Genomic DNA, 285,517 nt, shown 5'->3' on the forward strand with positions numbered 1-285,517 from the left:
GAGTTGGGGTTCTCCTTCTCCTTGTCCATCTCTTCATCCTAAATTCTTCCTCCTATTATTGTTCTTCTTCAATACATTTTTAAAACCTTATTCTTGCATTACTAAATTACTATTCTTGATATGCCTTATTAAATTCCTATTCATCTTTGTTATCTTTTTTCGTTATTGTTATCTTCCTCTTGCTGTTTGCTCTCCCCAACTCCCACAGGTGTTGGCAGCCCTGTCAGTGCCGCAGTCCCACAGGAGGGAGGCTCTGGGAGCAATCCCTGCTGTCACTGCCCTGCCTGAGCTACTCCTGGGGCTGTGGCACAAGGCAGGAACAGTGGAACAGCCTGCGCAGAGCCCGCAGTGCCTACCTGAAGCGGGAGGGACGTTTCCTGGGGACAGCTGGCTGCCCGTGGAGGTCCTGGGCTGGCAGCTGGGCAGGGGAGGGGCTGGGGAGGCTGTTCTGGGCAGGCACTGAGCTCTCTTCCCTTTTTGCTTGAAATGCTGCTTCAATCTGTGCAGCAATCACCTGTTCCAGGGCATCCCTTTCCTCCTGGTCCTGAGCCCGAGCCTGAGCCTCCAGCAGAGCCTCGATCAGGATCTCCCTGGAGATCTTATGCTCCCTGTGCAGCCCAGCCTGGCTGCTGGCTGGGATATTGTGTTGGACAGCGGGTGACCTCTGTGTCCATCGTGATGGCAGCTCCTCACGGAGGACAGAAGAACTTGCTGCCCTTTCCTCCTCATCAGAGAGAGAATCATAGATCTCCTCCACCTCTGCGATTCTCGTCCTGCACTCAGCTGCCAGCCAGGTGTATGTGGGACTCTGTGAGGCAAGAGGAGCACCTGGATAAGCCCAGCTGGTTCCCTCCAGGGGATCCTCGTCATCCACCCAGCCCAAGGGTTTGTTCAAGTTGTTATCCTGGGTGGGACCTTCCCCTTGGGACAGCTCTTGGGCTCCGCACTGCTTCTCTTCGCACAGCACATTGTCCCCAGCCTTGAAACTGAGAGGTGACTTGGAGTCCAGCAGGTGTTGCCATTGGGCCTTCACCTTCTCATTGCACCATCTCAGTAGGGACAGTCCTCGGGAGCTCTCTTCTTTGTCCTCATCTTCATCATCTTCGGCGCACATGCCTTGCAGCAACTCCAGCACCTTCTGACACGTGGATGCTTCCTGTGCTCCCAGCAGTTTGGCTGATGAGCTTTGATGTTTCTCCATACTGCCGAGAAGGGCCCTCCTTGTCAGCTTGATGTCCTCACCTTGTTCCCAATGGGAGAGCTCTCCATGATCATGTTCTTTCCAATGGGAGAGCTCTTTGACATCATCTTCCCACTGGGAGAGCTGTTTCTTGTCATTTTCACAAGGGGACATGGCTTGGACATGATAGTTTTCCCCAAGAGACAGCTCTGTGCCATGTTTGACATCTTCTGGGGAAAGTTTCTTCTCATCATTGTTATCCCCTTGGGACAGCTCTTTGTCACTGTCACTCTCCCCTTGGGACAGCTCCTTGTAACCCTTTTTATCCCCTGGGGAGAGTTCAGTGTCATCTTCTGCTGGGGACAGCTCCTCACCACTTGTGCTGTCCCCTGGAAAGTGGTTGATGGCCTCGCTGACTTTGGACAGTTCACGGTCATTCCTGCTGTCCTCTGGAACAACATCAATGGCCTCTCCCACTTCAGAGAGCTCCTTGTCACTGGTGCTGTCCTCTAGAAAGTGGTCGATGTCCTTCTCCACTGGGTACAGCTCCTCATCCCTTGTGCTGTCCTCTGGCAGGACATCGATGGCCTTTTCAATTTGGAACACCCTGGGCACAGGGCTGTATGGCTGCCGAGGACAGGGGCTGCAGGGCTTTGGCCCCTTGTCCCCTGCACTGCCCAGCTCTGTGCCCCAGCTCTCAGTGTCCCTGGGCCTCTCCAGGCAGGGCAGTGGTGGCAGCCGTGTCACCCTTGCCTGCTGTGGCTGAGGTGGCAGCTGAGGTAGGCTGTCCCAAAGGAGGGACAGGAACTGGCTCTGGCTGCCCTGCAGCACTGCCTGCAGCTCCCTGAGCTCCACCTGTGGGACTTTTTGCTGTTTGACATTTCTGGGGCTAACCTTTGTCTGCCCAAGGTACAATGGGGGCAGCTTGAGCTGCATCTGCGGGGAGCAGCAGGAGGAGGAGTGGGAGGAGGCGTGGGAGGGAGAAGGCTCCCTTGGCAGGGCGAAGATGGTGGTGGTCTCTGCCCACTGGCCTCTCCTTCCTACCTCAGCCCTGGCTCTTGCCTTCCTCCGCAGGCTCAGCAGCTGCCCCTGGGCAGGCTGGGAGTTGGGGTTCATCTTCTCCTTTTCCATCTTCTTCTCTTCTGTCTTCTCCAAACTCTCTGTGATCGTTGATCGTCGATCGTTGATCACAGAAGGATCCCGAGAGCTGCTTCCTTCTCCGAACGCTGCTCTTCTGGGACGGGGCAGCCCAGGGCTCTGCGCCCCTTATATACCCCCAGCCAGGCTGAGGCTCTCTGATGTCACAAAGGTCTCTGGCCACCACCATGTCCCGCATCACAAAGGGCCCTGACACAAAGCGCCTGTGTCACAAAGGCCACACGCGGCACCCCAGCAGCACAGAGCAGCCAGGAAGTGTCCCAGAGCAGCCCTGGCCTTGTGGCCTTGTGGCCCTGCTGTGCCCAGAGCCCTGAGAGGCTTTGGCTCCCACAGACAGCCCCACGCTGCAGAGCCCTGGCTTTGCAGGCTGTGCTGTCCAGGGCACAAGGAATTGGCCGGCCGGACGTGCCAGGGCCTTGTGGGCAGTGGCTCCATGTCCCGTGGGAGGCAGGGGAGCAGGGGTGTCCCTCAGGGCTGTGCCTGGGCACCGGGGCTCATCAGTGCCTCTAGCAATGGCACCCAGGGGCACCACGGAAGGACAGGGCCATCCGCAGGCACCTGGACAAGCTGGAGAAGTGGCACCATGAGAACCTCATGCAGTTCCACAGGGCCAGGGGCTGCACCTGGGTTGGGGCAACGCCTGAGCCATCGACTCTTCCAGGTCACAAGAAGAGCCCTCCAAATCCCTCAAATTGTTGGAAAACATACCAGTTCAAAAAATTTTAATCACGAGTTTTGTGTGCCTTTGCCCTGAGAAAACGAGTTTTAAGTTTCTTTCCAGGACATTGTTCCACTAGGTGGAAACAGAAGAGCTCAACATTTCACCAGACTCGGAGTAGCCCCAACGAGATACCGAAAAGATTAAGACCATCAACAGAATATCAAAGTCCATCAGCAAACATCAACTCAAAGGCTGCCCCCTAGCAGGGTTGGAGACACCGGGTCTGGAAAAGGCTGAGAAAGAAATCGACGAGTGAGGACCTAATTAGCATCAAGGGCAAAGAAATCCAGATCCAATAAAAACCAAATGGGAAGGACGATGCAACTTTGAACCAGTGAAAATTAAAACAATGAAATTCTATGGATTTCGATGGTATTAAGTTTGGGGGACAGTTTGTAAATTCATGTGTCATGGGATGATTCTCTCCGCACACTCGGGCTATGTGTGGACAAGAGGATTTCTGTGGCACATCCTGGCCAGAACAACATCCTGGCCAGAACATAAAGGAATGCCTTGACCATTACAAATGGTGTTGGAGGGTTTCTGTTTTTCCCGTAGTTTCGGTGACAAGTTGAGCGCCGCCTCGCTGGCCGCTCCCACCACGTCCAGAACAAGCCCTTGGCTGCCCTTGAGGCTTTGCCGTGCCCTTCCCCGCTGCCAGCAGCGCTGGCCAGAGCGGAGCACACAGCCCCTGCCTCTCCTCCGCAGCGCTGCGGGCAGCGGGAATGTCCTTGCGGCAGAAAGTGCCGGAGAAAGCCCAGGGCCGAAGAGTCTTTGCTCCGCAGGCGCTGCTGCTGCGTCTTCAGCGCTAAGCAACAGCTCGAGCCCAGCACCTCCCTGCAGGACGCGGCGGCGAGCCCCGGGCTGCATCGGAAAGGGGCTTCGGGGCTGGGGGCGATGGCGCCGGGGCCCCTCGGCGGCTCTCCGCTCGGCTCTGCGGCGCCCCGGGCACAGAGCTCGGGCCGGGGCTCGGTCCCTGCTGTCCCCAGGGCTCCTGCTGTCCCCAGGGCTCCTGCTGTCCCCTGGGCTCCTGGTGTCCCCAGGGTCCCTGCTGTCCCCAGGGCTCCTGCTGTCCCCAGGGCTCCTGCTGTCCCCTGGGCTCCTGGTGTCCCCAGGGTCCCTGCTGTCCCCTGGGCTCCTGGTGTCCCCAGGGTCCCTGCTGCCCCTAGGGTCCCTGCTGGCCCCAGGGCTCCTGCTGTCCCCAGGGCTTCTGCTGCCGAGGCTCCCCGCCAGCCGGGCCCGGGGCGGCGCTGAGGAGCGGCGCCGCCATCGCTGCTCCCTCAGGGGCTCTGAGGGCAGCGCGGCTCCCGCCAGCCCCGCTGGGCTGCACACGCAACAAAAGCGTGAAGCACAGAGACAGACGGCGCTGCAAACGGTGTCGGTGCAGCTGCAGATGCACTCGGACACGGCCCGAGGGGCTGCGCTCGGCTGCCCCAGGGCCTCAATGCCTGTGCCGTAGCGGGCCGGGGCTGTGCCATGGGGCGCCAAACACACGGGGCTCGGTCTCTTCGAGAGAAAGAAACTGCTTTTTTAGTCTATTTGGGATAGAAAACTACTTCCGATGGCACTTGTCTGCTGTACATGGGGTTCAAAACACATAACAAATGCTAAAAAGAAATAATTAGAAATACATGTTGTTCAAAAGGCATAAAAAGGTGGTTAGGAGCAACATCTCTACTGACAAAAGATTTAATAAAAGAGAAACTATGCTCTGAAAAACTTACACTGTTCTGTCACTCGTTGTTCTTGTCTTTTTAAACTTTTAAATTTGTTTCATTTTGGAAACCTTGAAGCAAAACTGAGCAACATCAGAGGAAAATCACCAGCTGGGCACAAGGCTTCAGAATGGCTGTGGAAGTCCCAGAGGATTCCCATGTGGCTTCAGCCCTGTGTGTGTACATGAGCACAAAAGCATCGCTCCTTTCTGAGGCTGCACTGCAGCCCATGAGGAGTAAAATCAGAGTTCATCCTGATCTCACAGGCTTGCCGTGCATCATTTATCCAGAGCCTGCTCCGAGTCCAGTGAGAGGAGACAGATCAAGTGTGGTTCTGGATAATTGTTTCACTCAAATTTTCCCACTCCTGGAACTGCTTTGAAAAGCCAACCTGCAGGTGGAACCACACCTGATGTCCCCCAAGCCTCTCTGCTGGGCTGGAGCACTGCAGGGCAGCTCCACTCCTTCTCCCACTGGGAGAATGTCCTTCGGTGTGCAAAAGAAAGGAGAATTTGGGGTCCCCTTCTCCTTGTCCATCTTCTCAATAATTTCCATCACCCTCTGCTGCAGAGGGATCTCCCAGCAGCTCCCTGGACTCTGTTTGCCTCCCGTTGGGAGGGTTCATTGGAACTGTCATCTGTCCCCTGGGAGAGCTCTATGTCCTCATCTTCCCATTGGGAGAGCTCTTTGTCTGTTTCCCACAGGGACATGTCTTGCAGGTTACAGTCTTCCCCAAAGGACAGCTCTTTGTCATATTTGTCTTCTTCTTAGGAAAGCTTATTGTTGCTGCTGTTATCCCCTTGGGACAGCTCCTCATCACTGTCACTCTCCCCTTGGGACAGCTCTTTCCTGTGGTTGTCTTTGCCCTGGACAGCTCTTGGTCACCCTGCTTTTCCCCTGGGGAGATCTCGGTCTCATTTTCCTTTTAGGACAGCTCCAAGTCCCTCTTGTTATTCCCTTGGGAAAGCTCAGTGTCATCTGCCCCGGGCATACCTATTTCTTTAGTTCATCTTCCCACTATTTGTTCTGTTCCCACTGGGACATTGAAGACAGACACCTCCAGCAGGAAGGCATGTGAAGCAGTGTTCTGGAACAGGGATAACCCAAGGACAGCACAGGAACAGCAACCACTGTGTGCCCTCCTTATTTCATGAAACATTTTCCTGTTTGAAAGCAGAACAGGGGCAGCTCTATGTGCAGATCAGCCGGACTTGTCAGCCCCTGGGTTCACACACAGGAAGGAAAAACGTGACCCGTTGAGCTGCAATGGGATGAACAGGTTTCACTTTGGAGCAGGAACTGCTGGCTATCAGTCCCCTCTTTGCAGCAATTTGTTCAGCTTGGCAGAGGTGAGACATGTTCTCACTGTCCTCACAGCAAGTACTTCAATCAGAGAGCACAGCATTAACCGAGAGAGGTTTGTCTTTTCTCCCACTCCCTGCTGCCTTGATCCAGAGCTTCCCAGCCCACCTGTATCATGCTGATCGTGCACAGCCCCACCGTGACACTTCCCCTCGCAGCCCCACCACGGCTCTTGCTCTCAAGGCTTCTCCCCTCACAGCTTCTCCCCTCACGTTTCCCGCCCACCACGGCTCCCGCGGTGCTCGGGCGCCCCCTGGCGGTGAGCGAGGGCGGGCGGGACTCCCTCCCTCCCTCCCTCCCTCCCTCCCTCCCTCCCTCCCCTCCCTCCCTTCCTTCCTTCCTTCCTTCCTTCCTTCCTTCCTTCCTTCCTTCCTTCCTTCCTTCCTTCCTTCCTTCCTTCCTTCCTTCCTTCCTTCCTTCCTTCCTTCCTTCCTTCCTTCCTTCCTTCCTTCCTTCCTTCCTTCCTTCCTTCCTTCCTTCCTTCCTTCCTTCCTTCCTTCCTTCCTCACCGTTCCCTTCCTTCCTTCCGCACCCTTCCTTCCTTTTTCCTCCCTTCCTTTCCCCACCCTACTTCCCTGTGTCACTCACTCACTCACTCGATGTTTCCCCAGCCCTCCCGTCTTGCCCCCTTCCTTCCCCTCCCTCCTTTCTCCTCCCTTCCCTCTCCGTCCCTCCCCCTTCCCTCTCCGACCCCTCTCCTCCCTCCCCCGTCCTTGAGCGGAGGGTGAAAGCCTCGGCCCATCCCCTCCTCCCCCTGCGGGCCACCGTTACTGTGGGACTGCGGCACTCACGGGGCTGCCAACAACAACGGGAGTTGGGGACAACAAACAGCAAGAGGAAGATGAGGACGAAGAAGATGACAAAGTAGACAAAGAATCTGAAGAAGATGAGGATGAAGACGAGAAAGATGAAGAAGACGAAGAAAACAGGGAGTAAGAACATGACAAAAATGTCAAAGACAATCAAGAAGAAGAGGATTAAGAATAAGATGAAGAAGAATAGGAATTCAATAGTTGATAGAAGAGGAGTAAGAAGAATTTAAAAACATATACAAGAAGAGGAATAATAGGATATCCTGCGGTGACATTGTCAGGCTACTTTATTCCTTGACCGCCTGTTTAATTCCCACAACTACTGTGCCTGTAAGAGGACCTGAGGTGGGGCCAGAGCCAGGGTCGGTTCAACCCAACCAGCACGTGCAGGTCAGCTGTAAAAGTGGCTCAGTGCAACAGCCTTGGGGAGATTGAGAGATACGGAGAGGGAGACAGCTCTCCACCGAGCTTCATTAGAGACAGCTCTCCTCCGGGCTTCATTAGAGACAGCTCTCCTCCGGGCTTCGTTAGAGACAGCTCTCCAGCAGGCTTTGTGAGGTTGGGCACTTGCCGCAGCACTGCTCTCTTCATGGCTCTACCAGCTAGCTTAGGAAAAGGTGGGTTTTTTCTTTTCTTCCCCCTGGCCTCCCCACCTTCCTTCCCTTCTCTCCAGCCCAGGGAGCCTGCAGGGTGGCCCCGACCTGTCCAAACCCTGAGGAAGGTCACGCCTGTGAGTGAAGGGGGCAGAGTCACCGGAATACAGCAGCTTTGCCAGCTGTGTCATCGGCTCCCGCAGGCACACTTTCCCCTTTTCCCTTTTTTCTCTTTGATTTTCCCAGTTTCAGATTGTGTTAGTAAAGAGTTCAGTTTTTTCCTGTGTTGATAAATAGTTCAGGGGTTTTTTCCCACTTTGACTTGCTGGGGTTAATTTGTTTCATTGGTGGAGGGAAGGGGGAAGCCTTTTCCCTTGGGAGCAGGCGCTCATCCCAGAGTGTTTCCTCCTGGAAACTTTGTCTCCAAAACTGAGACAAAGGAGTAAGATAAGTTCTTAGGATGAAGAGATGGACAAGAAGACATAAAAGGAGAAGATGGAAAAGGAGAAGGAGAACCCCAACTCCCAGCCTGCCCAAGGGCAACAGCTGAGCCTGCGGAAGAGACCAAGGGCTGAGGTAGGAAGGAGAGGCCAGTGGACAGAGACCACCACCATCTTCGCCCTGCCAAGGGAGCCTTCTCCCTCCCACGCCTCCTCCCACTCCTCCTCCTGCTGCTCCCCGCAGATGCAGCTCAAGCTGCCCCCAGTGCACCTTGGGCAGACAATGGTTAGCCCTAAAACGATCAAAGAGCAAAAAGTCCCACAGGTGGAGCTCAGGGAGCTCAGCCGGAGCCAGGCCCTGTCCCTCCTTGGGGACAGGCTGACATCACTGCCACCTCAGCCACAGCAGGCAAGGGTGACACGGCTGCCACCACTGCCCTGCCTGGAGAGGCCCAGGGACACTGAGAGCTGGGGCACAGAGCTGGGCAGTGCAGGGGACAAGGGGCCAAAGCCCTGCAGCCCCTGTCCTCAGCAGCCATACAGCCCTGTGCCCAGGGTGTTCCTGCCCCCCGCTCGGGGTGGCCCAGGAGGACACAGCCCATGTGTCCCCAAGATGGCAGCTGTCACCTCTGCCACCCATCCCCTCTGGGGCTCAAGCCATGGAGCTCAGCCTCACAGGCACAGAGCCAGAGTCCCAATGGGAAAATGTCAATGAGCTGTCCCAGGGGGGAACCAGCAGTGAGCAGAAACTGTCCTGTTGTTGTTCGTCACTGTCCCAAGTGACAGAGGACATTGAGCTCTTTAGAGGGGACAGCAAGAGCGACCAGGAGCTGTGTGAAATGCAAGATGACAGCAAGCCTCTTCCAGTGGACAGCACAACAGATGTGGAGCTGTCCCCTGTGGAAAAGGCCATTGAGGTCATTCCTGGTTACAGCACCAGCAATCCAGAGCTGTCCCAAGTGGAAGAAGCCATTGAGCTCTCTCCAGAGGACAGAACAAGTGACAAGGAGCTGTCCCCAGTGAAGGACATCAACAACTTTCCAGGGGACAGCACAAGTGTTGAGGAGCTGTCTGAAGTGGAAGGGGGCATTGATGTGATTCCAGGGGACAGCACAAGTGACGAAGTCCTGTCCGACCTGAAAGAGGACATCGAGGCTGTTCCAGATGACAGCACTAGTGATCAGGAGCTGTCCAAAATTGACAAGGCCATCAAGATCTTCCCAGTGGACAGCACAAGGGTTGAGGAGCTGTCCCCATTGGAAGATGCCATTGAGGTCATTCCAGGGGACACCACCACTGACCCAGAGCTGTCCCAATCGGAAGAAGCCATCAAGGGCATTCTAGAGGTCACCACAAGGGACATGGAGCTGTCTGACATGGATGAGGCCATTGACCACTTTCCAGGGGACAGCACAAGTGTTGCGGACCTGTCCCCAGCGAAAGATGACTCCGAACTCTCCCCAGGGGATAACAAGGGTCACAAGGAGCAGTCCTGAGGGGAGAGTGACGGTGACAAAGAGCTGTCCCAAGGGGATGAAAAAGAGGATAAGAAACTTTCCCCAGAAGACAGCAAACATGGCACAGAGCTGTCTCTTGGGGAAAACTATCATGTCCAAGCCATGTCCTCATGGGAAAATGACAAGAGACAGCTCTCCCAATGGGAAGATGATGACACAGAGCTCTCCCATTGGGAACAAGGTGAGGACAATGAGCTGACAAGGAGGGCCCTTCTTGGTGGTATGGAGAGACATCAAAGCTCATCAGCCGAACTGCTGGGAGCACGGGAAGCATCCACGTGTCAGAAGGTGCTGGAGTGGCTGCAAGGCAAGTGCTCCAAAGATGATGAAGATGAGGACGAAGATGAGAGCTCCCAAGGACTGTCCCTACTGAGATGGTGCAAGGAGAAGGTGAAGGCCCAATGGCAACACCTGCTGGACTCCAAGTCACCTCTCAGTTTCAAGGCTGGGGACAATGTGCTGTGCGAAGAGAAGCAGTGCGGAGCCCAAGAGCTGTCCCAAGGGGAAGGTCCCACCCAGGATAACAACTTGAACAAACCCTTGGGCTGTGTGGATGACGAGGATCCCCTGGAGGGAACCAGCTGGGCCTATCTAGGTGCTCCTCTTGGCACAGAGTCCCACATACACCTGGCTGGCAGCTGAGTGCAGGATCAGAATAACTGAGGTGGAGGAGATCTCTGATTCTTCCTCTACTGAGGAGGAAAGGGCAGCAAGTTCTTCCGTCCTCACAGAAAAGCTGCTATCACTATGGATAGAGAGCTCACCTGCAGTCCAATACAATATCCCAGCCAGCAATACAATATCCCAGCCTCTTGGCTCACAGAGTCCCAAATACACCTGGCTGGCAGCTGATTGCAGGACCAGAATTGCAGAGGTGGAGGAGATCTATGATTCTCTCTCTGATGAGGAGGAAAGGGCAGCAAGTTCTTCTGTCCTCCGTGAGGAGCTGCCATCACAATGGACAGAGAGCTCACCCGCTGTCCAGCACAATATCCCAGCCAGCAGCCAGGCTGGGCTGCACAGGGAGCATAAGATCTCCAGGGAGACTGTGATCGAGGCTCTGCTGGAAGCTCAGGCTCGGGCTCAGGACCAGGAGGAAAGGGATGCCCTGGAACAGGTGATTGCTGCACAGATTGAAGCAGCATTTGAAGCAAAAAGGGAAGAGAGCTCAGTGCCTGCCCAGCACAGTCTCCCCAGCCCCTCCCCTGCCCAGCTGCCAGCCCAGGACCTCCACGGGCAGCCAGCTGTCCCCAGGAAACGTCCCTCCCGCTTCAGGTAGGCACTGCGGGCTCTGCGCAGGCTGTTCTGCTGTCCCTGCCTTGTGCCACAGCCCCAGGAGTAGCTCAGGCAGGGCAGTGACAGCAGGGATTGCTCCCAGAGCCTCCCTCCTGTGGGACTGCGGCACTGACAGGGCTGCCAACAACAATGGGAGATGGGGACAGCAAACAGCAAGAGGAAGGCAAGGATGAAGATGAAGACAATGAAGACAATGAAGATGAAGAAGAATAGTTATTTAATAAGGCATAGTTGTAATAGGAATTTAATAATGGAGGAAAAAGGATTCAAAAATGTGTTGAAGAAGAACCATAATAGGAAGAATTTAGGATGAAGAGATGGACAAGGAGAAGGAGAACCCCAACTCCCAGCCTGCCCAAGGGCAACAGCTGAGTCTGCGGAGGAAGGCAAGAGCCAGGGATGAGGTAGGAAGGAGAGGCCAGTGGACGGAGACCACCACCATCTTCACCCTGCCAAGGGAGCCTTCTCCCTCCCACGCCTCCTCCTCCTCCTCCTCCTACTCCTCCACACAGATGAAGCTCAAGCTGCCCCCATTGTACCTTGGGCAGACAAAGTATAGCCCCAGAGAGATCAAGCTCAAAATTCCACAGGTGGAGCTCAGGGAGCTGCAGGCAGTGCCGCAGGGCAGCCAGAGCCAATTCCTGTCCCTCCTTTGGGACAGCCTACCTCAGCTGCCACCTCAGCCACAGCAGGCAAGGGTGACACGGCTGCCACCACTGCCCTGCCTGGAGAGGCCCAGGGACACTGAGAGCTGGGGCACAGAGCTGGGCAGTGCAGGGGACAAGGGGCCAAAGCCTTGCAGCCCCTGTCCTCGGCAGCCATACAGCCCTGTGCCCAGGGTGTTCCTGCCCCCGCTCGGGGTGGCCCAGGAGGGCACAGCCCATGTGTCCCCAAGATGGCAGCTGTCACCTCTGTCACCTCTGCCACCCATCCCCTCTGGGGCTCGAGCCATGGAGCTCAGCCTCACAGGCACTGTGCTGGAGCAGCAGGAGGCCAGGTGGGGCCAGGCACCTGCTGCAGCCAGGGGGGCTCTTGGGCTGTGCCAAGATGTCACCAGCATTCAAGGAGTGTCCCAAAAGGAAGAGGACATGGAACTCCTTTGAGAAGCAAATGACAGTGACTGGGAGCCAAGGGCCACTCTGAGCTGCTACAGCTCCAACTCCTGGTCCCCCAGCCCCGTGCCCAGCTGGCTGGAAGCCCAGGCCTCCAGCGGGCATCAGGCAAGGGGCAGTGGGCAGGTCAGTCCTGCCACTGTTACAGACTGAGGAGGAGGAGGAGGAGAGGCCATTTACTGACAAGGACCAAGACAGCAGTGGCAGCTTGTGCCCTGCCCAGAGCCTCTCCTGCCCCACAGAGTCCTATGGAGACTGCGCCAGCAGCTGCTGCCCCTTTGGGAGCTGCTGAGGAGGAGCAGCCCCCCGAGCCACTCGCTCCAGAGGAGGGAAAGGCAGCAGCTGCTTCTGTCACCAGTGAGGAGCTGCCATCAGAAGGGACACACAGCCCAGCCAGTGTCCCATTCAACCCCTGGCCAGCAGCCCCCTTCACTGTGCTGGGATGAGAACATCACTGGGGAGATGCTGAGCCAGGCAGTGCTGGAGCTCCAGGCACTGAGGCAGCAGCCAAAGGAGGAGTGTGCCCAGCAGCAATGGATGGCTGTAGAAGCAACAGCTAGAGCACAGAGGGAAGAGAGCTCAGTGCCTGCCCTGCACAGCACCCCCAGCCCCTCACCTGCCCCGCTGCCAGCCCAGGCCCCAGTGAGCAGCAGGAGGGGACAGCAGTGGAGTCAGTGCTGGCAGAACAAGACAGCAAGAAGGGACCTCAGCTTGGGACAGTGACTGGCAATCCTGCAGCAGCCCAGAGCTATCCCAAGGAAAATGTGATGTTGAACCAGAGCTGTTACAAGGAAATGTGGTGTAGAACCGGAGCATTGTCCCAAGGGCCAGCAACCGCCAACACAGGGCTGCCCATCCCCTCGGGTTCTCGAGCCATGGAGCGCAGCCTCACGGGCACTGTGCTGGAGCAGCACGAGGCCAAGAGGGGCCTGGCAAATGCTGGGGCTGTTGGAAAACATACCAGTTTAAAAAATTTTAATCATGTCTTTTTTCGTCCACTCCCGGCTGCCTTGATCCAGAGCTTCCCAGCCCACCTGTGTCATGCTGACTGTGCACAGCCCCACCACAGCTTTTTCCCTCACACCCCCACCATGGCTTCTCCCCTCACGGCTCCTGCCTCTCATGGTTCCTGCCCCTCACGGCTTTTCCCCTCATGGCTTCTCCCCGCCTGGTTCCTGCCCCTCACAGCTTCTCCCCTCACAGTTTCTGCCCTCACAGCTTCTCCCCTCACAGCTTCTCCCCTCACAGCTTCTCCCCTCACAGTTTCTGCCCTCACAGCTTCTCCCCTCACAATTTCTCCCCTCACGACGTCTCCCCTCACAGCTTCTGCCCTCATGGTTTCTCCCCTCACATCTTCTCCCCTCACGGTTTCTCCCCTCACAGCTTCTCCCCTCACGACGTCTCCCCTCATATCTTCTCCCCTCACAACGTTTCCCCTCACATCTTCTCCCCTCGCGGCTTCTCCCCTCAGTTTCTCCCCTCACGACATCTCCCCTCACAGTTTCTCCCCGCACAGTTTCTCCCCTCGCGGCTTCTCCCCTCACAGCTCCCGCGGCTCTCGGGCGCCCCCTGGCGGTGAGCGGGGACAGGCGGAACCCTGTCTCTCTCTCCCTGCATTCCTCCTTTCCCCTCTCCCTGCCCTTCTCTACTTCCCATCCCATCCCTGTCTCACTCACTCCCCGTTTCTCCGTCCTTCCCGTATTCCTGCCCCTCCCTCCTTTCTCTTCCCTTCCCTCTCTGTTCTTCCCTCCGTCCCTCCGCCGTCCCTCCCCGTTCCCTCTCCTTTCTCTCCTCCCCAGCCACAAGGGACAGGACAAGAGGAAACAGTCTCAAGCTGTGCTGGGGAGGCTCCGGTTGGACACTGGAGCAGTTTCTTCCTGGAAAGGGTGCTCAGGCCTTGGCAGGAGCTGCCCAGGGAGGTTTGCAGTCCCCATCCCTGCAGGTGTCCCAGGAAGGCCTGGCTGTGGCACTCAGTGCTCTGGGCTGGGGACAAGGTGGCCATTGGGCACAGCTGGGACTCCATGGGCTGGGAGGGCTTTTCCAGCCTCAAGGATTCTGGGATTCTGTAAAAGTTATCCCAGGAGAAGGAAAACAATCCAGGAGGAAGCCCCAGGCCTGGAGCAGCACAGGAGTGACCCGAGGCTGGATGTGCCAACACTGGGCTCCACGGGCAGCTTTTGTTTGCCTGGAGAAAACAGGGACAGCCCTGCCTGCCAGCCCAGCTGGGAACTCTCCTGCTGGCACTGGGGGCTGAGCAGTCACTGCTCACAGGGGACTCACTGGGACTGAGTTTGAAAATGCATCAATACCTCTGAGAGACAAGAAATGAAATCTGGAGACTCTTTTTGAAGAAGATAGTGAAGACAAAGATAAATAAGACAAAGAAGATGATGAAGACAATGATGAAGAAGATAAAAACTATTGTCTCAGTTTTGAGACAAATTTAAGGGAGGACACTCCACAGTGAATAGCTCTCTCTCAAGGGATGCCCCTCCACCAACAGAAAATGAATGCCAACAGAGCAAAGTGAAAAAACCCAAACCCATCAGTTAATTAAGATCAGAATTGAGGTCACAGAACTCACCCCCTGCCCCACAGACACAGGAACAGAGACCCAAAAGTGCCTGGAGAATGGGGCACACATTGAAGAAATGTTCCTTCCCGACACGTGGGGAGAGATGGTGCGGCTTTCCCGCTGAGGGAGGTGGAGCTTCCAGAGAGGAGTTCCAGCAGGAGGCAAAGCCCTGGTGGGTCTCTGGTGTTGCCCTCTTCTCCAGGGCAGACAAAGCAGCTCGGCTGGGGTCTCTCGGTGTGTGTTCTCTGCCCGGCTAGTGTATTTTCTAATAAAGTTTGTAAGGCACAAGAAAAGAGTCTCCAGATTTCATTTCTTGTTTCTCAGAGGTATTGATGTATTTTCAAAGTCAGTCCCAGTGAGTCCCCTGTGAGCAGTGACTGCTGAGCCCCCAGTGCCAGCAGGAGAGTTCCCAGCTGGGCTGGCAGGGCAGGGCTGTCCCTGCTCTCTCCAGGCCAATGAAAGCCTCCTGTGGAGCCAGGCTGCCCTAGAACAGTTCTGTGCACCCCTTGGCACCAGAACAGCTCCTCTGCCACCCCTTGGCCACCCCAACCCTGCTCTGATGCTGCCCATGGCCAGGGAGCCCAGCTGGGTTCCAAAGGCAGCACAGGTTTGGTGTGGGCAGGAAGGAAGGGCTGGGAATGGCTGGAAAGAGGCTGGAAAGGCTCTTCTCACCATTTGCAATTCTCTTTGCACACCAAAATCCACCAGAAGGCGCCTGCAGGTGACCCTGTGGCTGAAGCCTTGCAGGCTCTACTCCCTGGCCTTGCCCAGGGCGTGCTGAGCAGAAAGCAGCTCTGGAGTCACTGCTGGAGTTCTACAGCTTCTACAGTCACAGAATGGGTGGGCTTGGCAGGGACCTTACAGCTCCTGGAGTTCAGATGATTCTCTTCTGCTCTGGGTCTCCCTCTCTCTGACAGGAGTTTCCTTGTTCTTCCTCTCTCCCTACCTCACACTTCTTGTGAAATCAAATCCATGGTGTTGAATAAATTCGCTCTGTTGCTGTCTCATGTTCTCCTCTGTCCTTTAATTGGGGCAGAGGCATCTCTCCCTCACTGGGTGGTGACACGTGGGCAGGGACACCTTGCACTGTCCCAGGCTGCTCCAAACCCCATCCAAGTTTTTTGTTGTTTTAGGATAACTTTCACAGAATCCCAGGACTGAGGTTGGAAAACCCTCCCAGCCCATCGTGTCCAAGTGTGCTGCTGGCAGCTTGGGGACACCTGGCCTTGGTGTCTCTCCTGTGCCACCCTGAGGGGGACAGTGACACCCTCACAGATGCATCCCAGGAAAGATAACTGCTATTGGAAACAAAGGCCTCTTGGTGGCATAAGATGTTGGGGGTTTTTTCATTACTTTTAGTTATTAATTGTTATATTTATTGTTCAGGGAAACAGCAGCGCCAGATAATCTGCTCTTCATTTAGGAGTGCTCATCAGGAATAAATATCACTGTGTCTCTCCCTTTTTTTCTTAAGAGTTCCAACCCAGACTCTGTGTCTGACCTTGTAGAATGGGCCATGGGATATGTTCTAGGCCAAAGTTTGATTGTGGCATTCTAATGATAATTGTTTCTATTTCATACCAGTTTCTGGTTGCTCTGTGGGGCCATCACTCTGCATGGAGGCTGATAAACCTCTGAAAAGGCAGCCTGAGAATAAATCATAAACCCAAACCTCATTTGTCTTCCAGCCCCTCTGAGAGCAAGGGGAACATCAGGGAGGTGAGTGGCTACCAGGTTTGGGAAAAACCTCACCAATTTACCCAGGTTTGGGGGAAATCTCCACCAGTTGGGTTGTTTAGTCTGGAGGAGGGTTAGGGGGAAACTCATTGCTCTCTACAGCTCCTGTCAGCAGGGTGCAGTGAGGGGGGTCAGGCTCTGCTGTTTTGTCCTAAGGGAAAGGAGGAGAGAAAATGGCCATAAGTTGTTCCAGGGAGGTTCAAACTGGAGATTTTAAAAGAATTTTCCCTGCCAGAATGGTCAGGCATTGGAATGAGCCGCCCAGGGAGGTTTGCAGTCCCTGTCTCTGGCAGTGTTCAGGAGGAGTCTGGATGTGGCCCTTGGGGACATGGTTTGGGGTGATGCTGGTGCTGCTGGGGTGGCACTGGCTGATCCTGAAGGGCTCTTCCAGCCCTGATGATTCCATGATTCTGTGATGGCTGCAGCACTGGAGAACCCAGGCTGGGTTGGACGGAGCTTTTCCCACGCCGCTCCTTTTCCTGGGCGCACAGAGCGAGGCACTCTGAGGCAGCATCTCCTGGAGTGCAGCTCCATCTGCCGGGAATTCCAGCGACTCACAGCAGCCACGGCACGCCGGGAGCCTCCAGTCTGCCGTCCTGCCCCATCCCCGCTCCTGCCTGAGCTCCGCTGGGGATGTTGGCCCCGCTGGGCGATGGGGCAGAGCAAAATCCCCGCTCCGGCAGGACTGGCCAGGCTGGACTCTGAGCAGCCCCGTCCTTCCCCTGCCACAGCCTAGTGGAGCCAAACTGAAGCAGGAGCAGCGATGCTGTGCCTGGGGGCTTCTGCTTCTGTGTTGCAGAATTGCACAAGTGTAACTCGGAGAATTATAGACTATCCTGAGCTAGAAGGATCCTCAGAATATCCTGAGTTAGGCACCCACAAGGAATTGAGTCCAAGCCTTGTCCCTGCCCAGACCCCCAGCAATGCCAGCCTGGGCATCCCTGGCAGTGCTGTCCAAAGGCTCCTGGAGCTCTGGCAGCCTCAGGCTGTGCCCGTTCCCTGGGGAGCCTGGGCAGTGCCAGCACCCTCTGGGGGAACAATCTTTCCAGCCTGAGCTGCCCTGGGCCAGCTTCAGCCCTCCCTGGCTACTGTCCCTGTCCCAGAGCAGAAATCAGAGCTGCCCTTGTGAGGAGATGCAGACCCCAGGAATCTCCTCTCAGTCTTCTTTTCTCTGGGCTGAACGAGCCAAAGTCCCTCAGCTGCTCCTCGTGTGGTCCCTCCAGACCCTTCACCATCTTCATGTCCCTCCTCTGGCCACTCTCTAAGAGCTTTCTGTCCTCACATTGGAGGACATTTTGGTGCCCAAAACTGCCCCCAGGGCTCAAGGTGAGGCCACCACAGCCCAGAGCAGAGCTGTGACCTTTGCAGCCACTGAGCTTGTACAGCTTAGAAGGTCCCATTCCTGTCCTCGGACCCAAATGTTTTTAGCAATACCATCTGTACAGTTTGTGTTTAACATTTCAAGAGGGTGTGGTAACAGACAAGATTTTTTTTGTTCCCAGGGTCTCTGTCCATGACAGTCGTGGCCTCTGCTTCTTTCCCCCATTAAGTTCCTCTCCTCTCTGACAGGGAAAAATCATTTCCCCTTCCATCCACCCCAGCTCAGCCATTCTCCAGGAAGACCTGAGTCAGATGTTTGGTACCTAAACCAAATACCTGAGGAAGGTGGGGAAGAGGGAGACAATTGCTGGAGGGAGACACACAGTTACTGAACCAGCCTAATGTAAACAAGATCTAAAGCGAGTTCAAAGTTATTAAAACTAGGGGAAAATGCCAAAGAAGGAAATTCTTCTCTGTTCAGTCACCCAGCTCTGGAGCCAATGAAACCTGCTTGACTATCCCTGAAAGATGATTTATGGACATGTTTTCATAGTGGAGACAACAATAACAACAGCCTCCCCTTTGTGAACCTTTTCATCCACGGAGCTCAAAGGGCTTCTAGAAAATCAGTGTCACTAGTGCAAGGAGGAAACTGAGGCACAGGAAAGAAGGGATTTTGCTCCAGCAAGTGAAGAAGCCAGGGATAAATCCTGATTTAGGTACATTTTGTGCTGAGATGCATCACTCAGCAAACAGAAGTCATAGAGCTCCATCCATGGAGTGTGTGAGTGGTGGTACAGATGAGAAAAGAGGCACCTGAGGAGTGGAATTCAGAGAACTGCTGAGCAGCAGCTGTGAGAAAATGAGGTTATTCTCCTCCTTGTGTCATTTGCCTCCATCAGCATCACAGAAGAGAACCTGATTCCTAGGATGGTTTAGCTCTAACTCATCCTTGTTTTATCAAGGATAAAAAAAATATTCAAGAGTTTTTGGTTTGGTGTGGTTTGTTTTTTTTCCCCAGCTTTTCACAACTGGAGAAGCCACAATTTAGGGACTGTTCTTCCATCTTTTTAATAGTCAGCGAAAAACCTCATTCTTTTAACCTTTCTAGGTTTTGTCTCCTAGAGCTTTTTTTTCTCTTTCCTAATTGCAATATCCATCTGGGAGGGTTAACAGATTGGAAACATAATCTTGCTTATTTAGAGATTTGAAACAAATTTGACCTCCCACTTGCCCCTCTTCTCATCATACTGGGAAAGGCACTATAAGGTAAAATATCTGCACCTTTAATGCCTTAGGGCTGCAAGGCCACTCAGGTGACCCCGTGGGGTCAAAGCCACGGTCAGGACAGCACAGAAAATTATCCAAAATCCCTTGATTTTGGCCTCTCACACCCGGGCCTGCTTGGAAATACTTGGGATGGGCTGTGCTGACTCACCTCAGCCTTGTCATGCTGCTTCCCACAAAGTGAGGATCCTGGAAGGGTCAGGATTCCTGGGATTGGCAGTTTCCAGCCTTTGGCAACATTCAGGTTCCATCATTTTCAAAAGGATGCCACTGAACAATTTTTTCAGGACCACACTGACAAGTGTTTGCCATGTGCAGAAAGGTTTGATTTTCTGTTCTAAAATAGAACAATTTCCACTCATCCACCCCCAAAACTGTAATTCCCATGGGGTAGACACTCTGGAATTGGACTGGCTGGGATCACACATCCCTCAGAGTTACCCATGCTGGATTGACATCTCTGTGCTCCTGGTCTGCAGGAAGCTGGAGAACTCAAAGAGGAGAGATTAGAATTGAAAAAGAAAGGGAAGATTTTCTTCCATGCTCCACAAATTCAGCTACAGTTTTGTGGGGCAAAAATGAAACTGGAAATATTCCTGTATAAAATGACCTTGATTCAGAGCAACTCATTAGCACAGATGTTTGAGAGAGGAAGGGAGAAGTTTATCACAGGGGTGGCAAATCACGCAGGGATTTTGCTGTTTCACTGAAAATCCACTGATTTGCAAGGAATTTCAGGCCACTTCCAACCCGAGCCACTCTGTGATTCTGTGAACTGGCAGATCTCAGTCCTGAGGGATTCTGGTGGGAGAAAACAGGGAAATAAATGGGAGTAAATAATAAATAAAATAAATCTGGTGATGTTGTGGAGCACTTCCAGTTGTCAGAGAGCTCCTGAGGAGCTGTGCTTGGGTGTCCTCTGCTCACAGGATGTGTCAAGTGTAAGTTTGCCATCCAAACTTCCCCAGAAAAGCTACAGCTGTTCCTGTGTTTGGAGGCATTTGAAAGTAAACCAGCCAGAGGCACTTTCTGCACTCTGCAGGAAACAATTCTGTATCATCAGGGAGCAAATTCCCTCTCTTTGAGAGCCTCCCTTCACTGAGGAATGAGTGTTTTCTGAAGCCCTCAGCGCAGACCTGCCCCCCTCCCTGCTCTGTTTGAAATCTGTGTATTAGATTTTCTCCCTAAATTGTTTTATCCTCCTCTCGAAAAACCCAAACAATTCCCAGACAGTGACTCGTGCTGACTAATCCAGTCTGGGAGCCTTCGAGGTGTCCCTGTAACTTAAAACCAGCAAACAAGCTTCCTAATTCAGTAGCTAGACATTCCAATGGGGACCTGGAGGTTCTGGGCTTTTATTTTCCTTCTCCGCAGGGTTAAACACGCTTTTATCTCGGCTGTGCCTCCCTCCCCCAGCAGGCAGGAGTTGGGATGAGCTGTAATTCGGACATTCCTTTCCTGCCTACACTTAAAAGTCCTGTTCCACGGGGCATCCTGGTGGCAAAATCATTTCACCTCAACAGAGGTGAAAACAGGGAGCAAAGGTGTTGTTCTTCCAGCGAGAAGAAAGGGGCGCCTGGAGTAGGAATTGAAATATTCCCAAATCATCTTGCAGCCCTGTAGGAAACCCAGTGTTGCAAAAAGATATGTGGACAAGGAAAAATTGTATTTTTGGCCCTTTTACAGTGCTGGGCTGAGTCATATTTTAGTCATGTCTGGAAACCACAGTGCCATTACCAGGCCCTCCAGTCGGACAGTTGCAGCAGTGACAGATTTCTAAGCTCTGAATTTTGTGAACAAGCTCTGTCTGGGAGCAGATAATGCAGTTTATTGTCTGCTTTGTGACCACACACACTGAGCCAGGAACCAGCAAATATTCCAGGCCTGCTCAGGGAAAGGGATCTCACTCCTGCCCCACTGATCCAAGCATTTGGAGTTGGGAAGAGGGGGGAAGCTGTGTGCACCCAAGGAAACACACCTGGGTTAGTTTTCCAGGATACCTGTGTGGATTTGGACACACACCTGGGTTATTTTTCCATTAGATCTGTGTGGATTTGGACACACACCTGGTTGTTTCTCCAGGACATCCCTGTGGAGTTGGACACACACCTGGGTTATTTTTGCAGGAGATCCTTGTGGAGTTGTGAAGTTGGACACCCACCTGGGTTATTTTTCCAGGACATCCCTGTGAATTTGGACACACACCTGGGTTATTTTTCCAGGAGATCCCTGTGGAGTTTGACACACACCTGGGTTATTTTTCCAGGACACCTGTGTGGAGCTGGACGATGCCTTGAGGGCTGATGGTGCTTAATGAGCCCTCATTGCACAAGTCAAACACAGCCGTGTGGGAGAACAGGCGAGACAGTGGCCTTTGTAATTAAAGCTAATTAAAAGCTGGGTGTGAAGTGCCACAAGAAGTCAACAACGTTTTGCATTCCCCCGTGGCAGCCCCTCCTCTCACAAACAGCAGCCTCCAGCCTTGGTCTTCATCACCTTCTTTGCCCTTTCCTCCTCCCTCTTGAGCAGCCACAGGGGAAGGGTTGAGCTGGACATTCTCAAACTGGTGTGGTGGGGTCACCTCTGGGTGCCAAACTGGTGTGGTGGGGTCACCTCTGGGTCGCAGACTGGTGTGCTAGGGTCACCTCTGGGTCCCAAACTGGTGTTGTGGGGTCACCTCTGGGTCCCAAACTGGTGTGGTGGGATCACCTCTGGGTCCCAAACTGGTGTGGTGGGGTCACCTCTGGGTCGCAGACTGGTGTGCTAGGGTCACCTCTGGGTCCCAAACTGGTGTGCTGGGGTCACCTCTGGGTCCCAGACTGGTGTGGTCACTTCTGGGTCCCAAACTGGTGCGGTGGGGTCACCTCTGGGTCCCAGACTGGTGTGGAGGGGTCACCTCTGGGCCCCAGAGGGCTGCTCTGTTTTCCTGTGGCCTCTCAGCTCTCTCTTTTCCAGCTGCCCTGGGCAGGGAGGAGGGCAAAGGGGCAGGACAGGGTGCCACTGGTCCGGAATGGCACAACCAGTTTGGAAACTGGGGGATAGGGGGACTCTCCTCAGTCCAGCTGCCTGGCAAAGAAGGAAGACCTGGCCTTCAAAAGCCAGCAGCAAATATTTCTGCCGAGATGCCCTTGGGTGTCATATTTTTGGCTTTGTTTTGACTATCGCTATTTGTGGCTTCTTTTCCCGCGCGGCAAAAGGAGAGACAAAATAAACACGTGAATAAACACATGCTCTGCCTCATCATCCACCTTGAGAGAAGTGCTCTTTGGTTTCACAGGGCTAGGGGAGGAATCTGTAGGGGAGACTCCCCAAAAATATAAAAGTGCAGTGTTTTAGGGTTGTGCCTGAAGAAAATATCAGGAACTCCATCAGAGATGGGGGTGACAACATTTCTGCCTCTAAATTGTCACCCAGGACTCAGGCACTGTTTTCTCTCAGTGCTTTGGCCCTAATTGTAAAAAGATAATATGGATTATGGTTTGAGAGATGGAGAGTAACTCTGGGAGTTGTCAGGAGAAAAATGCACCTTTAATACTTTGCTTTGTAGCTGTTTTTTCACGTCACTGAGAGAAGCAGCTGAAAGCTAATCCTTACATATATAGATATAAAATATATAACAACCTGGTCTGGAAGGATCCCTGCCCTTGGAACTGGGTGCTCTTTAAGGTCCCTTCCAACCCAAACCTTTCTGTGATTCCCTGATTATTGTGTAGAAGGATGTAACTGAAAGCTTCTTTAATATCATGCAATACATTGTGCAAGGCCAATATTAGAAGGTATTTTTAATATATATCTACATATGCCTGGATACAGAGGTTTTCAAAATGAGCTTTCAATGTATTCTTCTCATTTTGAAAGCTTGGTGCACCCACAGCAATGCTTCATTAACACTTCTGTTTCATTATTTATTTAAAGATAAAAAAACTATGAATATTTTAAGCAACATGACCTCAAACTCTGTTTTGGTGCTCCTGAATGTTCAAACCATCAATAGCAAAAAGGATCCAATCCAAGAAGGAAAAGATGAAGACAAATAAGAGCTGTAGATGACCCTGAAATACTGAGATTTAATTGAGAAGCCAGGGAAAAATGCAATTAATGGACTCCTGTAGATGCAAAGTCTCATTTCATGGAATCATGGAATGGTTTGGGTTGGAAGGGATCTTAAAGATCATCCCATTGCATGGGCAGGGACACCTTCCACTGTCCCAGGCTGCTCCAGATCCCATCCAACCTGGCCTTGGACACTCCCAGGGATCCAGGGGCAGCCACAGCTTCTCTGGACAACCTGTTCCAGAGCCTCACTGTAAAATTTCACTCCTGCTTTGCTGTCCTATTGGATTCCAGGCCTTTCACCAGGTTACTCCACAGCAGGAAAATACCATTTTGCTTAAAAAGAAAGAAACCATTTTAAAAAAAAAGTATGGAAAGCTATTTTTGATGTTGTGAGTCACACACTGACGGTCAGCACCCTCTTCTGCTGGCTCCTTTCTCCCTGAGAAGGTTTTCTCCCTGATAAAAGAATGCACCAAGCCCATGTGCATACTTGTCAAACATTTTATTTGTCATCCACACTAATTATGATACTGAATTTACAGAGGAAACTGTGGTACAAAGAAAGAAAGAAAGAAAGGAAGAAAAGAAAGAAAAGTGTTCATTAGAACTACTGCAGCAGTCCAGCTGCTCTGTGTAGCTGTAATGAATTCTCCTGTGGTGCTGCACACAGCCATCCCTATGTACAGCAGAGTCTACCCTGGGCTGGGATCTAGGCATTCCTGTAGTGGGGAGGAAAAAAAAAATCTACCCTATTCTCTTTTCCTATCTGGTTCCAAAAATCAGCAGCCCCCCTGCCCTCCCTCCCTCCCCGAGAGGAAAAATCGCCAGCAATCAACCCCAAAATAACCCAAATTTTCACAACCTGGTGGTTTCCCTTTCTGGAAAAGTTCAGCCTGAAAGGGCAAACTGGGGCTGTTGCAGGATGCTGCAGCCTCTGTTTTGTAAACATAGCCAGAAAATGCTGAACAAATTCCCTTTGGTACCACTCTGATGGGGGTTGTCCCCTGCTGTGTCCCCCCTCAGCCTCACCTCCTCACACTGAAATTTTGGTTTTAAAAAGAGCTGGAACTGTCCAACCCAAAATACCACAAATAACCCACAGATTTAAAATTTTTTTTTTGCACGTTTGTTTCTCCCCTACCACAAAAAAAGTGAAGGATGTTGGATAGAGACCATGCTATAACTGTTTACAAAAGTGAATAAAATGTAGTTCCTCTTGAAGCCTAAAAATAACTAATTGGGAAAGAAAGAAGTCTCACTACAGTATTTCAGCAAACACAAAGGTAAGTTCATTAAAAACACAGAAAAAAAAAAAAAAAGAGAAAAATGCAGAGTTAATTACAAGCACTAAATATTTTTGGCTAGGAAGCTTTGGAAATCTATTTACACACATAAATACAAGTAACTCTGGTGATGCAACCCTTTCAGGACAAGGAGAAAAAACGCCGAGTGCTTCGGACTGCCCGAGCAAGGTTAACCAAAATCAAACAGGAAAATGTTACAAGGCAGGAGAACAAGCCAGAGTTTTGCTCCAACGACAGAAAACAGATCCACTTCTCCCTGAATCTTCAAAAAACCCACGAAAAAGGTCACCCAGGAAGCAGCAGTGAATGTTTCAAGAGTGCAGAAGATTTGGGACACTTTGGCAAAGGCTCTGGGCCATTTGGAGGAGAGGATTTCTCTCCTTCCCGGCAGAGAATTTGGCATAATTCTACAAATCAAACCCTACAGGCAGAGATGCTCTCTACATCCTCTTCTCCTTGACCTAAAGCTCCTCTCCAATGCCCTGGGAGAGAGCAGGAACTCTTAAATGAGTATAAATGTTGTTGGAGGGGGAAGTATTTGTCCTCAGAGCCAACAAGAGCCCTGAATTTACTCTGAAGATGTTTGACATGGACAAGGAATTCTGTCTTGTGAAAGGAGCACCCAAGCTGAGAGTAAGGACTGCCATGAGCTGAATTTTGGGAGGGCAAGGTACCTAAAGCTCTCTGCTGACTCTCCAGAGCAGAAGCCAAATAATTCTATTTTTCTGATCCCATTCAGCTCCAGGGATGATAAAACTATATAAATATACATATTATATCCATATAAAAATAGATACCCATATACTCTAATTTGGAGATGGGGATGGGGGAAATGTTTTTCCAAATGTCTTCTTTTCCTGTTAAGTGCTTTTAAGATACAAAAGGAAAACCACAAGAGCATTTTCATAGCCTTGAAAAACTTTGCCATCCTTAGTGATGGCTGCAAACCCAAATATTTGAGTAAACTTATAATTCACATTATAAGTGAATATACACTGAAACCCACAGTGATTAAACAGATGAATTCCCCAGGGGGGAATTTTAACAAAATTAAAGCCGAATTAAACCTCACCTTTAGGGTAAGTGGACACAAAGGAGATGCACAGACATAAGAAATGTTTGATTTTGGGTCTGATCCCCAGGCTAAGAGGTTCCAGCTCCCCATTCCTGTGAATCCCTGATTTTCTAGCTTCCAAGCTGGGCAATTTTCAACACTAGAGGCTAAAAGGGACAAACAGAAAGGAGGCTGTGGTGTCCCACAGGCCTGGGAGTGTGGTGACCACATCAACCCACTTTGGTGACTTCAACTCACTTTGGTGACCATGCCAAGCTGACTTCTGCCACTGGGCTGAACTCATGGATTCATCAAATCATGGAATGGTTTGGGTTGGAAAGGACCTGAAAATCATCCAGTGCCATGGCAGGGACACCTTCCACTGTCCCAGGCTGCTCCAAGCCCCAATGTCCAGCCTGGCCTTGGACACTGCCAGGGATCCAGGGGCAGCCACAGCTTCTCTGGGAATTCCATCCCAGGGCCTCCCCACCCTGCCAGGGATGAATTTATTCCAAATATCCCATCTAGCCCTGTCCTCCTTCATCTTGGTATCATCCCCCTTGTCCTATCACTCTATGCTTTTGTTGAAATTCCCTCTCTAGGTCACCTGGCCCTTTCTGGCCCCTCCAAGCTCCTCTCCTCTCCCTCCCTGCTGTGTTTCTTGCTCTTTGGTGGTCCAGTCACAAGGCAGATGTGAGAGCTGTAATCAATTAGGATTTTAATTGAGAGCTGCAATCCATTAGGATTTGAATTGCACAGAGAATGTGTAGGATGGGTTCTGCAACAGAGCCACTGGTCAGTGCTGAAGGACTTTTTATTTTAGGCTACTGAAGAGGTGAGAGTCCAACTACAGAAATGCTACAACAGGTGGGGTCTCTGTATTTCTGTATTCAGCAAGGTCTCCAGACTTTCCGAATATATTTCTGATATAATTTAGATGTTTTCTGCTTCTTTTTGTTCAGAGCAAACTCTGGACAATCATAAAGGATATTCAATTAAATGAAAAGCACAAGGCCATGCATGTGTTTTAACAGAAACATTCTGGGCTGTTGCTGAGATCTCTTGAAACACTCCCTGTTTTCTGCACAAAAAATGACCTTATTGACAATGTAAATTCTTCAATTCTTTTCAATACCAAAGTGCTACTGCATCCGACTTAAACAAAGAAGCAAAATCATATATATATATATATATAAAAAAAGAGAAAACTTGAAAAACAAATGGTTTTAAATAAGTCCAGCTGTTTTGCTGCCTGCAGCCAAGGATCTTTTAAATTTGAATCCTTTTAACTTTTTTATTTTTTTTTAAACATCAAACACTGATCTGAAGTCCTGCTTTCAAATACTCTCTGCGTTGACCTGCAATTGTTTCTCTGGTTTAAGAGGTACATTAAATAACAATCAGCTCGTTTGGGATGCACACGTGTCAACATCAGCAGTTTGGAGTGAAGGAGTAGTACAAGAACTGCATCCAGAGCAAACCCTCCAATAAAATAGTGCCATAAAGGTTACAGTGACATCTGATATGTTTGTGCTGGAACGATGGGCAGCAGTGGTGGCTCCGTGCTAAACCTCTTAGTAAAACCCTTGTAGCTTCACTACAGGGCACAATATCGGCTACACGAGCTTTAAACACCCTTTAAATATCCCTCCTCTTCGCCCAGAAGGTGGAAATGGAAGGATTGTCCAGGCCCTCGATTTTCTGGAACTTTCCACATGAGCTGGACAGTCCAGGAACTGATCCATTTTCCAGTATGGCTGTTGTGCTGCACAGAAATCCTGGCTCTGCTGAGCTGGGAGCAAATCTCACCCAGATTCCCTCAGGACTTCCCCCTTGCCATGGGAATCACAAAATCAGGGAATGGTTTGGGTTGGAAGGGACCTTAAATCCCTTCCAGTGCCACCCCAGCCATGGCAGGGACACCTCCCACTGTCCCAGGCTGCTCCAAGCCCCAATGTCCAACCTGGCCTTGGACACTGCCAGGGATCCAGGGGCAGCCACAGCTTCTCTGGGAATTCCATCCCAGGGCCTCCCCACCCTGCCAGGGAACAATTCCTTCCCATCTCTCCCTGCCCTCTGGCAGTTTGCAGCCATTCCCTGTGTCCTGTCCCTCCTTAATTAGGGAAAATACTGAATTTGCCTTATGAATTATCCACAGCCTGACTCCTGATCCTGAGGGTCACCACCGGTGATGAAGGAAAAGCACGGGAGGAGTAGGGAGAGATGACTCCACTGCCAGGGAAGGCACAGAAATTCCCAGGAATTTTAGTGCCTTCCAGTGGGAACTGGGCACCTCAATGCCTTTGAGGATCAAAGCTGAGTTAAAATGAGAGTGAAATAATTGTAAACAATATTTTTAGGCCATTAGGAGGTCACTTTGCCCATCGTTATTCCAGCCTTTTTCAATGTGAGAAATTTGACTTTGGCTGCTACCAAAAAAAAGGCAATTGCTGATATTTTTTTTTAATATAGGCATATTTAAATAATAATAGTATCAACAAATAAGAAAAGTCTAAATATCAAGCATAAATATCAATGAACTCATCAAAGAAATACAGTAGTTGAAAATGACCCAAGGCTGTAGCCGTTGTGTTAAAAAAAAAAAGTCCAAGAGATAAAAAGTTAAATTAACTCATTGAAAAAGGGGCTGATTCTTTCAGTTGACAAAGCAAGAAAGAAGCAAGCATGATTAAAACAAAAAAAATAAAAAAGAGCAAAATCTTTTTTTGTTTTTGCAATTTATAAGGTGCCAAGAGAAATTAAACAAATCAGATGCAAAGCAGGATGAGCTGCATCCTAAAAAAAAAAAAAAAACCAACAAAAAAACAAACCACCAAAACAACTAAACCCCAAACAACAAAAAAAAAAACAGTAATAAAAAAAATCCATATTCTTTGGAATATACAAACAAAACAAAGAAAAGAAAGCACGAAGTCCAACATATAAAACCTCTCATTCACAGCATTGCTAAAACAGAAGCGTTCACAGTTTCCCTCTGGGAATCTTCCTATACTTCCTTAAAGACGTCCACAAGATGCAGTAAACTCACTAAGATTAATTTTTGTTTTTTTGGGGTTTTTTTCCAGGTTTTAAGTCTTAAAAATAGAAGTGAACCAAAATTCTCTTTTAGGGCTGCAGAGACCTTCAAGCCCAGGTTGGGAAAGCCACAGGGCTGGGATGAGGCTGGCAACCCTTCTACCCACCCTGGCTACCTCTGCACCTCCAACCGCGGCGTCCTCCTCGCCACAACTCCTTCTCCTGCCAGGAATACTTCTCCAGGGGCTGCCAATCCACTGCTGGGAGCGCCGACTCCTGAAGGGTTTGCCCCTGAAATTCGCGGATGAACGCGGCAAGGCCCGTGAGGAAGTTTCTAGAATCCCTCAGGGCGCCGGGAAGTGGGCAATCCGTCAGTCCTGATGCTTCAGCTCCATCCAGCCTCCTCAGTACGGTCTCCACACGGCCTCCTCCAGCCTGGCTGTGCTGGCCATGTTGGTGGGCGAGTTGCTGTGGCTGCCCTCGGCCTCCACCACGTCGCTCTGGTTGGGGAGGTTGGGGTTGAGCAGCGTGGAGCCCGTGGAGGCGTTGGTGCACGGCGGGTGGATGCGCGGCGGGGAGCGCTCGCCGCCCGAGATCATGGAGAACTGATAGGAGCCGGCCGAGGTGCCGTAGTAGAGGTGGTAGGAAGGAGAGCTGGTCTGGAAGGGGCTGCCCTGAGCCTGGGAGGAGCCGGGGTAGGGAGGAGGGAGGTACGTGTGGTAGCGGGTGGCTGTGGACATGGCCGACATGCCGATGCCGATGCCGGAGCTGACCGGGGTGGGAGTGTAGGTGAAAGCGCCCGGGTAGTGCATGCGCGGGTCCGAGATGGACGGCAGCGCCGAGAAGGAGCGGTCAATCCCCACCCGGGGGTCGCTGAACGCCGTCAGGTCGGAAGCACCTGGGTGGTGGGGAAGGGAGGAAGGGAAATGTTACAGAAATCAAGAATTCCTTGAGGCTGGCAAAGCCCTCCCAGGCCATGCAGTCCCAGCTGTGCCCAATGGGCACCTTGTCCCCAGCCCAGAGCACTGAGTGCCACAGCCAGGCCTTCCTGGGACACCTGCAGGGATGGGGACTGCAAACCTCCCTGGGCAGCTCCTGCCAAGGCCTGAGCACCCTTTCCATGCAGAAATTCCTGCTGCTGGCCAAGCTGAGCCTCCCCTGGCCCAACCTATGTCCTCTCACTCTGAAATATTCCCCAGGAGAGTCAAATTCCGCTCTGCTTAGTCTGCCATCCACGGAATTACATCCAGCCCCATCCTCTCTTTCCCTGCATGGATCCTCTTTAGGATCAGATCCTCTTTAGGAAGGAACTTCATCGTGACTCAAGTTAATGGAAGGAATCATCCCCAGAGTTGGCAGCTCTGCATGGTTAAGATAACAACAACAATAATTACGGAAAAATCTTTCCAGAAGAAAGACAACTTCTCCTGGCAGCCAAGGCGTGGAGTCTGCAGCAGAGGAGCCTTGTGCTGAAGGAAATACTCCTCAGAAGGGGCAGAGGGAAAACAAAGCTCTTGGCTCTCTCCAGATTTCAAGCTGGAGCAGACTGAGTCTGGGATTCTTGGAGCAGACACATCTCAGAGCCAAGCTCTGAAAGCTCATCAGCCCACCTTGATGAGTTTCCTTAATTTCTTAGAAGAGCTCTGAACATGCTGTTTGCTTCCTTTAGAATTTGCCATCCATTTTTTTCCCCGGAAAATTAATGGGAACACATTTCATCCCCCTAAACCCTGTCACCTTTGGGTTTAACATGGTGAGACACACGATGGAATGGAGCAGGAGTTTCAGAGGAGCCAAGGCTGAGGTGGCATCTGCCAGATTTTAAATGGTACTTCCACACCTCATTCCTGACAAACTTCCTAAAACTGCCAGGATCCATCCCTTATCAGATGAGGGTTTGTTCAGCCCTGGCAAAAAGCAGAGTAATGACATTTTATGTCAAGATGTCTCAAATAAATCCCATATTGTTGCTTTTTCCTTGGAGACACCGAGTCTTTAGCTGGGAGGGCCTGAAAAACTCCTCCAATTTGCTCTTTGTTCTGCCAAGGAGAAATTTCTTAGAGAGAAAGTGTGGGTGACAGTCATGGGGGTGGGCAGAAAATGTTGTGACAGATTTTTCCAGGAGTACTGAATGACATTTAATGTTAGGGATTAGAACAGGAAAGAAAGGATGCTGACATGGGAATGAAACCTTCCTAGGTTCCTTCACAAGGCACGGAGAAACTCTGCCAGCTCCAAAGAAAATCCCCGTGGCCATGGGCAGATAAAGCAGCTCTGGGGGTCCTGGTGGAATGAAAAGGGGCATTCTAATTTTTTAAATTTCTAATTCGGTGTAAATAAAGTATAAGAATTTTTACAGCCTTCTTTTAAAACGAAGAAATAGCATTTTGGTTAGGTTTTTTTTTTTTTTTTTTCATTTCTGAAAGGCTCCCCATGTTTTCAGCTCTCTCTACAATGCAATTATCACCCAGACCCAACAAATAATTTAGATTTGGTGTGAGGCTTTCAAAGCGAGCTCTACATGACAACAACAGAACAGGCTGGAGCACGTTCAAGTGCTTCCCTCTGATCTTAGAAGAAGCCCTGAGTCTTCAAATGAGAGCAAGATGTGCAGCTAAAGGAGGGATGTTTGCAAAAGCTCTATGCAAATTAGAATTATATGGCTCTCATTCATTTATATAAAAATTCCTTCTGCTGCACACACAGACTGGTTCAAGATGTGCAGGTCAGGGGCAGTTGAGTGGGGTGGAACCAGGGGTGCCTTTCACTTCCATTTTTCTGGTGGCTTCTGAAGCTCTGCAGGACAATTTGATGGATGTGGAAAAGAAGAAAATCCAGTGCAATGCCTCAAATGTCCAACCCCACCATCCTGCAGTCTGCCCAAAACCTGCTGTGCTCTGGTCTGGATTCTGTTTTAGGAAACACAGCTGGGATACCTGTTGCATCCATTCCTTGGCAATATGATAATTCCTCAGCAATCCAAATTATTTTAATAGCTCCATACATCTTTGAAGTGCTGCTTTTCCTCTTTTTCCTTCTTTTTTGACAGAGCAACCTGGGACAGTGGAAGATATCTTTGCCCCTGGCAGGGAGTGGGAATGAGATGAGCTCTAAAGTCCCTTCCACCCCAAACCAGTCTGGGATTCAGGCTGGAGAGCAGGAGGAATTTCTGCATGGAAAGGGTGCTCAGGCCTTGGCAGGAGCTGCCCAGGGAGGTTTGCAGTCCCCATCCCTGCAGGTGTCCCAGGAAGGCCTGGCTGTGGCACTCAGTGCTCTGGGCTGGGGACAAGGTGCCCATTGGGCACAGCTGGGACTGCATGGGCTGGGAGGGCTTTACCAATCTAATTAATTCTGTGATTAATTTATCAAAATGCAATTCATTTATTAAAATTCTCCATTTCTCTACTTTTCCCATGAACCCCCTGAAACCTCAGAACGAGCTTTGCCTGGAGAGCCTTCAGAGGGCCATGGCAGCACCTGGGCATGGGGCCACCAAATTTCCAGTGGGGAAGCATCCCTTTGGGCACTTTGGGAGCTCAGGGTATGTGTCCCTTTTGGGGGATGAGGGTTTGTGTCCCTTTGGGGGATTAGGCTGTGTGTACTTTGGCACTTTTTTGGGCCCAGACAGTGTGTCCCACCCCCACACCCCACCCCACCCACACCCCCCCCAACACCCCCCCCCCAACACCCCTTGTCCCTTTTGGGCCCAGACAGTGTGCCCCTTGTCCCTTTTGGGCCCAGACAGTGTGTCCCTTTATCCCTTTGGGGGCTCAGGGTTTGTGTCTCTTTGGGCACTCAGGCAGTGTCTCCTCTGTCCCTTTTTGGACTCAGGCTATGTGTCCCTTTGGGTGCTCAGGCTGCGTCCCTTGTCCCTTTATTCCCAGGCAGTGTGTCCCTTGTCCCTTTTTGGCCCAGGCAGTGTCCCTTTAGTGTCCAGGAAGTTTGTCCCTTGTCCCTTTGTTCCCAGGCAGTGTGTCCCTCGTCCCTCTAGAGCCCAGGCAGCATGTCCCTTATCCCTTAGTGCCCAGGCAGTGTGTCCCTTGTCCCTTTCCAGGCCCAGGCAGTGTGTCCCTTGTCCCTTCTGGGCCCAGGCTGTGTATCCCTTGTCCCTCTAGAGCCCAGGCAGTGTGTCCCTTGTCCCTTTCTGGGCCCAGGCAGTGTGTCCCTTTATCCCTTTGGGGGCTCAGGGTTTGTGTCTCTTTGGGGGCTCAGGCAGTGTCTCCTCTGTCCCTTTTTGGACTCAGGCTATGTGTCCCTTTGGGCACTCAGGCTGTGTCCCTTGTCCCTTTAGTGCCCAGGCAGTGCATCTCTTGTCCCTTTCTGGGCCCAGGCAGTGTGTCCCTTGTCCCTTTCGTTCCCAGGCAGTGTGCCCCTTGTCCGTTAGTGCCCAGACAGTGTGCCCCTTGTCCCTTTTGTGCCCAGGCAGTGTGTCCCTTGTCCCTTTTTGGGCTCAGGCAGTGTGTCCCCTTGTCCTTTAGTGCCCAGGCAGTGTGTCCCTTGTCCCTTTCATTCCCAGGCAGTGTCCCTTTCGTTCCCAGGCAGTGTCCCTTTTGGCCCAGGCAGTGTGTCCCTTGTCCCTTCATTCCCAGGCAGTGTCCCTTCATTGCCAGGCAGTGTCCCTTCATTGCCAGGCAGTGTCCTTACCCGAGAGGCGGCTGGAGAGCTCGGCGGTGAGCGAGGACATGCCGCTGGCGCGGCCGGGCGAGATGGGGGTGGCAGGGTGCACGGCGGGGGCAGCGATGGAGCCAAGGTACTGGTAGGACTGGTCGTAGGACCAGGGCGGCGAGGGCTGCACCTGCCTGGTGTCTGCAAGCACAAAGAGACCTATAGGCTGCTTTGAATGACAAAACTCGGCAAGAAAACACGTCAGCAGGGTGGAAATTGAGGTTTAAAGCGCCCTGGTAATGCAGTTTCAGTTCTGTGAATCCCCCTTGTCAGGAGAGCTTCGATAATATTACTTATATTAAGAGTAATATAAGTAATTAAGAGAGTTTCTATAATATTACTTGGTTTTATTTTTAAATTTTTTTAAATTGATTTTTGTTTTCATTTCTTTCTTGTGAAGCTTTCTTGTTATTTACTTCCCATTCACGTAAGTCAGGGAAAACCAGATTAAAATTTCCAAGGGAAGAAAAACACCTCCTGAGTCTTTAGGGCTGTGTGCTCACAGCTCTTTTAGCCCAAAAGGTGGCAGGCAGGACATCCAGGAGACCTTACATGCCACCCAGTGCCACCCCAGCTATGGCAGGGACACCTTCCACTGTCCCAGGCTGCTCCAACCCCAATGTCCAACCTGGCCTTGGACACTGCCAGGGATCCAGGGGCAGCCACAGCTTCTCTGGGAATTCCATCCCAGGGCCTCCCCACCCTGCCAGGGAACAATTCCTTCCCAATATCCCATCCAGCCCTGCCCTCTGGCAGTTTGAAGCCATTCCCATGTCCCTGCAGCTCCTGAGGGATGCAGACACTTAGGAAAGCACCAAGGGATTCTTTCCTGGCCACAGGTCCAGTTTGGATGAGGTTTGAAATCAGAGAAACCCAACAGGCAGTTTGTCCAAATCGGTTGCCTCATTTCTTTCCTCCTTATTTCCTCTTTGCAGATGATTTTTCAGTGCATTGAAATGTCTCATTTTTGTATAAATTAAAGGAACCAAAGAGTCTCCTCTCCCCTTTACCCACCTAACTTTTTTTTTTGGCTATTTTTAGTAAAACCTTTTCTATTTTCTTCAGCTTTAAGAGCATCCTCCTGCAGCTCCATCAAGATAATTGCCTTTATTGAAAAAAGCAAATGCTGGATGAACTGCATTCAGATAAAACTGATACCAGCAAGGAAGGGAAATTTCCCAAGTCTGAGATGAGGGCTTTGATCTCCCATCAGAAAGCCCATCTGGAAAATATTCTTTTGTTGTTCTTTATGAAGATGAGTTTTACATTTTGTTTGTTCCATCTGTTTACAAGGCAGGATTTCTATGGAACTCCAAACTTTTAAAAAGCAACTGGTGAAGCTGCAGATTGAACTAAGATTTTTCTGCTGAGTAACAAGTTCAAATTCAGATATTATTAATATTTAATTTTTTTTTTTTTTGCAGGCAGATTTCCTTCAAAATAAAACCAGCTGAGTCACGTTGGTATAAAAATATTCAACTGCATTAAATGGGATTCAGGAGGAACAAGAAGAGCACAAAGCCTGTGGTGTTCTGAATTGCAGCATCCCCTGGTTGTTAATTTCTGGTCAGTGTTTATTAAAGATCACAGGGAGGGACAGGAGGGAATTTGGTCTCCAGGGGTGGCATTAAAATAAACACCAGAAAGCATCCACATGTCCCTCTTTTTCTAGGGCTCAACTGCATCCCAGAATCTCATGGACACCAGTAAAAAAATGCATAAAAAGACAGAGGGAGGAAGATTTTGTCACAGATTTACTAACACTGAGAAAAGAGTGAATTGAAATCTGGTTTCTTTCTTTCAGTGCTACTAAAATCAGACTGGGAGGGACCACAGTGGTCACCTTGACTAAAAACCAGATAACAAACCAAATATCTGTGCAGGACATCCACATCATCCAGAAAAAGCCTGGAGGTTCCTGACCTACCTGCCTCACCCATTTGCTGTTATTTTTATTTTTATCTCCAAGCAGTGCCAGCCAGCCCCAGAAACCCCCTTTATTCATCTCCTCATCCCATTAAGTCTTTCTTTAGTGAAGCTTCAAAGTCCAAATCAATTTTCTGTCTTGCTACCTGCATTCCCAATCCCTGGATTTACTCTTAAAGATTCCCATTTTTCTGCCATCAGACTGGTTAAGGAGCTGCAATCGATTGGGGGATGTTAACATAGAATATTATATATACTTTGTCTCTCTTTCTCTCTCTATATATGCTATATATATATATATGCTCTGTAGTGTAAAAAAAAATAAAAATATATACACTACATACATGAAAGCAGGTTGTGCAGATAACCCCAGACATCACCCTCCCTTTTTTTTTTAATAATAAATGGGAAAAAGTATCATTAAAATAGCATTTTTATGGCCCAGTTTCAGTATCAAGAGGCAGACCCAGCTCCCAGTAAAGTCAAGGTTTGCATTTCCAGCTGCTGGATCACCGAACACCCTTTTATTTTTGGGATATCTGCTTTCCCTCAGTTTTCAGGTTTCCCAAAATTAAACTGGAAAGGGTTTGAATTGAACACAGGATTAGGCTACACAAAAAAAAAAGCAACTAAGTCTTTCCTGCTTTCCCAATAAAGATTCAGGATTCAGGAGTTGGTAGCTCAGCATGGGAAACTGAAGTGATTAATCTGGTGAAAATCTGGTGTGAATAAACGGGAATTGCTTCCCACTTTGGAATATCTGGGAAGAGATTTGCAGGGAGAGCTACTTCAACACAAGGAAATCACCCAAAAGGCCTTTGGCCCCACAGTTTCCAAGCCAAACAGGATCCCCAAAATCCCTTAAAATCACCCCAAAATAACACAAACCCCAGGAAAGCTGCTCCACTCCTCCCCGCGCTTCTCCCATTAGCGATTACTTTCCATTTCTCCTTTTTACGGTGTGAGAAAACTCACCGCGAACACGAAAACAGTTATTAATCGCACCCAACGCCCTGCAGGGCCAGAATTATGGTGCAATAATTCACACCTCTCCGAGCAGTCACCAGCTCTCCCGGCCCCTTCCCTCCCTCCCTCCCAACGCCCCATTAAGCCCCGGCGATTGAACCATCCTTCGTGCCCCGTCTTGTTTTATTGCCCCGAAATCGCCGCGTTCTCCTGGCGCTCTCCAGCTGTAATCAACCCGGCCAGATGTTGCACAAGCTCTAATGATTTAAGGAAACGCGCTCCGGGGGAGAGACGGGCTGACAAAGCCCCCCAAAGCGGGGTGCTCGCTCTGGTTTCGCGTACTCCCGGCTGGTTGTCCAGCTGTTTTATCCAGCTGTGCTTCCAGCTGTTTGCTGTTCCAGCTGTGCCAGAGGGTGCAGTTGCGGGGTGTCGCCGCTGGGTGGCGCTACCGCTCCGGGCAGCGCTGGCCTTGTGTCCCCTCTGTGTCCCCTCCGTGTCCCCAAGAGCCCCCCGGTGGCTCCAGACCCCCTACGACCCCCAAAAACCCCGAGGCGGAGCTTCCCGGAGCTGCCACGGCGCTTTGGGAACTCCTCCTGCTTATTCCCGGCCGGGAATCCCCTCTAAGTGCATCCCAGGGGATCTAAAAGCAGGGATGCATGGAGGGAGGGATGGAATTATAAAATGTCCTGAGTGGGAATAAACCCACAGGATCATCCAGTGCCACCCCTGCCCTGCCCTGACCCCCAGCAATGCCAGCCTGGGCATCCCTGGCAGTGCTGTCCAAAGGCTCCTGGAGCTCTGGCAGTTTTGGGATTGTTCCCATTCCCTGGGGAGCCTGGGCAGTGCCAGCACCCTCTGGGGGAACAACCTTTCCCTAAATATCCCCCTAAACCTGCCCTGGCCCAGCTCCAGCCAGGATCCTGTCCCTGTCCCAGGGAGCAGAGATCAGAGCTGCAATCCCAGGGAATCTCCCCTCAGCCTCTCCAGCTCCAGCTGGACAATCCAAATTCCCTCCAACTCCCCTCGTGTGGCTCCTCCAGGCCATCCCCACCCCACAGCCCCGCGGTGAACACACCCAGGGCTGAAGTCATCCTGGCTCAGCAGAACCTGCCGGGGAAGGAGGGCAAACAAACACCTGCCAGGCAGAGGAGCTGCGCTCCGAGTGACACAGGGTGACACACAGTGACACACAGCACGGCTTGGCTCCCGAAGCTGTTATTGATAGCCAAGCACGAAATGCAGAGTAACCTGATCCGGTGAATGGCGTCCGTGCCCAGGGCAGGGGGTGGGAGGAGAGGAGATTGAAGGTCCTTTCCAACCCAAACTGTTGTGATTCTCTGACTGTAAGAACTTCCTTCACCCTCAGATCACAAGATGATGGGTCAAGACCTCTGTCAAGAGCACAGCACAACTCCTGAGCTCTCTCAGAACCTCTGGGAAACTGATCCTGAGCATGGAGGACACAGAAATCACTGGGACATAGAAACATAGATCCTGGGATTTTGATTCTTTTTTGGAGGGGGCACAGTGTGAAGCACACCTGTGCCTCCCATGGAATCATAAAATCCCACAGTGGTTTGGGTTGGAAGGGACATTAAGGATCACTCAGTGCCACCCCTGCCATGGCAGGGACACCTTCCACTGTCCCAGGTGACTCCAAACCCCAATGTCCAGCCTGGCCTGGGACATTGCCAGGGATCCAGGGGAGTTCACAACTCCTCTTGGAAAAAAATAAAAGGTCCCTCCGAAAGTGGTGCCATGCTGTCAGGCCCTAGGAAGCCATAAATCAGCAAGTCTCAGTGGGTGATTCACAAACCCCAGGTCGGATTTTTCCTTCAGGTCACAGCAAAAATCACCTCCCGATTTCAACATAACGAATAAACCGATCCACACCACGGTGGCTAAAGGGGAAAATTCTGCTCAGATTTTTCTCTTCTGACCAGAAACGTTAAAAGCTCCGAACCCACATCGGCTAGCAGGTCGCGGAGCTGCCGGGGAAAGGTGGATGTGGCTGGGGAGGGGACAGCCAGGGAGGGCGGGGACAGCCAGCTGTGCGAGTGTCACCGCGGGTCACACTCGCGCTGCTCCATGCCCACATCCCACGGCGATCCCGCGTGTTCCTGGAAGCTGCAGGAAGCAGCAGCAGGATGTGAGTCAGGCTGTGGGGCGGGGAGGAGCCGGCTGGCATCAGGTACACCTTGGGAATGGCCAGGCTGTCACCTTCATCCCTCTCTCATCCCTCTCTCATCCCCACCTCCCCACCTCCCTCCCCTTCCTCCCTCTAGCACGACACCTGCCCGCTCCAAACTACAACTCCCCGCACAAAACACCTCTTTACGAGCGATTTTCCCCGAGCCAGGACGGGGGAAGGCTCCCCAGCCAGCCCTGAGCGCTGAGCAGTTAATTAGCCACTATTTATGTCAGCGAAAATCCTCCCCCATCCTCGGCACGGCGACACGAGTTGCGAAATCTCTGCCGCTGCCGCTGCTGCTGCTGCCAGACTTTTTTCTCTCGAGTTGCACAAATTTCTGTCAGTCACACCACCAAAGGGCCGGAGTGGCTCCGCGATTCCTGCCCTGTCCTGGCGAGAGAGAGGAGCAGCTGACAGCAGGCACGGGCTGAATGAAACCCGGGATTAGCTCCGTGGTGTCACAACTGGGGCAGCCGAGGGGAGAGCTGGCTGTTTAATTGCTCTGAAAGGCTTTTCCGCGGCTGCGATTTGCCTCCCTCCCCCTTTCCCCGATTGCTTTCCTAATCTTTCCAAAGGGAAACAGTTTGTTTTTTTTTTTCTGCTGTGACTTTGAGTTCTTTCGCAGCGCGGGGCAGGAATGGTCTTGACTAGGCTTGTTCATTCACACAAGTGCGTTGCCTAATCGAGGAAATGACCTGTGAGCACAGAAATACTCCGTGTGCTCCTGCGCCCGGCAGAAAGGTGCCAAAAGCTGCCCGAAATTTCCAGTTTGGCCTTTCCTCCATCACCTCGTCTCTGCCTCTCTTCCCACTTGTTTTCCTGCACTGCCTGGAGTTCCAGCAGCTCCAGGTGGAGGAGTGGGGAGCGGGAAGGATCGGGAAATGGTCTGGAATGACTCTGACCTCCTCTCTCTCTCTCTCTCTCTCAAAAGCATCCAAAATGACTCAATCGGCCTCCCTCGGGACCCAGCAAACCCTCAGCCTAACGCAGCCCCGTGCAAAAGGTGTGGCAGCTGGAGGAATTAGTCATTAGCATAAATAAGGGGGACTTTCCGAAGGACAAGTCCATCCCTGGCAGCGGCGGCACAAGGCTGGGATTCTCAGACCTCTCCGGAGCTGGAAAATTACCGAGCAAACTGTAAAATTCCACCAGCGGCTCCTTTTTTCTCCCCCCCGGCAGGGTGGTTTTTCTCCAGGTGGAAAGCAGTGGCACCCACAGAGCCACCTCCCCGCTGTGCCCCCGGGGAAAGCTTTCCAAAGGCTTCTCCTTCCCGCTGGGAATTTCTGAGAGAGGAAGGAGCCTTCCCTCCTCTCGCCGTGGCCTCGAGGAGCCCCTTTTAGCCTGCTGACAGGTGACACGAGTTATTCTGGCTGAGAACGACAGCGACAGACACGGCTGGGAGGTTCTGAGGTGGGGGAGTGGGGTGGAAGAGCTTCCCAAATCCCCAGCTATTCCCTGGCAGGGGGATTTTGGGCAGGGACCTTTGCCTGCGTTTGATTTTGCTGTTCCTGTGGTTTTGTGGAACCTTGCAAAGGCTGGAGGAGTTTGAGAGCCTCTAAAACCCCTGTGGGGTGGGAGAGTGAGGGAGTTTCTCCACACTAAGGCATCACCCTGCGGAGATTAAAGAAGGCACATATCAGCCTCAAGCAGAAACCTTTCAAAACAAGGTGGCTGAGGCTGTTCTAGCTGTGGCTGAGGCTGCTCTAGCTGTGGCTGAGGCTGATCTAGCTGTGGCGGTGAGGAATTTTTTTTTTTTGCCAGTTTTTCTTTAGAAAGAGCTGGGAGGGAAGGAGGAAAACCAAAGGAGTGCATCCCAAAGGGCTTTTTAAAAAAATTCGCCTCAGTCTCTTCACAAGAAAGTTGGTGGTCCAATATAGCAGAATATCTGGAGATGATCCTGATGGAAGCATGAGGAAGTGACTGTGGATATTTTGGGGATGAAGGAAGGGAATGTGTTTTCCTCACGTTTAATGCTGCCTGAAAGAGCTGCTTGGAGCTCTGTATGCACAATGCCCCATAAAGAAACGAGCAGCACTTTATGGGGTCCCCTAAAAACCGCTCTCAGCTCCAGCAGCAGGAAGTGCAGCCAGCTCCAAACTGTGAAAACTCGGATTTCACAATCCCAGCGCGTGTGCTGCCCTAGCAGGTCGGTACATAAACTGCTCCAGTGAAACATAAACCATCTCTCCTCCTCCTGGGAGAACGTGATGGGCCTTGATGGGCAAACTGCAAACTCCGGGAGCCACTGACAGCCAGGTTTTGCAAATTAAGGATGCATTGTTCTTTGTCTGCCCAGGTGTGTGTCAGCCTGGAGAGCTGCAGGTATTTGTTCAAGAGGGAGATCCATTCCACCCGCAATCCTCCTCTTGCCTCCCTCCCTCCCTGCACCGGCGAGGAGTGAGAAAAGAATCCAGCCTTGACCTTCCCCTCCTTCGGCTGCCCTGCAGGAGCTGACAGACTCGGTGTCGCTGCTGTGTCCTGCCCTATCTCTGGGATTGTCCCAAAGCACAGCCGGGGACAGCGGGACATCGGGGACAGTGGGACATCAGGGACATCAGGGACAGCGGGAAATCAGGGACATCGGGGACAGCGGGACATCAGAGACAGTGGGACATCAGGGACAGTGGGACAAAAGGGACAGTAGAACATCAGGGACAGCAGGAAATCAGGGACAGTGGGACATCGGGGAATCAGGGACATCAGGGACAGAGGGACATCAGGGACAGAGGGACATCAGGGACAGACACCACACGGATGGCAGGGAGCTGGTGGCACCCTTGGCCCCGCTGTGCCCAGCCAGGGAGGTGACAGCCACACCCCTCTGCCCAGCACACGGGGTCCCTGTCACCTGCACGGGGACCTCCTGGGTGTATTGTCCCTCTAAATCCACAGGGAGGAATCCAATCCCTCTGATCCGGAGGGGAACCCCTAGGGACAGTGGGAGCTCCGCTGGTGCCAAACCCTGTTGGGTGACAAAGCTGCTGTGCCCCCTGTGCCCCACCGAGCCTTCGGCTGCTCCAAACCCCCCGTGCTGCTCTCCTCTCTGCCTCCCCTGAGCCATGGGAATACCTCTGAGCTCCCGAATTCCCTGATCCCCAGGAATTCCCGCAACCCTCCCTCCAGCAGGAGCAGGGGGAAGGCCAGGTTTGGGTTCAGCAGAGCACGGAGCTGAGCCTGGCTGAGTCAGAGCAGTGAGAATTACCTGATGTCACCCCGGCAGGGAAAGTTCACCTGCACCAACACCTTGGGGGAGATTTCTCTGCTCTGTGCTCTCTCCCTGCCATGCGAGCTCAGGTGGGTGCAGAGTGAGCCCAGCCCGCCCTGGGCAGGGAAATCCTGCCCAGCAAACACCATCAGCTCGGTAAGGCGTGCAGAGTGTGATAATAACCCCATCTCCTGTTGCCCCAGCTCCCGGGGGAGGATCTGTGCCACCCCAGAGCTCCACACCGGAGCTGTCTGCCTCTGAGCTACCTGTCTAGACTGCAGAGTTCGCTGCCAGCAGGGCAGAGCAGACACTTGTGGGGTTCAAGTTGTTTCACCCTAAGGGAGACACGGCAGCCAAGCCAGCAGGGTGAATCAGAGCCCAGAACAGCTGTTTTTCTCCTCGATGGCAGAGATAGCTGATGACTGTGTCAGACACAGACACACCATCCACACATGGCTGCAGCTCAGGGAAATGAATCCCAGCCTGCTTACACCTCAGAAGTTTCTCTTTCATGGGGTGAAGCAAGACTAAAGGAAATGGATGGAGACTTCCTGAGCCAGCACCTGGAAGTCACACTGAGTCACTGTTTGCAGACATATGATTAAATCATGGGATCATGGAATATCCTGAGCTGGAAGGAGCCACAGGATCACCCAGTGCCACCCTGCCCTGCCCAGACCCCCAGCAATGCCAGCCTGGGCATCCCTGGCAGTGCTGTCCAAAGGCTCCTGGAGCTCTGGCAGGTTTGGGAATGTTCCCATTCCCTGGGGAGCCTGGGCAGTGCCAGCACCTCTGGGGGAACAACCTTTTCCTAAATATCCCCCTAAACCTGCCCTGGCCAGCTCCAGCCAGGATCCTGTCCCTGTCCCAGAGCAGAAATCAGAGCTGCCCTTGGGAGGAGCTGCAGACCCCAGAAATCTCCTCTCAGTCTTCTTTTCTCTGGGCTGAATGAGCCAAAGTCCCTCAGCTGCTTCTCATGAGATCCCTCCAGACCATTCACCATCTTTATGTCCTTCCTCTGGCCACTCTCTAAGAGCTTTAGATCCTTCTTACATTGTGGTGCCAAAGCTGCACCTTCCTCTCTCAGGCAAACCTCCATGCCCATTGCTGGAGCTGACCCTGCTGCTGCTGGGGATTCTGATCTCCTGCAGCTCAGCCCCAGACCTTAAATCCCATCCAGTGCCACCCCTGCCATGGCAGGGACACCTTCTGCCATCCCAGGCTGCTCCAAGCCCCAATGTCCAGCCTGGCACTGGACATTCCAGGGATGCAGGGGCAGCACAGCTTCTCTGGGCACTCACAAGTTCTGTCACAATAAAACATTTCCAGCTCTGTGTCTACATTGCAAGACAAATAGGAGGCTGAAAGCTCCTTGGATGTGTTATTCCCACTGGAAAATCAATGTCTTAGCAAAAAGAATTGAATGAAGGAGTTTCTGCAGCTCACTGGGTGATAAATGGGTGAGCACAACGTGGCCTCAGGTACCTCACAGGTTGCTCCTGATGATGTGAACTAATTACTCCACATCCAAGTCCTTTAGCCTAAAGATACACAAATGGTCCTCACCATTCTCTTCTTTTCCACTTTCACTGCTCCCTCCTCGTTTCCACAGCATGAAAGCAGAGGAAGAAAAAGTTGCTCTCTGGAGCTTACAGTCATTTCATCCCCCACCAAACACTGACCTTGATGTGAACTAATTAGGACGGCAATAGATTATTAATAGGAGTGGGTAAGGTGAGGTTTTGTCAGTATAAAAGAGGCCTTTGAAGATAACAGCCATTTCCACTTTCATGATGCCATCCCAAGTGCTCAGAAGAAAGCCTACAAACTAATAAAGGAGAATTCATCCAGGGGCACTGAGTCACCCCTCCCAAACCCTTATTCAGGGTGGCAAACGAAATCTGCTTGGATTCTTTTAAATTCCATCACAGATCAGGATGAAAAAAACAACTTTTGGTAATGAGCAGATCTCTGATGATCTAAAGACACCCTGGTTCATTTTAGTGAGGAAGTAAGTGACATATCAAATGCAACCTTCATACTTGAACAGCTGAGGTCACCTTGAGAGAAATGGTTCTGAGCCCTGTGGAATGAAACCTCTCTCCAGAGTGCAGCTTTGATTTACAAGGGGAGCTAAGGTCTTCTCCAGTATTTGTAAAGATGGTTGGGCTTAGAACCATGCAGAAATTATTTTTGAAAAGGTAATGGAGGAGCTGTTGCTTGTTGTGATCCTAAACTAACCAGACTTGTTGAAAACTCTCCTAAGGGTTCTGCTCCCCAAATCTGTCAGGCTGCTTTGGAGGAGATCTGCAGAACCCAGATGGAAAATGAGTCAAGCCCAGAAGTATGTGCTGAAAGCCCCAACGCAGTGGCTTGTCAGGGGCAGTCAGGCCAGAAATCCATTTAAAATACCACTGAAGAAATGCTTTGCTTCCTCTCTGAAATCCCCTGGCACTGGGGATGCAGCTGAGGAATGCAGCAGCCATTCCACCCGACCTGTGGCCATGGGAGGTGACAGCAGGACATCTCCCCTGATCCCCCTGGGGCACAGAGGCTGCAGGAGCAGGGGAACCCAGGGGAAGGGCTGGGAGGAAGGTAAAACTCATCTCCATGCTCAACCTTTTGCAGCAGTTGTTGGATAAGAGCTCCAGAGAGGCACTGGGTGCAGCTCAGCTTGAGCACCTGCTCTGCTGGAATCATGGAAGTGTCTTTCTGCTGGAATTCATGGAATTCTGGAGTATCCTGAGTGGCAATAAACCCACAAGGATCATCCAGTGCCACCCCAGACCCCCCAACAATGCCAGCCTGGGCATCCCTGGCAGTGCTGTCCAAAGGCTCCTGGAGCTCTGGCAGCCTCAGGCTGTGCCTATTCCCTGGGGAGCCTGGGCAGTGCCAGCACCCTCTGGGGGAACAACCTTTCCTGCTCTCCAGCCTGAGCTGCCCTGGCCCTGGTCGGAACAAGCTGCTGTAAATCTGAAGGGCAAAAGGTGCAAGCAGCACCTTCGAGGGTCAAAGTGCTTCTCTCTGGTGTTTCTGAAGGGAACAAGGAGAAGCAAATCAAATCAACCCACACAGAAACCCCTCGGTGTCCTTCCAAAGCAAGGTGCCAAAAATGACAGCCCTGAAGAAGCAGAGGATTGGGAATACCCAGGGATCAGGCAGGAATGCCCTGGACACAGACTGGGCATCAGGTGCAGGTGAAAGAGAGATTCACCTGTGCCACCTGTGAGTGATGCTGGGAGGAGAGCTGGGGGAGCTGCTGATGTCCCATGTCCTGGACATGTCCCTGCCCCTTCTCCTGGAGCTCTTCCTGTGGGGGACTTGGGACAACCAGGCAGAATTCCAGAACCATTAAGGCTGGCCAAGCCCTCCCAGCCCATGCAGTCCCAGCTGTGCCCAATGGGCACCTTGTCCCCAGCCCAGAGCACTGAGTGCCACAGCCAGGCCTTCCTGGGACACCTGCAGGGATGGGGACTGCAAACCTCCCTGGGCAGCTCCTGCCAAGGCCTGAGCACCCTTTCCATGCAGAAATTCCTGCTGCTGGCCAAGCTGAGCCTCCCCTGGCCCAGCCTGAGGCTGTTCCCTCTCCTGCTGTCCCTGTTCCCTGGAGCACAGCCTGACCCCCCGGCTGTCCCCTCCTGGCAGCAGCTGTGCAGAGCCACAAGGTTCCCCTGAGCCTCCTTTGCTCCAGCCTCAGCTCTTTCCCAGCTCCCTCAGCAGTTTTCCAGCCCCTTCCCAGCTCTGTTCCTGCCCTGGACACTCTGCAGCCCCTCCAGGTCTCTCCTGCAGCACCAGAACTGGACACAGCCCTGCAGGAGCCTCTCAGTGCCCAGCACAGAGGGACAATCCCTGCCGTGCTTGACTGGAAACTTTCCCTTCTTCCCCAAATTCGTGTCTCTCCATCCCTCCCCTAATTCCTGGTTTGTGTGCAGCTAGGTGTGACCAGCAAGGGTGGAGTGAGGAATAACATCGTGGAAGGAAAGTTGTAATAATCCTGTAGAGAAAAGAAGTGTCAACACATGTCAAATGTTGCAAAACCTCCCGGTGTGGAAGAAATCAAGTAATTCCCAGTTAACCAACAAAGTGCTGTTGTTTTGCCAGGGTGAGGAGGATTTCTTTTATGGAATGGGAAATACTGGATGTTTTATACAAAGAACAGTTTCACTTTCTATTTTAAACAACTTAAAAATTGACCTTTAGCTACAGAAAAGTTCTGGATTTGGAAAATGCAGCTTGCTAAAAAACCTCTTTTCAAACACTGCCCCGTGACCAGCCTGTCTGCTCCGAAATATCCTGTAAAATTCTTGTTCTCTGTTCGCAATTCTGAACCTCTGAAACATCAAAAAGTTTTCAGAAACTCAGCTAAACACGGCTGAAGTGCCCCCAATGTGCTGAGCAGAGCAGTTTGGGGCAGCTGTGGCAAGGAGAGTCCCAAGTCATCACTATGAGTAAAAGGAACTTTTTTCCCATTTGAGAAACCATCTCAAAGCTAAACATAATCTTGATATGTAAGCAAATATTATTTAAATAAGAGTAAAACCAAATATTTTTGTGTTTAACTTAAAAATCCAACGCAATGGCAAAAAACCAAGGTTAGTGTAGATCAAATTGGTGACTTGGTTGGCGGGGTGGAAACTTCAAAAATTGAATTATTATTATTAAATTAACATTTTTTTAATATCTGCCTTTCCACAATTAAAAAACCATCAGCAACATTTGGAAACAGCTTGAATTCATCTAGAATTATACATTTACTGGTGTTGTTTTGCTGTTGTTGATATTTTCAGGCCGCCGGAGAAACAAAACAACACCAAAAAAAAAAACCCCTTCATTTATTTCTGCGGCTATTCAATCTGTTTAAATCAAGATGCTGCATTACTCATTTTTTCCCCTCCCTGATCCCAAAACCATCTACTCCATGGGCACCTCCTGAATAGGAAAGGGTTTATCCCCCTGTCCTGCAGCAGCTTTTTCCCCAAGCTCAACCCTCCCTGAGCTGAACTCCAGATAAGCTGAGCAGGAGACACGAGGAGGCAAACCCAGACAATTACCCAGGCAAATGCTGGAAAGATTCAACCCCCGAGGCCAAAATGCTGCTTGTGGAGGCTGCAGAGCCATTCCTGCTCCCCACGAGCCCCAGCAGTGCTGGAGAGTGGCCACAGTGGACTGGGATGAGGTTTGGAGCTGAGATAACATCAAACTCCTGTCTGCGTTTCTCACCTGCGGCTTTTCCTGGCTTCTCAAACAAAGGCGTGCAGCAGCAGCTCTGCCATCTGGCTTGGGCTGCACTCCTTGCACAGATAATCCTGCATTTTGCTTGTTTTATAAGCCTTATTTTTGCTGCTGGAGACCTCCCCAGCAAGGTGCAGGGGTGGATTCTCGGCTGGGCAGGTTAGGAGAGCAAAAAGTTGGGTTTTGGTTTAGTTGTGAGCCTTTCCCAACTCACTGGGTGTGAGCAGGATGGAAAACACTCTCCTTTTTCCCTCCCTGCTTTCCTGCTCAGATGGTTTGGGGCAAAGAATGGAGGCTGCAGTAATGACAGAGGCAGAGAATCACAAATTTTTTGAGGTTGGTGAAGATCTCCAAAATCATGGAGTCCCAGCTGTGCCCAATGGGCACCTTGTCCCCAGCCCAGAGCACTGAGTGCCACAGCCAGGCCTTCCTGGGACACCTGCAGGGATGGGGACTGCAAACCTCCCTGGGCACCTCCTGCCAAGGCCTGAGCACCCTTTCCATGCAGAAATTCCTGCTGCTGGCCAAGCTGAGCCTCCCCTGGCCCAGCCTGAGGCTGTTCCCTCTGCTGCTGTCCCTGTTCCCTGGAGCACAGCCTGACCCCCCGGCTGTCCCCTCCTGGCAGCAGCTGTGCAGAGCCACAAGGTTCCCCTGAGCCTCCTTTGCTCCAGCCTCAGCTCTTTCCCAGCTCCCTCAGCCTCTCCTGGGGCTCCAAACCCTTCCTCAATTTCTCTACATGAACAGATTAAATGGAAAAACACCTGCACCTCCTGCCTCCCTCTGCCATGGACTCAGCAGCAGGAATGACACAGCAGGAAGGGCAGGAAAAAGTTCCTAAACATTCCAGCTTCTGGTCTCTGAGACATCTGTGCTGAAGAACTGGAGGAGGAAGAGTGGCTGAAGGAAGACCACAAGGGCAAAGATGAACAACCAAGGCAAATATCTGATATTTAACCTAAACCCAACATCAGACTGAAGCCATTTCTCCTGTCCTGCCACTCAATTCCTCATCAATAATCTCCATCTTCCCTGCAGGTTTCCTTCTTGTAAATCTGTTTTCCCATGAGGAAAAGAGGAACATGCTCCATCCCAGCGTGTCGTGTGAGGAGACAGCATTCCCTCAGTCCTCCCTTTATTTTTCCTTCCTCCTCCCAGCACGAAAAATAAGCAGGATGCCAACCTTTGGTGGAGATGTGTGCAACAAGGCCCTCATTGTCTCAGACAGGTGTGAGATTGGGCTTGACTCAACGCCAGGAGCTCTGGTATCGCAGCCAGCTCTGCGAGCTGCAAACACCCTCGGAGAGCAGCCCAAAATCCCACTGCAGCCAGCCAGGGCCTCCACAATTTAGGGCTTAAGACACACAACATAAATCAGGTGAGGATGTACCAGCCAAGCGTCAGCTCCTTGGGCCCATGCCTGCAGACCGTCTGTGCTCATCAGACCTGGCCTCTCTGGCTTATTGGAAACATTTATTATTACTTTTTTTTTTCTATAAAGATGAGAGGCTGGGTGGAGCAGCCAGCTCAGACACATTTCCATTTGCCCTATCTTGCCCCAACAGCCCTCCTCTGCTCGCTGTTTGGAGGCAGCTCCTCTTGTAAAGTCACTTTATTCCGAGTGCAGGAGGGAAGGAATTACATCTTGGGGAAATGTTTAATGTACAAATACAAAAATCACATGGATGTGCCCTCGGTAGGCACCACCCTCCTGAGACAAAACCGTGCCCTGCCAGGGAGCTGGGAGCCTCTGAACATGATCAAACAAGCACAGGGATTAGCACAGCTGTTTGTCTGTCTTTTTCTTTTCTTTTCTTTTCTTTTCTTTTCTTTTCTTTTCTTTTCTTTTCTTTTCTTTTCTTTTCTTTTCTTTTCTTTTCTTTTCTTTTCTTTTCTTTTCTTTTCTTTTCTTTTCTTTTCTTTTCTTTTCTTTTCTTTTCTTTTCTTTTCCTTTCTTTTCTTATTTTCTTTTTTCTTTTCTTTTTTTTTCTTCTTTTCTTTTTTCTCTCTTTCTTTTTTCCCTCTCTCTCTTCCTTTCTTTTCTTTTTCTTTCTCTCTTTCTCTCTCCCTTTCTCCCTTTCTCTCTTCTATTTTTCCTTCCTTCCTTCCTTTCTTCCTTCCTTCCTTCCTTCCTTCCTTCCTTCCTTCCTTCCTTCCTTCCTTCCTTCCTTCCTTCCTTCCTTCCTTCCTTCCTTCCTTCCTTCCTTCCTTCCTCCCTTCCTTCCTTCCTTCCTTCCTTCCTTCCTTCCTTCCTTCCTTCCTTCCTTCCTTCCTTCCTTCCTTCCTTCCTTCCTCTCATTTTTCCCTATGGATATCTTCCCTTCACTTTTCCAGCAAAACCTATTTCCACACTCTCTCCTCTCTGCCTTTTCTTCCCTCACCTTTCCAACCCATTCCCTGCTCTTTGTCTGACCTCATTTATCACCCCAGAGAGGGCAAGACAGGGCAGTGCTGGTGCCCTCCTGCTGCTCCTCCAGGCTCTGGAGATGCAGGGAGACATTTCCAGGGGTTCTCTCCATCCCTGGTGAGCCCCAGATGCCCTGCTGGCGTGACTCCTGCAGGTGCCAGCCTGGTCCTGGACTCATCCACCTGCAGCTCCTGCTGGCCAGGGCGGGGAGAGGTGAGTGCTGGAGACCACAGGAGCCTGGCAGAAACACCCAGGGATGGATTACAGCCATTTGAAATGTCTCCTTCCCTGTTCATGGAATCCCTGAGGCTGGCAAAGCCCTCCCAGCCCCTGCAGTCCCAGCTGTGCCCAATGGGCACCTTGTCCCCAGCCCAGAGCACTGAGTGCCACAGCCAGGCCTTCCTGGGACACCTGCAGGGATGGGGACTGCAAACCTCCCTGGGCAGCTCCTGCCAAGGCCTGAGCACCCTTTCCATGCAGAAATTCCTGCTGCTGGCCAAGCTGAGCCTCCCCTGGCCCAGCCTGAGGCTGTTCCCTCTCCTGCTGTCCCTGTTCCCTGGGAGAAAAGGATGACCCCCCGGCTGTCCCCTCCTGGCAGCAGCTGTGCAGAGCCACAAGGTTCCCCTGAGCCTCCTTTGCTCCAGCCTCAGCTCTTTCCCAGCTCCCTCAGCAGTTTTCCAGCCCCTTCCCAGCTCTGTTCCCTGCCCTGGACACTCTGCAGCCCCTCCAGGTCTCTCCTGCAGCACCAGAACTGGACACAGCCCTGCAGGAGCCTCTCAGTGCCCAGCACAGAGGGACAATCCCTGCCCTGCTCCTGCTGGACACACAACTCCTGATCCAGCCCAGCTGCCATTGGCCTCTTGTCCCCCTGGGCACCCCTGGCTGTGTCCAGCTGCTGTCACAGCACCCCCAGGGCCTTTCCTGCCACTTTCCTACTTTTCTCCTTTTCAACTTAACATAAGTGTTCACCTTTATGTCATGTAGTAGAGTAGCACTTGTTTGCTGGTAGATTCCTTCCCCCATGAACTAATTAATCCTGAATTCAAATTTGCCAGTGGTTTTGCATGGAAAATTGCTCATGTTTATGGAGCTCTCAGGGATATCAAAGGCACTGTGCTCCACAGTTATTCACAGGCTGGGTTGCAGAATGAGGAGCATTGTTTGCTCTTGGGATTTGGAAAATGAAATCCACCTTATGCAATGAGAACTGAAAGCATCACCAGCTCTACTCTTGTTCAGCCAGCAGTAAATCATCACCCTAATAAAATCAAGAGTTGCCTTTCACTAAGTGTTGTCTTTCCTACAGGCCGAAGGGTGCAGGAATTCACAGGAGCTTTTTTCCATGCAAAGCAATTTGGGTTTCATTGGTGTCTGTTGGTATTGATCACCTGAATTTAATCTACAAGAAGATGAGGGAGCCTGAAGTGGCCAAATCATAGATAAAAACACTGATAATTGTAATGAAACATGCAAAAGGCTGGCAGAGCTGGGATTGTTCAGCCTGGAGAGGAGAAGCTTTGGGGTGACCTCATTGTGGCCTTTTGGGGCCTGAAGGAGCTGCAGGAAACATGGAGAGAGACAATTGCCAAGGGCTGGAGGGACAGGACACAGGGAATGGCTGCAAAGTGCCAGAGGGCAGGGAGAGATGGGATCTTGGGAATTAGGAATTGTTCCCTGGCAGGGTGGGGAGGCCCTGGGATGGAATTCCCAGAGAAGCTGTGGCTGCCCCTGGATCCCTGGCAGTGTCCAAGGCCAGGTTGGACATTGGGACAGTGGAAGGTGTCCCTGCCATGGCTGGGGTGGAACTTGATGGGATTTAAAGTCCTTCCCAACTCAAACAACTCTCTGACAGAGGATGCAAACTCCAGTGGTTTCTATTCCAAAGTGTGATCTGATCCCATTTTTGGGAACCTTACCAAAGACATTTGCAACATCTCTTTTTGCAGCTATCCCTGAGACTTCCTGAGCTGAGCACCAAACCCTGGAAGCTCCCAGAACCCCTGATCCTGAACTGAGCATTTTTCCCAACACAGAGAACCCAAAGAAACCTCTGCCACAAACCTGGGAATTTACTGCTGGCAATCAAGCCCAACCTGAGAGCAAAACCACCATTTTTTAATGGCCCTCTTTAATACCCTTTTGTTTTTCAATCCTTTTAAGAGCAGAGCTGCACCAATAGGATGGAAATGGTCAGCTGGAGCCTATTTGATTATCTAATGTGCACTTCCCCAGGTCATTGATTGCCTCACCGAGCACATCCCAGCCCATTGTTCCTCTCCTGTGAACAATCTCCATTTGTTGGGCTCATAACAGGCTGAATACACAAGGAAAAGTTAGGAATGAGTTTGCCAAGGGTGTTGTGTGTACTCAGCACATAAAGGAGCCCTGTGAGCCTGTGCACCACGTGGGCTCCTTGGGGACAATCCTGTTGGGTGCAGTGCTGGGTGAAAGGCTTGGATACACCTGAGGCTTTGAAAGGAGCTCCCAGGCTGGGGAGAAATCCCAGAATTAAGGTTAATTCCAAGATCATGTGCCCAATGGCCACCTTGTCCCCAGCCCAGAGCACTGAATGTCACAGCCAGGCCTTCCTGGGACACTTCCAGGTTTGGGGACTGCAAACCTCCCTGGGCAGCCCATTCCTGAATTTTTCCAAATATCCAGGCTAAACCTCCCTTGGCACAACTGGAAACCATTTCCTCTCCCGTTCACCCAACAGCACAGCTCAAGTTTGGAGATGTTCAATCCAGATTTTGAGGGGAAAGAACACCTTGGATTACAAAATCCAAGTGGCATCTTCTGGCACCTGGGCAGCTCCAGGTGAACAAGGAGCTGTTTTCAGTGGGTGTTTGTTTTTAGGGTAAGGAGCCCTTATTTATTTATTTTTTTGTTTGTTTTATTTACCATGGAAGGTAATTTGAGCTCTGGTATCCAGAGCTGGCGTGTTCTGCCAAGAGGGGATTAAAGAGGAGAACGCTGTGGGAAGAAACTGGGCTTGTCAGTAAAGAACTCGGAGAGATTTTATTTACCAGAGTTTTGCAATCAGTGCCTTCAATCCTCCTCACAACTAGGACACTCAGAGGCCAAGAAAATGCTTTGAGGCCCAGTGGGGAATAACCCCTAACACAAGAAAATGTGAAATGATGAACTCTTATCAAACCCATGACCACTTTTGCCATTCAAAATTCAGAATCATGGAATGGTTTGGATTGGAAAAACCTTAAATATAATTTTGTTCCACCCCTGCCATGGCAGGGACACCTTCCACTGTCCCAGGCTGCTCCAAGCCCCAATGTCCAGCCTGGCCTTGGACACTGCCAGGGATCCAGGGGCAGCCACAGCTTCTCTGGGAATTCCATCCCAGGGCCTCCCCACCCTGCCAGGGAACAATTCCTTCCCAAAACCCAATTTAAACCTGTCCCAGGCAGAGATATTTGCTTTAAACACCTCCAGAATGAGATGATTCCAGGTGAGATCAGTCCTGGGAAAGAGCAGGGAGCCAGACTGAGGTGTTTCCATGGAAAAGGAAGAGTCCCAGCAGACACAAATGTCCCCTGAGGGAAGATGCAACCCCAGAAATGAGGAGAAGAGCAGGCAGAGGCTTCACCTTGGAGAGGTGAGAGAGCTAAAGGAGCAAAGACTGAGCCTGGGAAGTTCTCTGGGAGAATCCTGGGAGGCACAAAATCCCTGCCCTGGGTCCGAGAGCAGCTCCACTTCCCCAAGGACGTCTCAGAGAAGGGACTGAGGCTCAGGGAGTGGAAGGGGATCAAACCAAACAAACCAGGAAAAATCACTGTGCAAGTCCAAAACTGAACTGGGAATACTTGTCCCTGCCTGCCAGCTCTGCTCTCAGTACCCATCAGTTCTCCCGTGGTAAAAGACATGGACTGATTAATGAAAATAAAACTGTGCCTGGGCATGAGCTGCCAAATTTTAGAGCTGCCCAAAGATTCAGGGAGAGGGTTTTCCAAAGGCAGCTCCATAACTGTGATGGATTTCTCCACGGTTTGAGAACCATCAAAAATCCTCCTGAAACACTTTGCTGCTTCCTCAGTTTTCTCAAATGCTCTGTAGAAATGAAACGCTCAAAACTTTCCCTAAAAAAATCACAGAATGACTTTCAAAGCTAAGAACAAAATACAGATCTCTCAGCCTCTCTGCCTGGAACTCAAGATTTCCTTTTTGTTATTTAGAGTTATCCTTGAGGATGCTCCCCGTGGTGGCAAAACGTGGGAAAAAAAGCAGAAGAAAAATTGTTGCAGGTGGAGGTGTTGCTTGGGGACTGAGAACATATTTGTTGCTTTATCTGCTGCTTTTTTAATCCCAGGAAGTGCCAGGCACTTGGAATATGAAGATTGGTATCTTAAATATATCGACACTTGGAAATCTTGTGGATTAACCACCATGACATAACTCTTTCCATTAGAGCCTTAAGTTGATGGAAAAGCCAAACAATTTCAGCCCTCTTTTTTATTCCCTCAAGCTGGATGTGAGTAGCCCAGGGAGGCTCCTGAGCAAGGCTGGGAAGCTGGGAATCCTTCTTCCTTTCCCTTTCCTTTCCTTTCCCTTTCCTTTCCCTTTCCTTTCCTTTCCTTTCCTTTCCTTTCCTTTCCTTTCCTTTCCTTTCCTTTCCTTTCCTTTCCTTTCCTTTCCTTTCCTTTCCTTTCCTTTCCTTTCCTTTCCTTTCCTTTCCTTTCCTTTCCTTTCCTTTCCTTTCCTTTCCCTCTTTCCCTCTTTCCCTCTTTCCCTCTTTCCCTCTTTCCCTCTTTCCCTCTTTCCCTCTTTCCCTCTTTCCCTCTTTCCCTCTTTCCCTCTTTCCCTCTTTCCCTCTTTCCCTCTTTCCCTCTCTATTTCTCTCTCTATTTCTCCAGCTCTCCTGGAGCCCCTTTAGGCCCTGAGCTCTCCCTGAATCCTCCTCCTCTCCAGGTGAGCATTCCCAGCTCTCCCAGCCCAGATCCAGAGCAGAGGGAGAAGATTCTAAGCATTCTCCTGCCTGTCCTGAAGAATTAAAGACAAACGAAGACAAATGAAGAGTATTGATTGAGTGGAAGCAAATGTGGGCCTGCAGAGCATCTCCTGGGCCCTGCAGCCCAGCCACACCTGGTGTTCTGCACTTACAGAGCAAAATTCATCTTAAATTCCATCCCTGTGTCTCTGATGAGCCCCAGGCAGACATCCAGGATCCTGAGGAACCATCTCCTCATCTCGAGCCTAAATTCATTGACAGTTTCCAGGAGAACAGCTCGTTCTGGAGCCAGCACTGGCCTTCAGCACAAATGGTTCTGCTCCCTCCCTGCTGCTGAACCTCTCTGTGCTGTGGTTAATGACTGTAATTATCCTTCCTCTCCCCCTTCCTCCTGGAGAACAGATTCTGTCTGGCTCTGCCTTTAAATCAAGGCCTCCAGTCCTCTGTGGATCCCACCAAGGTTGTCTCAAATTGGCAGAATTGCTTTGTCTCCAGTTCCTCCCAGGCAAATCTCCCAGGGGAAAGAGGAGATTTCTAATGCCAGACAGCTGGAATTCCTGAGGCTGCTCTGGTTGCTGGGCTGCTGCTGGGTGTCCCAGCTGATAAAGCAGAGATGATGTGTGACAGTCACTGGGTTTTAGCCCTGTCAGAATTGGAGTTTGGAGAGGATCCAAATGGAATTACAGACTTTACAAATCCAATGGAAGACGTGGCTCCTGCCGTAAGGAGCTGATTCCTCAGGGGATGAAATGATTGAGTAAAAAATGATGTGGAGGGTCAGAGCCAGGAAAAAATGGACAATATATTAATATATAATAATTATATAATAACTGCAAGTTATTTAGCTCTATTATGCACATCTTATAGGATCATGGAGTGGTTTGGGTTGGAAGGGACCTTAAAACTCATCCAGCCCCACCCCAGCCATGGCAGGGACACCTCCCAATGTCCCTGGCTGCTCCAAGCCCAATGTCCAACCTGGCCTTGGACACTGCCAGGGATCCAGGGGCAGCCACAGCTTCTCTGGGAATGCCTTCCAAACCAAACCACTCCATGATTCTCTAAAACAGGAAGTTTACATATAAATTTCTAGCAGGGAGGTGTGAAAAAGGAGGGATTTTTCCTTGGAGTGCATTCCTGTGGGACAGAATTCCAGATGAATTGTTTTGTGAGTGCCAAACCAGTTCATGTGCTCATCAGCTTGGAGGCAAACTGGTTTGTGACACCAAGGGACACCAGGATGAATCTGCAGCTGATGACACTTCAAAAGTGCTCCTTGAAAAGGAAAACTGTGGAAGTCACTCATGGAATTCTATATAAATATTATCTGCTGAGCAATAATTGCAAATCACATCCTGCACTCTGAGGAAGAAGACATTTCTCTCTAGAAATTTTCTTTTTCTGACAGAGCCAGTTGGAGCCCTGCCAACCACACAGATTTGGTTGGCAAAATATTTTGGGAAAAGCATCACCACTTCCACCAATTTCCCATGGCTGTGACACTCGAGCTCTGGGTCCAAACCACGGGGTGACTTCAGCTCCTTCTTGTCATCACACAGGAGTTTTGGTGGCTGCTGGAATTGGGTGGAGTGGGAAGAATTCCTTACCCAGAGCAGGCTTGTGGTGAAAATTCCCAAGGGGAGTTAAAGATCCATTAAAGGGGATTTTCCCTGATCAGGACCCAAATCGTGGTGGGGAAACCTCTGGCAGAGAGGATGTGTGACAGTCACTGAATTTTATCCCTGTCAAAATCAGTCTCTGGAGAGAATCCCAATGGAATTACAGACTTTACAAATCCAGTGGAAATTAAAGGGGATTTTCCCTTTAATTTCATGGATTTCCATGCAATGTCCAGGATGGACATGACCCAAATGGTGGTGGGGAAACCTCTGGGGATGGAGAGAACATCCAGAAATGCTGGATCCAGCCTTATCCAGGGGAGGAAGGAGCAGGAAAAGTGCCAAGCTCAGGCAGGACTGGCTCAGCATTCCAGGGAATGTGCTTTGGGATGGACAGGTGAGGTTTTAAATCCAGTGGGAAGGTGGAATCTGCTGGGAAAGCACCACTTTCTGGGTTAAAGGCAGGGAGACACCGACGGGTCCAAAGGGAAATTAAATATATCAGTATTTAACCTATTGCACAGTGGGAAGAGCTGGAAAATCCCTCATCTCTGGATCTGCTGGGGCATCTGGATCATGTTGAGAACATCAATCCTGATTCCCAAAACTGCCTGAAAACTGCACTTTGCAGCAGCAAAATGAGGGGGCAGAATGAAAATCCCATCAAATCCCCCCCGAAACGCTGCAAATTCTTCTGATTCCATCAAGCTACAGCTTGTTCAGCTGAATTAAAAGTGGAAATATTAAAAACTGGGGCTCAATCCAGGCGGAGAAGGAACAAAGCCGCTGGAATTCCCTGGTTTCCATGCTGCCCTTGACTCCCCTGGTGCCTTTCAGCAGTTCCTGGGAACCCTGATAAACCCAGGCTGTGTTTTTTTGCACAAGATCCCGATAGCAAGGACCTTGAAATGTCTCTGAAACAAAGTGTGGAGCACCTGGAGGAAGACAAAAGCCTGGCTCGGAACAGAATAATCCCTCAGTCGTTGGGTTTTGTGTTCATTCAAAGAGCTGAGCTTTAAATGATCTCCCTTGCTTCGCTTTCAGGGCTAATTCTTCCCTTCAAGATCTGTCAGCAATTTTATTCCAGCCTCTCGTTTCCAGGGATTTTAGATTTGGTCATAAAAGTGTGAAACTTAACATCTAAGGTTACAACAAAAAAAAAATTTTTTTTTTTTTTTTTTTGTTTGAAAAAGCAAACTCAGGTATTTTAAGGCTAAAAAACCCTAAAAAAGAACCAGGAGTGTGTGGCTGAAAGTGATTATTTGTTTTCCCTAGAGAAAATAGCTTTATTTAATTTCTTTTTAAACCTGGGGGTAATTAATAAATCCCCAGGTGAAAACATCCAAAGAGCTGGAAAATAGTTGAGAATATTCAAGGTTGGATGGAGGTGTCCCTGGTTGGTTTTAAGGTTCTTTTCCAACCCAAACCATTCTGTGGTTCTATGATTCTGTGAACATTTTTGGGGCTAATTAAAAAAAAAAAAATTGAAGTTATTTAATTGCACATGTTTTTTGGATGATATTCCTAACCCCATTTATTTATGCAATTTATTAACTCCACATCAGTGCCTCCGCAAGAATCAGTCTTGGCCTGAATTTTCAAATATTTCTGTTGGCCCTGCAAAAAAATTCTACTGTAGAGGAACCTATTTATGGCAAACTCTTGAATTACAAGTCTGCCCACTCTGGTTAACATGAACCACTGTAAAATCAGGAATTGTGGATTTAGTTTCTGGTCCAGCCTGGAGTTGGGAGAAACTCAGCCTGAATGCATGGATAGATATATTTATATTAATCCTGAATTTATTATAAATGCAAATTGAAATGTTGAACAACCCCTCAGCACAGCTCACTCTGCTGTTTTTATAATAATAAAAATAAAATTAAAATAATAATTATTTTTTAAAAATATTATTTAAAAATAATAAGAAAATGCTCACTCTGCCTGTTTTTTTTCCCTCTGCCCAAAGAAAGGGGTGAGCTGAGGTCGGAATCTCCTTTTTCTGTGCGTGGAGGTCAAAATCCTTTGACATTTTACACTTCTGGCACAAAGTAATCTCTCAACTTAAACCATGTGGTGGAAGCTTTTCCTCCCCTCCTGCTCCCCTTTGGTCTGGGAATTGGCCATGGTGAAAACTTCCAAGGGAACAGGTGGACTTGGCTCCCTCCTTGTGATATGAAAGAAGCAGAAAACTCGATTAAAGCGATTTATGGGCTCTGAACTTAACTCTTCCCATGGATTTGTATCCATGACACAAAAGCTTTTCTGCTCCCGTTCAACGCTTGCTAAAACAGGATGTAAAAATGAACCTCAGTCCTTTTCTAGCTGGAAACCTCCACAAATAAACAGTGGTTCAGTGGCATGGCAACCTGATCCTTGCGACCCAAGAGCTGCTCAGAGATGTCTATTTTAGTTTTGTAAATTTTTAAAAAAATAAAAGTGGGTTGGAGGAATAGAGGAGCGAGAATTCCTTCCCAATATCCCATCCAAACCTATAATTGTTCAGTTTGCAGCCATTCCCTGTGTCCTGTCCCTGCAGCCCTTGGCAATTGTCTCTCTCCATGTTTCCTGCAGCTCCTTCAGGCCCCAAAAGGCCACAATGAGGTCACCCCAAAGCTTCTCCTCTCCAGGCTGAACAATCCCAGCTCTGCCAGCCTTTCCTTCTCCCTTTCCTCCCTTGCCTTTTTGGCCACTTTGGGCTCTGAAACTCAATACACAAAAATAATAATAAAAATAAACTAAATATCCCAACTCCTTAGAGATCACACAGGAGATCAACTCAAACCCAATCCCATTTTGAACACAGAGGAGAAAATGATGGTGCTGGAGCTTCTTCCCACCCCATCCCTTTTTCCTGCTGTGATAACACAACCCTGAAAAGATGAGCTCTGGAAGTTAAAATGTGGTGGCAACAGAGAGAGGCTTCAATTTGGGGTTTATTCTCCACTGCAAACCTCAACAAATTCCATCCTCAATGGGTAACACATGTTTGGGAGGCAGAGAGGAACCAGGAGAAGAGGAAGATGAGGAAACATCCATGTCTGAAACACACTGAAAACCCATTTGGAAGAGCAAAGCCCAACCACCTCCTGCAGCTATTCCTGGATCTAAAAACCTATTGGGATTTCCACAGGGAAAAGCCATCCTGGGTGTTCAACCTGATATTTGAAAGTGTTCCCAAGGAGCTGAAAAATGTGAGTTTGCCACCGATACCTCCACCCACGCCTCCCCTGGCAGCTGAGCAGCCACAATGAAATGGGTTTTCTTTTATAGGAACAGAGCCACGAGCAGGAGAAACCCAATGCTGTTTGTTTTGCAGATCAGGGAGGGAAGTGAGGGGGCAGTGAGGGGTTGGATTTTCACCTGAGCTGAACTGGCATTGCTCCAGCCAGGGCAAGGAGCTCAGTGTTGCTTCCAGTTCCTTTTTTGCTTCGTACAGAACGTGATAATTTTGATTTTTAGCTGTCAAAATCAGTAGGGTTTAGTAGGGTTAAGTTGGATATTGGGGAGAAATTCTTCCCTATGAGGAAGGCCAAGATTCCCCACAGAATTTTGTGGCTGTTCTGGATCCCTGGAAGTGTCCCAGACCAGGCTGGAAGGGGCTTGGAGGAACCTGGGATAGGGAAGGTGTCCCTGCCCATGGTTTGGGTTGAAACTCAACGGTCTTTAAGGTCCTTTTCAACCCAAATCATTTCTTAATTCCATGATTCTCAAAAATACCCCAAACCCAGCAGATCTGCAATAATTCCACAGACCTTCCAAGCCCTGGGAATAAAGGAAAGCACTAAATGTTGCCTTAGGTGAATGATAACATCTCCTGCCTGCAAGAAGGAGCTCTCAAAATAAAATCCCAAAATAACTTATCACAATTCCCAGTAACTAATCCTCCCCAAAACCCCAGCAGAGAACCTTGACTGAGCCCATTTCATTCTGAATGGAAGAAGACAGGAAAACTCGGATAGGAACAGCACCTGCCAAAACCAACACTGTCCCACAAACTCATTTCTGGGGCCATCTCTCCATGAATCTGCATTTTTAGAGGAACAGCTCAGTGACCTGACCCACTGCCCGAATTTCAGCTGGGAATTTCATCAGACTCAGCTCTGGGGATTCCAGATGGGATTCCAAGCTGGATGACCTGGTTTCACCAGAGCCTGGGAGGAAATCAGACTCCTGAGTCACCCTTTCACAGGTTTCCATCCCACAAAAATACAACCCACTGGAACACCAGCAGCCACAGAAACACCTCCAAAGCAGCCTGTCCTAAGGAATCTCAGCACTCAGGGACCATTTTTGGGGGGATGAAGCACTTTGCAAAGCTCTCTTTGCTGCTGCCTTCCCGCGAAAGGAAGGGAAAAAAACTGGGAAAGGTCAAAGCAAGGCATTGACGGTATTTCCCTCTCCCTCCAGCATATCCATTCACAAATATCCATCAGGAAATTCCCTTCCACATGGAAAAATGCCTAAGTTTGCTGGACAACAATGGCTTTCGAGGTATTATGAGGCACAGGTGAAGACTGCAAACCCCACGAGCTGTGCTGACGCTGGGAAAACACAGAATGGATCCCTTAATGGATCTAAATGGATCCCTGCCAGCCTTCCCAAAATTCAAAATTCCATCGTGAAACTCCTCTTTTCACTCCTTAAAGGCTCCCACGACTTAAAGACAACCAAGGGGAGCCCAGGAGAGATGGAATCCCAGCAGGACCTGCGAGCCGCGGCGGAGCGCGGGGATGGCAATCGGCGAGCGGAGGGGAGGATTTCGGGTACTTACCCTGAATCTGACTCTGAGGCTGAGGGTTAAAAGCTGTGCTGTGGTTCAAGGAGGCCCGAGGGTTGGGTGTGGGGGCTGGGTGGTGTGGGCTGACCCGCATGGCCGTGCGACGCAACTGCTCCAGCTCGCTCAGGCGCTCAGAGAACGACAGGCTGCCGGGCTTGGTCTGCTCGTCTAGTTTCTGCCGATGTCCTAGTGCGGGAAGCGGGGGGAAAAAGATGAGAAAAGCTCACTTTGGTACATGAGGTCTGCTGGTTTGGGTTGGGTTTTGTGGTTTTTAGGTGGTGTTTTTAAGGCTTAAGTCGCTAAAGTGGGATGGTTTGAGATTAAACTGGAATTACCGAGTTTTATCGTGGGGCAGCCTGAGATGTGCTCTGGGATGAAGAACCAGATCTGCTGGAAATTTTGGGGCCTCCCTACCCTTCCCACAGGTTCTAGAAGGAGGGAATGCCCCCTGAGCTAAACCTGTGCTAGGAAAACTCCTCAAAAACCCAATCCCAGGTTGTCACCAGGCACCACAATCAAGTGCCACAGGGCTATGAAATAACAAACCCAAGTAAAATCCTGGTTTTGGATCCTTTTGCAATGGTTTTGTGGTCAGGAAAAGCACATAAACAGCAGGAGCTGGCAGAGTTGAGACTGGAATAATGAGGGTTCTCTGGGTGGAATTGGGAGCTTCAGGAATGTGAGGTTCCATCAGACAGGCAGCTCTGAGAGGAAATGCTGAATTTAGAGCATCAGCCAGGGCACAGGGATTGGTCGTGTCCATATGGGAATTCCAGGGTCCAGCACATCCCAGAGCAGCACTTGGAGCAAAATCCAGGGCTGGGAGGGGACAGGGAAGGTCCTGGAGAGCCAGGACAGCATTGGGACACATCCAGGTTCACCCAGGATGAGGGAGATGACAAATTTCTACCTCCCACTGTCCCTGGCTGCTCCAAGCCCCAATGTCCAGCCTGGCCTTGGACACTGCCAGGGATCCAGGGGCAGCCACAGCTTCTCTGGGAATTCCATCCCAGGGCCTCCCCACCCTGCCAGGGAACAATTCCTAATTCCCAAGATCCAATCCAAACCTATAATTGTTCAGTTTGCAGCCATTCCCTGTGTCCTGTCCCTGCAGCCCTTGGCAATTGTCTCTCTCCATGTTTCCTGCAGCTCCTTCAGGCCCTGCAAGGCCACAATGAGGTCACCCCAAAGCTTCTCCTCTCCAGGTTGAACAATCCCAAATCCCTCAGCCTTTTCAAAGGTCACAGCCTGAGGCTGCCAGAGCTCCAGGGGTGTTTGGACAGCACTGCCAGGGATGCCCAGAGTGGGATTGTTGGGTGTCTCTGCAGGGCTTGGATTCGATGATTCCTGTGGGTTCCTTTTAATTCAGGATACTCCATGATTCTGTTCCATGAATTCTGCACATTGGATTTGTCTCAGGATATGAACTGCCTCATGGACCTTCGTGCCTTATCAATTCCCCTTCTTTCCATCAGCCACTGTCACCCTGCCAGGAACGCAGGTCAGATCTCCAGCCCAGAGGTCAAACACCTTTATTTTTCTACTTGTTCCCTTGAGGAAACAGGGGAATTTGTGACAAGACAAGGTGGAATGGCCTTAAGGTGAAGGAAGGCAGGGAGAGATGGGATATTGGGAATTAGGAATTGTTCCCTGGCAGGGTGGGGAGGCCCTGGGATGGAATTCCCAGAGAAGCTGTGGCTGCCCCTGGATCCCTGGCAGTGTCCAAGGCCAGGTTGGACATTGGGGCTTGGAGCAGCCTGGGACAGGGGAAGGTGTCCCTGCCATGGCTGGGGTGGGAATGAGACAATCTTTAAGGTTTTTCTAACCCAAACCATTCCATGATTACATAAAAAGGTGGCATTATACTTTTTTTATCCACCATGCCCTATTCCACACACCCCCTTAGCATTTAATCCATAAACATCCCTAAAAATCCCCTTCCCAACACAGAATATCAGTGAATAAGCAGCAAAATTTCTCTGCAGAGCCCTGCAGGCCCCTTCCCCTACAGAGAACTCTTTCAAGCCACCCTGACAGCTCAATCAACACACAGCCCCATTTTATGCACTAAAAGGAAAATGTGCATTTAAAAGCAGTTCCCAGTAGCTGCATTGCTAAAATTAAATTTTATAACTCGTCTTATGGTTCCAAATCTCAGTGGCTCGGCATTTCTTCCCGTTGCCAGGCCCTTTGGCACAGCTTGAACTGTCTCAGATTCCACACTGTGCTGTAAATTATCCCAAGGGGAAGGGGGGAGGAATTAAAATATAAAAAGACATATTATATAGCAGCGGTTTCATCATTAAAGAGACCCATTAGGGCTTCAAAAAAAAAAAAATAGAAAAAGGAGGGGAGAAGCAAAGACAGATGAAAAGGACTTTTATCTGCCATTCTGGTTGGTCAGGAGCAAATGCTGCATTTGTCAGCAGAGAGAAGCTGGAAGTTCCTCCAGCCTTGGGCTGCTGACCCTGGATGGGAACGCCAGCGAGTGGAGTCACACAAGATGTGTAAAATACCTCATCCTGGGGATTATTTTAAGCTCCAGCAGGCTCAGCCCAGGGCTTGCAGAGCCAAGAGCCACATCCTCCCAAAGCCAGCCCTGTGCTGCCACTTATTGCTGAATTTAGATCCTCCCCTCATTCCTGCTTTTCAGTGAGTGCAGGAGGCCAAGTCTGACCTCCTGCTGCCTCCCCATCCCCTCCCAGCTCTGCTGAGTCCCTCAGGCTGTTCCCAGGCTGAGGGGAGATTTCTCACAGGATCCCAAAATCCCTGAGGCTGGAAAAGCTCTCCCAGCCTATGGGACAAGCTGTGCCCAATGGTCACCTTGTCCCCAGTGCCACCTGCAGGGATGAGGACTCCAAACACTCCCTTTGAGCGTTTAACAACCTTTTGAGGAACAAAACTCCTCCTGATGGCCAAAACTCCTCCTGATGGCCAAAAGTCCTCCTGATTTCCAAGATCTCTCCATACCCTGCATCCACCAGGTGTAACTCCTGGGTATCTCCAGCTCTTCCTGTGCTGCCCCAGAGCATCCAGCTGAATTTTGGGGGTGCTTCAGCCATGCAGGGGCACAGCCAAAATTCGTCTCATCCCTCAGATTCGTGGAAATTCCACTCCTATCCACGCACTCAGGGAAGAAAGATCAGCACCCAGTTTTTCCTAGGGAGAACTCTGCCGGTTTCGCACCTCAATCTGAAATTTGGGGTGGCAAACACTCCAAATCCACCCCAACCCACTTGCACCTCAAGATGCAGCTCCAGAAGCAGCTCTTTCAGGTTTTACAGAGCCCCATCCCCAGCCAGAAAAAATCTATTTCCCATTTCTCCTGCTCCGACTGCCCAGAACCTGTTTGGCACCAAAGCGCAGAGCCGCGTCAGAAAAAAACGCACCAAATATAAATATCCTCCCAAGCCACTCCGAAAAGCACAGGCAGGGCTTTGTGAGGGTGACTTGGAGTTTTGGGTGTTTACGAGCTTCCCTTTGAAGTCTCCCTCTGAACACCTCGCTAGGGCAGGCAGCTTCTCCTCAGCTCACCCCTCAGATGGCCAGCACTGTCATTAACCCTTTTTTTCCAGCTGGGAAAAAATGGGATGACGGAGCAGTGAGGTGGCACTGACCCTGTGGCAACCATTCCGAGGTGACCACGAGCCCAGAGCTCTTTTTTCTTTTTTCTAGGATGAAAAAGAGCAGCAGGAAGGTGGTTGGGAGCTGGTTGGCTCTGGTGAGCCTCTTGGTGCCACAAATTGGGATGGAAATCACTGCAACTTGCAGCTGCCTCGGCTCGGAGCTCACACGAGGTGGAAGCACTGCATTCTTCCCCTCCCTGGGGTTTTTTTTGCAAGCAGACAAAAGAAAAAGCAACAATTTTACCCCCTCAGGTTGCAGGGTGGGAGTTTGAGATGCTGAAATAAATACAACATGGCTAAACCAAAGGGTTTCGGGACTTTTAGGATTTTTTCAGATTATTCTTTCAGATTTTTTTTATTTTTCAGATTTTATTATTATTTTTATTTTCAGATTTTATTATTTTTCAGATTATTATTTTCAGATTTTTATTTTTCAGATTTTATTTTTTTATTTTCAGATTTATTATTTTCCAGATTATTATTTTCAGACGATTAATATTTATTCTTTTTCAGATTATTTTTTCTGATTTTTTTTATTTTTCAGATTTTATTGTTTTTTTATTTTCAGATTTTATTATTGTTCAGATTATCATTTTCAGATTTATTTTCAGATTATTAATATTTATTCTTTTTCAGTTTTCCGGGTTTTTTTTATTTTTCAGATTTTATTATTTTTTTATTTTCAGATTTTATTATTTTTTCAGATTATTTTTTCAGATTTATTTTCAGGTTATTAATATTTATTATTTTTCAGATGTTTTCGGATTTTATTATTTTTCAGATTTTATTTTCAGATTTATTTTCAGATTATCAATATTTATTATTTTTCAGATTATTATTTTCAGATTTATTTTCAGATTATTAATATTTATTACTTTTCAGATTATTTTTCAGATCTTTTTATTTATTTTTTTTTTTATGTTCAGATTTTTTTTTCCAGATCTTTTGCATATTTTTTTTTCACATTTCAAATGCTGCCTGAGTGAGGTCAGGAGCATTTTTTTTTCAATTTTTTTTTTACATGGAACATTACCCAGGGAGGAGGGCAGGGAAAACATTGGCCCTTCTGAGACTTTTACAGCGAGGCAACATGAAAGTGCTTCCCCTCTTAATGGCAGGAAAATGCAGTTTTATAGACTGTGAGAGGCTGTGGAACGCTCAGCCTTGGCCTGCAGCCAGATGTTGGCCAGTTGTGGATGTGGAAGTGACAGCAGCAAAGTGCCTTGGATCTGTGGGATTCACAGGGTTGGCCCTGCAGGTGCAGCAAAAGAAACAGGTTTCCTTTGCCATCCTCTGAATTTTTGATTTTTCCTTTAAATTCTCAAATTTCCCTTTAATTTCTTGAATTTTCCTTTAATTTTTTTTGTATTTTTCAAGGTTCAGAAGGGCTGAACTGGGTAAAGAAGAGGCTTAGGGAAGAAGCTCCTCTCTTTCTTTTCTCCTTCCTTTCTTTTCTCCTTTCTTTCTTATCTCCTCTCTTTCTTTTCTTCTCTCTTTCTTTCTTTTCTCCTCTCTTTCTTTCCTCCTTTCTTTTCTCCTCTCTTTCTTATCTCCTCCCTTTCCTTTCTCCTCTCTTTCCTTTCCCCTCTCTTTCCTTTCTCCTCTCTTTCTTTTCTCCTCTCTTTCTTTTCTCCTCTGCTTTTTCCAGCTGGAATTCTTGTGGAAATCCAGGACCATTCCACAAGCAAACACTGCTGGAATGGATGAATGGATATCCCTGCCCGTGGATCTGGATAATCTTTAAGGTTCCTTCCAAACCAAACCATTCTATGATTTTATGTGGCTTTTTTTTTTCTCTTTTAATCAAGTGTTTTTTCCTTTTAATTGCTCCACTTTTTTTGTCACTTGCTCTCATCCCCTCCAAAATCAGAGTATTAGGACCTGAGGGAAAGGCTTGGAGTTGTGTCAAGGAAAGTTTGGACTGGAGATCAAGAAAAAGTTTAATTTCTCTCCTTTTGTTATCTCCCCTTTCTTTATCTTTTAATTTCAATTATTAAAATATTCTTATCTCAACCCATGGTTTGGTTTTTTTTTTCCCCAATTCCCCTCCCCATCCCACCAGGGAAGGTGGGAGGTCAGTGTGCTTTAGTTGCTCCTGGGTTTAAACCACAACATGAGAGTTTAATTTAGCAGAGCCTCTCTCCTCTGCCCCTACCCCTTTTCCCGTGTGGAAAATGAAACTTTTCACACCCAAAAAGTGGATTATTCACAGGAAAATGCAGTGTCTGGCCAGGCTTTACCAAAGTAAAGAGTGAATTTAAGGAAACTAGTCAGTTTTGGAAGCACTTTGATCCAAGCATCTCCTCTTTCCAGGGCAGGTTTTATTCAGAGTTTTGGTTTGGCTGCAGCTTTAGTGGGGTAGAAAATCACCCACATTTCATTGTGTTCAGTTAATAAACTGCTAAACACCATTCTGTGCCTTGGGGCTAAAATTATTGCAATTATTTTATACAGTGATGAGAGGCAAATATACTCTTCCACATCTTTCTAGGATGTGGAAGAGTATATTTGTGCGTAGTGCAAAAAAATAATATATTCTTGTTAAAAAAAAATTAATTCCTCACTCATGGAATTGTTCAAGGACAGGGCTTGGAGCAACTTGGAATATAGAAGATGTCACTCCAGGGCTGGGGGTGGAATGAGATGAGTTTCAAGCTCCCTCCCAATCCAATTCTGTGATTCTATTGATTAAAATATAACACTTTTATATTATTATCGAGCTGGGAAATGCTTTAAGAAAAGCATATTTATGTTACTAACAACGTCTAAACACTCTTTTCCCACATGCCAGATATCCCAGATATCAAATATTTTGCCCAATCTTTTTCCCTGATTTCCCACATGCAATCAGAAGGATCAGCTCAGTGGCAGAGCTCACCAACCTCTTGGATATGGTTAAAATAGAACAGAAAAAGTCCCTAAAAAGGGAATTAGGAACCCTGTAGGATATTTCCTATTCCCTCAGTGACAAACATTATTGCTGTGGTGAGGACAAACAAGGCAGGCAGAGTTCCAAGGAGATTCATCAGCAATCACATCTTATTTTTCCCCTGGTTTTTGAAGTCCTGGACAGCACCAGCCTCATTTCCAGACGGAAGGAACAGCGTGGCAGACAGGAGATTATCCCAACATTTTCCTGCCCTGCCTGTAATTAGCACTGTTGGTCACCAAACCCCACCTGGCTGCAGGCATGAGGAGCTGGGCAATGTGGGAATGAGGTTGGATATTCCCTGATTCCATGGCCAGGCTGAGCCAGAGCAGCTCTGGGAATGACACTGGGAATGTCACCTTCCTGCTGAATCCTCCTATTAAACCTCCCCTGGCTGCAAAAATCTGCTCCTCACTTGGAAAAACTGCAGACAAAATGATGTTTAAGGTACAATTCTGTGCTGAGTGTTTAATTTTTCCACCAAGTTATTCAATTTTTTTTGGTTACAGAGACACCAACAAGGTGAATCAGGATTTATGGATTCCTTCTCTCCCTATTTTACCCGAGGGAAACCCCAGGGAGCTTCTTGCACCTCCTTTGGGTATTCTGGAATTTTTTCCCTATGTGTTTTAACAGCAGTTAAACAGTATTTAAACAACAGTTAAACAACTGCTTTTTTTCTCATATCTTTTTTTGGTTTTGAATCAGTGATTTAAAAAAAAAAAAACCAACAAAATGACACTGACATTATAGAGGAAAATTTGTAAAAAGGGAGAATCCTGCCCCAGAACAAACCACAGAAGATGGGAGAGTCCAGATCAAGACCCTCTTGCCTGATATATTCCAGCAAAGGAATTGCAATTCACAGAATCCCAACCTTTTTAGGGTGGGAATGAACCTCTGGAGATCACCCAGCCAAGCAGGGTCACCTGGAGCAGTGACACAGCAACTGCTGCTCCATTCCAGGTGGGTTTGGAATATCCCCACAGATGGAAACTCTGTGTCCTCCCTCAGCAGCCAATTCCCAATTTTTTGCCCTAATTTCAAGCTGGGAGTCCTTTCCATCACTGATCCTCCACCCAGCTGTGTTGGGAGAGCTCCAGTGGGGAACATTCCCGGGAAAAAGGACAACTGGAGCTGGGATTTCCCTCTCTCCACTGACTGTGAGTCCTCCAGGCTCTCTCTCCAGCTCTTTCCCTCCTCCTGATGACCACAGAAAATCCTCAGCTCTATCCTGAAGTTCCACAGCCAGAAAAAGCAATCCTGACACATTTCTGAGGCAGGGAATTTTCCCTCCTCTCCCCCAGCTCTGCTGGTGAGGCCTGTGAGGTACAAACAGCAAAGCACAAGTGTATTTCCACTAAAACCACAATTATTCTGTGTAGATCCACCAAAACTTCTGCCCAATCTATGTTTGTTCTCTATTTCTCTCATGGAAATGCAATTATTTTCTGGGCTCACCCCAGGAATTAGGCCATGGCAGTGAAGTGAAAGCCATGGAGAATTAAGAGTTTGGAGGGAAGAGGTTGATCATGGAAGTTAAATGATTTTTCAAAATGACAGCCTTTGCTTTCTTTTCCCTTTCCCCCATCCCAACTATTAAAATCCCAAACCCTTGACAATGTTTGAATGAATCCCACATCAGGCACTGCATTGCCAAAAGCCTCTTTTCTTTCTCTCTGGTTTGCACCTTCCCTCATGGACAAGGAATTCCCCAGGAATCCCCTGGGAATCCCCTGGGAATCGCCTAGGAATTTTCCAGGAATTTCCTGGGAATCCCCTTGGAATCCTCAGGGAATCCTCTCCAGCCATGGCTGGGACTGCAGAGCTGGAGATTTGTCTGAAGGAGAAGGTTCAGGATGAGACCCAAGCAGCCAAGCTCAGGGAGCAACCAGGAAAAATGAAATCCAGGATTCCTCTGTCCACAGGAAAGCTGCTGAAACACAGTCATGGAATGATGGAATATCCTGAGTGGGAAAGGATCCACAAGGATGATCCAGATCAACTCCAGGTTCTGCACAGCTACAATCCCAGCCTGGGCATCCCTGGCAGTGCTTTCCCTCACTTTTCCTGCTCAGGATGAGGACATTTGTCACCTCTGCATTGGCTCCAAACAGGAAAATGGTTGTACAAACATCACAAAGAGGAATTTGTCACACAGGAACATTTCATCATGGATATCTGCAGGCAGGGAAAGTTCCCCATCACTCACCCTCAGATGGCTGAGCAAGGCACCTGCACCTGAAAGGTCAAGTCCTGTGGCTCCTTGTTTGTGTAAACCAGGGGAATTTGGCAGCACAAAATTAAATTTACTCCCTGTGGGTGCCGATCACTCTGTTTGAGGACTTGTAGCTTTGCTCCTGCCCAAAAAAAGGGTCTAACTGGTGCTACACACTTCCCTTGAACTAAAGACCTTTGCTTTTACCAAACCCACTGCCTGCTGTTGCCACACAGCAGTTGAAAATCCCTCTTTTTCCACAGCAATGAGTTTCTCTAATGCTCCACTGTGAACTGGGAGCTCACAAATTTCACGTGGTTCTGCCTGGGCTTTATTTTAAGTTCGGGAACCCTGATTTTTTTTTTAATTTTTTTTTTTTTTTTTTTTGCTTCCCCTCCATTTCTCCGCAGCTGCAGGGAGATATAGTGAGCTACTGTGGAGCCTTTCTGAAAGCAGGGCCTCTGAGAAGTTTCCAGAGGGGATACAAGCAGGTTATTCTTCGCCTTGTTTTCCTTGGCTGGGCCTGAGCAGCTCCGAGTGACTCAAACAGCATTTAACTTTCAAGAGGGAAGTGGTGTGGTCAACCCAAACTGTTTGTGGTGAGATTGGGGAGATACGTGGGGCAGGTAATGAGGAACAGCCCGTGGTGCTGGCTGCAGGCAGGGAGCAGAATAAACAGAATCCTGCAGGATTAAATCAGCACCAGGCCTAGAATTTTTATTTATTTATTTTTTTTCCCCTGTGACACAGCCTGGCTTTTCTGGACTGGTCAGCCCCCGAAGGTGGCCTGGGGGATGTGGTGTTTGATGGGCTCACACTCACACTACAAACTCAGGGGAAGAACAAAGGAATAAAGGTCAGGCGCTATTGAAAAAAAAAAGGAAAACGTATCAATGTTTTGTTTATGACGGGTTAAATTCTTTCTGGTGTCTCCTCCCGTTTTTACACACTGTTCCTAATCTGTTCCAAGATTAAGGAAGGCAGGGAAGATGTTTCCATCCTCCTGTCCCTCCAGGATGTGTTTAAGTGATTTACGAGCACATCGTGTCCTCGTAGGACAGACAGTCCTGCCCTGATGATTCCCAAGCTGAGCTGAGCTGGCTTCTCATGGAATCAGGGAATGGTTTGGGTTCCTTCCACTGGCCAGGTTATTCCAACCTGGCCTCGGACACTTCCAGGGATCCAGGGGCAGCCACAGCTTCTCTGGGAATTCCATCCCAGGGCCTCCCCACCCTGCCAGGGAACAATTCCTTCCCAAAATCCCATCTAACCCTGCCCTCTTCCAGTTTAAAACCATTCCCCTTTATCCTGGCACTCCATCCCTTGTGAAAAATCCCTCTCCAGCTCTCCTGGAGCTCCTTCAGGCACTGGAAGAACATCATTCCCTCCCCAGAATCCTCTCCCTCCTGCTTTGCACAGACACAGAACAGCCTGACCACGACTCCTCATTAACACAGAGAGAAAAATGCATTTCCTCATTCCCCAGCTGCAGCACAGAAGGAATTCCAAATGGGAATTCAAATTCCAAGCAGGAGCACAAATGGAGATGCAGAGCAAAATCTGGATTTTTGGATCCCTGTTTACATCATTCACCATGGATGATAAAGGATAAAGGAAAAGCTTGTTGTGTAACCTGCAAGGAGGGAATGCTGCAGCTGATAATCCAGGCCAGGCAAAGCTGGGGGGAACTGCAATACAGGTGGATTTTCACTCTTTCCAGTTACATTTCAAGGAAAAAACCCAGGGCTGTTCACTGGAAATACTGCACAGCTCCACCCAGCCTTTCCCTGAGACCCCTGGTGTTTTGGGGAACCCATAAATAAGGAATCTCCTCAAAAGCTGAGGCTTCAGAAAAGGTCCTGCACTGCCAAAATCTTCTTGAGCAAACAGGAGTGTCTGAGCTCTCCAGGAGGGGTGGAAAATTCCCTCTCCCCTCTCCAAGCCCCCTTAGGAGCTGAGGAAGAGGAGGTGAAGGAATCAGGTCACAGAGGGAAGGGAAACTCTGAAGGAAAAGTTCTCATCTGCCAATCCTGAGGAACAGCGGGATTGATGCCCCAACAGCCCAGTTTGGCCAGCAAATCTCCTTCCAGGAAGGGTAAAGGCAAAATAAATCCCTAAAACCCACACTAGGCAGCTCCACTGGGGGATCCAACCCCAAGTCCATCTTTTCCCAACTCCAAGTCCATCTTTTCCCAACTCCAAGTCCATCTTTTCCCAACTCCAAGTCCATCTTTTCCCAACCTTAGCATCTGCTTCGAAGCTTTTGCTCCCTCACGTTTTCCTACTCCTGTGGAAAGTGTTCCCAAAAGATCTTCACCTTGTGAATTCTTAAAATCACTGATTTTAACAGCTACAAAATCTTTTGAGGGAGTGCAGTTGAGAGGAGAAAGTCAGACCTACCGAAACATCTTCAGCAATAATTGACAATCACTTAATTCTGGTTTTGCCACAGTTCGCAGCACTTCCCAGGGATTTCAGCAGAGAGAGATCAAGGATCTCTCAAAATTATTAGATTTAAAATCACATTCATTCAATGGAGCTGGAAAAAAGAGCTGTGTGGGGTGAAGTGACTGAGAAAAGGAGTTGAAATTATTTCTAAAGGACTGGGTGAGAATTAACTTCATTCTTAACCCACAGAGCAGCAGCTCTGCCTTCCTGTGTCCCTGATTTCCCAAGGGAGGAGCTTGTCCTGTCAACTCTTTTGTGTTTCATTTTTTAAAAAAGCCAAATAATTTAGGAAGCAAATGTATAGGATCTACTGGATTTCCAGAAAAGCAGTGTTGCCACCTGGTTTCCTATTCCTCATATTTGATTATTTTGTGGAATCAAATAAATGACAAATTCCCTGCCTCACATCACCCAACATCAGTTCTCCTGATGGAGCAGAGAGACAGATAAATGCCATGGAAAACAATCCTATTCCATGTGGAAAAGGAGGGTTTGCACCATGAAACCTCAAGGATGGGAGAGTTAAAAACCCACTGATAGGAGATAAAGGATCCTCACCACCACTGCTCTGCCAGAGAGTGCCAGGCATTCATATAAATTTAATAATCCTTTGCACTGCCAACCAGCTGAACTCCATCAATCCCATCAAGCACATAAAGGGGCTACAAAAAGGCTGGAGAGGGATTTTCACCAGGGCATGGAGTGACAGGAAAGGGGAAATGGCTTCAAACTGGCAGAGAGCAGGGTTAGATGGGATTTAAGGGAGAAGAGCAGCTCAGGGGTGGCTGGAAGATTGAAAGAAAATAATCACATTCCTGGTTATATTTCAAGGCCAAAGGCCTTGAAATCAAGATTCCTGTCTCTCCTTAATGAGATCATTTATCTGTTAGAATTCAGAGATTCATAAATTTTGTTCAAAATTAAGGAAAAAAAAGGAAGCATTTATTGGAAAAGAAGTGACTTTGCTTTTTTACAGAATTTATATCATGGAATGGTTTGGGTTGGAAGGGACCTTAAAGATCTGATTTCACCCCTGCCATGGGCAGGGACATCTTCAGCCCACTGGGATGAAAATGCTTTTTCGGGAACAGTTTGGCTTTTATTATTATTATTATATTGGGAAAAGATTTTTGGGGTTTCCCTAAAAATTACCTCAGGCAGGGCAAGATCTCCTTCAGAGCAGAACCAGCAGCTTTTTTGGCTCCTTCTCACCTCCTGCTCAGCAATACATCCCCTCTCTCTCCATTCCTCAGCATCCCACCCTTGGATTTATTTTTTTCTTCAAAAAGTATTTGGGAAAACAACATCTCCAACAGGGAATAATCACATTTAATGCCCAACTTAACTTTAGACCAACACTAAACCCCATGTAGCCTTTTCCTTTTGCATCACTTCCAGCCACCTGGACCACAAATGAATTTTTCAGAGCTATGTAGGTTAAAACAATTCAATGAGGAAAACCAGAAAAAAAGCACTCAAAAGAAGAAAAAAAACCCCAATTTTTCAGCAGATGTACACAGTAGGTCAAATGGCCTAAGGGAAATATTTAATTTAAGACTCAGACTATTTCTACCAAGTTTCCTAACCAAAAGTATTTTCATCAGGAGCACTACTCTTGATCTGGTTACTGCTAATGATTTTCCCCATGGAGTTAGCTCATAAAAACAGAAATTGCTTTATGAATCATAGAATCAGAGAAGTTGGAGAAGAAAATGATGGGTTAGGTCATCCTGCCCTTCTCCCTGACAGTGCTGCAGCATTTCTCTTCAGAAAAAAAAAAAAAAGAACATTTTGAAAAAGAACATTTTGAAAATAAGCATTTATTCAGAAGTGGGGAATAAAAATGCTCAGTTCAAAAGAGGTTTTAAAAATCCATAATGAAAGCAGGGGAGGAAGAGCCAGGTTTTTAAGTACCTTGGCTCTCTTTACAAGCTGGGACAATGTGAGGAGAAGTTTTGTCTGGGAAGGCACAGACAGGAATGCAATGGCAAAAAAGGACAATGGGGAAGTCCCACACAGGAGAATTGGACAGAATTTTACAAAAAAGTCCCACACAGGAGAATTTATCCCAATTTGAAGTGCAAATTGAGACATGCAAAGGTGCTGCTGGATAAAGAGCTGGAGGTCCCAGCAGGCAGGACCTAATGAACAATGGGATGTGCAGGAACATGATGTCCACAGGCCTTTGTGTGGAGCAAAGGTGGCCCTGTGACAGTGGCATTGTCACCTGTTGTCACGTCTACACATCCCAGAGAGCCCCAAAGTCACAGAATCCCAGGAAGGTTGGAAGATCCCGTCAGGATCACTCAGTCCCACCAGCATCACCCCAAACCATGTCCCCAAGAGCCACATCCAGACTCCTTTGGGACAATCCCAGTGACAGTGACTCCACCACCTCCCTGGGCAGCTCATTCCAAGGCCAGGGAAAAACTGATTCTAATCCTCAATCTGAACCTCCCTGGCCCCTCACACTTATCAGAATCCAGGCTGTCAGAGAACAATCACAAACATCAAGGAAATGCGTCAAAAACTCCTGCTGGAGTTGGTTTTGAACCTCAGCAGATCTCTGGAAGAAAGCAGGATCTCATTTTGCTCCTATTGCTTCCACAGATCTCTGGTGAATCAGGAGAAAATAATCTCAGCCTGTTTGGAATTCCTTCAGCTCCAGTGAGTGAGCGAGTCATGGATCTGTGGGAATGAATGTTCCCAAATATTGATTACTGAAACTAAAACACTCCAATCCAGCATTTGTTTGGATTTGTTTGATTTCCCTCTACATCCCTTCAGGCCACAGCATGCCTGCTTTGATAGAGCAGATCCTGTGCCAATCCATATTTTCATTTTCATATGGCCAATCTGTGTTTTCATCAAAGATATTTAGGGATGAGACACTGGAGTGGTCATGGCTGCTGCTGTGATTTGGAAATCTTGGAGAGAAGTCAAGCTTGAGGAGTTTGAAGCCTATTTAAAAGTAAAGGGAGCAAAATATAATCCTTGGACGGGCTGGGAGAGCTGGGATTGTTCAGCCTGGAGAGGAGAAGCTCCAGGGAGAGCTCTGAGGCCTTTGCAGGGCCTAAAGGAGCTCCAGGAGAGCTGGAGAGGGACTGGGGACAAGGGCTGGAGGGACAGGACACAGGGAATGGCTTCAAAGTGCCAGAGGGCAGGGATGGATGGGATATTGGGAATTAGGAATTGTTCCCTGGCAGGGTGGGGAGGCCCTGGGATGGAATTCCCAGAGAAGCTGTGGCTGCCCCTGGATCCCTGGCAGTGTCCAAGGCCAGGTTGGACATTGGGGCTTGGAGCAGCCTGGGACAGTGGAAGGTGTCCCTGCCATGGCTGGGGTGGCACTGGATGGCATTTAAGGTCCCTTCCAACCCAAACCATTCCATGGCTCCACAATCCCTTCTCTGCTGTGTCACAAATGACTCAGCAATAAAAAAGCTGTGAATTCCTGCTGGGGGGATTCCTACAGGTGGGAGTCCAACCTTGCCTCACGAAATGCCCAAAACCTCCCTCCCTGTGCAGCTGATTTGCCTAAAACAAGAGATATCCATTCCAAGGACGCCTTTGCATACACAGAGATACGTGTGGTGCTTCCGTATGGATCATATCTCCACTTCCTCTTTAAAATGCAGAGTCTGATTAAATATTAACTCTCCTACCAACTGAAGAATTGATTTCCAACAGGAGGTTTGCCTGCAGGAGGATTTTGTTTCTTACCCTTCCAGCAGATGCATATTCAAAGAACTCAAGTTTATTTGTTGTCTGCAAACCGTGAGCATGCCCAGGTAATTGCATATGCAAATATGGAATTTGCATACGCAAATATCTTTTTTTATGTGTGCAGCTGCCTGGTTCACTGAGGCTATTTTTTCAGGGGCAGTTCAACCACAATTTAAATAAAAAACCCCAAACAACAAACCAAAGAAATCAGAAGAAATACATGAGGAGCCTTAACCTCACAGAGTATTTGTTTTAAGGCCTGTCCTCAAATCCAAAACATATAGGTCAGATTTTTCCACTAAAAACATGGATCATGATGCAACTCAGGCAAATGGTGGCTCAAGAAGAAAACCTGAGTTTTCTAAGCTGTTTTAGCTGAAGTTTCAAACCCTTCTTTCCTGGTTAAGCAGCCCTGAGCTGTGAGCCTCATTCCCTAGAGGGGTTTGAATCCTGCTGCTCTCTCCTCCCGGGACAATTCCACTTAAGCAACATCCAGAACTTCTGCCAAGCGTGTGGGAGGTGTGCAAAGAACTCATCCCAAACCTCAATTTACATGTTGATAACAATATGCAAATGCCCTGGTTCAGGGTAGTGACTGAGGCCAACGATTGCCTCTGGTGACAGACAAAAACTGGGATCTCAGCAGGGAAGGAGCTGGAGCTGCTGGAGAGAGTGCAGAGGAGGCAGCAGGATGAGCAGAGGGATGGAGCAGCTCTGCTGGGAAGAAAGGCTGGCAGAGCTGGGATTGTTCAGCCTGGAGAGGAGAAGCTTTGGGGTGACCTCATTGTGGCCTTTTGGTGCCTGAAGGAGCTGCAGGAAACATGGAGAGAGACAATTGCCAAGGGCTGCAGGGACAGGACACAGGGAATGGCTGCAAAGTGCCAGAGGGCAGGGAGAGATGGGATATTGGGAATTAGGAATTGTTCCCTGGCAGGGTGGGGAGGCCCTGGGATGGAATTGCCAGAGAAGCTATGGCTGCCCCTGGATCCCTGGCAGTGTCCAAGGCCAGGCTGGACATTGGGGCTTGGAGCAGCCTGGGACAGTGCAAGGTGTCCCTGCCATGGTTTGGGTTGGAATGAGATGATCTCTAAGATCTCTTCCATCCCAAACCATTCCATACTCTGTGATCTCTCCCTGCACATCTGCTCAACCCTCAATTCCTTTCCCCCAGACAGAACTCTCTGCCCTCAGCACCTGAACAAAACACCTCCTGTGTGCAAGGCTCAGGTGTTCCCCAGGAACATCAAATCCTTCAGCTCCTCCTTGTCCTTAATTATTTTTAAAAAGGGAAGAAATAAAGAAGGAAAGATTGGCTTTCTGTGCAAACAAATGGGTTCTCCCAAGCTGTCCCACAGCTGATGTTCAGGGAACTCCAGGAGGCAGAAACAATGCAATTTATTCCTGTGGCTGAGCCTGAAGCCTTTGATCAATGCCATATTGGTTTCCAATGCTTTAAAATCCTCTTAACATCTGAAAAGCCAGAAATGATGTGCAAGGTATTCACTGCCCACCTTTTACCAGCATCCCTTCTGTCAGCTCCTGGAAATGAGCCAAGCCGTGGACATTGCAGAAATGCAAGTCACTGGATCAGCTGGACACACCAGTGAGGAATTAAACCTCAGGAAGGCAGGATTAAAGCCATTTGTAGGACTTAAAACATTCCCATTTCTCCACATGCGTGGATATTGCTGGGTTTTGTGAGGATGGAGATGAGCCCCTGGATTAAACCAGGTTATCCCTCTGGGAATTCTCTCCTGAGCTCACTTACTTCGAGGTTCCCGAGGTCCATCCACGGTGATTTTGATGGCTCTGTGGTACGTGGCTACTTGGGGGGGATTGGTGAAAACCGTGATAGTCAGAGTGAAGCTTTTCCCTGCAACAGGAGAGAAAAAAAAAACGTTACTGAGCAAAAAAAAAATCCCTGAGCAAGTGTTGAGAAAAGCAAACTCCTCGTTTCTGGTGGAGCTCGAACACCCTGCAAGGCACTAAAAGGTTTTATGGGGTGTAGAATGCTGGTGCTGGATTCATTCCCTCTGTGGCAACAGCTCAAAGCTTTCGGGGAAACAAAATTAATTTCTATTTAAATCATCTACGCTCTGTTTGTGAAAAAAAAAAAAAAGAAGAGGAGGTTACCCCTAACAGCCAGGGTTTATCTGATATTCCTGACTGTGCTGTGTTATCTGTGCTTTCTAGAGGGTGTTAGCTCAGGGAGGCTGGGAAATCGTGGTTGGCTTTTCCAGAAGTGCCACGGGAATCCGAGCAGCAGCACTTGTAGAAATGAAAGAGAGCTGGGTGCTCAGATCCCCCAAGCAGCTCGTAAAACCCCACACTCTGTGCTGGAGGCCAGCAGGAGATCAATTCCATATTGTGCAGCAGAGCCCTCTGAAAATCGTCTGCTACTGCAATGCCAAGAAACAAGAGAATGGAAAAAATAAAAAAATTTAAAAAAAAAAATCCCTGCAGTTTGTCCGTGGAGAATTACAACATTTTATGGAGACACAGCAGAATGTAACACTCAGTTTCTCTATTACTCAGCAAGAAAACCATGAAGGCCTTTTCCAAATTGTTCTGTGCCTGGCGTGGCTCTGTTTTGAGAAAAGTCCTGCTACCCCTGGATGTGGTCCTGGCCTTTTTTAAAGAACAGAAGCAACACTCTGCATCCTTGATAATTTTTGCTAAGACCTCATCCATGCACTCACATGGCTGGCCTGGGCAACAGTAAAAGCATTGCCTGTCAGCAGCTTCAGCATGGTTATCTCAGCATCAGAGGGCTCAGATGCTGACAGCAATCTCTTATCAGCCAGAGCCATCAGGGGACATCACCCCGAGTCAGATAAGCAAGAATTGCTCTAAGAAAATTGAAGTTTTCCTCCTCTGCACGATCTGCCTCCCTCATTTCTCCCTCATTTTCCCACCCGGCTCCAGCCCTGGAAGCTTCTTCCCTTCCATCCATTTTTATTGTTGCTTCAATTAGCCCCATAAATAAGGCTAAATTTAAATAGAAATGTAAATAGAAGTGCCTGCCTGCAGCAGCACTATCCCCCCTCCCGAGGAGCATTCCCTGGCAATCCAATCCTCCCCTTAATGCAGCTCTGGTGCTAATGGGCTGCGGCGACATCGCAAAGCCTCTTCCTGGAAACTGGCCTCATCACATCCCTGGGAATTCGGGACTCAGCCTGCCCTCCCCGGGGGTGAGGAGCTGTGGGGAGGTGAAGTGGCTTGGCCAGGATGCTGCAGGAAGCCCCTGGAAGCACTCTGGCTGCTGGGCTGAATGAGACTCCAATCCGGAACGGGAGCCTCGCAAACCCCACAGTCCTCCCACAGCCACATCCTCGCTAAAAAGCAATCCTGGAGATGGATGGAGCTGTAAATATCATTTCAGATCTCTGTCTCAGGGCTTTCAGTCCTGCATCTACCCCCAGCAAGGTTGGCTGAGCTCTTGACATCCTTTAAATATCAAATTTTGGGATAAACCTGTACAGCTTTGGTCATCTTTCCCTGCCAGCACAGCAGGTGTTTCTAGGAGGAATCAGCAATAAAGTCTGATAAATTCTCTCCAAAAAGCTTTATCACCCCTCAGAGAGGCACCTGCAGATCACAGAATCACAGATTATTCTGAGTTGGGACACACAAGGATCATCCCTGGACAGGGATTTTCCTTCTTTCCAGAACAGAATTCCCTGTATCACCAAATACAACACTTAGCACTAAGACAGAAAAACTTGGAAATTATACTTTATTCTCTGTACTAATCTGCAGTATTTCCATCTAGCTCCCAGTTTGGGGTTTATTTTTGACAACTGCTCTGCTAGAACATGGAGTCAATTTGTTTCTTTAGAAAGTTCTGGAGAAGTTTCTATAGAGAAAATAAATGCAGGAAAAACCCAACAGCAGTGAAATGTGGTAAAATGTGTTCATAATTCCAGTCTATAAAACCAGAATAAAGAAGAGGGAGACACCCACAAGGATCACCAAGTCCAGCTCTCAAGTGAATGAACTGGACAGAGATCTTTGTTCTTTCTAAAATATAATTTCCCTGCATCACTAAACACAACACTTATCACTAAAACAGAAAGAAAATGAAAAAATACATTTTATTCTCTGGACTAATCTCCAGTATTTCCATCTTGCTTCCAGCTTAGGGTTTATTTTGTCAGCTGCTGCTTTGCTAGAACACAGAGTCAATTTATTTCTTCAGAAGGCTCTGGAGAAGTTTCTATAGAGAAAATAATGCAGGTGAAATGTGGCCAAATGTGGCCTAATTCCAGTCTGTAAAACCAGAATAAAGAAGAGGGAGAAACCCACAAGGATCCCCAAGTCCAGCTCTCAAATAAATGACCTGGACAGGGATCTTCCTTCTTTCTAAAATGTAATTTCCCTGGATCTCTAAATACAACATTTATGACTAAAAGAGAAAGAAAATTAAAAAAAAAAATTATTCTCTGGACTAATCTCCAATATTTCTATCTTTCTATCTAACCCAGCTTAGGGTTTATTTTGTCAACTGCTGCTTTGCTAGAACACAGAGTCAATTTATTTATTCAGAAGGTTCTGGAGAAGTTTCCATATAGAAAATAAATGCAGGAAAAACCCCAACAAATGGAGTTTACCCCATGGTAGTAAACCATGACCATATTACCAGGCTTCAAGACCAGAATAAAGAAGAAAAAGGAGCTGGTTTTCTTTTTTAAAAAAAGATTTCCTACAGAACAGGCTGGACCAAGGCTGTGACTCGAGCTGGCAGGAGCAGGGAGACACTTGGGTTCCTCCCAGCAGCCAGCAGGCTGTTGATGAACCACAAGCTGGTTAACCACAGCCCTGCAGAACACAAACCTGGGTGTCACTCACTGCTGCTCACCAACACCTCTGCCTGCCTTTTATCCCCTGCTTCTCCTGGGCCAAGCTTTATGAAGTGGTTTTATCACTCCTGCGTTATTCAGCATTTATGGGGCTGGTTAACAGAGGGTTAGATTGGAAGGATTGTTAGTTCAATCTGATTTTTATGGGTATTCCTGGTTTGGGGTGACAGCAGGGCCATAAACATCTCCTCCTGGCTTTTATGTGTTATGGTACAGATTTTATTTTATTTCCAACAACACTTGCTTAAGACACCCAGAGTGTGTCTGCAGAGACAGACTGACCAAAACTGAGTCAGACAGAGAGCCTGTCCTCCCTGGAGAGTGTAAAAAGGGACCAAACACCCCAAAATTTAAACCTGTGCCTCCAAGAGCCATACTGAAAGTGTCCCAGCAGTCACAGCAAGGCAGCACCATGAGCTAACAGCACATCTGAAATCCTCCAGGTGCAGCATTCCTGTAAATTTATGGAAAACCAGCCAGGAATCATCTCAGATCTGTGTGGATGGAAGCCAGTCATTCCCTGGAGAGTGTAAAAAGGGACCAAACACCCCAAAATTTAAACCTGGCCTTGTCTGGATGCCTCCAAGAGTCACACTGAAAACATCCCAGCAGTCACAGCAAGGCAGAACCACGAACTAACATCACATCTGAAACCCTCCAGATGCAACATTCCTGTAAATTTATGGAAAACCAGCCAGGAATCAGCTCAGATCAAGAGGCCAATCATTCCTGAGTCACCCTGGGAATCTTTGATGGTGAAAGGATTTTGGGGTTCAAGAGCCACTTCAGAGCCTGCTTAGCTCTAGAACTATCCCTGGTGGTTCCTAGTATCACCTGAAGAGCACAAGGATGAAGTTCTCCAGAGGTGGAACCTTTGGAAAGCTTTCCCACAGCCATCAAATGTGTGAGGGCAGAGCTCTCAGTGCTTCCATCAGCTCCTCCCTCCCAAAGGCTAGGAAAAATGGCTTGGTAATGGTTGTTATTGCAAGAGTTTTAAGGTCAGAGCCCTTCCAGAAAATGTAATGGAAACAGTAGCAGTCCTGGCTGGAATACAGGATGGAGTTTGGAAATGTTATCCAGACACTCTGTTGGGTTTGTACAGCCTGGACTACAAAAGTGCCCTCGAGTGTCACTGATTTGGCAGCTGAAGTCATGGAATTCCAGAATTCCTGAGGCTGGAAAAGATCTTCAAGACCACGAAGTCCCAGCTGTGCCCAATGGCCACCTTGTCCCCAGCCCAGAGCACTGAGTGCCACAGCCAGGCCTTCCTGGGACACCTGCAGGGATGGGGACTGCAAACTTCTGACAGATTAAACCAGTTGTCCCCACAGGACTTTCTAGGATTGCTCAGGAGGTCCTTCGAGATTTAGCAAAACTGAGAACTTGAAAAGAAGCACAAAGTTCTACCTGACAGGAGGAGAGGGAACAGCCTCAGGCTGGGCCAGGGGAGGCTCAGCTTGGCCAGCAGCAGGAATTTCTGCATGGAAAGGGTGCTCAGGCCTTGGCAGGAGCTGCCCAGGGAGGTTTGCAGTCCCCATCCCTGCAGGTGTCCCAGGAAGGCCTGGCTGTGGCACTCAGTGCTCTGGGCTGGGGACAAGGTGCCCATTGGGCACAGCTGGGACTTTGTGGTCTTGAAGTTCTTTTCCAGCCTCAGGGATTCAGGAATTCTGTTTTGTTATCCCTTCAATCCAGGCCATTCCATGATTCCATGATCAACCCACCTGCCTGTTCCCTACACTGAAATCCAGGGATTTGAAGCCCCCATTCCCCATCCTGCAGGATTTCAGTGTCCCCACAACAGCCCTGAAGAGCTCTAGAGGGAGCAAGAAGCCCATGAACTGCAGCCCCGGGAATGTCTGAGAGGCACCAGGGGGGAAAAGCTGAATCCCGGGTGACACCATGGTCACATGAAGCTCCTGTGTCCTGCCTGAGTCATCCCTGAGCAGTGTCACCATCAGCTGGGGCTGGCTGGGGGAAAGGAACACTTCAAATTAAAGTGGCTGCATGGATAGAAGCAAAAGGGAGTGAGAACTGTTGGGAAGAGAGGCCACAATTCCATTTTGATCCACTTCTTTCTCTGGCAGAAAAAGCCATTGATATTCCATTGGTTATCCCAAAGGAATTCTGTTCCCAATGGGAACAGGAAAAAATGGAGTTAAAGCTTCAGAAATTTGGCTGCAGAGTGTGGAGAAAAAGGCAGGCAAAGGGATGAGGTTGATGGAATCACTGCCATTTACTTTTGGGGGTTGTTCTAATAAACATTTGTGTCATTGCACTTGTTTTGGTTGTTTGGGTTTTCTTTCTATTTTTCAAAAACTGTTACAGTAAGTTATTAGATTAAAAAAAAAAAAGGAATGTAGCCAAGAATGTCTGTGCTGACAAGGACGAAAATACAGGTGGAAAACTATAAAATGTAAAGCACAAATGCAACACAAATGACATTACAGACATTTCTATCATATTAGGGAGAGAATTCCAGGTTGTAGGAAGAAAGATAATGGTTTTATCTCTTTTTTTTTTTTTTTACCAATTTCTCCATGTTAGCCCCTCTGCACTGGTATTAAACCACACTAAACGATCCATTTCCCCATCTTTATGGTTCCTCACAACATCTCCCTGGCTCTGTGCCAAAGCCAAGGTCTCTCCTGCATTCTAACAACATCCTCAGGACACAATTCTGCCACCGTTGATGGTTTGGCACAGAATAAAACTTTGCCTCTTGTGTTTGGTCTGGTGCTGTTCCATCAGAAGAAAAAAAAGAAAAAAGCTGCAGCTGGAGCAAGAGGCATCAAAAAAATAACCTGATTTGTTTACCATCAACACCACAGATGCCACTGAATTTAAATACGAAATAAAGCTGTTATTCACCTCAGCTGCTCCGAGCTGGAAATGGTTTGTAAATTGTGACCACAGCAGACCAACGGTCCCAACACCCAAATGAGGGTGGTGGCCCAAAAAAATGCTCCAGGGAGAACTCAGAACCTCCTCCAGTGCCTAAAGGGGCTCCAAACAGCTGGAGAGGGACTGGGGACAAGGGATGGAGGGACAGGAATGGTTTAAGATGGAGGAGGGTTTGATGGGATTTTGGGGAAGGAATTGTTCCCTGGGAGGGAGAGGAACTGGGATGGAATTCCCAGAGAAGCTGTGGCTGCCCCTGGATCCCTGGCAGTGTCCAAGGCCAGGCTGGATGTGATCCTGAGAAACCTGGGATAAGGAGAAGTGTCCCTGCCATGGCAGGGGTGGAAATGATCTTTAAAGTCCTTTCCAACCCAAACCATTCCACCATTCCAAGAACTGCCTGTGCCAATCAGTTACAGGGGAGCTGGTTGTTCACTTTTATGGATGTTTTTTAGGGTTTAAGTGCGTATCAAGTCGGAAATTTGGGAATTGCAGCCCCTTCCCTCCTGCCAAAGCAGCCTGGCTCAGCACAAAGCTGCACTTTGGAACATTGCTGGTGAGTGTCTCACTGCAGGAAGTTCTTCTCTCTGTGTTTACACAGCATCTCCTTACCCACAATGAAATCTCCAGCACTCTGAATCAATAAATGTTTTGTTCTGCATTTCTGCAGGGCCAAAAGGGGTCCTGCTGCAAACTGGAACCCCCAGAAATACTGGATTTTTGGTGCAGTAAGGGTGGGAAAGCAGCTCATTCTTACAGGGACATGGCTGGTGCTGGCTTTCCCCTTTTCCTTTCCTTCCCAGGCCCCAAATCCTGCATTTTTTTCACAATAAAGGTGGGAAAGCAACTTGTTCCTGGATGAATATGGCTTTTCCCCTTTCCTTTCCTTCGCAGCTCCTAAATCATGATTTTTTGTGTGGTGGTTTTTTTGTTTTATTTTTTTTTGTTTGTTTTTTTGGTTGTTTGTTTTAATTTTTTGGGGGATTTTTTTGGTTGGTTGGTTGGTTGGTTGGTTTTTTTCCTTTGCAATAAAGGTGGGAAAGGCGCTCATTCCTGCAGGGACATGGCTGGTGCTGGCTTTTCCCTTTTCCTTTCCTTCCCAGCTCCCAAATCCTGAATTTTTAGTGTAATAAGGACGGAAAAGCTTTTTCATGCAGGAACATGGCTGATCCTGGCTTTTCCCCTTCCCTTTCCTCCCCAACTCCCTGCAGCACTCCAGACATGCCTTTCACACTCTTTTCCTCCCATTCTCCAGGATTTTTCCCAGCCAACAACTCCAGTTCTGGGGTGGAAAGCAGCAGAGCTGCTGTGGGATTCCCAGAACTATGAGGCCAGGAGAAGGTTGTGTCTCAGGGTGGAATTCTTTCAGTTATTTTGGTGAAGTCAAAAGAAAGGTGCTCAGCCAAAATGCACCAATTATTGTGGCACTTTGAACCCCAGGCAAGGCAGAAATTGCATGAAGCAACCCAAATTACATCGCTGAAATCAAGAACATTAAGAGACATCACCGAGCTCAGCAGGCACTGAAATTGAATTTCACCTTATCTGGGTGATAAGAAAAGTCCCTGTCACTCTCATAGAGATTTTCCCTGACAATCTGCTCCTTTCAGCAGTCAAAAATACAACCCTGAGCTGCAGATGTGAATTATTTACCCAGGCAGATGTGGGAGCTCTGCTGCCCTCGGGATTATTTTCCAGCTGTTCAAATCCAGCTGTCCCCTGAGCTGTTTTGGGGATGCATAGTGAGTTCTGCTGCTACCTGGGGTCTCAGTTCCTTAGAGGAGACGGGAAAAGACTCCCAAAAATGCCTGGGAGGAGTTTCAGGTGGATCCAGATTCAGTAGAAAAAGGAAAAACCTCTTGGGCAGGTTCCTTGCAGGAGGCTGGGGATAGCAAGTGTCTGAGTCAAGAGGTGGAGAGGCTCTGGGGAATCCTCAGGGCAGTTTCTAGTGGATCCCAGAATGGCAAAGAGCACAAATGTCTTGGGAAGCTTCCCTGGAGGAGTCTGGGGCTGCTCACTGAGATCACAGCTCCCTTGAGGAGATGGGAGGGAGATTCTAAAATCGCTTTTCCCCTCTTTTCTTGGGCTGCAGTGGCACCAATATTAAAATCCCTTCCCCATCTTCCTGATGGGCTAAACCTCCAGCATCCCAGAAACGTGCCTGTGCCATTTTAAAATCCCATTTCTGCTCAAAATGCTGGTTTTTTATCCCTTCCTGGAGCAAGCAACACCTTCAGCATTTCACCTGAAGCCCTCAGAAGCCTCTCCCTTGCACAACAGGAATTGCTCACCCTGCTGAGTGGGGTGGGACTGAGCTCACTGAAACAGCCCCAGTTTTTCTGTCTGTGGTGTTTTTTTTGGTTTTTTTTTGTGGGGGGTTGGGACAGATGTTGACACTTGAATTGGACAATTTGTGTGCAGCCAGTTTCACTTCTGTGCTGCTGAGGGGTTTCACTTCCTTTCATTTGCTGACAACACCATGCTGTGCTGCTCCCTGACAGTCTGACCCAGAGTGGAAAAGGACAGCCTGATGGCACCTGCTGGCCCTGATCTCCTCCAGCAGCTTGGATTTGATGGGCATCCCTTGGAAAAATTCATGGCTGTGATGTAGGAGATGAGTCTCCACCGGATTCCTGTGCTCTCCCTCTCTCAGGTTGCTGCATCTGCCACCTTTGTGTAATTTTTCCTGTGGATGTGGTCGAGCAGAGATGCCACAAAAGCACAATTTATTCTGTTTAGAGAATGAAAATATGTGGCAACTGAATAGCGTGGGTAGAAAATGGCCATGGATTGGGAATGAGCTGCAGCAGAGGACAAGCAGGAGAAGTTTGGGAATCTGGGAGAGGATGGAAGTTAAAGGAGGAGGAACAGGGGGAAGGGATTTGGGACTGAGGTGGCAAGAAGGTCACTGGTGTCCTACAGGGTGTCCTACAATGGAATCATGGAATGGTTTGGGATGGAAGGGACCTTAAATACCATCCACTCCAACCCCAGCCATGGCAGGGACACCTTCCACTGTCCCAGGCTGCTCCAAGCCCCAATGTCCAACCTGGCCTTGGACACTGCCAGGGATCCAGGGGCAGCCACAGCTTCTCTGGGAATTCCATCCCAGGGCCTCCCCACCCTGCCAGGGAACAATTCCTAATTCCCAAGATCCCATCTCTCCCTGCCCTCTGGCACTTTGCAGCCATTCCCTGTGTCCTGTCCCTGCAGCCCTTGGCAATTGTCTCTCTCCATGTTTCCTGCAGCTCCTTCAGGCACCAAAAGGCCACAAGGAGGTCACCCCAAAGCTTCTCCTCTCCAGGCTGAACAATCCCAGCTCTGCCAGCCTTTCCTCCCAGCAGAGCTGCTCCATCCCTCTGCTCATCCTGCTGCCTCCTCTGCACTCTCTCCAGCAGCTCCAGCTCCTTGCTGTGCTGAGCCCCAGGGCTGGAGCAGCTCTGCAGGTCTCACAGGGCACAAGGACACAAAAGTCACCTCAGGGTGACACCAGCAGCTGCCACAGCCATGAATCCCTTCTGTCTGCCAACACCAACACCCCACAAACACCAAACCACTGGGAATCCCCTATGTGGTGATGCCCAGTTCCAGAATGGGACTATTTTGAGCTGTGGGAGGGATTTGGCTGCCAGAACCATTATTTGGGTTTCACCACCCTGAGGCCCTCTGGGAATCCCAGCTTTGGGGCTCTGCGGTGGAGGTGGTTTTTGTGGATCTCTCTGTGCACCAGAGTCACACCAACCTCTGCTAAATGGTTTTCCTTTCTGTCCTCAAGGACAACCCAAGTGACCTCTTCAAGCTGAATTTTTGGGGTGGGATGCTGCCTGAGACTGAAAGCCTGCAGACCAAGCTTCCAGAATGGATAAAAGCATTAAGACTAGAGTGGAGAGGGGAAGGAAGACCTTTTAATGGAAAAGCCAAGCAGCCTCTTCCTCTAAGTGGAGTTGCTGCAGTAACCACTGTAGAATTCTCATGAATTTGGGTGGAGACAATAATTACAGCACAGCAAGAATGAAGTGCTTGGGGTGCCTGGCCCTGGCACAAGTGGCAGCACAAGGAGATCTCAAAAGCAAAGATTATCATTAAAATATTTTAAGGCTTGAAATATAATTTGCGCAAACATAATACTTGAACACGCATTTGGAGAGGGTGGAATTAGTTTTTCCCCAGAAATGCCTCTAGTGGAAATTTCTGATGCTTCTATGGCTATGCTTTGGCTACCCCAAAACCTGAATTTTTGCTTCCAAGCTCTGCTCTAAATATCAGGCAATTTGGATTTTTTTTCCCACAGTGCAAAACATATTTTTGTTTTACATGAAGTGCTCATCTGGCCCAGAGCTTGGGCTGTTTGTGGAGTGCTCAGAAATGACTTTGCCTCCACAAAATGCATCCAGCTTTCTCCAGAAACTGTCCTGAGTGCTGTGTCACTGCTGAGGAGCTCAGGGAGAGGGAAAAACAGGAACAGCAGGTGGAAAGGACAGTTCAGGGTGAAACGGCTGCAGTGCAAAGCTGCTCCCACCTTGTCGCTGGAAATGCCCTGGGATATTTCAGCCTAATAATAGCCCTGAGCCCAGCTATAATTTCAGACCATTCATAAGCTTTTTTTTTGAGGTGGAAATTATCACCCAGCCTTTATAGGGATGACAGAGCCAGGGCAAGGTTAAGGCCCAGATTCACGAGCGGATTTGGCTGTCTGAAGTGGGATTCAGGCTGGATTCAAACATTTAAATCCAAAATTACACCTCTCACCTTTTCCATTTCCCCAATCCAGGTGGATTTCTGAGTGAGCCTGTCCTAAAAAACAGTCCCATGGCCTGCTGAAGCCCTCAGAGGGGTCAGTTTGTCCCTTCTTGGTTTGGGAGCTGCTGCTCTTCTCCAAGGAATGGAGAGAGACAATTTCCAGGGAATGGAGGGACAGGGCACAGGGAATGGCTTCAAACTGACAGAGGTGGGGTTAGATGGGATATTGGGAAGGAATTGTTCCCTGGGAGGATGGGGAGGGGCTGGGATGGAATTCCCAGAGAAGCTGTGGCTGCCCCTGGATCCCTGGCAGTGTCCAAGGCCAGGTTGGATGTGATCCTGAGCAACCTGGGACAGTGAAAAGTGTCCCTGCCCATGGAATGAGGAAATCTTCATTCCCTTCCTTCCCAACCCATTCCACGATCCCATGGCACAGGGCAAAGCTGGGAACAAGCACACTCTGCTGACCCTGGGCACGGCTGCAGGCACAGGCAGCAGCTCCAGGGAGCAGGGAAGGTGTGCATTCCCTGGAATCCACGCCCTGCTCCGAGCAGGAAAGGCGAGCAGCCCTTTTATCACCATCAGCAGCGAGGCACTTCCACCTGCCTGAGGCAGATGAATCCCAACCTGCCAATTCCTTTCTCCAGCAGCTGCCCTGGGATTGTTTCCTCAGAGTTAATTTGCTCAGAGGAAGGAAGGACTCTCCGTGCTGCCATCCCACTAATGCAGCACACATTGATCCCAGAGCTGGGAAGAGCTCCAGGGTCACTCGATGGATATCCAGGGATGGGGAGAACACTGCCATTACCAGCCTGGAACCTGCCAGCTCCCACCAGGGACAGCCTGCAGAGGCAGACACAGCCCCGTGGCCTTGGATGTGGGCTCTGTGCATTTCCAGCCTGTAAAAAGTTTGTGGCTTTGCCAAAGCTTTTCCTTCGGTTCCTCCCTGAACTTCAGGGAACTGATGTGAGCACAGAGCTCTGATGGCACTGAGCCTCACTGCCCTCCTCCTTCCCTCTCCAAAGCTCCTCCTCTCCCTCCCTGCACCTCAGGTACAGTGGGAAAGCAGCAGGAATTTAGGATTGCTCCTTGCACCCTTTTCTGAGCCCAAAAGGTGCTAAAGCCTTGCACAGAATTCCCACCCTCTACCCAGAAGGACTCCCAGGAATATCATCAAGAGAGGGCAGAGATGAAGGGAATAAGGATTTGGAGAGGCTGGGAAAACTGTGTAGAAATAATTTTGCTTCCCTAAAAACATTGGGGAAGCAGGATGGGGGCAAAAAAAGGTGGAGAGATGCAGCATTAAGGTAATAGAAAAAATTTTAAAAGGCTATTTTTTAGCTTTGTTCCTGCTCCTAAAGGGTTTTTGGAAGGGAACAGACTGATTCAGCCGGATGAGGGTTTATGCACATGACTGTGCTGGAAAAGACTCTCTTGACAGCGATTGTGAGCCACTGATTTGCAGCATCCTCACTGCTGCTCAAGTTCTCTGGCCAGCCCTAAGCCTGATTTATCTCCCAGCAGCATTTTATTTTGGGGAAAAAATAGCTGCTCTTACTGGGCTTGGGATATGGGGACACTCATATATAGAAGTGCACACAAAAATCAGTGTATTTTGACCAGAACGCCACGAGTTCTGAAGGGCAGCACCCAAAAAACAAACAGCAAAATAAAAACAGAACTCAAGAAAAATATAAAACCAACAAGAAAAAAGCTGTAGGGCAAACAGATCTCTCCAAACTACGTAACCTTTGCATCTAGAGAGGTACTTTTTTTTTCCCCTAAACAACATTCTGGGAAGCCTTTTTATCACTGCAAAAAAAAATACCCAAACGGGAAAACATTCTGAGGACGGCGTCTGCCTCATCCTCGCCACTGCAAAAACGTCCAAGCGGAGCCGTGCAGAACCAAAAAATAGATTTATTGTTATTGGACTGAGGGCAGTGGTTCAGCACTTGGCATGGCCACTGTTTACAGCAGGAATGCTCCCGGAGACAGGAAGTTCTCCCAGCCCTCTGCCATTATTTTTCCGCTGTTGACGCGTTCGGAGCGGGAGGGTTTTCATCCCGACGGAATTGTCAGGAACGTGGTGGAGAGGGGTTTTTGGGAGCTGGCAGAGCCCCTGCAGGCATGGTCAGCCTCATCCCACAGGATGGGTTTTGGGTGTCTGACCCCCGTGAGGAGCAACATCATCCATGGGTTTAATTCCAAAATCAGGGATTCACACAACTGGCTGTTCGGATAGAGCCCAAGGCTCACCGGGCACTGGGAAAGGATTTTCCCCTCCTCTCCATTCCATCCCTGCCTTGGTTTCCATCCCCTTGGAGGGCTGGGTTTGCTGCTCAGCCTCATCCCACAGGATGGGTTTTGGGAGTCTGACCCCCGTGAGGAACAACATCATCCATGGGTTTAACTCCACAACTGGAGATTCCCAAATCCAGCTGCTCAGAGTGAGCCCAAGGCCCCACACAAAACCCCCCCCCACCCACCCACACCACCCCAACCCACCCACCCACAAACACCCCAAACACACCATACATGGGTTTAATTCCAAAATCAGGGATTCCCAAACCCGACTGTTCAGAGCGAGCCCAAGGCACCTTGAGCACTAGGAAAAGCTCCTTCTCTCCTGTCCTCCTTCCACTCCATCCCTGCTTTGGTCTCCAGCCCCTTGGAGAGCTGGATTTGCTGCTCAGCCTCACTGGGATTGCACAGAAATCTCAAGTTAATGACACAACCAAGCCACCCTAAGCCACTGAAAAATACAATTATCGCTCCTGGCCTCTGTCTTTGTGGGAAAAATTCACCATTCAGAGCAGAATGGTGGGAGGAGAGGCCTTGTCAGGGAAATTGAGCCTCTAATTCCTGCCCTGGGCACAGTCTCTTCCTTTCTCTGAGTCAGAAAATCATAGAATGGTTTGGATTGGAATGGAATGAGCATTAAAATCATCCAGTTCCATAGGCAGGAACACCTTCCACTGTCCAGCCTGGCCTTGGACACTGCAGGGATCCAGGGGCAGCCACAGCTTCTCTGGGAATTCCATCCCAGGGCCTCCCCACCCTGCCAGGGAACAATTCCTTCCATGTATCCAAAGAAAATTCCCATCTCCCTGCAGCCAAACCTCCCTCCCGCTGGCTGTAACATCCTTCAAATGCCACCTCCTTATCAATCCAAACTCTAAATAAATACTTGGTTTGAAACTCTATCAATTGACCCTTTTGTCCAGCCTTTAGATTTTTTTTTCCTATTTTCACCCCATCTGGCAAACTCTGCTCACCGTGACTCCAGGATCTGATCCCAGCATTCCAAAGGCTTGGATCAGGACCTGGACGCCAGCTTAATACTGGTTTTACGACCCTGCATCCTCTGTTTTGCACATACTTTCATAATTCTGAGTGCATTTAAGTAAAAAAAAAATCAAATCAGTTTCAACCAAGCGCTCGGATAATGCAGCCACAAAGAAGGAGCACAGAAGGAGCAAAGTTCTGGCTTGGGAAGACCAATAAAAATAATTGGATTTGGAATCTTGGCCAGTAGTTTTTGGAGTTCGAGTATTTTTGAGATTTTGTCTTAAAGTGATTTTTTTCCCCTTGAGAATTATTGTTGATTTAGTCCTGATGGAGAAATTTTACTTGGTAAAATCTCTCATTTTCCCCTACAAAGCTACACCTGCTCTGGCTCTGTGGAAACTGAAAAATACCACAAAATTTACTCACTCCTCTCATCCTGAGGAAATCAATGCATGGATTTAATTTTCCATCCTTTCCAAGACGCAGTTTTTTAAAACCATCCTGGAGCTCTCAGCTTTAGATTGAGATCTCCTGCAGCAAGCCAAGACACTTCTCCATTAGCTACTCTTAGGATAACCCATTAATAATCATTTTCATCTGGAAAACATGTTTATTTGTTGGGATTTTTGGAATCTTACGTCCCCACAAAGCAGATAGGAACTGGGATTAGTGATTCCATGAGGAAAATATGTCATGTTCCCCAAGCCACGGAGCTTGCCCTCTCCAAAATAACTATTTATTTTTAATTTTAGCCAATGAACCTCCACGGTTCCACTTTTTGCATCAGATCCATTTCATCAGAGTGACCTCAACCGGTTCATTATAAAAAAAACCCTAAAAAAACCAGGGATACGTTGCAGCAGGAGCAGTTGGGAGCTTGGAATGCTCACGAACGGAGGGAGAAAAAAATCAAGATTAATTTTGTTTTAAGCAGGTAATCAGGCCAAGGGGGGAGGCCGAGATTGGCTGAAGGTTTAAAAGGACATTTTTCTTCCCGAAATGACTCGGTGGGGCTCCCGAGCCAGACGGGCAGGTTTGCCCAGTAGCATTCTCCAACTCGGCTGAGGAGCAGCAGCTCTGGATCCTGGCCAAATCCAATGGAAATCTGTTTTATCGAGGAAAAGGAGCCAAACTGCTGTTCTACCACATCTCCAGGTTTCGGGTGACCTGTGATAGTCTCACTCCAATTCTGGGTGTGAAGAAAATCCCATATTTTGGGTTTTTTGATTGGAAACAACGGGGTAACCTCTGGGTGTTGGACATGAAACGAGGCTGAAGGTTTGGCTGATATTTGGTGCTGAATATTGATTAGGGGAAATCGATTGGGATCCTCCCACAAGCAGGAGGAAAACATGGAAAATCATCTTTGATACAGACTGTCTTGCTGGATTTGTTGGAAGGAAATTAAATCTATTTATTAAGAGGGTTGAGAATGGGAATTTCCTCCTCGGAAAGGACAGAACTGAGGGTGCTGAGGGGATTTTAATGGGTAGGCAAAGTCACTCCTGATTCTCCACCAGGGATTTAAACCGGGGATTTTTAACCCCCTGATGGACACGAGGAGCCTCCAGTCTGCTCCAAACCAAGGTGAGCTCACCCTGCTCACCCAACGCCCCTGGCACTGCATTATCACCGGTGGCACTGAACTTATCCCAGCTCAAATATTCCATGGCAAACAACGTTTGGGTTCTTTTTTTCCTGCTCCAGCCAGGTATCAAAGGCAGCAGTGCCCTTTGAAGCAGCCACCCTGCGCTGCAGGCTCCATCCCAATCCCACAGAGCAGCAGCTCAGAAATCCCGAACAAAAGCAAACAATCCCCGCCTTTGGAAAACAATCCCCTGGCGGAGGAGTAAACAAAAGCATCCATTAGTCAGCCGCCCCAAAGATGGGCAGCGCAGGCAGGTGAGGATGTTGAACCTGACTAACAGCACGCAGCATTCCCAAATCCCTGCTTACAGGATCCTCAACACTTGGATATCACACCTGGATTGGGGTCTGGGGGTGAGTGAGTAGCTCATTTTTCCCCATAAATAGGGGCTGGCTTGTCCCAGCTGCCGGATTTTGACCTTGAAGCTCCCCCAGTCGCCTGCTCTGATTTCCAGCCTCATTCCCATGGCCAGGAACTGAACTACAGGTTTGTTTTTATGAGCTTCTCCAGCGCTCTGCCAGCTATTCATTTGAATCTTCTAAACAGTCAGCTCTGAATCATAATGCAAATTCCATTTACTGAAAAGGTGGTACCTTTAATATACCAAATGACCACGTTTAATGACTGATACTTTTAGACATTACAGCATCTCTCATGTTTTCAGTAAATGGATATAATTTTCTCTGCATTACCCTATTATTATTCCTCGCTGGCATTATGAGGCGACGTTCTCAGCTGCGGGTGTTTTCCACCCAGAGCATTTGAAGAGAACCCAAACAACACAATTGGAGAGGTACAGCTGCCTCTGTACCCTCGGCTAAAAATGCTGCAGGACCCAGAGGAAAACTGGATTGAGGATTTTACTCCTAAAATTTATTTGCTGCTCCTGCAAGGCCACGTTTTGCAGCGTTGGGAGTGTGTTTGTGTTGGAAGGATAACCACGGATGCTTTTCACTTCAAAGGAGAAGAAAAGCTGTTGGGTATAATCAGGAGAACTTCCTTGCTCTGCAGCCTGACACATCTCCCCTTTGGAATAAAAGGCAGAAGTGGGTCAGCTTTGGGACTCTCCTGAAACACTCTCAGGAATCTGTGTGGAACCAGGAGACAGAAGGAGGGGAAATGGGAAGCAATCCCAGACTTCTGAGCGACAAACTGCTCCAAAAGGAAACCTCCTGGTGTCCACTGGGGATTTCAAATCCCTGTTTTAAACCTCTGATGGAGAATCAGGGGTGACTTTGACCCATTAAAATCCCCTCAGCACCCACAGCTCTGTCCCTTCCGAGGAGGAAATTCCCATTCTTGACCCTCTTAATAAATAGTTTCAATTTCCTTCCTTCAAATCCGGCAAGACAGAAACTCTCCTGTCACTAAATTGCCCTGGAATAATGCTGGAACATCCTAATGCCCCATTCCAATTTTAAAGACAAATGAAACAGAAAAATACATCATAAACTATCACTTGAATTCACATTAGAACTGTAAAAGATTTTCATCTTTGGCCTCAAAAGACAGAGGCTGCTCCTTCTCCTGAGCTTTTTCTGAGCAACAACTCGCTGGCCTCTCTCTGGGGGTTTGACTGAAGCTCCCTGAAGTCCTCTAACAGTGACAAAATAAACTAATAGGACGGTGGCTTGGAATTTAAGGTTAAGTTTTAAGTTTTAAAGGGTCCTTTTAAAGGATTTTAAAGGGTCTTTTTGTGGATTTTTCTGGGACAAAGCTTTGTGCACCTGCTGACTCACGGGCAACGCCTCAGGTTTTGTTCAGTGCTTCCCAAAAACATTTTTATGTAGTTCCAGTCTAAGTCAACTTCAACTCTTATTTGCTATTTATGCCCCAAAAGCCTTTTTATTTACACACCAGTAACTACTGGTTATGGCAGAGACAACAAATCAGATTTTAAAGCCCTCTGTCCTGCCTGGTGTCTCCCAACCGTGTTGCAGGAGACATTAACTGCCAGGACTGTTGCATTTTGAGAGGAGAAAAAGATCAGAAAAAGAGCCTTCAGCAGGTCAGAAACCTGCAAAACGTTTTGATCTGTGCAGGAATTATTTGTACATTTAGCTCAGAGAGATTTTGCAGAGAATGCCGGGGAGCCCTGAGATGACCACAAGCTGAAAATTCTCATTTTAACCTGAAAATTTGGCACTTAAGCTTAACCACGGCTAATATTGTGCTGCCTAAATTAGCCAGGGTGGCTGCCAGAGTCAAAATATCCCTCCCTGTGTGGTTTTCATCATTTTCACTGTTTAAAAACCGGAGCGCCGCGTGAAACGGGCTGGAAGCAAACACGGAAAACCACCCAGAATCGACATCCACCACATCCCACAACATTCCCTGGCGGAGAAAACCCTTCCAGCTCCACTTCCAGGAGCAGAACAGCCCCGAGAAGAGCGAGGATCCCTCATACCTCTGCCGCTCCTGCCCACGAAGCGCAGGTCGTTGAACCGCGCCACCTGGTTCTTCATGGCGGCCGTGGCGTTGCGCAGCTCCGCCGAGTAGTTCTCGTCATTCCCGGCCATCACTGTCACCAGTGTCCCGTCGGGAACGTCCCCAAGGGCCACCACCTGCCACAGAAAACAGCAGAACCGTCAGATCCGTTGGTTTGGGGCGCGGAGGGTTGGAAAGGATTGGGGGAAAAGCGGGAAAGAACGCGTGGGGAGAGTTTAGGTAGATCAAGCAGCTTTTGGTGGGAATCATGGAAATCCTCTTCGTCCCCAAAATGTTGTCCCTTTCATTATTCTTTAATTGAGAATTTGCAGTTTGGTTGTGGAATCGGAACTCTGAATAAATTCCGTCTAGGCCCACTGCTGAACTGTATGGTGGTGATTTGGTACTGCACTGAAATGCTTTCCTAAACATCTAAAATCTGGACAAAAATTCTTCTCCCCATTTCCTGAACAACTGAAGGATCTAAGATAGTGACATTTTTTTATATCATTATATTACCATAACTTATATTATTTAAAGTGCATCTTTTTCACTGCTCATTGTGGATTTCTACCACTTAAACCTGATCATTATATTAACATAATTTATATTATTTAAAGTGCATCTTTTCCACTCCTCATCATGGATTACTACCATTCTAAACCTGACTTTTCTTAAGGATTGGACAGAAAATTTTCTCCATTGATGAAACACCCAGTGTGATGCGAAGTGAAAACTACCATGATCAGAGATGAAAAAGACTTAAATTGAGCTTTCCAAAATTTCCCTCTGTAATTGTCAATAAATAAATTCAAGCAGCAGCACTCAATGGTTTGATTTATATTGGGTGCTCTTAGCAGAGCTGCCCAAGCAGAAATCCAGAGCAAGGCCGTGGAAAATCAGGCCTCAATCAAATGTTAAATCCCAATTTCCTGAACAATTCCTTTTTTTCCTGGAGGAGCAGAAAGCAAATAATTTTCAGGCCTCACCCTCACGTGGATGGATGGAAATCATGACCTGAATGAAGGAAATCTGCCAAAGGTTTTCCCCCTTTTCCCAAAATATTTGCGCTGTAATTCCATCAAATATTTGGGAGCACAGAATTCATTGAGTTTTTGATGAGATGTATAAACATTTCTAATTTTAAATATTCTTATCTACACTCTTCACACGAGTTCAATGATGAAAAATTTAATTTTTATTGGCCCCTCTGGAATTCTCCAAACAAATTCAACCTGCTGGAATTCTGTGGATATCTGGGATGTCTCTCCACGTCCTCTGGCAAAAATCAGAGCCTGAATTATTGGGTCAGATTTCTTTGCTGTCTCCCCAATGCTCGAGCAGCAAGCCCAGCATTACCACCAAAAAAACCCTCCAAACCCCCCAAAAAACACCAAACCCAGAGAAAAAAAAAATCCAGCTTGTTTCTAATTCCTCTTTTGCTCTCTGGAAGAGGAACCAGCCCTGCATTGCGTCCTCTGAGTTGCAGCTCGATATTTTTCCTTCCTCTTAACATTTTCTGACTTCAGTCCAGGCAGTTGCACTTGGCTGAGGTTTGTCACAACCTGATTTTTTATTCCTCTTACTTTCTGATCCGTTTGCTCTTTAAAAAACGAGACCAGCGGCTCCTTTACTTGACCCATCCCTGATTTTTATCCCCCCAGCCGCAGCCACCTCCCAAAATAGGAGATAATTCCCCAATTTCAGGGTTTTTCCCAGATTTACCTTCCACGGGAGGTTGAGCTTTCCACTTCTGCGCTCTCCCTTCGCTCACCCCTAACCCTGATTTTCACTTCCACATGCAAATCTAAGATCTCTGGGTCAAAATTCCCTCTTTACAGCTCTGGTTCAACTTCCCCTTTCCCCGTTCCTCCCTGGCCCTGAATTTGGGGTTTTTGTTCTCCTCTCTCTGTGCTGTAATTTGGTTTTTGGGCCTGCTCGCTGCTCAGCTTTTCAAATTTCCCTGATTTTGGCAGAAATGCTTGAAAGGCCGACGCTTGGAAATCTCCACAAAATCAGCAACTACGCTGCCAGTTCCTAAAGATTCCTGCAAAACCTTAATGCATCCACATCGAATATGGAAAAAATGGGAAAATCAGGGCATTACCTGCCATATAAATGTTTAATTTAAGGGGATTTAAGCCAGGATTTTAAGCATTCCCAAAGTTTTTCATGAGTCCAGGGCCAGTTGTCTCGGACAGAAATATTTTAAAGCTTTCAAATCCCACCAGAGGCAACCTCGACGATAAAAGAGGGGAAGAAAATCTTAGATATGAGTCAAAAACTGACCCAGCCCAGAAAAGAAACTGGACTTGAAAGTCGCAGACAATAGAAACAGAAATCCAAATATTTACATTAGAAAAAAGACTAAACAGATAAGTTGGGGCTTGTAACTGGAGTGATCAAGGACTTTGCTGTACTTTTCGCCTCGAAAAATTTGTATTTCCAGAGGAGCAAGAGGAACATCAGGGTTGCAGTGCTGTGGGGTATCTGAATTTACTTCTCTGCGTCAATTAATCCAAATCGGCCTTTTAAATTAAGATTTAGATTCCTAACAGCACTTGGACAATGCATTTATACGGCCTCTTCTTAAGTTATTATGCCTTATTTTCTAAGTTTCTCAGAATCGTTCATTAATTTAGGAAAAAGACAGTGAAAATTGATCATTTTGGTTTGAAATAATAGCTTGATCCTGCAGATCAAACATCATGAGTGGATTTTTCTAAACGTGAGGGGAAAACTCTCTGTCTCTCTCTTTTTATTCATGCAATGATTGCTAATAAATAGTTGGTAAAACTCAGTGCTTTTTGTCAGATGTGAATAAAACATTGGCAGCAGAGGAAATTGTCTGAACTGATTTTTAATTTTTTTTCTCCTGGGCCAAATGACCCGAAAAATCCCGATTTTTAAAAACGCCTCTGCAAAGACTTAATACTGAGTAGGAAACCATTGAGGTTGGTTCAGAGGTGGCGAATAATTTCAGGATTCATTTCTCAGCAGTCCAGGGAGAGAGAATTTGGGCGATGAGGATGAGGAACACTGAGCGCCCTGACAAGCAGGTGCCTCCCAGCTCACCCTTCCAGGGTCTCCTAATTAAACCTTTCCCTACATTTAGGGTCGATTTGATTAATATTTTTTTTTTTCTGCTGGGTATTTCCAGGTTGAATTATTATCCAAACTCCTGGAGAAGCTGCGCCGGGAGCGGGGAGGGATAGAGGAGGAAAAGCAACTTGGGGCATCTCTGAACCCCCCGGATTTATTTCCAGGGAAAATTCCCACCCCAGCAGGGCATTCCCAGCTGCCAGGGAGGAGAGCGATGGGGCAGGAGAGGGAAGGACATCTCTGCCGGGAGGTGAGCGGGGCTGGAATCCCCCAGGAAAAACCAGGATTTCTCTTATCTCCCTTCCCGGCGGGGCGGAGCGCCTTTCACCGCCGGACTTCTGCCTTCCAGCAGGGAAACTCGCCGAGTAATTAGCAGCGTGGTGCGTGGGGAACAGTGTAATAATTAATCTAAATGTGGGAATTTAGGAAGTGGCCCCGCCGATCAGGTCCTCCCCTTGCGCGGCTCTTATCTGCTTTCAAACAAGAGCAGACATAATAAAACTTTTCCCCAAAGCCGCCTCGTCAGCAGGATTGCCCTAAGCTGAGATGATTCCCTTCTCATTCGTTCCTCCTCTCCCCCAAGAAAAACTCGGAAAGGCTCGACTCTGGTGGCCTTCAACACAAAAAAAAAAATTGTGTTGAGACAGCCGGGGTTCAGCAGGGAAATTCAGCGAAAGAAACTCCGGACCTGACAAATCCCGACCCTAAATCAGAGCCCGAGGAGCTGCGTGCCTGTGCGGCTCCCGGCTCGGAGTTAAAAATCTCAATAATTACCTTTTCCTCGCCTCGCTCGGGAGCCAATCTACAGCAGCAGCAGCGAGGAAGAGCAGAGTTCAGGGAGTTCGCGACAGTCCCGAGTCAAAAAAAGAGCGTGAGCAAGGGGAGGATAATTTTACTCCGAGGGGAGGATAATTTTACTCCGAGGGGAGGATAATGTTCCTGGCAGCCGGGTAACGGGAAGGGAGGAAAGCACCAGAAGCATCCCCCGGCAGGGTCCCGGTGACAGCAGGGAGTTGGGATGTCCTCTCCCATTCCCTCCTCCACATCTTTTCCCGGATTTTACTTGGATTTAGCGAGGGGCTCTGCAAACGGGACAACTCCGAGCGCTCTGCCCGCCTTAGGCCGCGACTTTAGCTGTTATTCAAAGCGGCCCGGAAAAGAGGAAATGTGTTTTTTCGGATGGTCGCGGGGTTGTTCTGTGGTGTTTTCTCCCCCGAAGGATCCCTGGCTGGGGGAACCAGGCACGTCCCCAGCGGGGCCGGGCTGCGGGGGGATGTCCCCCGTGGGTGCCACGGGGACAGAGGGACCTGGCATGGGGACAGAGGGACCTGCCACTGCCCCGGGCGACTTTGGGGGATGCCGGGGCTGCCTCAGTTCCGAGCCGCCCGCATCCATCTGCTCCCCAGCGCTGCCAAACTCCGCGGGGCTGGTTGGTTTAAATTAATTTATTTTTTTCCCCCCTTGAGCAGAGCTGCCTCTCACTCGCAGAGTTATGAATGGGGAGAGGCAGAGGCTGCAGGGAGCTTTCCCAGCCCACCGCATTCCCCGGCTGCTAACAGCTCCCTCCTGTCCGGAGCGAGGCAGGGAGGATGGAAAGGATGGGAGCAAGGATGGAAAGGATGGAAGGAAGGATGGAAAGGATGGAAGGAGGGAAGCGCAGAGGGAGCCAGGCGCGGCTCCGAGCTCCATCCTCGGGACACACACCTTCCCCCGCTCTCCCCCATCCCCAGCCGCCCTGCTCAGACCTACCTTGAAGGCGATGGGCAGCGTCTTGTTGCAGCGCCAGTGGGTGGGCAGCACGGAGCAGAGGAAGTTGGGGCTGTCGGTGCGCACCAGCTCCCCGGGGTGATCCGCCAGGACCTCCACCATGCTGCGGTCGGCGCTGCGCAGCTTCCCCGGCAAAGCCCCGCTGTGCTCGGCGCCGGGCAGCGGCAGCGGCTCGCTCATCTTCCCCGGGCTCAGCGTGGTGGAGGGCGGCGTGAAGCGGCGGCTGGTGCTGGTATCTACGGGGATACGCATCACAACAAGCCTGGTGAGCCACAGACCTCCACAGAGTTCCTACAAACCGGCCGAGCGAGCGCAACTCTTCCCCGAGCCGCTCTCTGGGGACCAACATAAACGGGAGCGGGCTGAGCACCCGCGGGAAAGTTGTCCCTCCGCCAGTCCCCCCGAGTTAATTTTTTTTTGCTGATAGCGAGCACGCCGAGATTTAACTCTTGGCTTCCTGGCGAGGCGGAACAGATCCCGTTAATCCGGTAAGAGCGAGGGTCGTCCGGGCGCGGCGTTACCGCGCATCGAGTCCGCCGCCGGGACGCGCAAAGTCAGCGGGGATAACAGCTCATCCCAAACTGCCGGGGGAAAAAAATGAAATAAAATAAAAGGGAGGCGAGCAAGGACGAGACGCGGTCAGAAACACGCGCAAAGCCCGCGCTTCTCAGTTTCTTCCAGGTGATTTCTCTCTGGTCCCAAGAGAAACCCAAAATGCACCGGACCGGTCGTCTTCCGGAGGCAAAAATCGCTCTTTGCGAGAAATTCGGGGTTGTTCTTCGGAGGGAGGCGGATCGAGAGCTCGGCTTGCTGATCAAAGGTCAGCTGGCTACAAACTGCGGAGGGAAATTCACGTCCACTCACTCACGCACACACACATCTACCGGACCTCATCAAATATTTACAATAGAATCTGTAGAGAATTTAAACACAACAGGAATCCATTAATGTTCTCCGCCAGATTTCTTCGTCTTTTTTTTTTTTTTTTCCTTAAGCAGCCTTGAAAATGAGCTTCAGTAGTTTGGTTGGCGTTGCTCTAAGAGCGCTCGTGTCATGACCTTTCAATCATTCTTGCGCAAAAAAAGAAAAGCAAAAAAAAAAAAAAAAAGGGAAAAAGAAAAGAAAAGCTCAGTGCATGGCATTCAAGCTTCAAATCTCTCTGTCTTTGGACTTGTCTTTGGCGTAACGCCTTTCATCAGTTGGAAGAAAGGTCACAGCCGATCGCAAGCGCCGAGGCTGAGAGGTCCGACAGCTGAAAACTCGGGGTTGGGGATGTTGGTTAAATTGTGGGTTCTCGCTGTGGTTTTGTGTGTGCAACAGCGCTCTCTCTCTCCCACTCACGTCCTCCTCAGCAGTCAAACCAACAGTCTGCAACAACTTCGGCGCTCATTGCCAATTCTCTCTCTTTTTTTTTTTTTTTTCCAGTATCTCAGACAGTCTTCCTCTAATTCGGCCACAGGAACCGGCTGCTTAACAATATTTGAACCGCAGCAGGTGGAAGGCTGCTTTGGCAAACATGGCTTTTTTCCCTCCTCTCGTCCTGCGGGATGGAGCCCGACGCGCACACGGAAAAACCAAAACCACCGGCGACGGATTAAAAAAAAAAAAAAATTAAAAAATAAAAAGAAAAAAAAAAAGCCACTCAGCAAAATCGCTACTTTTGAACGGGTGAAAGCTTTCCTTCCGCAAAACGAGGAGGCGGCGGGAGGGGCTGCAGGAACCGCTGAGCCCACAACGACGAGAGCAGACGGAACCGGGCGAGATCAACCCCCCGAAGTTGCCAGCCGGGCTCAGAGAGGAGCTGCGGCAGCCTCCGCTCGGCCCCGGCGCGTTGGCACGGCGGGGAGCAGCCGCGCTTGCACGTGGGAGAGGCGGAATTCCTGCCGGGATGCCGCGCTGGGAGCGCTCCCGGCCCGCCGCCGCCGCCGGGCTGCCTGGAGGTGGCCGGGAGCGAGTCGGGGCGGCGGAGGCGTGCGGAGGAATGTCATTCCCCCGGTGCTTTGCATACGGGGAGGGCACCGGCCAATCACGGCCCTACCGGGGCGCGGCCGCGGGCCGGGGGCTCCCGGGATCGGCGCGGGCAGAGCGCCGGCTCGGCGGGGCACCGCAGCCGCGCCTCGTCCCGCGGGGCACCGCCCGGGCACCGGCACCATCCATCCCCATCCATCCCCCGGCCCTGCGCCCCCCGGCCGGGCCCTGCTCTCCGCTGCGGCTCCTGCTCGCCCGTGGCTCCCCGCCCGCCCGCCCCCGGCAGCGCCGGGTGCCCGCAGGGTGCCCGCAAGGTGCCCGCAGAGCCGCAGACCGCCCCGGTCCGTGCCCGCCGCCGGCCCCGCTCCTCCCCGGGTGCCTCCCGCCGCTGCCCGGCGTTTCTTTGCCCCGGGGCGTTTAGGGGACACCTGCAGCGCTCCCGACACAGGCACCGCCGGCTCGGAGTCCCCGCAGCCCCCCTGGACAAGGTGCGGCTCCGAGGGGAGCCAGCGCCGCTCCGTTTGCTGGGGCTGGGGCGGGCGCGGCGCTCCCAGCCAGGGACATCCCTGTCCGCCCTGCTCCTCTGCACAGCCCAGCCACGGCACGGCACCGCCGGGGACAGGGACGGGGACGGGGACGGGGACAGGGACGGGGACGGGCCGGCGGCAGAGCCACACGGGCATCAGCGGCTCGCCAGCCGCCGCTCGCTGTGAGCCCGCGGAGCCGGCAGCGAGGATGCTGGGTGGAGGCGTGGTTGTCCTTTCGGGCTGGGTCGGGCTGGGGTTTTTGGGTTTTGCGGCTTTATTTTTTTCTTTCTTTCTTTTTTTTTTTTTTTTTTTTGTCTTTTTAAGCTGGTCGCGGATTCCGCGAGCATAACCCAGCCCGGCAGCAGCGCGGCGATCCCGACCCATCCCCGCCGCCGCCGTGACCCAGCCCGGGAACGCGGCCATCCCCAGCCGTCCCCGCCGCGCTCCCGGCGCTGCTCTGCGCTTCCCTCCGCCAACTCTCCCCCTCCTCGCCCGCCGCATCCCCGCCCCTCCCCGCGGCCACCCGCGGGACGCCTCCCCCTCCGCCGCCCCCGCCAGCTCAGCAGCAGCAGCCGCAGCGGCGGCGGGGCGGGCTTTGAAGGGCAGCGGCAGCCGCTGCGGTGGGTGGATGGGTGGATCGGAGGGCTGGTGGCCTTGGGGACACCCCGGTGTCGCTGCCGTCGGGGGGAGCAGCGCTCGGGGCGGCGGGGGCGCGCTGCCTGCAGTTCCCGGCGCGGCCGCTGGAGGGCGCGCGCCGCCCGCCGGCAGAGCGGCACCGTGGGGGGGAAGGGGAGACCCTCGGGATTGGGGATGGATTTGGGATTTGGGGTGGATTTGGGATTTGGGAGCTGCGCCCACCAAGGTCCCTGCTGTCCCCACAGCGGCTGAGCCCCCCGCAGCCCCGGGACAGTCCCCCGGGCACTGCCAGCCCCGCGGGACGGGGGATGCTCGCTTTGCCGGACGCCGCGCGGTCGGGATGCTCCATGCGCGGATGGAGCAATAGCGATTTACTGCTCGGTGCCGCAGCGTTTAACGCAAACAAACCGAAAAAAAAAGGGAAATAAATTGGCGGGGAGAACTCTGCGCCTGCTGCGGGAGCGGGACGAGCTGGGTGGCCTCGATTCCCGGCACGAGAAGCTTTTCCCGCATCCCTCCGGTGCGCCGCGGCAGCGTTTTTCCCTGAGTTGGCTCGCTGGTTTAAGCAGCCGAATTTGGTGCTAAAACTATTCCAAGTTCCTAATTTTTTCTAAGTTTTAAAAATTAATTTAGTTTTTTTTTTTTAATCCCGTGTTTTCCACTTCCTTGCGCGAAATGATCCTGAGTTTAAATTACTTTTCTGTTTTAAGCAAAGAAAAAAAAATTAGAAATATCCAGGCAAATGGCTGTTACAACCCACCAGCTTCAAAACCATCTGGGGTGCATTAGTGGCTGATAACTTTTTACGGGCATGGCAGAGATAAGAAGAGTTATTTTACTGATGTGCATCCATCTGTTAAAATGTGAAAATAGAGTATTTAATAGTTTTTTGTTGGTTTTTTTTTTTTAGTCAAGAGGTGGGGAGGATTTTCTATTTAAACGAAGAATGTGTTTCGCTCGGTTTCAGCTCGGTTTCCCTCCCTGCTTTGCATCTCGCCTGAATTCGAGCTCCTTGTTGTAAACACAAAATAAACTCGCGTGGAGAAACCCAGAAATCGCCACCATTTAGCAGAGGCGCAGCAAACCCGCCGTGTTTGCATTTTTCCAGAAATTCCCGGCGTTATCAGCGCCGAAACGAAGGACTTCAATATGGGTTAAGGGCGACAATTTTCCCTTTTCGCTGCCCAGGAGCTTTTGCGAGGGAAGCTGAGGAGTTAAATGAGAGAGCAGCCAGGGAAAACACCGCGCTGAGGGTATTTTGGTGCAGATCGAGCTGTTTATTTTACAGCCCCATTAGCGCTGCCCGCACCTGGCTGGCTTTGGGTTTGTTTGGGTTTTTTTTTTTTTTTAAGTTTACTGTTGGTTTTTCTTCTTTTTTTTTTTTTTCCTCTGGAGTTTTTTAGCCAATTCTGTGTTCATCGTCTCCCTTACAATTTTATTTTTGGCGTGACGAGGAGAGCAACTCTCACAGGTATTTACTGTCCTCTCGTGCAGGTGCTCTGGAAAAATGGGAATTCAGCAGGGAACGATGCACAGCTGATGCTCCTTTCCCCATAACGAGGTTTTTAGCATCCCTAAATTTAAGGCGTGTGCTCGCAAAGTGTTTTGGAACCTTTTGGGAATCACCACGGGCGTTCCAACTTCCCCAGTTCGCCTGCATTTGGATTTTTACATGAATTTATCCCAGCTGGAAACAAACACGGGGGAATCTCTGTCGCTCGGGATTCCTCCACCTCAAAGCCCCGAGTTTTTTCCATATCACAGCCAAGGAAAGCTTTGGAAGTGCGGGAGAGAGGCAGCAGCAGCTTAGGGATGAATTTAAAGAGCCTAAATCACGAAAAGCCTAAACGATGCAGGAAAATATTCCCTGGCTGAGAAGCCGTGGGTCAGCTCTTCCCTCTTGCACCTGAATTCCTTTAATTTATGCCCAAAAAATCCCTGATCCTACATATTTCATTCATTCATTAAGCTGCAGGTTCATTGCTAGCAGAAGCAAAACACACTTAAAACACCTCTATAAATATATTTTTATCATGCTGCTGAATTATCCCTGCGAATATTTATTGCATTGGAGTCACTGTCATGGGTGATTCTACTGCCTGAGCTGAAAAAAAATTCCCATAAATCTCTTTAAAATTATTTGGGGGTTAATAATGACACATTGCCCAGAGAAAAACAGAAAGAAAAAGAGAATTTCCTCCTTATTTCCCGCAGTGATGTCTCACAGACAGTGGGAAATCATCCAAAATGCCACCAGGAATGAGGTGTGAGCTGTGCAAAGGTGGATGGAGAATTCCCTGATTTTCAGGCATTTGGAAGAACCTAAATCCCTCTGGGAATCTTGACTTTGATCCCTGCTAAGAGCTGCAGTTCCCCATGGGAGCAGGGAAAGTGTTAGAGCTCATTCCATGCAAAGCTGGGGATGATGAGGAGAGGGAAATAAACCTTCATTCCAAACTTTAATTCCAACAAGTGATTATTTGGGACCCTGGAAAACTTCCCAAGGACTTCCAGCTCCTTTAGGATCCTCAAGTGATAATGATGCTTAAAAATCCATCTCCTTCAGGACCCTAAAAATCTCGTCCTTCCTGGGTAAAAGCTGAGAGTTTTTTCCTTTCCAAACAGGATAATCCATGCTCTTGGCACTCCAAATATTTTAGGAGGTGGATGTGGCTTCTGGTTGAGGAGGTGGGGAATGATTTTCCTAAATATTCAGCAGGTTCTCAGGGAAATAAGGGGGATGGACATGGAGCTGCACATGAAGGGAATTTCCTCTTCCCATTTCAGCCTCCCCATCCCTCAGAAACTGCACCCCAAAGAGCTGCACCCCTTGATTTAAACTTTCAACTAGTGGTAGTGATGGGAAGGAGTGGGGAACAGGCAGGGAAGGTCAAAAAAATTCCTGCCAGAAAATCACCAAGGAGTTTTCTCCTTGGATTTACACAGCTGGGGAGAAATTGCCAGGAGAAAGTGGAATAAATTTCTGCTGCAAAAATCCCTTTTTGGGGTTTGTAGTTTGTCTTTGTAGATATCAGACATGTGAAGGCATCACTCTGCAGTTGTGGTGAATTTTGCCTTCTTCAAGTGGAATTTGGGTTCTTAGAGAATAATGGAATGATTTGGGTTGAAAGGGACATTAAATCCCATCCAGTGCCACCCCAGCCATGGCAGGGACACCTTCCACTGTCCCAGGCTGCTCCAAGCCCCAATGTCCAACCTGGCCTTGGACACTGCCAGGGATCCAGGGGCAGCCACAGCTTCTCTGGGAATTCCATCCCAGGGCCTCCCCACCCTGCCAGGGAACAATTCCTAATTCCCAAGATCCCATCTCTCCCTGCCCTCTGGCACTTTGCAGCCATTCCCTGTGTCCTGTCCCTGCAGCCCTTGGCAATTGTCTCTCTCCATGTTTCCTGCAGCTCCTTCAGGCACCAAAAGGCCACAATGAGGTCACCCCAAAGCTTCTCCTCTCCAGGCTGAACAATCCCAGCTCTGCCAGCCTTTCCTCCCAGCAGAGCTGCTCCATCCCTCTGCTCATCCTGCTGCCTCCTCTGCACTCTCTCCAGCAGCTCCAGCTCCTTGCTGTGCTGAGCCCCAAGGCTGGAGGCAGAATTCCAGCTGGGAAAAGCTCCCTGGAGGTTCAGAAGCAGAGAGATCACACCCAGAGCTGAAGGATCACCTAATCTTATTTCCCCAACACTCAAATCCCAGGAAAGCAAAGGGTTTAGCCCTGGCCAGGGTGCTCTGACTGGAGATCAGGGAATGAGAAGGTGATTCCCGAGAAAAGCAACTCCAGAGATTAAAGATCTGCAAGGAAACACCTCTAAGGGAAACACCTCTAACAGCTTTCATCACCTGAAAGGAATGAAATACACCCCGAAATAATTTGGGGTGAAAGATAAGCCAAGAGGCCACCATGGCTGAGGTTTCCAAGGATTTGAGAGGCAGCAAGGAGGAGGAAGGGTGGGAATTGGTTTTTTTTCAGCTCAGAATGAGAAGATCAGAGGTCAGAGATGCCGAGTGAAGGAAAATTAATTCAGTTTGAGGAGCAGGGGCAACGCTGATCCTGAGATCAAACCCAGAGGGGAAAATTCACCTGCAAATTCAACAGAACTTGGAATTTTCAAGGCAGAGCTTGACAAGAACCTCGGAGTGGGAAGCTGAAGGAAGAGTAGAAGCAAAGCCAAATAATGCTGGGTACAGCCTAAAAATCCAGATTTTGAGGATTTTCTAGAGGAAAACAAACTCATGGAAACATTCAGAGCTGTTCTGAATGTCAGAGCATTCTGTCTCCTCGCAGCCCAAAATTACAAAGATATGTGTGGAAGACTCAGCACAGAAAATCAGACATTAAATAAGATTTTACTGCAGCCAATCCCTAGAGGAGAAGCCAATAATGGGAAAATCTCAGGAGTGTGGGGTGGAGAAGGAATGGGAATTGTTGAAAAGCTGCCACCTGCTCTCTGGACTTGCTGGTTTGGAGACCTAAAAATTCCCATTTTGTACTATTATAATAGCACAAAAATAATAAATATAAATATAAATATAAATATAAATATAAATATAAATATAAATACAAATATAAATATATATATAATGTATATATTCTGTTCATTCCATGCCTAAATTAATGCAGAAAATTTCATCCACATCTTGGTTTTTCTGTGCATTTTATGGGCTCAGGTTCATATCATAACCCCAGCATTAACTGTAGTATTTTGGGGTTTTGATCTGCTCTGTAGGATCACTATGGATGCCTTGGGCCAGCAAATTTGGGGGAAAAATAAAATAAGAAGATAAAAGAAAGACTTTAGAGGTGAGTGACCAAGAAATTCAGGCCACTGTCAGTAAAAACCACTCAATTATAGGTGATTTTTATGCATAAACCTTAATTTTTCAACAACAAAAAAACCCAGATATCAAAACTTTGAGCAGCCTAAATCACCACTAACTTCGCCCCAAACTTCCAACAGGGAAATTTTCAAACAGGAAGGTTTTTAAATCCCCAAATTCTGTTTTCCCTCTGCATATTCACTCATTGCTCAGGTCTTTTCCAGCCTAAACAGTTCTGGGATTCTGTGACTCAGCATTCCAGCCCAGCTCTGAGCACTGGATGTTTGCAGATCTCATTTAGAATTGATTTTCCCACTAAATTCTTATTATCGAGGGGAGAGAAGAATGAAAACCTCACACAGAGATAAAACCAGTTCTAATCCATCTCTCCTTGTCCCATAAGCTGAGCCTAAAATTGGAAATGTGTCTTCATTTGTGAAGTTCAGAAGAAAATAGGAGAAAAAGTCTCAGTGGAAAATGCTCCTGATTCCTTGGAAACAAGTGGCTTTCTAGCTGGAATTCTTATTATTCATCAGGATTAAAAATATACAAATATTTTTCTCCATAGGGCTGTCATTAAGGTCTTTATCTAAGGAATGTGATGACATTTAGGATGGAGCTTGGAGCAGCCTGGGACAGTGGGAGGTGTCCCTGCCATGGCAGGGGGTGGAATGGGATGATTTTTAAGGTCCTTTCCAACCCAACCCATTCTGGGATTTTCTGGATTAATCCCAATCCCACAGCAGTGCCATTTGGTGATGTTGGCATTCCCAGGCTCAAAGCCGCTCAGCACAGCCCTGGGTGGTTGTTCAGTGGAGAAAAAACCAATTTAGGGATTCACCTGTGTGGCAACACAGATCCTTTCCCATGGGAACTTTTCTCTTCCTCTTCTATCTTTTATAAATAAAGATAAAGCTTTTGTGTTATTGAAATACATATTTTGGATACAGGTGGTTCATGCCTGGACCAATCAGTCCCTGAGGGAAGGATGAAATTGGTCAATCTGAACGGCCCTCTGATGTCTATAGAAATTGTTAATAAATAATAAAATCAGACCTTTTCTAGCACTCGAGAGGTCTCGACTCTTCACTCCACCAGTGATCCAACAGCGACAGACCTGTGGCTGTGAGGATTCATTAACAGAGCTCAGTGTGGTTTAACTCCATCCCTGCTCCCACCTGGGGATGTTGGAATGGAAGTCACAAAATCCCAGGATTTAGGGTGGAAAAGATTTCCAAGGTCACTGAGTCCCAGCTGTGCCCAATGGCCACCTTGTCCCCAGCCCAGAGCACTGAGTGCCACAGCCAGGCCTTCCTGGCACACCTGCAGGGATGGGGACTGCAAACCTCCCTGGGCAGCTCCTGCCAAGGCCTGAGCACCCTTTCCATGCAGAAATTCCTGCTGCTGGCCAAGCTGAGCCTCCCCTGGCCAGCCTGAGGCTGTTCCCTCTCCTGCTGTCCCTGTTCCCTGGAGCACAGCCTGACCCCCCGGCTGTCCCCTCCTGGCAGCAGCTGTGCAGAGCCACAAGGTTCCCCTGAGCCTCCTTTGCTCCAGCCTCAGCTCTTTCCCAACTGTTTCATTAAATTTTGTACTTTTTTTCCCAGTTCTACTTCTTTCTGGTACTCCAATCCCGCTTCAAACCTATTTCACAACCTGGTTATTTCAGGATTTTTTCCCAATCTGATTATTTCAGGATTTTTCCACAATCTCGTTATTTCAGACTCCTAAGCTGATGAAGAGTCCATCAAGCAAAGCAGGACTTTCCAAGACATTCATATCAATGCCAAGCTCCTAAATGTTATGATTTCCCATGGCAATTTGAGGATCTGGAGGTACCAGGCCTGTCCTGAGGCCCAAGGATAACTCAGAACAGGCCTGGACCCTCAGAACTTTGGATTTTTAGGAACAATTTTGGATTTTTCGGAAAGAGAGCTCATTTTTTAGTCTCAGCATCACTCTGTGGCTTAGTGTCACTGTCACTGAGATGAAGAATTCCCTGCAAAGCTCAATCCATGCCCAGTGTGAAAAAAATCTACAGACACAGATTTTCCTTCATTGAGATTTCATTCATTCATGGACACAGCTGGGAAAAAATCTGTGGGACATGGGAATTTTGCAGCATTTGGGAGGGGGAATGGAGGAAAATTTGAGCTTAAATATCAGGGGGAAAAAAGAAAATATTTTCATTGGTGAGGGAAGAGGATTCCTGGGGAAATCATCACCTAGGATGTGATTTCCCCAGGGATCCTCTCCCCTCAACAATGGAAATATTTTCCAATATATTCCATTTTCCAATATGTTCCCCAGGGATCCTTCTGGGATCTCTCACCAGCAGAAACTGGACTTAAACCATGTGGGAACATCACAGCCTTGCCCTGAAATACACCCAAACCTCACAGAATATTCCAGAACTCTTTTGATTTCTGACACAGAACTCCCTGAACACCAACTCCAAACAATGCCCAGCCCTTGGCAGAGGAAATTTGCTGTGGAGAGAACAAAGCTGAGGAAGATCAGCCTCAGATCAGATCCATGTTGATACCCACAATGTGCTGGAGAGCAACTGGAAAATTCATTTTAGAGACACCAAGGCCTTTTAATCTGTTTTTTCCTCCAGCTGATTTACACAGTGACGAAATCTGGGACTCTAACAGCCTTGGTTTTGGTTTTTCTTGGCCAACACAAAGCATCCCTGCAGGATTTTTAGGTGGGAATTATCTGAATTATCACCACAAAATCAAATCTATGCAGGGCAATATTAAAGAAATATTTGGTTTATTCCCTGCACGAACCACCTCTCCTGACATCCTCTGAATATTCCATTTATCTCCTGTATCTGCAATGTCCTGGGGAGCAGCAAGTCCATCTGTAACATTCCTAACTGGACACTCCCAGCTGTCCTGGGCAGGGATTTTGACCCAAAACCCTTTCCAACCTCAGCCCTTCCATCATTCCAACCCCATCCTGTCAAATCCTTCTCATCCCATGCTCTCAAGCAGGAAATTCAGATATTCCTTTCTCAGATACTACAAAAAACCCCAAAGCCATGAAGAATCCCTGCACCTGACAGAGCTGAAAGCATCCCACAAACCCCAAGATTTATTTTGGATGTGTCCAAAGTTTGTGTCCAAGATTTATTTTGGATTTGTGTCATTTTGGATGGGCAGGTCAAAAAAGATTTCCTATTTTTCCTGCTTTGGAAAATCCTAATAAATCCTCTAGGTGTTTGGAGGGTGGAAGCAAAGCAGGGAAAAGCCAGGATTGTCCCAAAGGGAATGGCAGAGCCTTTTTCAGGCACAAATTTGCACCAAAATCATCCCAAGGGTTTTGCCACAGAAAATCTGGGAGAAATTCAGAGTTCAAGGGATTCAAAAATCAGAATAAAATCTCTCCCCTCATGCACAGGAGGTTACCCTGAACAGGAGGTGCAAATAAATTTGTTAAAACATGGTGGGGCAGAGGGGAAAAGTGAAGGAATCTTCCAACAGGAATGAAAAATAAGAAATATTCCTTCCTACATTCCTAACTTTCATTCTCTGGTGTTCATTGGCTCTTTAAAAATCAAACTCTTAAAAAAAAATCCCATTAAAACCTGGCTATAAAAGCCTTTTGCACGTAGATATCCATTGAATTCAGTAAATATTTAGCAGGAAAAGAGGCATTAAAGGAAGAGCCACAGCAAGGCAGAAATTAAATATATTTTGCAGAGTGACAGATATTTTTAAAAAAGGATTTGATGGCACATGGGTGGTGCTAGAGGTTCCAGTGATGCTGGAAAAAGCAGTTTTATTCCCTATAAATACACAGCAAAATAAACCATGGCACGGTCGATACAATTAGGTTAAAACTCCTATTATTTTATCCAAAATATCCCTCTGAGAAAGTTTTTTTTTTTTTTTTGATGCCCTGATGGAATTTTGATTGTTGTCTGTTGGGGATTAAAAACTCATCAAGCCCAGAAGATGAACCTTGAATTGGGATTGAAGAGGTGACCATAAACACCTGGGATTGGGAACAACCCTGAGACTCAAATCAAGCAACAAAATCCCTTTTTCCTTCCTGATGCCTTTGCTATTTCCAAGTTTCCAACCATCCCACATTCAGTTTCACCACATCACCTCCCAGTTCCCTCCAGCTTTGGGGGCAACTCCATCCCAAATATTTGCAAAAAAAAGTAATTTTAAAATATTTCCTTCAGAAGAAACTGCTTTGCTTCCAAAGGTTTGCAATATTTTTCTCAGAGCAATGAAACCTCCCCAAGTTTTTATTTCATTTTCATTTTCATTTCAAGCCTGCTGGAAGTTCCTTCACCAACAGGGAGAGATTTCCTGATTTGCAGGAGAAATTCTGCTTTTAAGAGGTGTTTTCCCCCCCAGTTCTCGCTATCAATTCCCACTCTGCACCAAAGCAAGCTTTGGGATAAAAGAAATAAAAAGCTTTACCAAATTCTCACTTTTAGAGCTTTTCCCCTCAATTCTCACTATCAATTCTCACTCTGCACCAAAGCAAGCTTTGGGAAAAAGGAAATAAAGAGCTTTATAGAATTCTGACTTTAAGAGTTTTTTCCCCTAATTCTCACTTATCAATTCTCACTCTGCACCAAAGCAAACTTTGGGATAAAGCAAATAAAAAGCTTTACCAAATTCTGACTTTTAGAGGTATTTCTCCCCCCAATTCTCACTATCAATTCTCATTCTGCACCAAAGCAAATTTTCAGAAAAAGGAAATAAAAAGCTTTATAGAATTCTGACTTTAAGAGGTGTTTTTCTCCCCAATTCTTGTAATCAATTCTCACTATCAATTCCCACTCTGCACCAAAGCAAACTTTGGGAAAAAGGAAATAAAAAGCTTTACCGAATTCTGACTTTAAGAGTTTTTCCCTCCAGTTCTTGCTATCAATTCCCACTCTACACCAAAGCAAGCTTTGGGAAAAACGAAATAAAAAGCTTTACAAAATTTTGACTTTTAGAATTTTTCCCCCCAATTCTCGCTATCAATTCTCACTCTGCACCAAAGCAAGCTTTGGGAAAAAGGAAATAAAAGCTTTACCAAACAAGCCCGGGGCTGCTCTGTTTTTCCTCATCAGGTACATGGTCCAGGAGAGAGGAGAAGCCAAGCTGAAGTGCCCAGGGTTCATCTCGGATTTTGGGGATGCCAACCCTGCCAGAGCCCAGCAGCAACTCAAGCTGGCAAGGGCAGAGCTCTTCCTTTTCACTGCCCTCCTCGCCTGCCCTAGAGATCAGCATTTACCAGGAGCAAATTGAAAAATGACATCCAGCCATACTTAGTCCAGGTTTTTTTTCTTTTTTTTTTTTTTCCCTCCACTAACCAAACTCACAGGAGATTTCCCATCTTCTCCCTCCCTCTCCGTCTCCCTCTCTCCTGTTTGGTTTTTTTTTTTGCCTCAGGCATTTATAGGCGAGTAATTCTCATTTGAGCTCCTCAGATGATTTTCCTCTGCCTGATTGGAGTGGAAGGAGGTGAAAATTTCAGTTCTTTCACTTCTTTCAGTTCAGAGTTGGGTTGGGATCGCTCCTGGTTTTTTTGGGAGGTAAATAATGACATGGAGAATCCTTTTGTTCAGCCTCCCTCTATTTATATTCACTGACACCCAACTGCTATCAAGAAAATACCTTGAATATTAATTTTTTCCCCCCCACCCTCATTCCACCTGTCCAAGGGAATAATTCCAGGAATGCTGAGTGAGGAAATAAATCCCTAAATATGAGTCAGTATTTGCAAAACCTGAAATTCTTTTGGAGGAGAAGTGATTCCACCTCTCAAATCCCTGGTGTTGGGAGGGAAATTGTCCTTCCTGGGTGCAAACAAAGCACTGTGGCACATTTCATGGAATTCAGCAGAAATTCAGAATTTCCTAGGAATTCATGGAGGAATAAGTTCAAGGAGGAAAGGAAGGATGGACAAACAGATCCCAAAGTGCCAAACCAGACTCTGAATTTTATCCCATTTCTTTTCCCCAATATCCAAAACACTGCAAGAGTGAGAAGCAGCTGGAAAACAACCAAAATCCAGCTTAAATCCAGATTTCCAGAGTATTTCCGGTACTTGGGGGCTCTCAGAGTGATCCCTTCCCTCTCTTTTCTTCATTTAAAAGGGAAGCACTGACCAGGAAGCCAAATTGATTCCCTGTTCTTTTCCACCTCATCTTTCCTGATCTATTTATCTGCCTAAAAATTGGAGAGATGGTCACAGACAGTGATAAGAAGACACAAAATCAAGTAGAAATTGTATCTGGATAATAAAAATGAAATGTTGCCCAAACCAGAGTTGATGTGGGGAGGGAGATGTGTTATTTGGAATTTTTTTTTGCTGGTTTGTGTTTTCCAGATTCCAGCCTGGGATTTTTCTAATGAAATCATGGCAGAATATGTGGGAACAACAGGCTTGTGGGTTTTGCTCGAATTTCACATTGCAGTGATGGAATTTCAAATATGATTTCCTAGGAAAATGTTAAAATCTCACTTGCCAAACTCACAAACCTCCAGGCCCGACAAACACTGGGCTATGAGGAGAATTTTGTTTCAAAATTTTGTGTTTCAAGCAGAGAGCAGAATCCACTTGCTGGGGATCCCAGGAATTCTTTCACCCTGGGATAAAGAGGGACCACAAAATCAAACTTAATTCTGGGAAAGGTTTATCCAGAAACCGTTCAGTCACTGCTCTGGTGCTGAATATGAAAACAAAATATTTTTGCTGTTTTGAAGGAAAAAATGAAGGAGAAAAGGAGAAAAACGAGGGGAAAAAACCCCAAACCCATCAGTGACATGAAATTCAACAACCCAACTCTGCCCCTCTTGCCCAAGCCTGGGTTGTGACATTATTTAACTGCCACAGGAGCACAGAGTTTCATCAGCTGTCCCCAAGCTGTTTCCTGGGCTTTGCCACAAGCCCTCTGTCCCTGGGCAGATAAACCCAGAGCTGCTATCTCCAGCTGCTCCCCTGCAGCACAATTCCTCCTTCCAGCTCTCCATGGAGCTTCAGCTCAGAGCTTTCTCCTGGTTTTTGGTGTTATTATCAGTTTTCACCTCCCTTTTCCTATTGCTATCAGCCTGGGAGCACCTTGGGGGTATTTGCAGGAAGATAAGGAATGCTGGGGCTGGGGGAGGACATCAGAGGGGGTTGGATCTCCAGGGAAAATTAAACTACAGAGCCAGGAGGGATTGGGATTTCATTTTTTTTTCTTCCCTAATATAATATATCAACTGAGTTGACAGAGAATTTGATGAGTAAAGCACTTTCTTTGTCACTTTAGTTTCATTATTTGGGGATTTTAGGGAAAAATTGATCAGAAATACGCTTTTGACTCACTCTGAGTGAGTGCAAAGATGGACATGTGAACATTACATGTGAAATCCCAGCTGAATTTCACCACCTCATATGTTACAAAATCATCCTGGAAGGATCACCCCCCAGAGAGAAGGTTTTGAGAGGCAAAAAATTAAATTCTTAAATTTTTTTTCCACTTTTTTTCCAGCATTGATCCAGCCTTAAGTCGTGAGCCAATCCTTATTTACAGAAAACAGACATTTTGGCAAGGAATTACCCAAAAAAAGCGAAAATCTGTTTTTCTGGAGGTGCTGTAAACCTGCAGCTCCACTGTTTGGGATCACCTGGAAATCAGGGAAAACCCTTGAATCTCAAGAACCTCTTTGCTCTGCTGAGATCCCACCTGGAATTCTGTGTCCAGCTCTGGTGACCCTAAAATGAAGAGGACATGGAAATGTCCAACAATGTCCATGAAATTCCTAAGGGGAATGGAGAATATTCCCTATGGAGACAGGATGGGAAAATTCGGAATATTCAGCCTGGAGAAGAGAAGGTTGTGTGGATGATCTTTATTGTCCTTTCCATCCCAAACCATTCCATGATTTTAAATCTGGGACATTGCCCAGATGTGAATTTCAAGCCTTTGGCAGCTTTATAATCTGGTTTAGAAAGGATCTGCCTGAAAAGCAATGGGAGGAGCTGGGAATTCTGTGCCTTTTGCTGGCATCCCACAAGCAGGGAGTAGGAAAAGTGGATTTTGCTTGGTGTTTTCGGGCTGAAGGGACACTCAGAGCTTCCCCAAAAAAATTAATGACATGGAAAATTATTCTTTTTTTTCAGACTCCCTCTGCTCACATTCTTTAATATCCACTGACACCAAGCTGGTATCATGAAAATACCTTGAAAATGGAGATTTTTTTTTTCCCCACCCTCATTCCACCTGTCCATGGGAATAATTCCAGGGACAGTGCTGGGGAAAACTAACAAAAGTAGGATTTTATCTCCTCAAACATTGCTCCTAAAATCCCACCAGGACTGCAGGACAAACCACTCCATGCCAACAAAACTTTTCCTTCATGGAATATTCAAGGCAGGAATGCTGGAAAGTCATCAAGGTTCCAACACAAATCCCTTGTAATTCTTGGATAACTGATATTTCTTCATTTAAATTTATCAAGCACCAAGGTTTGGGCTCCTTATTGAAATGCTGAGCTTCTGTGGCCTCTGATATCCCCCAAAAACCATCCAAAAAAATAGGAATTTATCTGATATTCCACCTCCAGCCCACCTCATTTTAAAGCCTGAGCAGGCAGATCACCCAACCAACCAAACCCGGCGAGTCCCACCCCAAAATATTTTTAGGGTTCTCTGAGCCAAATGCCTGACATATTTATAAAAAACCCCATAACTCAGCCCCAAAAAGCCCCTAAAGGGGCGAGTAAAAGTGAAACAGGATGAGCACACGTCCTGTTTTTGACACGCAACAGCCTCCTGAAGCAGCTTTGAAGCTCCACATCCTCTTTGCAGAGCGTTTAGCAACTCGTTTTTTGGAGCAGGTTGTTGCCCTGGAAGCACACAGTGGGTCAAGCCTGGGGCTCAGGGAATTGCCAAACTCAGGGATGAGGCTGGATTTCACTAGAAAACACACACAGCTACCAGGGAAATTCAAATTCCAGGGTTTTTTTGGATAAATAGGATGTTTATGTGCATTTTTGCTGTGAAATGCTGGAGCTGGACACGTTCTGTGAAACTGAGCTCTGGGAGATTTTGGGAACAACAGTTACCATTTCATTTGGGTTGGAGCTGCCTGTGGTGCATCTGAAAGTGATCAAAAACTTGTTTATCCCTTTTTTTTTTTGTACATAACCAGTCCTCCCATCACCATCTCCTTAAATGAAGTCCAAGAGTTGGGAAATGGTTGGGAGAAAAGTTGGCTTTTAGGAAACGAGGGAGCTTTGGAATGCTTTTGGTTGAGATAAAATGTTTGCAATGTTTGAGATAGAATTTGAGTTAATCCTGTGAGATTTTCTGAGGCAGAATCAGTGCAGAGGTGACATTTTCTGTCAGCTCAGCTTCCCTCCTCCCCCTGAGTTTGGAGCAAACCAGAAAGCAGCCCAGGAATTCAGATTTGTGTGGATCCAGTTGGAAAAACAGGATTGGAAACGACATCAACACAGAATCATGGAGTGGTTTGGGATGGGAGGGATTAAAAGGATCATCCAGTGTCACCTCCTGCACCTTCCACTGTCCCAGGCTGCTCCAAGCCCAATGTCCAACCTGCCCTTGGACACTGCCAGGGATCCAGGGGCAGCCACAGCTTCTCTGGGAATTCCATCCCAGGGCCTCCCCACCCTGCCAGGGAACAATTCCTTCCCAAAATCCCATCCATCCCTGCCATCCTCCAGTTTAAAACCATCCCCCTTGTCCTGCCACTCTCTGCCCCTAGAAAAAGTCCCTCATTTTTCTAAGCTCCCTTTGGGTGCTGTGCAGCAGCAGAGCTAAAATAACCCCAAAGAGAGAGATGCAAATCAAACCACACCCAGAACAGGCAGAGCTGTCCCCACACAGATCTCAGGAAGCCACCAACATCTCTGTCCCCATCCTGGACACCTCGTCTTTTTTGGGGTTGGATGGAAGGAATTCATGTCCTGCCTGCCTGTTATCCCTCAGGAAGTTTTCCTCCTTCCCATTTTGGGATATTTCCAGTGGATCCAGGGTTTGGATGAGCCTCACTCAGAAGGTGAAGGTTGCCCTGCCAGAAGCTTCTCCAGGCTGCAGGAATAACTGGAGCAAGGGCAGAACTCCCACATCCTGGCAGAGCTGCAGGGATAATCTCTAATTTAACCCAACACACAGCATAAGAACATTCTCCAGTCAAAACCAATCCGTATTTTCCCTGTGAAAAGCTTAAGTTTTCATGATCTGACTTCTTCTTTTTTGCCTGGAGCGTTCTTAGGGTAGGATTTTTTCATTTAGCTCCTCGGATGGTTTTTCTATGCTCAGTTAGAACGGAAGGATCTTTAAATAAAGATTTAAAATTCAGAGTCTTGCTGGAAGGAGCCAGTTTGGGGTTGGCTCTTTCAAAGGTCTGCTAATTTTCTGTCCTTTATCACCTCAGCCATGAGGACAGGTGTGACCTGGGGAGCCAAAAAACCACCAGAGAGTGACAAATAGGAATCAGGAATTTAAGTAATTTCACCTTCCCAGTGCCAGGGAGATACCTGGAAAGCACCTAAACTGGGAGCTCTGCACTTGAACCCTCCTGACCACTCAAACCCAGACACCACAACACACCACAGCTCATCTTTTTTTGGGAGCAAAACCAATTCCCAGATCTCCTAGCAGCAATTTTCCAAGCCTCAAACTTTGCTGGGGTTTTGGTGAGGGGTTTGAAGGCAGGACTGCATGGAATTGGGAATGGATAAATCCAGGACTCCACCCTGGATGGAGTTATTTCCAATTGCAACCCTTCCCCAGTTCCTGCAGAGGGAAAAATGAGAGGAGAAGGGAGAACACTGAGGGTTTGCTATCACAGACTTGGATGGAGTTTTTCCAGCTGGGAACAGAATTGCACAGCAAATCCTGCATTATCCCATTGTTCCCACCTTGCCCAGCCTTGGTGACAGTGACACTGATGGGACAACCTCCAGCTGCTCTCACTCCAGACCTCCTGGTGCCCTCCAGACCCTTCTCAGAGAAGTTCCCCACCCCAGAAGGAGAGAAAATCACAAATCCAAACCAAACCCCACCTCAGAGTCACCTTCCCTCATTTGTTCCCCCATGGAGCAGCCTTGAGAGACCAAGGAAAAGATGTCCCACCCAGGGGACATCAGGGGACAATCCCAGGCAAAAACTTCTACCAAGGGGGACACAAAGTCCCATCAGATCCCTCAGTGAAGCTGAGGAAGGTAGGAAAGTCTCTTCCTCCTCATGAATTTCTTTCCATGATTCCCACCTGGAGGTTGTTTCCAACCTAGAGGTTGTTGCACCTCCAGAGAAAGGAAAATTTACGGAGCCACCCCAGATCTATGGAGCTTTTGGGAGGCAGAATTTCCCTTTTTGCCCCTCTTTTGGCTCCTGCTCCCTGCCCAGCAATGTTCCAGGAGAAAATCTCTAGCAAAGGGGACACAAAGTGCCATCAGATCCCCCAGTGAAGCTGTGCAAGGTAGGAAAGTCTCTTTCTCATTAATTTCTTTCCATGATTCCCACCTGGAGATTGTTTCCAACCTAGAGGTTTTTGCACCTCCAGAGAAAGGAGAATTTACAGAGCCACCCCAGATCTCTCAGATTTTACCTCTGGGAGGCAAAATCCCCCCTTTTCACCCCTCTTTTGGCTCCTGCTCCCTGCCCAATACCGTTGATTAGGCTGGAGGGCAGAAGCAGCATTTTGCACTTTCCTTCCCAGCCAAGGTTTCCGCGGCGGAGAAAACTCAACCCTGGCTGTCTTTAATAATTCACAGGGCAGGATTGTGTGGATACTCTGAACTGCTACTTAAAAAGTAATTAATTGATTTTCTGACATATCAGTTAACAATGTATTGCACTGACATGAAGTTGTGACTCTGCTGTTGATTGGGCTTGGAAGCCTCAGAGCATCGCCGAGGAGCTGAGCTTAAAAGACTCTAAATATATTCTGCTCTGAAAGGAAAGGCATTTTCCGTGTCGTGTCGTCTCCAACTCGAATCCATATGCTGCCTCCCAACGCTGTCAGGGGCAAGGATTTCATTGTTATTTACAGGAGGCTGGGAGGATTTAAATTTAGAACATCCGGGAGGTATGAAAACACGATTTCTGTCGGCAGCACATGTGGAAGTGTAGAGAGAAGGGGAGGCTGCAGGAGGATTTTGGTGTGTTTAGAAAGTGGCAGAGGTTTGGAGCATCTCTTTTCTCTGCTGGAAATGCAGGATGGAGGAGTCTGAGCGGGACAAAGAACACAGAACTCATTTTTCAGCGGTTTTTACAGCTTTTTTTTATCTTTACAGGAGGTCAGCACTCCTACTCAACCCCAGGGCTGGGTGGCAGGAATTAAATAAATTATTGTGGTTAAAAAGTTCAAACCAGGAGTATTCTGTTTTAGCCAAATAACAGAATATTTCCTTGGCTTTAATGAAAATTAGAAGTCTTTACTACACTCCACAGTCACAAATTCACAAATCTCCTGTTTATTGCTTAGGCTTGGAAACTCTGCCCAGAATAAAGGGAAACTCCTGGATATATTTCCTTTTTTTTTTTTTTTTTAATAGAGGATCTGAATTTACTTGCCTGTGATCTCTGCTTTGATATAGGAAATCCCATCCTGGATAACTCAGGAGGTCTCATCCCTGACTTTTATGTGTTCCAGGATGCTCCACGTGTTCAGCACCAGTTGGCTCCTGTTCTCAAAGAGATTTTTTCCCTCTTTTTCCCCTTTCTGTGAACCACCACAGAAAAATTACTGAGGAACAGAGCAACTCTCCCCTAAAAATGCTCTTTTAATAGATATTTTATCTATTTTTAATAGATATTTTAATAGATATTTTATGGTGGGGAGCTGCAGGTACTTTTGTTGGATCAGCTGTGAAAATAAGAAATCTTTCTGGTGCCTTTTCCAGTTCTTTTCCCTCCACATTCACCCCCCAAAATCCTGCCATTTTTATCTCCTTTTGATCAAGACTACCAGAACGTTTCTTAGCCACCCTCAGCCTCGTCACCAGCTCGAGAAGCTGCTACAGGAAATTAATTTCACCCAGGCCATCCTGTTTGTGCAATCACAGAATGAGTTGGCTTCACTCCTGGCTGCAAAACAACCTCCACTCTCAGAGTTGTTCTTCACCCATCGTTATGATTTCCTCATTAAAAATACCTTCAACACCTTCGTGACTCATTTGAACTCCAGAAAATCACCATCAATTCGGAGATTTCCTTATTAAAAATATGTTTGACCTCTTTACGTCTTATTTTAACTCCAGAAAATCATCATCAATTCAGAGATTTCCTCATTAAAAGTACCTTCAACCCCTTTATTTTAACTCCAGAAAATCGTCATCAGTTCAGAGATTTCCTCAGTAAAAACACCTTCAAACCCTGTAGGACTCATTTTAACTCAGAAAATCACCATCAATTGGGAGATTTCCTCATTAAAAATACCTTCAAACCCTTTAAGACTTATTTTTACTCTAGAAAATAATTATCATCAGTTCAGAGATTTCCTCAGTAAAAACACCTTCAACCCCTTTAAGACTTATTTTAACTCTAGAAAATCATCATAAATTGGGAGAGTTCCTTATTAAAAATACCTTCAACCTCTTTATGTCTTATTTTAACTCCAGAAAATCATCATCAATTTGGAGATTTCCTCATCAAAGATACCTTCAACCCCATTTAGGACTCATTTTAACTCCACAAAAGCATCATCAATTCAGCAATGAGGTTTTTGTGAGGGGTTTATCTTCAGAAGAAAGGAGTTCTGAAGAAGAAGAAGAAGAAGAAGAAGAAGAGGAGAGGCCATGAATTATTAACAGCTCCCTCTGTGGAGGGGAGAAAGTGTCAAGATTTTGCTGAAGTCCTGGATTGATTTTCTGACACAACCATTGGGCAGATGTGGGAGCAGCCACTTGGATGGCAGTGTCAGATACACACTCCAGCAGCAAATGGCATTTTTCCCCTCACCAGCACTGCCCCCAGCAAAATAGGGAAGAAAGAGTGGGAAAAGTGGGCAACAAACTGGAGGGTGGAGGAGTGAAAAATAAAGAAATCCTGGTTTAGAGAGCTGGGGAAAAGGTTATGGCCGAAATATTTTTTTTTCTCTCACCGAAATAATGCAGATTTAGGCTAAAATGACATTTCATTTTAAGAATTAGAAACATAGAACAGAATCCCAGAGTGGTGTGGGAGGGATTTTAAGGCCATCCCATGCCATGGCAGGGACACCTTCCACTGTCCCAGGCTGCTCCAAGCCCCAATGTCCAACCTGGCCTTGGACACTGCCAGGGATCCAGGGGCAGCCACAGCTTCTCTGGGCAACCATTTTTTTATTTCCCTAAATTTTATTTCATGAATTTTGATTCAGTGAAAGGCAATATATGTGGGGAGGAAGTTTTTTTTCACCCAGCTGCTCCCTAAACATCTTGCTTGACTTCAGAATGCTGTTCCAACTCTCCCTGGCATGAGGTGCTGCAAACCATTGCAATCACTTGCCCTGAATGAGACCAGCAATGGCATCAATTTGCTTCTCCTGAGGCCTGATTGCTGCTTTCCTTCCATCCAAAGAGGGTAGAGCAGAAAATAACAATCACAGGATCCCAGAATCATCAAGAAGAGCCCTTCAGGATCAGCCAGTGCCACCCCAGCAGCACCAGCATCACCCAAACCATGTCCCCAAGGGCCACATCCAGACTCCTCCTGAACACTGCCAGAGACAGGGACTGCAAACCTCCCTGGGCAGCTCATTCCTGACCATTCTGGAAGGGAAATCTGTGCCAAAAGGGATTTGCAGAGCTGGGAATCAAGACAGAGGTGGAAAACAATGGTGGGAAAACAATGGTTTTACCAAATTTACAAAAAACTGCTGATCTGCAACACAGAAACCCAATGGTTCTGACGGCAAATAAAAGCCAGGCAGAGTCTGGCAATAAAAGGTGATGTGAAAAAAGGGCCAGGAGAAATTTCAACCCCACTGAAAGGATCGATTAATCCCAATTTTCCATTTGGGAAATCTGCTGTTTGAGCCCAAAGCAGTGACAGATCCCTCAGCACTGAGCAGAAGATGAGGAAGCTGCTGCAAAACCAGTCCAACTGGGAGGCTGAATTCCAGTTTCCCGTGTTTTTGAGCTGCCTGTGGAGGAGAGTTTTTGGTGGTCTTTGTTCAGCTCTCAGTGGTTTGGATCCCACCACAGGTCTGGCTCCTTGCCAAGGAAAAGACAATCCTTTAGCAATTAGCGTGGAGATAACAGGATTTCCTTCTCCAGCTGGGTGGTCTGTTTTACAGCCCAGACTAAATTAGATCCAGGAAGGGACAGGTATTTCTGAGGCTCCAGCTCGACAGCACTGAACAGAAAATTCAGGAGGATGTGTCCCAGAATTCTCAGGAAAATGGAGGTCTGGAAGTTTGTAAATGCCTGGGAAGTATGGGATGGAAGAGGAGAAAGGAATATTGTGGCTCTGGGGAAGATCCAAGGTGTATTTCCATAGCATTCCTGCTTGGTTTTATTCCCAATAAAGGTGTGAACTGCACTAGAGACAGGCAGTGCATTGCCAGGCCAGAAATTGGGACAAAACAAGAACCTGGAGCTGCTGGAGAGAGTGCAGAAGAGGCAGCAGGATGAGCAGAGGGATGGAGCAGCTCTGCTGGGAGGAAAGGCTGGCAGAGCTGGGATTGTTCAGCCTGGAGAGGAGAAGCTTTGGGGTGACCTCATTGTGGCCTTTTGGGGCCTGAAGGAGCTGCAGGAAACATGGAGAGAGACAATTGCCAAGGGCTGCAGGGACAGGACACAGGGAATGGCTGCAAAGTGCCAGAGGGCAGGGAGAGATGGGATCTTGGGAATTAGGAATTGTTCCCTGGCAGGGTGGGGAGGCTCTGGGATGGAATTCCCAGAGAAGCTGTGGCTGCCCCTGGATCCCTGGCAGTGTCCAAGGCCAGGTTGGACATTGGGGCTTGGAGCAGCCTGGGACAGTGCAAGGTGTCCCTGCCATGGCTGGGGTGGAATGAGATGATCCTTAAAATCCTTCCCAACCCAAACCATTCCATGATTTCATGATGTTTGGAAAATTGCTGCTTTAAGCACTCACTACTGACTGATTGCTCAGCAGGTTCCTGCAAACAGAAACTTCATCTTCTGCTTTGATAGAAGCTGAGGGGCAGATAAGGAATAACCAGTGATCTGGGCAAAATTTTATATTTGTCTCCATTTCATGCCCCTGTGGTGAAATCCTGCCATCCTGAGACATTTAAACCCATGGCAAACCTCCGCATTCCTGAGGTGATCCTGAGACATCACAAATGTGCTGTGGGTATTCAGGATTGCTCTGCCTGCTCAGAGGGACAGCGAATGGCTCAAGTGACCTCTGGAAGTCTCTTCCACCCCTCTTTTCCTAAAATATCCCAAAACTTCCTAACAAATCCCCTCAGCTGGGCTGGGATCCCCTGTTTGAGCTCAGATTTGGGATGGCTGCTGAGAGCAGCACTGTGTGTGTGTCCATCATGTGTGGCTACTCCTACACGTGTCTCTGTAGTAACCCACTTGATCTCCTTTTACAACAGCTTCTCCCCCTTTTTCATCCCAGATTGAGTGGTGAACAGAGATTTGATGTCAAGGACTCTGTGCTCACTTCTTTTATACATTTGTACTCCCTTCCCCAAATCCTTTATATATATATTTTTTCTTTAACAACCCTGTCATTTCCATAAAATGGTTCAGATTAGAGGAGATCCTGGCTAAATTTAGCTTTTATGGGAGAAGGAATAAAGCAGAATTAACTGTTTCAAGAACCAGACCCAAACCACATGAAGCCAGGGAACTTGTTGGCGAGGAATCTGACAGTAGTGCTTGGTAGCAACTCCATCTCCTGGGGAACACATGTTGGGGATTTTCACACCAAAATAGAAACTCCACTTCTGGCCAAGGCTTTGCTGCCTGAAGAACTCACAAACATCGAGTGGGCACTGCGAATTTCCAGGTTATCCATGGAAAATGGGAAGGAATGAAAGCCAAACAGCGGCAAAATGTTATTGACTGATTTTTTTTTTTAAAGCAAATCCCCAAACCAGCGATGTCTCTCCGCCTTCAGGCAGCTTTTAGTGCAGTCTGAATGGTTAATTATTGCCAGCAGTGCTGGAAAAGCTGCTTTGCAGCCACTTGATTGCCCTGGAAGCATCAGGCTGTGTTTGCAGCAGAGCTGAGCACAACTTTCTAGAAATTCTGCTCAAATAAACTTGTTAAATAAACCCCCCCACCCTTGTATTTTCTAAACTGATGTTGGGGCTGTTTAGGTGGAGAAAGTAGGAAAAACCAACAAAACCAACCCCCCTGAGTGGTTGGCTCATTTCTCCTCAGGAGAAGGGAAATTCAGTGGCCTGATTTCAGGGGGACTGCAAGGGGGAGGTGGAAGTGCCTCTGCCAGGCCTGCAGGTTGTGGCTTTTAGGGTGAGGAGCAGACTGGGAAAAGAAGGAATTTTCACTGGAGCAGCATCCTTTGGCTCCTGGAGCAGTGTTTGGGCAGAGCATGGATGGATGGATGTGGCTAGCACAGGTCTTTCCCATGAGAATTCTTTTTGTGTTTTATAAATAAAGATAAAGTTTGGATGTTATTAAAAACAGCGTCCCAAGATTTGGATGGTGCAGGCCTGGCCAATCAGGCCTAGGGGGAGGTTTCTGACTGACCAATCTGGGTGACCTTTGAAAACTCTATATATATGATGAAATCAAAACAATAAAGGTCTTTTTCCTTCTTGCCACTGAGAACTGGGCTCTTTACTCTGCTAGCGGCTCAACAAGCGACAAGTGGATTCATCAGAAAGGAGTTTTTGGACCTCTGGTTAACAGGAGGAGAGGGAACAGCCTCAGGCTGGGCCAGGGGAGGCTCAGCTTGGCCAGCAGCAGGAATTTCTGCATGGAAAGGGTGCTCAGGCCTTGGCAGGAGCTGCCCAGGGAGGTTTGCAGTCCCCATCCCTGCAGGTGTCCCAGGAAGGCCTGGCTGTGGCACTCAGTGCTCTGGGCTGGGGACAAGGTGCCCATTGGGCACAGCTGGGACTCAATGACCTTGGAAATCTTTCCCAACCTCACTGATTCCATGATTCCAAACAATCCCACAGCTCTGAACCATTGGCTCAGAAATCACCACCAGTGTGGAGCTCTTTTAGTCACTCTTGACCAAAACAAAGCCTTTTTGCCCCAGAGTGAAACCCACCAGAACAAAGAGAGTTGAACCCCCTGGCAAATTCTCCCGGAATTTTTCCTACAGATATTTCCTACAAAGACATCACTCCCTGCCACACGCAATCCTGGCCATGCTCCCCAGAGCTGAACAGATGTCCCAGCAAGCTCCCACCTCCCCAAAATGTCCCAATAACCAAAATAAAAACCATCAGGGCTCAGCTCAGCCTCCTCCCATGTGTGCACACATCACTTTCACTTTGATTCTGTCTTCTTCACATCTGCTTTCCTCTCTCCTCCCACCTCCCCTCTCCGGATTTCCAGCTGGAAAAGACCCAATAAATTGGATTTAAACGTTGCCTTTGCTTTGGGAAGATGGGGAAGCCAAAAGCAGAGCTGAAATTTTGAAAGGTAGACCAAGAACCTTCCAGAATCCTATATATATATATATATATCTATATATATCCTATTATAAAAATGAGTGAAAGAGATTTTTCATAGGGACAAAGAGTGACAGGATGAGGGGAATGCTTTTAAACTGACACAGAACAGGGTTAAATGGGATTTTAGGGAGAAATTCTTTCCTCAGAAGGTGGTGAAGCCCTGGCACAGTTTGCTGTGTATTTCCCATCCCCTGGAAATCCAACCCATTTTTCTTGGATGGAATTTAGGTGGAAGAATAATTTAAGGTTGATTTATTCACATCATCAGGGAGCTTTCATGGTGTTGTCACACACATTAATATCTTCTAATAATCACACATAATAATATGTTTATATGTTTATCTGGACACCTGAAACAGCAAAAGGAACCACAGGTACAAAGCCAATTATCCCAAAAATCCCTGAGAACTCCACGAAGGATGAATTTCACCCATTTTCCTTCAGGCTTTCCTCACATTCTATAGGGTTAGAGAGCAGGAACTAAACAAAAAAAATAGGAATTTTTGGAAGGAAACACTTTTGCAGTGTAGGAAGTGAAGCAGGATTGGTTTCTGCAGAACTGGAACTCTCCCAGTGCTGTTTCCAAACTTGGAGATGTTTTTGGAAAACTCCATTCTCAGCCTATTGTGGGCCTGAAGAAAAATGAGGCAAAATGTAGGAATTTGGTCCTCACTGGTTTAATGAACCCAGTTTCGCTTCAGGTGAAATGATGAAGATTATTCCTGGAGTTATTAAAAACCAGCATGGAAAAATCTTAGTTAATTAATTTAATTTGGACAATTCTCAGGGACAGAGTGGGATTTTTGGGGTGTCTGTGCAGGGCCAGGAGTTGAACTGAGTGATCCTTGGGGATCCTTTCCAGCTCAGGATATTCCAATAATCTGTTTTGCACTCCTATTTCACTTTGGATCCAGCAGATTTTTGTTGAATAAAGGGAGAAAAAAAAGAAAAAAAAAAAGAAAAGAAAGAAAAAAAAAAGAAATTATTCCTTCCTACTCTGAGCTCTCATTTCCTCAGCCTGGAATGAATCTGGGCATGTCCATCTCCTTCCCTAAATTAATGAAGAAATTAAAAAAAGCTGCCAGTGCTGGAACTGCATCTTACAATACTCTTGGCTCCAGAGCCCTACTGTAAATTCCTGCATATTTTGGGTCCATTTTGCTTCTTCCCATATGCAAATTTTATGCAAATTTGGTATCTCTTGATGTCCTCCAAACATGCAATCCATGGAAAAAACTCAGCCCTAAATCAGTGGGGTTTCCAAACCTCTTTCTGCAAATGGAAAGATCCCTTGACCTCTATTTTAGAAGAACACTCCAAATTAATTTGGTTTTTTTTAAATTTTCTTTCTTTTCATCCCAAGAAATTTTGTTGAGCATTTCTGATTATGGAGGGTTTGAAAACAATTTTTTTTTTACACTGTTCTTTTCATCCTGAGGAATTTTGTTGAGTGTTTCTGATCATTCAGAAGCACCAAAACAGGAGCAACCAGATTTGGGGTAAAACATTCCCTTTTTAAGGCAAATAGGATAAATTTCCCAAACCTCTTTCTGCAAATAGAAAGATCCCTTGACCCCTATTTTAGCAGAACACTCCAAATTAATCTTTTTTTCACAAAATTAATTGATTTTTAACATTCTTTTCATCCCAATGAATTCTGTTGAGCATTTCTAATTATGGAAGATTTGGAAACCATTTTTTTTACACTATTCTTTTCATCCCGAGGAATTTTGTTGAGTGTTTCTGATCATTCAGAAGCACCAAAACAGGATTTGGGGTAAAATATTCTCTTTTTGAGGAGAATAGGATAAATTTCCTGGCACTTCCAAACCCTTCAGATGAAACAGCAAGCAGAACATGTGGAAGGATTTAGTTATCCTGGAATGTTCTTTATGTGTTCTGAGCTAGGGATTCCCAAAAACACCCCAAATATCTGAACTTTAATGGATAAATCCATTAGGAACCCCAAAGAAAAACCCATTAGGAACTGCAAATCATCAGAAGCACCAAAGAAAGTTGGAAAAAAAGCAAGGAATAAAAGCAAGGGCAGCCCAGGGGGAGTTGTTTGCACTGAATTTGGAGGTTTTTTCCCTGCATTTTTGGGAGTCTAATCCCCCCCATTTCAGGGTCTGGGGCTTTGCTGTGCCCCTTGGGGACAACGGGGACACAAGGTCATCCCTCCTCAGCACCTTCCCACCACAGGGATCCCGAAAAGGAAGAGCCACCACTGCAGAAAGCAATGAATTTCTGAATTTCATTTCATTTAGTTACCTAAAATTTCCAATTTTCCTGCCACCTGAGCCCTTTGGAGCTGCTTTTGGAGAGGGACAGGAGCTGATCTGCTGCCTCAGCCTGACTTTCACGCTCTCCTCTTCTCCTTTCCTGATGGGAAAACAATTCTTTCCTCCAAACCCTGCAGTGTTTCCAGCCTGAAGTAGATATTTTTATATTCTATTCTATTCTATTCTATTCTATTCTATTCCATTCCGTTCCATTCTATTCTATTCTATTCTATTTTATTTATTTTTATTTTATTTTAATTGAATTTAATTTATTTTATATTATTTCATTTCATTTCATTTCATTTTTTCATTTCATTTAATTCCATATTTTAATTTCATTTTTAACGTTTTTAAAGTTTCCCCCCTGCACACACTTTTTGTTTGGGAAAATCCTCAGATCCTCCTCCTTCCACATGATTTGAAAAGGAATTATTTTTATATCCATAGCTGATGTGCCCCTACCTGTATCCTCTCCACAACACAATTTTACAATAAATATTTGATTCATTCAGTGACTTCCCTGCCTTAAGATGATCCTCTGCGTTTCCCATTAAAATCTGGATATTTTCCTAAACGTTTCCAACCTTTTTATCTCCCAGCCTTTGAAAATCCCTGCTTCTGCCTGGGTGATGTTCCACTGAGTACAGCAAAAGTGGAGAATTCTCTTAAATGTCAACCTGCAAAAACCTCACTGCTTTATCCCCAAAAAACCTCTTTTTGAAGCTCACTTAACCAACCCCAAAGAAGAGTGGGATTAATGTAAAAATTCTGCTTTTTTAATGGCCTGGAGAGCTGCTGCTGATTTTATTGTTTGATGTTTCGTTAGGGACAATGATTTTTGGGGTGTTTTTTTTTTATTCCTGAAGATCAGGGTTTGGATTCTTTAATCCAAACCAGCTGTTGGAATTTAAGCTTAGGAAGTTAAGCCTGGCTCTGTGTTCCTCCAAAACTCTGCTGAAGCCTTTGATTTATGGGGGGGATTTGGAACCACACTATAGAATTATCTTATCCAGTCTAGAGATCCCAGAAAAAGAGAGGAAAAAAGAGAGAGAAAAAAAGAGAGAAAAAAAAAGAGAGGAAAAAAAAAGAGAGAGAAAAAAAAGAGTTTTCGAGTCCCTGCATCAAAGAAACTCAAATATTTCTATTTAAAAATAGAAATTTAAAAATGACCAAGTCTTTGCTGCTTGATTATTGCTGGTAAAATTCCATTCTGAAGGCGACAAAAAGTGAATTAATACCACAATAACCACATTTCAGTCACTTCTCCTGGCTGGTTTTACCATCAATGAAGCAATTTCGCCTTCAGCTCCTTCACTTTCTGTTTTAGTGAAGAGAAACTCCTCAGTGCTGAAGATTTCAGGTTTGGGCAGAGAGTGAAAGTTGAGTTTTAGGGTTGTGCAGGAGTGGAAGTTGAATAATCAGGGCTGTTATTAAACAGAAAATGCTGCAGGATTAAATTGCAGTTTATTAACCAGAAATAATTTAGGTGTCTTTGTATTAATGCAAAATTTTCAGGCACAATTTTAGAGTATTTATTTTAAATTCTGTGCTAACTGTAACTTCATTTTCCTGCTCAAACCTCGAGTGCCACAGGTCCTGTTTAATTCACAAGGTTTTTTATTTCTGCCCTCCAAAACCACCAAGATTTTTGTTCCCTTGCCTTTCTGAATGGAAACACTTCCTCACCCATCAAAATATATTTCCATGTTAACATTACAGATCCTCACAGAAAATTAGAGATTGGAGGGAATTTTTGCATGGGAAGGAAAAACAGAATAAATACCTGGAGTAAAAGAATAAATACCTGGGGCAAAAAATGCTGGAGGGAAGAAAAAGAAACACTATTCTGGAATTATTCAAAGTAAAAAATCCCTGCCCAAGTCTTGAAAAATTGTGAATTCTCCTCCAATCAGAGCCGAAGAAAAACGCTGATTGCAGCAGAAAAAGCACAAATCAGCCAAATTACTGCAAGTTTCAACTCCATGCAAGTTTAACATTATCAATCCCAATTTTCCTGTTTGCATCCCTGGGGGGTTTTAGGGACCATGATTTAATGATAATGAAGTGACACCAAAGCAGGAAACTCTCCAAAGTTGACTTTCCCTAACCATAATGATGATAATAATGATGATGATGATGATGAGGAGGAGGAGGAGAAGAAGAAGAAGAAGAAGAAGAAGAAGAAGAAGAAGGTTTTGTAGAGGAGAAATGGCTTCAAACCAAGTTTTGGGATCTATTTAATCTATATCTATCTATCTATATCTATATCTATATCTATATCTATATCTATATCTATTTATCTGTATTTATATCTATTTATATATCTCTATATATTTATATCTATTTTATCAATATATATCTGTATATATCTATCTATATCTATTCCTATATCTATATCTATCTATCATCTATCTATCTATCTATCTATCTATCTATCTATCTATATATATATCTGTATCTGTATATATATTTATGTATAGTAAATAAATCTTTCTTGCCCAGGTTTGCTGGAGAAGTCAGGACAAGGATATGGATAAAGGCACATCCCCTGTGTTTCCAGATATCCCCAAAATGCCTATTTTTGTTCCCAAAAGGGATAATTTCCTGCCTTACAACCTCACATTTATATTCCAGTTGCTTCCAATGCACCAGCACTGTGCAATATCCAGGGTTTGGGATTTGGGAAGTGAGTATTCTCCTCATCGTTATTACCATGACATATTTCATATTTTCAGTTCCAACGGGTTTTCTATATTCCCATTATATTATAATTATATTATATTATATTATATTATATTATATTATATTATATTCCATTTTATTACCATAAAATATGGAAATGGGGAATTCAGGCCAGCTTGGGTGAGGCTTGGAGCAACCTGGGATAACTGAAGATTCCCTGCCCATGGCAGGAGTTAGAAATAAGTGATTTAAGGTTCCTTCCATCCCAAATTTCTCCCCAATATCCATCTAAACCTCTCCAGTCTCCACCCGGCTTCAGCAGCAGCATTTTGTAGCCACAACTGCAACTATAAAACATCAGTTTTACAGAGAACTGAGAGCCCTGGGAATTTGCTGACAAAACCCTTCCCACACACCCATTTTCCCTGCTCCACTCTGCAGGAATTCCTGCAAAATGGGATGCATGGGTGCAAAAAGCTGGATCTGGGAAACACAAACAGAAAAGAATGGAATTTTATTTTTCCTTTTGTTCCACACTCAGGCTCAGAAAGGAGAGAGAATTTTGCCCTCAATCCACCCAATTTGGGATAACTCAGTCACTGGGGAGAGAGGCAGGAGGAGGAAAAGCCTCAGCTGGGGCAGAGAGGATTCCTAACATGGAAAATATCCTAATTTTCCACAGAAAATCAACTCTAGAAGTGTCCAAGGGCTTGGAGCAACCTGGGATAATGGAAGGTGTGGAAAAAAGCAAAGGGGGATTGGGTAACTTGAGGTCCAAAACATTCCATGATTCACTAAGTCAGGAGTGAAACAGAATTCTTTTTCCACTGGAAGTTGGTATTTCCGTGGGATGAACTAAATCCGTGGATTTGAATTAAATTTTGCACGTAGATTCAGTCCAGAAAAATGGGAGGATTATTTTAAAGCAATTAACATCTGTGATAATTTCTAAATAATATTTCTTCAATTAAATTTCACTAGGCCGTTTTTAAAATTAACATTTTGCATGAATCTTTTGGTAGCTTTGTTTTGTGAAGGTTGGAGTTTTTTTCTTTAAGATTTTTTTTCTTCATCTGAAAAAAAACCTCCAGAAATCAAAAACGATAAAACAACACCAAATCAAGCCCAGAGGGAACCATTTCTATTCAGGTTGAGGAAAGAGATTTTGCACCAACTTTAATAAATTTTTTTTTTGAGGTTTGAAAATTTTTTCCAGAGTTTTCTCACTTCTCTTTTAGCTTGACAGGGGATGAGGATAAACCTGCCTTTAATTGTGTCCCATCCTCTCCTGTTGTATCTCTCAGCCCAGGCTGCAGCCCCCCTTAAAGAAAATATTATTATTTATTTCATAAATGAGTTTAAAGGCCTGGATGTAAAGCTGAGGTGTGGCAGGGAATATTTATGTACCACAGGATGGGGCAAGTTGAATTTTGAAAATGTGCAAAACATTTCTCCTTTAGTACCACAGACAGGATGGATTTACAAACATGCTTTGAGTGAGAGCCATGGAGGAGGGAAATGATGAAATTATGTCTACGGAAATAAAAATATTCCTGACTCTCTGGGGTGGCAGGAAAAGGGGAATGGATTCAGGCTAGAGGAGAGCAGGGATGGATGGGATTTTGGGAAGGAATTGTTCCCTGGCAGGGTGGGGAGGCCCTGGGATGGAATTCCCAGAGAAGCTGTGGCTGCCCCTGGATCCCTGGCAGTGTCCAAGGCCAGGCTGGACATTGGGGCTGATTACATCCCATTTTTACAGGATCATGGAATCACCAAGGTGGAAAAGCCCTTCAGGATCACCCAGTGCCACCCCAGCAGCACCAGCATCACCCAAACCATGTCCCCAAGGGCCACATCCAGACTCCTCCTGAACACTGCCAGAGACAGGGACTGCAAACCTCCCTGGGCAGCTCATCCCAAGGCCTCACCACTCTGTGAGGGAAATTTTCTTTCCCAATCTCCAACCTGAACCTCCCCAAGTGCAATCTCAGGCCATTTCCTCTCCTCCTTTCCCTTGGGACACTCAGCACAGCCTGACCCCCTCACTGCCCCTCCTGTCAGAGTTGTGCAGAGCAATGAGGTTCCCCTGAGCTCCTCTGCTCCACACTGAGCTCCTTTCCCAGCTCCCTCAGCCTCTCCTCCTGATTTCCACACCTTTCCCCACAGCCTGCTGGGAAATCCCCTTCAGTTTCCATCCCAATCTCCACAAAATTCCCATGAAGTTCCCCCTCTGCCCTGTAGCAAACACTGTGAGGACACAAATCTGAATTTTTGGAGTCATTTTTGCCCTCAGGATCATTTGAGTGAGCTGGAAAAGCATCCCTGTTGCCCCAGGAGCTGAGCACGGTGCCACCACCTCTCCCTCACTCCCTGGCTACAAAACTGGTCAAAAAAATACCAATTTCTCCCCTTTTTTGGACAGAATTTCCCTTTTCTCCAAGCACTTCCAGAGGGGAACCTCCCCACTGACCCATCTTCAACTCCAAAGGCTGCCAAGCTCGTTGGGCACCTCAAATTAACACGAGATGACTGAAAATGAAAGATTGATGTCAAACCCGAGGATGTGCTGCATATTCAGGAATTAAAAACACCCCGGCAGGGATGAAGGAAAAGGTCATTCCCATCCAGCTGAAATCCCTGAAGAACCTCACGGCCTCGCTGATGGAGGAGTGTTAATGACCATGCAAAGATGTGGTCAGGGCTGACCACCAACCCTCAGCCCTCCCTGGGAAATTATTGACAGCTTTATTGCTTATTCTTGTCGTGGTTAGGAAATGAAAAAGCCTTTCCCTAATCAAGTAATTGCATTAAGCAACTGCTGGGAACATTTGGCTGCTCTTGTTTAATAGGCTCGGAGTGGAGTGGGTTTTGTATTTGTCACCTGTCAGGAGGAGTTTTGGTCACATTTATTTTTGGAGTAAGAGGATGGCGTTGCTGCTTTCTGCCCTTGCAAGCAGAAGTTTGGGTTGGAGTCAAGTGCAAAATGCAGGGCAGGGAAAATCTGGGCAATGCTTGGAGAATCTGTGAGAGGAAGGGAAGGAAGGGAGTTCTGGGAAAAATGAAATACTGAAGAGTGGATCCAAGAGGAAAGCAAGGAAAGGAAGTTGTGGGAATTAAATACTAAACCAGTGAATCCAAGAGGAAAGCAAGGGAAGGATTTTGTATTGAATTCTGGGGAGAATTCAATACAAAACCAGTGAATCTGGAGTAATAATAGTAATAATAATAATAATTAAAAATAAAGATTATATGAAAACAAACCTAACACCACCAAATGGTTTTAACTGAAGTCATGCAATTCCTGGGAGATTTTGAACAGCGAGGAAATTTCCTTTTTCCTTTTTCCTCTTTCCTTTTTCCCCTTTCCTTTCTTTTCTTTTCCTTTCCTTTCCTTTCCTTTCCTTTCCTTTCCTTTCCTTTCCTTTCCTTTCCTTTCCTTTCCTTTCCTTTCCTTTCCTTTCCTTTCCTTTCCTTTCCTTTCCTTTCCTTTCCTTTCCTTTCCTTTCCTTTCCTTTCCTTTCCTTTCCTTTCCTTTCCTTTCCTTTCCTTTCCTTTCCTTTCCTTTCCTTTCCTTTCCTTTCCTTTCCTTTCCTTTCCTTTCCTTTCCTTTCTCCTTTCCTTTCCTTTCCTTTCCTTTCCTTTCCTTTCCTTTCCTTTCCTTTCCTTTCCTTTCCTTTCCTTTCCTTTCCTTTCCTTTCCTTTCCCCCTTTAGGCACTGGATGTGATGGGATGTGAAATAATGACAATAAAAGCAGGAATGGAAACAACTTGAGGTGTCAAACAGGCTCTGATAAAACCAGGAATGTCCAGGAAAAACCCATCCATGTCCAGAGGTCTGACAGTGGATCCACACAGCTGCCACAGCAGGACAATGACACTTCAAGCTGACCCCAAACTCAATATTTCAACCTCCAAAAAGTCCAATCACCCCAAAAAGGCCCAGGAGCTGAGCCTTGTCCTGCCTGCCAAAAATCCAAATAACCCAGGAGCCCTGCTTAGAATCCTTTTCTGTGTTCTCACCTCGCTGGAAGAGTTTGTTTAATCTCCTCCAAACAAAAAATCACTAAAAAAATATTTTGGTAACAACTAAAAATGATTCTGAGCCCTTTTGATTATCATTCTGCTCTCTTATTTATAACTGTAAAGCTGAATATTCCTCCTGAGTTCATTTTGCAGTATTTTGAGGGTGTCTGGCAGCTCTTTGCATTTCATTTTTCTGCTCTTGTATTCCACGCTCTGATGTTTTCTCCTATGAAATTTCCCAGCTGCTGGTGTGTCCCTTCTCCAGCCCAAGATGCAGAATTTAAGTATTTAAAGCTGAACTTGGAATGCACAGGGTAAAATATAATTGCTAAAAAGATCCTTTTCCAATGCATTTTATTTAGGATGTGTTTTCTACAGAGTTTTCCTTTGATTTGTGGGATTTTTTAATTTTTTTACTTTTGGCAGTTACATTTCTGTCCTGAGCAAGGAATTATTTAGGAATTTTTTAATCAGCAACCCAACTTAGTTTGTAAGGATTCCAGCTAGAAATTCAACTGCTCCATAAATACATCAAAAATGAAGTTTGCAGAGCAGGCACAGCTACACCCCCAAAATCTCTCCTGGCAAATAGGAAAAACAAATAGGGATTTCCTGGTTCCAGCTGTGCTTGTGGGCAATATTGGAGGAGAAAAATACCTGCTTTGGTTCTTCACCAAACATCCAATCTCCTTCCTGCCTGGAGGAGAATTCCCAAACTTCCAGAGGGGAGATGTGGAGGAAAGGCAGGAAGGGATTTTTGGAGGAAAGCTGATCATTTCCCTAGATCTGGAAGCCTCACTGGGATTTTTTTTAAAGAGCATAATCTGATTTTTCAAAAGTCATCTTTCTGGGGTGAAATTTTGGCTCAATCATGGAGCCATCAGGTGTGGAATTCCATTCATTCAATCGAGCATGGAATGAATCCTAAATATTCCTAAAAGAAAATCCAAAGTGCCCTAAAAAAACCAAAAAAATCCTGAGTGCTCAGGTATCTCCTTTTAATATTCTGGAGACACTTGGTTTGCAAAGCAACTCCACCAATTTGTGTATTCCTGGGAATACAAACCTCTGGTGTTGTTAGAAATAGCAGGAAAGGCATTCCTAGAGGAAAAAAAAAGATTCCTGGATGATTTTTGTTCGCAAGGAGATGATGATTGTGGGGAATGTTCACCAAGCATTCGACATTCAGGGTTTGGAAAAAACTGAGATATTTCTGAGGAAAGATAATCTGGGAGAGGAAGGGAATTCACTGGCAGGGAGCATGGCAGGATGACAGACAGGCAGAATTTGGGGGGGGAAAAAAAATGAAATTCCATAATTTCCAGCTGATTCCAGCTCCTTCCTGAGGCAGGAGGAGAGAAAAACGAAGATGAAAAGAGGAAAAAAATCTCGGGAAAGGAAATGAAAAGAGCTTTATTAGCGAGATTCTTCTCCTGCCTGACCCAATTATCAGATTTTGCATTTAAGTTTAAGACAGCAGATCAAACGACGAGAGCCACTTTGTACTCCTGCCAGGAGCCCAGATGAGATCTCTCAGGGACTCTCCTGCATGCCAGGAATAAGAAACTCTGCCTCTCTCTCCCCAAGTTTTTGTCTGCATGTGGTGCAATGTGCAAGAAAAGAGCCCAATTCAGAGCTCCTGGCTGCAAGTCAGGATTTATGGCACTTTATCAGCTGGGCTGGGATGGGGGGAAGCAGGAGGAAGAGGAAAATCTAATTATAAGTTTCCCCAAATAAGCTCCAAAGAATTGCCAGTGAGTCCAAAGGTTGGTGTCAAGCTAAGTTAGCAAAGGCAGCCCTTGAGGATGAGCAGTTTGGGATGTTCAGAGCCAAAGCTGCTCGGGAGATTTGGGGATTTTTGCAGTCTGGGACAGAAATTCCTCTCAAACACTCAAGATGAGACACAGCAGCTTCTGAGACACCTTCTGAACAGCCAGGCTGCACCCTCACCTCTCTTTTTGGGGTGCAGCATCCCAGCTTGGGAGTTTTAAGGCTGATTTGGGGCTGAATGAGACACAAGATGCTCTGGAAGGGTTTTCCTTCCCCTCATCTCTGGATATCACTGAGAGCACTGGAACCTCTCCACTCTGGGGTGGAGAAATCATTCCTGGGCCACGATGTCTGGCACTTCATAAAACAAACTGTGCTGCTTTCCCTTGTGCAAACAAAAGCAAAGAACAGCAAAGATCTGGGAGTTAACGAGGCCTGAGCACATCCCTTTCAACAAAACCAGAGGAAAACATTGCTGGGAGAGTTTAAATTCCGTTTTTCCAAAGCAGAGGTTCCTTGCTCACCTCCTGCCAGAGGTTTCAATACCTGCACTCATTGTCCAGCTGGTTGGGACCCTTTGGCACATTTGTTCCTGCAGTATTTTAGGGTTTTGGTGCGTTTCATGAACACCTGTGGCCCTGAGCGCTGTCCCAGCCTTGTTTTCAGGAGACAACTGCAATCCTGCATTTCTTATCCCCTTTGGGCTGCAGCCACTTCTAATGGACTTTATTATTATCCACCACATTCCTCAGGAGGAAACATCCAGCCCAGACTTGGCTGCCTTGGTCCTCAACTTGTTCCTTTTTGGAAAACGAGGTCAGGACTTTTTATCCTCCTGTTTTCCTACCTATTTTCACTGCAGCTTAAATCTATTTTTGCTTCTCTCTGTCATCAGTCAGCAACAAAGACAAACTCTTCTTGCCTTTATAATTTCCCTTTACACAAATATTTAGGGACAACCACCCTGCTTTAGCCAGATGCCAGGTAGCCACTTGTGATCCAGATGTTTTTGCATTCCATTTTCTCCTCCTCTTGGTGACCAGAAAAGCCTCAGCATGTGTAGAAAGAAATATGAAAGAGAAAGGTCTACAAAATCATAAATATGGGGAAGAAAGTGAGGGAGAATATTATTCACTCGAGAGCAAAAAACTGTCAGGCAACTTTTTTGAAATTACTTTTTCACAGAGTTCTTAATTAAATCAGAGAATTTATGCCACAGGAGGCTGCAGAGGCCAAACTGGAAATTAATCCAAAGAAGTTCAGACATGCTCACAATGAACATGTTGGATGAAGCCGTGGAAGGAAAGGTTTTTTGCTGTCTACAATCATTTATAAGCAATTCCCAGCCCAAGAAATCCTATTCCAAGTCCAGATTCTCCCGAGCATTTCAGGAGACATGAGGTTCTTTGGTGTCACCACACAGAATGATTGTGACAAGGAAGGGACAAACCAGATGTGATGAAGAGGACAAAACAACCTCTCCTGCAGCAGCCAAGCCCTAAAGAACATTCCTGCTCTTCAGCTCAGAGGCTGAGCTGGGCCAGGGAGGGAAGACCTTGGTTTTCCTTTCAGGAGTCACAAATCCTACCTTTCCCATGAACTCTTTACGTTTTAGCCTTGCTGGAACAAAGATCTCAGCAGGTCACTGCTGGGAAAACTGTCCCCAAGCTCAATGAGAGGGGAGAAGGTTGGTGTCCTGAGGATCCACTGGGAGGAATCCTCTGGAGGGGAAACATCTGGAGCTGATATTCCCACCTGGAAGCAGCTCCTGAAGGGATGTGTGGCACACGTGGGTGGGAGCAAAACAAATCCATCCCCTAAAACCACAGACAGCTCTGCAGGCTCTGGGAGCTGCTGTTTCCAAACATTCCCTGGAATGCCCTGGAAAGTTCCAGCTATGCCATGATCCCATCCCATTATCCCATGCCATGATCCCATCCTATCCCATTATCCCATGATCCCATGATCCCATGATCCCATCCCATCCCATCCCATCCCATCCCATCCCATCCCATTATCCCATCCCACTATGCCATCCCATTATCCCATCTTATTATCCCATCCCATCCCATCCCATCCCATCCCATCCCATCCCACCCCATCCCATCCCATGATTCCATCCCATTATCCCATCCCATTATCCCATCTCATTATCCCATCCCATTGTCCCATCCCATTATCCCATCCCATCCCACAGGCCTGACTCGGTCAGGATGAGCCACTGATAATGAACAATGCTGGATTCTCTCTGCAAGTCAATCTGAATTACAACCTTGGCTCTCAATCCACTCCCAACCTGCTCTGTTTTCTTTCCACCTCATCCCTAACGGCATCAACACCGACTGGGGGGAGAAGAGAATCATTTTTCCTGGAATGATTTTGGCTCATCTATGGCAACTCCTAGTCTTGCAGTGTTTTGTGCTTTTTGCTTAAATCCTGCTCATTGTTTGCTCTCTTTTTTCCTCCCCCCCCCTTTTTTTCCCCTAAGCCACGTTGGAATAAGGAAACACAAATATATAAAAAGCAGCTGTTGAAATGTAATTAAAGAACAGACGGGGCCTTGTGCCAGGCGTGCTGAGGGAAAGGAGAGGCTGACCCCTCCTCTGGACACACCCCAGCCAGGGGATGCTGCTACTGGAAACAATTCCTGAGCTCCCTGGGGAACAGACAAAGGAAAATCCAGAGCGAGAGCAGAAAAAGGAAAATCCAGAATGGGAACAGACAAAGGAAAATCCAGAGCGAGAGCAGAAAAAGGAAAATCTAGAGGGGGAGCAGAAAAAGGAAAATCTAGAGGGGGAGAAGAAAAAGGGAAATCTAGAGGGGGAGAAGAAAAAGGGAAATCTAGAGGGGGAGAAGAAAAAGGGAAATCCAGAGTGGGAGCAGAAAAAGGGAAATCCAGAATGGGAACAGACAAGAGATGGATCCACAGTGGAAACAGACAAAGCAAATCCAGACTGGGAACAACGACAGATCCAGAGAGGGAACAAAGATCCAGAGTCAGAACAAAGGCAGATCCAGAGTGGGAATAGACAAAGCAAATCCAGAGCAGGAACAGATAAAGGCAGATCCAGAGTGGGAGCAGAAAAGCGAAAATCCAGAGAGGGAGCAGAAAAGGCAAATCCAGAATGAGAAAAGACAAGAGACAGATCCAGAGTGGGAACAGGCAAAGACAAATCTAGAATGGGAACAATGGCAGATCCAGAGTGGGAACAGGCAAAGCAAATCCAGAGTGGGAACAGATAAAGGCAGATTCAGAGTGGGAGCAGACAAGAGACAGATCCAGAGCAGGAACAGGCAAAGGCAGATCCAAAGTGGGAACAGAAAAAGGCAGATCCAGATTGGGAATAAACAAAGGCAGATCCAGACTGGGAATAGACAAAGGCAGATGCAGAGTGGCAGCAGACAAGCAGACCCACAGCATGCATTAGTCCCATCCCATGGCTGCTTCAGTTGGATCAAAGCAGAAGTAAATTATATTTTCATTCCTACTCAACAAGGCTGTTTTCTCCCCAAGCAAAAGTTTAGGAATGAGTTGCATAAAGGAAGTTTGAACTTGCCCTCTCTGTGTTGCTGGATATTTCACTGGGATCCCAAGAGCTGCAGAAAGCAAAGCTCTTCTGAACCAGAGTGAAATGTCCTGTGGTGTCTGAGAAATAAGGATAACTGGAATTTTCCTGTGTTACAACCCCTGTTCTTGGGTGATTTACCACAGACATGTTCTTTCATGGAATCGTGGAATAATTATGGTTGGAAGGAATCTTAAATCCCATCCAGTGCCACCCCTGCCATGGCAGGGACACCTTCCACTGTCCCAGGCTGCTCCAACCCCAATGTCCAACCTGGCCTTGGACACTGCCAGGGATCCAGGGGCAGCCACAGCTTCTCTGGGAATTCCATCCCAGGGCCTCCCCACCCTGCCAGGGAACAATTCCTAATTCCCAAGATCCCATCTCTCCCTGCCCTCTGGCACTTTGCAGCCATTCCCTGTGTCCTGTCCCTGCAGCCCTTGGCAATTGTCTCTCTCCATGTTTCCTGCAGCTCCTTCAGGCACCAAAAGGCCACAATGAGGTCACCCCAAAGCTTCTCCTCTCCAGGCTGAACAATCCCAGCTCTGCCAGCCTTTCCTCCCAGCAGAGCTGCTCCATCCCTCTGCTCATCCTGCTGCCTCCTCTGCACTCTCTCCAGCAGCTCCAGCTCCTTGCTGTGCTGAGCCCCAGGGCTGGAGCAGCTCTGCAGGTGAGCTCTCACCTGAGCACAGGGGAACAATCCCAATCCCTCTCCTGCTGCCCATGCTGGGCTCAGCCCAGGGCACGGGGGGTTCTGGGCTGGGGCAGCTCCAGCTCTCCCAGGGCTGCTCCATCTGCTCTCTGGGTTGATCCCAGGTTGCCCTGACTCAAGTGCAGCACTTGGCCTTGTTAAACCTCATGGGATTCCCACGGGGCACTCCTGGATCTTGCCCAGCTCCCTCAGGATGGCACTGTCCTTCAGCAGTGTCACCACAACCATCACCACGAGAGTGGCAGAGGATTTCCATTTGCCATTTTGCTGCTCTAAATTTATCCCCCAAGCTGTCTGCAAAACAACTTTCTGCAAGAATCCCAAACCCTGCCTTGGCCAAACCAAACCAGCAGCCAGGAAAAGCCAAGGCTGCAGCATTTCCAGACAGTTTTGCCTTTTCTGTGGTGCCACACAAATTTCATGTGCTGGAAAACAACACCTGTACATTTATTTCTTGATTAATGCTCTATTTTCCCTCACCTGCTACATATCCTAAAGTCTTGGCTACTCCAGTCAATGCCCTGAATTTGAAAAGGCCAAGAAAATGTAAAATACAAGGAGTTTTCTGGGGGGAAAAAACCTCAAAAAAAAAAAAAAAAAAAAAAGCAGGGCTGAAATATAAAATGAAGCAATCTGGGATTTTATTTCTGGTTCGTGTTGTCTTCCAAGCTCACCTCTAACATGCCAGAGGGAACAGTTTTTCTCCTGATTGATGGAAATTTAAGTCTCCTCATAGGAAGGGTTTCCCTTCCAGAAATTGAAAACTTTAAAAATAAAAAAAAAAAAGGTATCAGACAACACAACGCTGTGCCAAAGCCCAGAATTTTCCAAAGATTTGGCTGGAATAATCACTTTGTTTTACATGGCAAAATCTGTGCTGAGAAGAAAACACGAAGATGTGGAAAATGCAGAAGCTGCATTTAGCTTTAAGAGTCAATTATATCTGCAGGGCTGGAAATCCCTGGCAGGATTATCCCTGTGCTGATATGTGAAGTCAAAAAAATAAAGGGAATTTATTTAAAATAATTTATAATAAAAATAATTTATAATAAAAATATTTATAATAAAAATAAAGCAAAAAGGGAAAATATCAGGAATTTCCAGATTAAACAGAGCCTAAAAGTTAAATAAGACTTCGGGGGTGTCATTAGAAAGGGAAAATGTGAATTTTGGTGGGAAATATCGACAATTTGTCTTCCTAATTCCAGTGGAAGTGTCCCTGCCCATGGCAGGGCTTGGAATGAAATGAATTCTAAAGTCCCTCCCAACCCCAACCTTTCTGAGCTGAGTCTTTCACACCAAGCCTAAATGCTGCACCTTGGAATAACTTTATAGGATGGATGGAAGGAAATGAGAACCTTTTCTCCTGGGACTGCAGATTTTGTGCTAAAAACTTGGGGAAATTTTGGGATTATTTTGGTCTGTCTCTCTGCACATCTCTCACACAGGGATTTCCCTCTGCTGAGAGCTGCATAAACCCAAAAATTCCTTCCCAGCCCTTATTCCTTGGTGTGAGAATGTGTCAATATGGATTTGTTCAAACTTTCATCCACGATTTTTCTCTTAGGATGGGAATTCCCGGTAAATCCTGGAGTGTTCTGCAAACAAAGCCCAGCAAGGCTCAGTGTCATTGTCTCTACTTGCAAACAGGAGATGGAATTGGAGGAAAGAGGATCTTACCAGCTCAGAGTTACGCCCTGACTGGTTAAACCCTCTGAATTCAGCAGGAGCAGAACCCCTCTGGAGTGGTTTTTTAGGGATTGGACTTGGGCAGGCAAGAAAAGAAAATAATTCTGGGGTTTCTCCTCTGAGGTTGAGCTCTCTGATTCTCCTGTTCAAGAACAACTTTCTTAAGCTGAGTTGTTCTCTTGACTTCTGTGGGACAAAAGAAGTTAAACCTGTGCTTGGAGATGTGTTTGTGTAGGGCTGAGCCCTTTTGGAATCACCAAAACCCTGCTGGAGTCCCACAAATCGACATAAACCCACTTCAATCCCCCATGGGCTGGAGGGATCTGGGTGACCTCTGAAGGAATAAACCAACCCAAAGTGCCACCAGAGCCTGCAAAACCCAAATCATTTCAGAGCAGAAGTTATCCTCCCTCAAATGCAGCCAGGAATCACGAGGAAAAGCAGGAATTAGGGAGGTATGGGGCTTGGAGCTCCTGGTTGTTTGTGCCAGACACACAGGGCTTCAATTAAATCCCTTCCGGCCCAGATGTGCTGGGAGGGGGAGAAGGAGGCAGGAAACTCAGCTTTTCCAAGATATTTATTTAGTCCAGACATCATCCACCCTCTGCACACGGTTTGGAGAGGCAGGTGAGGACAAAGAGTGGAAAAACTACTGCTCACAGACCAGGAGCTGATCCTGATGGGACCTGGTGGTGACCACTGGCTTGGATCAACCTCTGGAGGATCCAGGATTCCCTCTGGGAAGTCTTATCCTCGGCAGGACAGCAAACTGGGAACATGGGATCTGTTAATCCCAAACCCCCAATTAAACATCCCCCCTGCCACTTGCTGTCCCTCCTTATCCCAGCCTGGGGAAGGAATGGGACAGAGAGCAGATCCTGCAGGCCAGGATCCATATTTCATGGATTCTCCATCCCTGCAAGTGTCCCAGTCCAGGCTGGATGGGACATGGATCCACCTGGGAGAGTGGAAGGTGTCCCTGCCTGTGACAGAGTTGGAACTAAACCACCTTTAATGTCCTTTCCAACCCAAACTGCTCCACCACTCCATGATCCAAGCCCTGGAGCCAACAGCACCAGCTGGAATCCTGGGCTGGGATGGAATTCCACTCTTAATGGAGCACAGACAGCACTTTGCTCCAGCAGCAAGTGCTGACACCATCAGCTACCACTGATTTAATTGGATTTTCTCCTGTCACTGCTCCTAAGGAGGCTCACATGGGATGCAGCCGGCGAGGGAGGATCCAGGATCCTGTTTGGATGCTGGGGAGTGAGAGGGAGTCTCTTAAATTTTGGATATTCCCGGCACAAGGCTGAGAAACACCCACAGAATAAATCAGCTTGGCTTAGCGAGGAACAAAATTGGTGCTTTTAATCAGTGGATTAATCTTTCCTACCAATCCTGTGTTTGTGGGACAAAATGACGCTGTCAGTGACCACTGAATCCCAGATTTTGGGTAGAAAAAGCCCTGGAGAAGCCTTTTGGGCAGCATTCATAGAAAGGAGGAGGGAGAAAAATGCAGCAAGAGGAGGAAAAAGCCCAAAGAGAGGGAAAATTTCCAGGCGCAGCTTTGGAACAGCAGAGTTTATTTGCTCAGCTACCTGAGTACAAGCAAGCTCTGTGTGCTCCAGCCCATGAAAAAATTCCTGCAGGGATCCATCCAGAGGGAGAGGTGGGAAAGGCAGTGCCAGCTTATCATTTGGGAAACGGGAAAACCAGAAATGACCCAAATATTTCGGTGGGTGTGTGGCTTCCTTCCTCCTCCTACCCCCAGCACTGTCCCTGCTGCACAGAGGAGCTTCCCAGACTGTGGGATGTCCCCAGATTTATATCCCATCACTTTTTATCCTGCTTTTCCCCAGGAGAAATAGGATCAGTGCTGTTGGACGGGAAAAATGCCATTTTCCTGGTGGGAAAAGCAGGAGAAATGTAATGTCCCCCAAGTCCAAGGGACAGAGCAAGGGACACACCAGCCATGGGAAATCCAAGAAAAGCCAATCCTGCCACATTTCTCCCTGGTCAAGTGGATTTGGGAAGGATGGGATTAATCCCAGAGAATTAGAAAAATGCTAATTTTTCTGAAAAGTCAGGCTTAAAGGCAAAACTCCCCCAAAATTCCCCTGGACGTTCCCCACAGCCAAGTGACCCTCCCTGCTCCTGCTGGGCTTCCTGAGGCTTGGAATTCAATCCTTGCCAGGCTGGCAGGGTTTGTTTAGCCCAGGCTGGCTGCCTGCTGAGGCAGGGCCGGGTCAGGCACAGTCAGCTCTTTGTTCAGGGAGCCACCGCCTAAAATTGGAATTAAATCCCGTTTAGTCTGCTCCGGAGCCACGTGGCCGTGGATTTGCAGAGGGCAGGGAATGCTGGTGTGTTGGACAGCAGCCCCTGCTGGGATATCCCAAAGAGGGGGAAAAAAATCCCTAAAAACCAAACCAGCGACGCCAAAACCAACCCTCACCTAAAACCTCTGTTAAATTTTGGGAATTCACGAGTTGTAAAGAGAGGAAAAGGGGGGAAAGCTGCAGGTTGTGGTTTAGCTGATGGGGTTTGAGGTTGTTTTCCCGGAATGTGAGCACATCCAGCCCTTCTGCAGCAGGACGTGTGGCTGCAGACAAATCCAATCCCTTTCCAGGCTCCATGTTCCAGTCAGGAGCTGGAAATACTGAGATTTGTCAGGCTGATTTGATGTGGTAGGAATGTTGCCTGGAGAGGGATCAATATAAATGTTTATTTGGGGATGTGGCAGCTCAGGTTGGGAGCTGATTCCTTCCAAAAAAGCTCCTGACTCCCAGCCTGGCAGGGGCTTCACCTCCAGGAGAGCTCGGGGATTGCCTTTGGAAACTCCCAAGTGCAGCAGGGAATTCCCACTGCATTCCTTGGAAAGAAGGGAATCCAAACCAGATTTAAGGACCCTGTTGGGATGAGAGGAAGCTGAAATTTCCTGCTGCCCTTGAAATAAATCCAACCCAACCCAACCACTGCTCCTGTTTGATAGAAACTCATGATTTTTTGGTTACAATTTTGCTCTTGATTTAATCATAGAATCATGGAATGGTTTGGGTTGGAAAGACCCTAAAAGATAATCTAATTCCAAGCCCCAGCCATGGCAGGGACACCTTGCACTGTCCCAGGTTGCTCCAAGCCCCAATGTCCAACCTGGCCTTGGACACTGCCAGGGATCCAGGGGCAGCCACAGCTTCTCTGGGAATTCCATCCCAGGGCCTCCCCACCCTGCCAGGGAACAATTCCTTCCCAATATCCCATCTATCCCTGCCCTCTGGCAGTTTAAGTCCATTCCTTTTTTTTCTATCACCCCATTCCCTTGTCCAAAATCCCTCTCCAGATTTCTTGTAAGTCTCCATTATGCTTTAGAATCTTCCCAAGCTACTTTATATTTTTGTTTTCCAGCTTGTTTACCTTTTGCTGGTCTGAAATCTCTGTCAGAGACTGAAGAGTCTCTTCAGCTCTTGCTGAAGGTTTTTCTGGGTCATTTCTCAACACAAATTCATTGCAGAGCAGCCTGGGACAGTGGAAGGTGGCCCTGCCATGGCAGGGGTGGCACTGGATGGGATTTAAGGTCCCTCCCAACCCAAACCCATCTGGAATTCCATTCCATGATTCCCTGCTGGGTGGCAGAGTGACCTTCAGTGGTACCAAGGGGACAAAGTCCTTCAGGGATCACTGGGCAATTCCCTGGTGCTGAACCAAGACCAAATTTCTGTTTGACTGGCATGAAATCTTCAGGGGAAGAAACAGAAAAGAGGGGAAACCCAAACAATAGAAAAGAGGGGAAACCCAAACAATAGAAAAGAGGGGAAACCCAAATACTTTCTAAAAGGTTTAGGGCTTGTCTGTGTAATATAATCTAATAATAATGAAACTTTAATGTTGTGATTATGAAGTTTTAATAATAAAGTCTCAACAGCAGCACAGCCATTCATTTTTTGCTCTCCAAAGCCAGGTCAGCCTGTGAGGTTCCTGCTTTAGCGCTTGGATGGGGCAAGCAAAGCTTTTTGGACAAGAAGGGAGCGCCTGACAAGGAACACAGTGTGCAGGACATGTGCAGGCACTCGGACAAAAATGCAAATCCAACTCTCCAGTCTCCAGCTTTTCCGGTCGGAAAGAATTGCCAGAAAATCATTCCAGTTAGGGAAAACAAAAACGATGCTGCTGCTGCTGCAGAAGAAGAAGAAATTCTCTTCAGTTATTTCCAAAATCACTTTCTTTTGTAAATAAGTGTGGAGAACATCAGGACACAGATCCTGATCCTCTCTCCCTGCTCAGGGCTGCCTGGGCATGGAGCTGCTCCAGCCTGGAAGGATTTGAGTTGGATCCTCAACCCTTTGGAATGGCATTAAATCCCAGCCCATGGGGACCTCTGGCTGCCCTGGACAGAGCAGATTGCAGCCAGGAGAGAGAAGGGAAAAGCCAGTGTGGGGCTGAACATTGCAGCTCAGCAGGCAAAAATTAGGGAATTATGGAATGGTTTGGGCAGGAAGGAACCTAAATCCCATCCAGTGCCACCCCAGCCATGGCAAGGACACCTTCCACTGTCCCAGGCTGCTCCAAGCCCATCCAGCCTGACCTTGGACACTTCCAGGGATGGGGAATCCACATCCAAAGAGATTTTTCTCCCCAAAGGATTTGGTAATAACCTTCAGTTCAGGATAAATGCGAAGGTGGCAGCCAATGCCAGGAAAAAAGAGGAGAACAAAGGCAGCAGAGAGGGAGGGATGGGGAAGGAAAACCATCAGAATCAACACCGAAGGAGCCATCAGGGGGTTGATTCTTGCCCTGCTGGGGAAAACAACTTTGCAACCAACCAGGATGGCAGCAAACAAATTCCTGGTTCCTCCCCCAGCACTTATTCCCAGGAAAAACCTCCCCAAGGCCTCCTCTGCTGGCATTCCCAACGGGATGAGAAGGAAAAGTGTCACCTCGTTGTGTCACAGCTCAGCTCAGAGCCACCCTCGGTGGGTGAAGCACCCTGAGGGCAAAGGGCTACCAACATCTCATCCCCACTTATCCAGAACCAAAACCTCCTGGAATTAAAACCATTACATCAAATTAAATTTAATTTAACCATTAAATTAAAACCTCCAGGCATTAAAACCCTAAGCAGGGATGCCCAGGAGGGAAACTCAAATCCCTCCAAGCTGCTGTCCCAACAGACTCCTGGAAAAACCAGCCAGGGAGGCAGGAAAATAAATCAGGATGTGCAGCAGCTGTCAGGGACAGGAATCCTTCCCTGCCAGCCTTCTCCTGCCAGGGATTAATTCAGGAAGCAGCCAGTCTGAGCATTCCCCCCTCTCCCCAGCAGCTTGGATAGCACAGAAAGACAGAGGTAACAGCTCAAGGAGAATCATTTAGGTTGTGAAGACACAGAAAAAAACCTTAATCTTGACCCGAAACTTCAGCTAGAATCTTGTTCTGATGTCGCTGGGTGAAATCTAAATAAACATGAATTTCCCAAACAAAAACGCTGCATCCCAAAGCCTTTTACTCATTTTCATGAATGAAACTTTACCTGTTCTCATTAAGCACTGAAAGGGCTTTTTGTTTTTTGTACAAAGCAAATAAATGCAGAAACAAACAGAAGGAAAATTGAAATCGTCTGGAGCCTGAAATAATTTTTCAGCACAGCCTGTTTGGGGGATGAAATCCATCAGCTTTGCAAAATCTGCCCTGTGCTACTCACTGAGATCAAGGAGCTCCAGATGACTCTGATTTCTGCCTTTCCTTCAAGAGAAGCCACAAAAAAAATCTTCTGTTTGCTCTGGATGGACAGAGTCGGAGGCTCAGACTCCCTGGTTATTAATAAATCCACTGTAATCAGCCTGCTAACGAGCGTTTGGGGTGGTTGGTGAGGTCACAGCACAAAAATATCACCTGGAAAGCACCAAAAAATCATCGATGACCCTCTGATTAGCTCTGCAACTGTCCTGCTTTAAACACGTGACAGGTTTTCTGTAAGAACCCCAATCATTAATTTACAGCACAGAAATTATTTGGGATTTGAATCTGGATTTATTCAGTGGATAGCAGGGCACTAGATCTTTGCATCATTTTCCAAATGTGGTGTAAATTCATCCCTTAATTCTGATTTTTTTGCCCTCTGCAAGCAGGATCTGGCATGGGAGGAAAGGGGCTAAAGCTGAAGGATAAGAGAATGAACATAAAATTAAGCAATTTCCAGGTCAGCATTGCTCATTAAAGGAGCAAATTTAGTGCCTTCAGACTGAACTTTGTGGCAAATGGCTCCTCAGATAGCTGTGAAAATAAACTGGGATTTAAGAGAATGTGAAAATAAATGTGCATTTACCTGAACATCAACATGAATTTGGCTTTACATGACCATGCAAATAAATCTGAATTTACTCTGTGTCCCTTAATATCACAATGCCAAAGGTCCAAGAACAGCCACCAGCCAACTATGAAAATAATAATTACAAAACAGGGGGGAAAACATGGATTTTCCAGAGTGGGGTGATAATGACCAGAGTTAATTACAGATATATATAATATCTATAGGGGATGGCAAAGGGACTTTCCACAAGGGCATGGAGTGAGAGGAAAAAAGGGGAATGGTTTGGTCTGACCTGGCTTTGGACATTCCCAGGGATCCAGGGGCAGCCAGAGTTTCTCTGGGAATTCCATCCCAGCCCTCCCCACCCTCCCAGGGAGGAATTCCTCCCAATATCCCAATTAATCCTTCATTTTACAGCCATTTCTCCTGATCCTATCACTCCATGCCCTGCGAAAATTCCCTTTCCGAGCTGATTTTATTTGTGCCATTCGGATGAGGAGTTCTGGCCAGGATTGAAGGCAGAAGTGCCAAATCCTTTGGGACAAACCCTTCCCTCCCGACACGGAAAACTCCTGGAACCTCGTGGGCAATCCCAGTTTTATAAAATCTCCAGCCCAGCCTCGGATGCCCCAAAAATCCCTCTCGTTTGGGATAAATATTTCGGCAAACTCGATGACAGCTTGCTGACAGCTCCCCCCTCATCCAGCCGGGATGCTCCGGGTGATGACAGCAACTCCATAAAAAACTGGGAAAAGCCAGATCCAAACAAGCTGCTCTCTAGGACTGCTGGCCCTGAACTCATTTCCAGTGTCACCTCGGAGTTTGGGAACCCCAAAAGGGCTGGAATTGTACCCAAAGCTGCTCCTCTGCGATTCCAGAGGGCAACGATCCAGAGGGGGAAAAAGGCTGGAAAGCCAAGAGTGGACAGAGATAGGATTCCTGGAAAAAACTTTGCGGAAAAAAAACTGTGCGGAAAAAAACTTCCCCGGAAAAAAACTTCCCTGGAAAAAACTTCCCAGAAAAAATTTCAAAAAAACCCCCAAACTTCCTGGAGAAAACTTCCCAGAAAAAAACTTCCCCGGAAAAAAAACTTCCAGGAAAAAAAAAACTTCCTGGAAGAAAACTTCCTGGAAAAAACTTCCCGGAAAAAACTTTCTGGAAAAAACTTCCAGGAAAACACTTCCCGAAAAAAAACCTTCCGGGAAAAAAACTTCCTGGAAAATAATTTCCCGGAAAAAAAAAAACTTCCCAGAAAGAAACTTCCCCGGAAAAAACTTCCCGGAAAAAAACCTTCCTGGAAAAAAAAAACTTCCCGAAAAAAAAAAACTTCCCAGAAAAAAAACTTCCCGGAAAAAAAATTCCCGGAAAAAACTTCCTCGGAAAAAAAAAACTTCCCGGAAAAAGACTTCCTGGAAAAAAACTTCCCGGAACAGGCAAGTCTTTGCTGCCCGACCAACCTCGGGATTTCGCTCACTTGGAGCACTGGAAATGAGGCAATTAGGAGGTGATTGAGCTAATTAAGTGCTTTCCTAGCACTGCGGAGGAGCTGTCAGCCTCTGCAATTCCAGGAATTTCGCCTGCAGGGCAGGAGAGGTAGATAAGAGTGGAGGCAAGGAAGGTGAGCTGTTCTCCCAGGGCTTTGCGCCCTTGCCAAAATTCCCTTTTTCCACCAGCCAGGCTAAAAATCCTTAGGATCATCCCGCTCCAATCCTGTTTTTCCGCATTTTATTTTTATTTTTTATTTTATTTTTTCCCAGCGGAAAGCACAACCACACATGTAAACCCTCCAGGAACACCTAAGGCTGGATTAAAATTTAAGAAAGGCTCCTGTGATCCCCACGAGGCAGGAATGTGATATCCCAAGGGTGACTGAGCATGGAAAAGCTGTCTCCCTGTCTCATTCCCAAATCCCGCTGCTGCAGGGCTGTCGGGATGCTGAGTTTAGGGCGGGATAAATAGGAACTAATTTTAGCCCCGACTTGTCTAAGCCAGTCTAAACTCTGTTCCCTTTATTGGCACTGCTGGAGGGTGAGCCAAACTCCTTATCCTGGAGAGTTATCTGGGATGGGAATAACCCTGTAAGGCGGAGCTGCTCTGCTCCTGTATCCCCACATTTACAGGGAATACACTGATGGATTCTTCCAGGAAAATGAGCCTCATCCCAAACACCTCCTCCTTTACAAGTCTCCTTTTCCTGGGCAGTTTTTGGGAATTGGAAACTTTCAGGCAAGTAGACCCCAAGTACAACTTGCAGATAAGAAGGGCTGGCATAAATTTGAAATATTTAGTATTTATCCTACATGGATTTTTTTTTCCTAAGAACTGGACAAACTGATCCAACAGCATTAATGTAATGATTTCCCCACATTAACAGGGAATAAACTGATGGATTCTTCCATAAAATGAACCTCATCCCAAACACCTCCTCCTTTACAAATCTCCTTTTCCTGGGCAGTTTTTCGGGAATTTGAAGTCTCCTGGCAGGCAGACCCTGAGCACAACTTGCAGATAAGCAGGGCTGGCATAAATTTGAAATATTTAGTATTTATCCTGCATGGAATTATTTTTCCCCAAGAGCTGGACAAACTGATCCAACAGCATTAATGTAATGATTTCCCCACATTAACAGGGAAAAAACTGATGGATTCTTCCATAAAACGAGCCTCATCCCAAACACCTCCTCCTTTACAAGTCTCCTTTTCCTGAATTTTTTTTTTAATTTGAAGCAGAAGTTGCAGATAAGCAGGGCTGGCATAATTTGAAATATTTATTATTTATCCCACATGGATTTTTTTTTTCCCAAGAGCTGTGCAAACTGACTCAACAGCATCACTATCATGGCTAAAAATATTTGTTTTCTGCCTTTTTTCTAAGGCTTCATTACAGTGATTACAGCACCAATACTACAATAACAAAACCTCTCCACCAGGAATAAATTCCCCTAAAACAGCCAAAGGAATCCCTCAAAGCTTTGAATATGAATCCTCCATTAGGGGAACTGCATGGATTCACACAATTCTTTGGGAATTTGTGTGTCCCAAGAGTTTTTTCCTGCCTGCAAAAGCAGTTAAACATTAAAAAGAGTGAAACGCCCGAGGTGGATCCCAAGTTTTGCACGCAACGCGGTGAGATAAAGATCTAATTTCGGGAATTCTATACATCCACCCGTTTTAGCCCTCGTGGAGCAGGGAGACAGCTGGAAGTGAAATCAGCGCGGCACATGGGAGTGAGTCAGAGAGGAGAGAAGGAACGGGAGACTCCCGCGAGTGGGAAAATCGCTGCACGCAGACAAAACCACGCCAGAGCCACTTCCAAGGGCTCATAGCTGAGCCCTGATTTGCACTTTGATGCTGAGGGAACGAGAAGGGAAGGAGCTGCCTGTAAGATGTGACTCATCTGTTTCTTTGCCTTGGAAAAGACGAGGAAAAAAAACCCAAAAGCAAATAAAAAACCAACCCAGCCTGTGAAAGAATTCTGCTGCATGACATCAGCCTGGGTAGGAATAGCCATGGAAATGTTCCCTGGTGATTCCAGGGATGGGGATTTGCCTTTAGCTGCATCCCAGCCAGCCTGGGAGGGGAACTGGTGGGTGCTGAACTCTGGGAAAATCCTATTTATGGGATGTAGAATGGCATGGGAATAACACAGGGCTTGGTTTGCTGTTAGCACACAGGAGGGGAAGGAGAAGGAGGAGAGAATGAGGAAGGGAGAAAGAAGGAGAAGGAGAAGGAGAAGGAGAAGGAGAAGGAGAAGGAGAAGGAGAAGGAGAAGGAGAAGGAGGAGAGGAAGAAGAAAGAAGAAACAGAAAAAAGAAGAAAGAAGAAGAAGAAAGAAGAAGAAGAAGAAAGAAGAAGAAGAAGAAGAAAGAAGAAGAAGAAGAAAGAAGAAGAGAAAGAAGAAGCAGAAAGAAGAAGAAGAAGAAGAAGAAGAAGAAAGAAGAAGAAGAAAGAAGAAGGAGGAGGAGGAGAAGGAGAAGGAGAAGAAGAAGAAATAATGAGCCTTTTCATTATGTTTGATCAGTGTGGGAAGAATGTCCTAAAGTTTTCAGGGAATCCTCCCCAGCTTTAGGACACTGTTTCTGTCCTGAATAATCTGAGTGGATTGGAAAAGGGATTGCAAAGGAAAAATCCCATTTCCTCCTGGCAAGATGAGCAGTGTTTCAAAACTGCAAAGCCAGGAGAGATGTCCTGCCTGAAACAGAGCAACTCACAAGTTTGTCTTGAAATTCCCACTTACATGAACAAGGATTTAGACACAGATTCATAAATACAGCTGTGATTCAAAAAGAAAACCTTTGGGACAGTTCCCTAAATGCCAGCAAGTTGGAATGCCAGAGTGGTTTGGGGTGGAAGGGACATTAAAGGTCACCCAGTGCCACCCCAGCCATGGCAGGGACACCTTCCACTGTCCCAGGCTGCTCCAACCCCAATGTCCAACATCTTCCAGGGATGAAAAGTCCACAACTTCTCTGGACAAACCCAAAACCTCTCAGAGCAAAGTCCAGCTCATCCCTTGCCTCCACACAATCCGTGATTTGGGACATTCCAGACTGGGATGTTCTTCCAGGTCCTACAGCAGGACACAGCCACGGCCACCACAGTTAACCACTGTGGCCAGCTGAGGAAATTCCCAATTTTTGGGAGGGTCTGTGGGATTGGGCATCCCATCCCATCCCATCCCATCCTGGGGACAGCCATGGTCACCAGAGGGCAGGAGGTGACACACACTGGGCACAAGTGGTCACCCTGCACTGGTTCCTTGCACCCCCTGTATTTTGCCCCCTGAACCCTTGATCCTGAAACCCTGAAACCCTGAAATCCTTGATCCTGAAACCCTGAAACCCTGAAATCCTTGATCCTGAAATCCTGAAACCCTGAAATCCTTGATCCTGAAATCCTGAAACCCTGAAATCCTCACTCCTCATGGATTTGGGCTGTAGGGATGACCGAGGTCACCAGCTCAGCCGTGGGGTGTCCTGACAACTCATTCCTTTCCTTCTTTTCCCCTAAAACTTCCTTATCTGGAGTGAAATCTGCTGGAGAGACTCTCCCCAGGTCTGAACAAGGAACAACACCCTGGGCAAGGTCAGGAGATCTCCCCAACCTCCATGGTTGGATCCATGATGACTTTCAAGACATTAAATGGGATTTTCAGCATCGCTTGGGAGGAGTTGGGTGAAACCGGAGCAAACCCAGGTTGTGCTTTATCTCCAATCATCTTCCACCCCCCCAAACTCACACTGGGGGGCTTTTTTTACAGGATTTGGTGCTGTCAGCCACCCTGGCAAGGAGATCTTTTTAGCAGGGCTCACTCCAACTGGAAACTCCAGCGGATTTTCTGACAGCTCCACATGCCTGTGTAGGGTCTATCCTTCTCTAAATGGGTTCTGCCCTGCCAAAAATCAGTGTGCTGTGCTCAGGGAAGTAAAAGGAAACCCTTGCAGGGTGGTTGGGATTTTTATTTCCAGGCACAAAACCAAGGAAAGCCACGCAGGACACTTGATACTCCGACATCTCTCAGAGGTGTGGGATAACCAGAGCAGCCCTGATTATCCTGATTATTACAAGGGAGGAGAGTGGTGGGGAAAGGGAGGAGAGAGGGTAGAAAGGACACTCTGGAACCCTCCTGGCTCGGAAAACAGTGGCAAAATTAAAGATTCCCTTCCCAGAGCACCAGGCAGCCCAAAGGACAATGCTTTGGAGCATCTCCATGGTCTTAATTCCTGCCCTGATCTCCAGGAGATGACATGGGACATTCCTGAAATCCCAGTCAGGTGTGGGGTATTCTGTATCCCTTACTCTCCTTGGAATTTCATTTGGTTGACCAGCAAATTCCAGCCAGATCTGCTCCAGAAAATAGAAATAAGCCAAAGGCACAGAGAATATACTGCAGCTTTGAGTGTGGGTTTTAATTTTTTTTTTTTTTAATTAAAGATGGAGCCTCTGAGTTCATTCTGGGCATTTTTTTCCTCCTTCTAATCTGAAATACTTCCCATCATCAGCTGCCTGGGAAGCTGCTGTGTTCCTATGGATGTCTGTGGTGTTGGCACAGGGAGACATCACCAACAGCACCAAAGCTCTCCCATAAAGCAGCATTTCTGTGGCTGGAGGAATTCATTGCCTGTGAAAGGTGACTCAGTGAGAGCTGGGGAGACTGAGATCCATGAAAGAGAGGGAAAGCAGACAATTTTCCCTCTCCTCACTCCCCACAATTCCCAAGGAGCTGCTCCAGAGGGAAGAGGAGACACTGCAGGACATGCAGGGAGCCCAGAGCCTGCTGGGACTGCCAGGGAACAAACCCACTGATGAGATAGGAGGGAGAAAAAATAATTCCTGATATCCCTGATCCAGCAGTTTATGTAATCCACCTTTTCCCAGAGGGAGCACTGCCCAGGGAATGGGAACATTCCCCAAATGCCAGAGCTCCAGGAGCATTTGGAATTGTTGGACTGGGTGATCCTTGTGGATCTCTTCCCACACAGGATATTCCATGATTCTTTGATCATCCCTAAAACTTTGGCAGGATTGGGTTCAGGTGCCTCAAGCCATTCACACCGAGGCTCTTACAGCTTCTCAGCTTCCCATATGGAATTATTTGGGGTTGGAAGTGACCTTAAAATCCACTAATCCCACCTTCCCAGGCTGCTCCATCCTGGCCTTGGACACTTCCAGGGATTTTCCTCCCTGTCCCATCTCCATTTATTTGGGAATAATCCTCTCCTGCCTGCTGTTGGAAATCCTCAGGGGAGCAAGGCATGGTAACAACCAGGGATGTTTAATTCAAATTACAATTAATTTCAGTTACAACATGCACAAACAAATGGGTGAAGCCTTGCAGTGGCAGCTCAATTCCATCACCCTCCCAGGGAATAAAATTTTTCCAGCTTTAGGGTAAAACATTTTGGAATTCCCCAGCTGCAACCCCACTGTTATTATCACATAATTCCCAATTTTGCACATCCCAAGATCTTTCCCTCCACGGCAAAGCAGGAGCTGTGCCTTTGAAGTGACTCTCACAGGACATTACAAATCTCCCTGGAAATCTGCCAAAAACTCCGGGTTTGTTTTGAAAATGTTTCTTTTTTTTTTTTTTTTTTTTTTGACTCAAGAGCTCAAGTCTGCAGTCCTGGAAACACCATTAGGGGTCTGTGTGACTCAATTTATGACTCAGGAAACTGCTGCTCCTGTCTCTCAGAGAGGCACAGTTTTAGTTCCAGACTTCAGTCACATCAAAGTCGGATCAAACCGAATTTTTCCCCCCCTCTCTGAGTAATTTAATTAGTCTGTACTTCTGGAAAAAAAAACCAAAAAAACCCAAAAAAAAGGAAGAAAATAAAGAAAAGTAATCCTCACATTTTATAATAAATACCCATTGGACACTGAGATAAGGTGGTTGTTGATCCCATGTCTTGCTACTAAAAAAATGCAGTTTCTCATCACACTGCTTGTCTAAAATGGGCATTTTAATGTTTCGTATTTCCATGCCCACAGGGATGACCTCCAGAGTTAAAATCCTGATTTTCCTGCCTCTTCCAGCTTGGAGAAGCTCCCCAGCCATCAGGGTGACCTTTTTTCCCACAAGGACAGAGTGGTTTCTCATGCTCTGTGCCCTCCTTGGCCAATTCCGTGTTCTTGCAAAAAAAAATAAAATAAAGGGAGATACACAAAATCCTGTGTGTTCACCCAGTGATTGAGGAGAATTCCAGAAAACCTCATCAATTCTAGGATTTAACACTGGAAGGGGCTCTGAGATCTCCTTGGATCATTCCCTTTTCCAGGCTGAACACCCTCAGCTCTTCCATAGGAGAAAACCAGGTTTGAAAGTTTAATTTCACTGGAAGTGCTTTCCACACCATGTCACAGCAATACCTAAATTCAATTTATGCTTCCAAATCCTCATCTGTTACCTATAAAATTAAATTACCTGTGGCTTGTTGAAAAGCTGGAGTGGCAAAGCCATTGACTGAGGTCATCTCTGCCTGATCCCATCGCTTTCCACACCATGGGCAGGAAACTTCCCCTAAAACCTGCTTGAGAACCAGCTCTAGGCAAATTTCCCCCTCCTCCTTTCACTTCAGGCTTGCTTTTCTTTCTTTCTTTCTTTCTTTCTTTCTTTCTTTCTTTCTTTCTTTCTTTCTTTCTTTCTTTCTTTCTTTCTTTCTTTTCTTTCTTTCTTTCTTTCTTTCTTTCTTTCTTTCTTTCTTTCTTTCTTTCTTCTTTCTTCTTTCTTTCTTTCTTTCTTTCTCTTTCTTCCTCTTCCTTCCTTCCTTCCTTCCTTCCTTCTTCCTTCTTCCTTCCTTCCTTCTTCCTTCCCTTTCTCTTTCTCTCTCTTTCTTTCTCCCTCTTTCCTTTCCTTTCCTTTCCTTTCCTTTCCTTTCCTTTCCTTTCCTTTCCTTTCCTTTCCTTTCCTTTCCTTTCCTTTCCTTTCCTTTCCCTTTCCTTTTCCTTTCCTTTCCTTTCCTTTCCTTTCCTTTCCTTTCCTTTCCTTTCCTTTCCTTTCCTTTCCTTTCCTTTCCTTTCCTTTCCTTTCCTTTCCTTTCCTTTCCTTTTTTTCTTTCAGCACAAATCTGCCAAGTCCAAAAACACAGGAGGAGAAACTCCTTCCTTTCCCCTACCTCAAACTGAAATATTCTTTAAAAAGTGATTTAGACTGATTTTTTTTTCCATTATTTAAACGGAGTGCAGAGTTTAGGGAAGGATTTGTGATGTTTTTGGGAGGAAGGAGTGATGCTGCACTTGAAATGAGGAGGAAGGAGAAGCCAATTAAAGCCAAGTCTGGAGTTGCTTCCCTAAAGGAACTGCTGGAAGCAGAGGAAATCAGGCTGTGGTAGGGCAAGCCCTGGCTGTGCTCCAGATTAACTGCTTGGGATGATGTTGGAGAGGGGAACAGAAGCCTTTGCTGGGTTTCCAGCCAGGAGCAGCCCGGGAATGCTCCTCACACCCAAGGAATGCACCTGTGTGGGGAAAGCTGTCCCATTTTCCATCAGCCTCGGAGGAGATGTTGACCCCCAGCTCCTCTGGCTGCCTCCCTGCCCCAGCAGAGCTCCTGGCTGGAATTGGCATCACAGCATGAAACTGAGAGCAAAATTCAGCTGAGGAGCTGGAAAATTTTGCTGCCATACAGCTTGTTTGGAGTGCAAAGCAGGGATAATGGAATATCCTGAGTTGGGAAAGGTCCACAAGGATTGTTGATTCAAACCCCTGCCCTGCCCAGACCCCCAGCAATGCCAGCCTGGGCATCCCTGGCAGTGCTGTCCAAAGGCTCCTGGAGCTCTGGCAGGTTTGGGAATGTCCCCATTGCCTGGGGAGCCTGGGCAGTGCCAGCACCCTCTGGGGGAACAACCTTTCCCTAAATATCCCCCTAAACCTGCCCTGGCCCAGCTCCAGCTGCAATCCCTGTCAGTCTCCCCTCAGTCTCCTCTCCTCCAGCTGAACATTCCAAGGTCCCCCAGCCACTCCTCATGTCACCCCTCCAAACCCTTCACCATCCTCATACCCCTCAATTCGATATTCTCCAATAATTTAATCTCTTTTTTATTATTGTGGTGCCCCAAAACTGCCCCAGGCAGCCAGAGCAGGACAATCCCAGCTGGAAATCCCATCCCCTCCCCAGGCCACGCTCTCCCAGTCTCCCCAGGGAAATGTTGGAAGCAGCAGAGCTTGAGTCACTGCAGACTGCTGGGGACAAAGGGATCGAGAAGGCAGAGTAGGAAATTCTCCCGCCTTGGCAGCAGCAGAGCTTGGATCCCTTTGCTCCAAACTCAGCCAAAGCTCTGAGCTTCCAAGTCGCTGTGAAAACACAACGAGGCCAAGAGGAAAACATCCACTCGGGGCTCTTCCAAACACAGCAACTGAAGCTCCTCGATAATTAGCAAGGATTTTTGGTTTCTGGCTCAGCCTGCCTGTGCAGAGCGCTGCCCACACCTCAGCTGCTGATGGAAAAGCAAACAGAGGCACAAGTGTGAATGACTGAGCCGAACACTGAATTCCTGACAGGGCAAGAGTCATCCAGCCTTTGAGTCAGCCTTTAGAAAAAGGAGTTTTTTTGGGGTTTTGAGAAGGAGTTTTCAGCCCTGGCCTCCCGAGGATGGGCCCTGGGTCATGCCCTGGAGCTTGCTGGTGGCTTTGTGGGATTGGAAATAGGAAAGGAAATTGGGGGATCCAGTTAAAGAGGCAAAGTTTGGTGGGGTTTTTTTGTTTGGTTGGTTTTTTTGGTTTTTTTGGGGTTTTTTTGTCTAGGTTTTTTTTTATTTCTTTGTTGTTGTTGTTGGTTTTTTTGGTGTTCTGTTTTGTTTATTCTGGGGTTTTTGGATTGTTTTTTGTTTTTTTGGTTTTGTTTGTTTTCTGTTTGGTTTTTTTTTCTTCTTTTTTTTTTTAATTTGGTGGAAAGAAATGGAGGTTACCCAGAGAGATTATGGATTGCCCTGGCACAGTGGAAGGTGTCTCTGCCCATGGCAGGGCCTGGAATAGGATGATCTTTAAGATCTCTTCCCACCCAAACCATTCTGTGATTCCATGATTTTACGACACTCTTAAGCTCACCAATCTTCAATTCCAACCCCTCAACCCTCATTTCCCAACCCCAACCCTAACTCAAAGCATCCCAGTGGAAAGCAGTGAATAATTCCCTCCCACATAAATAAATGGATTATTGGCTGTTTCTGCTCTGCTCCAGAATCCAACCTGGAGTTGGATTGACTCCACCATCCCAGGACCTGCTCTCGACAAAGGCAATTCAAGATAATTCAATAATTAATTCAAGAAACAAACAGCCTCCAGTGATTAGGGCACTGTAATTAATGGGTTTGACCAGGAGAGGCTTGGGGGGCAGGATGGAATTTCAGTGGTGCAGACATCAAACAAACACAGAGAGAAAAAGAGCCAATGATCCAAGAAAATCTCAGTGTCCTGAGGGGAATGGAGAGGCAGGTGCCTCACTCTTGGAGGGAAATCTGCTCGTGTGTGTGTTGGATAACAGGGAATTATCATGGCTTTGCTGTTTCCCTAAAGAATGGAGAGGAGTTGAAGGGAAACTTGATCCACGGGAGGGAAAACAGTAGAGCATCCTGGGCAGCTTGGTTGGAGCTCACAGCATCCCCAGGAGGGACAGCTGAGGGACAGGGACAGCATCCTGGCTGGAGCTGGGCAGCGCAGGTTTAGGGGGATATTTAGGAAAAGGTTCTTCCCCCAGAGGGTGCTGGGGAATGGGAATGGGAATTCCCAGGGAATGGGAACATTCCCAAAACTGCCAGAGCTCCAGGAGCCTTTGGACAGCACTGCCAGGGATGCCAGGCTGGCATTGCTGGGGGCCTGGGCAGGAGATCAACACAGCCTGGCCTGGGCAGGGAAAAACATGGGAGGATTTGTACCTGGAGAACCTGGAGGCAGAATTTCCAGGGGATGGAGAGACAGGAGATGGAGGAATAGTTTTACACCGGAAGAGGGCAGGGAGAGATGGGATCTTGGGAATTAGGAATTGTTCCCTGGCAGGGTGGGGAGGCCCTGGGATGGAATTCCCAGAGAAGCTGTGGCTGCCCCTGGATCCCTGGCAGTGTCCAAGGCCAGGTTGGACATTGGGGTGGAGCAGCCTGGGACAGTGCAAGGTGTCCCTGCCCATCCCTGCATGATCTTTAAGTCCCTTCCAAGCCAAACCATTCCATGATTCTATGATTTTCCAGGCAGTTCCTTCCATCTCTCTGTCCCACACTAACATGGTCATCTCACCCCTCAGTCTTTGGCCTCCAGACTGAAAAAATGTGAAGTTTTTTACCACCTCTATCACCTGAAATTTCACCCTGGATGAAAACTCTGGAATTTTAGACATAATTATTCACATTTAAGCATCGGCCTGGGAGTTAATGCAAAGTTTGTTTACTGTGAAGGAACAAAAATCTATTTACGGCAAATAAAGTATTTAAAGAAACAGATTTCTCAGCCAAAGGACTTTGCTGCTCCTCGTGGTACTTTTTTACCAAATTCTGAAGTTCAGATGAATTTTTATATTCAAAACATGAGCACAAATAGAAACCCAGGCATCGTTTCATACATTTGATACAGATTATGGTTCTGTGACCCATCTGTGGCCAGAACTATTATTCTTTTTCAAGTTACCAGCTGCTCAGCAATGGGAATTCCTGACTGAAATGGTGCCTCTCCTAAAAAATCCAAGCGAGGTATTTTCAAAACCCATTTTCATTGGGATCTTTTAGTAATATTTCCTTCAAACATTTCCCCCTCCTCTTTAGTACAAATTTATAGTAAAAAATTACATATTTTTTTCATACTTCAAGTGGTGGAAATTGGCTGGATCCTCTCTCAGATTGATTTCCAGGGGATTCCAAGTGGTGAAAAACAGAAAAGCTCCACAAAACATCTAAAACATGTGGAAATGGAACATCTCAACACTGGCTTAAGAAATTATTTCTATCTCAAAGCTTTACTCTCCCCTCCCAGCTTTCTCCCATCTCTGCTGAATGCAATATTGAATAAGTCCTTAATTTATTTTTCCCATTTTTCTCTTTTTTTTTCTTTTGCTGTTCTCCTAAATTTCCTTGATTTTGAGGATCGCAGATTGATGAGAGGAAACTGTCCCTGGGATTGGAGTTTTCCAAACATCCTCAGTGTAAAATTTGAGGCAAAAAAAAAAAGGATGAAATAAAAATCTGGCAATGTCCAATTGCAGAACTGAGGTGTGAGAGGGAGGAATGAAGTGAATGAGAAAGAATTATTTAGAATTCCGCAGAAAATTGAAGGAACATCCCTGCCAGCGTAAAACTTGCTAATTCTGTTTTTAAAAGAGCAATTAATTAAATGCAGGATATTTTAATTGATGACAGACTCCTCAGAGGGAGCAATTCCTTCCTAATATCATATCTAAAGCTCCCAGTTCAGCTAAAACTGCAAGAAACACAGAACAGCCCAGCTTTAAAATAAACTCCCTGGAAAGACATAAGAGTGATTTGTTCCCTTTTTCCTTCAGAAACCCAAGGATTGCAGGCAGCAGGTGGATGAAATGTGAATCCTGCACTCCTTTTGTGTGTGGATCTCACTAAAAAGTGGGATATTGGATGTCCTTGGACAGGTGCTACCGGATTAAAGGGGCTGAGTGTAAATTCTGAAGTGGGTCTTTTCAGCATTATTTAAATAAAAATAACTGACTGTGTGACCTTCTCATCTCCTACCAGGGATTTGGGATTGGTTGGTTGGGGATTTTTGCATATAAATTTTATTTAAAAATATAGCAAAGTTTTGTTTAAAATAGACATAATTGCAGGGCCTGAAGGAGCTGCAGGAAACATGGAGAGAGACAATTGCCAAGGGCTGCAGGGACAGGACACAGGGAATGGCTGCAGACTGAACAATTATAGTTTAGATGGGATATTGGGAAGGAATTGTTCCCTGGCAGGGTGGGGAGGCCCTGGGATGGAATTCCCAGAGAAGCTGTGGCTGCCCCTGGATCCCTGGCAGTGTCCAAGGCCAGGCTGGACATTGGGGCTTGGAGCAGCCTGGGACAGTGGAAGGTGTCTCTGCCATGGCTGGGGTGGAAATAAATGATCTTCAACATCCCTCCCAACCCAAATCATTCCACGCATCTGAAGAGCTGAATCTAAAGATCTAACCTGACCAGGCAAGGGCAATTCATGAGGAGAAAAATCATTCCTGGTCCTCCAGAAACTTCTATGCTGGGAGCTTCACAGCTTTTTGTTGCTCTCATTGCAATAATAATATTTGCTTTAGGGAGGAAATTATTTGATGCTGATAAGAGAAGAGAGCTCATTCTAAGGAGTGAGGAAACTCTTTCCCAGAGGTCAGAGAGATTCTGTGTTTGCTTTCAAGTAGGAGCAAAAACATTTGGTTTTACAGCTTCATCCCCTTCACATCTTTTTCCGTCTGCAAACATTTATCCTCCTCCGTATCAGCTGCATCCCAAAATCATCAAGGCTGGAAAAGCCCTTCAGGATCACCCAGTGCCACCCCAGCAGCACCAGCATCACCCAAACCATGTCCCCAAGGGCCACATCCAGACTCCTCCTGAACACTGCCAGAGACAGGGACTGCAAACCTCCCTGGGCAGCTCATCCCAATGCCTCTCCACTCTGTGAGGGAAATTTTCTTTCCCAATTTCCAACCTGAACCTCCCCAGTTGCAATTTCAGGCCATTTCCTCTCCTCCTTTCCCTTGGGACACTCAGCACAGCCTGACCCCCTCCCTGCCCCTCCTGTCAGAGTTGTGCAGAGCAATGAGGTTCCCCTGAGCTCCTCTGCTCCACACTGAGCTCCTTTCCTAGCTCCCTCAGCCTCTCCTCCCATGATGGGATTTCCAGCCCCTTCCCAGCTCTGTTCCCTGCCCTGGTCTCACTCCTTTTACACAAGACGAGAAATTCCATCTCCTCCAGTGGTGCCATCACCTCAATGTGTCAAGAAAATGGAATATTCTGGGACAGCCACACATTTCAGGGAAGTTTTAATGGTGACCCTTGTTCTTTTGCTGATCCTGTGAAGGAAATATCCCTATTATTTATAGTTGCTAACAGATAATGACTTCAGTGATTATCTGAGTGGAAAAACTTTATCAGGAGAGATTAATTTACATTGCAAATGGGAGGGTAGGGAATGGACAATGAGCCACCACCCATCTGCTTTAACACCTGAGAGAATCCCAAAGTTCCCACTGAGCAACTCTTCTGTTGAGGGTCAGGAATGGAAAACACAAGCTGGGAGTTTTCCCCCACAATTTAAACTGGAAGGTTTGATCGAACCTGAAATCCTGAAGCTGAACCTTTCCCTGGAGTGTTTGTGGTAAATCAGGAGAGGCTTTTTAGGGAGCTCTGAGTGAGGAGGCTGAAGGAAAAACCCCTTCAGGAAAATATCACAGAATCTGATATGGAATAGAAGGTTTGGGCTGGAATGACCTTGAGGATCATCTCATTCCATGAGGAACACCTTCCACTATCCATGGTCACTCCAAGCCCCATCCAACCTGGCCTTATAAAGAAGGAAAAGTTAAAAAAATGCTTTCTAGGAAGAAGAATAAAATAATTAAATAAAACCCCCAAAGTACTCCATCCAGGAAAGGCTGATCCACAAGTGCAGATCCAACTTTTCCCCACACAGGATCAGGTTTTTACCCAGCTTCCCACACCAAAAACACGACTAATTTTGGGAGGCGTGAGGTGACTTCACTGCCTTTCTCTGCTGTTCTGTCAAATACAACAGAGATGAGTTGGGAAAAAGGCAAAATCAATGTGAAATGGAAAAGCTGAGCTCAGCTGGGCCTATCTGTGGCCCTGCAGAATCCCTGGGTTACCTCCAGCCTTCCCTTCACAGCTCCCTGGGACTGGTGGTGGATGTGGCTTTTGGCTTCCCACAAGAGAAACCCAAATTCTGGTTGTAGTTTCACTTTTGATGGAACTCCTCGACACCACAGCCACAGTTTTGGGAACTGTGGATGAAATCAGAGCCAAGCATGGCCCAGAAAGTGGGAAAGCCACTCAAAGCCACTGCCCAGGGATGTGTCCCAAGGAGCAGCTTCTTCCATGGACACAAGGGAAGGGGGAAATGGGAGCAAAGCAACATGATGCTGTGATAGATGAAGATTTATGGAATATCCTGAGCTAGAAGGACCCACAGGATCATCCAGTCCAAGCCCTGTCCCTGCACAGACACCTCAAAAATCCCACCCTGGGCATCCCTAGGAGAACTGTCCATGGAAGGAAATTCCTCAGGGTGTTTTCCTGTATCTTTGTGTGGCTCCCAGGTGGAGCAGGCAAGGAAAAAGCAAGAGGGTGGAATCCCAGAGAAAACCATGAAACTCCAAAGCTTTTGGTTTTGGCAGCATTTGAAACGAAAACATTGTACACATTATCATTATTATCACTATTATTTTATAAGAAGAAAGTGAATTGACATTTGATCAAAGCAATTTCCCAACATATTTTTCCCTGATAACTGAATTCATAAAACCATGGAATAATAAAGTGGCTGAAATTTCTCAGCCCCAATATTCTGATTAAAGAGCAAGAATGAGAAACCTTTTATGCTAACCCAGGACTGAACCTCCAGTTAAGACATTTCAAACCTTTCATAGGAAGCCCAGGGAACACCCTGGCTTCCCACAGAGGGAGCCACAGGTGTCCAACACTTTGTACCCAGTGCATCTGTGAGCCTGAGCTTTGTTTTAAGCCTCACACCTGAGCTGGAGCTTTGTTTTGAAGCCTCACCCTTGGCTTTGAAGGGGTGAGGGGCATCATTTATGTGGCTGTGCACAAAGTCAAGCCTCTCATGCTGCAAACAGGAACAAGAGATGCAGGAATGAACATCTCCATCCCATAAAAAGGCTCCTATAAGATATGGAGAGCCAGAGATGGACATGGCAACAAAGTCACAGAATCATCAAGATAGAAGAGCCCTTAGGATCACCCAGTGCCACCCCAGCAGCACCAGCTTCACCCAAACCATGTCCCCAAGGGCCACAGCCAGACTCCTCCTGAACACTGCCAGAGACAGGGACTGCACCATGGGCAACTCATTTCACCTCCTGACCACTCCTGTGGGGAAAAAAAAAAATCTCAAATCTCTTATCAGAACCTCCCTGGTGCATTTTAAGTCCATTTTTTCTCCTCCTTTCACTTGAGCCGTGACATCTCAAACGGGGTCAAAGTCTGCATCGCACTGAGACAAAACCACAGCTCTCTGCTTTCTGAGCCCAGAAACTTCGTGTCACCAGTTCTGATCTCCTCCAAAAATGCTCTGAGCCTGGCTTAGACTCAACCTCACAACGTGCTGGGGATGCCAGGCTGGCAGGGTGACAGGCGTGGGTGCAAACTCCCCAAACTGTGACAGCTTCACGCTCTGCGATTCCCCATTTACAACCTCCTCCTTCCACGCCGCTCAGCCCTTCTGAGAAGGAGCAAACCTCCATCCCCTAAGAACAGCACAGCTCCCATCCCTTCTGAGAACCCAAAATAACCAACAGAGAGCTCGGCAGAGCTCGAGAGCGGCGGGGAAAAGGCGCAGGGGGACAGGAAAGCGCCGGAGGACGGAACTGCTGCAAGAGGCCTTATCAGCCCCACGCAGGGCCTGCGGTTTGCAGCTCTCGCAACCCTCCTGCAACTGCCGCTTGTTTTCCAACAAACAGGATGCCCTAAGAGGCAGCAGCTGGCTCTGAACGCTGGGGAGAGAGGGGCTGGGGGTGCTGGGAGCTGCTTGGGGTTTTTCCCGGAGGAAAAAGGGGTGCAGGTGTGTCCCGAGCTCCTTCCTGAGGCCTGTGCTGCTGGGTGAAACAAAAAGCGGTGTGGTTGTGCGGCAGCAGAAAGGCTGAGCTCCTGTTTTGCTCCTGTTTTGCTCCTGTTTTGCTCCAGTTTTACTCTTCCACCTCGAAGAAGTTGAGGGAGGGGTTGTGCTGTGCTGAAACACCGAGGGAATATCTCTGGTGTGCCTGGAAAAATTGAGGATGGCCCTGGATCCCTGAAGTGTCCAAGGCCAGGCTGGATGGCTCTGAGCAGCCTGGGACAGTGGAAGGTGTCCCTGCCCTGGGCAGGGGTGGCACTGGATGGGCTTAAAATCCCTTCCCACCCCAACCATGCCAGGATTCCATGCAGATTTCCATGATTTCTTTGCTATGCAGTCCCCCCTTCACTGGAGTGAGGATTGGATTCATGGAATTGCTACCAGAAGAGCCAAAGGAAGTGTCCCAGGACATTTCTGGGCAGCCCCTCCAGCCCATTTTCCCTCCCCTACCCCAAACTCTGCAGCTCAGGCTCCTCAAGGAGCACATTCTGTTTTCCAAGGACAGAACCACATTCTGTTTCTCCTACAAAAAAACCTGCCTGGCAAACAGGAGAGACACCAGCCTGGAATTTCACCCAGAAGGGAGATATTGGACGAACAAAACCAGCTCTGCCCCTGCTCTGATAATTCCCTGGACAAAGGTTATTCCCTGTCCCAGAGGTGGAGCATTTTCCAACATCAGCACTGGCTTTGCAGCTCTGCAACCTCCAAGGGCTTCTGGAACTTTCCAGAGCCAGATCAGCACCAGAGAAAAAAAAAGTAGCTCTGGAATTATATTAAAAAGATAACAAAGTTTTACTTTTTAATTATTTTTGGCAAGGAAAAAAGAAGAAGAAACACTTTTAAGTGCATGAATAGAGTGACATCTCCCTGTCCCACAACAACCTCCAGCCCTGCTGGAGCCTGGGAAGTTTTTAGGAAGTCTAAATTCTAGTTGAGAACATCCCGAGTTGGAAAGGACCCACAAGATTCATCAAATCCAATTTGATATCCACAAACGGCTCTTAGCACTGCTGCTCAAAAGCGACTGGAAAACACTTTTCCCCTGGATTTTCCTTATGGTTTGCAGTTTGAACTGGATTGCAGCTGGAGAGGTACAATATTAGAGCCCTGAAATCATGTGTGGTGCTATGGAAATTTCTGATTAAAACATCAGCCTGATTAAATCTGAATTTCGAGTTAGGCACGAGATCTTTCGGGAGATAGTTGGGCTCAGAGCGGTAAAGCTGAGGTTCTCAGAACTGCTGAACTTCTGATATGCTAAATTCTTAATCCTAATTCCTAAATTCTTCATCCATGAAGATGAGGAACCAGATGATGACCCAGCTTCCCTGGGTCTGCCTAGGACACCATCTCCTGGCTTTTTAATTGCACCAAACCAGACTTGCCTCGAATTCGGGTGATGTTTGAATCTGAAATTTAATAATGACACTTCCAAGGAGAAGATTTTGGTGGCTTTGAGTGTTTTCAAGGAAAGCTTTTCAGAATTTCCCACTAAAGCAAGGCTTAACAAGAAAATGAATGACAGATTCTCACGAGAAGCAAGAGAGATTTTCACCACATTGCACAGGTTGTGAGGAAGGCCCTGATCAACAATATCTGGATTTATGGAATTAATTTCCAGAGAGTAACTGCCCAGAGTGTTCAAGGCAATCAATCCATCCCCTTCCCAAGTGCTTCCCCAACATTTCCTTAAAACATGGCAAGGTTAGGGAATGATCCTGGCTCTGCTCTGGGGAACCAGCAATGGCACCAGAGGAAATTCCACCTGGACTGGAAGCAGAACTTCTCCCCTGGTCTCATCTTTCCTTGAAGCAACCCTTGGGCTCAACACCCTCCTCGCTTTTTATCTCCCACATCACAACTTGCATCAAACCTCTGACACAAACTGCCTCCCGAGTTTCGCAGCGATTAAAGTGAAAAAGCGAGAACGAGAAAACACGACTTCAGAAATAATTCTCTTTTTTCCTGCCATTTTCTCCCTCCCACGCTCAGCGCGCCACACGCCACTTTCGAGCTTTCGTTACCAAAATTAATGGTGATGTCATCCCATTGCCAAAATGAACAGGCCCAGGCGCATGCAGGAAGCTTCTAGGGGAGCCTGGAAAAAGGAAATTAAGATCCCACAGGAAGCTGTTCACCCAGTGGGATCTATGCACAGAGTCCTGAACTTGAGATTTGGGGAAAAAATCCAGAATTTTGGAGATTTATTCAATACTTATTGATTCAGAACTCTCTGTAAACTCAGGAATTAAAGAGCAGGACTGCCCAGCAGCTCCAGGAGACACCAATCCTTCCATCCCAGGGAGTTTGTGGATTTCCCATCCCTGGAAGTGTCCAACGCTGGGTTGGAGCAACCTGGGATATTGGAAAGCTCCCTGCCCATGGCAGGGGGTGAAATGAGATGATCTTGAAGGTCCCACCCAACCCAAATCAATCCATGAGTCCATGATTTCATGATTCCATGACTGCTTGCTGACTTCCTTCATCATTTGGACAGGGATAAAGCTCCAGGAATCAGGATAAAAGGGAGGAATTCCAGGTGCCAGGCACAGAACCAGGATTTCTCTGGGCCTCCTGTATCCATCTGATCCCAACCAAAGTGGGACAACACCAGTGAAGGAAAGGACCATCATTTAATAAGCCAATCAAATGGACAATGGGGGATTTAGTTCGAACACTGAGCTTCCAAAAAAAATCCTGGAAAAATGCCAGTGGATTATTCTGGGAGCACAACCTGGGGGAGTTTTCTGTATTCCTTTCTTTTAACTCAGGGGCAAAGGCAGCTCCAAACACCTGTGTCTCAAATAGCAGCAGCTGAGCCTCAGGTTTCCATCACCCAACCATTCCCTGAAATCCTGGCAGCTCCACTTGGTCGGGAATATTCCCCATCCCAGCTGGAAATGCAGCACCCACTGGAAATGGAGGTCAGCTGAGGAAAAGTGGCTTTGGTGATTTAAGGGCTAAATCAGACACACAATGAAAAACTTCTTTACCTTTCTGACTTTCTCACTCTCTTTTCTGCACTGAATTCTGGTAAAAAAAAAATTTAATATGGATTTTTTTTCAGACAAATCTGTAATCCACTTAGTTTTTTTTTTGTTTTGTTTTTTTTTCTTTTTTTTTCCTTCATTATACAATAACTCAAAGCAGGTTTGTCTCCAGCTGCAGAAATGCAAACCACAAGCAAAACTTGCAGCCTAAGTCATTCACGAGAAATGTTTGGGGGGAATTTGTTGGTGGCAAATGTTGCAAAGAGCAGCATTTCCACCAAACCTCAATCACAAGGTAATTTGTTTTCTCACCGAAGAAAAAGAAGTGAGGGCAACTTGGCTGCAGGTAATTACAGCCTAAAACAGACAGCTCATATTTTACTATAGGTTATTTATTTAATTTCTCATTCACTCCTTCTTTGAACTGTTTCAAATAAGAGAGGCCTTCATGTTGCCTGCATGTGATGAAACTTTTAAACCCCCAAAGTTTATCCTGTCTCTGCTTTTTAATCTTGAAAGCCATTCACATTTAGTTTCCACACCATTGCTTCATTTAGAAAATTAAATAATTTTCTCCAGTGTAGCAAGGGACAGCCAGAAGAAATTCATGTTCCTGTATGAGACCTGAATCTTGGTTTCAATGTGCAAAGTTTTTTTTTATGCTTACTGTGAAAAACGTGTGGGTGTTTAGCCCTGTCCATCATCACTTTTACAGGTTTGATCAAGAGAGCTGCTGCAGACTGAGAGGACTTTTTCCTTTCAGAGGTGACCAGAAGGATGGAGAAAGTGGTAACTGTGCTTCTTGCAAAGGACTTGGAACAATTCAACCACCACATATTGCAGCAAGTGATTCACCAGCACTCATAAATACACTCAGAATGGTTGGGGTTGGGAGGGATTTTAAGGATTTTAATCTCATCCCACCCCTGCCATGGCACTGTCCCAGGCTGCTCCAAGCCCCAGTGTCCAACCTGGCCTTGGACACTGCCAGGGATCCAGGGGCAGCCACAGCTTCTCTGGGAATTCCATCCCAACCCCTCCCCACCCTTCCAGGGAACAATTTCTCCCTAAGGTTCAATCTAAACTTTTCTCTTTTAGTTTAAAACCTCCTCCCCTCATTAATGAAGTCTTGAGTGTATCTTCCAGATATGAATTCTGTTCCACCTGACTCATACAAAGCCCAGACCTCATTTACATGGAGGTCCTGAAAACCAGAAGTGTTTTACAGAAGTCTGATATTATCTGGTAACTGAATTCTGACATACGAAGCACTTCCCACGAAGTGGGTGTAGCTCTGCTCTCACATCTGGGGCCTCTCTGGGTGATGTGCACTGGAGTCTCCTCTGCTCTTTCACAGAATCCCAGAACCATCAAGGGACATTCAGGATCACCCAGTGCCACCCCAGCAGCACCAGCATCACCCAAACCATGTCCCCAAGGGCCACATCCAGACTCCTCCTGAACACTGCCAGAGACAGGGACTGCAAACCTCCCTGGGCAGCTCATCCCAAGGCCTCACCACACTTCCAGGGAATTTTGCTTTCCCAATCTCCAATCTGCCCCTCCCCTGGTGCAATCTGAGGTCATTTCCTCTCCTCCTTTCCCCCTAAAACCACGTAGAACACGAATTTGTGAGAGCTGTAGGTGGTGCTGGGGTCAGGAATGTCACAAAGGACATAACTCCATACTGTGCTTCACCCTGACCCTGCCAGGGATTTCCCAACCACTCCTTTCTCTTTTAAACACACCAAAAAAACACTGGAAGGCTTTTTGCCTTTTGGCTTTTTGCTCAGAGCTTCTGTGCTGCTGATTTGATGAGGGTGGCAGGGCTTGCCCTGAGTGCAGCAGCTTGAAATGTTTATAGCAGATCACATAAAACCTGACAGGTTTCAGGTTTCCTTCCAGTGCATTCACGGAAAGATTTGTAAGACATAAACCTTTCAACCTGCAGACAAAACCCAACCTAAATGCAGCTTCTGAGCTTTGAAAATCATGGCTTCACTAGGAGAGCAGATGACAGAAAACACCCTGCAAGACAAAATATTCATGAGGAAAAACAAAAAAACCCCCAAGCCCATCTCGGACTGCTTTGGGGTTCACTGGAATTAGAAACTCAAAACAAAAACTGCAGGCTGGGGGAAAAAAAAATGCCCAGATTGATCAAAACCTGAGAAAATGTTCTCACAAATCTTCACAAAGTGAAACTGCCCAGTTTGACAGAGTTTCACTCACAGGAAGAAGTGGGGAATCCTCCAGACACCATCAAGGATGAATTGGAAACTCTGCCAGGCAGAGCTGCCCTCACTCTCTCCTTCCCTGCTTCACACTCAGTCCTTCTTCTATTTCAATGGTTTGAATGAATTTTTATAGCAAATTTGATGTTCTAGATGAAAACATTTAGTTTTATTATTAAATTTAATAACTTAATTATAAAATTTGGGCTTTGGCTGGGATTTCAGTGGGGGGAAAAAAAAGTCATTTATTTTGGAAATTACATTGGGAACCTGCATGATTCCTACTGTTTCCACTGGCAAGAGTGACAAGCCTTGATTTGAGCATCCCTGAGGGGATGTGTGGGATTTCTGGGATGTGTGGGATTTCTGGGATGTGTGTTGTGACATTCTGGGGTGTCTGTTCTCACATTCTGGGATGTGAACTTCACCCACAACCTGCAGCCCTTCCTGGGTGCTCTGATGCTTCACCCACCACCCCACACAGCTCCTCAATGCCCTTCAGAGAGGAGATATCCCTCCTCCCCAATTTGGGAAGCTGACTCAAGTTTACACAACCATTCTGCAGCCTCTTCAGACAAGAGGCGATGAGGGAGGACGATGTTTTCTTGTCCTCTGAGCCCAGTGAGTCACCCAGCCCGTGGTCTGTCTCTCTCCATGGCCAATCCCAAAATCCCAGCTGGCCTGGAGGAAGCCACAAATCATCTGGCACATGACAGAGCTGCTTACAGGGGATCTTTCTTCCCCAGCTTGAACAGGGTTTGGTTTGTGCTCTCAAATAGGGCAGGGAGATGCAAAGGGAGAGCTTAACCCTTCCAAAGATTTTTTTTTTTTTTCCCCTTCAACCTGGCTGGTATTTATTAAGAATTTGTTGATGATCTTAAAGGATTGAAGGTGTTTTAAGGATTCTGCTAAAGCCTTGGGCTCAGTGGTGTTTTATGGCAATGAACCTGTCCTGGTGCAGTTTAATGCCCACTCTGCCTTTCACCCTTGTTTTCCAGTCACATTCCAGCCTGGCCCTCTGGGAATCCCTGCAGATTCCTCTGGAATATCCAGGATGTCCCATTTGCGTGTGGCAGGATGGCAATTCAGATGCTTCTCCCGGTTTGGGGATAAACTCATATTTTGACAGAGAAATTTGCTTTTTTCCTTCCGATTGTTTCTCCTCGGCTTTTCAATGTTCCTAAATCCAACAGCAGCCATTCCCTTGCCACTCTTGCTTTAGGCACAAGACTCTCCCCTCTCAAATAACAGCATGACTGAGTCACTCATTCTTTCTTCTGCATTTCAAATGTCATAAATTGCTTTCATAAAACTTGCCTCTCTCACTTGGCCTTCACATGCATTTCAAGATAAGCAGCCTGTTCTTTCGGGGTCATGCCTGAGCAGTCAAACTAAATCATGATTATCTTCTGGTCATGAAAGAAGGAAAAAAAAAAAAGAAAAAAAAAAAAAAAAAAGCAGTTTATTTGCTATTTTTACTGCATCCCCAGGCAGTGTAGGGGGAAATACTTTCATTTTCCACAAACTCAGAGCTGGAGTTTGCCCCTCATGGTAAAACACCCCACAATCTTTAATTAACAATTTAATTAATTAATTAAACGATAAAGGGAAAAGGCAAAACAATCTGAGGGATGCGCAAGCCAGACAGAACCTAAATCCCTTTCAGGCTCAGCACACCACATCCCTGGGCTGAGTGTGGCTGCTGAAGCACTCAGGGAAATATTTTGGCGCAGGAGAAAATCTCTTGATCTCAGCAGAGCAGCGTGTTCAGCTCTGTCAGACTTCTGACTTCCTGCGCTCAGCCCTCGCAACGTTTCTCGAGGCTTTTAAGTGAAAAAAAGAGCTCAGGCCGTGTAAATCAGACATTGTGCAAGGTTTGGCTACTTGTAAGCCAAGGTTTTTATGAGCTTTAGCTCAATTTCCTACTCACAAGCTGCAGTCGGTGGTTTATAATGCTGAGACGAATTAACTCTTTGGTACAGGGAAAGCAGCCTGAAAATGCCTGGAAAATTCTCTCTACACAGTGATAAGGGAATTTATGCTGCTGGAAAAGGGGAATCCCACACTGGTTTGGGTTGGAAAGGACATTAAATTGAATTCAATTAATTAAATTAAATCCCATCCAGTGCCACCTCTGCCATGGCAGGGACACCTTCCACTGTCCCAGGCTGCTCCTAAAAATGTGAGCCTTCCCAGCCTTGATTAATATTAATTTTTAAAAACTTGCACAATAATTAATAAAAAATCATATTTTAAAGGACAATTAATAAAAATGTAATGAAGGCAAAACCAGGAGACACCTTCACCTATTGAAATAATTAAACCTTGCAGCAAAAATAAGGAAAAAATGCCCTCCTGGAAAATATTATACTTGGTGCTATTTTGAGCTCCATAAGGAGATGAGTTCTGTTTTCTTTGATAGGCAAAATTATTAGGAAATTTTAAAAGACAACATAAAATTATAAAAATTGGGGGGGAGGGGTGATCAAATGGCCACCATTTCAAACTCACAGGGTCGCTCTTCAACCCAAAACCCCACCAAGCCTCATTTTTCCACCTCTTCCCAAAACTCCTCCTCGGAATGGGTTCAGAATTCGGGAGGTTCCAGCCCAATCCTCCTTCCTTTAGCTGGTGGAAGAGCCGAGGAGCTGGCGTGGTGTGATAGAAAAAGCTCCACATCCTTTGTGGTGCACCACACTCCATCAATATGGCATTGCCTGTGCTCCTGTCACCGCTCCAAGGGGCTGCAAAAATGCTGCTGCTTCCCCTCTCCCCTTTTTTTCCCCCGATTTTCACCTAGTATCAGGCAGAAAAAGAGTTTTTAGATTTCCTTCTCGCAGAGCTGCTGGGCCTGATAACGGGAAATCCACAGAGATAACGACTTAGTTTTCCCCTTTCCCTCGCGATTTCGGTTGAGGGAGAAAGTGCAATAAATGTTGGTGGGAAAAGCAGAAAAGAAGCACTTTGGGGACATTTCTTTGCAAACCCTGTTGAGAAACAGCGATGAGAACAAGCTACCCTAGGGATGATTATTTTTCTTGCTCCTGAGCCCAAATGCTCCTTTTGCTGCGCCCAGGATTTTGAAACTGCCCGGAGTTCGTTTGAGTGGAGAAAGGAACAAAAAGGGAACTGCTGGAAAACCGTTCCACATTCACACACTGTGTTCTTTTGCAATGACGAAACGTTTGTTTTACACCTCAACTGAATGTTTTACCCGAGGTTTTCTGCAGGGAAAACTTCTTTACTCAAGGTTTTCTGCAAGGAAAACCTCTTTACTCAAGGTTTTCTGCAGGATCTTGTGCCAGGCACTTGCCAGGATCTGCAGCAGGGCTGCCAAAACTGAATGGAACATTTTATATAAATACAAAAACAAGGAATGGATTGGGTTGGAAGGGAGCTTAAAAATCATCTCATTCCATCCCCCTGCCATGGCAGGGACACTTTCCACTAATCCTAGGCTGCTCCAAGCCCCATCCAGCATGAACATTCCACCTGAACATTCCAGGTGTTCCTAAGGTATCCAGATGACTTCCAGCCTAGCAATGCTTGTAGCCCAGTCCATAAAGAAAATGAAATTCTGCTGCTGTAGCAACATTAATGCCAAAAATGAGTGCTAAAGACAATAATAAACCCCATTCTGGGGTGTTGAGCTAAACCTCTTGCTGGACTGAGCAGCTTTAATGAAACTCCTCCTTTTCTGGCCAGATCAACCCTTGGTTTTCAAGCAGCTGCTCTCCAATTTTTTGGGTTCCTGCCAACCACACGACCCCTGCTCCCCATCCTGTCCCGTGGCCTGGCTCTGCTCTGGCACTCCACAAGCCCCACGAGGTTCACTCTGTTCTTTATCAGACACACAAAATTTCCTCAAGAACTACAGATTAAACACCGAGCGGCTCCCGAGCTAAATAAAATAAATAAATTAAGAAAAGGCTGACGAATTGCAGGAAGATCCTGCTTGTTATTTTAGCAGTATTGCTTCCTTTCCCTGCTGGGGGTGCTGAGCAATGTCAGCACTTGGGCACCTCTTGCTCAGCCTTCAGCATCTCTCCCCCGCCCAGGCGAGAAGGTGCTGGTGACTCACAGCGCCAGGAAAAAGACGGAGAAAAACTTTGGGTATGAGGAGAAGGGGGGGAAAAGTCAAACAGCAGAGCTTGGAAGAATTTGGGCAGGCTGCCTGTGTCGCTGTCGGGGAGCTGTGACCCTCAGGGTGCCAAGAGCTGCTGGTGACACAGCAGCTGGGAAGGAGCAGCCTTCCGCATTCCCGCTTTTTAATGGGAATAAACTCCTGACTCACGCCAAGCCGGCGAGTCTGGGGCTGTGAGGAGCTCTGAAGCGCTGCTGTCTGGCCAAGGCTGGGCTGGGACATTCTCCGTGTCCTTGTCACCCACGTGGGCACAGCCCTGCTGCCCACAGAGCCTCGCATGGTGAGGGGAAAAGTTCATCTCCATGAGTTAATTGGGAAGGTAATTCCCAGGAAGCAGAGAAATTTCCCGTGCCACTGCCCGGCCGAGCTGTATGAATAAGCCATGACTAACCCATCAGCCCCACAGGGGGTGGTGAGAACATTACAAGAACGTTACAACCTCTTGCTCACCGGTGACAAAAAACACACATCGCTGGCTGAAGTCCTTCCATTCCCCCCCGGAGCCCTTCGGGGCTGCAGCTGCTCCTTCAGCCTCCAGAGCATCCCAGAGCCTCTCACTCCATCCCCACCGCTCTTTCCCCGAGCCACGTGAGTTGCAGCAAGCTTTCAGCAGGTTCCTAAGCTTTTTCCTAAGCCCTAAGCCCAGCCTGTATCCAGCTCTGCTCCCTCACTGCTCCCTGCACGACTGTTGGTAGTCATTAGTCATGGCAGCAGCTCCAAAAGTCCCCAAAAAAAGAACCAAGAGGGGCTTGTGCTGCCACTCTTGAACCTGCAGTAATTCCCCGAGCCACGTGAGTTGCAGCAAGCTTTCAGCAGGTTCCTAAGCTTTTTCCTAAGCCCTAAGCCCAGCCTGTACCCAGCTCTGCCTTCTGGGCTCACTGCTCCCTCCCTGCACTGCTGCTGGTTGTCATTTGGCATGGCAGCAGCTCCAAAAGTCCCCAGAAAAAGAACCAAGAGGGGCTTGTGCTGCCACCCTTGTACCTGCAGTAATCCCCAGCAGTTCTCCGAGCCCACTTGGGTTTAGGAAGAGCAAATTCAGCAGCATGCAATGGTTGTTTGAACAGCTTAAATGAGTCCTTGTTATAATAACACAATCAGGCTGTAACTGATAAGCGATGAGATGGTATTTCTGCAAGCTCAGATATCAACTCAAAGAAAAACTGAAGTGGAAAAATACCCATGTAGTACAAGGAAGTGCCCAGATCCTCTCCAAACATGCATTTTCTTTAACACAGGAAAGCAAAAAAAAAAAAATAGATTTAGAAATTCTGAATGGCACTTACCTCTCAAGAAGTGCTGGTAAGAAGGAAGTGACTCAAATATGCTGTTTGAAGCCATTGTTTCCTCTTTAAAACTCACTCTCTCTTCACTGGGAGGGAATTTAGGGTTTCTTCCACCTTGGGGAGTGAAAAATGAAGATTGGTCATTGCCACCACCCTCCTCCCAGCCATCCCTCTCGGCTCCATCCTGGCCTTTTGGGGAGCAGATTCTGAGCTCCTTTAGCTCAAAGAACTCCGAAATTGTTTCTTAAAAAGAAGGAGAAGGGGGGAAAAAAAAAAAAAAAAAAAAAAAAGGGCGGCTTGGTTGTGGTTGCTGATGCTTACCACCCTCCGAAACCCTGTGGTTTGCAGGCACAACGATTCGCCCTCCCTGCTGACCAATATCCCGGACCCGCTCTTGGGTGACTGCCTCCGTACCCAACTTGTGGTTCTGTGGTTGTTTATGAGGCCCAAAGAAGTGTTTCACACAACCCAAATTACAAATTTAACTGTTCCCCTTTCCAGCACTTGCCTCCATTGGTTCTTCTGCATCACATGACTGGGGTGATGTCGACTTTCTGCCTTTTTTTTTTTTTTGGGTAACGATTTTTTTTTTTTTTTTTTTAAATAAACTTTCTGAAGTCATGCCCTTCCCACTCCACCTGCCCTCCCCAGGGCTCCAGGCAGGGATGGAGTTGCTGAGGGAGGGAAAAACTGGTGATTCACCAGCCTTGATGCTCCGAAAGGCCTTTGCTGAGTTAGTTCGACTCCGTTTGTTTGGTTGTGTGTGGTTTTTATGGAGCTCCTGCTTATTTTGATAGCGAGTTCAGTGCTGCTTATTCCGTAGGAATTCAAACCTGTGAAGGCAGCAGGATGTGGAGCTCATCCTGTAAAACGTTGGGAATCAGCAGGAGGAAAGACCCCTTTCCTCTCACTGTGATGAGATTTATTATTTTTAAGAAATTGGGAAAAAAAGGGGAGATTAAAAAGGGGAGATTAAAAAGTTCCAACAATTGTTTGGTTTTTTGGGTTTTTTTTAAATGGAGAAAAGAGGGAGACTGAAAATTCCCAACATGATTTGGAATCACTATGATGGCAAAATCTAAGGAGTGCTGGAAGATCCCAGGTAGTTCTTTCCATTGGGTCCAATCCTAGTCTTCCCTTAGTACAATTCCTGCTCTTCCTTTGTCTTCTCCCTCCCCAAAAGAAGAAAATAAAAGGTTAAAATAAAAAGCCTAAACCAATAATCAATTGGAAATTCTGTTTCTGGGTGTGACAATGAAGAAGAGAGGAGAAAATTCACTTACTCCTCCACGAACTTGGAATTCCTGGACAAAACAAGCTGCTTAGGTCACTTGGATTTTTCTTCTAATTGCAACAATGGAATGAGAATCCTGACACTGAACTTCTCATGGAAGCACTGCCAGGGAATCCTGGCTTCCTGCTGGAGTTCACTGGGGGCTCTGTGTGGGTGCAGTAGATTTTCCTTTTAAAAAAAGTCAATTTACTGAACCAGAGGCTTAAAGAGTCCTGGAATGGTTTGGGTTGAAAAGGATGATCCAGTGCCGATCCAGTGCCACCCCAGCCATGGCAGGGACACCTTCCACTGTCCCAGGCTGCTCCAAGCCCCAGTGTCCAACCTGGCCTTGGACACTGCCAGGGATCCAGGGGCAGCCACAGCTTCTCTGGGAATTCCATCCCAGGGCCTCCCCACCCTGCCAGGGAACAATTCCTTCCCAAAATCTAATCTAAACCTTCCCTCCTTCAGTTTGCAGCCATTCCCTGTGTCCTGTCCCTGCAGCCCTTGTCCCCAGTCCCTCTCCAGCTCTCCTGGAGCTCCTTTAGGCATTGGAAGGAGCTCTAATTTCTCCTCAGGACCTTCTCTTCTCCAGGCTGAACACCCCAAAAAGCTTCTCAAGATGCAAAAAGATTTGGCAGTTCCAGCAACACACATTACCCAGGAAATTGGGATATTTTCCCAAACGAACTTCCTGAAAAAACTCTGCAGCAATCCTGAACAGCAAGAACAGGCAACTCAGGCCACTTCACTCCCATTCTCCGAGCTTGGCTCAATCCTGAACCAAGTTGTTTTTTGCTTCCCGGCTCTTCCAACTCCTGCCGCCAACTTTTTTTGCCCGGATCGGGATAAACCTCTTCCCGCTCCGGACTTGGATTCCTTCCACTCCTATACAAACAAAACAACAAACATCCACCTGCCAGCCGGGCTGCTGCTCCGGGAAGAGCTCCGGTGGGCTCCCGGCAGGATCCGGGGATGCTGCGGCACCGGCAGAGGGAGCTCGGGTTGGTGGCACCGGGTTTGGCTCCACTTTCGCAGCGTCCCCGCCCCAAAAAGGCGATGATGCAAGTGGAGCTCAGCGAGGAGAATTCCAGGAGCTCGTGGCACGTTCAGCTGGGGGGGAAGGCAAACTCTTAAATTTCGGGGGAAAGTTTTTCAATCGGGATGTGTTAAGTGCTGAGTTACCTGTGAGGAAATATCAGCTCTGTCCCAACAGGCAGAACAAAGGATTACGGAATCATGGAATATTCTGAGTTGAAAGGACTCACAAGGATCATGCAGCCCTGCCCAGACCCCCAGCAATGCCAGCCTGGGCATCCCTGGCAGTGCTGTCCAAAGGCTCCTGGAGCTCTGGCAGCCTCAGGCTGTGCCCATTCCCTGGGGAGCCTGGGCAGTGCCAGCACCCTCTGGGGGAACAAACTTTCCCTGATTTCCATCCCAACCCTCCTGGCACAGCTCAGGCCATTCCCTGAGTCCTGTCCCTGTCCCCCAGCAGAGATCAGAGCTGTCCCTCGGGATGAGGGATTTATCATGAAGATTTTAAAAACCACCAGGTTGGAGATAAGGCAAACAGGAATGTGTTTCAGGCTGTCCAAGGAACCAAGCTGCTGCAGGGATGTGCTCTGGGCAATATATCAGATCCCTTCATCTCTTACTGGCTGTCCTGGCATCTGGGAAAGAGACTCTTCCTGCAGGATCTCTAATTCCTGGGTGCTCAGAAGACAAAAACCACCAGAGCCTGAAATCTCTGTCTGGGGCCCTGAGCAACCTGATCCATCCCTGCCATGGCAGGGGGTTGGAATGAGGTGATCTTCAGGGTCCCTTCTGACCCAAACCATTCTATGATTCCACAATTCCCTGATTCTCTGCTCGGTGTTGTATTTTCCTTCTCTTTTCCTGGCACTCAGCAGGCTGGGGCAGGAATGCTGCCAGGGCTGAGGCACAGCTGTGGGACAAGGAACAGTTGGGCTGCTTTTGTCACCTCCTGGGTGCAGATGATGCAAGGGAGCAGCTCGAGTGTCTCCTGTCCCTCCAGACTCTGATTTGCCAACAGGGAGCTGGAAATAGCGCATGGAATGGGATTTATTAAGCTCTAACCACCTTGAATTCCTGAGGAATGTTTTATTAAAGTCTAACCACCCTAAATTTTCAAGGAAAGGACTGAGCCATGTTACACTGAAACAAGAGAATGAACTGCTCTTCTCCCAGGCCTTTTCTACATCCACCAGCAAATCCATGAATCCCAAAAAAGTGGGGAAAAGTTGCTGGAAATTCTCCATCCACCACAGGGCTGTGATATGCTGGGTGCACCTCAGCTGTTCCTGCAGCCTCCCAATAAATCTGTGTCAAAATGTGCCCTCAGCATGGCTGGCATAGCTCGGAGGAGAGGGACAAACAGAATTGCTTCTCAGTTCTGTCAGGGAGCACATCCAAATGTTGCTGTGCCACTGTTAATGCCAATCTCCACTTTTTTTCAAAGCTGTCCTGCAGTTAATGTCAAATCAGGTCCCTAGGGAAGTCATGTCAGTGGGATTTAGGCAGTGTTTGCTTTTTAATGAGGGAGATTTGTCCCTCTGTGCTGGGCACTGAGAGGTCATTCCAGGGCTGTGTCCAGTTCTGGTTCTGCAGGAGAGACCTGGAGGGGCTGCAGAGTGTCCAGGGCAGGGAACAGAGCTGGGAAGGGGCTGGAAAACTGCTGAGGGAGCTGGGAAAGAGCTGAGGCTGGAGCAAAGGAGGCTCAGGGGAACCTTGTGGCTCTGCACAGCTGCTGCCAGGAGGGGACAGCCGGGGGGTCAGGCTGTGCTCCAGGGAACAGGGACAGCAGGAGAGGGAACAGCCTCAGGCTGGGCCAGGGGAGGCTCAGCTTGGCCAGCAGCAGGAATTTCTGCATGGAAAGGGTGCTCAGGCCTTGGCAGGAGCTGCCCAGGGAGGTTTGCAGTCCCCATCCCTGCAGGTGTCCCAGGAAGGCCTGGCTGTGGCACTCAGTGCTCTGGGCTGGGGACAAGGTGCCCATTGGGCACAGCTGGGACTCCATGGCCTTGGAAATCTTTTCCAACCTCAGGGATTCTGGGATTCTCACCAACTTCCAAACCAACACAACACAGGTTCTCCCTGCCACAGCTTTCTGGTTTTGGCACAGAGAGAGAAACCTGAGAGAAAGGCAGAGCTGACTGCATGTTCTGCTCCAGACAGAACTGATATTTTCCATCCACACACTCCTTTGTTTCCTACTTTTCTGGAAGCCAAAGGGAAAACCTTCAGGCTTTCATCACCTGCATGAGTCTCCCTCCATCCTGCAGTGTCAGAGCATGGTGGCTTCTCAGAACCTCGTGAACGAGGCGCAAGGGTTATGAAAATAATCATTAGAATGAATTCAGAGGAGAAAATTCACGGCGAGATGGAAATCCAGAGGAACTGGATCTGCCTGGGAATTGAGGTTGTCACTCAACACAGCACAGAAGAGCAGGAAGCATTTTATAACAACACCCCAATGTCTCACTCTGGCAGTTTTTAAATAAAATGTTTTGACTTTTCGTTTCAAAAATCGAGCCAGATTAAATAACTCAGCTGAAAGAAGGCCTGACCTAAATGAAGTTTTTCCTTCTGGTCTTCCTGGTTTGTTTCCCTCCCAAAAATTCTGCATCAGTGGCTGCTGGGGAATGTTCTGATAAATCATTCCACCTCTTTCGGTCCTTTTTCTCCATGCTCTTTATTAATTTCCTTTTCATTTATTTATTTCCATTGTATGTACTTATTTATTTAAATTTTTTTAAAAATATTTATTTATTTCAATTTTATTTATCTCCATTTTATTTCTTTATTTCTTTATTACTTTATTTATTTTCATTTCATCTCTTTATTTCCACATTTCTTTATTTATTTCCACTTTATTTGTTTATTTCCATTTTATTTCTTTATTTCCATTTTATTTCTTTTTTTTTCGTTATATCAATTTCATTTCTTTACTTCTTTTTTTTTTTTTTAAATATATTTTCTGCAATAAAATTTGCAGGAGGTTTCCTCAGTTTTTTTGCTCATCGGTTGAAAAGAGTCAAATGCTTGTGGCCAGCAGGGGAAAATCAGAAAAATGGGGTGGAAAATGGAATAATGAGGAATTTGTGGGATAGTAAAGGTCTTAAAAATCCACATAAACACCTAAATATGATTGCATGTAGCTCTCATAAAATGTCTGAAGATTTTAAATTTTCTGAATATTTTGAATTTTCTGAATATTTTAAATTTAAAATCAGTGGGTGCCAGGGATGATTTATTGCCTGGAATCAGATAAACAACTTCCCACCTTAGTGACTTTTTTTCCCCTATTTTTGTCCCCAAATGTGTAGAAAATTCCAGAGTGCCACTCCATCCTTTCCACTGAAAATGGCACCACTTCACAGTGTCTCAATATCTGCACTGGGATCAGTGGGATTACTCAAAAATGGGATAAAATTGAGCATTTCCCACCTCTTTTTCTTCTTTTTCCTCTATTTAGGCGCCCTGATATAATTTATCATCATATTATAATGAGCTGTTGCTCCACTGTTTATTTTTAGGAGGAATTTAAGGGTATTTTTGGAAATGAATTCATTGTTTTCCTATTAATGCAAAAAGTGAGAATTTAAATATATTTTTTATAAGAAACTTACTTTAGAAAGGGGAGGAATCCAGGTAATTTTGTTATAAAATTGAAATTAGAGAAACATGGGATGGTTTTTGGAAGGGATTTTAAAGACAGGCAGCAGAGAGAGAAAACACAGAGGTTTTCCCCAAAATGTGTGTGACAAAGTAGGAGATCATTGCTGTCAAATCTTGGAATTGTATCTATTAATTTCCTTTTATTTGCTTGTACAAAGCAGGTAAATTCATTATTCCCTTTCAAACCAGAGAACAAATTTGCTGCGAGGTTGAACATCTTTTTAAAAAAAAAGCCCAAACAAAACACAACTGCACCTCATCCAGAAATGCAAAAATAAAAGAAATTCCACCCCTTTAGCTCTATTTTCCTTTTGTCCAGACATTTCTGTGGCCTTCAGTGGAAAACATTAAAACCTAATTCAATCAGATATTCAAATTATCTCCATCAAAGCTGCGCAGAAGTGATCAACACCAGATTTCCTCCTGTGTTACTCAGCCCTGGGTGCATTTCTGTGCCGTTGGGTAATAATGCATAATGCATTATTATATGTGGGGTTGAAATCTCATCCCATGGACAATGACATAATAGCAGAGAGAAAAAAACCCTCAAATAGCAATTCCAGAGGGCAGGAATTATCCAGTTATGTCTTGATAGCAAAGCCTGGACAGCAGCCCTGGGATTGTCTAAGTTGGGGAAAATGTGAGCAACCCCAGGGTTCTAAATTAAACTCAATATTCATTTATATGTATTTTGAATGTGTTTTATTTGATCATTTTCAATCCTTAAATGGAAATACATTTCAGTAAAAAACGGCTGAACATCAGCCACAGGTGGGAGGAGCTTTCCTGGGAATGCAGGTGTGGTTTTTCCAGGTCTGTGCTCATTTCCATGTCAGATCAGGGGAGACATTTAGCTCCTTTCTGAACCCTTTAAGAAATGATGAATTCCAACCCAAACCGCTCCGCGATTCCATCGCCACAAAAGCAGGAAAACTTTTGGATGAGCACCTGTGACAAGCTGGAATCTGGGATGAGAACAGCACTTTTTTCCTGCTGCTGAGCAGCACTTTATTCCCTTTTTCCTGCTGCTGAATCCCCCTGAACCAGCGGGAGCTGAGTCAGGTTCTTCCCGCTGGAAGTTGGTTTTTCCAACTCTGCCTCCATCCCCCTTTTCCATCAAGCATATTTATAAACTCCCAGCAGCCAGGCCTTTTTCCCCTTTCTTCCCAGTGATTAAATGGCCATGAAATGTTTTCATTTATTTGGCGCCAGAGTAATCAGAATCAGTCGGAACCGCGGCGATGAAGGGAAGGAAAACAAGGCAAACAAAGAGGCGTGGGATTGATTGTCCTTCTCCTCCTAAGAGCTGGCAAAACTTTCCCCTTGCAGACGAACATCTTCTCCAGCTGGTAATGATTCCCAGTCCTCGTGGCCTCTGTCCATCCAGGATGAGGCTGGAAGAGCTCTGGGATTGCTGTGGGAGAGCAGGAGCTGTGCGTGACTCGGCTGAGGCGGGAGGGAGCTGCTCCCAGAAGTCCTTGCTGAATGAAATTTTCCTGCTTTCATGTCTGCCCCGGTGCAGATTCCGGGTTAGGACTCCTGATCTCCAGTATCCGCTTGGAGAGGGTGTTTTCCACTACATCCAGACGGAAATATTTCCATTCTGAGCTTTTAGCAGCTCTGCAGAGGCAGGGGAGGGGATGAGGTTGGATGAGGGAGTTTGGGAGGAAAAAACCACTCAGAAACAACAAAAAAAATCCTCCAAGTTTCTCTGCTTTTTGGTTAAAAACCCAACATTTTATGTTCACCTCTTTAAAGGCAGGTGGATTTCAGGGATGCTGGTTTTGTCTGCATTTTCCTCTCCTCCTTCCCTACATTTTCTCAATCAGCTGTGTGACCACAGAGGGCTGCAGATGTGGCCCTTCCTGCTTTTCCACAAGAGCTTCCCAGGGCATTCCCCACTTCCTCCAGGAAAAGGCACAATCAAGTGCTTGAACCCCTCAGGATGAGCTGGGAAGAGCTGGAAGTTCAGAGTTTTCCTAAATTAAAAATGAAACCAACCCAAACCAGAACTCAACCACTGAGGTAAAAAAAATAAAACCATTGAGGGCAGTGGTTTTAAACAGAAGGAGGGCAGGGAGAGATGGGATGTTGGGAAGGAATTGTTCCCTGGCAGGGTGGGGAGGCCCTGGGATGGAATTCCCAGAGAAGCTGTGGCTGCCCCTGGATCCCTGGCAGTGTCCAAGGCCAGGATGAGCTTTAAGATTCCTTCCAAAAACCATTCTGGGATTCTCTGGGTGCTGCTCAGGGAAATGAGAGAACTGGCAAACCTGCTGTTGTTTCACACCCCAGACCAAGACCTGGATGGATAATCCAGGATAACTCCTATGGTAGGACTTTTCCAGCACTGCTGGCTCTGGGATTGATGACCATTTGCAGAGAGTTGACTCTACTTCCTCTCCAAGGATTTATCGGACAGCTTATGCACTCCAGAGACTCTAGATCAGGATATTTTCCCTTTTGATGGACTCATCTTGGCAAATCTGGATTTTGGAGACTCCAACCTCTGTCCCCACAGCTTCCCAAAACTCCTGATGGTGACAAAGACATGAGGGACACAGCAATGTCCTCAATGACTCCACTTTATCTTGTCAGCCCTCAAGGCTGAGCTGGCTGCAGAAGCCAAAACAAATGTTCTCCAGCTGTAAATCTGGGTAAATGATCTGTGTTAAGGTGTCCAAAATCTAAAAGAAGCTTTAATTTGGTTCATTAATTAGGTTTTAAAATGTGAATTAGTCTTTTTTGTGTGTGGGACGGTGAAAAAGAGTGGGAAACCAGGCAGGTCCTAAACCTGTAGGATCATTCAACACTTTTAACAGGCCACTGGACATTCAGATATTTACAGACATAAATTCAGTTTATTTACATTCCTCTTAATCCTTTCTTTGACTAAATAGAGAAGGGTTTAAAAAAAACCTCACAGCGGTAAAAATGAAGACAGGGGAAAGGCAGCTTCTCATCTGCTGGGAGTTTGAAACCTGTGAAGGTAAATGACATTTATTTCTAGGAACTGAGGGAAGAGGAAGCTGAAAAAACTTCACCACCACAGAGTTCTGAAGACTCCAGGAGCAGAGTGGGGGCAGAAATCCCACCACAAACTCAGCCTGAGACTTGTTTTGAGTATCACAAAAACATTTCTCTCTGTGGTTCTGCTGCTTGATCTGCTCTGCATTTCCTCACAGGCCACCTCCCCACCAGCTGCTGTCACCTGGAGCTCTCAGAAAATTTTGGGGAGACCCAAAACGATGTGTGGGCACCAAAAAATGGTTTAAATTTGGGGGCTTGTGTCTCATCTGCATTTTTTACCAGACAGACAGAAAACAGCACTGGCTGTGCTGACTTGAAAGTCTTTTTACTGCTCTGCCTTGGTTCCTCCACAGCCAAATGCTCATATTTTGGACAAGAAATCCATTTAAATTCACCTGGAAAGTGCTAGCTGTCAAATAATTCCTTTTAAATGTTATCTATGGGATGTTTAATGCTGTGGGGGCAGAGTTAACTGCAGGTTGGAAGCCCACAGGTTGTCCTGGATAGTCAAAGCAGTTAATTAAAACAGGCATTTATAAGCATCTAATTAAAACTGCAGCATTAATATGTTAGTATTAGGGACATAAATCCTGGAATGGTTTGGGTTGAAAGGACCTTAAATCCCATCCAGTGCCACCCCAGCCATGGCAGGGACACCTTCCACTATCCCAGGCTGCTCCAAGCCCCAATGTCCAACCTGGCCTTGGACACTGCCAGGGATCCAGGGGCAGCCACAGCTTCTCTGGGAATTCCATCCCAGGGCCTCCCCACCCTGCCAGGGAACAATTCCTAATTCCCAATATCCCATCTAAACCTATAATTGTTCAGTCTGCAGCCATTCCCTGTGTCCTGTCACTCCATGTCCTTGTCCAAAGTCCCTCTCCAGACATCTCCCACCCTGGGAGATTTCCTCTGGCTCCGTAAAAGCAAAAACCAGCAGCATTTAGTCACAATCTCTGTACTCAGTTTATCTAAATGAAGAGCAGATTATCTGGCCCTGCTGTTTCCCTGAACAATAAATATAACAATTAATAACTAAAAGTAATGAAAAAAACCCCAACATCTTATGCCACCAAGAGGCCTTTGTTTCCAAGAGCAGTTATCTTTCCTGGGATGCATCTGTGAGGGTGTCACTGTCCCCCTCAGGGTGGCACAGGAGAGACACCAAGGCCAGGTGTCCCCAAGCTGCCAGCAGCACACTTGGACACGATGGGCTGGGAGGGTTTTCCAACCTCAGTCCTGGGATTCTGTGAAAGTTATCCTAAAACAACAAAAAACTTGGATGGGGTTTGGAGCAGCCTGGGACAGTGCAAGGTGTCCCTGCCCACGTGTCACCACCCAGTGAGGGAGAGATGCCTCTGCCCCAATTAATTAAATGAGTACATTTTTGCATTCAGTATCACCTTCTGCTAAAATTATCTTTATGTTCTTGGCCTTTTTGATCTTGTTTGCATTTCTTCTGCCCTCCTGCTCTCTCTCCTACTTTTAGAGTCCTCTCCCTGTGTGATTCCCTCAAACACAACCCTCTGAGTGAGAGGATTCCCTCAAATCCAAGCTCTCTGCAGAGGGATTACAGGATAGGCAACCTGTTCCATTCAGGAGCCTTTGGTTCACATCATCCCTGAACTCCAGGCAACCTCCTTATTCCATATTTCACCTTTGGAAAATTTGTTTTCCAACTAAAAAGATATTTACGTAAAAAAGAGAGGTAGTGTCTGGGTGTTATTCCCTGGGATTGGCAGGATGTGTTTTTAAATATGGAGAAATGCCCAAAACTGCTCTGTTCTGTGCATCATAAAGGTCCTACCAGGAATATTTATATGTGTGGATAAGTACACCTTCCTATCTGAATATCCTGTCCTGCTCCCTGCCCAGCTTCACCAAAAATCATTAAAAGGGAATGAAAAGGAGAAAATGTTTTGGTGTCGTGCCAATTGATCCATGTTAACTCATCCAAATCTCTAGGATCAGACATTTCATACAGAGTTTAGGTTGAAAATTGTCTCAGAGATCCTCTAAAGATCACCAGAGTTTGAAAATGGTCTCAGAGATCATGTAAAGATCACCAGAGCTGTGGCTGCCCCTGTTGTTGCTGCTCCTGCTGCTGAGCTTTGTGTGTGAAAAGGATTTTTCCAGCCTCTTTCTCTGCCCAGTGAGTTCAGGTGCAACCAGCAATCCAACAAAGGTCCGAATTTCACCCCCAAACTCCACCAGAGGAGAAAAGCACTGCTCAAGGGCAGGATGTTTGCCCAGGTATTTGCCTGGTCACGATGCAAATGGCCCTGAGCATTGTGCTTAAAGAAATAATAAATTTCTAATATGGATTCAAAGCAAAGCAGGAGCAAGGGGGAATAAAGGAAGAAAAGGAAGAAGGATGGATAAATAGAATTGTATTTAATAATTTAATAATCCTGTCCAAAATGATGTGAATATTTGCAGGCTGAACCTGCTGATGGAGCACTTTTGGGAAGGTAAGGCCACCCTGACTCACATCTGACCAAAATCTCGAGCAGAGGGAAGCTCCTGCTCACCTGCAGTGACAATAATCAGGTTTTAATCTGCTCTCCATCCCATTAATTGCATGTGCAGGAATCTCTTCCAGCTCCCAGAGGAGCTCTGCAAAGCCCTTTGGCTCCTCCTGCCTCTCCCTCTTCCATCCTGTGGCAGCAAAACCTCCCAGGTCCAAAATTTCAGGGGACCCCTCATGAAAATAAAGTGTTCAACTCCCTGTTGTCCTCTGGCAGGTTCTCCAGGCCTTTGAGGATTGGGAATTTCACTGCTGGAAAGAGGTTTCTCTCCCTCCTGCCCATGTCAGGAACACATGGAATCTCCAGCAAATCCCTGGGGCATTCCCAGTGCAATTCCCTGCCTGAAAACTCCCTGAAAACAGCTTTTCCTGCTGTTCACTTCCACCTGCCAGGGAAGGCCAGGAGTTGCAGTGAATAAAAACCAGCCCCAGTTTTATTCAAAACGACTCCTGCTGAAAGAGGATCAGGGCTAATAAATTGCAGATTGATGAATGCCAGCCTTGGCTGGGGAGTTCCACTAAATAAAAGCCACAGTTTAACACTTCAAAAAAAAAAAAAGATCTGTGCTGTCCTGAAATGCTGTAACAAAGCATGACCCATTTTTCACTCCATTATTTATTTTGTTACCATGGACATCTTTAACTTCCCCCTGAATCAGTTTAAAGCAGGAATTTGCTTTTTTTCAGGCGTATGAAAAGGTTTTATTCAGAAGGCATTAAAGCACAAAGTGCTGCAGTGAAGAGAAAACTCCATCTTCAACTTTTCAGCTGCTGGATTTGTGAGTTTTGTGGAGAATTCAGGTATCTGAGTGCTCCATTCAACTGGGAGATGGATCCCTGGAAAGTCTGGAGAAAAGGAGGCTCAGGGGACCTCATTGCTCTGCAAAAATCCTGACAGGAGGGGCAGGGAAAGGAGGAGAGGAAATGGCCTGAAATTGCACCTGGGGAGGTTCAGGTTGGAAACTGGGAAAGAAAATTTCCCTCACAGAGTGGTGAGGCCTTGGGATGAGCTGCCCAGGGAGGTTTGCAGTCCCTGTCTCTGGCAGTGTTCAGGAGGAGTCTGGATGTGGCCCTTGGGGACATGGTTTGGGTGATGCTGGTGCTGCTGGGGTGGCACTGGCTGATCCTGAATGTCCCTTGATGGTTTTGGGATTCTGTGAAAAAAGGAGTCTTTCCAAGAGGGTCACAGCTGACCATCAGTGAGCAAGGAACACCACAAACCTTGCTGGGAGCTCTGGGAAAAACTGCTCCACAGGGATTTCTCTGCCTTCCACTGAGAGGAAGCTTCAAATCCTTGGATGGAGTAAATGGCTTTGCACTACACACAGTTTTACTCACAGACAACTACACCTTTATTCCTACCCTCCAACAATTTGCAGAGGGCTATATTTGGAAATCCTTTCTAAGGAGCAAAGGAATCCACACAGATGGATGCTTTCAGTAGTTTCCACAGCTCCAGCCTAAAGCTAAAAATCACCTGTTCCCTTTCCCTACGGTGGTTTTCCCTGAAAGCCGAGATTGGTGATATCCTACAGTGAGTGACAGAATGAGGTTATTTCATTCCAGCAGTAAGGAAATTCTATATTTTATTACTCACCAGAGGCACGTTGTGTTCTGCTCTTGGAAGTTCATATTCCTGTGTAAATGTTACAGGAACAAGGCACTGAACATTCCTGGCCAGCTTGTGGAGTCTGAGCAAACTGGGATTTTCCTGTACTTATCAGGGTGTGATGACAACTTGCTCTCAGGAAAACCTGGATTTCAGGAGCTCTGCAGCAGATGGGGAAAGCTTGGGCAGCAGCAGCACAGTTGTCTGGAAAGGAAGGAATGCTGCAGTAGGATAATGATTATTTTTAAGTTCTAAATCGTTCCTAAAGCTGGGATTTATGGGAGTGAGGGAGGAATCTTCACCAAGACATCCTCACACCAAAAAACTCCAGTTCTATAAATTTGCTGTGTTTTTTGGGCAAGCTCTGTCTCAGCATAGACACCTCTCATTTCACAGAATCCCAGAATTATCAGAGTTGGAAGAAACCTTCAAAACCCCCTGAGTCTCCTCTCCTCCAGACTAAACCACTCCAACTCCTCCCAGGATGTGTTTTCCAGCCCCTTCCCCAGGTAACCTACATTTTAGGTGCCCTTTGCCAACTCCACCTTAAAATGCAGCTTGAAAAGTCTCCCACAGTCCATCTTTGCTCTCTCAGGTTTGGGATTTTTTAATTCACCCTCCACAATTAAGCTGAGTTTAACCTCCACGAGGAGGAATCCGGGTGAGGAGTAATCACTCTGAGACAGAATAATTACCTGAGTGTCTCAAGGCTGGCTCTGCCTTCCCAGAGCTGTGAACTGAGCATGAAGCACCTCAGAAATTCTGATTTTTTTTCCCCCCATCTCCTCCCCATTTACAAGACTGGTTCTGCTAATGAACCATCCCATTAAATGAGAGAGCAGTAATCCACTCTGGAGCAGGGCTGGCTGCCAAGGAGTTCAAGTTGTTAGGAAAAAAAAATCAAGTGGTGCAACCCTTCAGGCTGTGACTGTGCCAAAACAACAGCAACAGCCCCAATCTGTTCTCATGGCCCAGAACATGAACCAGACACAAAGAACTTTCATTAAAAAGCCACATTTTCTGCGCGGAGTTTTCCCCGGAGAGAGCGACGTTTCTCTGGTCGTCAGTGGGATGGATTTTACACTTCATTAAATGCCTTGATCTTTTCAGCACATTAGGCTGGGACACGACAGCTTCATCGTGAATTTGGCTGGATTCATGATTAAAACAAGGTTTGGTGCTTGTGGGTGTCTGCAGGTGCCCACAGAATCCCTAAAAAGTGAAATATTCCCTGTTTTTTGCCATGGGAATTGGTTTAAAATAAGTGGGTCACAAGGGAATTTTTAGGAATTAATTTAGATCGTCATCTAAATGATGATCTCCAGGGGGAAGGGTGGGAATTAGCCCCACAATGGGATCCTTGGAGGTGATGTTGGACTGATGGGTGAGAGCTGAGCCTGAGATATTCCCAGTTCTTCCCAGAAATTGGCCCAGGAGAACCTCTCTGAGTTCAGCACTTCCCAGTGCCAGGGGCTGCAGCTGGGCTGAGGCAATCCCAGACATGAGAAAGGACTGTTCATCCCTCTTTTTTTAAAATTTCCAACATAAATTAAATGTTTATCCCTCTTTTTTTTTTCATTTCCAACAAAAATTAAAAGCAGAGATTTAGACATCAAATAAATGGAAGGTGATAAAGTCATGGAGAAGGTGGCAGGAAGGATGGGGAGAGAAGAGACAGCAAACTTTGGAAGTAAAACATCAAATTTCAGATTGTCAACTGAATTATGGAATTGTGGAATATCCTGAGTTGGCAGGAGCCAACCAGGATCACTGAATTCCAACTGGATCAGCTGGACTTAAAAAGCAGCAATTTTCCCCAGTTTTGTAGGATTTTCTCCAACTTTCATGAGTTTTTTGAGCTCCAAAAAGCAACACATGAAAAATAAAATCAAACCAGCATTTACCATAATTCCCGGCAGTATTCCCAAAACTTTCATCCAGGAGTGATTATTCAGTAGGAATTCTGATGTTTTTAATACATTCAAGCCAACAGTTGGCTGGAATCTCCTCCAAAATTCCGGATTTGCTCCCTGATCCCTCCGCCAGGTGCTGTGGGAAGCAGGAGGAGCAAACCCAGCTCAAAACCCGTTGGCTCCCTTGGCTTTTCCCCAACTCCTCCTCCCTCGCGTTCATTTCGGGATCCTCATTCCCGCCACCTCGTCCCTCTCTCCACTTGGAATTTCTCAGAAAGCCTTTTGTTTGGGATCCCAACTGGGCGCTGAGTCAGAATCCCACAGAGCCCAGCCAGGACTCACCACCTGCTCCGGGATGTTTCCTGCGTGGGCAGAGAAATCCGCGGATGTTTCAAATCCCACTTACGGAAAATTCCCAACCTCTGGGGGGTTCAAACTGGGTGACGACACCTTGATTTGCCAGACCTGCTTGTGTTTGCTGTAAAAGTGTCTAAATTTTGTTGGATTTAGGGAATGAGAGCAGGAATGTGGTCCTAACTCTGTAGTTTAGCCACATTTCATAGTTTTCTGCATATCGTTCCTTGCTCTCTCCAAGTTCCCATCTCAGGCTCATGTGGAAAACAAAAAAATAAAGGGAATAACTGTGGTAGTAATTTTGAAATACTTTTTCACATATTTCTCTTTAATTTTTTCTATTCTACTACTACTACTACTACTACTACTACTATTATTATTATTATTTCATTATTTTTATTATTATTTGTATTTGTATTTATATTTATATTTTAAGGGCCATTCTATTTGAAATCCATGAATTTTTCTGTTGCCTCCATATCCAAAAAAGGGAAGGGAATAAAACACTTCAAATGGCCAGGGATAATTCTTATGCTCCACGGAAAAACCTGCACAATTCTGCCAAAATTTTCTTTCTCTTTAATTTTTTCTACTTTAATATAATAATTATTAATAATAATAATAATAAAAAATTTGTATTTCAAGGGTCTTTATATTGAAATTAATAAATTTTTCTGTTGCCTCCATATCCAAAAAAGGGAACAAGACACTTTAAACGGCCAGGGATAATTTTTATCCTCCACAGAAAAGCCTTCATAATTACACCAAAATTCCATATTTAAAAATTCCCAACCTACTCAAAAAAAGACGTGGAATGAAGGTGTGGAAGAACTGAAGGAATTTAGCCCCTAAGTAGCAAAAATAGGCCAAAATCATTGCTCCCAAATTGTGGGTAGGGTGGGGGAAAAATCAAGGCTTGGAATTTTTCCAAGGAAAAATGCAGAGATTCCTCAGTCCGAGGCCAAAGTTCAGCCTGGGAGGAAATTGGAGCTCCCTATGGCTGAGGGAAAAGCAGAAGATGCATCAAAATAATCAATGGCAAAAGGATTTCCTGGGCTCTCCTTGACTTTGGGATAAATGCAGGATATTAACTCTGATCCCAAAGATAAATGTGTGGTCTGGTGGTTCCAGTGTTGCTATAACCGAATGGAAGACAAAGAGAAAGGAGCAGAGATGAAATTCCACTTAAAAATCAGGATTTAAAAGGCAGAAATGAGTATTTTCCTGGAAAACGGAGGAAAACTGAGCAGAAAATTCCCTTCTCCTTTCCAGGCTGGACAACCCCAGCTCTCCCAGCGTGGCTCCAGAGCAGAGGGTTGGAATGACAGGAATTCTCACAGAGGAATGTGGGTGACATCAGCAGAGCTCCTCCCCTCTGGGCTGATGGTGCTGCTGGGATGAGTTGGGTCTGGATGATCCTGGTGGTGATTCCATCACTTCCCTGGGCAACTCCTTCCAATGCCTGACTGCTCTTCCTGGCAAAAATTCTTCCAAATATCCAATTTGAACCACCCCTGGTGCAATTTTCCATGAGTTCTGCTTGACCTTGCTCTCACCCTGCCCTTTTCCACAAAATTTCTCCTCTCCTCAAGCGCTGGAAATGAATTAAAAGAAATAATTTTTAAAAAATTAAATATGTTGATAGAGCAAACATGAGTCACATTCTGTGATCTCCGAAGAGTTGGATGAAGCAAACTCCCCAGGAGAAGGGGTGGGATTTTAAGGAAGGTCCTGGGTTGTGTTTGACCACGATGAGACATTTTTAGCACGTTAAAAAAAGTCACCCTGGGAAAAAAACAATTAAAAAAAAAAAAAAATTGAAACCCTATTGGTGAACTGCTGAACTTGTGTTCCCAGTATGGAATATGCAGGCTCAGGAGTTTGCCTGCTGACCAATCCATCGGTTCCCTTACTCCATGGAAAACCAGAAAAAGAGAATTTCTCACCTATAAAGCAGCAGTACCACCCACTCCAGAGGTGATGTAATCCCACATTCCTCGTTAAGAATTGCTGTCCTTCCAAGCCTTTTCTGTTGGGCCACGCTGGGAGAGCTGGGGGTGTTCTGGAGAAGGGAAGGAGCCAGGGAGAGCTCAGAGCTCCTGCCAGGGCATAAAGGGGCTCCAGGAGAGCTGGAGAGGGACTGGGGACAAGGGATGGAGGGACAGGACACAGGGAATGGCTGCAAACTGAAAAAGCATAGGTTTAGATGGGATATTGGGAAGGAATTGTTCCCTGGCAGGGTGGGGAGGCCCTGGGATGGAATTCCCAGAGAAGCTGTGGCTGCCCCTGGATCCCTGGCAGTGTCCAAGGCCAGGTTGGACACTGGGGCTTGGAGCAGCCTGGGACAGTGCAAGGTGTCCCTGCCATGGCTGGGGTGGCACTAGGTGATCTTTAGGTCCCTCCCAACCCTGTCATCACAATTCACCTTTTCATTTGAATTTTGCAACTAACTGAAAAGAAAAAAATCCTACCCCTGACTCTTCTAATGGAAAAGAGGTTTGGGTTGCCTGTGAGTTTTCACAGGATGTGTCTGTGTTCCTCCACCTCATTTATTTTCACCTGGATTTATGGACATTTTAATTTTTTCATGAAGCAGAGCCTTGGAATGATTTGGGTTGGGAGGGACATTAAATCCCCACCCAGTGCCACCCCAGCCATGGCAGGGACACCTTCCACTGTCCCAGGCTGCTCCAAACCCCAATGTCCAACCTGGCCTTGGACACTGCCAGGGATCCAGGGACATCACCAACCTCTCTGGCCAACCTGGTTTTGTGAGTCATTGGAGTTCTCTGATTATAAAAAGGACTCAAACTCTTGCTCTGCCAAATAAAAATGAGTCAAATCCAAAGGCCTGGGCAGTCAGAAACCTCCCAGATTTGAGATTAATTCCCTGATTAGTCCTAGGTGAGGTGAAGAACACCAAGAGAGGCATTTTCAGATCATTAAAAGGTTTTTATTTCAGCACTTCTGAAGTGAAACTCCTGAGTCTTCATCTCTGGTTATTTAAAAAGCTTTTTGTTGTTGTTCTAACGGTTGGGTTTTCCTTTGTTTCTCACTACAAAGTGCGAGGAACCTGAAAGGAAACATCCCAAACATTTCAGTTGAGTTCCAGGGAATCTTTTGAGAGAGCTCCAAACTCAAATCCTCTGCTCTTTGATTTGCCAGGAGTGGAGACATTTCCACTTGTTTTTTTCAGTCCTTGTTCCCACTTTTTCAGTCCTTGTTCCCACTTTTTTTAGTCATTTTTCCTACCTTTTTCAGTCCTTTTCCCCACTTTTTTCAGTCCTTGTTTCCACCTTTTTCAGTCCTTTTCCCCACTTTTTTCAGTCCTTGTTCCCATGTTTTTCAGTCCTTTTCCCCACTTTTTTCAGTCCTTTTCCCCACTTCTTTTCAATCCTTATTCCCACTTTTTCAGTCTTTGTTCCCACTTTTTTCAGTCCTTTTTCCCACTTTTTTCAGTCCTTTTTCCCACTTTTTTCAGTCTTTTTTTCGAACTTTTTCAGTCCTTTTTCCCACTTTTTCAGTCTTTGTTCCCACTTTTCTCAGTCCTTTTTCCCACTGTTTTTCAGTCCTTTTTCTTTTCAGTCCTTGTTTCCACCTTTTTCAGTCCTTGTTTCCACTTTTTTCAGTCTTTGTTCCCACTTTTTTCAGTCCCTTTTCTCACTTTTTTCAGTCCCTTTTCTCACTTTTTTCAATCCTTTTTCCCACTTTTTGTTCAGTCCTTGTTCCCACTTTTTTCAGTCCTTATTTTCACTTTTTTCAGTCTTTTTTCCCACTTTTTTTCGGTCACTGAGGACAAATTCCATCTCCCAGCTCCTCGTTCCATCCCCTGGCACGTGGGAATTGCTGCACAAGTGGAGGTTTAGGTGCCTCGTGGGAGCTTTGCCCTCCAACGAAGAGGTTTAGAGTCATAGAAAACACAATAAAATGAAAATAAATGAAAATAAATATGAAAATAAAAACATGAGCCATGGGGTTTGGGGTTTTTTCCAAGGGCCAGAGTTCCACAGAACTCTCGTTTTCCCTTCTTTTCGAATCAGGTTTGGGCATGAAGTTGCAAACTCTTTTTTTTTTTCCTTCTCGCTTGGTTTCATCTTTATTTATTTATTTATTTTTTAATAATTGGACCACACAGCCTCCTGTCAGCAGAGCTTTTCCTGTCACCCTTCAACATCTTGGCCCCTTTGTGTCCAGTTCATGCTTTAAGGCACTTTATAAAATTGATGCCCAAGAAGATACATTTAATAAATTGAGATTCCCAGCAGTGGCTTTCCCTTCCAGGAAAAAAAAATATATATTAAATCACATTGTGACACTTCCAGCTGGGGAAGAGAAATCCATGAATTCCCTATTTTCTGTCTTCTGTGACTCCTATATAAATTTGTATTTACAAACCACCCCCTGTGAATAATAAAAGGGCTAAATTTGACCACCAATAAATTAAAATTTAATTTCCACAGAACCCCGTGCATTTTTAGCGTTCCACACCCACCGAATTACCATAAGGAGAGAAAATATTGCTGCTAAATAATGCTGCAATTTTGTGTCTGCTCTCACTCTTTTCCAAGGCTCAGCCTCCCACCGCGGAGCAGGCAGACGGTTACCCTGGAAAACCTCTCCAAAAAAACCACACCCAGCCTGGAAAGCCCGAGAGGCTGAGCTGGGATTGACTTTGGATACAAGTGGGTGGTAGGAACATGAAAGGGATGGCATCAGATTAGAGCTGGGCTTTGATCTCGGCTCAAAAACAATAAAAGAGTCAGAAAGGACTTTCACTGTGTGCGCAGAGCTCAGACAGAGCCTTGCTGAGCCTCCCTGCTGCCCTGGGGTTGATGTTATCAGCCGGGCTTTGCTAAACCCGGCCTGAGCTCTGAGGGGTTGGCTGAGGCAGACCAGCTTTAGCTAGGCCAACCTCATCCTTCTCATCCTCATCCTTCTCATCCTCATCCTCCTCATCCATCCCATCCCATCCCATCCCATCCCATCCTCATCCTCCTCATCCTCATCCTCATCCATCCTCACCATCCTCATCCTCCTCATCTTCATCCATCCAAGCCTCATCCATCCTCATCCTCAACCAGCTTCATCCATTCCATCCTCATCCATCCATCCATCCTCATCCTCCTCATCCATCCCATCCTCATCCTTCCTCCCAGGGACACCAGGCCAGGAGCCACCATGGTCATGGATTTCTGCTCCCCCCTGGCAGCTCCATCCTCAGCCTGACTTCATGGAATCATCGGCTCATGGAATGGTTGGGGTTGGAAGGGACACCTTCCACTGTCCCAGGCTGCTCCAAGCCCCAATGTCCAACCTGGCCTTGGACACTGCCAGGGATCCAGGGGCAGCCACAGCTTCTCTGGGAATTCCATCCCAGGGCCTCCCCACCCTGCCAGGGAACAATTCCTTCCCAATACCCCATCTAACCCTGTTTGCTCTGCTTTGGACAGGGACAGAAATGTTTCTCACTTCTCACAGTCTTTGGTGCATCTGAGTTTCCCCATGTCTTTCACAGAATCCCAGGATAACCAAGGTGGGAAAGTCCTTCAGGATCACCCAGTGCCACCCCAGCAGCACCAGCATCACCCAAACCATGTCCCCAAGGGCCACATCCAGACTCCTCCTGAACACTGCCAGAGACAGGGACTGCAAACCTCCCTGGGCAGCTCATCCCAAGGCCTCACCATTCTGACAGGGAAATTATCTTTTCCAGTCTCCAACCTGAACCTTCCTTGATGCAATTAAGGATGCATTTCTTCTCCTCCTTTTCCTTGGGACACTCAGCACAGCCTGACCCCTCTCACTGCCCCTCCTGTCAGGAGCTGAGCAGAATAAACATTTCTGTTTCACCCAACAGCTTGATTTGGTTTCAGTTTTGTATCCATGCCCTCCTGGCACTCTTGGCAGAGCTCTGAGGTGCCCAAGTCAGGATTTGTGGATCTGATCTGAGCAGGGTTGGAGCCACAACATCCAAGGGGAAAAGCACTCCAGTATCAGGGATGAGGATGGTGTCCTCCCTCCCTCCCTGCCTCAGGCTCCCAACCCCTCCATCCATCCATCCCTGGATATTCCATGGCCTTTCCAGGAGCTCCAGCAACCCCTCATGATGCAGCTCTGTCCCTTTCCACCCCTTTCTGCTCATCCAAGAGTGGAGAATCCACTGGAATGTGTTCTCCTGGACAGCATCCATCAGGTGTGAGATGTGGATCTGACCAGGCAGACTGGGACAAGCCTCACCCTCCTCCTGCTCTGTTCCCACTTGCTTTACCCCATGGATTTGGGGCTCCCTCATCCCCTTCCGAGCCAAAAAATTCGCCTCCCATTCCAAAAAAATCAGCTCCCATCCGAAAGTCTGCTTCCCTGCTCCAGAATTACCATAAAGCTCCTTTTTCCCAGACAGCTCTGCTGCTTCTTCCCTCCAGGCTTGATCCAGATGGATTTGGAGCTGCAGCTCCTGTCTGGAGTTTGGAGATCCCTGGCAGCAGCCCAGGTGGCTCCTCCAAGAAGGAAGGAGGGAAATTTGGGGGATCCCATGGCCATGGGATGGGGCCAAATCCACATTCCAAGGGTCTTTGGTGGATCCTTGGGATTGGGAAAAGGAGAAGAATGGGATGTGGGCTGGGAGCCAGGAGTGAGCAGACATCAAGGGACAGGAGGATGGATTTGTGCTGCACTTGTCTCCATTAGCCCAGGGAAAATGGGATTAATTCCATTTATTTTAATCACCTGCTGCGCTTGATCCTGATGGGAACCAGGAGGGACTTCAGGAATGGGGAGAGCTTGGAGTCTGAGCTCCTCTTCCTTATCCCATCACTTTCCCTTCCTCACTGGGAATGCATCAGTCCTGCCTTGCCCTGGGAACACCTGGCAAACTGTAAAATTATTATTATTATTAAAAAAAAAAATAATAACTAAGTGAAAGGAATAGCAACTTCCCCATTGCTCATCATTACAATAAGACCTTTTTTTCCTAATGAATCACCTCCCAGATCCCATCGGGTTTGCTTTCTATTCCATGGGAAATTTTCAAGATTTCAGACATTTTATTATTCTGAATCATTAAAAAACCAAAAACTTAAATATCCATTGATGTCAGGAAAAAAGTTAAAATATCCAAGTCTTTTTGAATTAAAAAACCCCAACACAACCCAAACCAAACCAGGTTTAATTTAATGACTTTCAACCATTTTTTAATACCTATTTCAGCTTTTAACAACAGTGCTTATATTTATTACAAAACGAAAAGGTTTTTTTTTTTCACCTCCCACCCCTCAATTTTCCTTTTAAAGTACAAAAGGACACCTTTATTAATTTTTTTCCTATTTTTTTTCAGGATTCCGTGTATTTCCTGATAGTGGAAAATTCACTTGAGCAGAGCTGTGACAGGAACCTGTCTGGCCTCTTTGAACAAACACACAAGGCCCCATTTGCATAAAACCCGATATTCAAATGAGGAAATATTCTGTTTGCTTAATTGAACCAATTTATCTCACGGCTCTTGGTGTCTTTTTACCTCTGGACTCTCTCCCCTTAACCCCCCAAGAAAGAACCCAACACATCCTCAAAACACTCCTGATTTCCTCTCACCAACCAGGATTTTCTCGACAGATCCCCCTGGGGAAAAAGCAGAAAAAAACCCCAAACTTGACTCTCAGAGAGTTCACGGTGCCCTCATTTACCTTTTGCATAACAAAAGCTCAGCCTTTCGCTCTGAATAGATGTTTTGTGGAGTCCGACCAGGTGTCTTGCAGCACATTAAAAGTCAGCAAAAAGCCAATTTGCTTTGTTTCAAAACGTTTCGTTTCAATCGCTGCCAACGCCTGGGGCGAAACACAAATTCGGGGTTAAGGATCCCTGCTGCAGACAGGGAGGTTTTAAGGTTTTTTTTTTTCGTATTTATCTAACCTAATCCTGTGCTCTGGGAGAGATTTGGAGGAGTAAAACCCAGGAAAATCACGATTCTGATCAACTGATGCCACAAATAAAGCAATCTCTTTATTCCAATTAGGTCAGAGGAATGGTCAGAAATAAATGACCATTTATTTGCTGATTTAAAGAATTTAAAGATTTATTTAAGGTTTAAAGAAGTTGGAATCTTCTCTTTTCACGGCTGTGGAGATCCTAAACCTTTCACTTGCTGATGGATTTAATCACAGTTCAATGAGGATTTTAGTGGTTGTGCCATCTATGTTTGGAAATCACTGCCCTAAACCCATCCCAAAACCACCCCAAATCCTTGGCAGAGGGATTTAAGCCCGAGTTTAAACTCCTTCCTAAACTGGAGGATGCAGTGTGGGCATTTTGGATTCCCCACACCTGGAAGGGTTTTTGAAAATTCCCAATTTTACGCACTTGAGCGTTCCCAGGGAATTTAATGGGGTTGATCCCACGGGTGAAGCCGCTTGTGGGAAAGAGCTTTTAATGAATTGAAGAAGGAAAATAAAGAAATGCACAAAAAATTGCTGTAACCCAGTGGGAATTCCAGCCTGGAGGAGGATTCTGGCAGGGATGTGTAGTCCTGTGGAGAGAGGAGCTCACCTGGAGCAGGTTTGGTGGGAGGGCTTGGGATTCTGGGGAAAAGGACAATTCCTGGAGCAGCTCCTGCAGGACTGACCCCATGGATAAAGGGACAATTCCTGGAGCAGCTCCTGAAGGACTGACCCCATGGCTAAAGGGACAATCCCTGCAGGACTGACCCCATGGATAAAGGGATCTACACTGACCACCAACCCCATCCCCATCTCCCTGTGCCACTGGTAGGGAGCAGGGAGAGATTTGGGAATAAATTTAAGCCCAAGAAGGAGGGAGGGATGAGGGGAAGATGTTTTTACGATTTTATTTTACTTCTCATCCTGCTCTGCTTTTGATTGGTGACAAATCCAATTAATTTCCCCAAGTCTGTTTTATTCTGATGTCAATCACTGAGCGACCTCTCCTCATCTTTATCCGGATCCATGAGTTTTTGGTGATATTTTCTCTCCCCTGCCCAGCTGAGGAGGAGCTTTGGGCTCAAACCATCCCAAGTGCTGCCCAAACAGCAACATTTTGATTTTTTTTTGCTGCTGACACTGAGCTGCCTGCAGTGACTCAGTTGAGTTTATCTCAACATTTCTCACAGGACAAAAGCCGTGAACGCAACTGTGAACCTTTTAGAGCCTCAGCTGAGTCATCTGTGGCCTCCACCGCCTTTAAATATTGTGCTCAGGCTGCCTGAACTTGTGACAAAACTCAAGCCTGGTGCTGAATGAATAACTGAAAAAAAAATAAAATCCCTCACAGATTTTCTCCTGAATTGAACACGAATTTCACTCTGACTGGGTTTGTGACTTGATTTTTTTTTTTTTTTTTTTTTGGTTACACATGGAAATTTCAGTTGATGCCTTCAGCTGCAGGACTGAGATTTGCAGCTGGGCATGGTCACTTTGTCACCCACTCATGGAGCTTTATTCCTGTTTCCTGGCTGGATTAACTCTGGAACAAATCACAGCTTCTCTGGGAATTCTGATCTTGCATCCTTCACTATCCACAGCTACCTTTGGTGCACTTTTTCAAAAAAGAGAAGGTGACCTCATTGTGGCCTTTTGGTGCCTGAAGGAGCTGCAGGAAACATGGAGAGAGACAATTGCCAAGGGCTGCAGGGACAGGACACAGGGAATGGCAGCAGACTGAAAATTTATAGGTTTAGATGGGATATTGGGAAGGAATTGTTCCCTGGCAGGGTGGGGAGGCCCTGGGATGGAATTCCCAGAGAAGCTGTGGCTGCCCCTGGATCCCTGGCAGTGTCCAAGGCCAGGTTGGACATTGGGGCTTGGAGCAGCCCGGGACAGTGGAAGGTGTCCCTGCCATGGCTGGGGTGGAGTTGGATGAGATTTAATGTCCCTCCCAACCCAAACCATTCCATGATTCCATGATTTCCTGTCTGATGTGACACCTAATCTCCCTCAAAAACCCAGTCTGAGCAGTCCCAGTTTTGGGAGAGCTCCTGAAAAACTCCTGGGAATGATGATCATTTTGTGGCAGGTAGAGGCCTCATCTACCAATAATTCCCTCAATGAAAACTGTTTCATTGGCCAGCAGCAGGAATTTCTGCATGGAAAGGGTGCTCAGGCCTTGGCAGGAGCTGCCCAGGGAGGTTTGCAGTCCCCATCCCTGCAGGTGTCCCAGGAAGGCCTGGCTGTGGCACTCAGTGCTCTGGGCTGGGGACAAGGTGGCCATTTGGCACAGCTGGGCCTCAGTGACCTTGGAGCTCTTTTCCAGCCTAAATTATTCCACAAAAACCAGGATTTAACCTAACTGGGGCGTCCACAAGGCCGGGCTTGGCACCCATAGGCCACATGCCACAGATTTAGGGACAACTCTGAGGGAAAAGCCTCCTCCTCTCATTTCCTCCCATAAGCCAAGAGCTCCTGCCAAGATTGGAGCTCATTTTGCTGGAAAAACCTCCTGCTGCTTCCAGAGCTGGGGGAACCTCCAGAGCTTTCAATTCCCAGCTTTCCCAGTTCTTCATTTTCAATTCCTGATTAATGGGATGCTCCAGAGTGGGGTTGGGCAGAGATCCCCACAAAGGACCATTGTTCCCATTGTCCCCATTGTCCCCATTTCCCCCGTTGATCCCATTTCCCCCATTGTCCTTTTTCATGTTGATAGCCCTCAGGAATTTCCCTGATCCTTCATTTTAGAGCCAAAAAAAGGAGATTTTCTGGGGGTTTTGCTTTGTAGGGCTTTTATTTGTTTTTTGGTTTTTGGGGTTTTTTTTGCTTGTTTGTTTGTTCGGTTTTGGGTTGTTTGTTTGCTTGTTGTTTGTTTGGGGTTTTTTTAGATTATTTTTTGAGTTTAGGGTTAAAATCCAAGTTTAAAATCTGAGTTTAAAAATCTTTGCATTCTCATCCCATGGTTTTCACCAAGCTGAAACACTGGGAAGAGATAAACTGACATCATCAGGAACCACCTCAATGACATTTTGGGATCATCCCAGAGCTCCCTTGATTCCCACATTTTGTAGATCCTGATTTTTCCTGCTCCTTTTCCATGTGCAGCAACACAAGGTGGATTTTTTGCCTAAATTCTGGTGAATTTGACATAATTACAGGACTTAAGAACTGCCACATTCAACTTGGACAGAATGAAAAGCAGAGAAGGAAAAAATCCTTAAGAAATTGGGTGAATCATGAAATAAATTAATTCTTTAGCTTGATTTTCCCCCCATTTTTGTGTCAGTTGCTTTGAGTTGGAATAAATCCTTAAAAAATCAATGAAAAGGAGCTTTGGATGTAACAAAATTCCTCTGCAGGCTTTTAGGGATAAATTTGCATTGAGTTTTTCTGATTTTGGAGGGAAACCTCCCCTGCTGTTTCTCAGAAAAGCTAAAATCCTTTTCAAAAACAAAACTAAAGGTGGAAAACTTGTCCCTTTTGGAAGCATCCATAATCCAACTCCCAGAGTGGTGCATCCTGATGCTTTTATTCCTCAAATCCATTTGTTCTGATGATGTCATAAATGTCTCCCGAAAGGGCTGAGTTATTTAAGAAAGGATTTTTATTTTCTGTTGGATGAGGATGTAGAGGAGTTTTATTGGGATTCTGAGCCTTGTAAAAATCCCAGCTTTTTCCAGACAACTTCTGATCCATCTGGGGGGCCTCAGTTGATGTGATTGGGTAAAAATTTTGGCTTCCCCACCAAACCTGATAGAAGAATTGTGCAATAAACACAATTTAATGATTGCCTATGACATAAACCCATCCTAATTAACGCGCAATTAATGCACTGTGGAGTTGTTTCATGAATTCATATTCACATTACACCAACCCCACACGGAATATAAAGAAAAGCTGCTCCTGCTGCACAGAAGATGTGTGAAGCAAATAGGAACCACATTTCAAATTTCAAGGCCATGTTTCCTGGAGATCTCCATATGTCTCTTTAATCCCTCCCATGTTTCCATGACCATTTGCATTTATTTCCTCTTGGTTTTTTTTGTCTCAGGACTGGTTCAAGTTCAGCTCTTGTAGAGCCAGAGACAAAACTGAGCTGTTGATAAATTTTAATAATTTTTTCAGGGTTTTTTTTGGTGGAATTTCCAGCTGTTAGTTTGGGCTTTCTCTCCTCTTTGGAGAGAAAGACACACTGAATAAAGGAAATTAAATATGGAAGTGGTTTAGACTGTTGTACAGAGATTCATGAAGTAAATTTAGGATTAATCGACAGGATTTAAGTATTTGAAAGTGCAAAAAATCTCTAAAAATCTCCTCTATTTTAATTGCCAGGGCATGGAGTGACAGGATGAGGGGAATGGCCTGAAGCTGGAGGAGGGCAGGGTTAGATGGGATATTGGGAAGGAATCCTTCCCTGGGTGAAGGGCTGGGATGGAAGACTAATTTTGGAAGCTTAGAGTCAGACAAGAACCAACAGCAAGAATAAAACCCAGAACCAGGAAAATCCAGGGGAAGGAACATAAAATCAAAATATAAACCCAATGAATGTGTGCACCACATCTTTCCTCAGCTCCTTTGTGTTGCCTCCAGCTCAGGCCCACCCAGAAGAGTCTCAATATTGATTAATTTCTAAAAGCAGGATGAGCTGCAAAGAGATTTCCATCCTGCCAGGTTCCAGCATGAGGCACAGGAAAACTCACAGCTTTGGGGTGATCAGTGGTTGGATAGCACTGAAATCTGCTTTTAAAACCATGACTAAAATGAGAATATGAAACAACACGAAGCAACACGCTGGGGTTCTGTTCCCAGAGCCTCATTTTTCGTGCAGAAGGAGGGAAGGTGAAAATCCAACCTGGCTGGAAGATGCAATCTGTGGATGGCAGAATTGGCTTTGAACTCACAGTCAGCATCTTCCCATTTCCATCGTCTCCCTTCCACAAGGACAGAGCCACCAGCGAGACAAAACCCCACAAATCATCTGTGCTTTAAGGCCCTGAAGAGAGGAGGGAGAAAAAGGAGGAGAAGAAAGAGGGGAGGGGGCAGGGAGAGGATATTTGGTCTGCTGTTAATTAAAAGCAGCCGATGACATGGAATGATTTGTCTGAGCTCTGCCCGGTGCTGTTTACACTTGACAGCTGGACATTCCTTCCTGCCTGCATTGTTTGAACTCTGGCCAATGGCACAATCATCAAATCTTGGGTTTGAAATACAAAAATTGACCTTTTTTTCCCACCGAGACAAAAGGAGAGGTAGGGCAGGAATGGTTCCATGTTGCATCAGAGAGGTTGGGATTTATTAGGCTGTACGTTCTGTGTTGCGAAACGGTGCCGCTGGTCATTTTTGGAATGGCTATTAAGAGGTTTTTTGGCAAAAAGAAAATCATCATCCGCTGACCTTTTCCTCCCAGAAGATGTCTGGTCTGGGGAGGGAATAAAGCAGAGCGTCGCTGTGTTTCTGCACTGGGAGTGAGATGCAGGGGGTCTCACCGAGCTGGATTATTAGGAGAATAAAAATCACAAATTGAGGAAAGCAGAAGGGTTAAATATGAGATCTCTGAATGCAGCTCTCAGTCTGACATGAGCTGAGAGGCTGGAAAGTCTTTGCCAAAGCCAAACATGTCGTGGACTCTCCAGAAGTTCTCTCTTCACCCTCCAAAATCGACAGCTTGTTCCTAATTGAAGCACTTCCCTAAAAAAAAGAGAGAGAAAGAGCATCATCTCTGTCTCATCCCCAAAGTTTGAATTAGCCACAGAACTGATCTGGCCCAGATCTCTCCAGCTGTCCCCTGGATTTGCCTGCAGGAGTTTTTTTGCCAGCTTTAGTCAGATGATGCTACAGTTACTCACCAGGGCTGGGGTGCTGCTGCTCCAGCCGAGTGGCCAGAGATGCTTTTTTGTTTTCCAGACTGGAGCTTGGGCTGAAATCACACACAGAATAAACAGGAAGGATATATTTAGCTCCTGCAGTTTGCTCCTAGTTGGAAATCTTTGCTTTAAAGTGATGCAGTCATCTTAAAAAATGTACACAGCTGTCAGGATTATTCTCGAGCCGGAGGAATTGTCCTGCAGTGGTGTCTCCACTCCACTTCTTCTTTAATTTTATATGGAGATTGATTTGAGTCAGCAGGTTTGGTTGATTTGGTAATTTAAATATAGGAATGAAAACCCTACAACCTCTAAATATGGGAATAAAAATAGGGGGAAAAAAACCCAACAAACCTACATTCTTAGATTTTGTCAGTCAAGTTTTGGCAGCACTTATCTGTCCTTCACTGAAGTTAAAATCCAAGACAAAAATTCCTGCATTGCATATCCAAGTGCCTTCCTCCTCTACCCTTGAATGTCCTGGATTTCTGAAAAGAGAGAGAGCCAAAGCTATGGAAAAGCACATTGCACAACCCCAAATGTATCCCAGCAATGTCCCAGCAATGCTGGGCAGGCACTGAGGCAGAGCAGAGTCTCTGCCCTACAGACCCTCCTGGGGGATCTTCAGAACTGCCAATCATTGGCCTAAATTAAATTAATTGGACTTTGCCCCTAATTTACTTTCAGTTTAGACCAAGGAAAAATATCCAAAAATTGCACTCCTGCTTTAAAGTATCAACTTTTTCCATTATTCAATCAAGTTGGGGTCTTGGTGAGGATGAATCCGATTTCTCTGAGGTGAAAGTTTGCCAGTTTTAATGGATCTCCTGTTTTGGTCTCATTTTCCTCAGAGCCTCAAAAAGCCTCCAGGGAAGATTCCCTGATGAGATACCTGGGAGGCTCCACATTTGCTGGGAAGGATGATTTACATGCTGCACTAGGACTGGGATCTTTTCCAAGCTGGATGGCTCCTGGTGCCATCCATGGATTTCTGTTTTACACCTTTTAGAGTTGTACTGATCCATCGGTAAATTGATTTCCACACAAGAGATTTGGATTGATTTCTTTTCCTTCCTTCCTTCCTTCCTTCCTTCCTTCCTTCCTTCCTTCCTTCCTTCCTTCCTTCCTTCCTTCCTTCCTTCCTTCCTTCCTTCCTTCCTTCCTTCCTTCCTTCCTTCCTTCCTTCCTTCCTTCCTTCCTTCCTTCCTTCCTTCCTTCCTTCCTTCTTTTTTCCCTTTATTTATCACTCAGTGCCACATCCAGGCCTTCCTTGGACACCTCCAGGGATGACAACTCCAAACCTCCCTGACCACCATTTTTCCATGCAGAAATTCTTGTCCTTTTTTATCCCTTCTACCCTAACTTCAACTTCACCAACAATTCTCCCTATCCTCCTCAGGAGGAATACAAGAATATTTTACAATGAACCCAAATAAATTCACACAGATCTACAACTTCTCCCCACCAATGTCACAAGCCACCAACCCAAGGTCACCAAACAGCCCCAATTCCATGCTGCCAGCAGGCACCACGTGCCATTCCAGCCGGGAATCTCATCCATGTAAGGCAGTGTGGATTTCACCACAGCTATGCCCTGAGCAGGTGGGCTGATGAGCAATGCATGACTCAATCCATGGGGGTTCAAGGGGATTCCCTGGATAGCACTGAATCATCCACCACCAATCCTGGGAAAGCATTCCCACAGTTGGGAACAAACAGTTAAGGCAGCACAGGGAGGGTTTGGGGTCATCACTCATCTCTTGGGCCACTGCTGAGTCACAGCCTGCAGTGGAGTTCAAAACCATTCCCTGTATTTATCCCTATAAAAATCCCTCTCCCTCCTTTCTAGAGCCCTCTTTAGGCACTGGAAGAGGCTCTAAGGTGTCCCCAAAACCTTCCCTTCTCCAGGTGAACACCCCCAGCTTTCCCAGTCTATAAATTTATATCCCAAACGAGTTCAAACAGCTCTGCTTGGTTTGTTTCCTGCATTTTCCAAGCAAAGAGGGTGAAAACAAGGAGAGAAACTTAGGGAAGAAGTTTCTGACTCCCAATGTCCCAGAAAGGGAAAAATGTGGCCTGGGCCACTGCAGGGACACTTTTGTTGGCCAAATTCACACCTCAGCTCCGCAGGGATCACTCAGGATGGGCTTCACATCCACGGGACATCAGCAGACAGAGATATTTCCTGGGAATGCCATCATTAATTGATTCCCCAGGATCGATGATGATCAAAGATCAGCTTGGAAAACCTGCCCAAAACAGAGTCACTGAGGGCATTTCCCCTTTTCCCCCCTGTTTTTCTGCTCCTCACATCAATAAACTCACTTTAGGCTGAGCTGAGATACTCAACTCAAACCAGAAATGTGATATTTTGTGTTCAAATTCTATTAAATCAGCTCCTTGAGGCCTCTGCCAGTTGACACCAGCAAGGATGTGGTGTGAGCTCTCTGAGAACTTACTTGCTCCTAAATGCAAACACATTTCCTGCTAAAACCTCACATTCTGGGGGGAAAAGTCACACAGGATCCCTAAAATCTCCTGGTTCATCCCAAAAAAGCCAAGGTTTTTACCATGAAATAGAAAGAAATCAAAAGTGCATATTTTTAGCTGAGCTGGATTTCCATGTCCCCTGTTTTTAAGAGTATTAAATCAACAGCTGTTAGTTCTGCTCCAGTCATCATTTCCAGCAGAAATTTGCTGTTTCAGGGGTTTTATAACTCGTAAAACTTTTTATAAAGTTGAGGAAAAAGCTGATTTGTCAGTCCTTGGTGCTGCTGTATTTTTTTATGAAATATAAAAGGGAATCATGGCAGTCATGGCTTTTAGAACATTCAGAAAGAGGAAGAACTGCAAATATAATCAGAAATCAAAGTGTTTCACCACTGATTTTACACAAAGAATCTGGGCAACCCTCACCAAATATCTGGCAATGGGTAGCAAATAAAACCAAAGCCAGACAAGTGGGGAAATTCCCATCCTTCACTTCCAAAAAGGGAAGGAAATTCTCATCGTTCACATCCTGAAGTCCATCCTTCCTCAAAAAGGCATTGGAGCATGGAAATAACTCTTGGAAAAGGATTTTCTGCTGGGAAGGAAGGATTTGGCCCCCTCAGCTCATTCCTAATGCTCCTAAAATTACTCATGGGCACAAATATTTGGGAGAACGGAGCCTCAGTGAAGAAAAAAGGATCCCAAATGATGCCATCCTAGAGGGAAATTCTCCCAGCCTCGCTGTCTCCACTGGAGATCTGACCCAAGGCATTCCAGCTCCAAGGGGTTGGTTTTTTCTGGGAATGCAGCTCCAGATGGAGAGGGAAAAAGTCCTTCCATGGCTGACTACTGTTTGTAGAGGAATAAAAACTTTATTTCACTCTGCTCAACCTGTGTTTGTAAATTTAGGGATGAGGTTCTCTGGGGCTGGAGGGACAGGATGAGAGGGAATGAGTTCAGAGTGACAGAGAGTGGGGTTAGAATATTGGGAATTAGGAATTGTTCCCTGGCAGGGTGGGGAGGCCCTGGGATGGAATTCCCAGAGAAGCTGTGGCTGCCCCTGGATCCCTGGCAGTGTCCAAGGCCAGGTTGGACATTGGGGCTTGGAGCAGCCTGGGACAGTGGAAGGTGTCCCTGCCATGGCTGGGGTGGCACTGGATGATCCCTAAAATCCCTTCTAACCCATGATTCCCTGATATGTGAATCTCCAGTGTCGGGCTTGGAGGTGTGGCTTTTACTTCCTTTAATTTTCCCTCATCCTTTCCGTCCTTACCAAACCAGACTTCCCCATGTGACCTAGCAAGGAAAACCTAAAATCCCAACACTGAAGGGTAACGCAAAGCTTTTGGAATTTTTAACACCAAGGAAAATTTATCTTTTCCTGTTCCTAACGTGTAAAACCCCAGGCTGGAATCTCTGGCTTTCCACAGGAACTCTGGACAACGTTTTTGTTGTCCAGAAAAGACTGTTCACCTAAAAAATTGAAAGAAATATTTATGGGCACTGCTCTTCTCCCTGTTGGGAGCTGCCAATCCCAAATCCCAACCCCTGAGCTGATTCCTGGGGGGTTTTGCTCCTCTTTCCTTCAGTTGGAAATGCTTTTCCTGGGAAAACAGCCACTGCTGGGATGTTTTTGGGAGAAAGGCTGCAGCTGGGTGGGTATCACAGCTCCCCAGCCTCCCTTTCCAGCTAAAACCACTTCCTGACTCCTCCCAATTGGAATTTACCTCTCTTTTTTTGGTTAATTTGAAGAAAATTTGGTTAATTTGAAGGAAATTGGTGCTGGTGACTTCTAGGAAGTGACAATGGGGAAGTTTCCAGCCTGATCCCTCCACACCTGTTCCTCCAAAGCAATTTCTTCCCTTTTTATCTCTTCCCAATTTTTATCTCTGCCAATGGATCCAGTGGTTCATCCTCATGGCATTCTGAGCTTTGAAAAGCAAAGCAGCACTCAGGGCTACTAAAACCAAGAGAATTGATTTCCCTGTGTTCTCCCAAAATTTAAGATCCCTGCAATTCCAAGCTGCAGGGATTTGGGATGTGGATATGTGCAGGAGAGCAACCCATGGATGTGTAACTGTCCAGTTTTCCAGTGGAAATGAAAACCTGATTTTGCTTCCACGGCAAAATGAAACATCCAGTTTTTCCTCGAGGGAATTTGCTGCTTTATGTACTGGGAAATCACTTTTAGTTTAAAGGGGTTTTTTTTTAGCATGGTTTTATTATTTTTAGGTTGAAAATCTCTCGAGAGAAGCTTGGCCATGGTGGGAAACACCATCCATTCGGGATAGGAGATGGAAGCAGCAAGGTGAGAGGGAATAAAAAGAAATCCAAGAATCAAAAAGAATAGAGAATAAAAAGAAATAAAAATAATAATAACAAAATAAAAATAAGAATTAAAAAAATAATAAAGAGAAGAAAAGGTTGAGAGCCAAAGGAAAATTTGGCTGAAATGTTCTGAAAGGGGAAAAAAAGCAGAAGCACCAAAACAGGATTTCAAATATTTTTCCATTTGCAGAGCAGCAGAGGCAGGAAGGAAAGGAAGGAAAAGCCAAATCCCAACCTCTCCAAGGCCAGTGGGATGAAGGATCCACGTGAGGATCCAAACTCATCAGTCTGACCCTCAAAATTATGATTATTAATTTTATTAATCCATATTTTATATGGGTATAGAATTTCCATGGGCTGGATCCCCTCTGTCCAAGCCCAGATCAGAGAGATAATCCTTCCCCGATATTTAATGCTAAACCAAAGCATTCCAGACTTAGAACTAACTCTAAATCTAAGTCTAGACTGCTCAGAAAAATGTTCTCCACAAAGAATTAGGAGGGCTAAAGGAAATTTCAATCCTTTGGTGCTGCAGCCTCAGCTGATTCAATATCAGAATGAAAATCACCGCTAATTTTGGCATCAGGATCTCTAAATTTAGGCTGAGATGCTGGAAAGAATAAAAATCGTTGTGATCAAAATCGCAAGAGGCAGGGAAAAAAAAGGCCTTTGGAGATTAAACTTGGCTGGGAATGAAACAATAAGAGTAGAATACAAAAGAAAGAAATTAAAAAAGTGCAAGTTGGAGGAAAAGCTCCTTCAACTTTGGGTGGGCAAAGCCAAGTGAGGAGAAATCCACATGGATTTTCCATAAAATGCAGAATTTCCATTAGAGTTTTTCTATCAGCAGTGGGGGTTTCCCAGAGAACCAATAAATCACTGCAAACACGTCAGCAGGAATTTGTGATCCCAAAGGAGAAAGAATTCCTGATTTGTGTTCACTTGCTGAGAGGACAGGCAGAACCCAATGAATTCCTGAGGAAAACAGCAAATTCCAGTCACTGCCTCCATCTGTGAGCAAGGGACCAGAAATCACTGGGGATCTTTTGTCTTTAATTCATTCAATTAAATTAATAATGATGAACTCTCAGAGAATAATCCCATTTCCCTCTGAAAAATGGGATTAAGGATAAGGCCCAGAATGAAGCCAAGGCTGCTGAGGTGGGGAATAGCTCTGGATGTCAAAGGATGAACAATGATCTCTTTACAGGGGCAATTCCCAGACACTGGGAGATGCAGCTGTTCCCTGCAGCAGGACTTTTTCCCCCCAGGTTTTATTTTATTTCTCTTTTAGATCATCATCCTAACTGAAGAAGCCAGAAATCCCATTATCTCCATTCCCCCACAAAAAGCTTTTCAGAGTGTTTGAAATAAGGTGAATATTTTAAAGAGTAAATCATGGAATATCCTGAGTAGGAAGCCTCACACATGGGGACACATTTTAAGGACTTTGGTTTAGTTAGACCTTGTCTGTAAATAGAATTGTTTAACCAGGGCTGACTGAGGAAATAAGACTTTCACAGCTACCAGAATAAGTTAAAATTGCATTATGAGAAAGAGTGTTGCCCCATGCATACCTATTACAAATGTAAAAACCAAAAGGAGCCATCTTCACAGCACAGATATTTTACTGTTAAATGTGATGTAAATGAACAATACAAATTAATTGCATTCTCTTGAAATGAAGAGTAACTTGTTCTCCTGTGTGGCCAGATCATTTTTTATAATGCCTTTATAGTTTGTAGGATCATATAAATTCTGCAGACAGTAGGATTTTCCTCTGGCTTTCTTAAAAGAGAAAAAGAAAAGTAAATTAATCAATACCATCTGTTTGGCAAAAAGCCAAACTTGCACTAGAAAGCACCAAAAAGCCAGGGTGAGATGGGGAAGAGGAGCAGCACCTCTCCAAGGGTGGGGAGGCCCTGGGATGGAATTCCCAGAGAAGCTGTGGCTGCCCCTGGATCCCTGGCAGTGTCCAAGGCCAGGTTGGACATTGGGGTTGGAGCAGCCTGGGACAGTGGAAGGTGTCCCTGCCATGGCTGGGGTGGCACTGGATGGGATTTAAGCTCTCTCCCAACCCAAACCTTGTGTGACTCTGTGAAATCCCATTTGCCATCAGCCTCACATGGGCAAATATCTGCTCAAGCTGCCTGGGATGGAGTTGGGTGTTGGATTTGGGACAGATCTCCCCCTTGGCCTCTCTGGCAGTGATCAGACTGGTCAATATTGATCACTGATCAATAATGTCAGATTGATTCCCTGGACAGGCAGTGATTTCACCTCTCCAGGTCTTTCTTTCCTCTGCCTGCCCTGGCTGGAGCTGTGTGAGCTCCCCACTGACCCACAGCCCCACACCATGTACAGCCCTTTCCCTCCTCCACCCCACAGCCCTGGGAAAGCAATTCAAAGGAAATATTTTAGATTGATGGGTTGGTTTTGCTTGGCCCAGTGGTTGGTAGCAGGGAGGACACAAAGATGGCTCCTGGGAGAAGCTGCTAGATGTTTCCACCATGTCCAGCAGAGACAATCCCTGATGGCTCTGAAGATGATGGACAGGCGACTGGCCAAGGCTGGGCCCATTAGAGATGTTAGTTATGCCTCTGAGATACCAGATTGGAGAAGAAATCCAAACAAATGCACACACAGTTTTTCCTGTAGCCAGAGAAGAGGAGGAGGTGAGAACATGTGAGGGAACAACATGGAGACACCAAGGTCAGTGCAGAAGGAGGGCAGGAGGTGCTCCAGGCGCTGGAGATGAATTTGCTCTGCAGGCCGTGGGGATGAGCATGGTGAGGCAGCTGTGCCCCTGCAGCCCATGGGCTCCATGGGGGTGCAGAGATCACCCCCAGCCCGTGGGGAGGAGGTGACCACGCCGCAGTGGGAGGATGGCTGCAGGAGGCTGTGATCAGTGGCAGAGCCATGGAGAGAGAGGCTCTGCTTGCAGGCTGGAGCAGCCTGGCCTGGGAGGATTGCAGCCCATGGATGAGGGAGCAAGGCTGCAGCAGTTTGGGAGGAGCTCACAGCGTGAGATTGGACCACGCTGGAGGAGTTCACACAGAACTGTCTCCTGCAGGAGGAACCCCACGGTGCAGCAGGGCAACAACTCCTCTCCCTGAGCAGTGCAAGAAGATCTCGGTGATGAACTGAGCCAAACCCCCATGCCCTGTTCCCTGCACTGCTGGTGGGAAGGAGGGAGGGGTTGGGGGAAGAGTGGTGTCTTTAAGGGTTTATTCTTCTTCTCATTATCCTCCTCTGACTCTATTATGAGAAATAAATTCACTTTCAACTCTAAGTTGGGCCTGTTGTGCCCTTGGAGTGTTTTCTCCCGGCCTTTATCTCGACTCAGGACCACTCTGTTAATTTGTTTCTTTTTCCCTCTGCCCTGCCCTGCCGTGGCTGGCAGAGCAGTGAGCAGCACTGTGGGTGCTGTGTGTCCAGAATGGAAACCATGAGCACAGCGCAGCCTGCAAAGCCAGGGCTCTGCAGCGTGGGGCTGTCTGTGGGAGCCAAAGCCTCTCAGGGCTCTGGGCACAGCAGGGCCACAAGGCCACAAGGCCAGGGCTGCTCTGGGACACTTCCTGGCTGCTCTGTGCTACTGGGGTGCCGCGTGTGGCCTTTGTGACACAGGCGCTTTGTGTCAGGGCCCTTAGTGATGCGGGACATGGTGGTGGCCAGAGACCTTTGTGACATCAGAGAGCCCCAGCCTGGCTGGGGGTATATAAGGGGCGCAGAGCCCTGGGCTGCCCCATCCCAGAAGAGCAGCATTCGGAGAAGAAAGCAGCTCTCGGGATCCTTCTGTGATCAACGATCAACGATCAACGATCACAGAGACTTTGGAGAAGATGGAAGAGAAGAAGATGGAAAAGAAGAAGATGAACCCCAACTCCCAGCCTGCCCAGGGGCAGCTGCTGAGCCTGCGGAGGAAGGCAAGAGCCAGGGATGAGGTAGGAAGGAGAGGCCAGTGGACAGAGACCACCACCATCTTCGCCCTGCCAAGGGAGCCTTCTCCCTCCCACGCCTCCTCCCACTCCTCCTCCTGCTGCTCCCCGCAGATGCAGCTCAAGCTGCCCCCATTGTACCTTGGGCAGCCAAAGGTTAGCCCCAGAAATGTCAAACAGCAAAAAGTCCCACAGGTGGAGCTCAGGGAGCTGCAGGCAGTGCCGCAGGGCAGCCAGAGCCAGTTCCTGTCCCTCCTTTGAGACAGCTTACCTCAGCTGCCACCTCAGCCACAGCAGGCAAGGGTGACACGGCTGCCACCACTGCCCTGCCTGGAGAGGCCCAGGGACACTGAGAGCTGGGGCACAGAGCTGGGCAGTGCAGGGGACAAGGGGCCAAAGCCCTGCAGCCCCTGTCCTCGGCAGCCATACAGCCCTGTGCCCAGGGTGTTCCAAATTGAAAAGGCCATCGATGTCCTGCCAGAGGACAGCACAAGGGATGAGGAGCTGTCCCCAGTGGAGAGCGACATCGACCACTTTCTAGAGGACAGCACCAGTGACAAGGAGCTCTCTGAAGTGGGAGAGGCCATTGATGTTGCTCCAGAGGACAGCAGGAATGACCGTGAACTGTCCAAAGTCAACAAGGCCATCAAACACTTTCCAGGGGACAGCACAAGTGGTGAGGAGCTGTCCCCAGCAGAAGATGACACTGAACTCTCCCCAGGGGATAAAAAGGGTTACAAGGAGCTGTCCCAAGGGGAGAGTGACAGTGACAAAGAGCTGTCCCAAGGGGATAATAATGATGAGAAGAAACTTTCCCCAGAAGATATCAAACATGGCACAGAGCTGTCTCTTGGGGAAAACCATCATGTCCAAGCCATGTCCCCTTGGAAAAATGACAAGAAACAGCTCTCCCAGTGGGAAGATGATGTCAAAGAGCTCTCCCATTGCAAAGAACATGATCATAGAGAGCTCTCCCATTGGGAACAAGATGAGGACATCAAGCTGACAAGGAGGGCCCTTCTCGGCAGTATGGAGAAACATCAAAGCTCATCAGCCAAACTGCTGGAAGCAAAGGCAGCATACAAGTGTCAGAAGGTGCTGGAGTTGCTGCAAGGCATGTGCGCCGAAGATGATGAAGATGAGGACAAAGAAGAGAGCTCCCGAGGACTGTCCCTACTGAGATGGTGCAAGGAGAAGGTGAAGGCCCAATGGCAACACCTGCTGGACTCCAAGTCACCTCTCAGTTTCAAGGCTGGGGACAATGTGCTGTGCGAAGAGAAGCAGTGCGGAGCCCAAGAGCTGTCCCAAGGGGAAGGTCCCACCCAGGATAACAACTTGAACAAACCCTTGGGCTGGGTGGATGACGAGGATCCCCTGGAGGGAACCAGCTGGGCCTATCCAGGTGCTCCTCTTGGCTCACAGAGTCCCACATACACCTGGCTGGCAGCTGAGTGCAGGATCAGAATCACTGAGGTGGAGGAGATCTCTGATTCTCTCTCTGATGAGGAGGAAAGGGCAGCAAGTTCATCTGCCCTCCGTGAGGAGCTGCCATCACGATGGACACAGAGGTCACCTGCTGTCCAATACAATATCCCAGCCAGCAGCCAGGCTGGGCTGCACAGGGAGCATAAGATCTCCAGGGAGACCCTGATCGAGGCTCTGCTGGAGGCTCGGGCTCGGGCTCAGGACCAGGAGGAAAGGGATGCCCTGGAACAGCTGCTTGCTGCACAAATCGAATCAGCATTTCAAGCAAAAAGGGAAGAGAGCTCAGTGCCTGCCCAGCACAGCCTCCCCAGCCCCTCGCCTGCCCAGCTGCCAGCCCAGGACCTCCACGGGCAGCCAGCTGTCCCCAGGAAACGTCCCTCCCACTTCAGGCGGGCACTGTGGGCTCTGCGCAGGCTGTTCTGCTGTCCCTGCCTTGTGCCACAGCCCAAGGAGTAGCTCAGGCAGGGCAGTGACAGCAGGGATTGCTCCCAGAGCCTCCCTCCTGTGGGACTGCGGCACTCACGGGGCTGCCAACAACAACAGGAGTTGGGGTCAACATATGGGAATAGGAAGATGAGGATGACAACAACGACGAGGAGGAAGAAGAATAGTTTAAAAATACATAGAAGAAGAGTAGGAATTAGAATTTAAAAAACACGCAGAAGTAGAAGAAGAGTTATAGGAATAAGAATAGGGGTAAGAATGAAAAATATGTAGAAGAAGAGGAGTAGTTATAAGAATTTTTAAAAAACGTAGAGGTAGAAGAAGAGTTATAGGAATAAGAATAGGAGTAAGAATTAAAAATACATAGAAGAAGAGTAACAAGAATAAGAATTTGAGGTCAAAAATACATAGAAAAGGAAGAAGAGTAATAGGAATAAGAATATGAATTAAAAAACTACATAGAAGAAGAAGTAGAAGAGTAGGAAGAAGAAGCAGAAGAGTTAGAAGAATACTTTCACTTGAAATAAGACCTGCTGCAATGGAATGAGGACAAGGAGCTGTCCCCAGTGGAAGAAGCCATCAACCACTTTCCAGGGGACAGCACGAGTGACAAGGAGCTATCCAAAGTTGACGAGGCCATCAAGTTTGTTCCAGAGGACAGCATGAGTGACAAGAAGCTGTCCCCAGTGAAAGGTGACACTGAACTCTCCCCAGGGCATAACAAGGGTTACAAGGAGCTGTCCCAGGGTGAAGACACCCACAAAGAAGAGCTGTCCTGAGGGGAGAGTGACAGTGACAAAGAGCTGTCCCAAGGGGATAACAATGAGCATAAGAAACTTTCCCCAGAAGACAGCAAACATGGCACAGAGCTGTCTTTTGGGGACGACTGTAATGTCCAAGCCATGTCCCCATGGGAAAATGCCAAGAAACAGCTGTCCCCATGGGAAGAACGCAAGGACAAAGAGCTGTCCCAATGGGAAGAAGATAAGGCTGATGAGCTGACAAGGAGGGCCCTCCTCAGCAGTCAGGACAGAGCTCTGAGCTCATGAACCAAACTGCCAGAAGAGCAGAAATGCCAAGGTGTCACAAGGTGCTGAGTGGTGCCTGCTGGTGCCACAGCCGCAGGAGCAGCGCCAGGCCAGGCCAGCCTGGAGGTGGAGGCACAGCAGCTCCTGGGCAGACAAACATGCTGCTTGTGGCTCCTGCAGATCAACACCACCAGCACAGCAAGCAGCAATCGGCCAAGAAGTGGCCATGGACTCTGGGGGGATCAAGAGCACCAGAGACCCCCAAAGCCACTGACCCTTTCCAGAAGGGTCTGAAAGAACAGACTGTGCAGGAGAACCAATTAGCACAGAGGTGAGAATCCCATTTCAGGGTGGGGAGCCCAGTCCATAAAAGGGTACCCAGCAAGCCCATGAGCCTGGACATCCAACAGCTGGATTGTTGCAGGAAGCAGGAGAGACAGCATCAGCTGGATCAACATGGGAACCAGGAGAGACATCACATCAGCTGGAACCAGGAGAGACATCTCATCAGCTGGATCAGCACTGAACCAGGAGTGACAACACATCAGCGGGATCAACACTGGAACCAGGAGTGACAACACATCAGCCACAACCATGCTAGAACCAGGAGTGACATCTCATCAGCCAGATCCATGCTGGAACCAGGAGTGACATGTCATCAGCTGGAATTTCGCTGGAACCAAGAGTTATGTCCCCTCAGCCAGAATTGTGCTGGAACTGCGAGTGATGATGTCTGTCCTTCTTTCTTTCTCTCTTTCTCTTTCTCTCTCTCTCTCTCTCTTCCTCTCTCTCTCTCTTTTCTTTCTCCTTCCTTCCTTCTTTCCTTTCTTCCTTTCTTCCTTCCTTCCTTCCTGCCTTCCTGCCTCTCTCCCTCTCCCTCCCTCCGTCCCCCTTCCCTTCCCTTCCCTTCCCTTCCCTTCCCTTCCCTTCCCTTCCCTTCCCTTCCCTTCCCTTCCCTTCCCTTCCCTTCCCTTCCCTTCCTTCCCTTCCCCCCCTTTCCTCCCCTCCCCTTCCCTTCCCTTCCCTTCCCTCCGCTTCCCTTTCGCCTCGCCTCGCCTCGCCTCGCCTCGCCTCGCCTCGCCTCGCCTCGCCTCGCCTCGCCTCGCCTCGCCTCGCCTCGCCTCGCCTCGCCTCGCCTCGCCTCGCCTCGCCTCGCCTCGCCTCGCCTCGCCTCGCCTCGCCTCGCCTCGCCTCGCCTCGCCTCGCCTCGCCTCGCCTCGCCTCGCCTCGCCTCGCCTCGCCTCGCCTCGCCTCGCCTCGCCTCGCCTCGCCTCGCCTCGCCTCGCCTCGCCTCGCCTCGCCTCGCCACGCCTCGCCTCGCCTCGCCTCGCCTCGCCTCGCCTCGCCTCGCCTCGCCTCGCCTCGCCTCGCCTCGCCTCGCCTCGCCTCGCCTCGCCTCGCCTCGCCTCGCCTCGCCTCGCCTCGCCTCGCCTCGCCTCGCCTCGCCTCGCCTCGCCTCGCCTGCTCTTTCTTTCTCTCTCTCCCCCTCTCTCTTTTCTTTCTCTCTCTCTTCCCCTCTCTCTCTTTTCTTCCTCTCTTCCTCTCTCTTTTCCTTCCTTCCTTCCTTCCTTCCTTCCTTCCTTCCTTCCTTCCTTCCTTCCTTCCTTCCTTCCTTCCTTCCTTCCTTCCTTCCTTCCTCCCTTCCTCCCTTCCTCCCTCCCTCCCTCCCTGCCTCCCTCCCTCCCTCCCTCCCTCCCTTTCTCCCTTCCTCCCTCCACCTTGCCTTGCCTCTCCTCGCTTGCTTTCTTCCTCTCTCTCTCTTTCTCTCTTTTCTTTCTCTGTTTCTCTCTCTCTCTTTCTTCCTTCTTTTCTTCTTTCCTTTCTTTCTCTTTCTCTTTCTTCATTTCTTTGTTTCTTTATTTATTTCTCTCTCTCTCTTTCTCTCTCTGTCCCTATTTAATTCATCTCTTCCTTTCTCTCTTCCCTTTCTCATTAGCCCAAACTCACTGCCATGTGCTTTTATTCGAGGTCAGCAACTGACCTAGCACATGGTCAATAATAAATTAAACTAAAAAAATGTAGGATATTAATAAAAATTATAGCAAGTCTTTAACCAAAGTCTCTGATTTTCTTCGGGATGCTCCAGCTTTTATCGTTCCTTGTGTCCCCATTCCCTGGGGAGCCTGGGCAGTGCCAGCACCCTCTGGGGGAAGGAAGAACCTTTCCTGCTCTCCAGCCTGAGCTGCCCTGCCCAGCTCCAGCCAGGATGCTGTCCCTGTCCCCGAGCAGAGATCAGAGCTGTCCCCCTGAGGAGCTGCACACTCAATCCTGTTTCTCAGCACAGATGGGCTCCTGTGCTCCAGAGGGCTGTGGACACCAGCAGGTCACTGCAGTTCTGTCCCAGAGAGGTTTGCTGATGGAAAATGAGGGTGAAGTCCCTCAGGGGTGAGGCTGGCAGGGGCAGCTGGTGCCACACAGCAGAGGCTCTCCCAGGGCTTCCTGCTCTCATTCCTTCCCTCAAGGACTTCACTGCCACATTCAGTTCCTTGTAGGTGACACTGGTGGCAGCTCCAGGTTTGCCTGCAAACTCTGTGACCCCAGCAGCTCTTCCCAAGGGCTCCATCCCACAGAATTCCTGCTTTGGGATCAATGGAGATACCCCTGTCCTGTGGGAGACACTGCAGAGAATCCCAGGAGGGTTTGGGTTGGAAGGACCTTAAATCCCATCCAGGGCCACCCCAGCCATGGCAGGGACACCTTCCACTGTCCCAGGCTGCTCCAAGCCCCAGTGTCCAACCTGGCCTTGGACACTGCCAGGGATCCAGGGGCACCACAGCTTCTCTGGGAAAACTCAGCCTCCCCAGCCTCACAGGGAGGAATTTCTTCCCAATATCTCACTCAAACCTACTCTGTCAGTTTGCAGCCATTCCCCCTTCTCATGTCACTCCAGTTCCTGATGAATTGTCCCTCTCTGTTTTCCCTGGAGCTCCTGCAGACCCTGGAAGGCTCTGTGAGGTCTCCTCACATCCTTTTCCTCTCCAAGGCTGCCAGAGCTCCAGGAGAGTTTGGACAGCACTGCCAGGGATGCCCAGGGTGGGATTGTTGGGGGTCAGGGCAGGGCCAGGGGTGGGACTGGATGATCCTGTGGGTTTATTCCCACTCAGGACATTCTGTGATTCCATTCATGAATTAATTTCCTGGTTTACTTGTTCATTAGGGCAAAAAATAATTGTATTTTGTTTATTCTTTCCCTTGCTCTCTGCCTTGATAACGTGGCTAAAGATAAGAGCACAGGAGCATCCCTCCAACTGCTCAGGGCTGCCACACAATTCCAACTCTTCCTCATCCCCTCCCAGAGCTTCTGATTTAAAAAAATATATGAAAAGCCAAAGGAAAATCAATCTGGAACAGCAAAATCCTCCCTTTTCACTCAGAGTGTGACTCCTCCTTGCAGAGGGACTTTTCCCAGCATGGTCCCCATTGCTCTTTCCCCTCACACCACCCCACTCCTCCCTGTCACCTCCTGGGGCTCTCCCAGGCTTGTCACCGCCGTGGGTTGGACGTGGTGACCTCATAGAGACGTCAGCCAGGCTCTTCATCTTCCAATTTGGAACCAAATATAAAGCCAGGCTGCAGGAACAGCCAGGGCAGGAGCAGCAGGGCTGGGAGGGAGGGAAGGGCAGGGAAAGTCTGCAGGGAAGGAGTTCAGAGAGTTCAGGAAGGGTCACATTACCTTGTACAGTCACTCCTTGGTCATTTTAAATGTTAATTTTTTTTCTCATTTTTTCCCTATTTATTTTCTATTTTTTGGGGGGTTTTTGGTTTTTTTTTCTATTTTTTCCACTTTTCCCCATTGATAATTTCTCTGCCTTCACCTTTCTCTCTCTTTCCCTCTCAGCTGCTGGTGTGGTGAAGATTTACATCCATGAGGACCTGGGAAAACCCTGTGCCCAGAAACTCATCCCACACAGGAGATCCTCCCCTCAAACACTTCCCTGTGTCCACATTAGGACCTGAACTTCCCTCAAAGCACAGCTCTGTGGTGGTCTCACAGATTTCTTGGGAAGCAGAGCAGAAACCCTTTGGGAAATTTCCACTTTTTAAAATCCAAGAGCAGATCCCGTTCTGTCAGGTCAGGAATTAAAATTAAAATTAAAATTAAAATTAAAATTAAAATTAAATTGTCCCAAAACCGATGATTTAATTCAAAGTTCCATCCCTCCCTGCATGTTTAACCACCCTGAGGTGCCTATTCCAAGCTATTCCCAAGTTCTCCTCTCAAAGCCATGGAAGGATTTGGCCAAATTTTGGGGAAAGCAGCTGCCTGGCTGCTCCCAGCCAGTCCAGGCTGACTGAGAGTTCAAAGCCAATTCTGCCATCCACAGATTGCAATCTTCCAGCCAGGTTGGATTTTCACCTTCCCTCCTTCTGCACGGAAAATGAGGCTCTGGGAACAGAACCCCAGCGTGTTGCTTCGTGTTGTTTCATATTCTCATTTTAGTCATGGTTTTAAAAGCAGATTTCAGTGCTATCCAACCACTGATCACCCCAAACCCGTGAGTTTTCCTGTGCCTCATGCTAGAACCTGGCAGGATGGAAATCTCTTTGCAGCTCATCCTGCTTTTAGGAATTAATCAATATTTAGACTCTTCTGGGTGGGCCTGAGCTGGAGGCAACACAAAGGAGCTGAGGAAAGATGTGGTGCACACATTCATTGTGTTTATATTTTGATTTTACGTTCCTCCCCCTGGATTTTCCTGGTTCTGGGTTTTATTCTTGCTGTTGGTTCTCTTCTGACTCTAAGCTTCCAAAATTAATCTTCCACCCCAGCCCTTCACCCAGGGAAGGATTCCTTCCCAATATCCCATCTAACCCTGCCCTCCTCCAGCTTCAGGCCATTCCCCTCATCCTGTCACTCAATGCCCTGGCAATTAAAATAGAGGAGATTTTTAGAGATTTTTTGCACTTTCAAATACTTAAATCCTGTCGATGAATCCATTCCCATATGGAACCCAGAGCCTGTCCAAGAAATAGTTCCATTTTGCTATCCCAAAATGGAACTATTTGCCATGGAATAATGGGAAGCTGAGTCACCTCTCCTGCTCCTTGGGACTCTCCAGCTGTTGGATTTGGTGCTTCATTTTTTCCATTTCCTTCCCTACCTCCTTTTCCAGGATCTCAAACAGAAAATCTCAGCTTTCCATGGTGACATCACCAATTCCACAACGCCCAGGACTCCTCATTTTTGGAAGGGGGAACTGATGCTTTCCAGCAATATCCTCATCCCCATGGACCACATGGAAATATTTATGGAAAAAAAATCATTTTTAACCATCCCCAAAACAGCTCTCACCCTCCTTCCCTCTTTCCCAACAGCTCCTGCTGCTCTAATTAGGAGCTGATTAGAGGTTCTTTTGTGTTGCAGGGGATTTTATCCAGAGTATCCATGATATTCCCATTCCATCAGGCATTTAGGGAAGTGTTGGGAGGCTGAAGTTCTTGGCGTTGCTGCTGGATGTGACTCAGGAGCTGGAGGTGGGGAGTTGACATCACCAGCGAAGGGAAACGAGGATTTCAAGGCTTCAAGGATTCCAACTCCTGCTAATAAAATATCCAGACACGGAGGATTAGCGGGAAAATTCGCCTCTGTCAGGAGCAGGGTAGCCCAGAGAGAATAAATTATATCCTTTTGCTTCCTTCAGCCACCGGTTTCTTGTCAGGCTGGAAAAAAAACCAGAGAAGCCAAAAAAAAAAATATTTAAAAAAAAGGAAAGAAAAGGAACCCAGCTGGCTTTGAAAGAAACGCAGCCATTACCTCAGTGAGCTTCACAGGAGAGCTTTGAAAGCAGACAGATTTTCTGGGTTCTGGCCCAGATTCCCAGATTTGGATTTCCTTTCCACGAAGATGAGGAGAGATGTGGAGTTAGACAAAACAAAAGCGGTTTTAGGAGCTGAACATGAGGAGCTGAGCTGCCCAGGGACTGAGCTTCTCCTCTTTTGCCTCGTCATGGCAAATCCCAGAAATCCCAGAAATCCCAGAAATCCCAGCTCTGCTTTTTATCCACATCCCAGGGTTTGAGGCTCGAGGTGGGAATTCTGGCATTTCCACCTAGCTGAGCCTGATAGAGGGAAGGGAAAAGCAGAATTTTTGCAGTCTCATCCCTGGAAGGGTTTAGGGTCAGACTCTGAGCAACCTGGGATAGTGGAAGATGTTTTGGGATAGTGGAAGATGTTCCTCCCTTCCAACCCAGACCATTCCATGATTCCATGGGCTCTGAGCATGAGTGGACATCAGGATGCAGCAGTGACCATTGCTAGGGAGAACAACAAGGTGTCAGGAGCTTTCCAGGAGCAGCAGGTGCTCGGAAAACATGGAAAAAAATGACACCAGGGGAATGAAAAGGCTGTTTTTCATCCTGGAGCATGGCAGCAAGAAAATCTTTGGGAAAACATCACATTTTTCCTTCAGGAATGGCCTTAAGGTGAAGGAGGGCAGGGTTGGATGGGATATTGGGAAGAAATTCCTTACTGGGAGGGTTTTGGGGTCCTTCCTGATCCAGAGAGTTGGTGGGATCCCAATCCCTGGAAGTCTCCAAGGCCAGGCTGGATGGGGCTCTGAGAAACCTGATTTAGGGGAAGGTTCCTAAACCTACAGCTTCTCAAATGTGGTGGAACACAAAGCAGGATCTTTCCAAGCAAATTCCCAAGAGTTGTGCTGATTCCTAGCAGGTGTTAGACAGGAAAAGTAGACGGAATGGTCTGAACCCAGCTTTTATCACTGGTTTTGTGCTCACAAACCACAGCCTGAGGCACTCACAGCCTCCAGGGGCAGATTTAGGCTTAAAACCCAACCCAGACCTCGCCAAGGGTGAGCTGTGTCACTCTGAGCCTTCCCTGGGGTGTCCTTTGCAGCTGTGGAGGTGACAAACGGCTCCTCAAGGTGACAATCCGTTTTGCTGATGCTTTCCTGCCCCAAGCCCAGCTCAATTCCCCACCTTGAGGAGCAGAAAACAGGCAATGACCATCCGGGGTGTCCCCAAGTCGAGGTGACCATTGGCTCACTGATTTCAGCTCCTCTCTGAGCCACGTTTTCATCACGAATTTTTCTGAGCTCCGGCACAAAATCGCCTCCCATGAAAGGCCCTTTCACCTTTCTTGTCGCCTTTTCTCTCCCCACAGCTCAGCCACAGCCAAAGGCTTCAAGCCTGATGCGCCAGGAGATTGCTGCAGCTCCTCTCAGCTGAGGTTTGGGGGGAAAAAAACCCAAATGCACAAAACCCCAAACCTCCAAAAAACCCCCCAAGAACACCGTGCAGAGCAAGTGTTGAACTGTTCTGTTCTCACGAGGGGGAGGAGAGGAAACCACCTTTGTTGCAGCAGTTTTGCAGCTCTTGCCTGACTCTGGAGAAGAAAACTGTAAGAAATTGTTGAATCTGTTGAAATTTCCATTATTTTTACGGCTGGCACCTGGATTTTTAAGATCTCACCTTCCCAGGTAAAGCTTGGCTTAAAGAGAGCTGATCCTGCTCCTCTGGTCTCCCAAGGAAGGGCAATCCTGAAAAATATTGGATTTTTTTCTCCTGTGTTTTGTGTTAAATTTATCCACAAGCTTTGGCTCTGGCCTAACCCATCCTGGCTACTCTCAGGCCTTCATTTAATTTCCTCACTTTGGCATTTCTGTTTCCCAGAAGATCAGGAATTGGGTATGGGGAAGGAATTATTTCCTGTGAGGATGGGAGGCTCTGGCACAGAGAAGCTGTGGCTGCCCCTGGATCCCTGAAGTGTCCAAGGCCAGGCTGGACATTGGGGTTTGGAGCAACCTGGGACAGTGCAAGGTGTTGAGGTTGAAACTGCATGAGTTTTAAGGTCATCCCAACCCAGACCATTGTATGACATCACTTTGATATGAGATTTTTTTAAAATTAGCCACTTAATCCAGTTTTATTTTTGATATCAACCCAAACATCTGTGATGACAATTTGGAACTGACCTTCTTGCCTCCCTCTGCACCTTGATTTCAGGCTGCTTTTGGGGTTGCTGAGGTGTCCTGCAAGCTTCCCCTACCTGCTCACCTCTGACAAGAACCGAAACCAGAGGCTGTTTCCTGACCCTGCTGTGACTGAGCCCGAAGCAAAGAAACTCTCAGATGTTTCTGGGCAGCAGCTGCACGTCAGAAATAGTCCCTGGCCAACAGTCCCTGCGAGCACAGCGAGGCTCTGCTCTCACCAATATGGTTCTCATTTATTGGAAGTGAGTGCTGAGTCCTTTTTCCATGATCACTCACGGGTGGGAACTGAAACTCACGGTGCACAGAGCTGAGTTTGACACCAGAGCTGTTTGCTGGTGATTCAGCCACTGTGGCAATGGATTCTGATCCTTATAGGGCATTTTTCTCCCTGGCTGGATGAGGATTTGTCCTTTTGTTTGGTGATTGGATTTGAAATTTTATTGGGGGTGTTCACCTGGAGAAGAGAAAGCTCTAGGGAGAGCTCAGAGCTCCTTCCAGTGCCTAAAGGAGCTCCAGGAGACCTGGAGAGGGACTGGGGACAAGGGATGGAGGGACAGGACACAGGGGAATGGTTTTAAATTGGAAGAGGGCAGGGATGGATGGGATATTGGGAATTAGGAATTGTTCCCTGGCAGGGTGGGGAGGCCCTGGGATGGAATTCCCAGAGAAGCTGTGGCTGCCCCTGGATCCCTGGCAGTGTCCAAGGCCAGGTTGGTCCACCCTGGGACAGTGGAAGGTGTCCCTGCCATGGCAGGGGTGGCACTGGATGAGTTTTAAGTCCCTTCCAATGCAAACCATTCCCTGATTCCATTTGTTGCTGGGCCACACCAGGATTAAAGCCTCATTCCCAGATCCATCCTAAACTCAGCATAATTAACTCTGGCCTTAACCACATCCAGCTCTGGGAGCACCTGGCTCTGCCCACCCCAGGCATGCCAAGCTTTTGGATCTTTCCCAGAAAAAGGGCCAAAACATCAACTGGGAATCAGGCCAGAGCAGCCAGAGCCGTCAGGAATTTCCTTGGCTGTGTTTTGAGGAGATCAACTGCACTTCCACCCTCTGCTTCCATGGGAATTTCACAGGCACTGTGACAAGCCCTTAAGACAAAGACAACACCATGTGTAAATCCCGGGAATTACAAGGCTCTGTGGAGGGATTTTGGTGTCACAGCAGCCCTGGGGCAGTGTGAAGCTGCTGTTCATCCCAGCCCTGTAAAGCTCAGGTGTCCCTGGGAGTAAAGTTCACCACCTCAGGTGTCTCAGTGTTAGAAAATATACCAGTTTAAAAATTTTGTCTAACTTTAGTCAAAGGGTTCTTTTTGTCTTTACCCCGGAAAAGGAATTTTAGGTTTCTCTCCAGGCCATTGCTCTACCAGGTGAGGTGTGATGAACTCAGCAGATCAACAGGCTGGAGGAACCCAAAGCTAAAGAGCTCTCAGCAGAACATCAGCAGCCAGCAGTGGCTATCTACAAACAGCTACCCCAGAGCACCTCCAGCAGGGCTGAAGACATCTGGGCAGGAAAGGACTGAGAGGAGAATTGGAGAATGAAAAATCTAATTAACATCAGAGGTGAGGAGATTCAGATCCAATGGGAAACTGAATCCTGGGGGTTTGCTCAGCTCTGGCCCAATGAACACTGACCCAATACATTTCTATGTATTTTTACTGTATAAAATATCTGAAAATCAGGTAAAAGTCATGTGTCATGGAATGATTCTCTCTGCACAGCCAGGCTGTGTGTGGATGAGATGATTTCTGTGGTACATCCTGGCCAGAACAACATCCTGGCCAGATAATAAAGTAATGCCTTGACTCTCTAACATTAAAAATGTTGTTGGAGGGTTTTTGTTTTTCCTGCAGTTTTGGTGACACCAGGGACACATTCCCAGCCCCCTCCTGCCTGCCCCAGCTGCTCCAGGCAATATTTAGACCCACAAGCTCATGGGGGGAACATCCAAGCAGTGAAATGTCACTGCTGTCCTTGCAGAAGGCCAAGTAGACCTCAATTCTCCACACCCCCACTGCCCCTGGGGGAGCAGGGGATTTTTGTTTAGGAATTCACTCCTTTTGGAGCATTGCAGGGCACAGTGTTGCTTTTCCTCCCCCAGAGGGTGGGAATTGTTCTTTTCCAGCCTCCCACTCGGGGTGGTTCCTTGCCAAGGAAAACCCAGGTGCTGCTGGGCTCTTGTCCTGGATCCAGGCAGGAGCTTTCCCTGTGAGTCAGGAGAAACCCAATCCCCCCAGCACGCCTGCACTGGAGGCCGAGCTGCAAATTGCTCAGACAAGACACAAAATTGAGGTCCTGACCACGTCTGGCTGTTAAAGATCCCCCAGTGCTCCTCGCAGAGGTAGGAGCAGCAATGCACAGAACTTTCCATTGCCTTCTGCCTGGGGTTTGCTCCTCCTCCACTCCTGGGTGGTGATGTAATGCTGTCCTGTCTGTGGCAATTTGGGATGGATCTGCTTCGGAGGGGAGAAATATCCTTTTAAGGGTATTGTTCAGCATTCCCTACCTTCCTGTTCCAGACAAAGCCTGGAATTGCACAGGGGAGGAAGGGGAGTTGAGTCCAGAAGGCCCAGCCTGAAGTGATCTCTGTTGCACCAGGCACAGAATCCCAAGATCCCAAAATTTCTGAGGTGGGAAGAGCCCTTCAGGATCACCCAGTGCCACCCCAGCAGCACCAGCATCACCCAAACCATGTCCCCAAGGGACACATCCAGACTCCTCCTGAACACTGCCAGAGACAGGGACTGCAAACCTCCCTGGGCAGCTCATTCCAAGGCCTCACCACTCTTACAGGGAAATTTTCTTTCCCAATCTCCAACCTGAGCCTCCCCAGGTGCAATTTCAGGCCATCTCCTCTCCTCCTTTCCCTTGGGACACTCAGCACAGCCTGACCCCCTCACTGCCCCTCCTGTCAGAGTTGTGCAGAGCAATGAGGTTCCCCTGAGCTCCTCTGCTCCACACTGAGCTCCTTTCCCAGCTCCCTCAGCTGCTCCTCCCAGGATGTGTTTTCCAGACCTTTTCCCATCTCCATTCCCTCCTCTGGACACTCTCCAGCCCCTCACTGCTGTCCCCACAGCCCCACCACCCCACTGCCCTTCAGCCAAGCATTTGTTGAGCTTTAACCCCACAGCCTGACCCCAAAATGTGCCCATTGGGTTCCTCCCTGGCTGTGTCTCTCCCTAGGCTATGGAGAAATCCCATGTTTCTTAAGCCAGGATCCACATGGATATGAGAATAAACTCCTGTTTGGCAGCAAAGGGAGTCCTGCTCTCCTCAGCAAAGGGACAGAAGAGAAGCTGGAGGAGATTTCTGTGGGATCAGCTGGAAGGACACAAAATTCCTGCAGTGACCTAGGACAAACCTCATCCCATTCTCCTGCTTTAGTGCCTCTTGACCCCACTCTGGAGTGTCACCTTGGTGGCATTTGCTCTTAGCCCTGTCACCGGCCTAGGAACTCAAATGTAAAAGGGGATTTTTCTGTTTCCTCTCAAAAAAAAAAAAAAAAAAAAATTACAAAATAAGAAAAGAAAGAAAGAAAGATGCCTTTCCATAGATATTCCCTGCATCTGGCTAGCTCCCCACGAGTTCCAGGAAATTGTTTGGCTGCCTCTTCACCCAGCTGGGAACACTTTGGAGCAGCAGGAGCTGTGGTGCTGCTCCTGGCTGGGATGAGAAGGGTGAGGGATGGCATGGATGGAATATCAACTGTCTGCTGTTCCTCAGGAGCATCAGGAAGGAGTTTTCCCCTTTTCCCAAGCACTGCAGACTGGCTGGGGATGGATAATTGTGCTTCCCAAGCCTTTGGAGCATCAAAGAAATCCCAAGGCATGGATAGAATGGGTGAGAAGAAGCTGAGGATGCAGGATGACTCCACAAACACCTCTGAGAACTGGGGGTGTCTGTTTTGGGGACCAAACCAAATCAAGGGGAGCTGGTGGAGTCATTCCCAGAGAGTTCTAAATGCAAACAGGAAAGAGGGATGGAGGCTGGGAGGGAAGGGAATTCTAGCCTTGATTGATTAGCTGAGGAAAAAAAAGGTGGACTGGTATTTAAATCTCACTTTTGGTTATGGATTGAGATTTCTGTCGAGTTCTTGGAATGGCAGGAATTGTTCTGGTGGGGAAGTTCAGCTTTCAGAGGTGGATTAGTCCCAGCAGAATCCATAATCCTTGGGAATGACTGGGGACAGATTGCCTTAGAAGTGACTGTTGGCTTGATTTTGTCAATGCTGATGATATTTGGGAATATCTGATTGAGGAAAATCACCTGCAGTGAAATAATCAGGAACTAATTCAGTTCTCTTAATAAGATTTTTGAGTTAAAAAGGGAAAAGTTTGACAAAGTAAGGCAATGAGGGATTGACACCATCTGGAGTGAGCAGTTCAAAGTCCAGCTTGGAAAATCCAAAATTTCCTTGAGTCATGGATGGAAGGAGGAGATGTCCTTCTAGAGCCAACAAAGAAAATTAGGAATAATCAGAGAAGCTGTGTGGAATGGAATGGGAAGTTCCAGTTTGAGTTCAGAGGCACAAAATGCCAAGTAACAAAAATGCAAAGTAACAAAAATCTGGTTTAGATCTTGCAAAGGAAATAAAAAGCAGTAAAAACGTTTTTCAGTTACAGAAATAAAAAGAGAACAGAGAAAGAAGAAGTGAGGACACTTTGAGGGCAACCTAGAGATCAAAACTCAACAGTTTGCCCCAAAAGCCAGGGAATGCTTTCCCTCATTTTCCAGAGGGGATGCCAAAGGTGGTGGTAAAAGCAGGAGGATTCCTGGGAATACAAGAAAGGAAGGAATGAAGTGGGAATGATCACCCTGAGGTGGAAGCAGAGCTCCAAGAGCTGCCTGGCTCAAACTGGGTGAACTGGGAGCTCTCCATGATCACCTCTGGAAGGATTTGCCTGGGAAAAGGGATCTTAGTGCTCTCCTGGATCACCTGGAGAGGCAAATCCCATAGGGAAAAAGAACTTTGCCAAAGGGCATTGGGAGAAATGGGATTACATTGAGCACTGGGAGGTTTAGGTTGGAAATCATGGAAAATTTCCAGCCCTCTGAGTTCTGAGGCTGTGGCACAGAGTCCCAGGAGGAGCAGATTTCCCTGGGAAGGTGACAAAGTGCTGGGCTGGGGACAAGGTGGGCATTGGGCACAGTGTGACCTCCATGGGTTTGGAGGCTGGAAAACCCCACAGCTGCCTTGGACCTTCCAAAATTTGGGGAGCCCTGACTGCATCTGGAATTTCTGCCTCCTCAATGCACTTTGAACAGGCAGGGAAATTAGCATGGAAGCCTAATAATCGTGTCTGGGATCAGGAGAGACAGACAGGTATTGTTTAAATTCACGTTTCAGCAGCGTTAGTAAGCAAGCACAAGGGAAAACCAGTTCTCTGCTGCAACACAGGAGGGTTTTGGCAGGATTTGGGCAGGAGGAATAAATCCTGAAAGCTCTGCTTGTAATTAATCTCTATCTGCAGCTCGTAGCTCTGTCCAGGAGAATTCCCATTGCTCCAGCTGAAGATGCTTCCAAGTCCACTGCAAAGGACACCCCAGTGAAGAGTTTTGCTGGGAAGGTCTTTAATTATGGCTTTGTTAAACATTTGATTTATAGATGAAAGAGCAGCTATCGTGAGCTGGGCTGTGAAAATCATATGTGTTAAGCTGTTAAATAAGCTCCTGGCTTTTTGTTAATTCCCAAATATGTCAAGGAAGTAACTTAATATCAGGCTGGGGAGTTTTTGTTCCTGTCTCCCTCCTTAAGTTGGAGTTAATTGGATGGGTGCTGCAGTGGAGCAGAAATGGTGCCAGCCGTTCAAAATTCAGTATTTCAGGGTGAGATTTCAGATTTAAATTGGGAGACATCAGAAAGAGGCAGAGGCAACATTAAAACCAAGGAGCATCCTTGGCCCTTTGGATCTGCTTCAATTCACAGCAGCTTTTGGGATTGTTCCCAGAACCACAGAGGGTTTTTGGGAGAAGCCTTGGGGAGAAGGATTTGGGAATTCTCATGGATGAAAAGCTGGACAGGAGTGTTGGGAGCCCTGAAATCCATTGGGCTGAATGCAAAGAGGAGAGAGCAGCAGGAGAGGGATTGGGATTGTGTCCCTGTGCTCAGGTGAGAGCTCACCTGCAGAGCTGCTCCAGCCCTGGGGCTCAGCACAGCAAGGAGCTGGAGCTGCTGGAGAGAGTGCAGAGGAGGCAGCAGGATGAGCAGAGGGATGGAGCAGCTCTGCTGGGAGGAAAGGCTGGCAGAGCTGGGATTGTTCAGCCTGGAGAGGAGAAGCTTGGGGGTGACCTCATTGTGGCCTTTTGGTGCCTGAAGGAGCTGCAGGAAACATGGAGAGAGACAATTGCCAAGGGCTGCAGGGACAGGACACAGGGAATGGCTGCAAAGTGCCAGAGGGCAGGGAGAGATGGGATCTTGGGAATTAGGAATTGTTCCCTGGGAGGGTGGGGAGGCCCTGGGTGGAATTCCCAGAGAAGCTGTGGCTGCCCCTGGATCCCTGGCAGTGTCCAAGGCCAGGTTGGACATTGGGGCTTGGAGCAGCCTGGGACAGTGGAAGGTGTCCCTGCCATGGCAGGGGTGGAATGAGATGATCTTTAAGGTCCTTTCCAACCCAAACCATTCCATGATTCCATGATTTATTGTGTTATGGAGCCTCATCCTGCCAACAACAACCCCAGGAGCAGCAGGACAATGTCTCAGCTGTGAAGATCCCCAAGTGCCCAAAGGAGATTTACTTCAGGCCAGGCTTGGCCATCAATTCATTTTCATTCACCCAGGAGTAAAAATGATGCTCATCAGGCAAGAAAGGAGAGATCCCAATTAAGTTCCTGCCTCGTTAAGCAAAGCCAGAGCAGAGGGGAGAATCCAAAAATTACCCAGGGCCAATCTGCCCCATCCATGGTTTGTAAACAGCTAACAAATGGATTTTCATTAATACAAAACTTGCTCCAGACTTCTGAGCACGAAACGAAGCCACACTCACACAACTAATTATTCACTGCAAGTGATTCACCAGCTTTAGAAATTACCTAATCCCTGAGCTCCTTTTCCAAACAGCAGATGGATTTCTCTGGATTGTTTATAGCCCCAGAAACTTAAATTTTTAAAATTTGTTATCCCTTATTTGGTTTCTATTCCACTTTCCTCGCCTGTTACCTTATCCTGATGAGAATTATTTCCTTCCTGATTTATTCCCTTCCAGTGGGAAGGGAATGGTCGCTGTTAATTGTCATTTTATATTTGCTGAAGTGACTTTCTGGGTGCCACCCAGCCACTGCTGGTTCACCTCAACCCTCTTCATTTGCATTCTAAACCCTCACGGTCTGGGCAGGAATTCTTTGTCACCAAGTGTGACCTTTCAGCCACTTCAAGGTTTTCCCCCTCAAATGCCACAAAACCTCACTTTGGTCATTTCCCATGGGGTGGAAAAAATTTGTCCTTTGGGATGTATTTGGTGGTTTTGAGGTGTTCTCAGTGGCTGCTGCTGGTTGTGAAGTGCTCCTGGAAAACCTGTGGTTGTGGATATCTTAAAAAGCTCCTTTTGTTATTTAATTTGATTTTAAAAGAAAGATTTTCTTACCTGCAGCTTGTGGTTGTGGATATCTTTAAAAACTCCTTTTATTATTTTATTTTATTTTAAAGGAAATATTTTCTTATATTCAACTTGTGGTTGTGGATAGCTTAAAAAGCTCCTTTTATTATTTAATTTTATTTTAAAAGAAAGGTTTTCTTACATTCAACTTGTGGTTGTGGAGATCTTAAAAAGCTCCTTTTATTATTTAATTTGATTTTAAAGGCAAGATCTTATATCCAGTTCATGAACAGAAACACCTGACAACTGAAATGTTGAAGTTGCATCAAGTTCCTCTCGAATTATCAATAATCTGTGGGCCTGGAGCAGAAAAATTCTGTTGTTCTGCTATTTCTACAGCCGTGAAGCAGCAATTGCAGGCAGCAGAAGTGGGTGAAGGTTTAGCTGTAAATCTCCTTTAATTATTTAATTTTATTTTAAAAGGAAGATTTTCTTATATGCAACTTGTGGCTTTGGATAGCTTAAAAAGCTCCTTTTATTATTTAATTTGATTTTAAAAGAAAGGTTTTCTTACATTCAGCTTGTGGCTTTGGATATCTTAAAAAGCTCATTTTATTATTTAATTTGATTTTAAAGGCAAGATCTTATACCCAGTTCATGAACAGAAACACCTGACAACCGAAATGTTGAAGCTGCATCGAGTTCCTCTCGAATTATCAATAATCTGTGGGCCTGGGGCAGAAAAATTCTGTTGTTCTGCTATTTCTACAGCCGTGAAGCAGCAATTGCAGGCAGCAGAAGTGGGTGACGGTTTAGCTGTAACCACATCTTCTCTAAATTGGTGACACAAGCCAGGGGCCTAAAAATAAACATCGTTGTGGTTTGGCTTTCAGAGCCAGAGAGCAGGCAAGAGGTTTGGGGCATGCAAAGGACAGAAAAAAAAAAAAAAAAAGAACTTGCTCTTCCAAAAATATGAGGAAAAAACCCTCATGGTTGGAGTTGTTTGAGCCCATATTTAGCCAAGAATGGGAAAAAATTGCCAGTGAAACACTTGTTGGAAATGCATGGAATCACTGAGTGGTTGGGGTTGGGAGGGACCTTGAAATGATCCCATTGCAGCCCCTGGATGGATAAATGGGATAACAATTCCCACTGTCCCAGGCTGCTCCAAACCCCATCCAGCCTGGCCTTGGACACTGCCAGGGACCCAGGGGCAGCCACAGCTTCTCTGGGTGACATCCTGGAAGCCAAAACATCAAGCACAGGTTGAATAGCAGAGAAAAAATTGCTCCAGAACAGGACCAAAAGGGACTTTTTGGTTCCTTCTCAGGTGGGCACCAACCTGGAAGCACCACGAGTTGCTCCCTGGAGGGTTTTGCTCCATCAGGCTTTGAGTGATCAGGATTTTTTCCCTGCCAGAGTGGTCAGGGAAATCAGAGTGAGCTGCCCAGGTGGAGTCACTGCCTCTGGAAGTGTTCAGGAGGAGCCTGGATGTGACTTTTGGGGACAAGGTTTGGGGTGATGCTGAAGGGATTGGATGATCTTGAATTTCTCTTCCCGCCTTGCTGATCCCATAACTCTGTCTCATTTTCTTGTGCCCACAGCTGACAATCAAACCATTTTCTGCCTGATTGAATGTGTAACTAAACAGCCAGACAGGTGTGGAAAATCAGGGCTGTTTCCCCTCAGGAATGGTGTGGAGAAGGGAATCAAACAACACAAAACCCAACAGCGATTAAACAAAACCCAACAGTGATTCTGACAGAATTCATTTCTAAAAGTCACACTCTGAACCATGTGGTGACAGCGAACTCTCAGACAGGGGGATTCCTAAAAATGTAGGAAGTGGTTGAGAAAAATGTCAAAGAAAAAGGGAAATTCAATTCCTCAGAGTCAGCAGGAGGACTGAGAGCAACCCTGCACAACCCAGGAGAGGAGAAACACAAAGTGTGGGGCTGAATTGGAATGGAAGAAATGGGTAAAAAATGGAACAACACACGTGGGATTAAATGGCAGAGTTAAGAGGTTATTGAAGGTTATTCCAACCTTGACAGAATGCACCAGAAAATGGGAATCTGAACCAGTGCAGGTGGAATAAACAGCAAAAATAAGCACAGGTTAGTTCTGGAGGTGGAAATGAGAGGAGTGAGCTGAGGGGGTGAAGAGAGCAAGCGAATAAAAGTTTTCAATAATAAATCCAATAAAATAAATCCAATAAATCCAGTAAAATCCAATAAAATCAAATATGTCTTTTTGTGTGTTCAGAAGGTGAATCCCAAGAACAAAATGCTGGGTCTGGCGGTTTTGTCTTTGTCACTTATCACTTTGTCACTTATTGGGATGTCAATTATCCACTCAGGATAATAAAGACACTAAAGGGAAGATTTTTTTTGTCTGTGCTTCACCTGTGAATTCAGTGGTGAAATATTTGCCTTAGACACCAAAGATGATGTTTTCCCAGAGTTTTTCCATGAAGGAAACAGTGAACCTGAGAAAGCAGAGGTATTTCAGAAGTGACACCGTGGGTGAGCTGTTTTTCCATCTCCTGCCGTGAAGTGACACCTAAAACCAAGAGTTCATCAGCAAACCCCCAAAATCAAACAAATAATTTCCATTCCTGTATTAGTCTGAGGAACCTTTGGAGGTATCAGGGTAAAAAGAGGTCTCAGCTTGATATCATTGAGTTTCACACTGCTGAAAGGTGATTTTTTTCTTTTTAAAGAAGTGCAAATTGGGAGGAGAACTTCATGGACTCCATATCCATCTGAGCACTCCCTCCTCAGCAAACCCTGAAAATCAAACAAATAATTTCCATTCCTGAGTTAGGCCGAGGAACCACTGGAGGTATCAGGGTAAAAAGGGGTCTCAGCTTGAAATCATTGAGTCTCACACCTAAAAGGTGATTTTTTTTTTCTCTTTAAAAAGTGAAAATCGAGAGGGGAACTTCATGAACTCCATATCCAGCCGAGCACTCTCCAACTGCCACGGGTGGGAAGGAAGTTCCCATCCATGCAGATAATGCCAGAAATAACCACGACAGGATTTGGAGAGCTTCCTGCGAATTTCTGGCTGTTGGAAGATACAGGGCAGTGCCAAACAGACCCTGCTGCTCTCATCCAGCCTTAAAATGCCTGTCGGGCTCCTCTCCCAATGAAAACGAGATGTTCAGCAAGATGATTGGTGTCTGAGCAATGCTGCTGCTTCTCTCTCCCCAAAACCCACGATTTTTAGGCAAATTGCAAAAAACCACGAATTTTGGGCAAATTGCAAAATCCTCTGGGGTCTGGCTGAGACATCTCCAGTGTTTTCTGAAAAACTCCATCAGTGCCTGCTGGAGGCCCCAGATGGTGTTTCAGAGCTGCTGCATGCACATTAATTCAGATTAAGTCTGAATTCCCTCTTAGGCGGTTGACAAAAATAAAACCTGATGTGGTAAAATTTGCTGGATTTTTTATTCCATGTTTGTCCATCACAGAAACTCTGTTTGCTGACCCTTAACACCACCCAGTCCAGAAAGCCAAACACACCCTGGGCTACCTTGAGGGAGGTGATTCCCCTTCTCTGCTCTTTTTACAAGGGCCTGGAGTGCACAGGTTGAAGAGTAATGGCTTTAAACTGAAAGGCAGGAGGTTTGGATTAAAAGAATTTAGGAATTCCTCCCTGGGAGGGTGGGGAGGGGCTGGGATGGAATTCCCAGAGAAGCTGTGGATCCCTGGAAGTGTCCAAGACCAGGTTGGATGGGGCTTGGAGCAGCCTGGGACAGTGGCAGGTGTCCAGGGAATGGAAATAAATGTTCTTTAAGGTTTCTTCCAACCATCACTGAGCTCTCCATGGGTATTAATTCCCCTTTCACATCATTCTGCTCCCTGCTGAGAATTGTGGCAATAACCCCCTCAAAAAAACCCTAGACAGAGACAGCATTCCAAATTCCATCCAAACTACAGAACTCAAATGGGATTTGGAGGCTCAAATCCCATTGACCTGGACTTCAACTCCCCGGAGCTCCTTTTCAAAGCTCAGTCTAACTTTCAGCCAGGCAATACCAGCTAAACTCGGTGGGGTTCCTTTCAGCACTCAGGACTAAGCAAACCACCCTGCAGGGATAAAATAAATCAGTAGACAAGGTGGTCTTCATTTTTCCAGAGCCTGGGATGAAGCATCCTTGAAATTTGGGTCCTCGAGTGCCACTCAGTCATGTTATCCTGTGAAGAATTAAAGATATTTTTGTATTTTCCCCCTGGGAATCTCAGTTTCTCGCCGAGGTTTTCCCAGCTGATCCACTTAAAATCGGACAGCACTTCCCGAGCTGCTGCTCTGCTCTGCGGCACTGATCTCTGCCGTCCGCCCTGAAATATTTGAAATTCTTCTGTGAGCTGCTTCTCGCCCTTCCTTTAAACGCTGCCTGAAAGGGAATTCCCAGCTGAGCTCCCGTTTTCCCACCTCAATTAGCCCTCCAAGCGCATCCCTCCCCCGCAGCACCTCCCCGCAGCCTGACACGAACCAGCACACTCCAAACCAGCCTCGCCGAGCGGTGTTTACCTAATTAAGAGCTCCTCGGCAGTCCCCAGCCAGTTAATTGTGTCATTAGCGGCAGTTTTGACATGAGGAACAACTCGTGGCTGGAGGATGCTGCTGCCTGCCGCTCGGAGCATCTCCCGGGGGAGCGGCGGCGGGCCGGGATAATTGGTCCCCGGAGCTCGCTCGGCTGCCAGGGGGAATTGTTGGGCCTTGAGGATGAAATTCCGAGCTGCCACGGCTCCTCTGTAGCGTGGTGAGTCGCGGCTCCCGGGAGGGATGGGATGGGTTGTCCCCTCTGTCAGCCGGCGGTGACATTGCCATGTCGGATCAAAGGGGTGGCGAGAAGGCTCCTGGTGGCTTCAGTGTTCTGATATCCAATCCAATCCAATATCCCTGTTTTCCAATCCAACATCCCGAATATCCAATCCAACATCCCGAATATCCAATCCAATATCCCTGATATCCAGTCCAACATCCCTGATATGCAATCCAACATCCCGAATATCCAATCCAATATCCCAAATATCCAATCCAACATCCCGAATATCCAATCCAAAATCCCTGATATCCAGTCCAATATCCCTGATATTCAATCCAACATCCCGAATATCCAACCCAATATCCCTGATATCCAATCCAACATCCTGAATATCCAATCCAACATCCCTGATATCCAATCCAATATCCCTGATATCCAATCCAATATCCCAGATATCCAATCCAACATCCCTGATATCCAGTCCAACATCCCTGATATCCAGTCCAAAATCCCTGATATCCAATCCAACATCCCGAATATCCAATCCCACCCTGCCCACCCTCAGCTGGAGGATGTTTCCCCTTCATTCCATCCCCACACAAAGCTCCCTGCTCCCCATGGCACATTTGGGGACATCAAAGTGGGAAGGGATGGTTTGGGTGGAGAAAAACGCGGCTGGTTTGGGATCCCCCCGGGGGTTTGGGTGATGCTGCTGCTGCTGTTGCTCGTTCTGGGTCGGTGGGGAGGAGAATCATTCTGTTTGGTGGGTCTGACTTTGAATTTCCTGCAGATCTGACTGGCAGAATGGATCCTCTCCTTGGAGACACAACTCCAGCAGCTTTTCTGCTTAAAGGCTCTTCATTCAGGCAGCTGTGCGTACAAAACTCCTGTTTTTACAGACACAACGTACCCAGGAGAATGAAGGAGGGAGCAAATGGTGCAGGCTCTTCATAGAGAAAAAAATAATTAGTTCGCTGCAAAATTAGCAAAGAAAAAGTTTTAAATCAAGTGCATAGATTAAGCAAAAACAGGAGAGCACAGAAGACTTTTAGGTGTTAGAATCATGGAATATCCTGAGTTGGGAAGGGACCCACAGGGATCATGGCAATCCAGCTCCTTGCCCTGCCCAGACCCCCAGCAATGCCAGCCTGGGCATCCCTGGCAGTGCTGTCCAAAGGCTCCTGGAGCTCTGGCAGGTTTGGGAATGTTCCCATTCCCTGGGGAGCCTGGGCAGTGCCAGCACCCTCTGGGGGAACAAGCTTTTCCTAAATATCCCCCTAAACCTGCCCTGGCCAGCTCCAGCCAGGATCCTGTCCCTGTCCCAGGGAGCAGAAATCAGAGATGCCCTTGTGAGGAGCTGCAGACCCCAGGAATCTCCTCTCAGTCTTCTTTTCTCTGGGCTGAACGAGCCAAAGTCCCTCAGCTGCTCCTCCTGTGATCCCTCCAGACCCTTCACCATCCTCATGTCCCTCCTCTGGGTACCCTTGAATAGTTTTATGAGTTTCTTACATTGAGTCACCCCAAACTGTCCCCAGGGCTGCAGTGAGGCTGTTCCAGGGCAGAGCAGAGTGGGACAATCATCTCCCTAGTCCAGGGTGCTGTTCCTGCTGCTCCCAGGACAGAAATGTCCTTCCTGGCTCACCCCCAGCTCACTACCAGCCAGGACCCTCAGGTCCCCTTTCACTCCCCTGCTCTCCAGCCTCTCCTTAAAACACCACATTTTAATTTCTGTTCTTACCAGCGTCGTTACCTTTGCCAAAATAAAGATTTTTCCATTCCTACCCAGCCCTGACCTCCAGCCCTGACTCCCTCCTGGGGCTCTGGAGCCTGAATTGGTCCTTTTGTGGTTTGAGATTTGGCACGAAAGAAGAGATAAGAGCATTACATCTCCTACCCCAGGGAGGCACAAATGGGAGTATTTTAAATTCAAGCTGGCGTGGATCCAAGCTTTTTCCAAGCCTCACCAGGGGAGAAGCACATCCCAAGCAATGCTGAGGAAAAGCCCTGCCCTGGGCATGATTTATAGGCCTGTTAAACCACAATGTGTTTTAATGATTATTTAGGAACATGAGGGAAGGGGAAAATGAAGAAGGAAGAGTTTGGGCTTCTTTAAATCGATAGATCGATGAGAAGATAAATACAAGTTTAAAAGGGGGTGTTCATTTAGTGTCATTAATAGACCAATGGTCTGATAATCCCTCTCCTCGTGTACATTGTGGGCTTGGGGAATAATCCTGACTTCAAGACATCACATAGAAAGTCATATATTTGATGACTACTAAATTATATACCCAAAAAAACCCCCAAGCCATCAGTTTTGCTTCTAAAAATATTCTGTGTATTAATATGTTTTTAAAAAATCTTATCTCTTCATACATCAGGCAGAAGTCATAAAAAATTAGCAATTATTAAAAAAAAAAATCCCAACAGATTAATAGAAGAATTATTCCAACTGCACAAATTTAGGATGGGTTGTTTAATTGGAGCTGAAACCAGAGGGGACAAATCAGGCAATTGATGTTCAGTCTTTGAATCTGCTCAAACAGAAGTGTAATTACACATTAATTAAATAGTTGAAGCTCTGCAGCAATGGCTCAGTGCTGTTTCCCAACTCCAACAGGATGGATTGCTGCTTTTCCCAGGATGAGGAAAAAATTCCCCATGGGAAGGTCAGCTGGAGTTCTCTGGGCAAAAAATCCCCTCAAAATCCAAGACACCTCTTACATCTTCCCCCACGGAGCATTAAACACATCTTCATCTCTTCGTGCTCATCGAGGATTTTATCATTACATTTTCTTATTCTTAGAACTATTTCACTTTCTTTCCTGCCCATGGAAAGCACCCACAGAAACCCAAAAGGAAGCTGACTAATTATTCCTGGGAAGCAATGAGATCACAGACAACATGAAGTTTTTCATCTCGTCTCTCATTTGCTATCACCTCTCATCATGAGTAGCAAAACCACCAACGTATCAAAAATTACTCATGGCCTTTCCTTAATAAATGGGAATCACCTCTAATAACCAGCTGGAAAATCCCAAATAATGAGGGAGGTGCAACAAGACATTTGACCTTTGCTCCTCAGCTGGTGTGAATCAGCAGAACCCAAATTTTCCTGAGGAACAGGAGTATCTGTGTGGCACCCACTGAGTGCTGGGGTTGTGGAAAGAGAGCTGGGCAGGGTTGTAGCAGAAAAAACCATCCAAATTTCCCCCAAAATGGGAGCAGGGAGCTTTGTGAACAGAAATTTTCCTTAGGAACAGGATCATCTGTGTGGCACCCACTGAGTGCTGGGGTTGTGGCAGGGGAGCTGTGCAGGAAAAGGCATCTGGTGTCCCCAAATCTCCCCCAAACTGGGAGCAGAGAGCTTTGTGTTTTGACAGAATAAGGGGGAACAGCCTCCAGCTGGAGGAGAGCAGGGTTTGATTGGATATTGGGAAGAAATTCTTCCATGTCAAGGTGGGGAGGAGTGGAAAAAGCTTTTCAGAGAGGTGACTGTCCTTCCCTGGCAGTGTCCAAGGCCAGGTTGGACATTGGGGTTTGGAGCAGCCTGGGACAGTGGAAGGTGTCCCTGACATGGCTGGGGTGGCACTGGATGGGATTTAGGATCCAACCCAAACCATTCCCTGATTTTAAGATTCCCTGTGTGCTCCATGTTTCTCCTCAGCAGAAGAGACCCTTCCCGTGAGCCAGCACTGACTCCTCACCCCAGGTGACACTGGGGACACACCAGTTCCAAACTGGGGCTGTCCTGCTCAGCCTGGGTGGGGGAAGGAGAGAGAACCACCTTTCCAGGAACCAGGCAGCTCCAAAATGACCCCATGAGTCACCTCAGCTCCATGAGCCTCACTTCCCAGCACAGGGGATCAGCTGCCTGCCCTGGAGGCTCATTTTACACTCCAGAGCCCTCCAGGCCAACTTGTGTGGACTTGACCCTCTCGAGGTCCCTCTGACATTCCGAGCAGTCAGCAGCTGTTCCTCCTCACACTCCCCATCCATGAAAAACCCTCCTCTTAAAAATTCCATAGGAAACAGAGACCAGGGATCAGACACATCCCAACCCAACCAGCTCCTCGGCCTGCCCAGCCCATCCTCACAGAACTGTGGGATTATTTGGATTGGAATGGGCCTAAGAGATGGTCAGGGAATCTTCCACTAGGCCAGGTTGCTCCAAGCCCCGTCCAGCCTGGCTTTGAACATTTCCAGAGCTTCCTCCAAGCATCCCTGAGGAATTTGGGGCTGCAGACAGGTTTTCCTCACCTGTCTGCCCATATTTTCTCCTCATGGACTGTCAGCAATCCCACGGACACTCCAGAATGTCATGAGAGGGGAGGTGATTCCTGGTTTGGGTGGGATAAAAAGGAAAGGCAGGGGATGAAGAGATTCCAAAGATATTCCATGGATATGAGCTGCAGGGAAAGCTGAAGTTCAGGGCTCAGCTTTGCTGCTGACTTGACACCATCACCGAGCAATGAAACAAGAAACACAAACCCAAAAGTCAGCCTGAGGTTCCCTCCAGAGCTTTTCTAAAAGAAATGTTGAGCACCACAAAAACCAAGCCTGGCTGCAGTTCTCAGTTATTCACTTTCTTCTGTTTTCTCTCCTCTTTCTCAGAAATTCACATACGACAAAGTTGCCCACAAAAAAACCCCCAAAACAGTGAAAAGCAGGTTTTTTGAAGTAAACAAAGGAGGGTTTGGGGGAACAGGTGCAAGGTGGAGGAGAAGATGAATATGTGGCTCTGAGCCTGTTTTTCTTTCTTTTTCCTAAAATACAGTTATTCAGCTCTGAATGCTCAACTCAGCAGCATTTTTCTCACCTCTTCATTATTTTGCAATCATTAGCAATGACCACATCATTCAAACACACTGGTGGAGAGGTAAAAACATTCCATGATTCCATCATTTTTCCCTGTTCTCTGTCACTCAGTTTGTGACTGTGCACCACAGGAGGAGAGTGGACAACTCCAACAGAAAAATTAATCAATTTTCCTTCCCAGTGAAGGGGAGAGTAAAACCAGAAAGATCCATGGTATCATTAAGGTGATGATTTGTTCCTAACTAAGGATTAGACATTTGGGCAATAATCATTGCCTTCCCAGTCTCCTGACTTTCCATGGGATGGAGGAGTTGTGCTGAAGGGGGTCTGAGTTAAACTGGAATAAATCTGGGTGATAGAGATGCCTGTAGGGAATACAAAAACTGTTAGAAAAGAGTTCTTCCTCTTAATAAAGTAAATAGAGAAGAGTTGCACTGGGTCAGACTCTTCCAATACATTCCAGTTTCCAATACCTTTCCAACACATTCCATTTCCAATCCATTCCCCTCTCAGGTCCGTGGGGAAGAGAAATAAAGAATGAGGGGATAAAACAGAGCAGTGAGTGCAGGTAGAGCCTGACTGGGAAAGCAAACTCAGCCCATTCCACTGCTCCACCAGGATTCACCTGGAATTACCAATCCAGCTGTCAGTTGGAGCCCTGGAAAAGTTCCAGGCAGCTGCACCAACCTGTTTCTCTGCCCCACATTTCCTGCTGCAGCTCTTCCCACAAAGCCAGAGCTGCCTGGTGTTTATTTATCCAACTCCCAGGAGTGTCAGGTCCCTGGGGAGCTCCAGCAGGGAATGCTGACCTGCAGTGAGAGCAGCATCCCTGGGAAAGAAATCCATGGCTTTCAAATGGTGAGGAGAGTTTAAAGAACACCTTCCACTGTCCCAGGCTGCTCCAAGCCCCAATGTCCAACCTGGCCTTGGACACTGCCAGGGATCCAGGGGCAGCCACAGCTTCTCTGGGAATTCCATCCCAGGGCCTCCCCACCCTGCCAGGGAACAATTCCTAATTCCCAATATCCCATCCATCCCTGCCCTCTTTGAGTCTTTAGCCAATCCTCCTTGTCCTGTCACTTCAGTTTCGGGTGAGAATCCCTCTCCATGTTCCTTGTAGAACCCTTCAGACCCTGGAAGGTTCTGTGAGGTCTCCCCCCAATCTTCTCCATCCATCCATCCATCCATCCATCCATCCATCATCCATCCATCATCCATTCCTCCATCCCTCCATCCATCCCTCCATCCATCCATCCATCCATCCATCCCCCTCATCCTCATTGGCCAGCACAACACAACTTCCCCTGTTATATATTGAGATAATTTAAATTTCCCCACCCACCCCATTCAAATCCCAGCTTTTTGTGTCCAAGGGAAGGTTTGGTTTTAATTTGGATCCCCCACCACGAGGACTTTTTCTTCAAAGCCTCTGAGGATGTATTTTTGTTCTTTGCCATTTCCAGTTCTCATTAACAGTTCTTAACTTACAAAGCATCTTTCATCCTCTTAAAAGACTTCTGGCAGCAGGACACAGAAACTGAGGGAAAGACCAGGAGAGAGGGGAAATATTTATTATTGATTTGGGATATGAAATGTGGATGGTTTAGGATGAGTAAAGACAACCTGAATCTCTAAGTTTGTCCCAAATTCGTAACTGCTCAAACTTTGATTCCCAGCTGATGGATTGGATTAAGGAGTATTTCCTTAAATATTTATTTTAAATATATATTATATATTTTATATATCACATAAATATGTACAATTAATATATAATTATATAAATATTTCCTTAAAATATTATTTAAGGAGTATTTCTCAGCTTTTTTCCTGCGGGTTTTTTAGGGATTGTTTCTTCTGCCTTGGTACAAAGGAGAACAAACCATACACTGAAAGAAAAGGAAAACCCAAAGCTGGCATTTCTGGGAGCAGAAGAACAAAGACAGCAACGTTCTATTTAACTTCACAAACTGATCCACTCCAGTTAAAAAAGGCTTTTTAGAGGCCCAAGAGCTCCAGAAATCCCTTACAAGCAGCAATGAGCTGTAAGAAGATGCTGTGAGTTTAAATAGGTGGAAACCCTTTTTATTGCCCAGGCAAACCTTGTATTCCAGCTTCCAATATCATCCTGTCCTAATAAAATCCACGTGGGATCTGCAGCTGGAAGTTTTCGGGCAGAGCTTTGAAGGCGATGAAAATTTTCCTGTTATTATTTCAAATATTTGCACTGTCGCTGAGCACAACAGGCCTTGTGTTCCCCTGTGGGGCTGGAAAAGGCAGCACAGGGAGAGGCTGGAGATCTCTGTCCTGGAGCTGGGAGGGAACTCTGAGCTGCCAAGGTGGGTTTGGGGAAGGACAGCACCAGGAAGGTGTGGGGTGGGATGAGGGGTGAATTTGTGAGTTTGAGGCAGGAGAGGAGACTTTTCACAGAATTCCACAATTGTCGAGGTGGGAAGAGAAATTCACGATCATCCAGTCCCTCTGTCACCCCATAAGCACCCCAAACCATGTCCCCAAGGGCCACAGCCTGAGCAGCTCATTCCAAGGCCTCACAACTCTTCCAGGGAAATTTTTTTTCCCAATCTCCAACCTGAGCCTCCGTAGGTGCAATTTCAGGCCATTTCCTCTCCTCCTTTCACTGCCCCTCCTGTCAGGAGGTGTGCAGAGCAATGAGGTCCCCCTGAGCCTCCTCTTCTCCTGAGTGGCTCTATTCATGCTCCACTTATTTAAAACCTCCAACAGGACCCAGCAAAAACTGGAGGGAATTATCTGAGCCCAAATGTGCAGTTTTAAGGCCTAATTTTTGGCCAGTTGGGCAGTTAAAGCACAATATGAGTGTTCACCTTTTAAGGAAACCCCAAAAGGCACACATTGCTCACACTGTGGTGCCCCAAATTGCAGCAGGTTCCCTCCTTTCCATCACTCCCACATCCCAAAAACATCTGCTGCAGCTGTTGAGGGAAAGAACTGCCCAGCACAGGCGAGGCTTCTCTGCAGAGATGTTTGCAGCCACGGAAAATGAACGTTCCCAAAATGTTTTCCCGGTGCTGGAGCTGTTCTGTGCGCTGAATATTGGCCACACCACCTGATCGCTGTGGTTGGAGATTCTGTGCTCTGTGGTTGAGCCAGGCTGGGCTCAGGAGATGTGGATTTTGTGGTTTAACTCCCCTATCTTTGGTCCATCTGGGTTGGCACTCATTGGTGCTTTAGCATTTTCTTCTTTCCTGCCACTCACCTGCCTTCTTCTCCACCCCAAACAACTCAGGGGGGTTTTAGATTGGATATTTGGGAAAAAATCCTCATGGAAAGGGCTGGGCCAGGGAAGTCACTGGCTCCTTATCCCTGGAGGGATTTAAAAGCTGTGTCAAAGTGGCACTTGGGGATGTGGTTTAGTGATGGGGGAATGGTTGGACTCGAGCTTGGAGAGTTTTTCCAAATCTTTTATGATTTTAAATCATAAAATCATGGGATGGTCTGGTTTGGGAGAGGCCTTAAAATCATCCAGTTCCAGCCCTCAGCTGTGGAAGAGGCAGCTCCACAAAGCTCAGCCCCCTCCAGGTACATTCCTCATACTTCATCTGGGAACGTCAGGTGAAGGAAATGAAGCTGAAATTTGGATTCTGGTTCTGGAGAGATTAAAATGAATGAACACAGTGACAGCCCTGAGCTTTCACAAACCTGTTACAGGTGAACAAATGCTCTTATTCCTTTTGAAACCAGCTGCTCACAGACTTGTCAGTAGCTTTATTTCTCTTTCCAGCTGGGAAAAGCACAGTTCTGACCTGGAATGTTATCCATACACAGCATTCAAAGGCTCATTATCCTGAAATCTCTGATGTTGGGTGAAACACCCCACGATGCCCTTTGGCTCCTGAAGGAGTTTTCCTGCCCTGAGGGTTTTCCCAGCCTCTCACATCATCCTCAGCAAGCCAGAGGTGGCTATTCATAGCCCAGAATTCCTCACCTCCCCGGGATACCTGTCAGGACTGAGCCTTTCCAAAGCCTCTCCCAGATCCAAGCCTGGATTGCTGTGGTTCCAATGCAGGTGCTGAGCTGTTGAAAACAGGGTTGGTTTGTCAGTGCTGCAGAATCCAAGGAAAACTGTGATTCCAGGGCTGAGCTGAGGGGTGGAGCAGATCCATCCCCAGCACCAGCATGGGGAACACAGGAAGGAACTCATGGAATATTCCAGGTGTGTGGCTGCATTTCAAAAGAGAATCAGGGAACGGTTCAGGTGAGAAGATTGAAGATCATTCCAATGATTCCATGGCAGGGACACCTTGCACTGTCCCAGGCTGCTCCAAGCCCCAATGTCCAACCTGGCCTTGGACACTGCCAGCCTCAAGAAAGGGGCTGGAGACTGAGTGCTGGGGTTGTTGGAGGGCTGTGGAAAACACTTGACTCCTGCTGGGAATGTTGACACAACTTTATCACTTTCCTGTTTGGCTGCAGGGCCTGAAGGGTCAGAGGATCTTTGGCACACCAAATAAAAAAGAGTTGCATATTTGCCATTTTCCAGAATCCCAGAATCACCAGGCTGGAAAAGCCCTTCAGGATCACCCAGTGCCTCCCCAGCAGCACCAGCATCACCCAAACCATGTCCCCAAGGGCCACATCCAGACTCCTCCTGAACACTGCCAGAGACAGGGACTGCAAACCTCCCTGGGCAGCTCATTCCAAGGCCTCACCACTCTGGGAGGGAAATTTTCTTTCCCAATCACCAATCTGAGCCTCCCCAGTTGCAACTTCAGGCCATTTCCTCTCCTCCTTTCCCTTGGGACACTCAGCACAGCCTGACCCCCTCCCTGCCCCTCCTGTCAGAGTTGTGCAGAGCAATGAGGTTCCCCTGAGCTCCTCTGCTCACACTGAACTCCCTCAGCTCCATTATTTTTAGTTTTCCAGCCCCTTGACTTTCCCCTTTATTTCTCCCTTAAATAAAACTCTATTTTATTTTAGAGTTTGAATATTCTGCAAAGCCAAAATTCCTGAAGCTGAGAGGACACTTTAAGAAGTGCCTGAAAGATGTTGAGGTAAAACTCTAAAATAGACAGAGCTTTTTAGAGCTGGCTTAGAACCAACGAGATTCTATTCCTGATTTTACCACTGAATTTAAATAATTCAGAGGTTTGGACCCACTGAACCACAGCCAGTTTTTCAGAGGGAAAAAAACCATTTTCATTCAGAGGTGTAACTTTGCTTACTACAACCCAAAGATTACAAATCTGCTGGGAGAGAATCTGGCCAGCTTTGCAGAGAGCTCAGCACAGCAAATCCTCAATTTTGCTGCCACACCAACACCAAACCACCCGAGCAAAGGGTGGCAGAGCCTCTCTGCTCTCTTTGTAGGAGAAAAGGGAGAAAAAAGAGCTTTGTTTTCACCCTTGGTTTGTTGTACCTCGCAAACGAACCTCGAGTTTGAAATAAAACCTCTCCTGATGTGGATTGGATCTCCTGGAGCCTCAGAAGTCGCTGCTGTTGAATTTCCCCATTTTTTTAAACAAGCTGCAACCTGGGTTTGCATTTTGATTTCTCAGCCTCGCCAGGCAACGATGAGCCAGGAGTGCATTGAATTAATTAGAACGTAGATTTGCATTTTAAAAAGCGATTTTGCAAGAATTTTCAGCTGCACTGGGTGGATGGAGTGCAACGCTTGTTGTGTTCTGTGCCACATCAAAGCCTCCACCTCAGCCCTGAAATTCTCTCCTGACACCTCAGCTCACCTTTGTTGTTTCTCTCCACGAGGCAAACAATGCCTGCATTGTGTTTTTGCAGGAGATAGGGTAATGAGCTCAACTGCTGGGTGTGAAAAGTGAATTTTTCTGGGCCTAATTGTGGTCAAACAGCCCGAGTTATTTAAGGTTTTTGCTGCCTCGCTGCCAGAATTGGCTTCCTGGCTTTTGCCATGAGGCTCCAGCTTGGAAAAGCTTCTGAGCAAACTCTGCTTTAACATCAGGAGTCATCAGTGTCCATTGGGAAAGGCTGGCTCAGTGTCCCAAGCACCATCAAACAGAGTTTGAGTCAGAAAATCCCAAAATCGTGGAGTTATTTGTCTTTAAAGGGACTTTAAGGATCATCCAGATCCTGTCCATGGGCAGGGACACCTTCCACTATCCCAGAATCCTCCAAGTCCTGTCCAACCTGGTCCAAGCTCCAAAACCCAGTTGCTCCCCACCCAAGCAAATTTTAGGGTTTTATCTCCAGCATTATTCCTCTCCATCCATAGAAGTGATGCTTTCTCCAAACCATCAAACAAACAAAATTATAAACAAAAAACAAACAAACAAACAAAAAAAACCCCAAAACACCCAAACCAAAACAACAACAAAAAAACCAACCAACCAACCAAAACCAAAATGAAACAAACCCCCAAAATTACAAACAAAGGCTGTAATTTTGATTAAAAATGGGGAAATCAACCCTCCTGATAATTGATCCATTGATGATGTGTAGTTTTGTGGAGCTCTTTGCACTCCATGATGGATATCAAGGTTTCTGAGACCTCCTAGAGACCTCCAAACATCTGGAATGTTGATTCCCACCATCCTATGGATGCAGCCATGGCTCTGCCTGCACCTTCCCTGCAGCCTTGGCAGGACTCCTGACATTTCCGTGTCCCTGAGAAAGGTTTGAAACGGTTTGAAAGAAGAAGAAAAAATGGTTTGAAAGAGTTTGAAATACCAGGGATGTTTCCTGATGCCATTCCTGTGTGATTCCAGCCACATTCCCAGCCCTCCTTGCATGGCAAACCCCCAGCTGGGTTGCAGTTCTTGGTCTCCATCTCCTCCCAGTTCCTCCTCCTGTCCTCAGCTTCCTCCTCCACCCTCATCAAGACCCTCCCAGCCTTCCAGGACACCCAGGAGCAAACAGAACCTCACTGGTGCCTCCAAATCATCCTTATGGAGCAGAAAAATCAACAAATCCTTGCAAGCAACACTCAGTGACCAAGGTCAAATCAGGGCACAATCCCAGGGATATTCCCTGGGAATTCTTGAGCCATTCCTGCAGCACCTGCTCTGCCACATCCTCCCTTCCCAGAGATCCCAGCTCATTTCAGAAAGGCTCTAATGCTGAATCACTGAAAAGCTTCCTTGAAATCCCTCAGGAGTAGCTGGTCGCTCCTCAGGCCAACAACAACAAGTGACAGAGCACTGAAGAGGTTTAAATCCTCATCTCATCTCATCCCTGGAGCTCTGAAAGAAGAAGTGACAGCCAGGAGGGTGCAAGGACTAAATTTTGTCCCAGTTATCGAGAGTTCACTGTCGCATTCAGAAAGAAAAACACAAAGGGAAATCTCCTTTGCCAGCAAAATGTTTTTGAAATGTGAGACAGAACTGCAAGGCCAGGTTGGCTGGATTTCTTTTAGAGAGTTGAAAATGGTGTTAAGGATTATTAGATAACAGTCCAGAAAAAGGAGTTTTGTCCTTCGTGAATTTACTGAAAAGGGATCATTTATCTAGGATTCAAGTGAGGAAAATCTCAATATACATTTAAAAATAATCTTGATTCAGGACAATGCTGAAATTCAAAATTATGTGGACATGAATTAAACACACAGAGATGATTTTTCTCTTCTGCTTCTGTACAATCCATGAACATCATTGGGAATTAGGAATTGTTCCCTGGCAGGGTGGGGAGGCCCTGGGATGGAATTCCCAGAGAAGCTGTGGCTGCCCCTGGATCCCTGGCAGTGCCCAAGGCCAGGTTGGACATTGGGGTTGGAGCAGCCTGGGACAGTGGAAGGTGTCCCTGCCATGGTTTGTGTTGGAATGAGATGATCTTTAAAATCCCTTCCAACCCAAACCATTCCATGATTCTCTGGACAAAACAACCCAAACATTTCAATCCCATCCACAAAATCCAATATTAACTTTTCTCCCTTCCACAATTCCACTTCACACACATTTGTGACTTGTTTTACTTCTTTCCCTGGTCTGGAGCTGATTTCACATTTCTCTGACAACAAATTCCACCCCAAAAGCACGAGAAAGCTGTGGGACCAACAAAACCATTCCTTGACTGTTGCTGTTGAACTGCTAGCGGAGTGAAGAGTCTAGAGAGATTCTCGGTAAATAGAATTCTGAATTTATTATTTATTTTTAAGAACTTATCTAGACCTTCACAGGTCGTTTGGATTAGGCCAGTTTAAAACCTCCCCCTAGGCCAATTGGCCAGGCTTGAACTGCCTATCTTCCAAAGACCGTTTCAATAACATTAAAACTTTATTTGTAAAAACACAAAAAGAGAAAATTCCCATGGGAAAGAATCTGTGTTGCCACACGTGACCAGACACAAAAATTTTCTCCATCTCTTCCAGGTGGCTTTTGGGCATGGGGAGCATTTTTTTTGCCCTACATTTTCTCTGTAGCTCTGTTTTGAAAGCACAAAAAAATTTATCTAAGCTAAGAAAACACTTCCACCATTGCCCACGCGTCGTTTTCCTCGGCAGGAAATCTTCCCCATCACCTCCACAAACACCAAACGGGAAAGCTCAGCGCTTTTTGTTTTCAACAAGCTCCTGGGAAAATGTTGGGAATAAAGCTGAGGCCAGGTGGCCCAAAGGAAAGTGCTGAGGTTGGATGCTCAGCTGAGAGCCCAAAGCAAACCCAGCTGTGACTCAGAGCGGTGACAGCGAGGACAGCACGGCCAGAAGAGCTCTTGGAATAATATCCTTAAAGCCCAGAATTCCCATGGAATCCGTTGGAATTCCCCCAAGGATGGGACTGGTCTGTGAGCTTTTCACTCACATTAATATAATTCCAAAGTCTCCTTGCACTCAGGAAGGGCCTGGAAAATGTCCTTTTTTTGGTTATTTTAATTTTTTAAAAAAATATTTACTTTGTTCCCCACAGAGTTTGAAACCCCGCAATGGTTTCCACGCTGATTTTTCAAGATGAGACAATTCCTCATTATATTTGTCATAAATCCACATTATCCCCACAATCCTCATGATCATTAGTTAATGGATACCCCATTTTCCAGAGTGGATGGATCCACTCTGAAATGGATCATTCCAGTCAGAATGGATCCCCCATTTTCCATTCCTTATTTTACAAGGAATAATCTCACACTTTCCTTCCCCTGCTCTCCGGAGAACCACGTTGGTCAAAATTCCCCACCTGGCCTCCCACAGAAAACCCCACAAATAAAATTTTGGGGTTTCCACAGTGATTTCTTCCAGCATTTGGCTGGCAAGTGCACAAAGCATTGGATAAACTTGGAAAAGAGCAATAAGAAATTTCCACAGGAATAAAATACAAGCAATCCAGGAAAAGATAAGAATTCACTCAATTTGATATTTACCTTTAATGGGATGCATTTGAAAATTGATTAAATCAATTGTCCCCCATCTCTCTCAAACCACAGAGAAAACAGGAGGAAAGAGATAGAAATGAAAACACAAAAAAATTAAAATAATGTGGGAGATTCTCTGCAGCTGTTGGTAAATGTAATTCCCAGATTTTTAGAATTTTCACTGTGGGATCCTGAATTAAATGAAATCTCTCAAGTCAAGAGGGTCCAAATCATCTGAGGACAACTGCAGGAGCAACAGTTGGATGTGAAATTGAAATACCACAGGGGGAAAATCCCATGGAACCAGGCAGCTCCCTAGTGGCTGCAGGCATGTGGATTTCAGATTATTTTCCAAGCTCAGCTCAGCGCTAAGCCAAGCTCAATCCTTCCTCCAGATCTGCTTCTTTTTGGTGTCACCCAACTGGAATTGTTGGGTTTGTTCCACTCCCTTCTGCTCTGCTCTTTCCCCTTCCAGTGCACATGGAGCTGCAGAGCTCCAGCATTTCTGGAGGATGAGGATAAACCTCTGGAAGGGCTGGAATTTTCTCCCTGCCATGTTCACGGAGCCAAACTGCAGAAATCTGCATGATTTCTGATGGTGCCGCTTGGTTTTCAGCACATGGGAGATAAGAACTCTCTTTTGGGGTTTTTTTGGGGTTTTTTGGGTTTTTTTTTTAATGTTTGTTTTGGTATTTTGCTTTATTTTTTTTAGTTTGGGTTTTTTGTTGTCGTTCATTTCTTTTTTAATAAAGAGTTTTTTTATTAAGTCCTTATTAAAACCCTTAATTTTGGAAATTACTCACCAAATAATTTATAAATGATGAGTTAAGAGCTCGAAACAATTCACTTGTACTTTCTTTCTTTTTTTTTTTTTTTTAATGTACCTTCAGTAGACCTCACTTAACTCCTTTAATTTCTCTGCTTTAGGAATTTGTGCTGCTGGGGATGTGTCAGCACAGGAGGAAAAACTGGGAGTTTTCCCCTCCAATTCATGTCAGCCTTTCAAGGTTTCTCCTCCACTTTCATCCCTTCTATTTTGGATACACACGGGTTTGTTTTGGTCTTAAAAACTGAAATACAAAATGGAAACACCCAAAGAGTTTTAATCCAGAACACACTGGGGAAAGTTCTGGTGTTGTCTCAATGCTGGATTTTAAATTATTCCCAGAATTTCGCCAAATTTGAAGGAAAATCCATGATTCCTGCAGGGATTGATTTCTCCCAGGCACATCCTAATTCCCATTCCCTAATTCCCACCACAGAAAAGGTCCCAAAAGTGCACCCAGATTTCTCTGGGATTGCTCCACCTCTTCCATCCTCGGAGCACAAACCCTTTCCAACCTCCTCCACCGATTCCCAGTGTTTTCCTGGGAGAGGAGAAGGAATGGGCCGATGAGCTTCGTTAATTGGCTGGAAAAAATCAAAGTGCAAACTGATTTTTGGGCATTGAAGCCAGCCAGGTTTAGTAAGAGTATAACAAATATGTGTTATGTTAGAAAGAGGAGACTCCCAGGCGCCAGGAGTGAAACATTATCCTCCTCAGACAAAGTCCCAGACAAAGATCTTTATCTGGGAATGATATATGGGATATAGTTTGGAGATGACTCCACATAATACCTTTATTAGTGTTGAAGTTGAACGACTTAAAAGGGAAAGGAAAGAAAAAAAAATAAAAAAAATCATATTTCTCCTTTGTTACTCACCCAAATAAGGGCAGGGAGCTTCCGATGGGGTCGGGTTTGGAAAGAAAAACATCATTAGGTTAAAATAGCACCAATATTTGTGGTGGTGAGGGGGGATGGATGGATGGATGGATGGATGGAGCAACTGGAGAAGAAAAGAGAAGAGCTAAAGGCTGCTCTGGGTTGCTGCTGATGCAACTCCTCTGGAGACAGAACAATCCATCAGTGTGTCCCTGGGTTTGTCAGGGAGGGAAGCAGGACAGGACAAGATGAGAAATTCAGATTAATCTCGGAATGCTTTGCCGTTCTTAATCAGAATTCCTCCAGGTGAAGTTGAGGAGGATCGATTTGCAGGGAGCTCAGGGCATTGTGCTCCAAAATCAGGAAGAAAAACCAGTTTTAAACCAAAATACCAGTTGTAAACTGGGAAATTCCTTGGAGTTCTCCAGTTCTTTAGGGTCAAAGGCTTGAGGATGGGCAAACTTTCAGGGAATATTCACAATAAATATTAGATTTTTTTTTTTTGCACTGAAAAAAGCTTGGCATGAGCTGCCCAGGGAGGTGGTGGAGTTTCTGGAAGTGTTCAGGAGGAGTCTGGATGTGGCACTTGGGGACATGGTTTGGGGTGATGATGAAGGGATTGAATTATCCTGAATTATAAGAATTATTATTATAATTATTGATGGTCCTGATAATTCTGGGATTCTCAAGCTCCAATACTTCAATGTCCTTTTGGGATTGAGGGGAAATTGGGGGGATTGAGGGGAAACCTTTTGGGATTAACCCTGGAAATTTCAGAAACCTCCTCTGCACGAGGCTTCTAACTCTTGGTGGCCTGGTCACTGAATTGTAAAAAAAACCAAAAAAAAACCCCAACAAAGACATGAAAAGGTTTCTTCAGCTTTAAACCACAGAAAAAAAACATAGAAAAAAACATAGGAAAACCATAGAAAAAACCATAGAAAAAAACATAGAAAAAACCATAGAAAAAAAAAAAACACAGAAAAGGTTTCTTCAGCTTTAAACCATACAAAAAAAAAATAGAAAAAAACATAGAAAAAATCCATAGAAAGAAAACATAGAAAAGGTTTCTTCAGCTTTAAACCATAGAAAAAAAACATAGAAAAAAACATAGAAAAAACCATAGAAAAAAATCCATAGAAAAAAAACGTAAAAAGGTTTCTTCAGCTTTAGGATCTCATTTTGGCTTCTCTGGACTAAGTGGAACAGAGGGAGGCAGAACTTCCCAGGTGGCCTGAGCAGCCCAAACCACTGCTGTCAGATCTCCACCAGGACAGGTCCAGGCAGAGCTCCTCCAGCTGCCTCTCCGAGGTGGTTTTGGGATGGGAATCCTCATAAATTGTCAGTGGGAAAGCAGGAAAAGGCCCTGCTGGTTGGAGATCAATTTTGTGGGGGGATGGTGCAGAGCAAAGGGAGGTGGGATGGATGTGAATTTGCATTTTTGAACCTTTCAGCCCCCAAAATCCATGTGCAGGCACTTTTGGGACACTTGGGGCCAGAGGCAGGGCTGGGTGATGGGAACAGCTCCTCCCCCTGGAATTATTTCAGGATAAATCATTTCATCCATGCCCTCCTGGACAGAGACACTACAATATTTAATCCCAAATTTCACAGGTCAGGGAGCTCAGTGTGAAATGGAGCAAACAGAATAAACCTCAGCCTGCAGTGTCTGCAGGGAGCTGGACAGGGATCCCAAAACCACCTCCTTCCCTGTTTTTCTGCACCAAATCCCACACTTTTCACTGCATGGTTTGGAAAAGGGGAAAGAACTGAGGTGCAGCTCTCCTGTGAGGAGAAGGTGGGTCCTACTCTGTCCCAGTGCCACCATCATTTGTCCAAACTGGGAAAAAACAGAGTCCTGGCAGAATCATGGTGAAGCCTGAAAGTGAAGCAAAGAAATCCCGAGAAGAAACTTGTGCAAGGAGTAAAATCTGACTTGAAAAATTCCACAAATTCATCAATAGCAGAGGATTTCCCACAGGTGAAGGGCAGGAGGTGACAGCACAGCTGGGAAGCTTTGTCACCCTTTTCCCTCCCTGGGAATTTCAGCCTGGAAATATTGAAGGAATAAGGAAAAGACACTTTTTTGCACTGGGATGAGCAGCAGGACAAGCATGGCCTTTTATGTTCAAGTGACAAACTGATTTCCTGGAGGAGAAAAACTTCCTTTCCTGGGAAATGAAGGTTTGAGGGAATCCTCACCCATCCCCTGTCACAGCTGAGGGGCCTTTGGGTGCACAAATATTTAATTTATAATGATGGAAGCAAAAGATGAGGCTGGAAAAAGCCTTGATGACACTTCTCTGCTTACCAGGCCATGAGGAAAAGCCTTGGGTCTCTCTCCTGATAATCTCCTGGATCTCTTTTGGGGTTTTTTTAACTCCAGTTCTGCATCATTCAGTAGGAAGAGGGATGGTGTGGAACCTCCTGCAGAGCACCAAACACAAGGAATTCTCCTCCTGTGAGAATTCCTGTGCCTTTATACTGCTGGAAAACACCATTTGTTTTCCAGGAATCTGTGATCCCACGGATCTGTTCCACAACCTGCCCCAAACTCAGACAAGTCACTGCGGAAATGAAGGAAAATCTGTCTCTGTTCACTCCCAGCTGATTCATTTGGAGCCCAAATTTCCAGGGAAGTGGCAGGGACAGCTGTTGGCTCAGTTTCCTGCTGGATTCCACAAATTTCAGGGCAAAAATTCACAGCACAGCTGCTTGAAGATGCTGCCACTGCTGGTTACTCATCTGTCCTCCTGCGAGGAAAGTCAGTTTTCCCTGGATCACCACTGCAGGGATCAGGGATGTGAGAATTTAAGCACAATCGCTGACAGAGGCACAAAAATAAAATCATTCCCAGAGAGAAGGAGCAAAGAGCTCCCACCTGAGCAGAGGAAATTCTACGTTATATTAATATTTATATATATATTTATATATATATACACACATACTATTAGATATATTATATACAATATATAATATAATGCAATATAATATAATTTAATATAATAAAAAACTATATATAATGTAATATAATAGTATATATTACATTACATTGCACTATACCCTATGTTATATCATATTGTATTTTATTATGTTGTATTATATTATATTATATTATATATTATATATATTGTATAGTATATATAGCATATAATACAAAATATATTTGTATTCTATTATATTAATAATTACATTTATATTATATAATTTTTATAAATTATACTATATAATATTTATAAAATATAATCCCAACATTCCATAACTCTGGGTGATCAAGGCATGCCAGACTCGGCAGCTCTCAGCCCCTGACCTGACAAAGCTGTCAGAATTCCCAGAATACCTGTGGAATTCTTTCTCAGTCGAGTTCTGACACGTTACCCCGCGGTTTGCTCGGCACAGCTCAGCACAGGGAAAAGGCTTTGCAGCAGGCAGGGCCGTGCTGGGTGAGGTGCAGCAAGGAGGGGACAAGGACAGTGACCAATGTGTCCCACAGGCCTGGCAGGTGTCCCAAAGCAAACTCCCTCCTGGATTTGTGCATCCTGGGAGGAATTTCAGGCTCAGGAAACCCAGGGACAACCCAGAAATGAAATGAGGTCTGTGAGAAGTGAGGGCAGGGATTGTCCCTCTGTGCTGAGGTCATTCCAGAGCTGTGTCCAGTTCTGGTCCTGCAGGAGAGACCTGGAGGGGCTGCAGAGTGTCCAGGGCAGGAACAGAGCTGGGAAGGGGCTGGAAAACTGCTGAGGGAGCTGGGAAAGAGCTGAGGCTGGAGCAAAGGAGGCTCAGGGGAACCTTGTGGCTCTGCACAGCTGCTGCCAGGAGGGGACAGCCGGGGGGTCAGGCTGTGCTCCAGGGAACAGGGACAGCAGGAGAGGGAACAGCCTCAGGCTGGGCCAGGGGAGGCTCAGCTTGGCCAGCAGCAGGAATTTCTGCATGGAAAGGGTGCTCAGGCCTTGGCAGGAGCTGCCCAGGGAGGTTTGCAGTCCCCATCCCTGCAGGTGTCCCAGGAAGGCCTGGCTGTGGCACTCAGTGCTCTGGGCTGGGGACAAGGTGCCCATTGGGCACAGGGTGGACTCAGTGGGCTGGGAGGTCATCACCTTCTGCAGGGACATCCAGGTCAGTAATTCCTGGGATATCTCATCCTGAACTGGTTTCTTTCCCCATGTCTGACTGCACAGAAAGAGAAAGGATCTTCCACTTGAAACATCTTTGGGGTTTTGGAGCTCAGTTCCCTCCTCAGATCACTGCAGGGCTTTCATGGGGAAGAAATTGGGAAGCACAGGGAGGATCCTGGGAGGCAAAGGGAGCTGTGCACCCTGGAGATGAAGTTTCTCAGCTCTTCCCTTAAAAAGTGCCAAGAGGAGAAATTAAAAGGAAAAGCAACTCCTCCCCAGCCCTGTGGGGCTCCTCAGCTTTCCTAGGAATTCACCAGTAGGTTTACAACACTGCTGTTGGATCCTATCCTCTGGGAATGTGCTGGAACTGTGCTGGAAATGCCACTTTGTATCACTTGAAGCTCTCGGAGTTATTTTACAAATCCCAGGGTGAATTGTTTTACTCCATTAGGAACCAATCAGCCAGGAATTTTTCTCCTCACAATTCCATATATATTTCTTTCCCCAACATATCCACATCCCTGTCTTTCATCACTTGCCCGAGGTTTTTGCCTTTCACATCCAGTTACCACTGGGCCTAGCAAGATTTGGTTTTACTTTCTTTACTAAGTGCACAAATGACTCAGAGCAAATTCCAGCTTTATCCTACTTGGCTCAGAGCAGGAGAGTCAGGATAATGTGGAGATTGTGGAGTCGTTGGTTCTTTGGGCTCCACAAAGACAATTCCTCTGCCAAAAGCCAAAAATTCAATTTTTAAATCCCCCACTGAGCTGCCACCCAAAGGTAGAATGGCCTGAGGTGTTTATCCCACTCTCACCCAGGAATTTTCTGCATCCTAATCCATGGACCACTGAGGGATTGACTCACACATTGCTCCTTACATCCTGGCCAAAACCAGGCAGTCCAACAAATAAAAAAGCTCTGTGGGGATCCACAATCTCAATGGTCTCCATTGGCCACAAAATCCAAGCCCCATCCCACTGATATTTTAGGATTGTGTATATTTGGGGCCTCGCACAAAACAGGGATAGAGGGGGAGAAATGTGGATTTTTGCTCAGCTTTGTCACAAAAATTTGCACTGAGAGGATATTTCTGCCTTGTGATAAATCTTTGCTCCTCAATCTTGGCTCTCAAATCTCCTCATGTCCCAATCTGTGGAACCCAACCACCACCTTCTTCTTTTTTTTCCCACCAATCAATGCCAAATTAATTTGGAAGATTACCAAAAATTCATGGCTGAGGGATGACCTGGTGAGAACTTGAAATTTGGAGGGAATTTTGAAGATCATTCTGATTTTACCTCCAGGTGGATTTGGTATCCTGAAGCTGCAGTTTTGGGGAAGGAAGGAAGGAAGGAAGGAAGGAAGGAAGGAAGGAAGGAAGGAAGGAAGGAAGGAAGGAAGGAAGGAAGGAAGGAAGGAAGGAAGGAAGGAGAAAGGAAGGAAGGAAGGAAGGAAGGAAGGAAGGAAGGAAGGAAGGAAGGAAGGAAGGAAGGAAGGAAGGAAGGAAGGAAGGAAGGAAGGAAGGAAGAGAAGGTCCTGAGCTGAGATGGTTCCGTGACACACAAGAAATGGGAAAAACAACAGCAGAGTGTGACCAGCCACAGGATTGGTCCAATCTGTGCCAAATTTTCCATTAAAAAAATCAGGGCAAAGAGGAATTTTGATGGTCCAGAGAATTAAAAAAAAAAAAAAGGTCTTCTTTAAAACAATTTCATGACTCTGTGGAAATTTCAAGCAATTATTAAGAATAAATCTCATGCTACTTGCAGGCAGCTGGATTTGTTTTTGGTGGGAGAGCCTGGTGGAGGCTGTACCCTGAAGTTCTCACATTTTGCTTCTGCTTCATCAATTTTTAATCTAATTTGGGGAGGTTTTCCCAGAATGCAGAAGCAGAGCTGCTGCTGGAGCTGGGCAGCACGTGCTGTGGCTGAGCTGCCTTTAAAGCCAAAAGAAGGAACTTCTGATTTTATTTTTTTTTTATTTTTATTTTTGCCCCGTGAGGGAATCATTACAAAGAAGCCACAGTTGTAGAAGCTCTCAGCAGGGTGTGAAATTCAAAAGAAAACCCTGTGGGGATCGAAAACTCATCCTTAAATCACAACTTCCCATTCAGCCACGTGAGAAAAGGAAGCAGCTCTGGGCAAAACCTTGTGTCATCCAATCTTCCACATCACCAGGATCTGCTGTGGGAAAAACCACCAGGAAAAACCACCAGGGATGGAAAACCACCAGGATAAACCACCAGGGATTTCTTTGAGGAGGTTGGGCTCAGCTGGGGTTGAAAGATGAACGAGAGCCAACAACACAAAGGAGGAAATAAGTGGAAGATATTTTGTTTGCTTTTTTTTGTCTCGAGGTAAAACCAATCTGAAACAAATTTTTATTTCAGTAAAATCCACCTTCCCGAGATTTATTTGTTGCTGGGATGTTCAAGTAAAGCACAGAGCTCTGGACATCTGTAAAAAATGAGAATTTTACAGAGCCCTTTCCTCTTCCATTTTTCCCCTCACAGAGAGGTGGAAAAGATCTTTTATTCTTCTCAATCACAGAACAGTTTGGGTTGGAAAGGACCTTAAAAATCACCCAGTTCCAACCCCCTAGCCTGGATATTCCTATCAATTTCCACTTTCTTTTCCTTTAAAAATGCTGGATTGGTTTCCTCCCCTTCTGAACTTCTCCCTCATCTGCACATTTTTCATCCCTTCCAGATTTTCGGTGCTTTTTCTCCTCAATTCTTCCCATTTGCTGCTCCAATTTTTTCCCCTCACTGAAGGAATCTGAAGGATTGAATTCGAAGGATTACAGGCATATCTTGTTTTCCACAATACCCTATTTCATTCCTACTGAAACCAACACCCAGCATCCCCTCAGCTCCAGGGAGAGCTGGAATGGCTCCCGAATATTTCCTGCTTGCCAAAGGTTGGGAATCTGAGCCCAAAACTGCTCTGTTGCCATCAGAATCAAGTGCAGGCTCTGTTTGGAATCAGAACCAGCTCCTCTTCCCAAATTCTGGATTTCCACCCGAAAATAATCTGCATAACTCCCCCAACAAGGCCCCCGGAAAGTGCTGACTCAGCAGCACGGGCAGGAGGGAAGGTTGATCCTGAAGGGATGGGAGGGAGAGCAGGCAGAGGGGATTTGGTTGCCTTTAACAAGAAAATGAAATTAAAAAAGTATTTCCCAATGTCTGACAGAGTTCCTGAGCGAAATGACGTCAACAATCAGCCTCCCATGGAGTGCAGGGGTTTGGAAATTCTCCTAAAAAGTGTTGGATTCGCTGCAGGAATGGGAGATGCCATCCCTTGGGGACCAGGCGTTCCTGTGGGGACATCCCAGTGACGACATCATGACACTCCACATTCCTTGTGTGTTTTGTTATTGGTGGAGCTGCTCAAAATATTCTGATAAATGTTTGGGGGGGTTAAAATAAAAATTAAAAAAAAACCCCAATGTTTCTTTTACACTGAAAACTTGTCTTATTTTGATAAATCCTCTCACTGGATTTCTGTCTTTCCCTCTCACTGGATTTTTTTCCCCTTCCCACTGTCCTTTCCCATTTTTGGCACCCCAGGAGCAGCTTGGTCAGGGTTTATCAAGCCAAACCATTCCATAATTCCGTGATTTCTGTGTTTGACTGAGCCATTTTCAGTCCCAAAGTCCATTTCCACTGATAACAGCACAGATCCTAAAGGTGACCTGGAGATGAAAAATCATCCCCATATTCCCAAAAAAAAAAAAAAAAAAGTGCTGAGAACTTTCAAAAAGAAGAATTTTGGCAATTTTTGGTTGCCCGCCCCTGATTTACAAATCCCCTGCTCCTTTCTCAGGAGTTTTCACCCTCAGTTTTTAGGCACAGGGGAGTCCAGTGAGGCTTCAATGATTTCATTTGCTGGAGGTTAAGAAGGTTCTGGTAAATGACTGCTCCAAATAACTGGAAAGCCAGTTAAAACAACTGGATAACAGATGGCAGAGGAAAGTGCTTTCCTGTAAAGTGTTGCAGAGGAGAAGCTCATTTACAAGAAGCAATTACACAAACATCCCCGAGCATCCAAGATCCCATAAAAGGCTTGCTGAGGTGCAAACATATTTTCAAGGGTGGATTTTTGTGCTTTTTGAGCAAAAAGCAGAGCTTTCTTTTACTTTTTTCCCCCCATTTTTTTACTTTTTTTAATCCTTTCCTTCATTCCTGGACGTTTCTTATCCTGTGCAAGGAATGAAACTACCCAGAGGAGCAATTTTTCCAAACTATTTTTTACTAACGAAAAAAGATGTATTTCCTTTTCATTCTTCATTCCTCTAATTCCTCTTTCCTCTGGGGTTAAGGATCACTTCAAGACCAAGCAAGACAATCCCTGTCTTGTGGACAATAAACAATTTTAACAAATCAAACCACCGGAGGAACAATTCATTTTTCTTCAGGATCATGACAGAAACCAGAAGCTGCCTCGTGCTGACATTTAGGAAACTAAACTCAGCTCTGGCTTTACCTTTCCAAGCCCTTTTCATCTCCCATCTAATCCATTTTGTGTGGATAATGGGAACATGACTTTCTTGCAGCATCTTGACATGGCGATGAGTTAATAAGACCAATGTTTTGGGTGTTTGAAGACCAAAGGACTAGGAGAAAATCATTCCTCAAGTTGGAAAAGGCTGAGGATGGAGATTGAGCAGCCCCTGCTCCTTGGAAAGACTTTAAAGTCGGGAGGTTTTGCTGGAATTTGGTAGGAAAGGCTGAGCAAAGCTTGCAGAAAGATCTGCCACGGTGCTGCTCCCAGAATTTCATCTTCATTAGGCACCTGACACATCAAAGCCAATTTCCCTGGTGTTTAATCGACGGCTGATGTGATCCTAATAGCACTCTGGGATTGAGCATCCATCATCCACACAGGGCAGGGAGGATGGAATAACCTCATTTGAATGAAGGGTTTCACTAAGGCACTAATCCTGCCCATTCCAGATGTTGGGTTTGTGTTTTGCCACCACTGCTTGGCCTCCTCATTAAATCTCCAGTTAACTGAGAGCCAAGAGTTTCATCCAGAAAATTGCAGGCTGAAAGAAAATGACAGAGCAAGGAGGAGGATCATAAACAAGTGATGATTATCCTCAAAAATGGGGAAAAGTTGTGGCTCACGGGAAGCCTTTGGACTCAGGGATGGCTGAGGGTGATGTCAGAGCTGGGGATGAGGTTTGAGGGTGCTGATGGAGGTGCTGGGGTGGTGCTGGATGATCCTGAAGGGCTCCTCCAACCTGGATGATTCCATGATTTTGTGAGGATTTTCCATCACAGCACCCCAGGAACTCTGCAGACACCTCCATTCCAGGCTGCAGTGGCTTTGCAGGAGGGACAGTTGAAATCCTGGTCACCAGCTGGACTCACTGGGCAGGAGTGGAGTGGAGTGGAGTGGAGTGGAGTGGAGTGGAGTGGAGTGGAGTGGAGTGGAGTGGAAATGCTCAGGATAATGCCTGGAAGAGTGACTTCCACCTTTCCATGAGGATGAGGGACAAATGTCCACCCCATCAGCAAGGACATAAACTCTTCCATGGAGCTCTCCAGCTCAGCCCAAGGGGTGCATTCCACAGGATCATGGAATCATCAGGGTGGGAAGAGCCCTTCAGGATCACCCAGTGCCATTGTCACCCCAGCATCACCCAAACCATGTCCCCAAGGGCCACATCCAGACTCCTCCTGAACACTGCCAGAGACAGGGACTGCAAACCTCCCTGGGCAGCTCATTCCAAGGCCTCACCACTCTGACAGGGAAATTTTCTTTCCCAATCTCCAATCTGAACCTCCCCAGGTGCAATCTGAGGCCATTTCCTCTCCTCCTTTCCCTTGGGACACTCAGCACAGCCTGACCCCCTCACTGCCCCTCCTGTCAGAGTTGTGCAGAGCAATGAGGTTCCCCTGAGCTCCTCTGCTCCACACTGAGCTCCTTTCCCAGCTTCCTCAGCTGTTCCTGGTGCTCCAGACCACTTCCCACCTCCATTCCCATCCCTGGACATTCTCCATCCCATCTGGACATGGCTGATCCACCTCACAGGGACACAAGGACCCTGAGGGGAGCTCTGTGTCCCCTGTCCATGGGGACTCTGCTGGATGTGCTGCCATCCCACATCTCCCCCAGGACTCCAGGGAGGACCAAGTGCCATCCCTGCCTCTCCTGGATGGACAGCAGAACCAATCCCTTGAGGCTCAGCTGTCCCCAGGGCTGTCCCCAGTGCCAAACTTTCCAAAAATGGGTCTCTTCCCCCTCATTTATCAAAACCCCTGGATCATGTAGGAAGCAGAGCCATTCCCAGGTGCTCGATGACAGCTTCTGGAATCATCTGCCTTTGATAGAGAGGGCTTTGTGTTTGGGATGAGAGCAGGGAGAGAGCCTGGCTACTGAGTAATCCACAGCAGGGAACCAAATTTAGCACAGTTGTTCACAGCACAAGGATTTTTGGCAGGCTGCTCCTGCAGTGAGAGCAGCTGTTCACATTTTCTCACCCACCTACACAGCCAGGACAGCCAGGATTGCTTTTTTTTTTTAAATAAAATGAATTGTGTCCATTGGTGAAAGGAGTTTTGCTGGAATCTGCTGCCTTCAGCAGCTGGGATTTGATAGAAAACCTCTTTTAAAGGAACATGAGGGGTTTTGAAATGGTAAAGAGTTTTCCAGCCTTTACTTCCACAGAGAAGTTTCAAGTAACTCTTTAAAGAGGAGCTTTTTTTGTGCTTTGATTGTTTGGAAATTTGGGCTGGGAGTTGCTTCACTTCACCCCTCCCTTCTCCCGACCTGGTGTCCCAGGGGAGCAGATGCTGAGGAATTCAAGCATTGCCCAAAAACTGGCAGCTCCTCACCCACCAGTGGGAAAAAGGCTTCAAATTGAGCTTCTCCTTCCTTTTTCTTTATTGTTTTTTTTTGTCTTTGGTGATTTTTTTGGTTTGTTTGTTTGGGTTTGTTGGCTTTTTGGGTTTTTCATTGGTTGGGTTTTGGGTTTTTTTGTGGGTTTTTGGGTTTTTTGGGGGAGTTTTTTTGTTTGTTTTTTCATTTGTTTGGTTGGATTTTTTTTTTTGCTTCAGGCCAGTAGCTGGTCTGCAACAAAACCCTAATTTTGGGAAGTGGTGGAGCTCTCTGTCTCCTTTCAGGCTCTCCATTGCCCAAAGTGCTCCCCAAATGTTCTGAAGGAGGGGGGGCAAGTCTGAGCACAGGGATGAACTCACATCCTCCGTGGGGATGTTCTGATTGCCCAAGTATGTCTGTGAAGCTGCACAACAACTTTCCAGACTCCAGCATTTCCCTTAAAAAGAGATTTCAGATCAGTGGCCAAGACATCAGGGAAAGCATTCCCGGGCTGCTCCAGCATCCAAAGGCAGATCTGGCACAGGGATTGTCTCACCTGCTGCCCCAGACACACAGATCATCCCACTGCCTTTTCCTTCCACTTCCACACTCCCTGAAAGCTGGAATGAGGACAGCTGGCCTTGGATTCACTCTGGTTTACCCTACATCCCATGGAACAACTCAGGAACGCCAGGAAAAATTGGAGTTTTAAGTCTTTTGCACTTCCTGAGGTCAAGGATTGCCTTTTTCCATGAGAAAGTTTCACGTGGAGCTCGTTGGGATAATCAGGTTGTCTTCTTGCTAAGGTTTGACCAGGAATTCCTTCATTTCCTGAACACTGAACACAGGAATGGTCAAATCCCCCACAGATTTTATTTCCAGAGTGAATCCTGAACTGATTTGTTGAAGAGCATCCAGGAAGGAAGCTGCTCATCCACGGGGAGCAAAATCAGAGCCACCACCATCCAAATCCAGAGGGAAAAGGAATTTTTGTGGGGCAGGAGGTGCTCCCTGTGCAATTCCTGCATTGCATTTTGCAGGCTGACATTCCTGATTTAAATGAGGAACGGGGAAAACAAGGATTGGTGCAAATATTCAAGCCTAAGAAAACCACAAGGAAAACGAAACTCGGAAAAAAAATGTTTCCCATTCTCTGTGCATTCCTGCAAAAAAGCCACTGTGTCTGTCAAGGCATGGGAAGCTGTCATGTCAGGAATATTGAAGCATATTAGAGGAGACCCTCTGGAAAACAAGGTGCTTGGGCTGGGAAAAGGCAGCTTGTCACTCGTAAAATGTGACAGAACAGGGTGGGTGACTGTCAGAAGTGGGAAATCAAAAAATTCCATAATAGTCAAGGCGGGAAGAGCCCTTCAGGATCAGCCAGTGCCACCCCAGCAGCACCAGCATCACCCAAACCATGTCCCCAAGGGCCACATCCAGACTCCTCCTGAACACTGCCAGAGACAGGGACTGCAAACCTCCCTGGGCAGCTCATTCCAAGGCCTCACAACTCTGTGAGGGAAATTTTCTTTCCCAGTCTCCAACCTGAACTTCTCCTGGTGCAATCTCAGGCCATTTCCTCTCCTCCTTTCCCTGTTCCCTCCTGTCAGAGTTGTGCAGAGCAATGAGGTTCCCCTGAGCTCCTCTGCTCCACACTGAGCTCCTTTCCCAGCTCCCTCACTGCTCCTCCCAGGATGTGTTTCTTGGAAAAAAGGATTTTCCAAAAAATCCTCTTTGAGCAGCTTCACACTGTGATTCCCCAAGAAAAGTGGGCACTGTTTTTTTTGGCTACTCCTCTCTTTCCTGACCTGTTTCCTTGCTCCAGGGGAGGCTCAGATTGGAGATTGGGAAAGAAAATTTCCCTGTCAGAGTGGTGAGGCCTTGGAATGAGCTGCCAGGGAGGTTTGCAGTCCCTGTCTCTGGCAGTGTTCAGGAGGAGTCTGGATGTGGCCCTTGGGGACATGGTTTGGGTGATGCTGGTGCTGCTGGGGTGGCACTGGCTGACCCTGAATGGTTCTTCCATCTAGATGATTCCACAATCCTGTGAAACCAGGGGCAGAGGGAATAAGCAGATTTTCATTGCATCACATTCAGTTGTTCACTCTAAACTTGGCTCCAGGCTGGAGCACAGCCAGCCCTGCTGAGCCTCTGGAATATTGACCAAGGAATATATTCCTTCCTTAGCTCTGGGTGTGGAGAGACATTCCCACCAAACGTTCCTGTCATCCCCAGAACTCAGGGTGGGAATTTCACTGGCATGGTTTTGGTCCTAGTCATGAACGAAGCTTCGACATGCTCAGCTCAACTCTTGACCCTCCTGATTTCAAAATCCCCGTGGATGTTGCAGTTGTCCGAGGAAAAGACACATTTTTCCAGCCCTGTCTTCCTTGGAGACATTGACAGGGCTAAGAACAAAGAGCTTTTGCTGATTTTTTTTTCTTTTAAAAGTGGAATTTGGTTTTTTCTGCTTCCAAAAACTGCAGAGCCAAGTCCTGGTTTAGTGTGAACCACATCACCCTGCTCCTCTTTTCTGTCAGTGTGGGAATCACTGGACAAAGCCTTTATTTTTAACACCCTGTCATGTTCTGATGACTTTTTCCACATCTGTGGGGTGTTGCTCACATTCCTCCCTGGAAAAGGAGCTGAGGAGCCACGGGATGAACTCAGAGCAGCAGCAGCAGCTGATTCATGGTTTGAGCACTCACAGCTTTGGGGTTGCTCCTCAAAGCAAGGAAGGATGAAAATCCAACCCCACGATTATCCTACAACCCCCAGAAGGGAAAAAAGCACCTCGGGATGTTTCCTAGCAAAACTCAGCTGATAAGGGATGGGAAGGCAGGGATGGGATAAATCCCCAAGCTCTGTTTGCCTTGGCCTGGGAGCACTGAGGGAAAACATTCCTGAGCTGTCATCACTTCCCATTCCTGCCCTGGAGGTGCTGCTGATGCCATCAGCAATCTCACACATTCCCTGCTCCAAAACATGGGAAACATGGGACCCTCACTGCATTCCAAGGGTTTTCCGTGGTGTCCATTCCTGAAACCAGAACTGAGTCCTACAAAAAGCTGCAGCTCCTGGAACAGGTTGGGTTAGAAGGGACCTTAAAAATCATCTTCTGCCACTCTCACTCCCTAGGCTGAGTGAAGACAGGAAGAGATAAACCTTGACTTGCGTTGGAATAATTGGGATTCTGCGGAATTTTCTTCCTCCTTCCTCGGCAAATCCTCTGAATAAGAATGATCCAATGCCATTCCTGCCTGCAGCTTTCCAGGGCAATGAAGAATAAAGTTATTAAAGAATAAAAACTGAGGGCAACGTTCCACCTTTGCCTTGGGTTTATCCCTATTTTATATGGAGCTCCTCGGTGGACTGACAAAAATCAGGAAGTGTGAATTAGTGAAGAGTGAAAACTTGGGATTTTAACAGAATCTCCCTGGAAATTCTGTGCAGAAAACCATTATTTCTCCAGAGTTTTCCCCAGATATTGGTACAGCTCTAAAAAGACCATTTTCTGAAGCGAACAAAAAGAGGAGCAGCAGCCCAGAATGACCAAATCAGACAACATTCAACCAGATGTTTCAACAGGAAGATCCTCCCCAACAGCAATTTTTTTTGCAGACACTCGAGCAAAGCAGCTCCTCTCAGAAAACCTCTGAAACAGAATGAATTCCAACGTGCCTTTGCAAGGTAGCAGGCAGAGAGAGCTGTGGCTTTCTTCCCCGTGGAGGAATATTTTTTTTATTGTTGGAGACTCCTTGCAGAAGGCCTGGGTCTGTCTGGCTGTTAATTGTGGAGTTGTCTAGACAGTGATGATATTATTACCAAGCTATGCGCAGCTCCTCGCTCTGTCACTGTTTCCAGAGCTGCCTACACAAATTGCTTCACTGTTGACATGTGCAAAAAGCTCCCCAGATATTTATTTTGCTCATTTAGAGGAGATGCAGGCGAGGGTTTGAAAAGCTTTTATGCGCTGAACCGTTGCTAATGTTGGAAATGTCTTGTGGGTTTTGAGTTGAGGGAGGAAAGGAGGAGGGAAAGGCGCTGGGGGTAGGGTTGGGTGGGTTTGATCTGGGGGAAAATTGGGATATTTGGGTGTGGAGGGCAATGGGATTTGCTCCAAATCTCACTTGTCCCATGGTTATATTCACCGTGGTTTGTCCACATCTGGGGAGGTAAGAAAAGAAAATATGAAACACCTTGTGAGAGCTTGAAAAGGACTTTTGAGCAGGTTGTGGCCATCCAGGGTGATTTTCAGAGGTAAAAAATTACAGAACCTCTCGATGGGATTGCTGGAATCATCCCATCAGGCAGAAGTGAGACCTTGGGAAGGATAAAGAGGAACCAGGGCACCTCACACAGGACTAAAACACAATCCAGGCTCCCCACGGCAGCTCTGGGATCCCAAATGCCACCCCATCCCACTCTTCACCACCTTCCAAAGCTCAGTTCAGATCCCAAGCTTTCCTGAGACACCCTCTGGCACCCCACAAAAGGAATGAATGTCCTGAAAAACACTGCAGGATTTGTGTCTGAAACGTTCTAGAGGCACAATTAATACAATTTATGCAGCTTTGTCCCAGAGGACTAAGGAAATAAGGATTGGTATTTATATAAATAAATAATTTATTGTTATATTTATAGTGAAATATCTTAAACAGAGTTATTCACTACACAGCACAGGTAGATAAACCTACGGGTGGAGTTCACCATTTTGAAGCAATCATATTAAAATCAGGAAAAATAATATTTAAATAGAGTTTGATGTTACTCACCCAGACCGAGGAAAGGGGGAAAATCCCACCCAGCCTCAAGGAGTGACCCCAAAGGGTGTCCTCACTCCGGGGAGGAATTTCCACACATTCCCCATGAGAGTTATGTTGGAAAACCCTCCAAATAAAAAGTGAGATTGGGTTTTTATGGGATAAAGCTGTGTAGGCTCAGCAGCTTTAGATAAGTTATCAGCACTTTCCCTCCTGGATCCATTCTCAGGTGCTCTGTCTGTCCCACCCTCCCTGTGCCAGGGGAAGGTGAATTTTGGGGAAGGTGAATTTTGGGATGGATGAGTCGGGCTGGTTTCAGCTCCATCCAACCCCAAAAGCAGCTGTTCACTGACAGCTTTGCAAACTGGGCCTGTTGGAGTTGTTTCACCCCATTCTAGGCAGAGACTCTTCCCACACCTTTGGAGGTTGGCTCATCATTGCTGAGCATCCTCAGCCTGGGGAAGGCTTGACAGGAGAAAATCTGCTCTGAGCCCATGGCAGAACCATCAGGAGCATCACCATGTTCCCAAATGTGGGAATTGCTTTGATCCCTGGGGTGAAGGGAAGGGCTGGAGGCATCAAATCTGGGGCTCATAGCAGCACCTGGAGTGATCTGAGTGCACAGGATCATGGAATCACAGAGCTGGAAGAGCCCTTCAGGATCACCCAGTGCCACCCCAGCAGCACCAGCATCACCCAAACCATGTCCCCAAGGGCCACATCCAGACTCCTCCTGAACACTGCCAGAGACAGGGACTGCAAACCTCCCTGGGCAGCTCATCCCAAGGCCTCACCACTCTGACAGGGAAATTTTCTGTCCCAATATCCAACCTGAGCCTCCCCAGGTGCAATTTTAGGCCATTTCCTCTCCTCCTTTCCCTTGGGACACTCAGCACAGCCTGACCCCCTCCCTGCCCCTCCTGTCAGAGCTGTGCAGAGCAATGAGGTTCCCCTGAGCTCCTCTGCTCCACACTGAGCTCCTTTCCCAGCTCCCTCAGCTGCTTCTCCCAGGATGTGTTTTCCAGACCTTTTCCCATCTCCATTCCCTTTGGACTCTCCAACCCCTCAACATCATTTTGAAGTGAAGACCCAAAACCAAGCACAGGATTTGAGATGTGACCTCTCTGTTCCCAGCACAGAGGGACAATCCCTGCCCTGCTCCTGCTGGACACAATTCCTGATCCCAGTGACCTCCTTGGCCACCTGGGCACCATCTGGGGCCACGAGGGATTCAAAACCAGCCCTTCCAGCTCTGCAGCAGAGGCTGAGGGAGTGATTTCGGCCAGCTGAGCTTCCAAGAGCTGAAGTCCCCATGTCCCCCGGGGGCTGCAGTGACAACAGTGTCACACTGGGACACTTCAGGTGCCAGGCAGGAACCATTCCTGCTGCCACCATTTGCTCTTTCCTCATTCCTAAATAACCAGAAGGAGCAGCTCCCCCCAGCTCTGGAGGCTGCCAGAACAGAGCAGGAGCTGAGACAGATTTTTTTTTGTCCTGGGAATTAGCTGGAACTCCAAATATACCACTGAAAAGGATTTGGTGGTTTTTTTTTTTCACCCCAAATAGAATTAGGCCTGAAGGGTTCAGAGGGATTCACTCACCCATTTTGGTTCCTGGTCCCCACCAGAGCATGAAGTCACATCCTGCTCACAAATCTTGAAGCTGTGGTTAGCAAACTGAATCATAATCTCCATTTCACTCACATCGTCCCTATTTTTATGTGGGATTTTTTCCCCTCCGCCTGCTTTCATTTCCCCTTTTCCTTTGCTATTTCCTTCCCTCCACCGAGATGCAAAGGCTGTTATTTGACACCAAAGCCACGTGTGCTGTTCCCAAAACAGAGCCTGGAGGGATTGGTGACACGGATCTGATGGGAACAAGACCCAGAGACGGTGACACCCTGCTCCCCCTCCTCCCAGCCCCAAAAATCCATGTTTGATGCTGACCAAAGCTGAAAGCACGGCTGGAGGGAGCTGAAACAAGACGCTGAGTCATTAATTTTCCTGCACTCTGGAGAAGTTTGGAATTACATCATCATTTGAGGGAAGTGCATGAAATTTAGACTCAATGTCTGTGTGGCCTCGTGGCTCCGGGCCTGGGATCTGGTTTCTGGCTGGGATGGTGGGGCTGGAGGAGGGGATTTGCTGCTCAGTTCCCCCTTACACCCTTTCCTTTCCTTTCCTTTCCTTTCCTTTCCTTTCCTTTCCTTTCCTTTCCTTTCCTTTCCTTTCCTTTCCTTTCCTTTCCTTTCCTTTCCTTTCCTTTCCTTTCCTTTCCTTTCCTTTCCTTTCCTTTCCTTCCCTTTCCTTCCCTTTCCTTCCTTCCTTCCCTTCCCTTCCCTTCCCTTCCCTTCCCTTCCCTTCCCTTCCCTTCCCTTCCCTTCCCTTCCCTTCCCTTCCCTTCCCTTCCCTTCCCTTCCCTTCCCTTCCCTTCCCTTCCCTTCCCTTCCCTTCCCTTCCCTTCCCTTCCCTTCCCTTCCCTGAAATTTTCCTAATTTAATACATTGTGAATATTTTGTGTTGTGGAATAGTTGCTATTCTTTGGAAGCCCCACAAGCTCGAGGTCAACGAGAATTTCATTCCTAAATCCCAAACCAGCATTGACTCTTCCTGGTGCCTGAAATTTCTTTTGGATTAAGGTTTTTAGGTTAGGAAAGATGATTTTTGAATATTATGAATATTTTCCAAATGTTTTAAGAATGGGAGTTAAAAACCTGTGGTAAGAGGCCATTGAAGGGTTTGGGATTGGTTTGGGATTGGTTTGGGATTGGTTTGGGATTGGTTTGGGATGGATTTTGGACTGATTTGGGACTGGTTTGTTGCTCCCATGGATGCAAAGGTATTCTCATCTCATCAGTCATTTTTCACAGTGGTTTATTTTGTGGTTGAGCTCACTCTGTTTCAAAGAGCACAGAAGATTGTTTTTAAGGTTGACCCTTCCCTGGCCTTGTTTTTAATTGGAATACTGGGGGAAAAGAGCAGCAGGCAGGAATAGACAAAATCAGGAAAATAGGGAGTATTTGAGAGTAAATGTAATGATATTAAAATGAATGAACACTCTTCCAGGGAAATTTTCTTTCCCAATCTCCAACCTGAACCTCCACTGGTGCAATTTGAAGCCATTTCCTCTCCTCCTTTCCCTTGGAGATGGCAGGAGAGACCCCAAAATCAGGGTGATACTGATTGAAATGAACCACAACGTGCAAATATTTCCACTTAACAAAGAAGGAGAAAAATGATTTTGCAAATCAAACACCTCGATAATAACTTTGCCAGAAGAAATTAGATTTATGGAGGGAATTTCCTGCCTGGAGTTGCCTGATTTCAGACCCCTGGAGTTGTTATCACCGTGAGGTCACTGGTTTTTCTCTGTATAATTTCTTATATGTAAAAAATTTCTGATTTGGGGTTTAGAAACCAATTGTTCCCTGGGAGGGTGAGGAGGGACTGGGATGGAATTCCCAGAGAAGCTGTGGCTGCCCCTGGATCCCTGGCAGTGTCCAAGGCCAGGTTGGAGCAGCCTGGGACAGTGGGAGATGCCCAAGGTTGGAATGAAATTATTTTTAAGGTCACTTCCACCCCAAACCAAACACTGAGACAGAGAATATTTATATTTCCAAATAAACCCTGATATTCACATGAACAGATTTTTTTCCTTGCCAATCTCTTGTCACATTTTTCCCCCACTCTCCTATCCAGAATTTTCTCCTGACAGGATAATTCCACTTCCCCTCCATAGAAATCCTCCTCAGCAGTGTTTACACACACCACAACCTTAAGGAGTTTTACTCAGCAGAAATGATGCTCCTCAGTTACTTTTGATTTAAATTCCCTCACAGGACTGCGTGAGGGAATTGAAATAAATCCCTTTTCAGCCCAGAAGTGAGAGCTTCCCCTCTGTCACGTCCCAGGGAGTTTTCTCTGCCCCACAGAAGCTTTTTAAGGAGTTACAGAACCCAAATGAAACCCAAGAGCAATATAAACATTTTCCCTGCTGCCAAAACCAGACAGGCCTGCTTGGAAAAAGGAAATTCACCCTTCTCTTTGCTTTTTCCTGCTGTTCCTTGTCAAAATATTCCCTGTTAACATCTGTCACGCTCTCAATTTGGGTGTTTTCTGCTGGGGAACAACACTGGGATTTTTTATTGCTGTTATCCCTGGGATTTGGGGTTATTCAGGGGAAACACACAAATAAATTTATAATAATTAGGGGATCACGGAATTATCAAGGCTGGAGGAGATCTTGAGCATCATCCAGTCCCAACATCACCAAAATTCCCAATCCAGACACCTCTGGGACTCTTCCAGCCTCCATCACCTCCCTGGGCAGCTCATTCCAAAACATGACCACTCCTGCAGGGAATTTTTTTTTCCCCAATCTCCAATCTGAACCTCCCCTGGTGCAATTTGAAGCCATTTCCCTTCAAATGGAGTTTAGTCCTGCTGGGAACAAAACCAGGTGAGTAAAACCTGGAGTTGCCCCCATGAATTCAACTAATTGGAAAAAAAAAATGCAAATATTCCCCTGATCCTGTGTTTCATCCCCGTGGATTCCTGCAGTCCCACAGCTCATGGAATCAGTGATGGTCTCATGGGCTGGAATTGCAGCACAAGCCATGTTTCTCCCCCACAATTCCCCAATTATCTTAGCAATTTGTGGTTTCCCAACTGAAATTCGAACTCTTGGCTGGCTAAAAGTTGCCCATTTTGCTGAAGTGGAGCTCCAAGTGCCTCCTAAATGTGCAGGATTTGAGGTGCAATATTCAGAGCCAGAGCCTTGCACAACATCTCTCCCTCAGCAAAGTATTGCTGTACCAAAACTGGAAAATTATTGCAGGAAAACACTTCCTGGGTGGATAAAGTTCTCATTTCCAGCATTCCACACGCTCCTTGCACATGGCAGGGCAGGACTTTGATCCCTGCAGAAGAAGGATGGCCTTGTGGTTTCAGCCTTGGGGTCAGGAATTCTGAGAGCTCCTTGGAAGTGTCACCACCTCAGCTCCAGGGAAGGAGAGCTGTGCTGGGCCTCCTGCTCCTCTTCTTCTTCTTCTTTCTTTTTCTTATTTCTTTTTCTTCTTCTTCTGTCTTCTGTCTTCTTCTTCTTCGTCGTCTTCTTTTTCTTCTTTCTTCCTCTTCTTCTTTTTCCTCTTCTTTCTTCTTCTTCTTTCTTCTTCTGTCTTCTTCATCTTCATCTTCTTGTTCATCTTCTTCTTCTTTCTTCTTTTTCTTTCTTCTTCTTCTTCTTCTTCTTCTTCTTTCTTTTTCTTATTTCTTTTTCTTCTTCTTCTTCTGTCTTCTTCATCTTCTTCTTCTTTCTTTTTCTTATTTCTTTTTATTCTTCTTCTGTCTTCTTCATCTTCTTCTTCTTCTTTGTCTTCTTGTTCATCATCTTCTTTTTCTTTCTTCTTCTTCTTCTTCTTCTTCTTCTTTTTCTTCTTCTTCATCTTCTTATTCATCTTCTTCTTCTTTCTTCTTTTTCTTTCTTCTTCTTCTTCTGCTTTTTCTTCTTCTTCTTTTTCTTCTTCTTCTTCTTTCTCCTTTCTTCTTCTTCTTCTGGCATTCCCTGGCTGTTTGGGATGTTTCCCACTCCCTTTTTCCCTGGAAAAGAGGAGCCTTTGGCCACCACATCTCCAGGAATTCTGGGAGTGATGACTTGATCTGCCACCATCAGCACCAGGATTTTACTTCATAAAAAAACCAGTTCCAGTCCCATCCAGGCAACTTGGGATGAGCTTTGGGATCTCAAACTGAAATGAAATCTGTCTAAAATACATAAATACTCCAGCAAAGGTGTTTGGAATTATGTGCATGAACTGATTTATATTTTACTCAAAACCCATTCTAGTGTGACTGTCCAAGAGTTAGACTTGAGATTAATTGATCTTTACCTAGCTGAGGGGAAATTATCATTAAAACTGAGCCTAGGCTGGAAAAATCCACAAAGATTTAGGTGTTTTGATGTTTTAACTGCAAAAATCTCCCTTGGGTTGGAAGGAAAGTGTCTCCAAAGGGAAGAGGAAGAAATCAGCTGGAGAAGATCCTGGAGTTTCCTGTTCCTCAATTCAGCCCTGGGAGCTTCAGATTAATGTGGGCATTCCTCAATTCAGCCAGGAGAACTCAGTAAAATCACATTTGATTCCTGTTGCTTTCCATATCCAAAATATTCTCCTGGCACACAGGAGGAAGGGGATCTGAGCCATCCAGTTCCCCTTAAATTAGTAGTTAATAATTTCCCCAAACTCTCAGGCACCTAAAAAAACCAAATCCATGGCTATTTTTGGAAACTGCAAATTAGAAGTGGGAATGGATGGTACAAAAAAGCAGCGAATTATACCAAATAAACCAACTTTTTCTCATATTTAAACTGAGCTTGGTGCTAGAGTAAATTATCAAAGCAGTCATACTTTCATTAGCGATTAGTCCAGCTCAAATTTAATTAATCCACAGTGAAATCAATGAAATTCACTCCTGTCTCCTGATGAGAGAAGGAACAGAAAAATCTCCCCGAGATCAGAACCGACACCCAAAAGTGTGGGCAGAGCTTAAAGATCCCAGCCAGGAAAATAAATAGCTTTGTCTCAGCTAAAGAGATGATTCATACCCAATACATTCACTTTTCACTAAAGAATTATCTTGCTCTACATTCCCAGAAGGTTTGCTGCCCAAGCCTGACATCTTTAAAATCCTGGGAATCCCTACAGTGATTTTTTATGTGCTGCTGCTTCAGCTTGCTTTGTCCTCATTAGGAAGCTCCTATTTGGTGACACAAATTAATGAGGATGAGGGGGACAAATGAAGTGGCATCTTGCAGGCTTAGCATTCAGGATTTCCCTCTCATTTTTTATCTCTCTCTCCATTTATGGATCCAGAGCTCTTTGGGAAAACATCTAAAGGTTCTTGGCATGGTCAGAAATGCAGGAGCACCACAGGGAAACCTGGAAACCTGGGAATAATCAAATCATCCCTAGGACCAGGAATTTCAGGAAGAAGAGAGCAGGAGATGAGCAGAGGGATGGAGCAGCTCTGCTGGGAGGAAAGGCTGGCAGAGCTGGGATTGTTCAGCCTGGAGAGGAGAAGCTTTGGGGTGACCTCATTGTGGCCTTTTGGTGCCTGAAGGAGCTGCAGGAAACATGGAGAGAGACAATTGCCAAGGGCTGCAGGGACAGGACACAGGGAATGGCTGCAAAGTGCCAGAGGGCAGGGAGAGATGGGATCTTGGGAATTAGGAATTGTTCCCTGGCAGGGTGGGGAGGCCCTGGGATGGAATTCCCAGAGAAGCTGTGGCTGCCCCTGGATCCCTGGCAGTGTCCAAGGCCAGGTTGGACACTGGGGCTTGGAGCAGCCTGGGACAGTGGAAGGTGTCCCTGCCATGGCTGGGGTGGCACTGGGTGGGATTTAATGTCCCTTGCAGCCCAAAATATTCCATGAATCTCTGAAGTAAAGGCAAAATTTGGTGCTCTGAATTTACAGAAAAGCTCTACATATCCATGCCACAGATATTGTTTAATTCCCAGTTTGGGAATAACCAGCTGAGAGCACCTTGTGACCCAAAGGAGTGGATTAAAGTGACAACGATGACAAAGACATTTCTGAACTTGATTTTCTTGCACCTCCAAAAGTGTCAGAAACCTCATCCCTGGGGACAATCCAAGGCTGAGCTCCTGAGGAATGCCATCCATGCCAGCTGGGATGGTTTGTTCACCCTCTGGAATCAACTCCTCCACCCCTCTGCCTCCTGAAATTCAAAAAGCAACTCTCCCTGAAATAATTTGTTTTGTTTCTCCCATAAGTTTTCTCCCTAAACCTCAGTGCAGCGATCCAAAAAGAACCAAAATATCCCTGAAAACCTCTACTCTTATCTCTTGGTTTTGGGCAACCTTTTCCACGACAACCACCAGCAGCAAAAAAACACAACCAGAGCCCAAAGAACAGCAGGGAAAAGGAGAAACAACGCAAATAAAGAGAATCACAACTGATTTTTATCCATAAAAAACAACTCCAAAGCAAAGTTTGTTATTTTATCTTTGATCCCCAGAGCTGTTTTCCACCAGCAGAAGGATCCACTGCATCCAGTTCAAAATCTCCCATGTTCCTCTCCATGCTGTTTTATAAAAAAAAACCCTAAGAAAATATATTTTTTATTTATTTCAACTCTTTCATCACCAAAATTTATATTTTTAAGTTTATATTTCCCACCATTCAGGCACAGGCTGTTCTCTTATTTCCTATAAGAAAACACCCAATAAGTTTGCCTTGGAAATTGTATTTATCTCCCTGCAAAAGCCGAATTAGAAAGCTAAAAACACAGCTAAATGCAGTACAGTTGGGATCTTTTTTTCTATTCCAAGCCTCTGACAGCATGAAAAAAAATCAGATTTTTAAAAAAAATAAAAATCATCCGGTATAGATTAATAATATTTTCAATAAGTGGAGATCACTGAGCAGTGTTCAAACAGAAAGGAGTCACGGTCTGACTCTTCCCAGAGAGTGGGAAATGTGGCTGGGAGGGGCTGACGAGCCCCAGACTGCTGAAATCTCTGAAGATGTCTGCAACAACCAAACTCTCTCTCTAATGAGACCTCAGGATGTCTTGATGAGCTTCCCTAATTGCTCTGCATAATTGGAAGGAGCTGCAGCCCCATTTCAGAAATGCTCGGCTGCAAATTGGGGGGATGTGGCTCTAATTAAGATAGGAGGGGTGGGTTAGGGGGGCTTTTGTTTTATTTTTTTTTTTGGTTTTGTTTTCTGTTGGTTTGGTTTGTTCTGTTTGCTTTTTCAGCCCTGATTATTTGAGGATGAAAACAACATCAATCAGGGACCAGACTGATCAATTATCAATTGCAAAAAAACCTCTCAATATCCTGATATTTTTGGTTCCAGAGGGGATTTGCACTGTTAGTAAAGAAATAACCAACATTTCTTAATATTCCTCCCATTTCTACTAAATTTCCAAAATTCTCCCTTTCAGGGAGCTCATAAATAACCAGAAATTCCAGGTGCACAATCCATCCAGGTGGTTATGTCCAAGTATTCCCAGACCTCTCATTTTCCCAGGATTTCCCCTCCAGGGATTCCAAAATCTCCCATCACCTCTTATCACCCCAGAAGGGTGAGATTTGTCCATGGATTCTCCCAAATCCTCCCTGACCAACCATGAGCTCCTGGCCATCAATCCTGTTGGATTGATCTCCTTGCTGAGCTCGTGGCTGCAAAATTCCATCATCCACCTTTTCTCCCAGGACTGCATTCAGACTGAGATTAAAAGCTGCTGCTCTTCCCTATTTACTGGAAAACCATGGAATCTGGTGTGTGAGAGTTATAAAGCAGCAGAAACCTGGAATATTGTCCTGGAAAATCTGTCAGACAAGTGAATGAGTTGGAATATTGGAATACTGGAATATTGGAATATTGGCCCAAACCAGGCTGAGGACAGGAGATGGAGCAGAGCAGCCTTATCACCCTCACTGATCACCACCATCAGCTCAGCTCTCTTTTCCTCATTTTTAATGATTTTTTTTTCTCTCTAGGAGCACAAAAGACCTGGGAGATCGAATCTGGCACTTCATCATCTCTCTCGTAATCTTCCTTCCTCGAAAACGTGTTAATTTGGAAAAATAAAGAGGAGGATAAAAGGAGGATTTATGAACACCCCCAGGCTAATAAATAAGCTTATAACACTGCAAAAGGGCCATTGTTAAATATGTTTTACATTTGAAGGGCTGTAAAATTTTTAAAGGGAGCTCTGGTGAGTCTGGTTTTAATGAAGTCTTTTGTCTCTCCAAGGCAGTGTGTTCCATGTGCAGGAGGTGATTTCCCCCCATTCCTGATGGAGTTAACTCTCACAGGGATAGCTAGGGCACTTGTTAGAGCTGCTGGATATCCTTCTTCCCCAAAGAAACATGAAATCCTGCTCTCTAACACATTCCCTGGTGGAGGCTGCCAAAAAAAGTGTCAAGTGTGCAGACAGGAGCTCTCTTAAATAAATAATCAGTGCCAGAAATCCAATTCCAGAGGGAATGAGGATTCCAGGCTGAGTTCTGTGTGGTCACACCCAGCAAGAACAGCCAGGCTGGTTGTCCTCCCCAAAAGTTTTGCTTTTCCCACTCTGAAACCCCAGCACTTCTGATCATCCCCCACACCTTTTCAAGGTGTTTTTTCCTTGCACCTTTTCTTCTCTGAGCTTTCAGTGTTCCCTGTGCCTCATGCTGGCAGAGAGCTTCATCCCTGATTGCTCCTCACTCACCTTCACAGTCTGCTGATCATGGAATTCCAGAATGGTTTGGGATGGAAGGGATCTTAAAGATCATCTTATTACAACCCAGCCATGGCAGGGACACCTTCCACTGTCCCAGGCTGCTCCAAGCCCCAATGTCCAACCTGGCCTTGGACACTGCCAGGGATCCAGGGGCAGCCACAGCTTCTCTGGGAATTCCATCCCAGGGCCTCCCCACCCTGCCAGGGAACAATTCCTAATTCCCAAGATCCCATCTCTCCCTGCCCTCTGGCACTTTGCAGCCATTCCCTGTGTCCTGTCCCTGCAGCCCTTGGCAATTGTCTCTCTCCATGTTTCCTGCAGCTCCTCCAGGCACCAAAAGGCCACAATGAGGTCACCCCAAAGCTTCTCCTCTCCAGGCTGAACAATCCCAGCTCTGCCAGCCTTTCCTCCCAGCAGAGCTGCTCCATCCCTCTGCTCATCCTGCTGCCTCCTCTGCACTCTCTCCAGCAGCTCCAGCTCCTTGCTGTGCTGAGCCCCAGGGCTGGAGCAGCTCTGCAGGTGAGCTCTCACCTGAGCACAGGGACACAATCCCAATCCCTTTCCTGCTGCCCACACTTTATTTTCCCCTTCCTTTTCTCTTGCCCCTGTGAACTTTTTCAGACCCAGATAAAAGCTCAGGAGCAGCCAAAAGCCCTCTGGCTCCACAGCTCAGCACGATGACATTTTTGCCAGTGCTCTCCAACTGGATTTCACTCCATTCACTTCCCCATGCCTGGGAAGGGAAAACCTTCAGGCAGTGGAACAAAGGGGTGTGAGTGGAGGAGAAGAGTGTTAAGTGAAGGGAAAACTGGTGACACCTCCCTGGTGTTTTCCTGGAGGGGAATCCAGAGGTGAGGCACTCCTGACAAGCTCCTTATCCTGCAAGGAGAGGGAGAAAGGAGCTGTAACAGCGCTGAGTCATAAAACTCCCCAGGATGCTTTTGAGGCTGCAGCATCTCACGTGTGTCATCCTTTTCCCGGTGGCTCTGAGCAGGGAATGTGGTCCTGCAGGGATGCAGAGCAGGGAATGTGGTCCTGCAGGGATACAGAGCAGTTTGCAAGGAATTGGCTTTGAACTGAGGTGGCAGCCGAGCCTCTCCCTGCTCCGTGTGGGTGTGAGCTTGGCAGCATTTTTAAAACTCCTTGCATATCCTAAACCTGCTCCTTGCCCTTCCCTTTCTCCTTCTAAAAAAGAATGTGTTTATTACCCCTTGGCATTCCCAGGAATGGCTTTGTTTCAATGGAATTTGTGCCTCCTTTGACTGGAGAAACACTCACTCCCATCCTCAGGGTTTTCTTTCATTTGGAGCCTCAGAATTTTTTACAGGAGCCTCTCACATCCAGCAGGGTTTGGATGTTACTGTCAGGTTCACATCCCAGAGAAATCCACATCAGCAGCAGGTAAACTGGGGGGAAAAAAAAATATCCAACATCCTGGCCCAGTTCAAAGGCTCTGAATGGGCACAGGGAAAAGGCGGAGAGAAGAAATAATTCCTGCTGTCCCACCCAGCTTGCAGGGCAGGGGATGGACAGGCCACACACCGGGCTGGATTTCCACAGCCCAGCCCCTGGGTAATTTATGAGGGCTCCACATGCTCAATCCCAACGTTCAGACTGCTCTCTGTGTGCAGAGGTGGGCAGGGTAATGGAGCATTCAGTCTGGCTCGGGCTCTGGCTCGGCTCCCTGCCCAGGATGGAGGGAGAGGCAGAGAGGAGGTGATGAAAAGGCTCTGGCATCACCTCCCGCAGCTCAGGGCCACCTGAGGTGCTCCCACGTGGCTGTCCTGCTCCCATGCCCTGCTCCACGCTCACATCCAAAGCCCTGCTGATGGTTTTGCCTCGTGGGGATGACACAGAGAGAGGTTTGGCTCCTCACAGCCCAGGCTGCACCGTCTGAGCTGCTGGAGAATCACTCAGCCATAATTAGAGGCATCTTTCAGCAGGATCTATCCTCGGGAAGGTGAGACATGGGGAATTGTTCCTCCCCCTGCTAAACTGCTGCTGAACTCTCAGCCCCACGTTCACCTGCTTGATGGAACATGTTGGGGATTACATAAGAGCAAGATTTATTCCATTTCAGGCGCACTGAGAGAGTTGCACCAAATCCCTGAGACATATTTGGAGTTGGAGAAAGCCCCACATGCAGGAATTTGGGTTTGATTTGGAACAGCTCAGAGGGGAGGACTGGCATTTCCAGAAGGTTTTTGTAAAACTTGTAGCGATTTGCAAAATCTGTGCCCCGATTTGCTCTAGCTTGGAATGGATGCAACTGAATTTTGCATTTGAATTACACTTTTTTTCCCCAAATTCAGACTCAGCATGAAAGCCACACCACCTCACACCACGAGTCAGAAAGGGACATTTCTTCAATGTGTGCCCCATTCTCCAGGCACTTTTGGGTCTCTGTTCCTGTGTCTGTGGGGCAGGGGGTGAGTTCTGTGACCTCAATTCTGATCTTAATTAACTGATGGGTTTGGGTTTTTTCACTTTCCTCTGTTGGCATTCATTTTCTGTTGGTGGAGGGGCATCCCTTGAGAGAGAGCTATTCACTGTGGAGTGGCCTCTCTTAAATTTGCATCAAAACTGAGACAGTAGTCTTCACCATGTTCATCTTCTTCATCATCTTCTTTGTCTTCATCTTCATTGTCTTCTTCAAAAAGAGTCTCCAGAGAGAAAACATGAGGAGGACAAGGAAATGTTGGAGTGATTTCAGAGGAGGCCACAAAATTTCTAAGGGGCTTGGAGACAGGATGCCCCTATGGAGACAGGATGGCAGAGCTGGGATTGTTCAGCCTGGAGAGGAGAAGCTTTGGGGTGACCTCATTGTGGCCTTTTGGTGCCTGAAGGAGCTGCAGGAAACATGGAGAGAGACAATTGCCAAGGGCTGCAGGGACAGGACACAGGGAATGGCTGCAAAGTGCCAGAGGGCAGGGAGAGATGGGATCTTGGGAATTAGGAATTGTTCCCTGGCAGGGTGGGGAGGCCCTGGGATGGAATTCCCAGAGAAGCTGTGGCTGCCCCTGGATCCCTGGCAGTGTCCAAGGCCAGGTTGGACATTGGGGCTTGGAGCAGCCTGGGACAGTGGAAGGTGTCCCTGCCATGGCTGGGGTGGCACTGGATGGCATTTAAGGTCCCTTCCATCCTAAACCATTCTGGAATTCCATTATTTATATATCTGGGCTTTGTGGAGATATTTAGTTCATTCAGGTCCTGGCAGGAAGTGAAGACCTCTGTTCTCCACTTGAACATTTCCAGGCTTGCTGGGTGTCCTTCAGCTCCTCATTTACTTTTCCATGCTCCCATCTCAGCCACAGAGGGATAATAATTCCCTCCCTTTCTGTGAAGCCACTTATCAATGATTATATAAAACTCATCACATCCCAGGCACTCGGGAAAACAATTTATTTCATTTACCTAACAGCAAAAATATCCTTTAAAAGGCACTAAAATAGCTAACATTATCCCACTTTTTCTCAACATATGGGAAAGCCTTAATTAGTAAACAAACTTTCCTTAGTGCTTTAATTGGCTGGAAAAACATGTGGGATTTCTTCCTGATTTCCACTTCAGCCCTGGTTTTGTCCTGCCCAGAGCTGTGGGGAGGAAACTTGCTCAGTCCTGCCTCAGTGTTGTGTTCACAGGAGAGATCTGGGAAGCAGAGATTGAGGAAGAATCAACAAACCCTGCATTCCTTCAGAATCGTGAATTTTGGTTTAATTGGGGAGTTTAAACATGAAATATTAAGTTTGCAGTAATTTTCATTGCATTTTTAAAATTTGTTTTGGGGTGGGCTTCTTGATCTTTTTTTAAATTGTGGGAAAACTTCAAAAATGGAGGGGCTGGAAGAAAATTTCCCTGTCAGAGTGGTGAGGCCTTGGGATGAGCTGCCCAGGGAGGTTTGCAGTCCCTGTGTCTGGCAGTGTTCAGGAGGAGTCTGGATGTGGCCCTTGGGGACATGGTTTGGGTGATGCTGGTGCTGCTGGGGTGGCACTGGGTGACCCTGAATGATGGTTCTGGAATTCTGTGGCTGCTGAATTTTGCTTAGGTGACCTTGGCAGGAGATGTTTGCCTGTTTATTTTTTCAAACAGCCCAGGGTGACACCTTCAAACAACAAACATGCCAAGCATTCCTGCCCCTTGAGCTGCTAAACCCAAACTGTTCCTCTCCCTGGCCCCTCTGCCTCCCAGTCCATCAGAAATCCCTTAATGAAGGTGGATTTTGGGGGTTCTGCCATCACTCAGAGCTTCCAGCAGTACCCAAACCTCTCCTCTCACCCTGAATCGAGTTAGAGTTGGAGATTCCCAACACATCTGAGCTCTGCCTGCCACCTATTGGTGTTCAAACCTCTGAGCCTCTGTTCCCATTCCTATTCCTATCCCATTCCTATTCCTATCCTACTCCTATTCCTATCCTACTCCTATTCCCATTCCCATTCCTATTCCCATTCCTATTCCTATTCCTATTCCCGTTCCCATTCCTATTCCCATTCCCATTCCTATTCCCACTCCCATTCCCATTCCCATTCCCAGTTTTTTTTCAGTCCAACAACTCCACCAGGGTGAGGATGTCACCATATTTTGGCCAAGGTCACTAAGAAATGCCTCCTGTGGTTACAGCTGACCATTCCCTGTTCCGTAAGAGGGCAAAAAACTGGGAATTGTGTCATGGAATGGTTGTTTTGCTTCTCCCCTCTCAGACCATTTTCATGGCAAGCCAAACATTTGTTCCCAAATCCAGGACAATTCCCAATTCCTGGGACATGAAAAGCTGGGAAATTTATTTTATCTTCCAAATAGCTCCTTAAAATGACCCCAAAATGGGGCAGGGAAGTGAATTTTTTCTTATGAAACAAATCCTAATTTAAGATGGGAAAGGATCAGCAGCCCAGTGCTCCAGATTTGTATTCCTTATTTTTAGCAAAGCTTGTGGTGGCTTTGAAGGGAGACAGGGGTGAAAAGATTAATTTTTAATTGAATTTGGTGATATGGTGCTCAGACAAATAATTTTTCCACCCTAAACAAGTGGGAATCTCATCCATGTAGCCTAAACTGGTGTTCCCATCACTGTCCCAATCCCTGGAGAAAAATTAACATTTTTTTGCCCCTGATAAGTCTCAGAGGCCTCAATAAAAACCTCATTCTGTCCTTAATTTTCTTCATTTTGAATAA

General features: G+C 47.1%; 3 protein-coding genes and 2 long non-coding RNA genes across 7 annotated transcripts in view; 2 read left to right on the plus strand and 3 right to left on the minus strand.

Annotated features, from left to right (window-relative positions):
• Positions 1 to 23,368: 23,368 nt before the first annotated feature.
• RUNX1 (RUNX family transcription factor 1) lies at positions 23,369 to 177,900 on the minus strand. 3 transcript variants are annotated; one of them, XM_085077794.1, is made up of 8 exons: positions 177,734 to 177,900; positions 177,413 to 177,526; positions 99,885 to 100,138; positions 95,014 to 95,170; positions 76,939 to 77,043; positions 60,221 to 60,412; positions 32,920 to 33,099; positions 23,369 to 29,173 (listed from the first exon to the last, which is right to left on the minus strand). In XM_085077794.1, the coding sequence occupies exons 2-8, from the start codon at positions 177,465 to 177,467 to the stop codon at positions 28,680 to 28,682; spliced, it is 1,437 nt and encodes a 478-aa protein (XP_084933920.1). In that variant the 5' UTR covers positions 177,468 to 177,526; positions 177,734 to 177,900; the 3' UTR covers positions 23,369 to 28,679. The 3 variants fall into 3 exon arrangements, with proteins under 3 accessions (XP_084933920.1, XP_084934002.1, XP_084934084.1); XM_085077876.1 differs by having other exon boundaries at positions 26,148 to 29,173; positions 32,920 to 33,081; positions 177,734 to 177,898; XM_085077958.1 differs by lacking the exon at positions 60,221 to 60,412 and having other exon boundaries at positions 26,148 to 29,173; positions 32,920 to 33,081.
• LOC146444040 (uncharacterized) lies at positions 100,059 to 102,798 on the plus strand. The gene is made up of 3 exons (XM_085064566.1): positions 100,059 to 100,167; positions 100,574 to 102,612; positions 102,722 to 102,798. Exons 2-3 carry the CDS (start codon positions 100,956 to 100,958, stop codon positions 102,796 to 102,798), a joined length of 1,734 nt encoding a protein of 577 aa, XP_084920692.1. The 5' UTR covers positions 100,059 to 100,167; positions 100,574 to 100,955.
• A 17,871-nt stretch (positions 177,901 to 195,771) lies between the features above and the next one.
• LOC146444041 (uncharacterized) lies at positions 195,772 to 200,694 on the minus strand. Its single transcript, XR_014849393.1, has 3 exons — positions 200,490 to 200,694; positions 199,537 to 199,682; positions 195,772 to 195,883 (listed from the first exon to the last, which is right to left on the minus strand). It is a non-coding gene; the product is annotated as an uncharacterized LOC146444041 (long non-coding RNA).
• Positions 200,695 to 213,033: 12,339 nt separating this feature from the next.
• LOC146444042 (uncharacterized) overlaps positions 213,034 to 285,517 on the minus strand; it is a 288,082-nt gene continuing 215,598 nt past the window's right edge. Inside the window, exon 2 of the long non-coding RNA XR_014856142.1 lies at positions 213,034 to 213,374. This is a non-coding gene — a long non-coding RNA (uncharacterized LOC146444042). The remainder of the gene's footprint in view (positions 213,375 to 285,517) is intronic.
• Positions 215,266 to 218,811, plus strand: LOC146444043 (uncharacterized). The gene is made up of 3 exons (XM_085067847.1): positions 215,266 to 215,517; positions 215,650 to 218,649; positions 218,750 to 218,811. Exons 1-2 carry the CDS (start codon positions 215,266 to 215,268, stop codon positions 217,300 to 217,302), a joined length of 1,905 nt encoding a protein of 634 aa, XP_084923973.1. The 3' UTR covers positions 217,303 to 218,649; positions 218,750 to 218,811.

Source organism: Lichenostomus cassidix, chromosome 1 (genome assembly GCF_008360975.1).
Source record: "Lichenostomus cassidix isolate B80296 chromosome 1, HeHo_3.0, whole genome shotgun sequence".
NCBI lineage: Eukaryota > Metazoa > Chordata > Aves > Passeriformes > Meliphagidae > Lichenostomus > Lichenostomus cassidix.

What these genes read in the sequence shown, in the direction of transcription:
- LOC146444040 (XM_085064566.1), top strand. Translation starts at nt 100,956, where the DNA reads ATGACCTTTCAATCATTCTTGCGCAAAAAAAGAAAAGCAAAAAAAAAA. An exon ending in GCCGGCAGCGAGGATGCTGG is followed by an intron (nt 102,613 to 102,721) that starts GTGGAGGCGTGG and finishes TGTCTTTTTAAG; the next exon opens with CTGGTCGCGGATTCCGCGAG.
- LOC146444043 (XM_085067847.1), top strand. Translation starts at nt 215,266, where the DNA reads ATGGAAGAGAAGAAGATGGAAAAGAAGAAGATGAACCCCAACTCCCAG. An exon ending in TGTACCTTGGGCAGCCAAAG is followed by an intron (nt 215,518 to 215,649) that starts GTTAGCCCCAGA and finishes CTGCCACCTCAG; the next exon opens with CCACAGCAGGCAAGGGTGAC.
- RUNX1 (XM_085077794.1), bottom strand. Translation starts at nt 177,467, where the DNA reads ATGGCTTCAAACAGCATATTTGAGTCACTTCCTTCTTACCAGCACTTC. An exon ending in TTACCAGCACTTCTTGAGAG is followed by an intron (nt 100,139 to 177,412) that starts GTAAGTGCCATT and finishes GTATCCCCGTAG; the next exon opens with ATACCAGCACCAGCCGCCGC. An exon ending in GCTCTCCAGCCGCCTCTCGG is followed by an intron (nt 29,174 to 32,919) that starts GTAAGGACACTG and finishes CCCACCACCCAG; the next exon opens with GTGCTTCCGACCTGACGGCG.